General features: G+C 51.7%; 52 protein-coding genes and 13 pseudogenes across 52 annotated transcripts in view; 33 read left to right on the top strand and 32 right to left on the bottom strand.

Annotated features, from left to right (window-relative positions):
- Window positions 1–342: 342 nt before the first annotated feature.
- SAPIO_CDS6178 lies at window positions 343–1,908 on the bottom strand (annotated as a pseudogene; the record flags this gene model as incomplete).
- Window positions 1,909–2,821: 913 nt separating this feature from the next.
- On the bottom strand, window positions 2,822–3,952 carry SAPIO_CDS6177 (Uncharacterized protein; the record flags this gene model as incomplete). The annotated part of the gene is made up of 2 exons (XM_016788350.1): window positions 2,822–3,071; window positions 3,201–3,952. The coding sequence occupies 2 exons, from the start codon at window positions 3,950–3,952 to the stop codon at window positions 2,822–2,824; spliced, it is 1,002 nt and encodes a 333-aa protein (XP_016642107.1).
- Window positions 3,953–4,930: 978 nt separating this feature from the next.
- Window positions 4,931–6,997, bottom strand: SAPIO_CDS6176 (uncharacterized protein; the record flags this gene model as incomplete). Its single annotated transcript, XM_016788349.1, has 3 exons — window positions 4,931–5,070; window positions 5,127–6,449; window positions 6,808–6,997. The coding sequence occupies 3 exons, from the start codon at window positions 6,995–6,997 to the stop codon at window positions 4,931–4,933; spliced, it is 1,653 nt and encodes a 550-aa protein (XP_016642106.1).
- A 10,049-nt stretch (window positions 6,998–17,046) lies between these two features.
- On the top strand, window positions 17,047–17,710 carry SAPIO_CDS6175 (uncharacterized protein; the record flags this gene model as incomplete). Its single annotated transcript, XM_016788348.1, has 4 exons — window positions 17,047–17,103; window positions 17,161–17,185; window positions 17,242–17,526; window positions 17,613–17,710. The coding sequence occupies 4 exons, from the start codon at window positions 17,047–17,049 to the stop codon at window positions 17,708–17,710; spliced, it is 465 nt and encodes a 154-aa protein (XP_016642105.1).
- Window positions 17,711–18,977: 1,267 nt separating this feature from the next.
- SAPIO_CDS6174 lies at window positions 18,978–23,397 on the top strand (annotated as a pseudogene; the record flags this gene model as incomplete).
- A 4,532-nt stretch (window positions 23,398–27,929) lies between these two features.
- Window positions 27,930–29,765, top strand: SAPIO_CDS6173 (annotated as a pseudogene; the record flags this gene model as incomplete).
- A 6,226-nt stretch (window positions 29,766–35,991) lies between these two features.
- On the top strand, window positions 35,992–39,261 carry SAPIO_CDS6172 (uncharacterized protein; the record flags this gene model as incomplete). Its single annotated transcript, XM_016788347.1, has 2 exons — window positions 35,992–36,084; window positions 36,337–39,261. The coding sequence occupies 2 exons, from the start codon at window positions 35,992–35,994 to the stop codon at window positions 39,259–39,261; spliced, it is 3,018 nt and encodes a 1,005-aa protein (XP_016642104.1).
- Window positions 39,262–39,753: 492 nt separating this feature from the next.
- Window positions 39,754–41,091, bottom strand: SAPIO_CDS6171 (uncharacterized protein; the record flags this gene model as incomplete). Its single annotated transcript, XM_016788346.1, has 5 exons — window positions 39,754–39,780; window positions 39,856–39,881; window positions 39,956–40,290; window positions 40,385–40,804; window positions 40,943–41,091. 5 exons carry the CDS (start codon window positions 41,089–41,091, stop codon window positions 39,754–39,756), a joined length of 957 nt encoding a protein of 318 aa, XP_016642103.1.
- A 4,335-nt stretch (window positions 41,092–45,426) lies between these two features.
- On the bottom strand, window positions 45,427–46,029 carry SAPIO_CDS6170 (annotated as a pseudogene; the record flags this gene model as incomplete).
- A 1,200-nt stretch (window positions 46,030–47,229) lies between these two features.
- SAPIO_CDS6169 (uncharacterized protein) lies at window positions 47,230–49,269 on the top strand (the record flags this gene model as incomplete). Its single annotated transcript, XM_016788345.1, has 4 exons — window positions 47,230–47,300; window positions 47,380–47,627; window positions 47,820–47,920; window positions 48,097–49,269. The coding sequence occupies 4 exons, from the start codon at window positions 47,230–47,232 to the stop codon at window positions 49,267–49,269; spliced, it is 1,593 nt and encodes a 530-aa protein (XP_016642102.1).
- Window positions 49,270–51,061: 1,792 nt separating this feature from the next.
- SAPIO_CDS6168 (uncharacterized protein) lies at window positions 51,062–52,771 on the top strand (the record flags this gene model as incomplete). Its single annotated transcript, XM_016788344.1, has 5 exons — window positions 51,062–51,131; window positions 51,207–52,098; window positions 52,165–52,264; window positions 52,341–52,436; window positions 52,604–52,771. 5 exons carry the CDS (start codon window positions 51,062–51,064, stop codon window positions 52,769–52,771), a joined length of 1,326 nt encoding a protein of 441 aa, XP_016642101.1.
- A 2,536-nt stretch (window positions 52,772–55,307) lies between these two features.
- On the top strand, window positions 55,308–57,377 carry SAPIO_CDS6167 (uncharacterized protein; the record flags this gene model as incomplete). Its single annotated transcript, XM_016788343.1, has 2 exons — window positions 55,308–56,079; window positions 56,188–57,377. 2 exons carry the CDS (start codon window positions 55,308–55,310, stop codon window positions 57,375–57,377), a joined length of 1,962 nt encoding a protein of 653 aa, XP_016642100.1.
- A 1,745-nt stretch (window positions 57,378–59,122) lies between these two features.
- SAPIO_CDS6166 (uncharacterized protein) lies at window positions 59,123–63,880 on the top strand (the record flags this gene model as incomplete). The annotated part of the gene is made up of 2 exons (XM_016788342.1): window positions 59,123–62,890; window positions 62,951–63,880. 2 exons carry the CDS (start codon window positions 59,123–59,125, stop codon window positions 63,878–63,880), a joined length of 4,698 nt encoding a protein of 1,565 aa, XP_016642099.1.
- A 1,068-nt stretch (window positions 63,881–64,948) lies between these two features.
- On the bottom strand, window positions 64,949–67,226 carry SAPIO_CDS6165 (Cell division control protein; the record flags this gene model as incomplete). Its single annotated transcript, XM_016788341.1, has 2 exons — window positions 64,949–66,820; window positions 66,891–67,226. 2 exons carry the CDS (start codon window positions 67,224–67,226, stop codon window positions 64,949–64,951), a joined length of 2,208 nt encoding a protein of 735 aa, XP_016642098.1.
- A 1,507-nt stretch (window positions 67,227–68,733) lies between these two features.
- Window positions 68,734–70,012, top strand: SAPIO_CDS6164 (uncharacterized protein; the record flags this gene model as incomplete). Its single annotated transcript, XM_016788340.1, has 2 exons — window positions 68,734–69,154; window positions 69,231–70,012. The coding sequence occupies 2 exons, from the start codon at window positions 68,734–68,736 to the stop codon at window positions 70,010–70,012; spliced, it is 1,203 nt and encodes a 400-aa protein (XP_016642097.1).
- A 317-nt stretch (window positions 70,013–70,329) lies between these two features.
- SAPIO_CDS6163 (Alpha-glucosidase) lies at window positions 70,330–73,745 on the bottom strand (the record flags this gene model as incomplete). The annotated part of the gene is made up of 5 exons (XM_016788339.1): window positions 70,330–70,605; window positions 70,670–71,913; window positions 71,990–72,253; window positions 72,337–72,786; window positions 72,926–73,745. 5 exons carry the CDS (start codon window positions 73,743–73,745, stop codon window positions 70,330–70,332), a joined length of 3,054 nt encoding a protein of 1,017 aa, XP_016642096.1.
- A 2,066-nt stretch (window positions 73,746–75,811) lies between these two features.
- On the top strand, window positions 75,812–77,754 carry SAPIO_CDS6162 (Inosine-5'-monophosphate dehydrogenase; the record flags this gene model as incomplete). The annotated part of the gene is made up of 3 exons (XM_016788338.1): window positions 75,812–76,286; window positions 76,552–77,497; window positions 77,562–77,754. 3 exons carry the CDS (start codon window positions 75,812–75,814, stop codon window positions 77,752–77,754), a joined length of 1,614 nt encoding a protein of 537 aa, XP_016642095.1.
- An 800-nt stretch (window positions 77,755–78,554) lies between these two features.
- SAPIO_CDS6161 (uncharacterized protein) lies at window positions 78,555–81,075 on the bottom strand (the record flags this gene model as incomplete). Its single annotated transcript, XM_016788337.1, has 4 exons — window positions 78,555–79,117; window positions 79,199–79,942; window positions 80,022–80,330; window positions 80,964–81,075. 4 exons carry the CDS (start codon window positions 81,073–81,075, stop codon window positions 78,555–78,557), a joined length of 1,728 nt encoding a protein of 575 aa, XP_016642094.1.
- Window positions 81,076–83,655: 2,580 nt separating this feature from the next.
- Window positions 83,656–85,578, bottom strand: SAPIO_CDS6160 (uncharacterized protein; the record flags this gene model as incomplete). The annotated part of the gene is made up of 6 exons (XM_016788336.1): window positions 83,656–83,868; window positions 83,926–84,764; window positions 84,849–84,982; window positions 85,052–85,243; window positions 85,363–85,484; window positions 85,552–85,578. 6 exons carry the CDS (start codon window positions 85,576–85,578, stop codon window positions 83,656–83,658), a joined length of 1,527 nt encoding a protein of 508 aa, XP_016642093.1.
- A 647-nt stretch (window positions 85,579–86,225) lies between these two features.
- SAPIO_CDS6159 (uncharacterized protein) lies at window positions 86,226–88,236 on the top strand (the record flags this gene model as incomplete). Its single annotated transcript, XM_016788335.1, has 7 exons — window positions 86,226–86,332; window positions 86,467–86,661; window positions 86,730–86,842; window positions 86,927–86,941; window positions 86,998–87,086; window positions 87,152–87,449; window positions 87,542–88,236. The coding sequence occupies 7 exons, from the start codon at window positions 86,226–86,228 to the stop codon at window positions 88,234–88,236; spliced, it is 1,512 nt and encodes a 503-aa protein (XP_016642092.1).
- Window positions 88,237–88,978: 742 nt separating this feature from the next.
- Window positions 88,979–89,788, bottom strand: SAPIO_CDS6158 (annotated as a pseudogene; the record flags this gene model as incomplete).
- Window positions 89,789–92,125: 2,337 nt separating this feature from the next.
- Window positions 92,126–95,955, bottom strand: SAPIO_CDS6157 (uncharacterized protein; the record flags this gene model as incomplete). The annotated part of the gene is made up of 4 exons (XM_016788334.1): window positions 92,126–94,270; window positions 94,337–95,123; window positions 95,187–95,718; window positions 95,883–95,955. 4 exons carry the CDS (start codon window positions 95,953–95,955, stop codon window positions 92,126–92,128), a joined length of 3,537 nt encoding a protein of 1,178 aa, XP_016642091.1.
- A 1,498-nt stretch (window positions 95,956–97,453) lies between these two features.
- On the bottom strand, window positions 97,454–99,991 carry SAPIO_CDS6156 (annotated as a pseudogene; the record flags this gene model as incomplete).
- Window positions 99,992–102,756: 2,765 nt separating this feature from the next.
- SAPIO_CDS6155 lies at window positions 102,757–104,265 on the top strand (annotated as a pseudogene; the record flags this gene model as incomplete).
- A 531-nt stretch (window positions 104,266–104,796) lies between these two features.
- SAPIO_CDS6154 (Uncharacterized protein) lies at window positions 104,797–105,468 on the bottom strand (the record flags this gene model as incomplete). Its single annotated transcript, XM_016788333.1, has 2 exons — window positions 104,797–104,828; window positions 104,904–105,468. The coding sequence occupies 2 exons, from the start codon at window positions 105,466–105,468 to the stop codon at window positions 104,797–104,799; spliced, it is 597 nt and encodes a 198-aa protein (XP_016642090.1).
- Window positions 105,469–107,103: 1,635 nt separating this feature from the next.
- Window positions 107,104–108,802, top strand: SAPIO_CDS6153 (Uncharacterized protein; the record flags this gene model as incomplete). Its single annotated transcript, XM_016788332.1, has 2 exons — window positions 107,104–107,286; window positions 107,345–108,802. The coding sequence occupies 2 exons, from the start codon at window positions 107,104–107,106 to the stop codon at window positions 108,800–108,802; spliced, it is 1,641 nt and encodes a 546-aa protein (XP_016642089.1).
- Window positions 108,803–108,915: 113 nt separating this feature from the next.
- SAPIO_CDS6152 lies at window positions 108,916–111,433 on the bottom strand (annotated as a pseudogene; the record flags this gene model as incomplete).
- Window positions 111,434–111,893: 460 nt separating this feature from the next.
- Window positions 111,894–118,283, top strand: SAPIO_CDS6151 (uncharacterized protein; the record flags this gene model as incomplete). Its single annotated transcript, XM_016788331.1, has 10 exons — window positions 111,894–113,541; window positions 113,611–114,844; window positions 115,018–115,356; window positions 115,614–115,665; window positions 115,733–115,849; window positions 116,766–117,335; window positions 117,403–117,609; window positions 117,680–117,785; window positions 118,018–118,120; window positions 118,187–118,283. 10 exons carry the CDS (start codon window positions 111,894–111,896, stop codon window positions 118,281–118,283), a joined length of 4,473 nt encoding a protein of 1,490 aa, XP_016642088.1.
- Window positions 118,284–121,647: 3,364 nt separating this feature from the next.
- Window positions 121,648–123,135, bottom strand: SAPIO_CDS6150 (uncharacterized protein; the record flags this gene model as incomplete). The annotated part of the gene is made up of 6 exons (XM_016788330.1): window positions 121,648–122,050; window positions 122,129–122,159; window positions 122,225–122,289; window positions 122,350–122,434; window positions 122,534–122,866; window positions 123,084–123,135. 6 exons carry the CDS (start codon window positions 123,133–123,135, stop codon window positions 121,648–121,650), a joined length of 969 nt encoding a protein of 322 aa, XP_016642087.1.
- A 1,904-nt stretch (window positions 123,136–125,039) lies between these two features.
- Window positions 125,040–126,606, top strand: SAPIO_CDS6149 (uncharacterized protein; the record flags this gene model as incomplete). Its single annotated transcript, XM_016788329.1, has 6 exons — window positions 125,040–125,246; window positions 125,310–125,442; window positions 125,515–125,638; window positions 125,695–125,870; window positions 125,935–126,110; window positions 126,175–126,606. 6 exons carry the CDS (start codon window positions 125,040–125,042, stop codon window positions 126,604–126,606), a joined length of 1,248 nt encoding a protein of 415 aa, XP_016642086.1.
- Window positions 126,607–127,089: 483 nt separating this feature from the next.
- Window positions 127,090–127,704, bottom strand: SAPIO_CDS6148 (uncharacterized protein; the record flags this gene model as incomplete). Its single annotated transcript, XM_016788328.1, has 2 exons — window positions 127,090–127,507; window positions 127,592–127,704. The coding sequence occupies 2 exons, from the start codon at window positions 127,702–127,704 to the stop codon at window positions 127,090–127,092; spliced, it is 531 nt and encodes a 176-aa protein (XP_016642085.1).
- Window positions 127,705–128,878: 1,174 nt separating this feature from the next.
- Window positions 128,879–130,467, top strand: SAPIO_CDS6147 (uncharacterized protein; the record flags this gene model as incomplete). The annotated part of the gene is made up of 4 exons (XM_016788327.1): window positions 128,879–128,894; window positions 129,391–130,080; window positions 130,141–130,361; window positions 130,462–130,467. The coding sequence occupies 4 exons, from the start codon at window positions 128,879–128,881 to the stop codon at window positions 130,465–130,467; spliced, it is 933 nt and encodes a 310-aa protein (XP_016642084.1).
- A 6,056-nt stretch (window positions 130,468–136,523) lies between these two features.
- Window positions 136,524–139,202, bottom strand: SAPIO_CDS6146 (annotated as a pseudogene; the record flags this gene model as incomplete).
- Window positions 139,203–142,565: 3,363 nt separating this feature from the next.
- On the top strand, window positions 142,566–148,936 carry SAPIO_CDS6145 (uncharacterized protein; the record flags this gene model as incomplete). The annotated part of the gene is made up of 8 exons (XM_016788326.1): window positions 142,566–142,969; window positions 143,451–143,579; window positions 144,213–145,957; window positions 146,706–146,730; window positions 146,925–147,273; window positions 147,334–148,083; window positions 148,164–148,404; window positions 148,887–148,936. The coding sequence occupies 8 exons, from the start codon at window positions 142,566–142,568 to the stop codon at window positions 148,934–148,936; spliced, it is 3,693 nt and encodes a 1,230-aa protein (XP_016642083.1).
- Window positions 148,937–149,279: 343 nt separating this feature from the next.
- On the bottom strand, window positions 149,280–151,041 carry SAPIO_CDS6144 (uncharacterized protein; the record flags this gene model as incomplete). Its single annotated transcript, XM_016788325.1, has 3 exons — window positions 149,280–149,299; window positions 149,373–150,430; window positions 150,494–151,041. The coding sequence occupies 3 exons, from the start codon at window positions 151,039–151,041 to the stop codon at window positions 149,280–149,282; spliced, it is 1,626 nt and encodes a 541-aa protein (XP_016642082.1).
- Window positions 151,042–152,183: 1,142 nt separating this feature from the next.
- Window positions 152,184–153,763, top strand: SAPIO_CDS6143 (Cytochrome P450 oxidoreductase; the record flags this gene model as incomplete). The annotated part of the gene is made up of 3 exons (XM_016788324.1): window positions 152,184–152,686; window positions 152,773–152,851; window positions 152,915–153,763. The coding sequence occupies 3 exons, from the start codon at window positions 152,184–152,186 to the stop codon at window positions 153,761–153,763; spliced, it is 1,431 nt and encodes a 476-aa protein (XP_016642081.1).
- A 735-nt stretch (window positions 153,764–154,498) lies between these two features.
- Window positions 154,499–155,345, bottom strand: SAPIO_CDS6142 (uncharacterized protein; the record flags this gene model as incomplete). Its single annotated transcript, XM_016788323.1, has 4 exons — window positions 154,499–154,558; window positions 154,669–154,839; window positions 154,899–154,998; window positions 155,068–155,345. The coding sequence occupies 4 exons, from the start codon at window positions 155,343–155,345 to the stop codon at window positions 154,499–154,501; spliced, it is 609 nt and encodes a 202-aa protein (XP_016642080.1).
- A 3,790-nt stretch (window positions 155,346–159,135) lies between these two features.
- SAPIO_CDS6141 lies at window positions 159,136–159,648 on the bottom strand (annotated as a pseudogene; the record flags this gene model as incomplete).
- Window positions 159,649–160,863: 1,215 nt separating this feature from the next.
- SAPIO_CDS6140 (uncharacterized protein) lies at window positions 160,864–161,316 on the top strand (the record flags this gene model as incomplete). The annotated part of the gene is made up of 2 exons (XM_016788322.1): window positions 160,864–161,092; window positions 161,213–161,316. 2 exons carry the CDS (start codon window positions 160,864–160,866, stop codon window positions 161,314–161,316), a joined length of 333 nt encoding a protein of 110 aa, XP_016642079.1.
- Window positions 161,317–161,955: 639 nt separating this feature from the next.
- On the bottom strand, window positions 161,956–163,570 carry SAPIO_CDS6139 (Nicotinic acid plasma membrane transporter (Predicted); the record flags this gene model as incomplete). The annotated part of the gene is made up of 3 exons (XM_016788321.1): window positions 161,956–162,294; window positions 162,374–163,315; window positions 163,388–163,570. 3 exons carry the CDS (start codon window positions 163,568–163,570, stop codon window positions 161,956–161,958), a joined length of 1,464 nt encoding a protein of 487 aa, XP_016642078.1.
- Window positions 163,571–164,803: 1,233 nt separating this feature from the next.
- Window positions 164,804–166,706, top strand: SAPIO_CDS6138 (putative 2,4-dichlorophenol 6-monooxygenase; the record flags this gene model as incomplete). The annotated part of the gene is made up of 3 exons (XM_016788320.1): window positions 164,804–165,075; window positions 165,158–165,547; window positions 165,617–166,706. The coding sequence occupies 3 exons, from the start codon at window positions 164,804–164,806 to the stop codon at window positions 166,704–166,706; spliced, it is 1,752 nt and encodes a 583-aa protein (XP_016642077.1).
- Window positions 166,707–167,522: 816 nt separating this feature from the next.
- SAPIO_CDS6137 (Uncharacterized protein) lies at window positions 167,523–169,186 on the top strand (the record flags this gene model as incomplete). The annotated part of the gene is made up of 2 exons (XM_016788319.1): window positions 167,523–168,502; window positions 168,577–169,186. The coding sequence occupies 2 exons, from the start codon at window positions 167,523–167,525 to the stop codon at window positions 169,184–169,186; spliced, it is 1,590 nt and encodes a 529-aa protein (XP_016642076.1).
- Window positions 169,187–170,478: 1,292 nt separating this feature from the next.
- Window positions 170,479–172,093, top strand: SAPIO_CDS6136 (putative Hydantoin utilization protein C; the record flags this gene model as incomplete). The annotated part of the gene is made up of 3 exons (XM_016788318.1): window positions 170,479–170,612; window positions 170,751–171,023; window positions 171,169–172,093. The coding sequence occupies 3 exons, from the start codon at window positions 170,479–170,481 to the stop codon at window positions 172,091–172,093; spliced, it is 1,332 nt and encodes a 443-aa protein (XP_016642075.1).
- Window positions 172,094–172,435: 342 nt separating this feature from the next.
- On the bottom strand, window positions 172,436–175,184 carry SAPIO_CDS6135 (uncharacterized protein; the record flags this gene model as incomplete). The annotated part of the gene is made up of 5 exons (XM_016788317.1): window positions 172,436–172,587; window positions 172,801–173,162; window positions 173,282–173,935; window positions 174,009–174,696; window positions 174,755–175,184. 5 exons carry the CDS (start codon window positions 175,182–175,184, stop codon window positions 172,436–172,438), a joined length of 2,286 nt encoding a protein of 761 aa, XP_016642074.1.
- A 1,190-nt stretch (window positions 175,185–176,374) lies between these two features.
- On the bottom strand, window positions 176,375–177,964 carry SAPIO_CDS6134 (annotated as a pseudogene; the record flags this gene model as incomplete).
- A 1,215-nt stretch (window positions 177,965–179,179) lies between these two features.
- Window positions 179,180–181,566, top strand: SAPIO_CDS6133 (uncharacterized protein; the record flags this gene model as incomplete). The annotated part of the gene is made up of 6 exons (XM_016788316.1): window positions 179,180–179,224; window positions 179,286–179,298; window positions 179,598–179,729; window positions 179,789–180,132; window positions 180,658–181,376; window positions 181,437–181,566. 6 exons carry the CDS (start codon window positions 179,180–179,182, stop codon window positions 181,564–181,566), a joined length of 1,383 nt encoding a protein of 460 aa, XP_016642073.1.
- Window positions 181,567–181,686: 120 nt separating this feature from the next.
- On the bottom strand, window positions 181,687–184,163 carry SAPIO_CDS6132 (uncharacterized protein; the record flags this gene model as incomplete). Its single annotated transcript, XM_016788315.1, has 6 exons — window positions 181,687–181,878; window positions 181,941–182,075; window positions 182,236–182,640; window positions 182,827–183,090; window positions 183,154–183,245; window positions 184,058–184,163. The coding sequence occupies 6 exons, from the start codon at window positions 184,161–184,163 to the stop codon at window positions 181,687–181,689; spliced, it is 1,194 nt and encodes a 397-aa protein (XP_016642072.1).
- Window positions 184,164–190,169: 6,006 nt separating this feature from the next.
- Window positions 190,170–191,440, bottom strand: SAPIO_CDS6131 (2OG-Fe(II) oxygenase superfamily protein; the record flags this gene model as incomplete). The annotated part of the gene is made up of 3 exons (XM_016788314.1): window positions 190,170–190,235; window positions 190,296–191,079; window positions 191,157–191,440. 3 exons carry the CDS (start codon window positions 191,438–191,440, stop codon window positions 190,170–190,172), a joined length of 1,134 nt encoding a protein of 377 aa, XP_016642071.1.
- A 713-nt stretch (window positions 191,441–192,153) lies between these two features.
- SAPIO_CDS6130 (Uridine permease) lies at window positions 192,154–194,157 on the top strand (the record flags this gene model as incomplete). Its single annotated transcript, XM_016788313.1, has 6 exons — window positions 192,154–192,313; window positions 192,384–192,622; window positions 192,693–192,718; window positions 192,770–192,930; window positions 193,023–193,469; window positions 193,541–194,157. 6 exons carry the CDS (start codon window positions 192,154–192,156, stop codon window positions 194,155–194,157), a joined length of 1,650 nt encoding a protein of 549 aa, XP_016642070.1.
- A 720-nt stretch (window positions 194,158–194,877) lies between these two features.
- SAPIO_CDS6129 (uncharacterized protein) lies at window positions 194,878–197,396 on the top strand (the record flags this gene model as incomplete). The annotated part of the gene is made up of 6 exons (XM_016788312.1): window positions 194,878–194,932; window positions 195,033–195,874; window positions 195,930–196,061; window positions 196,119–196,237; window positions 196,298–196,932; window positions 197,014–197,396. 6 exons carry the CDS (start codon window positions 194,878–194,880, stop codon window positions 197,394–197,396), a joined length of 2,166 nt encoding a protein of 721 aa, XP_016642069.1.
- A 763-nt stretch (window positions 197,397–198,159) lies between these two features.
- Window positions 198,160–200,100, top strand: SAPIO_CDS6128 (Adenosine deaminase family protein; the record flags this gene model as incomplete). Its single annotated transcript, XM_016788311.1, has 3 exons — window positions 198,160–198,346; window positions 198,404–199,815; window positions 199,909–200,100. The coding sequence occupies 3 exons, from the start codon at window positions 198,160–198,162 to the stop codon at window positions 200,098–200,100; spliced, it is 1,791 nt and encodes a 596-aa protein (XP_016642068.1).
- A 2,728-nt stretch (window positions 200,101–202,828) lies between these two features.
- Window positions 202,829–204,491, bottom strand: SAPIO_CDS6127 (uncharacterized protein; the record flags this gene model as incomplete). Its single annotated transcript, XM_016788310.1, has 5 exons — window positions 202,829–203,080; window positions 203,146–203,706; window positions 203,761–203,838; window positions 204,099–204,273; window positions 204,340–204,491. 5 exons carry the CDS (start codon window positions 204,489–204,491, stop codon window positions 202,829–202,831), a joined length of 1,218 nt encoding a protein of 405 aa, XP_016642067.1.
- A 718-nt stretch (window positions 204,492–205,209) lies between these two features.
- On the top strand, window positions 205,210–207,007 carry SAPIO_CDS6126 (uncharacterized protein; the record flags this gene model as incomplete). The annotated part of the gene is made up of 4 exons (XM_016788309.1): window positions 205,210–205,627; window positions 205,891–206,184; window positions 206,284–206,897; window positions 206,999–207,007. The coding sequence occupies 4 exons, from the start codon at window positions 205,210–205,212 to the stop codon at window positions 207,005–207,007; spliced, it is 1,335 nt and encodes a 444-aa protein (XP_016642066.1).
- Window positions 207,008–207,804: 797 nt separating this feature from the next.
- Window positions 207,805–208,323, bottom strand: SAPIO_CDS6125 (uncharacterized protein; the record flags this gene model as incomplete). The annotated part of the gene is made up of 2 exons (XM_016788308.1): window positions 207,805–207,858; window positions 207,931–208,323. The coding sequence occupies 2 exons, from the start codon at window positions 208,321–208,323 to the stop codon at window positions 207,805–207,807; spliced, it is 447 nt and encodes a 148-aa protein (XP_016642065.1).
- Window positions 208,324–209,692: 1,369 nt separating this feature from the next.
- SAPIO_CDS6124 (uncharacterized protein) lies at window positions 209,693–214,857 on the bottom strand (the record flags this gene model as incomplete). Its single annotated transcript, XM_016788307.1, has 5 exons — window positions 209,693–212,944; window positions 213,001–213,482; window positions 213,758–214,032; window positions 214,375–214,787; window positions 214,852–214,857. 5 exons carry the CDS (start codon window positions 214,855–214,857, stop codon window positions 209,693–209,695), a joined length of 4,428 nt encoding a protein of 1,475 aa, XP_016642064.1.
- A 435-nt stretch (window positions 214,858–215,292) lies between these two features.
- On the top strand, window positions 215,293–216,819 carry SAPIO_CDS6123 (uncharacterized protein; the record flags this gene model as incomplete). The annotated part of the gene is made up of 6 exons (XM_016788306.1): window positions 215,293–215,329; window positions 215,380–215,495; window positions 215,568–216,138; window positions 216,200–216,332; window positions 216,394–216,450; window positions 216,522–216,819. The coding sequence occupies 6 exons, from the start codon at window positions 215,293–215,295 to the stop codon at window positions 216,817–216,819; spliced, it is 1,212 nt and encodes a 403-aa protein (XP_016642063.1).
- Window positions 216,820–217,365: 546 nt separating this feature from the next.
- Window positions 217,366–220,006, top strand: SAPIO_CDS6122 (uncharacterized protein; the record flags this gene model as incomplete). The annotated part of the gene is made up of 4 exons (XM_016788305.1): window positions 217,366–217,722; window positions 217,781–218,340; window positions 218,399–219,822; window positions 219,891–220,006. The coding sequence occupies 4 exons, from the start codon at window positions 217,366–217,368 to the stop codon at window positions 220,004–220,006; spliced, it is 2,457 nt and encodes an 818-aa protein (XP_016642062.1).
- A 300-nt stretch (window positions 220,007–220,306) lies between these two features.
- On the bottom strand, window positions 220,307–222,856 carry SAPIO_CDS6121 (annotated as a pseudogene; the record flags this gene model as incomplete).
- Window positions 222,857–224,497: 1,641 nt separating this feature from the next.
- On the bottom strand, window positions 224,498–227,350 carry SAPIO_CDS6120 (Uncharacterized protein; the record flags this gene model as incomplete). Its single annotated transcript, XM_016788304.1, has 2 exons — window positions 224,498–226,351; window positions 226,460–227,350. The coding sequence occupies 2 exons, from the start codon at window positions 227,348–227,350 to the stop codon at window positions 224,498–224,500; spliced, it is 2,745 nt and encodes a 914-aa protein (XP_016642061.1).
- A 4,675-nt stretch (window positions 227,351–232,025) lies between these two features.
- Window positions 232,026–232,873, bottom strand: SAPIO_CDS6119 (RNA polymerase II subunit A C-terminal domain phosphatase SSU72; the record flags this gene model as incomplete). The annotated part of the gene is made up of 2 exons (XM_016788303.1): window positions 232,026–232,683; window positions 232,752–232,873. 2 exons carry the CDS (start codon window positions 232,871–232,873, stop codon window positions 232,026–232,028), a joined length of 780 nt encoding a protein of 259 aa, XP_016642060.1.
- Window positions 232,874–234,698: 1,825 nt separating this feature from the next.
- On the top strand, window positions 234,699–235,792 carry SAPIO_CDS6118 (NADH-cytochrome b5 reductase 2; the record flags this gene model as incomplete). The annotated part of the gene is made up of 2 exons (XM_016788302.1): window positions 234,699–235,140; window positions 235,224–235,792. 2 exons carry the CDS (start codon window positions 234,699–234,701, stop codon window positions 235,790–235,792), a joined length of 1,011 nt encoding a protein of 336 aa, XP_016642059.1.
- Window positions 235,793–236,492: 700 nt separating this feature from the next.
- Window positions 236,493–239,023, bottom strand: SAPIO_CDS6117 (Uncharacterized protein; the record flags this gene model as incomplete). The annotated part of the gene is made up of 6 exons (XM_016788301.1): window positions 236,493–237,081; window positions 237,167–237,492; window positions 237,547–238,316; window positions 238,370–238,603; window positions 238,800–238,821; window positions 238,904–239,023. The coding sequence occupies 6 exons, from the start codon at window positions 239,021–239,023 to the stop codon at window positions 236,493–236,495; spliced, it is 2,061 nt and encodes a 686-aa protein (XP_016642058.1).
- A 2,750-nt stretch (window positions 239,024–241,773) lies between these two features.
- Window positions 241,774–246,940, top strand: SAPIO_CDS6116 (ABC transporter; the record flags this gene model as incomplete). Its single annotated transcript, XM_016788300.1, has 8 exons — window positions 241,774–242,106; window positions 242,167–242,817; window positions 242,890–243,703; window positions 243,766–244,038; window positions 244,093–244,920; window positions 245,003–246,213; window positions 246,285–246,786; window positions 246,843–246,940. The coding sequence occupies 8 exons, from the start codon at window positions 241,774–241,776 to the stop codon at window positions 246,938–246,940; spliced, it is 4,710 nt and encodes a 1,569-aa protein (XP_016642057.1).
- Window positions 246,941–252,097: 5,157 nt separating this feature from the next.
- SAPIO_CDS6115 lies at window positions 252,098–253,705 on the top strand (annotated as a pseudogene; the record flags this gene model as incomplete).
- Window positions 253,706–255,986: 2,281 nt separating this feature from the next.
- Window positions 255,987–259,675, top strand: part of SAPIO_CDS6114 (Uncharacterized protein) — a gene marked incomplete at both ends in the record, with an annotated part of 5,376 nt that continues 1,687 nt past the window's right edge. The window contains one exon of the mRNA XM_016788299.1: window positions 255,987–259,675. This exon is cut by the window's right edge and continues 1,224 nt beyond it. Coding sequence (XP_016642056.1) covers window positions 255,987–259,675 — 3,689 coding nt within the window.

Raw genomic sequence — 259,675 nt, 5'->3', positions numbered from 1 at the left:
CTTCTGAGCGCTCCAATGACCACTTGGCCACCGGTCGTGGTCTTTCCACTTGAGCTACTCGGTTGGAAATTCCTTCGGTGGATTCGTATATAAAGTTATTACGGGGATCTATTTTGAGGTGATGAGGGAAGGAGCGGGTGGATGCGGGCACCTTCCCTGGAGTTGGCCTTGCGTGGAAGTCGAAGACTTGCTCCAGGCTTCATCGCTTCTGCTTTCTCTGAGAAGCAGAACAAGTCAAGCTACTGGTATTAATGGAGGGACCCTTAACGCAAATGTACTTTTACTCTATACTGGTAGTCATACAGTTCAGGGAGATCTAGGTTTCCGCCGCAAACACCCCTTCTACTCGGCACAACAGTACGCTCTAATGACAGCCAGGACCTTCTCCCGATCCTCCGGTGAGTCAAACACCTGGGCATGATCCAAGTCGGGAAACAAAGTAACCTCGACTTTTCCCCCTTCAGCAACGACGACGCGCCCATCCTCCTCCTCTGGAATGCGTCCTTCCTCCCCAGCCTCAAGGTACCTGTGCACAGCTGGTGCCGAAACGATAAGGTCCCTCTCGGCAAGGAAAACAGCCACCTTCCTCCAAACCTTCTCCGGAGTGCCGTTACCATTCTCCTCGCCATCTCTCCCATTCCTCTCAAGTAGATCCTCCTTCCACACAATACTATCCCTCCAAAAAAAGTGTCTGCCCAGAACATACGCCACCCCCGGGTCCATACTAGCAAAATACCACAACTGCCACTGCCCGGCCGTCCTCGGCTTCCTCCTCGTAAAGTTATACGCCACATGCGGCTGATGCAACAACAAACTCACGGGATCAACAAGCACGAGCGAGGCGATGCGCGGTGCCAGCTCGGGCGAGCGGAGCATCTGCGTCGTGAGCACGGTGCCGTAGGAGTGGGCGACGAGGACGAATTCGTGGATGTCGTGGTGGGAGAGAATTTTGGAGACTTGGCGGGCGAATTCTTGGGAGGCGAGGGGTTCGTCGAAGGCGAGGCGGAAGGAGATGGGGAGGATTTCGATGGCGAGGATGCCGATTTGGTCGTCATGGTCCTTGGTGGAGGAGTTCAGTTCGGAGAGGAATTGGATGTAGGTCCAGAGGCCGATGCCGATGCCGTGGAGGAAGACGATGGGGAGCTTGTTGGGGGATTTGTGCGGGCGGTACCAGTAGCTTAGGTCGGCGGTCACGGAGCGCTCAGCGGGGAGGACGAGGTGAGAGATCCGTGGGGGGAAGACGCGGAGGCTCTTCCTGAGGCTCTGGGAGTAGTGCCGGAATCCCTGGAGGTAAAACACAGCATGCGCCGCCGTGTCGACCAAGAAGATGATGAGGTACCACGTCAAGCTTCGATACCGACACTCCACCCCATCAATCGTAAGCCTCAAACACTCCGCGACTCCCCTCCCCGGCTCCAACTTCCTCCCCAGCTTCTCCTCCACCCTCGTCATATACTCCTCCAACTCCCCCAACACCTCGTCATCCTCCTCGCACTCTTTCAAATCCCGGTCAAAAAAACCCCAGAGGAGAAACTCCCTCATATTCTCCCGGCGCACCTCTGAAGGTTCGGCGCCGAGGAACCAGAGGCGGAGGTAGGCGTCGACGTCGGAGACGTGGCTGAAGCATTTTTCGAAGAGGGCGCGGCGGTTGGCGCGGGTTCCTGGGGGTGGGTGCTTGGCGGCTTTGAGGAGACGGGTGACATATGTGCGGTACAGGGTGAGGGCGAAGATGGTTTCTAGGACGAGGAGGGTGGAGGTGAGGCGGAATAAAGGTGAGGATGAGGCGGAGGGCCAGCCGTTGTGGAGGGTGAGGAATAAGAGGACGGAGGCATAGAGGAGGGGGGTGTATTGGAAGAATAGGATGAAGATGTGGATTAGGACATACTCCTGAAACGATGAGTTTATCATGGTTCAGGAGGAAATGCTTTGGCTCTAGGAGACGGGTGTATGAGCTCAGGATGAGAATGAATGAAGCATTGGTTAATAGGTGAGGTGTATATGCACGAAGAGGAAATAAGGAAACTGGGCGTCAATCCAGAGAAGAATGGATCATGGTATATGTCCGTCACCGAGAGGGCGTGCCTTAGGCCTTAGGTAGGAATTGCATTGCCGGATGAAGATGGGCGTCGTTTTCATGTTGGGCAGGAGCAGCTCTTGCGGTGTAAATGACCACGACGACGACGACGACGACGCCGCCGCCAACTGGTGATCCAGATTGTTGGGTCAATTGTACCTTGTACCTTGCCGATTCTTCGGAGCTTAGATAATCGCTAGAGACCAAAGAAGTAAGGTACATCAGTGACATGTTCCGGTACCTCTCGGAATCCGACATGGTTCGTCGATCAATGGATCATTTCTATCTTCGCCAGAGACACTGCCAATTCCTTATCTTGCTCAATGTTTCAGGAAGAGATTTATAAAACTTCCGTCTGCCAGTCAGTTCGAGCGCGAGGTGCCAAGTGTAAAGTCCCGTGGCCGAGAGGCGCAAACTTTAAGAAAATCCAGGTGCCTGCTCTAAGGTTCCGCCAGGACCCGACGCTACTTGTAAAGTTGTAGCCACTGGTTGTGGCATCGAACAAGAACCCAAAGCATTGTAGCTCAGGGGTAGAGCACTGGGCTCATAACCCAGGGGACCTAGGATCGAAACCTAGCAATGCTACAAATCCTTTTTTTTTACTCATCTTTCTTTTTGTCTCATTGTATTTATTTTTCTCTCTTTTTGTACTTAATATTCCTGATAACCTTTATTTATTTATTCAGTCTACTGCATCAATTCATAATCATTGACATCTCCCTGTCTTTTTTCTTTCTTTTTCCTTCTTTAATCCACATCATTCAGCCTAGTCTCAGCCAGCTTCTTATCAACCAACGCCAACTCTGGCAACGGTTTCTGCTCCTCCCCCTCATCGTCGCTGCTCGACGGACTCGTGGGTCTCGCAATCGCCGCCCTGCTCTTGGCTTCCTCCTCCGAGACCTTAAGCGTCCCGTCTTCGTTGACGTCTTCCTTGAGGTACAGGGAGAACATGACGACGAGATATGTCTCCTTTGTCTGCTTGTTACGTAGGACGTATCTGTGAAGCCCGAGGGTGTAAGTGACTTGGGACCAAATCATACCAAGGCATGTAAAACATAGAATCGGAAAATAAAGAGAAAAGGAGAGAAAGAGAGAGAGCGAGGAGAGAAGGGATTCAGAAACTCACCTCAGACCCTGCCCATCCCAATACCTCAAAATCGACAGCCTAAACCCCGGCAACCTCAACGCAAACCTCTCAAAATCCAAATACGGATTAAAGAAATCCAACCCATACGTCCTCCCAAACTCCCACACCCACGCCTTCTTATTCTCCGCCTTCAAAGCCCACTTCATCCTCTCCTTCCCCGTCCCCGGCGCACCCACCTCCTCCCTCCCCTTCGATCCGCCCTTCTCATCCCCACCTTCCTCGAACACCAAACCTCCCTTTTCCGCGTCCTCGCTTCCGCGACCGCAGTAGATCGTGTTGAAGGAACTCAACGCCGGGCCGAATAAATACGGCGCGTCGGCGTACGCATCCCCCTCGAGACCGGGGTCGATCAACCACTTGACGATATTCAGCGCCGTCTGGAACCCCGGGGGCAAATGGTCCCGAATCGGATGATCAAAGTCATTGCCGAACTGTAAATCTTCCCCCGAGATCCCCCGCTCCGAGGAACCCTCTGGCTTCTTCGGCGTGAACCGCAAACAGATGCTGTACTGGTCGTTATTCGCCTTATGCGGCTCCGTAGAAAAATACGACGACGTCTTGTCCGACCCCCGAGGGAGCCCGCCGTAGTTTTGGATCCGCACGTTGAGCTCGACGTCCGCTAGCTCCGAGCTGATCTTGACGGTAGAGGCGTCGTTGACGGGCACCGAGACGTGGTCTGCCGTGTCGTAGCCCGGTCCGGCGGTTACTTTGAGTATGTACTTGTCTGCCATGATGTTTTTTGTAGTTCCGAATTTCCCTATAAAGGGAATTGAGAAGAACATGAAAGAAAAAGAAGAAGGGGGAAAAGGGGGAAATATAGAGTTTTTGGGTGTCGAAAAAGGTTTCAGGACGAACAAAGTTCAGGGGAAGAATAGCTTTGTAGGTAAATATAGTATTGCTCGACGAACTTGAAAAGTATCTGATTTGGGGAGAATTGGCCCGAGGATAGTAGGCGGTGTACATGGAAATCCACACTCCGACATGCTCCGCGATTTTTTTGGAGTTTGCTTCCAGTGGCTTTTTTGGCTGGCATGATATCATGGCTGCAATTTGTCGTTCGACGTCATCTTCACCGCTTTGCACGCTTCGCATGCCAACAATGCCTTCATCCCATCAACTGGCCAGAATATCACCAAGTCGAACAATAGAATGCACAGGCACAGATCCGATACTCGATACTTTTTTTTTATAAGAAAAGAAGAAAGAGCTTTGGTTTGTCAAAGTGAAGTGTATTAACCGAGGAATAAGGGCATGGGCATGTCTCGATTTTCTGAGACACCTTCGGAAAAAGCCCTGATTGCCCACCACCTCTGCGCAGTGTGTACGTGAATAAACGTCATAACATCCGTATCCGCACCATTTGAAAGGTGTATCTAACCCTGTTCCATTTATGCATTGGGTATCCCGTAGTCATATCGTGCAGATGAGTGTACTTGCATTCTAAAGCGTCATGGTTCCCAGGTCAGGTAGGTAAAGTAGAAGGGAACGTGAAGAATCGAGAAAGGAAGAGGAGGAAGGGAGCAAAAGAAGAGAGGGGAATAAAACAAAACATAGAGAGATGGAGACGGAGAGAGAGACCGAGAAAAACAAAACCCCGTAAAATACGTAGGAAGGTGCGTGGTCGTAGGAATGGATTGAGGAGAGAAAGAAAAATCAGAAGAGGTATGCAGGTTCTCAAATCCATGCGCCTGCCTGCATGTAAGTCGTATTCAAAAGATCCTCGGTCGTTCGGGATCCAGGAACTGGTCAATGTCTATCCTCTCAAAGAAACTGATGTGGTTGAATCCAAGCCAGTATTGAGCGATGCGATTGGGCGAAATGAGAAGGAGCCGGGATTCCACGAATTCATCTGCCTCGACAGTTAATGCGTGCGCGAGTCGCACAGGGAAACACCAAGCGACTCACCTTCTTGGAATCCACTTCTCGCAATATGGCCCTGGCTCCGCACAACCCTCGCTCCATAGAAAGGATGCTCCTCTGCCACTCCTACAAATCCCCCAACCCCCAAATCTTTAGCAATAAAAGTAGGTTCGCCGCGTGGGATGTTCGGATCGCCCGTGAGTTTGACAGCTTCCAACCGTCCCCTGTAGATCCGCGCATCACGTCGACGTTTCTCCCAGTCGGCTTCTGGTTCTCCTTCCGACCGAACAAGGCCTAGTTCTTCATCCGTGGCCACCGGATCGTCAGGTTGGTGGACTAGCAGGAATTCACAGCCGTGGCTGCTGTAATCCCCGACCCAGATACCGCGCCAAGGCTTTAGATCGGTCGGGGTGTAGAGAGCCGGGTCAAGGGTGGAGTACGTAATGACTTCCTCTCCGAGATGCACGCCCGTCAGTCCAGGGAAGTCGACGAGGGAGCTACGCGCGCCCGGCCTACGGGGGGGCGTTACCCTTCCAGTAAGTGTCTGCATCATACTCTGAAGGCCCTGTCCGAATATTAGTCCGGCCGGGGGGCTGCCGGCCATTTCAATCCATTGTCGGACGCGGAAAGTTTGGTCCGAGGACTCGGCGCGAGTAGAGGGGAGTTCGGGCGGCGCAACTAGATGGTGTTCGTCGTGGAAAGCTGGCGTGCCGGTGACGGTCTGACGTGAGGGGATCGCGGGCGGTGGCCAGACGTATCCGTAGGGAAAAGGTTGTTGCAACATGGGCGCGATTGCCTCTGGTTCTAGGGGCCGGGTGAGTAGGAAGTTGCAGTACATGTTGTTGGGGTTTTCGTCGATAATCATGGGCACCTCGGCCTGGAAGCCGCGTTTTGCCCCCATTAGCTCTGGCGCCCTCGGCGAATCGGGGTTGATGGTCGCTGAAAATTTCAAGACTGGCTTGTCCTCGTGCAGCATAACGCGAGGCGCAAAGGAGTGGATCATGACATGCTGATTTTCGGACCAGCTTTGTTGGTTCCTATGGTTGGAGACGGCTAGGAGCTGGTGGCCCTCGATGCAGCCGCGGCGCTGGTCGTAGCGCACGAGGATGAGCTTCCCCACAAGATCGCGGTCACAGAACCAGATCTTGTACTTGGGAAGGAACCATTTGGGGTCGTGAGTGGCGTAAAGTTCTCGGTAAGAACTGAAGGGATAAGGGGTCCTGAGAGTTACGCCGGGCACGTTTGCCTGTACGAGGGGGTGCCACAGGGCATCGGAGATGGCATGCTTCCGCAGCGCACGGCAAGTGGCGGAAACAGCTACTAGATCAAGGGGGTTGAGAAACGAAAAGATTGCGTCGACCAGCTCAGCTGGCAAGTTCGCCAAAGGGCATGATAACTGCATATCTGTCCGCAGCATTGGGGCCTTCCCGTTTGCAGACCGAAGTAATGAGGAATCTAATTAAATTAAATCAGTAGGCCGCAGGATGGTATGGAGCGGTGGTGATGGTGGAGGTGTACTGAGACTCGATGCGGGAATAGTGAAAGAAGGACGGGTAGCCAGATAAGAATAGAATGTTCAAAAAAGCACGCGGATAGGTACGGAGTAGTACGGCATCCATTGAAACGAATCAGATCTGACTCCGATCGACAAGAGATTGACCAAGCAGGCGAGGATTCCTTTACTAACAATCACAAGCAAACAGACTAAGGAAAAAAAGAAACGAACCTGATGCGACCGAGGACGAATCAGTGGGAAATCTCCTCTGTGATTGCGGGTCCATCGTTGCCTGGCAATTGTCGTTACATATCGCGTCACGCCACAGGGCGTCGGTGGGAGAACAAGGTGAGTACTGGATGTCGTCGATCTGGGGAGAAGCGATGCCGTAGGTAGGAGTCGGGCTATGAGGCGACTCCATTGCAAGCGTGTATATAATCTATGTATATACAGGAGAGAGCGCAGGTCTTCGTGACTGTGACTGTGACTGTGACGTATTGGCCAGCCACGTTCGCCACTGACCCTGAGGAATAAGTCACGGATTGTCGACTCCCTTGCGGGAAAACGACAGGATAAGATGCGGGCGCAAAGAGAAAAATGGGGATTGGGAACAAAGAAGTCAAAAGAGAAAAAAGAGGGTCGAGATCAAGGGGGAATTTCTGTGATTTGCTCTTTCCTCGGCCGTCCGTCCGGGTCGACTTGGGCTTTCTCCCCTCGGCCCCGTTCTTTCTCCAAGTCAAAGTCGCGCTGGCGCTGGTGGGGTCGTTCAAGGCTCAGTAGCGCCTGCCGGCAGTGGTTGTGGAGGAAATTGTGCAGGAACGAAACGTTCCCTCGACTCTTAAAAGGCAGGTGCGAACCGTCGCGGCCGTATTACAGTTGTAGTGTACGTATTGTACCGTGCCATACATTGGAAGTCAAATGTGAAATGTGTGCTCACGATTCAAAGGGCAGAAACGAGTCGATGCGGCTCGATGCAGAAGAACCAGATTTGTTTCGGTGCGGCATGCGGCGAACGGGAGGCCTAATGTTTATTTTGCACGGCATGAATGGCATCAATTCCGAGGAAACGCCATGCATAAATGCTCACACAGATACATCAACGTAGACCTCTCCTAGGTCCAAGTACTTCGTATTTTCTGGCAATGAAAGAATGGAGCACTTATCCGACGATTAAGAAGGGGCTGGATCACTTCGTAAATGCAGAAAGGACTTCTAGGGCCACGCATCACATCGGGGTCGTTGTGGGGAAAGGGGACCAGCGATAATAGCACCAAGGCCCAAGCCAGATCTGGTCTCGGCCGGCACCCCAAAATACCCCACTCCGCTGGAGCTCAACACTCAAAAAGCTGGCCTGAGCGTGAGGGGTTCGAGGGGTTCTCGCGGTTCGGAGATGATTGAGGCCAGCTGGTCGCTGCGGCTCAGCGGGGTTTCGGGAAGCAATTGTCGGTAAAGTTGACCGGTACAAGCAAATTTCAGTGGATTGGAACGGGAGACGAAGAACAGTTGGAAGCGAAAATTGGGGAAATGGCTCCACAGTCACAGGCAGTGCAGCACGGGATTTGCAAAATGATGCGATTCGAGATCGAGACGAGAAGTGAGAAATGAGGAGATGTGATCTTTTTTTTTTCTCTCTTTCTTGGGATTCGAGAAAAGCGGTCGCACAGAATATCATGTTTCTGCAAGGAAATACACCCACTGCGGCTGGTACATCTGATCTCCAACGGATAATGTTCCACGTCTGGTGAAGAATTTCCAGGAAACCAAACACGGTCGCATCGATCCATTCAATCAATCAAGCGACACCAGCCATTTTCGGCACTTGTCTTGCGCTGTGATGGACACGTCCAAGTGGCATCAATTGATGAGGCAATTACTAAGCGGTGGAGATACCCCAACTCCAGGTCCGCAAGGATTCTCGAAAGAGGAGAAGAAAGAACGACTGCCGAATTTGCGAGTTGGCCCAAGGATGAAGTATCAATACAAGTATCTTAGTACTTCGGGGTGCCAATTGCCGCAAGAGCCCTTTGATACATGCAACGGAGCAAGCCCCAAGCTCAAACCTCAAAACTCCCTTCCTTTCCAGCCTCGATCAGTGTACATTAATTGTAAGCTCTACTTCGTATGGGTTGACAGATGAAATCAGCTGAATTAATCGATGACCTTTCACCTATCACAGAGTAGATCCACGCTGGCCCACGACTCCAGGGTAGTGTTACTGTTTGTGATATTCCGCGCTTGCCTTTACTTCGCAGAATCGAGGCAGCATCTCATTCCAGTACTTCATAATTATACTTCCCGGATTTCGGTGCCGACGCCGATTCTAACCTCTCTAGGAAGAAGGTTAGCTCTTGACATTGTGGGCTGGCTCCGACAGTCTCCCTCCGACCTCGTAAAGCTTGAATCCTCGCCCTTCCAACGTTACTAGCTCTCCGTGCGATGTCGACCATGATGCCAACTTAACACCATCCCCATTCGGGTCCCGTCCAAGGAGAAGCTCCGTACTTCGACGGGTTACGTGGCATGAACTACTATCGTCGATGCTACCCCCGCATCGAAATCCCACTTTGATCTTGCTAGCTCAGTAAGCTCTCATCGACTCAATCTCGCAGCCCCATCTCAGTCGAAGTCACTATTCCCTTTCCGACTCCCTTCCTCCCTAATCGAGATGAATTGCAGCCACCTCCTCGCTCAATGCTCCCCACGTAGTCATGAAATCCATTGACCCCTGTTGTTTCCCCAGAAAAGTCTCCTCTCGCTCTCTCGCCTTGCTGATCCATACTCCCGACATAGCCCTCCGCAAGGCGGGGCCCCGAATACGACTCCCCTCATCAAGTTGACACATGAGCGAAGATCCTCCGCTTCGGTTTCATTCAGACGACAGAATAATGAAAGAGGAAGCTCTTCAAGCCGGCCCGTGAGCGACCCGGTGCAATCTACCCGTTCCGCTCGTTAGCCTGCCAATCCCAGCTAATTACGAAATACCTTCTTCCGCCGCTTGCTGAGCCCAAAATTGTGACTACCGGCTCTTGAGATCTCTGGGCTTGCCAGTCGGATAAAACCTTGCCCGTTGCCGCCACCCAAAGCGAAGTTCGGATTTCAATTGTATTTTTTCTTCTTTTATTTTTGCCTTGTTTTGTGATGATAAGTGAGACTTTATTATTAGACAGCAGCCTGACTGGAAACCGGGTCTGGAGCGCGCCCTTGACGGGTGCCTTCTCCGACGGAAATAACGGCGAGCGTCCCGACATCAGTCGATTTATTCACTTTTGTTGGGATTTCATGGCCCGACATCAACGGCACACTGGCGTGGCGGCCCAGTAATGAGCGATGGAAGTGTGAGAGGTAGTCTGTAATCTACATTGATGCTTGGGGTCTGTTCCTACCAACGTCCTTGACTTGAAGCAGGATTCGCGCCTGTCGAGGTATTTAAGGCGATGTCTCACCGACCGAATAGCGTTGACTCGGCCGAACGCCCAACCCCGGCTCGGATTCATGCGCGTCTTTTCCGATATTTGAGAGCAAGGGGGTTTCACAGGGAAAATAACCGCCAGAAAGAGGGATCACATGGATGATGGGATTCATCACACTTCCGAGCGGTTTTGAGGCGTGCTCCACGTTCCCGTTGATCATTGCTGCCCCTCTTCGCTTCATTACTCCCGAATCCCGATGGACTTTCACCGATTCCTTCTCGGGAACAGTGCCTCTGCCGCGTCTCCGCGGACAGACATAGCTAGTTTGGAGCCTGTACCCGTCCCATGCCACGCCTCCCTTAGCCTATCTTTGACCATTGCCCGGAGATTTGCTGCAATCTCCACCAGTGCTTGATGCTTCTCGAGTGAGAGTTGGTCCGTTCGTCATCCACCAGAGCCGGGTTTCTCGCTCTCATTTCGTACGGGCGGTCCCGACTGTTGGTCGAGAACTTAGCAGGGCACAAAGATAGGGGAATGGCGGGTTTCAGGATCCGGCCGAGAGACTCGTCACGGAGATCACAGAGACTAAACCTCTAGCCCGGCCCATCCTCTGATCACACTCTCAATTGAGCTTGTGGTGAGGCACATTGACAGCGGTTACAAAGTGGAGTTAGCAAGACTGAACAGGAATGGGACGGAGTACCATACAGCAAAGACGCGGCGAAATGGCCGAGGGGTACGCAAGAACAGCGACTGGAGAAGCTCTTCGAAATATATATAGAACTTTTGCCCAGGTGACATTAAATCTAGAAGTTTGTTGTTGGCACTCCTATGCCTCCTACACTTATTGCCAGGTTCTTCTTATCAAAGGCCCAAGGATGAAAGGCAGGACATGAGCTTCAAATCGTAAATATCACACATGAAGAGGGGCCTTTTGGTGAGAATTATCATCACATAGGAGATGCAATGCCTCTTGTAATATTAATAGAATCTCAATTTGCTATCAAAAATGGAGAAGTAAGGTTGTCTTGCTTCCCAACTAAAGATCAAAAAACCTCTAGGCTATTCTCTCCTGAGAAAACTTGATTATTTCTATCGAAAATGAAGAACTAAGACCTCGTCTGTCTTGGTCTCCAACTGAAGGCAAATCCCTCTCCCATTCTCCCATAGAAATAGGGAACTCAACCAAAAAAGGGATTAGGGAAATGAGTTTCTTCGACTGGTAGATATAGCTCAAGCGCCGAAATCTACCAGCATCGAACATCTGTTTGCCTGGGCCAGCGGACCTACAGGCCGATCAAGCCCTAACAATTGATGCTGGAAGATAAACAACGCATTTCCACCTTTCCCAGGAACGTTTCATATCCTCGTGACCTCATTTCCATGATCGCAAACTTCGTAAACCCCATCGCTCAGCCATCGAAAAGAAAGAAAATCATCCGGCATCCTGCCGCCCTTCCACCAACAGACAAGATCCTCAAAGAAGAGGCAAATCCTCAGTGCAAAAAGGCCAAGAAAACCTGCTGCCGCATAACCTCGCGAAAGGGGGTTTGACAAAGGTCAGCTTGTTCTGGATGGATTGGTGACCTTTCCACCTACCCCTACCAGTATGCTCATTTGAAGCCCTTATCCCATTGAATGTATAGAAGACCATGCGACACCCTGCAATGCTCTGTGAGTGTGCACTCTTGTAGAGCATTACAGGGTGTCCCATCTATCACGGCCAGCAACCTGGCACAGATTGCTCTTCTTCTGGATGTCAAGTAAATAAAGGGGCATTCCCTGTTGACGTAGGTTTTTGGCAATTCCCACCACCTGATTTCCTGGCTCGGAGGGATGATCTGGGCCCAGCTGAGCTGGGGACCCTTATATGGCGTAAAATAAACACACACATACACCCACTGTCCCTGCAATGCTCAGTGAGCGTGTACTTGTCACTGAGAAGGAAAGACATGCAGTCGAAGGCCTGGCCATCCGAATCTGTGTTCGCCACTTGCCCAGGCATTGAAACGAGATCGTAATTAATCCCGTTCAGGCGCTCAATCTACACCCACAGATCCCCCCGCAATCAAAAGGGAATCAGCCTCTGCGCAATAAATACTAGGTTTATGCCTCCTCTAACCTGCATCCTCGGCTGCTCCGATCGAGGATGCAGGTATGGGCATAGGTACAACGGTGGCTATTACGGGCGAAGCTCCGAAGCGCACTCCTGTCGACAGCGGTCTCATTAACATCTGCTGGCGGAGACGGTTGGGGAAACATGAACGCTGTTGTTCCAGGAAAGAAAACTTCTCGAGAGGAAAAAAGAACGGAGCTCTATTGGGTACGAGGGTTGGCCCACGCATTTCAGCCGGACCTGCAACAGCTACATATCCATGTTTACTGGCGTCCGCACCAGTATACGCCTCAGGTGTCCTCATTATCCTCGACCGGTTGAGGAATGCGGGTTCCAATTCTAATTGGGGGAGTGAGGTTCCTGTTGACGCTCGGAGGAGTGAGAGTTCCATTGGCAGTGGGAGGCGTGTCATTGCGCAGACTTGACCGCCGAGCCCTGGGGTGAGCATATCCTACAGCTAAGGAGTCATGCTCACTGCTGTTGGTGGCTGAGGGAACCCAGAGCCCGGCGGGTTGCCTACTCGCTTGTCTGGACAGCTCCTCGTTGATGTCAGATGGAGCCGCGCTTGAGAAGGACACTCTCCGATTGCGCCTGGGACTTGCGTTATCTCCGTTAACGGCAGAGCCCAAGGAGCCGTCCCTTAAAGATTCAGGAATTTGAGGAATTGTATGTGTAAGGGTCGGGTCGTCATACCAGGGCGTAGGACGCCGGGGTGGTGAGAAGGAACTGGGGGTAGCCGGAGGTGAAGGACTATGTTCGCGATGGGCTCCGTCAGTCGCGGAGTGGTTGAGAGGCTCGAAGGAGATGTTTGAGTTGTTATTTATCGAGAGGCTTGGTAGTTCCTGGGGTGGGACGTTGTTTTCGTCGTTCGTGCCGTCTGTCTGGGTGCCTCGCGTGGTGGTAGTGGGAGGATCGTCGACGAGGGACTGAGGGCTTCCCACAACCGCAGTTGAAGGATGGCCATTCCCTGTTTCTCCATGAGGAGGGTTTAAGCTTGAGCTTGAGCTGGAGGATCTCCATGGCGTATTGGTCCGTTCCCCGAGCTCAATGTCTTCAGGAGCGGGCTCACGAAGCCCCTGGCCTCTGTCCCTGTTTTGATTGATCCAGTGACATAAAAGACCAAAGCATGCCAGCAACAGCGCAAGAACAAGTATTCCAAGAAATACTGCACTGGCAATCGCTGCACTCCCCACATGCGGACCAGTATCGAGAGACGGAATTTCCTGGTATTCTGTCACTGTCACAACCGGGATACTTGATGTGATGGTAACATTTTTCAGCCCATTCATAGAAGTTGTTGAATGGCCACTTGGAGTAGTGGCTAGCTGGCTTGGAGTAGACTTGAGACTGATATTCATTGTATATCCCTTTATTGACAAGAGGAGAAAAGTTAGCCACAATTCACAGCCAGAAGATTAACGAGGCTTACTTACAAGTTCTAATTTGTGTTTGGAATTTGTCTGTAAGGATGGAGCAGAGAGCAGATGTTCGGCCTGTCCGTATCAAAAGATTAGTCCAAGCCCAACTAAGGAGAAGAAATAGTAGAAAATGGGTACCGCTGGTGAAAGCAAAGGTCCCCCGTTTCTTGAGGTGAGTATATAGACAGAGAAACTAATCTAGAGATCAACATACCAGGTTGAAGAGCAGACAACGCGAGAGGTTTCTGGATAATTGTGGTTTGAAGCAGGTATAATGCTTTAAAAGGGAATACGTCTCCACCCACTTGCTAGATTGGAGATAGAATTGATTGAATAGAGAGGCTGTGGGAATGGGTTCTAGGTTGGAAGTTAGATGATTGATGTGATAGCAATGGAAAGATGATGGAGACTGGATTGCTGAATTTGAAATCTGTAGGTTGTGAGATGGGGAGAAGAGAGAACAAACTTGGTGGTTGGGTCCTTTATCGAGGAAAGATTTCTCCAGATGATTACGGCTCTGGTCTTCCTCCAGTTATCTATAAATCGTCCCTTCCCTTATGGAGGAGAGGTAGTGATTCACAGCCTAGACTCACAAGTTAAAGGGAAAGAAGTATTCCTAAACTACTAATGAGATACCCTTTCCGTCATGGACATCTCATACTTTTCTCTATAGAGTATTGGTCTTCTATTTATCTATAAATCGTTCCTTCCCTGATGAAGGAGAAGTAGTGATTCACAGGCTGGACTCACAAGTTAAAGAGAATAGAGTATACTTAAACTAGAACCGATGGGATGCTCTTTGCTTGTGGGTGTCTCACATTTAACTCCAGTTGGATGTCCCCAGTCTCTTTTGTGCCATTACTAGACAATACCCGTCTTATTGTCCTATAATTGTATGCTCACTACTAGATGGAAAATTCATGGACTCCACTGAAAGAGTCGACAAGTCTCTCGGTGTCCGTCTTGTTATCTCATGTTCTTCAGGGATCCAAGTCCGTCCATCTTCGCTTACAACTGGTGCCGAGAGCTGGGTAGCACCGTAGGGCCCAAGGTTATCATCACTAGATACGGAACTGAAATCTTCTCGTTGAAGATAGCCATCACCTCGGTCGAAACAGGCCTTCTGGCGATGAAGGCACGGCCAGAGAGTCGATGGTGCGACTTGATATGTATGGAATCGGATAGGATGGGAGAGGGGCTGCGGGAATAGAGACCTGAGGAGGAAGACCGTATAGGCCTGACTGAAACCACAAATACGAGCGGAATCAACGAGACCGTGTAGTGACTTGAGGGGGTTGCATATGCTCAGGTATCCGTCGGGGCAGTATTCAACTGAGTCAAGCGAACGGTTAGGTTTGATCTTGGACGGCAGATGAGGAGAGGTCATCATACCGGATGGGATTATCATTTCTTCTGAAAACTGGCCACCGGGTCGAACCCATAGTACCTTCGACAGAGGAGGATGAAACTGGACATGGTCGAAATTCCTCGTCTCTTTTCTTGTACATGGGCAAAGTCCTTGAGGAGTTCATTCAAATTCCTCGTACCTGGACGCATAAGGTGGTCTGATACGCCAGCACCGAAACCATGCCGCGTCATATCAATCTCGACTGTCAAGTTCTGAATATAAGGCCCATACTTCTGCAGCCATTTGGTAGACAATGGGCTCAGACGAGGTCCGATATACGGGTTGTAAATGACGTGGAATCGCCGAACCATGAGGAAAGATATTAACGCGTCGCTTCGGAACTCAAAATTTACTTCGAAGTAAGGCTGAAGAGATGCCGATGAGTCGAAAAGTGATGTAAACTCATTTCTGCGCCACACGCCCTTGGCCCATTTGGTAGCTGTAAGGAGGACGGGCTTCTTGGCTGGGTCATGACCGATCACATATTGCCAGATCAAAAACCGAACCTCAGCGGGAAGAGAAAAGTAGTCGTGTCTCGTCTTCACCGGCAGGCGCTTGTGTTCCCGGAGAAACAGGTTTGTAGACTTTCGAAACTCGATAGCTTTGTCCGGGCCCCCGATGTGCCTGGGGTACTGATGGAACACAATGTCGACCGTGCGATGCCACGGGGGAACTTCAACGACTTGGTCCTCGTCCGATCTATCCGAATTTATTGTCAAGGGAGATTGGATGTGCCCTTGAGAGAATCCTCGGAACAGATTTGATCTGATAGATGTTGGGGTGGTGTTCGAGGACGGCGATGGTCGTACCGGGGTAGAGACGGAAGCTCGATCGATAAGTTGAGATAGCGATGGCTTTTTCTTTAGTCGCTGCTTTAATGAGGACTTGGCAGAGGTGCTGGATGTGAGGGACGCCCCAGAACTTACCACTCTTGGGGCGGAAAGCGGAGTGATGGGTAGATATTCTGAGCTACTGATTTTAGCGTCCATTGTGCGGTGGGACTGTGATGGGTCGAGGGAGTAAGTTGTTTTGGTAGGTAAGGAAACAAGGCGAGTCACGCTCTTTTGTATGCCGCGGATACGACCTGACTTGTTGCCCAAGATTCAAAGAACTCATTGATGCGAAAATGGCAAAGGCAGGTGACGGATCCTTTGTCTGAGTCAGATCCTGTGACAGGGTTGGACTTCTTCCAGGATTACCATTTAAGTATTTCCTATTCCTTTGATCCACCTGTGGAGAGATGCCACATCTGTGATATTGGACTCCAAGGTCTCATATCGACTGGAAACAGCCCAAGCTCCAGCCACTGACCATGGCCGAGGGGCAATGCCAAAGGCAGGTGCGACCGGAATAGGTGATGTCTCCTCAAAGTTTCCGCCAGTTCAGGAATTCCCACATCTGAACACATCTCATCCTTGATTCCGATTATATACCCGAAATATGGATATTAATCGGTGGAGATCGAAAGTGTCGGGCTCAACTTACACACGACACCGACGCCCAAAACGACCTACCTAGGAAGGGTGAGTATTAGGCAAACAACAGTACAATGAATGGCCAAACTTCCGAGAAGAAGGGGTTATAAGAATAGAAAAAAATCAGTTAACATCGTTTACAAATTTGGCTGGTCAAAACTAGAGCCGTTCTACTGAGTAGCGTCCGAGGGTCTTTGAGCTTGCCTTGGCTGGGTCCCAGCCACGGACTACAACAGCGAAACTAGAATACAATTCTCGAATGAGATGACTATATAGCCTGTATAAGAGCAAAATAGCTTCTCAAATTATCAAGACAATCCTATATTCAAATTGTTAGAGAAAAATCGTATCGAGGGTCGTGACAAGGTGAGCGAAGCACCCACGAAGCGTCGTCGTCGTGATGTCGTTCATTATCACCACGTGACCTGTTGCCACCCTTGTGGCGATAAGATAACAGATTGTGGGGGCGGGGTATCTTTTTGGTCTCTTTTTTTCTGGCAGCTTCCCGAAGGTCCAGTCGAAGCAAGAAATATTATTTATCACCTCAATATTTAGCTGCACGACCATCTGCTTGCCTCCCTTGGTTCCCCAGACCGCCGAATTATTGGATTTTTTAGGTCCTTTTTTCTTGCAAACGATAACCATGTCGGCCCCCGTACCAAGAAACTTTGACGCTGAGAATGCCGATAACCTCGAGGATGTATGCATGATCGACCCCTTACCTGAGGCGCAGTGCAGCAGCTAACTTCGTATCCAGATCGAGAGGCAATTCGCCGTCAAGGGTTCGTTTCGCAACACTATCTTCGTGTCGGACCTCGGTGCTAACCCTTTTTCGCAGCCGTCCAGCACATGCAGACCTACTGGTCGATCCTCGAACGAGTCAAGGGCTCGGCGCTCCGCCTGACGCGCTGGGACGACGAGATCTACGAGCACCTCAAGGAGGCGTTCCCCGAGTTCGATCCTGCCGAGACGATTGATGAGGATAAGATGAAGAGCAAGGAGGGCAAGGAGAGGTGGCGGAACTTTATGATGAAGTATGACAAGAAGGTTGGAGAGTTCAACTTTGGAACGATGTTGAGGTCGAACCCCAAGTTTGAGTATGGCCGTGAGGAGACTATTTTTGGTATGCGGCGCTGTTTCACTACACCTTCTTTTTTTCTCCTCTTTCATTTGTCTTTCTTGGTTGGAGCAGTACTGATGTTTGAACAGTCCCCAGGATGCAGTTCTATGCTATTGAGATTGCGAGGAATCGCCACGGCTTGAATGACTGGATATGGGAGCAGGCTCAGAAGGAGAGCTCGAAATGAAGCTCGGGAGGAAAGAATAGCCTTCACGGACGCTAATTGAAAACGATGCCATGATACCATAATAGAGACGGGACATAAAAAAAACGACGATGGACGGAAGTGCCGGTTTTACGCGGCATGTGCGGCTTGCGCCGAGGTTCAGAAATGGATTTTAGATATGGAAAGCCAATATATCCCTGGCTAGGTGGGAATAATCCCCCTTGTTCGAATCGAGTGCAAGCTTTGGAGTGTTAAGGCTCGCTTACGGCCTTCGATGAGATGGACCAAATCGAGTCGAGTTTCGGATCATCTTGTGCGAGGCGCCACCCCCGATCTACAATGTACTATTTCTAGCATCCTAGCTCGTATTTCTTCAAGCCTAAAAGCAGTGTACCGACCACATCGGCGAGAGTCGCTGTTTTGGGCCGTTTCACGATTTGAAAGTCACTATAGAAAACTGGCACGGTGTATTTTTTTCCCCGTCATGGAAATTCCGTCTCTCCAGCAGCCAAGGGGCAAATCAAAGTTCTCATCTAGTTTTCCTTCCCTCGGCACCACCATCGCCCTGCGACACATTGAGGGGTCGCTGATCTCAACCGCCCTGTGAAAGCGAGCATTTTCTAGTATTGAAATGCAGCCAGTATTTATAGAGCTTAGTCTGCACTGTTGACTTGTGTCTTTCGACGACTAAAAACACCAAGGGAGGAAAAAGCGAGGCTCAGACTTACAATGGACGTTCTTCCCCGCACCTCCGATTCCAGGTCCGACAGCACCGGCCAAGTTCCGGATCAGGACCCACATTTATCGGAGACCAGTTCAATATTGCCAGACATCGACAGTATGAACCTGCAAGAGATTTACCGATAGATTTAGTCTACATAGTCTACTAAGGATATATATATTTTCTGATCTTAGAATAAAATCTAAATATTTATTATTTTGTTATTTTTAGATTCACTATATGATGTAACTAAATGATGTATCAATCTTTGTTCTCTTTGTTCTTGTCCTACCGACCAATGTGAAGAAAGCCTCGAAGCAAGGGAGACGGTTACACTCTCCCTTCAAAAGTTCTCCCGAGTCGTAATGCATGCATACCAGTGCACAGCCATGGCATGCAGGTCATGAGCCATTCCTTTGACGACTTACCAACTTCCTTCTCATACCAGGCGCTTTCATCTTGTCCCATTCTCATGGTAAACCTCTCTTCATCCATCTTTGATCTCATTTCACCCCCAATGCCCCATCCCAAACCTAAACGGACTACTCGGCTAGCGCTGCCGCCAAGATGAATGTTTTGAAGAAGTTATTCCGGAGAAAGAAGAAGAAGCAGCAATTCAGAAGGAGGAACCAGCCGCCCAGGAAGAAATTCCCTCCGCCGAAGCCATCATGGAAACACCTCTTCGCCTTCACTACCCAGCACGACTCAGCAACCCTCTCCTTCAGCCTCCTCACCTGTTTAGCCACCAGTGGTCTCAAGGCCTTCCTGCCCATCGTTTACGGCTTCATCTTCGATGCCATTTCCGAATTCGGCTCGGGTTCCGTGGAAGGCAGGGAGTTCCTAAAGGTGGTGGTGAAGTGGGCCGTGGTATTGGTAGGCATGGGGGTCGGAACTTGGATAGCTAATGGCTCCAACATGGGTGCTTGGATTCAGTTTGGAGAACGGCAAGCGAGGACTGCGAGGAAGGAGATTTTCAAGAGTCTCTTGGTGAAGGACATGGCGTGGTACGACTCGCAGGCCGACGGGATATGGAGTCTACTAACTCGAATCGAATCGTATATCGTCCCTTTCTCCCCCGTTGTTATCCGACGGTAACATAGAAAGCCATAGGAGTAGAGACTGACTTGGTGACAAACCAGACAAACTCGCGAGCTCCAACTAGCAACCTCACAAGTCTTCGGCCTCCTCATGTCCGACTTGCTCACAGCTATAGCTTCCATCACCGTAGCCTTCTATTTCTCCTTCCGCCTAACCTTCGTCCTCCTTACCACCGTCCCCATCTCATTCATCATCCTGCAGTTTGTCGTCTCTCCTCTCGCGCCCGCCATCCAAGCCCAAAAGCAGCACCTAGCAGAAGCATCCAAGCTCGCCTCCGCCTCCATCACCGCCATCGACCTCGTCAAGATCTTCAACGCCTTCGACACAGAGACCTGGCATTACCTCAAGGCCATACAAAGAGCCGCCGCTCAGTATCTCATCCAGGCGAGGTGCAATACCCTCCAAATCGGCTATGGGCAGTTCTTAACCATTTCGCTATTCTTTGCCGGGTTCTGGTATGGTGCTGCGTTGGTCGATTCGGGGGCGAGTCCGGGAAGTATTCTTACTACTTTTTATGCGACGTTGTTGGCTTTTGAGGGGTTCGAGTCCCTTATGCCGCAGTGGTTGGTGTTGTCGAAGGGGATGGCTGCTGGGTTGGAGTTGAGGGAACTTACGAGGAATGATGAGGTTATGGGGAGTGATAAGGAAGGACATTTCATCTCGTGGCCCTCCAGCTGCGTAGGGCACGTCACACTTGAGAATGTGAGTGCTTTCTACTCAACTATTAGCTCGGCTTTTATTCCCTTTTCTAAACCGCTGTCGATGAAAATTCCAGGTAAGCTTCGCCTACCCGTCGAATCCGACAAAACAGGTCCTCGCTCCATCGAATTTCGTCTTCCCAGCCGGGCACCTCACATTCCTCGTCGGCCGCAGCGGCTCAGGCAAAAGCACCATCGGCAACCTCATCCTCCGATTCTACGACCCGGACAGCGGCGAGATCCACGTCGACGGCCGACCGCTAAAGACACTCAACCTCGAATGGCTCCGAAAGAACGTGACGTTGGTGCAGCAATCAAGCGTCTTGTTTAACGACACCTTTTTCCAAAACATCGCACTCGGAGACCTTGAAGACCCGGACTCCGTATCGAGAGAACAAGTCAAAGCTGCGTGTGAGGCGGTGCTGCTTCAGTCGACCCTAACGTCGTTACCGCAGGGCTGGGATACCATGGTTGGACCCGGTGGACATAGTTTGTCCGGTGGCCAGAGGCAGAGACTTGCGCTCGCGAGGGCGAGGTTAAGGAATACACCGGTGTTGGTCTTGGACGAGGTCACGAGCGGTCTGGATCGGTTGAGTCGTACGCTTGTGATGGAGGCGTTGAGGGAGTGGAGGAGGGGGAAGACTACTATTGTCATCACACATGATGTTTCTCAGATCGAGGAAGGGGATTACACCTACGTGATGGACAAGGGTGAAGTCGTGGAAGAAGGACACAGGAGCCAGCTCCTGGAGAACGAGGATGGCCTTTTCGCTTCGCTGGTCGCCGCTGCTAGGGATGATGCCGATACAAGCGAAGACTCGTCCCCCAAGGAGGCATCGACTCTAGAATCGCCTCACAGCGAAGTCCCTGCATCACAGCCAGAAAAGCCCAAGTTTGCTAAGAACCGGCTCTCTATTCGTCTCCTAGAGTCCATTGAACGTGACTTCAGACATTCTCGCCAAGGTCTACCTAGAGACCCAGTTCTTGTCGGGAACCTAGGCTACTCGAACAGTGTTAGGACCGAGTCTATGCCGCAAAGCGACGATTTTAGGGACCATCGTAGGCACCCGCGAACGCTAGCCAAAGGACCACGAACTGAAAGCACCATGTTTAAGAAAGGTGGAGCGTTGGATAGCGAAGACAGCCTCCACTCGAAGAAGAGGACTGTTCCTCCCGAACACGACACACCTCGCGCCTCCATTGAGCTTCTCGAGATCATGGGCCGTTCGATCCAAGACTCTCGCCGCAAATCATCGTCCGGCATCAGGTCATGGCAGAGCGACACACAAAGCAGCCCTCCAGGAGAAAAGGGCAAAAAGAAATCGAAAAATGGCCCGAAAGATGAAGAAAAGAAAAAGGGCGAATACGACATCAACTCGCCCTTATCGACAATCATCCTCACCGTCTGGCCCAACCTCACCAACTCCCAACGTCTCGCCTTCCTCACAGGTCTAACAACATGCATCATCACTTGTGGCGCCAACCCAGCCTTCGCATACTGCCTCGCGCAGCTCCTCAACGCGTTCTGGGCGCCCGAGAACCGTATGGAAGTCGGCAAGCCCTGGGCGCTTGCGACGCTTGGGATCGGCGTCGCGGCGGGGCTCATGGACTTTGTCACGAGGTTCCTGATGGAGTATACGGGCCAATGCTGGATTAATGCTCTACGCATGGAGGCCCTTTCGCGTATACTGCGACAGCCGAAGACGTGGTTCGATACGTCTGAGAATAGCCCCGGGAAGATTAGCGAGTGTTTGGATCGGAATGCTGAGGAGATGCGAAATATTGTTGGGCGGTTCTTGCCTAGCATTCTCTTGGTGGCGGGGATGGTCACGGCATCGATTACATGGTCCCTCGTCGTGTCGTGGAAACTTACGCTCGTGGCTCTCTCTACGCTGCCGGTATACATCGGGACGCTGAACTTTCTGTCGCACATGGGCAGCAAGTGGGAAGCCAGATGCAACGACGGGGCTGAGGTGGCCAGCAACGTGGCTCGGGAGGCTTTCATTAACATTCGAGTGGTGCGAGCGCTGACCCTCGAAGCCTACTTTTCCAAGAAGCACGAAGAGGCAACGGCGAAACTCTCGGAGCTCGGCCTCAAGAGGGCCGCATACACGGGCTTCTGCTACGGATTACAGCAGTCGATAAACCTCTACGTGACAGCTCTCGTCTTCTATTACGGCGCGTACCTTCTCGCGGGCGCGAAAGAGATCCCCCTACAGGACGTGGTGCAGGTTATTAACTTGCTCCTGCTATCCCTCGGCATGGCGTCGGTGATTCTTTCGTCGATGCCACAGATTTCCGCGGCACGGGCGACAGCTATTCAGATGCTCAACTATGCGAACTTGCCGTTAAGTTCGTCCTATGAAAGTACGGGGACGAAGAAGGTGTTCACGCCGTTTCCGATATTGTTTAGAGGTTTGTCGTTTGCGTACCCTTCGCGACCGAGTCAGCAGGTGCTTAGGAACCTGGAACTCCGGATCGATGCGGGGACAACCACGGCAATTGTCGGACCCTCGGGGTGCGGCAAGAGCACTCTTCTGTCCCTGCTCCTCGGCCTCTACGAGCCCTCGAAATCCCCCGCAACCCGCATCAACGACAGCAGTGCGACTCTCCCCGACGGCTCATCTCCCACTCTCTTCTTCGGAGGCATCCCTTCTTCCCAAGTCGACATCGAGCACCTCCGCTCCATGACAACCTACGTCCCCCAAACACCCTTCCTCTTTCCTACCACCCTAACCGAAAACATAGCCTACAACATACCCGAGAACCACCCGCTCCGCTCTCCCGTCAACATTGAAGAAGCGGCGCGCACGGCGGGAATCCACACATTCATCTCCAGCCTGCCGGACGGGTACGCGACGATCGTGGGCGACGGCGGACAGACGTTGTCGGGGGGTCAAGCGCAGCGCGTCTGTATCGCGCGGGCGTTGGTTAGACGGCCGAGGTTGCTGATCTTGGATGAGCCGACGAGTGCGTTGGATGCGGAGAGTGCGGAGGCGGTGAGGGGGGCTATTGGGGGGTTGGAAGGGGTGAGGAGTGGGAGGATGGGGGTTGTGGTTGTTACGCATTGTAGGGAGATGATGAAGGTCGTGGATCGGGTTGTTGTTTTGGAAGGGGGGTTTGTTGTTGAGGAGGGGAGGTATGAGGAGTTGGTTGCTAGGAGGGGGAGGTTTGCGCGGCTTGTGGATTAGGAGAGAAGGGGAGGATCGGTAATTTGGGTTGGATGTTGGACGTCCATGCTTCAACTCTCGTCTCGGTGCTTGGGAGGTTGCGCGTTGTGTTACATTATGTTTCTCTAATAACGGGTGCGCGATAATACAAACTTAGTCTAATAACCAATATTCTAGGCCGGCACAGTCCGGTGAACGAAAACAAAGCCTTTGGGGGATAGATGTACGAAGTAATGCCCGATGGTCTGACTCGCGTGGTTTGGGGAGCCAGAGCCTTGTGACGGAGTGTGTTTCCATGTTGGCCCTACGACCTACGGAGTATTCGTGTGTAGTTTAGATCGGACTGATGGTAATGTGCTTGTCCCTTGTTCTTCTGTCCCTTTTTTTCTATGTAGGTCGTGCATGTGTAAGTGTTCCAGTCTCGAATGAAGATTGTGAACACGAAATGTGACATGCTACTTCTTCGGGGAGGAGGGTGTTGTGTGTCGTATGACGAGCTGAGGCATGAAGGTAAGTTGACAAGGTTCGAGCTGGGCTTCTCTTCCTGGCCTGTTGTTACAGGTCATTGTTCGTAACGTGGCTGAGCATGGGGTTGTTGAGAGTGGAATCTGATGATGGCTTGATCTGTGAAGGTTGTTTGGTATTAAGCATTTTGCGGGACGGACTTGCACGACAACTCGACTTGTCTGCCTTCTCATTCTCTCCCCCCTCTCCCTCTGAGTTATTGCCTCGTACAAGTACCTTCGGAGGCCGAAAGCTAAGAATATCCCCAAGACACCTATGCGTAGCTCTACAGGGCTAGAAGTGTGCAACTCACGACAAGGAGAAGATCCGCATATCGATGTAACATCGAACTCGTGGCAAACGCAGATCACAACGACCAGACATGGTCTCGGTCTCGGGAGTCCCACATGGTCGAGCCCAAGCCTTGGGAGCCAAGCAGCGGCAGGCTGGGTTGGGTTGCATCGTCAAATACGCGTATTCCCCTTCGATCGCCTCCTTCGTTTTCCAAGTTGGGGAAACGAGTCTTCTTCCCTTCCACGCTTCCACTTCCATTGGCATGGGTCGCATCGCAGCCATGAAATGACCGGGGACGAAATCCGAAATCCGACGGAGTGGGCGGCCCTGCCAAGGACAAGGGGTGTATCAAAATTGGCATCGTGCTGGATATTATTAGCCTCCGTCTCTGGCCTCTGGTCTCTGGAGCTAAGATTTGTTTGTTAACTCCGAAGCCGAAGATGGGATCTGTTTTCGAAAAAAGCTTCTTTGAATCTGGATCTGCGCTTAAACATAGATACAGAGGCAGGCTGAGATAGATAACTGGGGATATTCATCTTCCCACAACAAACCCGAGGTCCAATTTTCATCCGTATTTTGTAATCTGATTAAGCTTAACTGTAGGAGAACTAAGGTCTCGACTTCGCACTCTCCACTCCATCCTTCGTACCACTCACACTTCGTTGTTGACATCCACAAACGCCGGAAACTACTCTGTACTAGCAGAGTGGAGTTCGCGACACACCGGGCAGTGGAGCTGTGTCCTTATCTGTCCGGACAGGGGGAAAACAACAGAGATGCCATGACATTGGAAAGGGCTTGTGTCGTGGCGATGAGGGAACCAGTTTACGAGTGACGTCGGAGGAAGAATAGGGGTTGAGAATGGAAATAAGGGGGTGAATGGAAGCCACATCAATGTAGAAAAACTGAAGATTGGATATGTTGTGTGGTTCTGTTGTAGAACAGAGAATGCCCAAGGTGAAAGGAGGAGGAGACACACTCTTGATCCGTCCCCGGAATCCGCAGGAGTTGAAACCAGAAACGGACGGAGTTGAGTTTTTGTTAATCGGCGGCGGAGTCTTCGCCCAGTCCGATGTGGATCAAATTATTAATGTTTTTGTAGATTGTGGCCAATTTTGAATGGGGCGGTCAATGTGGACGCTAAATCTCCGTTCCGTTTGTGTCACGGTGTTGGAGATTGATGTTTTGATTTGGAGAAATTGGCGGGGGCGGCCTCAGTGGAGGTCAGCACCTTGATGGGAATTAGTGGGGGGGCTTTGATACTGGCCCACCCACTTAACTCCACTAAATTACCGCTGCCATCTTAATTTCAACCTACGAATAATTCAAGCTCAAATCGAGAAGAGTAAAGATGAGGGGCGAAGGATGGAGATTGCTTGATCTATTACGAAGTACTACATCGCGTTTTGTGGCATTGCGCCTTAAATACCAGATATTGAGGTTCTGGCTGAACCTTTATCCTGCCCTGGCCACCAGATCTCGGCATCCTTCAGTATCTGCCCCTTCGCTTCGCACAGTATTACCATCCCGCTGGTTCTTGATACTGGGTAGACCCTGGCCTGACCTGGCCAATATCGTTAAGCTGAGCACGACCATGCTCTTGTTGACTTTGGTGTCTGGTCTGTTCTGGCTTTGCGCTAGAACATTAAATCAGGGGGAAGCCCCACTATCAGGTCTGTCAGGTCTATCAGGTCACTGACCACCAGGCCGTGGGGTGATAATACTTTGTGGTCCTGGTTGACAGCCGCAGCCTAGATCATTCCACAATCCACAAAAGAACCTTGATCTGTTCGTATGACAACGTCCACAACCCCGAAAACTCTGCGACTCATTCCACATTTCATTGCAGCTTACGAAGCAATGAGAAGCGAACATCTCATTATATCAGGCTGATAATCTTTTTGACTCCCCTGTAGCTGTGTCGTCTGCATCGATCGAGTCATGCCGTCAATTTTATGTGGAGGAGTTGAGCATCTGACAAGTTACAAGTGGCAACTACCTCCTGGCGACTTGCCCTGGAGACTTGTCGTTTTGTCTAGTAAACGTCACCATTGCACAGCATGAATTCTGGGGATCTCATAAAGAAGTGCCAAGTAAAACTAGCCAGAAGGAGATCGAGGAAGAGAGACCCGACTCAGGAGGCCAAGGAAATGGTAAAAGCTCCGACTCGTGCGGATGTCATTTCCCGCTCCTTCTACCCTTTTCGTGTTGAGTGGTTAGCAAGGTTACCTGAGAGCCATGGCCTGGCCAACCGCTATTTGCATGCTCATGCATGGGTGGGAGTGGAAGCGGAAAATGATGAATTCGGCAGATTTGAGGATACATTCGATGTACAAAGTATTGTGAAGTATTGAGGTACATTTAACTTGTATTACTCGTGCTCTCCCTCGTACCCACAGACACAGGCGCATGCACGGGGAAGGTGGGAAGGTGGGAGCGAGCCGGAAAAGTGGGTGGAAACTGCAACAGAAAGTGACACAATCGCCACTAATAGAAGCAGGAAGGAGGCATGGAGATGAGGTGCCATGCCTGCGCTCCTCATTCCCGATGCGTCTCCCTCTCCCCCGTTTTTCATGGCCGGATTTTGGCATCATTCCACCGAATCCCGCCGTCCAGGTCCAGATTCCCATTTACCAGCGCAGATCCGTCCTCAATGGGATGGGTGCGAGAGTTATGCAAGTAAAATCCGCCATCCTGAATCCCCCCCAACCCCAACCCGACCTCGGCACGCTTTTTCCGAGCCCGGCGTACCAAGAGACAGTCGGATTTAGGTTATTATAACCTTTTTCGAAAAGAAGATGCTAGTCTTTCCGCCCCTTCGTGAAGGCGGGGATGTTTCCACTCGCACCAAAATCCAAACAGGCGACCTCCTCCCGCTCCCCGTTGCCTTCCACCCCCTGCTCATTCGGCCGATAGTCCCCATCGACCCCAGAACCCCTGTTCAGACGATGATACAGGCCCGATGCTATATCTTCCCTCCCCTCCCTGGTTCGTTTCCGGCGGTTGTCGCTTTTTTCCCTGATTTTGTGGATTCTCATTTTCTTTCTTCGGGCTGTAGTTGGAACCCGCCCACCGAGCCACTTTTTATTTATATCTGCTCCTCCGGACGACGATCTGTATCAGCTAACCGGGTGATAACGCCTCATTCTTCTCTTTAGTATTTGTAGAAATTAAATATTGCGCCAACTTATTTCCGGACACACAAGAATTTCTTATATACCCGGCGCACCTCTTGACCTAAACCATCTTACCGGGTACCGAAGACACGGATTACACCTTATTCGTCTGAATTCTTTTTCCCAAGAGCGATCAAATCCCTGGAATATTGAAACGGGATCCCAGCCTGGTATGTTGTTCATTATATGCCATATGAGTTCGGGTATAGCGGGAGGCGATACGATACGTTGGCGCCCATATTTCCCATCTTTCGTGTAAAGATGGGCTGGGATGCTGCGAAGGAAACGGCAATTCATGTGATGGAACTCTTTCTGCTTGTTTCATGGAATGCCAATGGGTTGGAAAAGACATGGACGGGGAAGATTTCTATCCACATGTTCTGGGGCTGTCGAAGCTTGGGATCCGCGCCGTTGAATTGTATCGCTTTTCACGCCAAATCGATTCTCATGAACCCTTCCTGCTCGCCCCAAGAGACTAACATTTAGATACAGGAAACAGCCACCTAAGCACACGGACAAGGAAAGAAAAAAAAAAAAAAAAAAAAAAAAAAAAAAAAAGGTGAAAGAGAGAAGGACGAAATGGCGCCAGCTGCAGCGCCCCACGCCCACGCCGGCGAAGGCGCCTCTACCAACCCTCCTTCAACCTCTTCCTCCACCGCCTCTTCCAACGAACCCACACTCGCCGAAAAGACCGAACTCGCCGCCGCAGAGGGCCACGACGCCGACATCCCCTCCAACATTGGCTACGTGCTAGACGAGCGCGGCGAGAAGCAGAGGCGCAAGTCCATCTCGAACCAGAGGAGAGCATCTCTCGCCCTCCGGTCCGTCAAGAGCCATCCTACCCCCGCCGCTGCTGGAGATGAAGAGAAAGGGTCTGGGGCCGAGGATGGGGAGATTTCCGACGAGAATATCGTTTGGTGGGATGGTCCGAATGATCCCGAGAATCCGTTTAATTGGCCTTCATGGAGGAAGGTTGTTACGTGTGGGTTTGTGAGCGGGTTTACGTTTATTACTCCTTTGGCTTCGTGTAAGTCTTCAGCCCTAGAACAAAACTGCGCTTTCTGGCGGAAAGAGGAGGAAATAGGAGAAGAAGAACTGACCATGAAAATAGCCATGTTCGCCCCCGGCGTCCCCGAAATCATGCAAGAATTCCACTCCCGCAGCTCCCTCCTCGCCGCCTTCGTCGTATCCGTCTACGTCCTCGGCTTCGCCGCCGGCCCCCTCATCTTCGCGCCCCTCTCCGAGATCTACGGCCGTCTCTGGGTCTACTTCGGCAGCCTGATCCTCTTCGGCGTCTTCATCATCGCCTGCGCCGTGGCACCCTCTCTCAGCAGCCTCATCGCCTTCCGTTTCTTCAGCGGCGTCTTCGGCGCTTGTCCTTTGACCAACGGCGCGGGAACCATTACCGACATGATTGCCCAGGAGAAGCGTGGCGCTGCGATGGCCATCTTCAGTATTGGCCCGCTTCTGGGTCCCATTATTGGTCCTGTCGCGGGAGGTTTCCTCGCTGATGCGGAGGGCTGGAGGTGGATCTTTTGGGTCCTGGCTATTGCCATCGGCGTGCTGGCCATCGGCATGTTCATCTTCATGCGCGAGACCTACGCCCCCGTCCTCCTCGAGCGCAAAGCCGCCCGCCTACGAAAAGAAACGGGAAACCCGCTCCTCCGCTCGAAACTCGACGTCGGACTCTCCCCGCGTGACTTCTTCGCCCGCAGCATCGTCCGCCCGTGCAAACTCCTCATGTTCGACCCCATCTCCATCATCTTCGGCATCTACCTCGGCGTCGTCTACGGCTTCCTCTACCTCATGTTCACCTCCATCACCCAGGTGTTCCAGAAATCCTACGGCTTCAGCCCTTCCAACGTCGGTCTTGTCTTCCTCGGTCTTGGCGTGGGTTCCATGATCGGCGTCGTTTACTTCTCCATCACATCGGACCGGAATCTTAAGAAACGCGCCGCCGCGGCTGACGCCGAAGCGGAACGGACGGGCGTCCCCTCCGAGGGCATGAAGCCCGAATATCGTCTTGAGCCCCTCCGTGTAGGCGCCGTCCTCCTGCCCGTCGGCTTCTTCCTCTACGGCTGGACCGCCGAGTTTCCCGAGAAAGTCCACTGGATCGTCCCCATCCTCAGCCACGTCATCATCGGCATCGGCATCCTCATCATGATGCTCTCCCTCCAACTGTACCTCGTCGACGCGTACACTACCTACGCTGCCTCGGCCCTCGCGGCGAATACCGTCGTTCGCTCCATCGCCGGCGCCGTCCTGCCCCTCTGCGGCCTGGAGATGTACGACAAGCTTGGTATCGGCTGGGGCAATAGCTTGTTGGGCTTCATTTCGCTGGCGCTTTTCCCTGTGCCTTTCCTTATTCTCAAGTATGGTGAGACGTTGAGGAAGAATTATAAGATTGATTTGTAGACGGTATCTATTTATGGGAGCGTTTGCTTTTTTCGTCTCTGTCTTTCCTTGTTTCTTGTCATCCTTTCTCCTCTGCCTGCTATCTCTCGCGTTTATTCGTTTATTTTTTTTTTCTTTCTTTCATGCTGTTCTTCTGTCACTTGGATACCCTTCCCTTCCTCTTCCTCTTCCGAATCTACGTCTAATGCTCAACTTCCCTAGAGGTTGTTCTAGCCTCACATCCTCCTTACTCAACCTCCTCCGCAAAACCGGGAACAGCCCTTCCACCCTCATCTCCCGCATCTCTATTCTTAGCTCATCCACGGTGCATACCTCGGCCACTGGAAATCATTTTTCGCATATAATACACATCTAGGGAAACCGGCATTATAGAAAGGGGGTATCTTAGAATTTACCGCAATAGAAACGAAAAATCAAAAAGGAGTTCGTATTCACGATTGATCTTGGCCCCCGTCCCGCATACCTATTTTCGGCTGCGGTAACTTCGTAGTTAATGTTGGCCTCTTTCTTCGTATCATTTTATCCTCCCCCTTCACGCCGACACACTCTCGTTTAGAACCTCACCCACATAAACCGACATGTAGGTCTCGTTAACGTGCCGCCGTAGCTGACGCGCGAACCGGCTCTCGGCCGGACGAAAGAGTGGGTGCGCGAGGGACCAGGGAGAGGGGTCTCTCTGAACTGGAGATTAGTGGGGTCTAAACCGGGTTCACGGCACCAGTTCAGTTGGGGGTTACCGCGGGACCGGATATTGTCCGGTCCGGAGTCGTCCTCTAGCATCTACCCAATCCGCTGCTTAAGTGCTATAAGATAGCTAGATATAACACCCAAGATCAAAGTACCAGTGCCGGAAGATGTCTTACATCATTCAGTGTCTCACGTCGACTCAGATCTCGCTTACTTTCTTCAGATGACGAGGGCATAGAGTGCGGCATATGAGATGTCAGATGCTTGATCCCCTTCGCATTGCCCCTTGGGCACTTGCCAAAGTGGAGAGGGAAAAAGGATCATCTCCGCGCCAAGCCAGAGCAGAAACTTTGCGCGATACAAGATCACCGCCTCTCCGACGCAAACTTTTGCCTCGTCCCATCGGAACTTATACCGACATTGTGCCTGTTATTGTTCCCGTTCGCACCTCATCTAACGAGGTCTTTTTGTGCTGCAGACAGGACGGGATGGAGGAAGAAGTGTGAGGGGGCACTTATACGACGTCTCCACCGGCAACCTCCCATTTCCCCACGATCTCGTCGTGAAGCGAATTGGCAAAGGCGAGGGGAGAAGAGGGAGGTGTGGGGGCCTAGCCCACTAGCCGTCCAACCGGTTCGGACTCTGTCTGCCAGGGAAGCGAACGTTCGGTTTCCATGTAGATCCAGGAAATGCACAGCTGTAGATTGGAGCGGAGACGGGGCATAATCACCTTCTGGCTAAAACCGAGCAGCAAATTTCGGTGGGTAAAGGGCAATGAAAGGGAGGGGCGGTGGGTAGCGCAAGGAAGGATCTAGAGCGGTAGTTGAATATATCCCCGGGATTGGATGCATGAGTCGGCTTCTCCAACAAGGTGCAATTTCGACCGAGATGACCGCCCGTGTTACCTGGGCCTCGAACGACGTGTCTAAGCAGGGACATCGACGCTAATTGTTGGGCATTTGCTTTGATCATCTGGTGGTTTTCCTTCTTGTTTTTTTCCTGTGAGCCCCCCGCATGCGGTGATTTATCTTCGTAAGCGATGTGTGCTTGCCGCTCTCCGTTATTTCCGCTACTCTGGGAGAAGAATAAAAGAAAGCCTAGATGAAGTGTCAGATGAGATCATGGAGTCGGGCGGCCGGGGGTCAGACACGGGAGAGCGGTGGCTGCTAAATTGCCGCTCGGTAACAAAAAAAGAAAGAACATTGACATGATTGAAAGGCTCTATTGATAAATAGAGGCTTCGCATGCGCCAAGACCTGCTTCGCTTTCTGCCCGGGTGTGTTCAACCGAAGTGACACTCCTTGAACGATGCTCGCCGAATCTTCAACAACTTTGAAGGGGGCAAAATGAATGCGTCTCGGACCCTCGGTCGCAACGTGGTCTGGTGCGTCTCCTAGCGCCAGGCAGTCCGACACAGCTTCATGCACAACACGGTGTGAAAGATCAGCCCCTCGACGTGTGTCGTCTGTCTGGTCTCATCCACGAGCTTCGCTGGGCGATTTTTAGCCAATACACAGGGATTCCGTTGATACGGGCCCGGAGCACCTGCATTAGATGTGTGCGTGTCGACCTAGGACCCAGGCTGGGCATTGAGGTGTTTTCAGCTGTCCTCGACCACAACCCTGGAGGTTAGGTGATATTGGGCTATTGGCAGGGTTATGAGGTATTCATGGCGTCTGCGGTTCAAAGCACGCAAGAAGCGGCGCGGACGCGGATCCCAGGGATATCCCATGAGACGATGAAACCCTGGGCTCGGCGAGACGATGCCATTTGCAGCCATTCGGAAAATCCGGTGATGTGGCGAGTCGTGCTAACTCGAATTAATCGGACCTTGCAGTTCGTATTGCCCTTACGATTCAGCTAGGCGCATGTTGGAGGCTGCAGACAAGCGGGGCGGATTGGCAAGCTCCGGCGAAGGGTTGCACTGAGGTGTATATTTTGGGGTCTCTCTGCCAGTTATTTCATTCTACTGTTTTGAGAACGGCTGCTCGATCTGACCATTTCCACAGAAGGATCTCTCTTGAAACTGTTTGGCACGGCCCGCGAACGGTGAGAAAATTGTGAAAAATAAGAGATTTTACATGGATTGAGAATGACATTCTTAGCTATATAGCAGAAAGTCTATAATTTTCGCAGAATAAAAGAAGGAAAAAAAATAAATAAAAATAAAGATGGATGGGGATGGACAGGGCAAAATTAATGAGGGCAGTATCATGTAGATGGGATCCAGAAATGAGAGCAGGTTCACGTACATGTGGGTGGGTTGGTGTTGCATCATTCGCTAAGAATCTGCTGTGGTGCAAGTACCGACCGACGATTTGGGAATGTTTGGGGATATTCTGGCCGTGAGGAGTGAGAGACGAAGTACAAAGGTGAAGCACAGGAATAAGGAGGGAAAAAGTAATATCTCCAAATGACATCTCTGTGTTCGATGCAGAAATAAGGGACTTTTTGAAGTCCACGTCAGACCCTTGCCGTTTATTATCAACTACTTCGTAGTTCGTTTAATATTTTCTTTTTGTTCCATTCTTCTTCGAAGCTTCCTTACATTGATGAGACCCCGGGTCGGCCTTCCGTTGGAGACGCTCCCCACTGATCAAAGCCTCCACGAAGTACGAGGTAACGTTGAACTTAACACTTATTCCGAGTATCTATGCCCGAGGAAGCTTCACATGGAGTCGGAACTGATGTCACTTTCTCCTTCAAAATTTCTCTGGGATGTTGCGGACACCCCAAGCTACAGGGTGTGTGGGACCAACTTCGCAGAGAAGCTGTCCAGTCATCAACCACGGTCTTGCTTCCTCTCCTTCCTCTGGTGCAACCTACGATGTTTTGCGTGCTGCTAGAGGCCCTGCGGTTCCAATTGTCCTGTCCGCACATGTACACTCACACCCACCAAACCCCAAGTATCAGGCATCTTCATTGATCAAGATGTGACCGTCTCCCCCATATGTTGCCTTCTGTCCACTGAGTGAGACCGGGGTATTGTATCAGATGAGGTCGCAGTGAGGGCGGTTGCGGGATCTCAAGATGACATGGATGTATCTGCCATCAACGACGGATGCGATATCTCATCGATCCTCGGTACGAAGTGCTTATCTCTCTCTTTTTCAATTAACCGTGCACTCCCTTCCGCTTCTTTGCTCCTTCCATCGAATTTCCTTCTTGAGAATCTGGAGGATATCTGTTACAATGATGCAATGAAAAGGGGATCGTTGAACTGGGTGTTTCCTGGAAATGGACATGGGCATGGAGGAGACTTAATGCTTGGCGGTTCCTGGCGGGGCAAGTAGCCCCACCAGGAAGAAAAAAGGAAGGAAGGACGGTCGTGGCTTGGAAATTTTCTCGTATTATACCGTCAATGACCCAGTCCGACGCGGGCAGCAGCTATCGTCAGTCAGTCGTATCGATACATTAATGCAAGTATTGCTGGTGCAGTTTCCAACTTCGTCGTTCGAGTGGTACTTCGTCGTGTAATGAGGGTCTCTTGCCTCTTGCTTGCTTCAGTTGAGAAATCGCCGAGGAAGCTGCGACCGTTGACACTGACTACTGGTACGAAGCTATGCAACTTGACAGCTTCACGGGCAGGCGCGGCGCATCTGGCCAGTCTGGTGTAAATTGGCATGTGGCTGATGCCTGGCTCGGTCCAGCTTTTCTTCTCCTTCGTTCTAATCCGCCCGACCAACTGATTTTCCCATGGTTCTCACGATGCTGTCATCACCCCTGTTCAATTGGTTTTTCGAACATTTCTTCCACTCCATCAGACACTCGACTCTCTGGACGTGGTTGATTCTGTGGACAAATAAGAGAAGAAATGGGTCATGCTCCGTACTATGTACTACGTAACCACATCGGTACCGGGCCCGCACCAGATTTGAGGTTGAGATGTCAGATCAATGCAAGCTGATATTTACCCGGATCTGACCTAGTCTCAAAACCCGTTCCAGCTTCTCATCCCTCCTTCCACTTCGTTGATTGAAACTTTCGGTCTCCGCCGCCGTCTTGGCTTGGTGATGTCACCACTATTTTCTGCCGCTCCTCCCTTTTCTCCAGCATGGTACACCACTTGGCTGGAGAACTGCTTCCTCGTGAGCCAGCTAGGGGAGTGTACATGCACATGGATCGTCAAATGTATGAGTACGACCATCTCGTGTGTCACCACGTATTTCCGCCCCCTTGCTGCTTCTACCATACAAAACCTTGTTCGTACTCTTACTTCGTACCTCGCCCAGCCCATACGAAGTACGGACAGCAGGCGAGTGGATTAGGTGCAGCAGTCTTGGACCAGGCGTCCACATTGATCAATTATGATGGCGGATTGATGTTGATCGTCTTGTTGCTCCTGCCAGGTCTAATTCTAGTGGCCAGGCCCACCGGACATGGCCAGCCGCTAATGCGTCTGTTGTGGCCTAACCATCGCCTCTCTCTAGCTCATTCAATCGTTGCTCTCAATCTCATAAAAGAGCGTCGCTCTGCCTCGTCAGCTTTTGTCATTGTCATACATTCTCCAGCCTGGAATTGTTCTGCAACTGCTTAATATCCAGCGCTGCCTTTTCTCTCGACCTTCGTTTCCATTTTGCAGCTAGCCCTTTTTTTTTTTCTTCCCTCGACATCACCCAGCGGCTGGATTAATATTTGATTTTTCTTTTCCTTTCTTGCATTCTTGTATTTACCTTCGGACCCTCGATCCTGCGATGCCGTGATGTCTCCACACCAAGACCAAGACCCTTCTTCCCTCTCGTGTCTCCCATCGCTCCGACCCTGCGCAGTGTCTCGCATTTTCTCCATCTAATCTCAACACACATTTCCTTGGCTAGCTCCACCGATTTGCTCACGTCGCTGAAACCGGACCTTTCTTCGCCCCTTGTGTATATTTTAGTTGATTTTTTGTCTCTTGTACCTGCTTTCTGTTTCTCTTTTATCGAGCTTGACCTTAGTATCTTCGCCCTCGAAGTTGCTTTATGGAGGGAGGACTCGCGCCCTAGCAAACCCAAGAGCTCTAGCACTCCAGCACCAGTTCATATCGTAACACTGCTGAGGCGTCCAACAACCCCGACAACTGGCCCAAGTTAGATCCGTCGTCCGGCGTGCATCTCGACCTACCCAGCGCATCTCTCTCGTCCGGTTCCTCAGCTGGACAAGATCGGAAACCGGGGGATTCAGGGTTCTCGATCTGGGGACCTGTGCCCATCATATATCCAGTCCCGTCTAAGGGCCTCGTCCCTGTGTTCTGTTCTTGTACGACCAAGGCGGTATTACGCGCATGAAAATCGGGCCTCCGGACTTTCACGCCACTCTTCTTCGACATCCTTCATATTTTCAATTCCTTTACCCTAATTCTTCCTGCTCGCTTCGGCCGCCTTTGCTTGGCCCGAAAAAATCTCACTCCCGGTGTTTTATCCGAAACTAGGTTGAAAATCCCTGAGAGTCAAAGACAAGAGACAATAGAGGAGAGTACACCAGGTTCTGCACCTACCCCGGAAGTCCGTTCCGCATGCCACACCATACTGCCTAACGACGTCTTTATGCTCCGCCCACTATGATGGCCGCCCAAGAGCAACCGCCGGTAAAACGGCGACGGTCAAGGTCGAGTAGCGTACAGCGGATGTTAGATTTAGAGAAAAAGATCCGGGTAAGAATCATCAACTCTCATGCGTCTAAATAGCCAACCCCCTCCCCATCGGTCACTCTCACCTCACCTCACCTCACCTCACCTCATCCACAATCATCGCCACACTGTTACTCGAGATGGCCGTCGCCAGACCATACAAACCCCCAATGGCGACGTACTCATACCCATATCCACGGCGGGTCTGATATTTTCATCCAAATTCTTCAAGATTTATATGGCCTGAAACACAGACTAACTTGTTTGTGATTTTAGGTGGAGAGGTTAAAAGCTGCACCTCGAGATCGCAAACCTGCTCCTGGCTTGCTCACGGATTCTCCCAGCCGGACCAACAGGCAAAGCACCTCCTTAAACTCTACTCCGCAGCACTCATCGGTAAACCTTCCAACCCAAACTTGGGCCAGTAACAGCAGAATCACAATTGAAGACCCTGGAACGGTACGAGCTGGTAGCCAATCCGACCTGTTTCAAAATGGATCCTACTCTGCTAGGGCTCGAGAATCCTTAGGTACTGCCGCAGCGACCCGGATGGGCATGACTCTCGCCAACGCCGCGCAGAGCAGTGAGGTCGATGTCGACGTTGCCTCCCCCAGCACCCAATCACCACGCGAGAAGCGGAAACAGGATAAAAAGGCGAAGCGTGCTGCCAAGACCCCAAGGCTGCAGAAACCGCCACCATCTGCATCGAGGACACCTCAGCTTTTCGCTCGCCATTCAGTCCCTGTCCCATCGACTGCACCTGGATATGACGTTCAGAGCCACCAACGTTCCAACTCGTACGGAGATCCAAGCAGCATTATCGACTCTGGAACGAGGCAGTCACGTCGCCGGTCCGACTCTATGAACTCGATCACGTCGGTCTCTTCCATCGCATCCAAAATCAAGGCGTCTTTCGAACTGCCTCGAGGCCGGAGCACTACCCCGCGTGGTGAGCGGTCGTCAAGCTTCATGGGGGGGATTAAGCTACAGAAGGAGCGGGAGGCTGAAGCTGAGTGGGCGAATCGTCAGGTGGGTCCTGGCGGAGAATCTTACAATATCCCTGCACGCTACATGTATAGACAACCCGGAGGTTCCAGCGTGGGGCGATCTCACTCGCGCTCATCAACCTGCAGTGCAGCGTCGATCTCAAGCATGGCTCCCCACATCATCGCAAATCCTCAGGCTCTCACATTTCCCCCGCAGCACCGACACCGCGGCCCGCCCACCGCTCTCAGAAAACCAGCACCTATCTCTCGATCCCGGTCGTCATCCCGGTCGCCCATCGTCCGTCCAGAAGTCAGTACGGATGCGGATTTACAACCACCCGCAAGCAGAGAGGGCCTTGGAGATCCTTACAGCTCGCAGAATGGCTCTCGTGCCGCACTCGACAGCTTGCCTTCCGCTTCCCGACCATGGACTGGCGAAGGGCCCAATCGGAGTAGGCCACAAACAAGCGAGAGTCTCGGGAACCAAGGTCTCAGCGATGTAGCCGCTCTTAGCGCCGTACTTAACAGTGTTGATCTTAGTGACAGTGGACCTCGTCGGAATGAAGGCGCGCCAGTGCCATCAGAGAAGGACGTGGTTCTTCCTAGTCCTAAACGGTTGAAGAACCCTATGTTGGAGGGTAATAAAGAAACGCGCCCCATTAAGCCGGAGAAGCAGAATCCGTCTTCATCCTCTGCTCCCGCTCATCCAGCTACCGCCACAGACCCAGAACGGCCCCAACACAGGCGCCGGGGGAGTTCCTTCCTCGGCATGAAGCGCACGAACCTGTTGTCACCAATGAAGCCTCGAAATCAACGAACGGAACAACCCGAACCCGCGCCTCCTGAGCCGAATCAAGATGCGAAACCTCACCAAGCAGAGCGACCACGGAGAGCAAGCGCCATCCGGCAATTCAGGGATGCAGCCAAAGCTGCTTTCCACATCAGGTCGCCCTCCGCAGTACGAGGAAGGAGGAATAGCTTAGTCTCCGGTCAAGTGTCGCCTGCTGGCACGGCTATTGGAAGCGGACGGACAAGCCCGTTCCCCGACATTGCGGCTATCACGACGCCACCAGCGATTCCAACGCCCGAGGCAACAGACACTGCAGCACCGTGGTCACGCAAAGAAACTGTTCCAGAGATTAGGGATACTGCGGAGACTAGGGGTCGTCCGCCACTCACACACCAGAACAACGCGGTGCGTCCCTCGGATCACTCATCCATCTCTTCCTATGACACGGCACACTCTCAATATCTCTCTACGGTAACTCCAGACACCTCACGCCCCCAGTCCGAAAGGGGCCTTGTGAGTACTGCCGATGCTGATGACGGCCAAAAGGTTCTCCCCGACGATGACGACGACGGCAAATCAGGTTTGCCATCCGGTACACGGCCGACGCTAGGAGGCGTTAGAAACGTATCTACACCGCCGCCGGGTCCAAAGAACGCGCGGCGGGCCTTTCGAATGAGCGGTGGTACCGAGACACTTGTAGCTCCAGTTACGAGCCAGCCGAAGACGGAACCAAATACGTGGCCCCTGAAGGTGGAAATTGATGCCGAATGGGTCCACGTCACGGCGCCCTTCAAAATGAAGAGCGGCCGACAGCTTCTCGACGTCTCTTTGATCCCACCACCCCTTGTTCTGCACAACCAAACGGGTTCCATCGACAGCAACATCTCCAACCCCGACACGCTCACCAGAGGCAGCGGGGCATCATCTCCGCAAATTAGGCCTAATCGGCGCGATAAGGTGTACAACGATGACGGAGTGTCTCTGAACACGGACTCGAAGACTAGCGTTGTCTCGCGCGAAACCAAGACACCTCCATTAGCGTCCTATCTCGACCATGTGAGGAGGGTTGGCGGCTCGGCGACCCCAAAGGGTAGCCCTCGTCCTAGCGGGGCTTCGCCCTTGTCAAATCCGCCTCGAGGACGGACCCTCGTCTCTGAGGCGCATGTTGGGGAGACCCTGTCCAAGGTACTAGTGCAGTGCTGCAGCTGCCGGTATTTCCACGACATGCCGACTCGAGTGTACGAGCGAATGAAACTCCACGGCGACACCAGAAGCAGCACGCCGACCATACCCGCCTATACGCTCAAAGCGCCCGAAAAGCGAGGGTCCGCCGCGGTGAGGTGTCCCTGGTGTAGACATGAGATGGGCATCAAGTGCTGCTCGGGGTTCTTAACATCCGTCCATCTCAAGGAAAAGCTGCATTAGAAGAAGAAGCAAAGAGGAGTTTTCTTTTTTTTTTTTTTTTGTCTATGGAAAAGGCCACGAAAAAGTCGTGGACCATTTATGCATTCGCTTCAAGATATATTTCTTTTGTGTTTTCAGGATCATTGAAACAAACACGCATATCATGACTGATAGAAAATGGGATTCAGGGCCAAAGGTCGGCTGGTAAACACATTATCTTGGAGTAACATGGCTTTCCCATATTATGACATTTGGATGCGGTGCGGATGATTGTGGACAAAGGGGATACCGAGCCAGTTATTTTGTACACGTTTTGGTGAGATCAAAATAGAAATTTACACTGGACTGTATTGCCATCGCATTTTGGGGACTGTAACGAGCGACGCAACTAAAGCCAAGAGGGCCGCAGCACGGTTGCAGCCAGGAAACTCACTAACTGCCTTGGGGACCCTCCCGAGAACCTCTATTTCTCTATTGATATCATCATTTTTACACTACATCTTTCGCGCCTGTCTATTTTGCAATTTCAACACCTCCAACCTATCGGGAATGGTCAGCGGTGCTGTTCAATGCAGAGAGGGGATAAGGGATAAGGGGTAAGGGGACATGACTCACAGCTCCTAACGCCTTCTTGAGATCACCTGCAGAAGAGAGACGTGTGTTAGCTAGCTATCATTTCCCGAATACTGTTCCTTCTTTCTCTTCGATGACATACCGTAAATAGCAAACTGCCCAGCCGTCAAAGCTCCAACCATAACCAACCTCGCGCCCAACCCGCTAAACGACCCACGAACCCCAAGCTCCTTGCCAATCTTGATGAGCCTCGAGGTGTTGCTCTCGCCGGGTTCGCCCTTGGTCTTGTTGATCTTGGAGAGCATGGTGTCGGCGGGCTGGGAGATGATGGCGGCGGCGAAGCCCGCGATGAGGCCGGAGCCGAGGTTGACGGCCGTCTGCATGGCGTCGCTGGTCTTGGACTTGTCGAAGAATTTGGTGTAGGCGAGCTCGGCTACTTTTTCGTAGACGGCGAATTTGGCCATTGTGTAGGGAACTCTAAACTCTATGTGAGTAACAACACCAAGAAAAAAAAAAGAGAAGAAGAAAGAAGAGAGGGGGAAAAGAAACGGCATGAGGTGCCAAAACGTACTGCTTGAACAGAATAGGCCCAAACCCGGAATAAAAAGCGCCCACACCCTCCTGCCTCAAAATCCTACCAAACCCCGAAACCAAGCCACTCGCGAACCCCGGCTCACTCACCAACCGAATCCTCGTAGCCTCGAGCGGACACAGCGCGATGTCGGCGAAGAACTCGGCACAGGCGGACGACACGCAGTAGACTGCGATGCGATTCTGGCGGGCGTTCTCGTAGCCGATGACGTTGATGGATTGCTGCTTGAAGAATTCGTAGCCGCCGAACTTGAAGGCGCCTTGGAGGAAGTATCCCGCGAAGGTTGGGCCGACGCCGGTGAGGAGGGCGCCTGCTCCTTCGGCGCGGATGATTTGGCGGAAGGTTCCGAAGATGCCGCGGTTGTAGGTTTTGGGGTCGAGTTGGATGCGGGTTTTGACGCTGGGTTTGGAGGGGGCAGGGTGTTAGTTATTGGGGTCCGGTCGTGAGGGTGGATGAAAGAAATGGACGGCGGATTGTTTCCATCGCGAATAGAGCTTGGAGAGCTCTTCCTTCGATTGAATTGGGGAGTGCACTTACACGTCGACGGGGGTCAGAGATCCGTGGGTGACGGAGCAGCACACGGCGCCGGAAAAGGCGTAGCGCGAGTAGAGGTTGAGGCCGGAGAGCTTCTTGGGCTCGGCGTCGAGCTTGGAGCCGCCGACCGGGGCTGCCGTGGTAGCACTCATCTTGTCGGTGTGAGATGAGAGTCGATTGGGATGAAGAGGAGCTAGAGAGCTCTGGGCTGTTTATTTCCGAAGGGAGTAGGCGGAAAGGAATGCCAGACGGAAAACACGTCTAGGAAAAGAGAAGGAATGAAAAAAAACGAAGGAGGGACAGCTGCCGCGACGAGAAAAATGACTGTCTTCACGGTGATCTTAGAGCCATGGAAGGAGAGACTTGTTCGTTCTATTCCTTTGGTCCATGACGTTTCGGTGAAAAGTTATTGGCGAATTCCTCGTGGAGGTAAATACGTGCTACAAAAATGTCCGCAGCTCCTGTCCCCAGGAGCCGGAATTTTTGCTCCCTTTATCAACGCTTTAAAACCAGTGAGTCCTGTTGGTTCTCCTCCATCTGTTGGTCCCGTCCCGATGAGCAAGAACCTCAGGCTGACGTGTCACATCCCGTACAGCCCGTGGTGCATCTTGTGTTACACGACGTTGCTGGGCATGCCTCGTTTCAAGCTCACTTTATTGCTGACGTGACCAATGGGACGGCGAGGTTGGAGCGGAGTGGTCAGCAGGGCGTCTTGGATTCGTCCAAAGATCAAAGGGTTCCCTAGATCAGGATTCAGCGGTTTTACGAAAAAGTGCTGAGTCGCGAAATGGTGGCTGCATGGCGGGATGCTTTTGGTATCCTCGGCCCTCGGGAGATTTCGAGAGATCTGTGGTGGGATCTCGGGTCGGGCATCTTTTATACTGAGGGATCCGAACGGGAATCGGTATAAACAAAGCCTCTAAAATAAACTTACAAGCAGTCCAAAGAAGCTTTGCGGGCTAGCCTCTCCAGGTTAGCAACGTAGCGGGAATAATACCACTAATAATACACTACAAGTATGAAATTGTAAAGACTCCGCAAACCAAAGCCCCGAAATACGCCGCTTCTCCAACGCTTCTGAAATGTAACCTCAGATTCAATCCCTACCGAAAACCCTGGTCTCTGGCTCTCGGAAGTACGCCAAGCGATATGGAAAACCCCAAAGTCAAAGGTTGGGGATATGACAATACAGACATCCTCCAGGTTATCGATGCAGGTGTGGGTGAATGGATCAAAAACGCCATGGGCCGACCCGACAGCTACGCATTTAGAGGGTCATTTTCTCCTCATTCGTAGCGAGCTGTATCGCCAACGACAGAGGCGGGTGCTCCCCACCGGTGTTCTCAAACTGCTGGTCCCGGGATCGAAGCTCGAAGCCCGAAGCAGGCCGCGAATCACGTCAGGCCAGCAATCAGAGACACCCACCTCACAAGATGGCTTCTGCTTGAACATGAAGAAAGCCTGGAAGGGGGGGAACATACGAGAGAACAGCCTGAGCCGGGACGCGCCCAGTTGTCTCGTAGTACGACTGATTCTCCTCCCAAGCCTTCCCAAGTTTTTCGTTTCTGTTATTCCCGTTACCATTCCCGTTACCTTTCCCATTCTCATTCCAGCTCCCATTCCAGCTCCCATTCCAGTTTTTCGAGCATCTGGATGAGCAATCTACTATCTAAGATGTGTGGGGGTTAGTTAACGGAGGTGCCGTTACACCGGGGTCCCGTCCGAGTCCCCAAGCCCTGTCCCTGCACCTCACCACACGTGGAAACACGGAGAAAAGTCCGTTCTTTCCGGTTATTTTTTTCTTTTTTTACCACGCGAAACAGGGCCGGCTCCGTCAGTCTCCATCCGCATTTCGCCGGTCAGAGATTTACGACTTTTAGCTTGCCCAACCTGAGAAGTCATGATTATTCTTAGGGCCGTCCTACGAATCCTTCCCGAGATTTTGGCTGGCACCGGCTGAACAGATGTACTTATTGCGTCCGTTCATGGCAGGTAACCGGCCGATCTTGTTTTCGTACAAAGTAGTTGTTGTCACCGATTAGAATGAATAAAAACTGCAGCGTCAAACGCAAGGAATGTAGAGCTCGGTGAGTTGATTGCTACTTCATACTACGAGGTAGCTAGCCGGGGGTTTGCAGACTTACTTGTACTTGTACTTGGGATGAATCAATGTTGATGGCGTTTCTCATGAGACCGAGGGCGCTTATCACTCGCTCGCACATCTCTCTCTCTCTCTCTCTCTCTTTTTCTCTCTCTGTCCAACTCGCCATTCTGTTAGGGTCGTGAAATAGGGTCTATTCGACGCAAGTTGCTTGGGGAATGCTGGTCTCCTTAGTATATGTTGTTGCCCTCAGTTGCACTAATTCGACATTAGGAGTGACATATATCTTTTTCGTAGACCCATAAGTTTCCATTTTTCATTCTATTTATAGATGGCCCCGTCATAGTTGCTTCCTCTGTCTCTACTTTGTGTGATTGTATCAATCGTGTCCTTCCAGCGGCGGATGTGTACTTGTAAGGGAGGATGGGAATGGGGGAGGAAATCGCGATTGCTTTGGAATTTAATCAATCCAGCCCGAAATTAAGTTGCACATAGACCGGGTGGCTGCACTTCTCCATTGCTGAACTTGCCAAGCAGAGGCTAGAAACAAGCATAAGACAGAGCCTTCCTGGCGTTTGGTGGTTTTGGCCTTCCATCGTACGTGTTCAGACACTGGGACCTGATTGCTTTCCCGTATCATCGATCATCAATCCTTCAATCTAAACCATTTTGTTCAACTTCTCGTGACGATTCTTGCCTGTGCTGCTTCCTCTCAGCAGTCTGCTCTCTAGGATGGCGGCGACCAGTGGGTTTTCGCGAGATGCTCTCTCAGAGGAAACGTCTGTAAGTGCTCCAAACGTCACGCATTCCGTCCGCCCGCACACTGCCCGCGACTATCGTTATGCTGGATCCATGACAATGGCATAGTGATGCTGATTTGGGACTTCAATCATCTAGGCTGTTGAGGGTGTAGTGTCAGCATCACCATCTGCTCCGCTCTCCGGGCCCATTTCGTACGCGGACTCGAGAACAACAATAACGTTAGCAGCAACATCTACAATACATGTAACGCCGACACCAACTGGTCATCCCGGTAACCAGATTTCGACCTGGTCTGCTGGTGGAATCGGCGCAGGAGCAGGAACTCTTCTAGGTATCATTCTAGGACTTCTGTTAGCCTCATGCTTCCAAAGACGCAACCGTCTTTGCCGCAACTTGGCCATTGGGCGTACACCGAAGCCGACCACGTATGAGTCCGAGCCAGGTCTTCTCCTCACACAGTCGTTCAACAGCTATCTTATAGATTGCAGCAGCGATCGCGAGATCAAGGAAGAGCTTGGCTCCGTCTGTTATTTGATCGAACAACATACCTGGAGAAAATATCATCTCTCGCCAGTTCCGCAAGTCGACGGCTCATCTCTTGCCCATCTTGGACTCAGCGAGGAAACTTGCAACCGGATCCGAGAATTGGCCGTCAGTCCAACGACTCGCCACATTGCAATCCGTCATTTGTTGGTCATTGTGATATTCCGAAATATAGACATTTACACCATCGGCCCGCTTTCTCTTCTTCCTCCAGTCGTTAACTCTTTTATTTTGTCGCTCCCCAAATCTAACATCTTGGACGGACACACAACGACTGGTAATAACTGCGTCCCGAACAACCCCCCCCTCCCCTCTTCCCCCCCGCTAAACGTGGGGAACTTTAAGAAGAGTTGTGCTGACGGAAAGGAAGGGAATGTCAATATCGTAAAGGCGTTAATGCTTTGGAGACGCCACTCTGCCTATCTACTGCACGAAAGGCCCCCGCATCGAACCCCCTTAAAACCACCGCCAAGCATCAAGACTCAAATCGAGACACTCGCAGCCATCCTGAACGGTTTTCTGGGACAGTTCGCCAACACAGACGTAGATCCGATCACTCTGCACACACAAAGGACCCATCTGGAAGCTGTGATTGGCGAGGGTGCCAAGTTCGGTTACAGAGTTTTCTCTGAACCGTGTGCTTGGCGGTTTGTGTTCGACGACTCAGGCCAACCCCAACAACAAAGTTTAGTCGTGAAGCCAGGTCTGCTGCTGCTTAGCAACCATGAAGGTGAACTGTATAAAAATCCTCGAGTGGTTATGGAGCCGGAGATGGAGATAGTCGACAATGCGGAGACATGAAGCAACTGTATTTACTTGCGGCATGAGTGGAGGTGTGCCTTTTTTTTTGGGGGGGGGGGGGGGGGGGGGGGAGATCTAGATTAGTTAAATGGGAATGAATGGCTATGGAATACAGAATACACAGGCAGGCAGATACTGGCATCACAATGCCAAACGTTAAAACTAAAGCTGTCCTTGCGAAACTCTCTGTACCCATGTCCCTCATCCTCCTCACTTAAACCCGACGGCACTACAGCATGTGTAGAGAAACGACCGCACGTGTCTCTCTTCCTCACCAAAATTAGCAGTCAAGTGTCGTGGCCACGATGGATCCACACTTGCTCCTCTTGCACTCGCTTGCCGGTGTGTCTGCGTCGCTTCCCATCGACGGGTTCGGTATCTCGTTTGCCGGCCTGTCTGCGCCGTTCTCAGTAGCCTCATTCAGTATTTCGAGATCAGGATAGACCTTGGGGAGAGCTTCCCGCGCCTCTTCCCTTTCCCTCCTGATGGGCTCCAGGACAAGCCTGTTTCGAGCGTTCTCGGATGCTTGCTCCATTTTGTTGATTTGCAGTTCCACTTCAATACCTATCCTCTGCACCTCATCCGCTTCCCTCTTATATTTTTTCTGGTAGATGAGATTCCACGTAAGCCTCACGCACGGGCTTGCACTTGCGCTCTCTAGCGTCTGTTGGGCTTTTTTGAGGGCCCGGTGAGCTTTGGATACTGTTTTATCCGCGCTCTCAATGTCTTCGTCACGAACGCCTTTGGGCCTCACGCTGTATAGAGCTGTCAACTTCCCCAAGTTTCCTTCGAATACCAGAAGCTCCGTTTTGGCGGATTCGATGTCGGGGATTTTGCCTCGGAAACTAACAGCGGCGTCGGTTGTTTGGGGCGCCGGGGCCATGTTGGACGCTAGAGGCCGCAGGAGATCGTTTGTGCTGTAGTCAAGAGGTCGGAGCTGGACAGCTGAAACGTGTTCACCTTGAAAGTTCTTCAAAGAAGGACGAATAGAGAGGAGAAGGTTGTGAAATGAAGATGATTGTTCTCATCAGACTACTTTTTTGAGAGACTTTGCGGCGGACAAGTAGGCTCTCGTCTGTGGTATTAATACTTCGTACAGGCTCTGCCCTGTTACATTGCCTAGATATAGTCTGCTTTAGGAGATAGTAGGAGAAGAGTCCTTTTTAGTCGCATTTCGTTCTAGCACCCTCTTCTTGACTGCGGAATCCTAGGCCAGACGCCACCATCATGGTCCATCAATGTGTCGACTGCATACGTCTCGAATCAGTGAAGAAGGCCGGCGCGTAGGAAGGCACGAAATAGAAGGCATGAAATAGAAGACACGGGAAAGTCTATTCTATTACGTCCAAAAAGAAAATACGCTTTCTTTTGCAATACATCACATCCACTAGCTATTCTGGCTGGAGTATTGGGACCAGACAGTAGTGCCGAGGCGCAACAGAGAGGGGAGACTGGAGAACTAGCACCATCGACCCATCCCCAAATCAAGGCAGGCTTAACACTATGGTCAGGACATGAGCCGTGGAGGTTTCAATTGCTTTGATAGGAGTCATAGGGCCTAGGCTCCAATGCAATGAGAAAGGGGGGGAAAGGCCGGGGGTACGCATATCCTGACGTCCGGCTTTCTGCAGGCGTTTTGTTCGTTGGTTCCGCCGCTGCCCGAAATCGTACAAATCGAATTCGTCGGGTGGTACGTAAATTTTGCGTCCTATTCCTCCAGCGGGGATCTGTCAAGTGGTCCGGCCCATGCCTGCTTTGCGAGGTACCTGGACGTGGAAACGGACGAAGAGAGGAGGGAGGCTGTCTCAGCCCCATCCATATCGAACGAAGCCTCATATGGACAGACATTTCCCGCCCTGAGCCGTTCTCAAGTGGCGCGGGTTTAAGCGTTTGTACCTCTCTTCCATTACACTTCCTCCGACATTGGGTTGTTGTAGGAAACCTTTTTCATCTCTCAACCTGCCCCGGCAGAGCGAGCTGTCCTCGCCCTGACATTTCCGCACTCGCCTATTTCATAGTCATTCACCTGCCCCTTCCCTCTTTCTTCGTTTAAACGCCGTCAGAGTCATTACAGATCATAACGATGAGGAAGAATACGAAGAACGGCAGTGATATTCACGTCGTCCACGATCCTGGACAGGGATCGACAATCGAGTATTTGACCACCTTTCTTTCCCATCGACAGAAAAGCAGAGCAAGAAGACGAAGAAAAGCAAACGCTAATCCTTCCTAGCATAGTTGCCATTCATGGCCTCACTGGCCACTGGAAGGAGACTTGGACTCCCAAAGGCACTGGTGCTTCGTACTTCTGGCTCGCAGAAGCTATCCCAGAGACCTGCCCCGAGGCCCGCGTCATTTCCTGCGAGATCCGCAGCCTCGATCAACACGCTATCGACAACCTCATCTTTAATCTCATTGACGACCGTGAAACCCATGGTCGAACCAAAGTGCCGCTTGTGATCATCGCCAAGAGTTTCGGTGGTACGTTTGCTAAACAGCTGTTCATCAAATCAAACAATGATACATTGCCAGAGGTACGGCTACTACACTCGTACATCCGCGGGTTCATGTTTTTTAGCACCATCCATCAGGGTGGTCCATCCGAGGACACGCGCCAGGTGATTCGGAGATCATTCTCTGATTGCTCTGAATTGGATTCTTTCTTTAATCAAGTCAATTTCGTCAACCAAGAGTTTGAGGCCTTGGGCGGCTTGGAGTTGCCCATAGCATGCTTCTATGAGACGGAACCTATCAGCCAAGTAGATGAATCTAAGGTATGTATGTCCCTTGATCAGTGTGCGTCGTTAAACATCTCACTGACTCTCAACTTCCAACCCCCACCCCCACCCCCCAAAAGAAGATCATATTGGTCCCGGAAAGCCAGTCAACACTGAGGGGCAAAGACAATCGAGTCATCCCTTCCGACCATATTCACATAACCAAATTCAAGGATGGTTCGGACGCCTCCTTGAAGAACGTAATGCGTTCCCTAAGGGGACTGGTCTCCAAGGTACTCGATCAAGGCCTCAAGATTCTCTCTATAGACGGCGGCGGCGTACGGGGGCTTTTCTCCGCCTTGGTGCTTCGGGCTATCATGGAGGCCGTCCGAGATATTGACACTCCGGAGTTTCCGGATATACCCAAGCCATGTGACTACTTTGATCTCATGTGCGGAACGAGTTCTGGCGGGCTTCTTGCAATAATGCTTGGTCGTCTACGGATGGATGTTGTTGCCTGTATCAGAGAATACCGCGCTCTCGCGGGTGAGATCTTTAAGAACTCGCCAAATGATCCTCAAAAGTTCTCGAAATCCATCATACGCAAGCCATGGTTCCCAGGAGAGACACTGGAGAGCATAACCAAGGGTCTTGTAACCGACTACTTACCAACAGTAGAGAAGGAACATCTCAAGAGACAGGGTATCAAGGTTGAAGATGCACCCCTACAACCGCACACCCAGACGGGCTGTCCCACTTTCGTGTGTGCTCGTCCGGTTGCCGAAGATAGAGGCGACAACAAAGATCCCCGTCCTGACCGCCTTCGGACGTATTCGTCCCCTTTAAGCGAGCCTAGCTCGGGATGCAAGATTTGGGAAGCCGCGCGAGCGACCTCAGCTGCGCCTTTCTACTTCCCACCCATGAAAATCAACGGTATTGACTATGTCGATGGCGGTATGGGAAGTAACAATCCGATCAGGGAGGCTGTCAACGAGGCCCAGCAATTTGGGTCCATCTCGTGCATCATCAGCATCGGCGCTGGGCGTGGTGATAAAACATCGCCTAGAGGCGGCCTTGTTTCCCTGCTTCGGTCCAACTTGAGCGACGTAACGGACACGGAGGGTGAGCACTGCTGGTTCGTGGAGGGCAATGATAAGCTGAGGGTTGAGTACTCCCGTCTGCAGGAAGAGACTGACCTAGGCAAAATCGACCTTGCCGACTGGAAGAAGCTGGAGGTGATTGACAGTCTTGCCCAAAAGTATCTCCAGAGTGATGAGGGGAGGGAACAAATTTTTGAAGTGCGCAAAGCTACTTTCGAGAAAACATGGAGAGGGGAGGATCTCGGAAGCACCCTCGGACGCGGCATCGTGAACTCCACGGCAAGCTTGAACTCGGCCAACGTGTAGGATGCATAGTTAACATTGGATTCCCCACTTCCTTCTTTTCCTCTTGACAATTGGAAATTTGGTTGTTTCCACTTACTTGGTAGGCTGGTCCCCGCGGTCTCAGCAGGCAATTCTCGCGTTAGGTTCAGAAGAAATATCACCGACTCTTAGCCCTGTCTGTCCCATAACGGCACGCCCTTCTTGACTCTATCCGGTCCATAATCCTTGAGGTCTTGTTGCCGTTGTGCTCTCGAGTCTTGCTTGCTGCTCCTGTAATACTGGCCTACGCGTCTGAGTACACTCCATTGTTGAGATGAGTTACCAGACAGTACAAGGCGTCTTGCTGAAAAAGCTCCAGGCATATAGACCAGGGAATCATGATAATAATATAGGACATAAGATAACTATGGTTTCTCGAGTTGGATGAACTGAGGGTCCACGGACGGGGCGGACGTGGTTTTGCTGTGGTCCGTTAGCCGAGACCAAAGAAAAGTGCTTTACGCCGATATCTCCTACGATGCTTTAAAGGAGTACCGGGTCCCACTTTCCCGCATTTTCGAAGTAAATTGAATCAGACGCGGGCTTCCGGAGCTTGGCGTGGACCGCCCAGACAGGGAATATCTCAATGCGGAATAGCATCATTTCCGCTCATCCTCCAACGCTCAAACACCCTCTCCTCCGAACACGCTTACCAAAATCCTTGACGGGAACGCCCTTGAGGAATAGGTCATCAACCTCCTCCAACGTCTTCCCACTACGCTCAGAAATACAATCCCGTGAGGAAACGACAGCCCAGGAAACCATGGATCCAAAAGTAAACGCGACCTTTGAACAGTGGTTGGCGTAGGGAATTCAGCAATTAGGACGCTAAAAGAGACAGCGGATCGGATTACAACATAATGAACAGGGGGCCGAGAGCGTGGGTCAGGTCTCGGGGGCGCGTGGTCAGGATTTCGGCGGTCACGACGTGGGAGAGGGGTGCCTATCCGACTGAGACGCCTACACCGAAGATGGTCACCGCGGACATGATGGCCTTGAAGACGCTGACGCCGATAGCAATCAAGGTACGTTTGGGATTCACCGCAGACAACATCAGACGTCAATTAGCAACTTCCTTCTTGGAGTCGGCGAAGTAATAATCTACAGAGGTATGTTTTGGGAAGGGAACTGCCTGGACGGCGATATTGATGGTGCTCTGTGTGTCTTTAAATTCGGCCTGACCTCGATCCTATCTCCTCATCAACGAAAGCTCTCTGCCAGGGAAGTTCCAACCTCCTCATCACGTCCTCTGGTTGGTCCTGCATCAGGAACTCTCTCGGAGACTCCAGCAGGAAATAGGGAAAGAGAGAGAAAAAAAAAAGAATAAATAGAAAGAAATAAAGAAAAAAATAAAGCCGCAGGCCAGGACGGAGGGTACGATGAAGGAGAGAACTGACCAGTGCCTGACGATGCTTTGTCCATCAACTTTGGACTTCGCATGCGCCGAAACGAAGGGCAGCAAGAGTGATGACCGACGGAAACACTAAAGAAATTCACACTCAAGAAACAGATACCAAAGAAATGAATACTGAAGAAACGAACAGGGTGGAACCGCAAAGTATCACAGGATAGCCTGTTGGGGCACAGCCTGATCGGGCTTTTTCTTTCTTTGCTCTGATCGAGTTGGTCCGCGACAACAGTCAAGGGTATAAATGCGCCATCGACCGGCTCTAGACTCGGGTTACTTCGTACTTCGTATAACCATCGATTCCTGAGAAATAGCTCAGTAGCACCTCATTCTTCGACACTTGTTTTTCCAACACTTCTCTTCAGCATGGGCGAATCTAGTACACCCGACCAACTCGACCTATGTATCGCGGTCGATTTTGGTGCAACCCATACTGGTACGTGGAGTGTGCACCTTCTTGTCCCACTGGATTTTCTAACTAACCATAACAAACGGAAACACCCAAAAAAAGGAGTCGCGTGGATGTCGTCAAAACTTGAAGACGAAGATATCCACATCTTTAGAGACTGGCCCGAGGCAGACCCACGAGAGCCAAAGGTTCCGACTCTCTTGGCCAAGGAGCAAACTGGGAAGGGGACAGATTGGGGGTTCCCGTGCAAACATGCCGCAATCGAGAAGTGGAGAGGTTTTAAGATATTCTTGGATCCTAATGAGCTCACGATGGGCCACAGGAGTGGCTCTTATCACGCGCCAAAAGATTCGAGCGAAGTTGATCGAATTGTCACAGAGTATCTGAGGCACGTTTATCGCCATATCAGTGTCAGAATCCCGGATGATGCTACTCGCGCATCCCTTCCTGGAGAAGGGTGGAAAGACTGGAAAGTCTGCTTCATCTTCAGCGTCCCGACGACCTGGCATCCAGAACAGACCAATCACTTCCGGCAGCTCGTTCGGAACGCTGGATTTGACCAGGTGGATCAACACAAGGTGGTGCTAGGATTGACAGAGGCCGAGGCCGCAGCTGTCGCCGCCGGCGATTTGGACCTTCCTATCCAGAAGGGCGATGTCCTCTTGACGGTAGATGCCGGCGGAGGAACAACTGACTTCGCCTTTGCTAAGGTTGCAGCCGCCAAACCACTTACGTTTGAGTCCCTCGAGGCGGAAAAGGGTGTTGCGAGGGGCTCTTTGACAATCGATACCGAGTTCGAACGGCTCCTTGGCAGGAACCTGCCGGGAAATGCTGCGCAGAAAGTGACCGAAAGCGACGGTTTCCGTACGGTGAAGCATAATTTCGGACAAAGGGACCATCGAGCAGAAGAGTACAGTCTTGCGGTGAGCAAAGACATGGGCGATTCCTCCTTCGGCATGTTTACTCTGAAAGGCGGTCATCTGTTCTTTAAACAGTAAGTGCTTTCCTTCTTTATTGCCGACATGTACAGAAGACAGAATATATTCTAACCGCTTCATAGTGAGGTTATGCAGGATATTTTTGATGACATCTTGATGCGCATTGCACCGAAGAGGACGGACGCACTGGAAATGTTCGGGGGAAGCTACCCGGACAATGTAGTCAGTAGAAGCCCAAACTTCACACTTATCCTCTGTATGCCTGTCAGTTGCCTGTTTAACTAACCATGGCCATCAGAAATATGTTGTCCTATCAGGAGGCCTTGGGGGATCTGCCTATGTTCTCAGGAACTTTGAGGAGTTCTTTGCGAAGGAAGGGGAGAAGAGAGAATGTGTCCGTAACACAACGGTCCTCTCATGTCATCAACCGCAATTAGCTGTGGTGAGGGGCCTCCTCCTAGACTGGCAGCACGACATCCTGAGAACTCGAACCTCACGGCTCAGCTATGGCATTGCCGTTGAGCAGTTATACTCCAAGAAATCGCACTTTAACCAGTGTAGGAGGAGGGGGACCCCTTCAATGGGAAAGAATATGTCACAGATCAGATTCAATGGCTCATCAAGAAGGGCACAAGGTTGACTGTTGGTGACGAATTCAGTCATACCATCGAAAAACGCTTGGGTTCTGATGACGTGGACCAAGAGGGTTGGTCAGAGAAAATCGTTTAGTCAGAGAACCACGAGAAATACTTACCTGAGAACCTGACACAACGTGAGTACTCAACATTCGGTGTCGTTCGCATTTGTGACAGAGTCTTAGCTTTTTGACTTGGTGACCTACTGACTGGTGTTTCCTAGCCGGCGTATACTTGCTAAGGGAGATTCCTGTGTCCCTCGCAGAGAGTGGGAGTCTCAGAAAGACGAGACCAATCTTCAGGAAGAAGCACTACATCTGTCAGTATCGCCTGAGTTTAACTGTTGGGAAGTCCGGAGACCTCGAATTTGCCGTCTCCCCAGGGAGTGGTCTTGCCATAGATGACGACAACCAACCTATCAAAGTAGGACCGCCATTCTATCCCTCTCGTCGATTTTTGCGGCTTGCTAACGTATCTAGGTTGAATCTGAAATTGAAGATCATGCGGGATAATCGTCTCGTGGGAATTCGTCTTTTTATTTGTTTGAATTTTTTTCTCGAGTCTTCATCTGCTGAGGCAGTCCTCAAAGCTATGTATTTAGTTTTAATACAGCAGTACTTGGTTTAAGGCGATGCGTGTTTTATAGTGACGGCACATCAACGACCGGAACACTCGAATGCAAAGTGAGTCTGGCTCCGAGTGCCTATGAATATTGAAATTGGCGTTGTTTGAAGAAGCCCTTTGAGAAACCACAGGGAGGCGAAGACGCCGGGCATTCAAATCAAGGAGGAAGGCAACGATGGAAGCATCGAAGCCGATATGTAACAATCTTTGTTTTCGGAGAGGCATCGATCGACCCACTATGGTTTTTGGGAGTATATTTGTGCATCGTCCTTGGCTTCGCGATGGAGTCGACATTCTCGAGAACATCCTAGCCATGAGATAGGAGGATGCCAATAACGAATATTGCACTGAACCATGATCTTGATGCCTACTTTCTGAATTTCCGAAAAGGTGGATAGGTTTTCCTTTTCTTTTTTGGCTTGACACAAGGCTCAAATGCTGTACTAATACACACGGGAGCTTGTGGATGGCCTCCGTGTTTCCCCAGGGGACCATCGTGGGGAAGGATTCTGATTGCTTGATCTTGGGGCCAGTACACCACCTCCCCCGTCCCTCTCCGCATCCCCCAACGCCTCCCGCAACGCCCGCGCGAGGTGCAAGGTGCAACATGCCGGGTCGACAGTATCTAGGTCAGCATACAAAGGGACACCGAGTTCAGGGTCCTGTAAGGGAAAAAAAAAAAAAAAAAAAAAAAAAAAAAAACAATTGTCCTGAGAAACCGCCGAGAGGAGAGATCGCTCAGTTCATAAGACGCGCGAGGATCGAAAGAGCCTGTCAATTACTGTACTAGGTAATGCTGTAGAATGAATGAATCTCGGCACCGAGGAGAACGGTAACTGATACATTGGACACCGATCGGGAATAAAAGTTGGCCAGGTCAGAAACGGGTCCGTCATGTTTGCGCTGCATCTCAAAAATGCGTCTTACGACAGGTGGTGAGGCCAGTGTGCATGGAGATGTCCATGCTTCCACATGCAAGGCAGCTGCCCGCTGCCGAGAGGAATGGATACGAGTGGGCAGATTACTTTTCTTCTCATACTCTACGAGTATGTCAGCGATACATCATGTGTGAAAGGGGAGATCTCAGAAGCAAGGGGGGATTTCTTCTGCCCACATAGCCGTCGAATAAGGTTATGGGAATGGGCGTCGAAAAAGATGGGATGGTGGAGGGTTGGGTTGTTCTAGAAACTTTCTGGGCTGGATGGTGCATGAGTCTGACTACCATTGACGTAATGATTTCCTAGCCTCGAAGGGACAGGATCGCGGCTAACAAAGTAGAGGAAGTTGAGGGCATCTGCATCTGGATCTTTGCTTTGCCTACCTCAGTCTCAAAGGCAGGTGCTCAGTTGGCGGTTGGGGAGTAACTTCCTTCCCGCGAAGTCTTGGTGGTTTGCTGTTTCCTTGATCTACATCGAAAAGGCATCAATGAGGATGGGTTGCAGTTTCCCCAGAGCGCCAAAAATTGAAATCAGCAATTGATTGATGGGTCAATTGAAGGTAATCCGGGGAAGGAGTACTTGCTAGTCGCGTTTAATAATGTATCCATATGCACAAATTGTATGCAAAGATACATTTCTGGGGCTGAATCTTGAGTACCTACAATTGGCAACCAGCTCAGCTCATTGTCACGCCCGATTGTCGCCAGCAGCTCCAGATTCAATCACTGAAACGACGCGCTGAATAGTGGCATTTACCCCCTGAATCAGTGTGTTCTTGCGCCCAGACCACCTCGATTGAGCGCTTCCAGGTACAATACAATTCATCAATAGAACGCTGAATCAAACCACGAAGTCATTCTCCACCAAAAAAAAAGCCGGTACCCCAGAAAGGGGAAGAAAGACACGAGGGGAAAGAGCAACCAGCTTTCGAGGGTTAAAAAAAAAAATCAATCCCAGAGGCAAAGGGCCGAAAAAAATTTATCGTCGCTCCATTACCTACGAAATCAATTGCTCTCTTCCAAGAATCATCCTTTCATCAAAGAATGACAATCCGACCGACAACCTCCCATGGCCAACGCGACTAGATCTGGCCGTCCCCTCAAGAACCTGCCTCCCTCTCCGCATCGCGGGTCGAATGCGAACAACGAGCCACACCTGATGGCGACCTCGGCGGCACGCGCCAACACCGGTGCCGCTGGCGCTTTGCCTCAGGGCAAGGCCAACAACTTGTCTCGGGGCGCGGCGGGCGCGGGCGGACGCGCGAAGCGAGGCCTCGATGCCATCGAGGAAGAAATCGATGGCAAGGCGAACGTGAAGCGATCGAGGATTTCGGTCGACATTCCTGCGGCGCGATCGGTGGATACGAGTCACTCGAGGACCGCTAACAGTGCGGGAGCTGGCTCCGCACGCGCCACTCAGCGGGGTACCAAGCGCTCTCACCACCAGACACAGCAAGCCCAGCAGGAGGCTCAGCGGGCTGCACCCACTACTACGACCACTAACGATAACAACAACAGCGCCAATTGCCATGCGAGAGCCCCTGACGACGAGGACGACGAGACCGCGACGAAGCACGCGAACAAGAAGCAGAAAGTCCACGACTCGCAGCATCAGCATCAGCATCAGCAGTCACATAACCATGGAGCGAAACCCACCAAGCACCAAGAGAAAGTCCGAAATGGCATCCAGCACGAACTCGACAAGTTGCAACCCGCGCCTGCTGATACCAAACCCGAGGGCCGCAAGCTGAGGTCGCAGGAGACCATTCGCTTCAAGAGCGAGCTCTCAACTTATTTCCCCGAATACGATGAGATCATCGGCAATGATCCCAAGGAACATCGTGAGTGCTTCCCAAATCTCTCATCCCCTTGCTTCAATTGTGCAGCGCATGTTTTGCACTTTACGCGCTCCATGCAGAGCCCTTTGCTAACTCAATTGTCCTCCCCAGATCTTCTTAACCTCGAGACCCCCATTATCATCATCGAGACAAGTCTGGCCACCGAACACGGTAATGCGAACAACCTACTTGCGCAACAAAAGGCCTTCCTAGACTCTCCCTCGAACGAACCCCTCTTCTCCGTCCGACATTACGGCGACGCGTCGTTCAATAACCTTCATGACTCGCAGCTAATCGACTTCGGCTTCCTCGAAGCTCGAGATAAGAACAAGGCACTCGAAGATCCGCTGCCCGATACCTACTTTGAGCCGGCCCACAAAAAGGCTGAGAGACTGGAGAAATCTATCAGAAACACAGAACGAGGCAGAGCCCAGCATGAACGCGACCGCGTCATCCGCCTCCTCGACGGCCTCCAAGGTCACGACTGGCTCCGAATCATGGGCGTCAGCGGCATTACCGAGAGCCGCAAGAAATCGTTCGAGCCCGCACGAGACCACTTCGTCAAGGGATGCCAGTCAATTCTAGATAAGTTCCGTCGTTGGACCCTGTTCGAAAAGCGTCGCAAGCAAGAGCGAGAGCGCATTGCCCAAGAGCATGCGCAGAATGAGCGAGCTCCGGCCGCCTCCTCCTCCAAGTCCCAGAAGGACTCTACTGATACCGCCACGGCGACACACATCGAAGATGGTGCGACTGTTGGAGACGATGCATCCGTTGTGAGCGATCCCACTAGCGATGTGGACGCTTCAATCGCCAAGCAGCTCCAAGAAGAGGTGCTCGCTAGGGCTCGAGTCGCTTCCGAGACCACTGCTCCCACTACTACTGCTCCTCCTACCACCAATGGCAATGGCGCGAAGGCTACTGCAAAGCGCAAGGGCGACATCGCCAAGATTACCAAGAAAACCACCAAGCGCAGCCACACCACAACTTCCGCCGCCAAACCCGCTTCCATCACCAAATCCGCTTCTACTAAGAAACCCGTTGCCAAGGCCAAACCCACCAAGGCTACATCCACCAAGACCGAACTCGTCAAGGGGTTTACATCTTTCTTCGAGAAGAAACACGAGCGCGACGCAGCCCTTAGCAGGGGACGCAGGCCCAGCCGCAAGGTTCTTGCCTGGGGTCGCCCGATTCCTGAGATGCCCGAGCGCGACTTTGAGCTGCCTGAGGAGCTCAAGGATCCTGAGATCATCGCGGCTCTCGCGAGAAAGAGGAGGCGCGATCGACGTGCCGGAAAGGCTTGAATCATTTCTTTTTCTTCTTTTTTTCTGTTTCTTCCGAGTTCATCGAGCAAGTCTGTGCCAACTCAATCTGACGAGTCACAACAAAGTCTCCATTTCCGAATCAAACGAACTTTGTTTTCTTCGTTCTGTTTCTTGGAAGCCATCGAGCAAGTCAGCACCAACCTGACGAGTCACGACGAAGTCGCCATTCCCACATCAAGCGAACTTTGTTATTTTTCTTCTTTTCTTCTTTTTCATTTCGATTTTTTTTTTCCCACTTGCTGGCCAATTACTTTTAATAGTTCTTTCATGCACATTTCGGCGTTTTAAGGAAGGGGGATTTAGCATGATGGTCATGATGAAGCCGTGTTTGCTTCAAGGTATGGAAAGGAAAGGGTAACTTCATAGGCACGCGCGCATTAAGCTGGTTTTTATTGGAATTTTAATTCCTCGACCGTGGGAAAGGATGTGTGTCTTGTACTCCGTAGAGTGGCTATCTTTTGTGCAGAGGCTTCAAGTAACTGAACTAGTAACGAGATCCCCATGGCCTCCGGCGGCGTTCTAGTAGTTATAGGATGATTGGAGAAGCCCCCTACTTGCTGTTCTATTAACTGAGCTTGCCGATGTTTCTCGTGAGGGACTCGAGATGTTGGAGAGGGCTTGGACGAGGAAGGAGCATTGGCTGCGGCTCTTGTTTGCCCCGAATCGGACGCTGTTCTTAGGTAATCAGTTATGGACTTGACACACGCTCCATTGACAGTGAATAGCTTCAACAGGAAATGAAATTGAACAAAATTTACTAGATTCATAGTGTACTCATGTCCTAAAGATCTATTTAATGTCAAAGCCAAGAAGTGAGAACTTGAGGTTTGGACTTTGGAAGTTCCCGTCTCAGAAGATACTTTGTACTTTTTGGGACTTGATTGCATCCTTGATGGAAGGTACCTCGGTACCTGTGTACTTGCCAATCGTCCCAGAAGCGCATACTGGCCCAAGTCACCCGAAAGTCGCGTCACTGCCAAGCAAGGCTGCCAAACTCCACAGCTTCCTGAGCTTGACTTCACACCTTGTCCCACCTCCCATCATCAACCTCATCTCATCTCTTAACCCAAAGATACCCATTCTTTCACAGCTCCCACATTCCTTAATGTCCAACTTGGGGTCGCCAAATACGCAATACTGATTGGCCCTTTATCGATCGATTGTATTCGAGCTGAAAAAAAGCCCTGGACTCGACTGGTTTCTGACGCAGGACGACTTGCCCAGCGACAGGTATTTTTTCCTCCTCACTCGCGCTCCCACAACCAACTCAGCCCAACTCTCGAACTCGCGCATATTCTACCCACGACTCGCTAGCTGGAACTAGCATCTTCGCTTATCGTCAAGGATCTGACGTGCTAATCCTTCGGCGCAGAGACCGCCTCCGCTCCCATTCATCATCCATCCTTACTCCTCTCCGCGCTCCCCATCGATTGTCTGTCGAGTCCGTCGAAGTTTAGCCATCGACTCGCCACGCAAAGCGTACCTTCATGCATCACCTTAGCTAAACACCGAGCCCGCGCACATCAAGCGGGGTGCGTATCGAGAGGGAGGCGCCATACCGATAGGAAAAAACCCGCGGGACGGGAAAGAGGGTTCTTCTCTCCGACGACCGAACCATCCCCCGCAAGCCCCCCCAACGCCCTGTCGCCCATCTCGCCACCTTACACGTACACATTTTCCGGCACTGAACAGCAAGCAGTGCCTTCTCCAGATAACCAGACACGATGGCGCAAACAATAGGAGGATTTCAAGATGTCAGCGATGCCGAAGACCATGACGTGGAGATGCTTAGCGACGAAGAGCCCAAGCCCATCAAGGACTTACCTCCCTTCAAATACATCCTGATCCGTCAGGATGTCGATCTGGAGATTAATTTCCTCGAGCGAAGTCTTAAGGGCAAGACTGAGATTATGATTCACGCGCTCGACAGTTCGACACTCCAGGAAATCGCCATCGATGCCCGGCAATGCAAGATCGATACCGAGAACATCACTGTGCAAAAGATGCGGAATGGCCAGCCCCTCGGCCAACCGAGCCCAGCGCCCGCCACCTACGTGGATCCCTACAACCTTCTCGAATACCCCCAACTCTATCGATGGAACGCCCGACACGCTGGCATTCGCAAGATACGGGTACGACCCTTGACTAGGACTCGAGCGACGGACCTTCCCGCGGAAGATAGAAGATTCGCGGGTTGTACTCCTGTCGATGGCTCGTTGCGAGTGAAAATTAAGAATGAGGAGCCCTCCTCCAGCCATAGGATCATTGTGAGGAAACCGTCAGCCACGGGGCCGAATGCGTTTCTTGATGGGCGGACGGATGATGAAATGTCGTACGTCATTTCGATTCCATTCGAGACGAGGGATATACGTGACGGTTTGCAGTTTGTCGGCCTTGATCCTGGCGACATGAGATATCCCCACGCCTACACGCGTCATTCTTACGAGCCGGGCACTGCCTGTTGCTTGTTCCCCTGCCTCGACGACCTTGGTTCCATCGGGGACTGGAAGATCTCCATAAAGTGCCCACGGACTCTAGGCGATCTGCTTGGCCAAGCTCTTGTCACCAAACGCCAAGCCAACGGAAACAACTCAAATCATCACGACAATTCTACCCAGGTTATCGGCGGGAGTGAACCCGTACTCAGCGAGGAAGACAAGTTGCTAGAAGTGACGGTCGTGTGCTCGGGGCTTCTGACTGACGAAATCATCGATCCCAACGACGATCGCAAGAAAGTGATGACATTCGAATCCGAAAAGGCAACATCAGTTCATAAGGTCGGCTTCGCTGTTGGCCCATTCGAGCATGTCGATCTCTTCTCCGATTTTCGCACTGAAGAGGATGACGAGAAACTCGGTGCGAGTGCGTTAAAGATCCACGGCTATTGCCTACCCAGGAAAGCAGACTGGGTCAGGAATACCTGCGTAGCTCTAGCGACTGCCGCCGACTACCTTTCGCTCACCTTTTCGGGGTATCCTTATGACAGCTACAAGCTATGCTTCGTTGAGGACATGGTCGAGGATACATTGCCGCTTTATTCGTTTTCGTTCATCTCAACGCGTCTTTTGTATCCGTATAAGATCATGGATACCGAGGTTGATGTTACCCGAAAGCTAGTGCATAGCCTGGCGACCCAGTGGAGCGGCATCTGTGTTATACCGAACACACGCCGCGATCGTTGGGTTACCACGGGCATCGCGTATTACATGACCGACCTCTTCATGAAGAAGCTCTGCGGTAACAATGAGTACCGGTTCCGCATAAAACTCGCTGCCGACAAGCTTGTGGAGATGGATGTTAACCGCCCCTCCCTTTACGAGCTTGGAAGGTACCTACACGTCGGCGACTTTGAAAGGGAGTTTATGGATCTGAAGGCACCGCTCGTCCTGTTCATCCTGGACAAACGAATAGCGAAAGCCACGAGTGGCTCGCACAATCTCACCCAAATCCTCTCTCGCCTCTTTACAAAGGCTAAGATCGAAGGCGACAACGTCATCACGACGAAGAGCTTCCGGAAACTCTGCGAGAAGACTTCTAAGTACAGCCTCGATACTTTCTGGGACCAATGGGTCTACGGGTCCGGCTGCCCTCGCATCCAAGTCACACATCGGTTTAACAAAAAGCGTTTGTGTGTCGAGATGACTATCGGTCAGGTCCAAGGGCCCGAAGACATTGAGAGGAAAGAGATGAAACCGTCGGACTTTCTGCAAGCCATCAAAGAGAAGCAATATGGCGTCGTCGGCGGTCCTATCCAGCCATTGTTCACGGGGCCCATCACAATCCGTATTCATGAGGCTGACGGTACTCCTTATGAACACATTGTTGAAATCCGCGAGGACACCGCACAGAAGCGGACGGTCAAATTCGACATTCCCTACAATACAAAGTATAAGCGGTTAAAGCGCCGCCGAGAGAAGAAGCAGGCGAGCGCCGGTGCGGCGGCTGAAGCGGCCGCCGCTGCCGGCACTGATGAGGGCTTCTTGTATTGCCTGGGAGACACTATCAACACGCCTGCGGACATGGAACGATTCGCAGCCGAAGAGTACAACGAGGCGACCGAGAAGCAGATGGATGCTGAGTCGTACGAGTGGCTGCGTGTCGATACCGACTTTGAGTGGCTCTGCTCTATGAAGGTCGGCATGGCGCACTACATGTTCGTGTCTCAGCTTCAGCAGGATCGCGATATCGTCGCCCAGGAGGACACCCTGCTTTACATCCAGAGGGAGACGCCGCATCCGGTTGCCTCCACGGTGCTTGCGCGGACCCTGATGGATATTAAGTATTTCCACGGGATCCGCACCATGGCAGCCCACCTGCTCAAGAGCCAGTGCAACGAGGCGATGGGAATGAGGGGCATGATTCAGCTTGAGATGGCGTTCCGTGACATGTTCTGCCTTCCGGGTACGAACACTCCTAGGCCAAACGACTTCTCGGACAAGCGCCAGTACCTCGTGCAATGCGCCATCCCTGAGGCTCTGTCTCAAGTCCGCGATAAGAACGGGAAGTGTCCCCTCAGGATCAAGCGCTTCATCTTGGACCTTCTTCGTCTTAATAACAATAGCGAAAACGAGTTCAACGATGACATCTACGTTGCTAAGCTGATTACGTCTGTTGCGAACACGCTCATTCCCAACAAAGTTCAGAACACAATGGCGCTCAGCTTTGAGGACGAGGAGGAAGCGGAGGAACAGGAGCGCGAAGAGCAAAAGATCAAGGAAGAGTGCCTCGAGGAAATTAACCGTTACCTTAGAAGGGACGAGTGGTCTCACTCTTACCAGAACGTTTGGACGATTGCGGGGTTGGATGCTAAACAGCGTTTGATGAAGGCTGGCGTGATTCCGGTCGACGGGCTTGATTTTGTCAAGTACCTGCAGGATGCGACGTATGACGATGTGAGGATCAAGTGCTGGGCCGCCCTCGTGGATCTGGGCTTCATGATCGAACCCGTCATCTTTAAGCTTTTCATGTGTTGCCTCAGCACGGACAGGTCACCCTACGTCCGGGACCGCCTCATGAAGATATTTTGCGAAGGCCTAGCATCTATCGCATTCGGAGAGTACGCGAAGCCGAAACCACAACCGGCGGCGACGGCGGCTACGGCTGCGCCCAACGGAACGACAGGTCCTACCATTAAGGATGAGGACCTGGACATGGCCGACGGCGAGGACGACGGCCTGGTGGTCGTTAACATCGAAGCCACCGAGCGCGCCCTCGAGGAGGCCCGCAAGCTAGCGCAGCGCAAGAAGGAGTTGCCGCTGGCGCTGGAGGCGCTGAAGAAGGAGATGGAGACGACGTACGGGGACGTCGAGAGGGAGCTCCAGCGCGCCGTGTGGAAGGCCATAGATTCGCCGGTCCTCGGTCGCGCTGAGAGGATTACCCTGCTTGAGCTGTGCGCGACAATGTTTGATGAGGCGGATCGGTGGATTATTACGTTGAATTATCCGAAGAGGTGGAAGGTTACGCGGAACATCTACCGGCATAAACCTTCGAGCGTGAGTTTCTTTTCCCCTTTTTCTCTTTAAAATCTCGGGTCTAACATTTCATTCTTTCAGCTTCTCGTCAATTTCAAGTCGTACTACCGCACAAAACCACAGCATCCTGAAATTCTTCCTGTGCCGCCACCTCCAGTGCAAGCACCACCTCCACCAGCGGCGGCACCGCCCGAGCCTAAGCGGCCGATGATCGTCGCGCGCGCCTCCTCTATCAAGGTCAGCCGACCGTCCATCTCCGCCCCGTCAACCGGAGGAGGCGCCGCTGCCGCCGCCGCCGCCGCTCCACCCAAAATCCCCAGCACCTCGTCCGAACGTCCCAGCATCTCCGTCCCCGTGCCCAGCCACGCAGATTCTATCGTAGCCTCCCCCGTCGCCATCACGACACCCCGACCGCAAATCGAGCGCAAAAACACGCTCTCACTATCCACTTCCTCGTCCCACAAACCGGCCAAGCGCCCCCGCGATAAGCTCCAGGATGCAGCAGGAGGGCCCACGGGAACGCCCGCCCCGAAACGACCCAAGGTGGAAAAGCCGCACAGGCCTTCCGTTGGCGTGACGAGCGGTACGCCGTCCAAGCGCTCGCGTATCGTGACTCTTAAGCACCCATCGCTCCGGGGGATCCTGAGGAAGGTCATGGGCCCTTCGAGCATTAGGATAGGCTCGTCGGGCGGTAATAGTAGTCGGGGTAGTTCTGCTGGTGGAGCGGTGCCTTCGCCGCCGGCGATGGGGTCTATTCAGGCTAAGCCGGCGAGGAAACCGTTGCCTTCCGGTCCGGCGGGGGTATCTTCTTCTTCATCTTCTCACGGGCACGGGCACGGGCACTCGCATGATCGTGATCGTGATCGTGGTCATGGTCATGCTACGACGAATGGGGGTGCGAGAGTGCCGTTGCCGGGTGGGAGAGACAAGCCTGCTTCCGCTCCAGCACCGGCTCCGGCTCGTCCGAAGATTATGCTGAAGCTTAAGACGAAGAAGGACCCGACGACGTGAAAGAGAAACACGGTGTGGTGGAAGACGAACACGAACATGGGACCAGAACGTTTAGTATTGTGGTCCCTTCTTTTTTTTTCTTGGTTTCTTGATGATTACAGCGATCTTTCATTGTTTACATCTTTTCTTTGTTCTTCTTTCGAAATATGTTTCTCGTCGAGCATGGGTGGTAATGGTAATGACCGCACGGCGTTGGTATTACTAGACACAAAACGTTTTCTTCTTTCTCTTCTTCTCTTTCGTTTCCGACTGCTCCTTTTTTTTTTTTCTTCTCTCTCTTTCTTCCTCTTTTTCCCCCTACAAAATGGCTACTTGTAAGAATGATTCAGAGTGCAAAAGGGCCGAGGAAGAATAATACCGGCCGGTGTTTTTCTTCAACTTCTTTTTCTTTGGCTTAAGTCGTTGGCATTGAAAGGGTTCGGTTGTGGAGTTGTTTGGGAAGAAGGGAGCGGAGATGGGATGTATGCTAGGTGGCTAAATAAGGGCGAGGTTTAGCTCTAATGATGGTTTTCCACTCGAGGAAACACATTTTTCTGGAGGCGATGGGAGATTTTCGAATGTCTTTGACGTGTGACCAAGTTTCGAAATGATATTGGATCTCTACGGACGAGCTGGTGATGCCCCCCGCCCAACAAAACTCTCCCAAGGTAGCTTCAGCTCGAGCCCGTCTTCTAGATCGAGAACGGAACATCCCCATTGAAGTCGATCATATACACTTCTTTGTGCGTGAGTATTGTATTATACATAATATTACTACTTGTACACTCCGTCGAGGCCGCGTAAGAGCCTTTGTTTCCTACCCCTGGGCCGATTCTTTTGACATGATAAAGGAAAATAAGCTCTGGCAAGATGGCAATTGATGATAACGATGCTTCCTTTTTCCAAACGAAAAGTAGAACCAAGAACACGCAAAACAAAAAGTAAATATGCTGAAGAAAGTACAAAAAAAGGATAAAAGAAAATCTAAAACCCCCAAAACGATCGATGATAATCCAAAGTGAGTGAGCGGTAAACAAGATATAAAAAAAAGATATAAAAAATAGAGAGAAAAATAAGAAATGCTTCGTCTCACCCCCGCCAATTAAGATACGCCCAAATCAACCCGGCCATCCAAACAACCCTCCAAGCCATGGCCACAAACTCCCTCACCACGACCTTCAACTCCACACTCCTCCTCCTCCCCGACGCCGCGCGCCACAGACTCCTCGACTTGCCGCTGTCGTAAAAGTCGTTGTTGATCTGGATGCGGAGCTGTTTGTGGCCGCCTCCGCCCCAGCCCCAGCGGGAGGAAGAGGACGAGGCGAATTTGGAGGATTTGCGCTTGGATTTCCATGCGGAGGGGGTGGATGACGATGTGGATGAAGTGGATGAGGAGGAGGTTGTGGTTGTGGGATCGCGGGCGAGGTCGGCTGAGGAGACGGGGTTGCGGGTGCGCGAGGCTGAGAGGGAGGAGAGGCGGTTGGGGTAGGAGGAGTTGGATGAGGAGGAGTAGGTTGGGGGGTCTTCGTCGTGGCGTTTTTCTTTGTAGACCGGAAGATAAGAAGAGGAAGATGATGATGGTGACGGACCGGAAGAGGGGTTGAGTGAGTGAGCAAAGGCCGGGAGACCGAGGAAGGAAACGAGGAAGGCCCGGATGCTGATGAGAGATAGAGAAACGATGACGAAGAAGCCGTACCCGACAAACGTCCGGAATTGGTTCGGCAGGAGGCAGAGATGAGTCTGCATCGTGGGCTCACCGCCACGCAGAGATTTGCCGCTCTCGTCGATGGGGTTCCACATACTGACCATGACGAAGCCGGGGGTGGGGATGCCCATGGCCATGCTGATGCTCTTGACGGTGATTTCAACAGCGTTGTTCTTGGCGCCGGAGTGCGTCAGCTCGCAGTAGTCATGATCATCGCCCGAGAACACGCGCTTCACGTTCCCGACGCTGCTGACGATCTTCACCGAGTCCTCCTCACTAAGCACGTTCTGGTACTGGTAGCCAGCCGACACGGAGATGGCGTTCCGGTGGTCGACCACGCGGCCAGCTGCATCCGTGGGCACGGGCTTGCTGGGCGGCCAGCGCTCCCTCATCGGTCCGCAGGGCGTTCCCGGATCGCGGTAGAGAGGCACGTGGGTTAGAAGGATCGTAGGGAAGTCGGCGACGTTGGCATTCTTGTCTTCCTTGGGGTCAGCAAAGTCCGCGTCGGTGAGCTTCGAGGCGTCGAGTACGTTGTTGTTCAGTTGCGACTCGACGTTGTCACCGCGTAGGAATCTCAACTGGTCGAGCACGGCTTTCCTCTTGAGGCTCTGGACCTCCTTGAGGAACTCGTCGGCGGGGCCGTAGATGTGCTTAAGATTCTCCGTCCGGGCTTGCTCCGAGGTGCCCGCACTCAGAGACACAGTATCCACCGAGACAATGGTGTGGTTCCCCACGACATCGACGCGGTTCGGCTCGCCAAAAAAGGCGCTAAACCGATCCCTCACAGGCACCTTGATCATTGAACCGAATCCCAAATCATGGTTCCCCGGCAAGCTCGCCACAAGTTTCCTCCCCTTCTTTCCCGCCCCATGTTGGCCTCCCTCTTCGTGGTAGGGCTTAAAAAAGATGTTGCTAAACCGCTTATATTCCTCCAGCCAGTAGTCATGCCCGTACTTCTTCTTCCACATCTTGGCGTACTTTTTCTCGTTCGCCGGGTAAGGCCGGGCCCAGCTCGCTTCGTTGAAGTCGCCGTTTGCCGTCTTCCACTCGCGGCCGCCGTCGAACAGGTCGCCGAGGAAGAATAGGGAGTCGGGGCGTAGTTGGCCTTGGAGCTCGTTGTAGGATCGGCGGATATAGTTGTCGACGACGAGGGGGGTGAGGTCGGAGATGGGCCAGGGGCGGCTGGGGTAGGATTTGGGGTCGATGAGCTGGGGGTCGGCGACGAAGATGAGGTGGTGAGGATTCGCATCTTTGGGCTAAGAGCATGCACCACAGTTAGTTCCCAAAGTCTAAACATGGACAACCCAGGGACAAGAAAGCGCATACCCAGTCTTCCCACTTGTGCCATTTACATTGCTCCACCTTCCAGTGAAACAGCCACCTCTCACCTCGCAGTAGTACAAGCAGCCATAGGAGCACGATTAAATGGGGGAAGCTCAGCAGCCTCCTCCTCGTTAGGTTCCTCCGCACATGCCACACCGTCCTGGTGACGAAGCCGGCTGCCATCTTCGCGCCGTTGCCGCGGGAAAAGGTATACGCCGAAGACACGGCGCGCGAGACGAGCCGCTTCACGGAGCGTAGCACATGATTCAACGCGGATCCTCGGTCGTTGTCAAAGGGGTTTCGGCGGGCCTTGAAGTTGTTACTGTATGGTGGCGACATGGCGGGGCAGCCATCCGTGCCGCGGAGTAGAAGCGGCGACGCCCTGTTCGTCCAATTTCTCCTATTCTCCCGGTGGAGAGTGTCGACTTCTGAGGGTTGATCGTGTAAATCGGCCAGGCGCATACAAAGTGGACAAGGACCGAGTCTCAATTATGTCTGCACCCGGGACAGCGAGGTCGCAGTTTGTCTGCTAGGTCGATGAGAGCGAGTTAGCAATCGTTGGGTGGTGACACCTAGGTCAAGGTTCCTCGGCTCAGTCGAATGGTTCTTCGAGGAGGGCTAGTGCTCTAAGGAATGCGGGAAGAACCAAATCTGTTCAGATCAAGTGTCCAACTGCATTGACTTGCTGCAAGTGTTGCACTTTTGGATTCTGTCAAGTAAAAGTAATCAACCCCTTGTAAAAAGTACGTACCTCCTATTTCCTATTTAGCAATTGGAACGGTGTGGCCCCGGTTAAAAAGACGGCCACGTGTAAGCAAAATTTTCTCGTTACAACAATATCTTATTCGATTATAGATTATCATTTAACATGGCTTAGGTATGCCTACCGAATGGACTGGCCAGGAAAGACTGGATATCTTGAACGAGAGGAGCAATTGTCTGCAGTGGACAACCTCCTCGCAGTCAAATCTCTGCCTCTTTTGGCAGTGTCTGGAAGGAAACGGGGTTGGATCTGCACTAACAATGTTCAACGTTGAAGCCTGTGGAGAAGGGGGCTTAGCACCACCCGCTGCCAGCTGTCTGTTTTCAGGGACAAGGCGATTAGGTAAGCTGCTCTCCCGCGCTAAGCAAGGGTATCCCAGCAAGTGGCAAATAGAAGGCAGGAGCGCCCTGAAAGCAGAATTGGACTCGGATATCACGGACGCGACCAAGACACGGTCTCGCCGGAACCTCTGCATCTTGAAGAGTTGTACAGATGCGGGTACGTGGGGAAAGAGTTCAGCATTCCGAAGAAACATTGATTCTCAATTCCCGAGAGTTCAATTGGCCTCGGAGGATCCAAAACAATCAAACACGTTTGTGAACTAACTCTTTTGGAGTCTGGATAGAGCCGTAGCAGCAGCCAGTTGTCTCTGCATGCCGTGATCCCGACTGAAGTGGATTCCCTCATTAGCCATGACAATGCATCAACCAAAAAAAGATCACGATCCAGACTCTGTAGCAATCAGTCAATGCCAACCGGTTCAGTTCCACGACATGAGATACAAAGTAGCTAGCAGAGTAAAAACCCTCAATGAAACAATCGAGCTTTAACTGGTCCGCCACCGAAGCCTTCCATCTAGAATAAACTGGGTCTCCCGGACCTTGCGAAACAAACTTTTTTCTCTCTCTCTCGAGATCCCGATGTCTTTTTTTCGCGCATGTTAATCTCCGCCTGCCATCCTCTCTTATCTTCATTCCATCCCTTCCTCCATCCTCAATTCTCCTCTCCCTCCTCTCATTCCTTTCTCCGACCGAGCAAATTGACGCCTTTTCCCCTATTCTTCCCCTCAGAAACGCGTTCAAAATGCTCGCGTCACTCCTCTCCCTCTCCCTCCTCCCCCTCCTAACCTCCGCCCTCCCCAACCCCAACCCCAACCTCGACATCCCGCTCCGCGCCCGCCAAGCCCCCGCAACCGCAATCTGGGTCTCCGTCGACGCAAGCGGCACACCCGTCACAACCGTAACCCCCCACGAGACCACCATCGAAGGCACGCCCACCCTCGCCGACGCGGCCCCGAACGAGGTCACCGGGACGGTATTCACTCTCACCGAGAACGTCCAGATCACCACGAGCACGGGGTCGCGCGTGCCGGCTCCGACGGGGACGGATGGGAAGAATCCCTCGGGGGCGTTCGCGCGATGCTTTAAGGGGGATGATGAGGAGTTTGCGCCGTTTTGCGATCCTGCGAAGGACTCGCAGCTCTACGTCGATCGCCTATACTATGGTATGCTCTCTCCTTTTCTTCTCCCATTCGCACACGCACTCCAACATGAGGATTATACTAACACGGTCACGATCAGTAACCTGGAACCCCGACTTCTTCAACGACACCCTCAAGACCTCTACCAACACCACAGCAAAGTGGCGCATCTCCATCGTAGCCAACCGCATCTCCTCCACAAACGACTCCGACACCATCAAGGCCTTCGAAACCACAGACACCCTCCCCGCCGCTTGGGGCGTCTATCCCTGGAAAGTCACCTCCTCCGTCCTCGAGTCCAAGCAGCCCACCAACCTCACCCTCTCCATCGTCGCGTCGCGCGAAGGGCAAGCCGAGACCGTCGAGCATAAGGGGCCTACTGTCTACGTTACGTATGCGCCTGCTTTCAAGACGCAGGGCCCTAGGTTGCCCAAGGGTGCTGAACTATATATTGCCCTACCGTCTGTGGCTGCGTTCATTCTCATTATGCTGTTCGGTACGTGTTGGTGGAATAAGAAGGTTCGACACGTCGGTATCGGAAATATCATGAGCAGGTCCCGACACGGCTACGGCGTCGGAAAGGCCCGCGCGAAGAGGCTCGCCGGGAACGTCAGGAAGAGCTTGAGGAGGAAGGAGGAGAGGGGCATCATGCTCGAGCAGTGGGACGATATCTCCCGCGAGGATTTGAGCCACGGAGGTGAGCGGTACAAGGATGTCCCCGCGCCCAGGCGTGACAGCGATGTCTTGGGTAGTCTCGCCGGTACGCCCGTCAATGACAGGTTCCCTTCTTCGCCTGCGCCGAGGGATGGCGAGGGGAGGAATGTCTTTAGGGAAGAGATGCAGAGGCAGGACCGTCTGGCGCGGGATCGGCCGAATTACTAGCGTTCTCGCGTGTAAGAGGCCCGTACCCTAGAGGATGGGTAACCCCGATGGAAGGGATAGAGAATGTTGGGTTGTAACAGTACAACAGAACAGAGGTAGAGGTTTTTCTCTACCAAAGGAGGAGTATACGTACTCTGTACAATTAACGTGTCAAAGAGTGATTCTACCCATGAAGGCTGTGTAGGATAAGGGGGCTATTCTTTCGTCTCTCCGGCCCTTCTCATATACTAGCCTATGTTCTATACCGCAGCTAATAACGAAGTCATGACGCTTTGTCTCATATCATATCCTAATCTCATGCGCTAATCCCGAAAGAACTAAGTAACCAGAAGTTGAAGTGGCTCAGGCCCAAGAATTTGGCCCCAAGAGAGAGTCCACTCCGCGCTCCAAGCACCGTCAGAAGTGTACGGATGAAGGTCGACCTTCAGCACACCTATAGTCTTGTTAAACTCCCAGCCCTTGGTCAAAGTTTTGCCGTTGAAAGACACCGACTTCACGGACTTGACACCGAGAATCGTCGCTTGCTTGAGCGCATTGGCATCCTTGTAAACGCCTTTGGGCATTACCGTAAGGGTCGACTTCTTCGCGGAGAACTATAACACGCAGTTAGCGTCATGTGGTGCCGTTGAGGGATTTGGGCAAGATATTATAACTCACATCAACGACAAGAGTCTTGTCTTGTACAAGACTTTCTCCATCATCGATATACACCTCTCCCCTCGCCGTTCCGTCTTCATTAAGTGCCACCAGGAGCTCCCACGCACCCTGCCGGCTCTCCTTAGTCGTAAGACCGGGCTCCTGGATCGCAACGACGTGTCCGCCTCTAATGTGAAGCGGGATGTGCTCAACCGGCGCCGCAAGAGTAATATTCTCCCCACGCGAAGTCTGGACCTTCTCGTGCGTGTACCAGTCGTACCAAACCGTGCCACTACCCGTGCCCGGGAAGACACCGTCCACAGAAGTCGCTCCCTTCACAAGCACAGGAGTAACAAGGATCGCCGGTCCAACGAGGAACTGCCTATCGGCATCCGCCAGCCAAGGCTCGTCGGGGAACTCCCACGCCATCGCACGAAGGACGGTATCTCCCCGCTCGTGCGCCCTCTGCAGGAGCGTGTAGAAATAAGGCAACAGCGAATACCGAATCTTCATGGCGCGGCGAGACGCCTCGGCCACCACCTCCCAAACGTACGGCTCCTGCGAAGGCCTCCCAACTGCGTTGTGATTTCGGTAGAACGGGAAGAAGGCGGCGAGCTCCATCCAGCGAGCGCACTGCTCGGCGTCGGCGTCCAAACCGAATCCGCAGGCGTCGATACCGAACATTGGGAAGCCGAAAATGGAGAACGAGAGCGCTTGTGAGATGGAGAAATAAAGATAGGCCCAAAGCGAGTAGTTGTCGCCACCCCAGTGGCCGGCGTACTTGCCTGACCCAGCAAACGTCGACCGTCCAATAATAAAGGGTCGCTTCTCAGGCTGGATGGACAAGAGGGCGTGGTAAGTGGCATTGAGGATCTGGTGGCCAAAGAGGTTGTGCACGTCGTACTCGAGGATTCCACCATGGTGCGTGGCCTCCGGGGCTACGGTCTTGATGGAAATTGGGCCGTGGACATTGTTGATCTTGTAAGGCGGCCGGTTGACGCTTCGATGACGCGGGTGCACGCGCAGTGTCAACTGCTCTTCCGCGCCCATTTGATGTGATACAGTACCGGCGAGGAAGTCTGGCGGTGAGTCTATGCCGATGGTCCTATTACTTCCGCAGCTACCCTCACAGAAGGAAGCCACTTCGGACATGTCGATCCAAATACCGTCAAACTTGATGTGCTCATGGTATCGAGTCAGTTCGCCCGTCCACCATTCGAATGTCCCGGTCCCGTTCAGGGCTGCTCCGACCCAATCCGGGAATACTATTAACCCGTGATTAGCCTCCAGTTTGTGACCCGACTCATGAATCAGTCTACTTAGTAGATTCCTCCCACTCACCGGTATAACCAGGCCAAACTTGGCCTATATACAAAGACCCATCGGGGTTCAACATAAAGGCATCAGCCTCGATACCCCTGTCATAGGTAGGATAGACACCCTTTGGATCAGACGGGTCCGGAGAATAGATGGCGGAATCAACGATAGGGACAAAGTGCTGTCCATTCGCGTGAATACGGTCCAAGAAGTCGGCACCTTCTTCGTAGCTCCAGGATTCCTGGTCATTTTCAAAGTCCCGGAAAAGGTTCATATAATCGATATCCGCTAAAAAGGGGGTTGTCAGCAGCAAGGCATTTCTCCAGATAAAGAAAACCCAAAACAACGAGGAAAAGAAAGCCATCACTTACCCCAAATCGTCTCGAGCGGGATCCGCGCCTTGGCCATCTCGTCGACGACATACTGGAGTTCTTTCCATCCAGTGTAACCCCAGCGACACTGATGAAATCCAAGAGCCCAGTACTGCTGCATGGCAGGGAGGCCAATGGTGCTCGTTTGGTACGATCGGATGACATCCTTGGCGGTCGGGCCGGAGTAGAAATAAAAGTCGAGCGTACCGCCGAGGCCTCTCCAGACGACCTCTTCGTCTCTCAGAAGCACTTCGAGGGGATGGGAGTTTCTTAGGAACACGCCGTGGGTATACGATACATACTTCTCCTTGGGATCAGTGGCATTTGTGACATAGACCAGCTCTTTCGAACGTAAGTCTTCCTTGTAGTACCGTGTATCGAGGTACACTGGGTGAGAACCGTAAATGTTCTCGTCGATGGGATCCCCAGCATCAGCAGCAAAGATGGTTCCTAAGCCAGGATTAGAGACTTACGTTCGCTGGTTGGCGTACGGAAATGGGTTAGGCTTATTTACTTGTAAGATTGTTTCCAAGTTTAAATCCATGCATAACTTCACCGAGCCCGTAAATATTGTAATCCTCAGGCATACGAGTCTTAAGCTCGAAAAATTGGTCCTCGAATACCAGGTGTGAATCAACCGTAGAGAACAAAGTCTCGCCGGTAGACTTCCTCTTGACAGAAAAGGCGAACTCGTTGCCTTCTGCTAGAATAAACTCGAAATCCCGGTCTTTCCCATTATAGCCATCATCGACTTTCGGCTTCGGGATTAGCTCCTCGGGAAGGATATACCAGGTCTCATTCTCGGCACTAACATAACGGGGCAGGATCTCAACACGCAGACGGTCCTTTGCCTGATGCTCGACGACCAGGCTCAACTCCCACACATCGTGGCCGTAGACATTGCATCCACATCCTTGGAGATCCAGATCCGCAGTCAATCCGTATTTCGACTCCTTGACGTTGGAGATTGTGTAGCCATGGCAAGCTGTCTGCGGATCAACAGCCTTAGGGTTGAGCGCAGTCGAAGCCCACTCCTCCTCACGGCCCTCGTTGAAGATGTTGAGAGGGACTTTTACGCCGGACGGAGTAATGAACGTCGCCTGATCGACGGCACCGCAGAACAGGCCGGAGTGACAGTGTCGCTTGCCAACCGATATATAGATTATATAGGAAGTGGTCAAGATGAATGTTATGGGTATCACGAGGTGGTATGGGTGTTTCTTTGCGCGAGAGAAGTAGGTAGCTAGGTGAAAGGAGACGAGCAGAGCTGCAGCACTGAGCAGGGCCAGCGAGATCCAGGGCATAGAGCAGCGAGCGCAGTGATACCAATACCACAGGCCATGGGCGATGGAATTAACACCGACGAGGGTCTCACTCAATAGACCCAACGGGCCGCCGGATGCTTCCATCTTGGCTCGATATCGCAATTCGCAATCGCCGTTGGGCGGATAGAAAGGATAGAAATGTTAAAATACTCAATTAGACCTGTTTTGGTTTGGTGAAGCGGGGAGAAACGAGCGTGGAGGTTGATCAAATAAGGTACGAAGTATTACTTCAAAATGTTCCTGCAAGGTCACCACCACCCTGACCAGTCAACGCGGGGTGTGTGGCAGAGGCGGCGGTTGTGCATGGGCTTACAGCCTGCTTGAAGGATGTGGTCTCACCGTCTCAGATGAGATGGTCTCAGACAACACGAGCTTCCAGGACAAAGTTACCCCGAGAGTGACATCACACGGTCACTCAGGCGAATCGGGGACAGACTTGGACTTGGAGGGGCTAAACGGGGCCCAAACCAAGTGCCAAGCAAAATATTGGTGGCCTCGATCTGATACCACACTAAACAATGGGGAACCGCCTGGGCAAAGCTTCCCGAAAGCCAATTACAGGAGGCGCCCTCCCTCCTTGGGAGTACATCAGGCGTACTGAATGCAAACTATTAACATATTGAGTGCTACTCGCAGATGTGGTTACGAATCGATCCAAGAACACAAATTGCAGTTGGAGGAAACGGTGAGGTGACCCACTGCTGGATGAGGGAGGCTTGGGACTTGGGGATGGCCTGAGGGGAAGCAGCGAATGATGATTGAAGACGGGAACTTCGTGCACCAACATGCACTGTCAGTACGTCCGACGTTGTTGATCATCACTATTACGAATTGATACTGGAGAACCGCGGGAACCTAAGTAAACCGGGACCGACCCGTGAGGTTGCTAGCCACTTCGCCCGCTCATGTAATTCTCATTGATGGTTAGGGGGGAGGTGGGTTGGGGGTACATTCGCACGCAGGTCCCTGCCTGCAAACCCAGGAAATCGTCCGGATTTGCAAATTCGTGCCGGAATCTTGGGAAATCTTGACCCAACCGAGGGAGTCTGTCACCAAGAAGAAAGTCGCCTTCGGACGGTCGGTTAGCTCAGTTGGTTAGAGCGTGGTACTAATAAGCTATCCGGCTTATCAAGTAAATGCCAAGGTCATGAGTTCGACCCTCATACTGACCATTGTTAACTATCTTTTTGCCTCTTGTTCGTTTTCTCTTTATTTTATTTTTACTTTTCTTTTTTTCTCTTTTTTGTCTTCCAATATTGTGTTTGTTTCTCCCCCAGAAGTCAGTGAAGCCTCCCTCCTCTGCAGGTCTATAACGAGGTTGAGAGGGCTTTGGGATGATTTACAGCTTTTGTTGGCCTAGTCAAGATCGAGGGATGAGAATGACGGAAATCATTGTTTTGTCTACGAAGTTCTTCATAGATTCCTGAGTTCCAGGTCCCTCCGTCGTCCACGGGCGGACGCGATAAGATAAGGGAACAACTCCAAGATTCTGCACCGTGATCTCATGGGATTAATAATACGTAGGGGGCCAAGTCAAGGTATTCGTGAAACGGTGAGAAAATGGCCCTGAATGGGGACAAATTCGAACGGAAAATCGAATTACAAAGAATTGGGGTCCTGCTTCGTCAGAGGGAAGGAACAATTATGGAAAACCGAAGACCGAAGACGGAAGTCGCTGCGCACGGTCCAGATCCAAGATTCGATTCCTGTGCCCCGCATCAATCCCGCTTGCAGCAGCTACCACCCACACCAAAACCCACGCCCACAATGTAGTCATGTACCATTTTGTGTGACCGCCTTTGCAATTGGGGGAAAGCTTGTGAAGGCCCAAAATAAAATTTTTTGGCCCGTGGAAATTTTTTTCTTTTCTCTTTTTGCCTTCTTCCCTTCCTACGGGAAGAAGGTGTATGTCGACCATCAGCCGTACCTCGCCGTTTACTGGAGCAAGAAGACAAGAAGAACAGCCGAAACGCTCGTCAATTCTACTTTCGTTTTCTCAACTGCTTCATACGTTTGACGTCGATTAATACCCTTCAACCTCAACTCTCCTCCCCATCGTCAACTTTTTGCAAATTCCAGCTTCGTGTTGGGACCCTTTTTGCATAACCCCTCCTCAACCTCACCGACAAACTCCTCTTTCATCAGCAAACATGTCTACCCTTTACGGAGAAGGCAAGGTCCGCGACTTCAAGAACGCGATCAATGACCTCAGCAACTACGAGACCAGGGATGGACTCGATATCACGGAGCTGATGGACACCAAGAAGCATGGCGGTCTCACCTACAATGATTTCCTCCTGCTTCCTGGCTACATTGGGTTCCCCGCCTCTGAGGTCGTCCTCGACTCTCCCGTCACCAAGAAGATCAGCATCAAGACGCCCTTTGTCTCCTCCCCTATGGATACCGTCACCGAACACGAGATGGCCATTCACATGGCTCTCCAGGGCGGTCTCGGTGTCATTCACCACAACTGCTCCGCCGAAGCCCAGGCAGACATGGTCCGCAAGGTGAAGCGTTACGAAAACGGCTTCATCCTCGATCCCGTCGTTATCAAGCGCACCACTACCGTCGGCGAGGCTTTCGACCTCAAGTTGAAGTGGGGTTTCGGTGGTTTCCCCGTCACAGGTACGAATTTTTCACTAAGTCCTAGGCTTTTTCCCCGGGGCAATTTGGCGTTTTCCCTGAGCCATCTATGATTACCAACCACTATTTTTTAAACTTTCGTTCCACTGTAACGGTAGAGTTAAACGCTCTGCCATGAGGACACCATGTATATGACCTCGATGGCTCATGTTTGTTTCGTCAAACTGGGGAAGCGCCGTGTGGCAACGCCTCAAGACCAACACAATTGCATAGCGCACGAACGCTGACAAATCTAAAAAACGTTTAGAGACTGGTAGCGTTGGTTCCAAGCTTCTCGGAATCGTCACTAACCGTGATATCCAATTCGAAACCGACCTCGATCAGCCCGTTGAAAATGTCATGGTTACCGACCTCATTACTGCCCAGGCCGGCATCACCCTGGCCGAGGCCAACCAGATCCTGAAGGACTCGAAGAAGGGCAAGCTCCCCATCGTGGACAAGGACTTCAACCTTGTTTCCATGATCTCCCGCTCCGACTTGAACAAGAACCAAGATTTCCCCCTCTCCTCCAAGGCCCCCGATAGCAAGCAGCTCATCGCTGCCGCCGCTATCGGCACCCGACCCGAGGACAAAGTCAGGCTTCAGAAGCTCGTCGACGCTGGTCTCGACATCGTCGTCCTTGACAGCTCCCAAGGAAACAGCATGTACCAGATTGAAATGATCAAGTGGATCAAGGAGAAGTTCCCCAAGCTTGAGGTCATCGGAGGAAACGTCGTCACCCGAGAACAGGCGGCCTCCCTGATCCAAGCTGGTGTAGACGGTCTGAGAATTGGCATGGGAAGTGGCTCTGCCTGTATTACCCAGGAAGTCATGGCCGTTGGCCGTCCCCAGGCCGCGGCCGTCTACTCCGTCAGCAGCTTCGCCGCTCAATACGGTGTTCCCTGCATCGCCGACGGTGGTGTCCAGAACGTCGGTCACATCGTCAAGGGTCTCGCCCTTGGTGCCGCCACCGTCATGATGGGTGGTCTCCTCGCCGGTACCACCGAGTCCCCTGGCACCTCCTTCGTCTCGAGGGAGGGTAAGCTCGTCAAGGCTTACCGTGGTATGGGCAGTATCGACGCCATGCAGGACAAGAAGGCCGGCAATGGCGGCAAGGACAGCCAGAGGAGCAATGCCGGTACCGCCAGGTACTTCTCCGAGGGTGACAGTGTCCTCGTTGCCCAGGGCGTCTCTGGCTCTGTGGCTCACAGGGGGTAAGTCATATTATTTCTCAACTAACTTGTTTTCGTCCTGCGACTCGTACTGACCCCTCTCTAGACCTATTGGGAAGTTCGTCCCCTACCTCGCCGCTGGTCTCAAGCACTCCATGCAAGACTGTGGTATCCAGTCTCTCAAGGAACTCCATGAGGGTGTCGCCGCCGGCCTCGTCCGCTTCGAGCTCCGAACCTCGAGCGCCCAGGCCGAGGGCAACGTCAACATGGAGTCCTACGAGAAGAAGCTTTTCGCATAAATGGTGCAACTAGGGGTGCATACGCAAAATATTGGAGGGTTTTAAAAAAGGGAATGGGAAGGATTGAGTTTTATGGATTGATGATGATGGAAAAGAGAAAAGAATAGGAGTTCTTTGTTTTTTGCGCTTAGATCATGATTTCTTTTCTTTTTTTTTTTTTTCTCGTAGATTATACGAGGCCCTTTTGATATTTCAATGATCTCCCGTAAGGGAGAGATTGGGCCAGATACCCCCCTTAGGAAACAAGGGAAATGAAGAGGGCGAAATAGGGTAGAAAAAAAAAATGGAAGAACAAGGGGAGGAGTTATGCTGGCGGTTTTTCTGGCGGGATTTCGCAAATTTTCAATTATGAAGAAGCTAGTTCAAGAACTGGATGTGAAGACTTCAAGATTCTTTATTCTCGACTCCTTGCCTTGCTACAATGTGATGATGCCCACAAGGAAGAACACCTGATATATCCAAAAACACAAGCCCCCTTCAATGCTTCCTCTATTATCCCTGTGCTTGTATATGAATGCATATGCATACCATAACCCCGTCATCATCATCATCCAAAAAGAAAGAAAGATCGTGAAAGTCCAAGAAACAGAAAAAGAAACGCAAACTTTTATGGTTTGACCCAACCTTGAAACTCCGGAAAGCACCCAAGGGATGCTAAACGTTTTGTCGCTGTGCGATAAAAGAGAAGAAAGAAACGGGGATGCGCAAGAGGAAATCCGAAGGATCCAATGTACCCCAAGCCAGATAGCAAGATGCCCCAAAAGAACAAGATTCAAACCCTACGACAGCCCCCGCAAGGCTCAGTGGGTAGAGCGATAGGGACTACCACCACGCTCCTCATGCTTCAAAAGCGGCAAAACATCATCATTCTCCCCAACATCCCCCGCGTCATAATCCGCCACATAAGCCGACTCCTCCTCATCACTCCCAAGCACCTCGGTAGCCGTGGCACTGGAATCCTCATCTTCCTCCTCGTCATCACTACACTCACTCGACCGACTCGGCCCATCCCCCTCAACGAGATACCAAGCGGGAATGGCCCCGACCAGCGCAATGACGGTGAGCAGCCACCACGAAGCAGATACGTATCCGCGAGCAACGCCCCAGGAGAAGGCGGCGCCGGCGAAGGCGGGACCGATGGCGCGGCCGATGGCGCTGAAGGTCGTGGCGAAGCCGTTGAGGGTGCCGAGGATGGAGAGGGAGGAGCAGGAGTTTGTGAGGAGGATGGTCATGCAGGGGAAGCCGATGATGACGGCGAAGGCTTTGAAGCACATGATGGTGAGGAGGGCGGTGTAGCGGAGGTGGGGGTTGGAGATCAGGACGGTGAAGGGGGTGAAGATGTAGACTACGGGGAAGAGAAGGCCTGGCGAGAGGGTTAGTATTCAGACATTCGTCTTTGGAGGAAAGAAAAAGAAAGCTAGATGGAAAGGGGACGAGTACTCACAGCAAGCACGGAAACACCGCAGAGCACCAAACTTCTTGCAAAGAGGAGGGAAGATAACAAACTGGATAAAGCCGCAAGCGACACCATAGACCGTGAAGATGGTTCCGATGGTATTGGATTCAATGCCGAACCCACCGGTGAAGAAGAAAGGCAGCCTCGTGTTCTCCGGCGTGTACTCCACAGGAGGATAGTTGAGGAACACGGGCAGGACCTGATCATACGCCACCGAATGCAGAGCTAAAAACGTATAGCAGAGCAATCCGATGCTCGACTGCGTCGTAAACACCTCCTTCATACCCGGGCGGAATTTCCCCACGTGGGCAGGACCGTGCTTATGGTGATGTGCGGGAACAAGCGGGGCCGTGGCCTCCCCGTCGACAAAGGAGGCCCGCCGTTGGCGCCGTCCCTTAATAGCCCGCGAGAGCCTCTTGCCGAGTTTCAGGCCCCAGTCCTCGTGGTGGCGTCTATGCTCAAGAGTTTCCTTGAGAAACAGGGTGGCGATGGTCATGGAGAACAGGAATACGATGGCGGCGAGGAAGTTTGGCAGGGCGAAGGGATATTTCTCCCAGAAGGAATGGCCACCGAATAGCGCGGGGAATCGCTTGGCCGGGTTGGCGAAGAAGCCTCCGAAAGCGGGGCCGAAGACGGAGCCTATTGACCATACGAGGGGCATGATGGAGAAGGCTACGGGTTGGAGTTCTCTCTCGGGGACCATTTCCGCAACCATGGTTCTTAGAATGCCGACTGAGTCGCGCGTGTTAATGCCCGTCTTTGAAGATTACAAGGAAAGTAGAGGAGCAGGTTAAGGGACGGGGGAGCTCACCGTTTCCGTTACCACCTCCTTGGATGGCGCGGACAAAGATGGCCATGGGTAGGCTGTCGACGATGCCCCATATTAGGAAGCAAATCATGGTGCTGAATAAACCGATGATGATGGTAGGCTTTCGCCCAATATTATCGGATGCCCTTCCCCACGGCACAGCGGTGAGGCTCTGAGCGAAGGAGAAAACGGCGGAGGTGATTCCAGCCCAGTACGCAACGTCATTGTCGGGAACGCCAAACCCCTTGATCATCTCCGGGAGGTAAGGAAACACGGATAGTAGAGCGAGGGGCTCCGCGAATCGAGCGACGGCTACATGGCAAAGAAGACAAGCGGTTAGCAACTCCGTGTCAAGCAAACTAGATTGGGTTATATGGAGGAGTGAATGCTTTGGGTACCCGTAGAGCTGACGACCACCACATTGTTCCAACGGATGAGCTTCACCGAACCGAGCCAAGTTCTGAACCTGCTGCTTTGACCTCAATGAGAAACATGCGTCGGCTTAAACCGTGACGACGATGCAATTGCACCGAGCCCCAGGCAATGTCATTTCCTGTTGACGAGTCTATCAACGGCACAAGAAGAAAATTAAGAAACAAACAAACGAAGTAAAATATCGAGGTAAAAGTAAACTAAATCAGAGAGGCATTGACCATGTTCGTCGAGGCGCAGTGGTTCGAGCAAATGGAAGGGCACAGGCACATAGGATGGCGGGGTCGAGGAGTTTGTTTGCCACGACTGGGAAATGTTGTGATAGTGAGATCGAAACAGCATGGGCGCCATAGAGCGGGAAGAGGCATAACAGGCAGGCAAACTTGCGAATCGGGAGGCGACATCTCGGCCAAGCTCATGCAGTGTGGGAGCAATGGGAGCAGCGGGAGCGGGAGCAGTCGAAGAAACAAGGTGATAGGGCGAAGAAGTTTCAATGTGATCTTCAACACTCACCAAGAATGAAGAGCTGCTGCTTGGGCAACTTGGGCTTCGGTTTCGAGGATCGTCTTGAACGATGCTTTGACAGCGTCGGGGACGAGTCCCGACGCGACGAAGAAGTCGTCATCGTGGGAGTTGCTGTGCCTCTAAGGGAGGCAAGCAGAGGACGGCGGGCAGGATACGGGACGAGGACAGAGGAATACGACTATTCACGAAAGAAAGCCTTTACGAGAGGAATGGGAGCAACAGTTGTTTTATCTCTTAGTAGATAAAGGGAGTCAGAGAACACAGCTCGAAGTTCACTTGGTCCAAGAAAGTTGCGCGGAACACATGGAAGATGGAAATTTCGAGGTAGAAGTAAGAAAGTTGAGGGAGAGCAAAGGTTCCCAAGTTACAATTCGCCCAGGATGGATTAGCGAAGTGATTAAAATGGAAATTTTGCACCCCACTCAGAAGTACCAAAAATTGTACGAAGTACGAAGCCAAGGACATCATCGACCGATTGTGCACTAGCCTCAACTGGAGTGCTTCGAGTGGAGAGGATCTGGGCTCTCTGGCACGCACATTCGCGCAGACGACGTGAGTGGCGAAACGGCACATCCATCCATCCATGAAGAGTCTGATTGAGTCTCTCAGGCAGGCTGTGACTCAACCCAAGGAAAATAAAGAAACCGAAAAGAAACCAATACGACGTAGTAAATACTTCCCTCTCCCCTTCGCAATGAGGCCCGACGCAAAGTGTCAACACCTTGACTTGACCAGCCCCCCACTGAGGGGGATCGCGTCAACGTCGCTTTGCACCATCAATCGGAAGCTGGCCGTGGCAACCACCCCGGCCCGGACGGCGCTCGGCGACAGATCATCTTGGCCTGTACCAGGGGGGCCTGCCGGATGTGACGAAATCCAACCACCCAGACCCAGACCACTCGACGGCTCCTAATTTAACATCAATGCTCTCTCCCGCTTCGCTTCTCCGCTTTCGCAGACTAGCGTTCTTTGTTTCACAGGGCTTGACTAGCAACTGATTTCAGTCCAAGCATCTTCTCGTTAGGTTTCAAAATACCTTCAGCGTTCAGGCGGTCACTGCCTCGATTTGACGTGCATGGGTAGCGCCTGCCGGGGTAGATTTTTTTCTTTTTTTTACCGATAGCAGCCGTCCGTTGTCGGCCAATTCCCGCTACTGTGATTGGCTACTGATGGTGAAAGGGCGTAGTCGGCACCGGGAGAATCGGCCTCTTATTAATAATAATGTTTCTCGCAAGGGTGACTCCATCGTCCATTGTCGCTCCTCGCGGTCTAGTGGAGTACGGAGTACCTCGACCTCTCCTCGTGGAGACTTCGGAGCAGGATGGATGTTACGCCCATTTGACGTCTTATTGTCCTTGGCTCCCGTCCCCGCTGTTTCCTAGCATAAATCTTATTTTTTCGAGAACAGCATTGCTGCTATTCCACTGGCTTAGTCCAAAGCCAAATGATGCATCGAGCGGGGCAGTCCAAAAGGCCACCGGTTCTTCGTGATCATTGCCCAAGTAAACACGGAAGACGGTCAACGTCCTGATAACGCGACCGGTCTCGATCCTTCAGACGGGCAGGTTGCATCTATTGATCCGTAAAACTTATCCTGTGACTCCGGCTTGCATTGTCACCTGCAGCTTTGAGGATGGATGGTGGGGCTAACCAGGGTCCTACTCCGTCGCTCACATCCCGGATGTGAGCTTCGGACTTTACAGCGTCCAAGACCGCACCCTCGTGCAGGTGCATGCAAAGGCCCGCTCTGCTGCCGACGATGCTCGACTGGGCAATCTTGATGCAAACCTCACAGAGGGCGAACCAAAGTCCACTCATGGTCCAGGGTCGCTTTTGATTTGCACCATCTCTCAAGATACGAAGTGTCAGTGTCAGTCGTACCGGCTGTACGAGTACGTCATTCATCCGCTCCGTATCCGCTCCTGCCATCGTTTTAATCCAGTAAAAACGTTCACGTGAAACTTAATTTCGTCGAAGTCGCAAATGATATCTGCAGCCATTTACGTTTGATTTCGATTGTAGATATGCTAAAGGTAGTGCCACTGGTTTTGGCCGGCTGATAGCGAACGGGATCGTGACGGCTAACATTGTAAAACCGGGCTGAAAAATAATTACAAAAATATAAATAAAAATACAAAATACATAAAATCAAATAACGTGAGCTGAAACAGTGCCTTCAACAAGCCCAAGTCTGGAAACCGTAGCAATGTCTTTCTTTACCCATCCCTGAGAGGAGGAAACTCCCTTGAGCGTGACAGCACCCCCAGGCTGTTCTATCTTCAACACTAGAATAGCCTGAGTAAGGCGGTCCCCGGAACGGATCCCCCAACGAAGCAAGGAAATTGAATGATTTAATCTGTGTATGCTCGCCCCAGTCCATACCTCTTCGTCCCTATAAGGATGAAAACCGAGGACCTATATATATCTCCAAAGATATGTCCTCTGGTGTCTGTTTCGATATCTCCATCTATGTGCTTAATGAGCTGTCAGGTACGTGACTTGCCAGAGAACTGAGTAAACGCCGCGGGCCTGGATGATCACGTAGGCAAGGAAACAGAGAATCGACGTGCAAGGCAAAAAAGAAGTGAAAAAAGGAGATGAAAAGAGGGTAAATTAAATCAAGTGTTTTTTCTGGGAGTGAGTAACCGAGCAGTCAAGTACAGCTGCACAAGCCCCCTCTTCAGACCTTATGCTCAACATTGACCATGCCTTCCCGCTTACGCTCCTGCTCTTCAACACGACGGTCGAGGTCGGTGACAGCAAACTTCGAAGAGTCCATGGACGGCACAAACCAAGGTGCCTCGGTGAAAAGGTACTTCATCTCCTCGAGAGGTCGCTTAGCGGTTTCGGGCAGAACGGCCCAGAAGAAGATGGCGTTGGAGAAGTTGCAGACCTGAGAGAAACCATTAATATCCGAGACCATATGTTAGAGAGACTGGAGAAACCTCACGATAAAGAGAATGTACCACCTCCACCCGATGCCGGTCTTGTCGTCAAGCGCCACCGACGTAGTCTGCCCAATCATGGTGTTGAAGGCGAAGCTGGTCATCGTCGCGATGGAGACACCTTTCGACCGCGTCTTCAAGTCAAAGATTTCAGCAGGGATGATCCAGGAGAGCGGGCCGCAGGTAGCGCTGAAGCAAAAGTTGTACAGCCAAGTGATGACAATGAAGCCCCAAGCCGCGCCACCGTTGCTTTTGTCTGAGCCGGGAGGGAAACGGGCCAGGAGGATGGTGGCAATGATAAAAGTCACCATGTTGCCCAGGTTTCCAAAGATGAGCGGCCACCTTCGGCCCGTCCTGTCAATAAAGAGAATGCAGAGGAACTGGGCCACGAGCGCGAGGACGGAGGAAATGGCTTGGTATCGCAATGTCTCGTCTTCCGCGATGCCGACCTTTTTGTAGATGGCCACAGAGTAGTATTGAATCGCACTCACACCTGTCATTTGGATCGAAGCCTGCAGCCCACACGCTAGAACCAGCCTCCTGAAGGAGGACCGATCTGTGAAAAGTTCGGCGTAGGACTTTGCCGAGGCTTCGTGCTCGAGTGTGATGGACTCCTGGATCTGGTCGAATTCGGCGCGGACCCAGGGGTCCGAAGCGTCCCCGCGAGCGTGGAGTTTGGCTAAGGTCTTGAGGCCTTGTTCAACTCTGCCGTGTCGTATGAGCCAGCGAGGGGATTCGGGGAAAAAGAGGATGAGCGTTCCCAAGATACCGGCGGGGACATTCTGGATGCCAAGACTGACCCGCCACTGCTTGTCGTCGGTCTTGGCAAAGCCAATGTATGAGCCTGAGAGACTCGGTCAGAAAGTGTCTTGGCTGGGCTTTTTTTTCCTTTTCCATTTCCGGAGGTAAAATGGGGTCCCGGGCTTACCGTAGGAGATCCAGGCGGCGACAAGGGCGCCAACACCAAGCATGAACTGCTGCAGGGCTGTGACGCGACCCCGAATGCTCGGGTGGCAGAGTTCAGCCTGGTACAATGGAATAATCATGGTGAGAAAGCCGACACTACACAAAACGATCAGCGTCACAAGAAAAGTAAGATTAATAGACGTATCGACAGTGGATGCTGCTTACCCGACGCCAGCAAGGCATCGACCCGAGTACATGTAGCTGATGTTTTGCGCACCGGTCTGCAGGCCGCCACCGAGGAGGAAAACGAGGGAGCCGATGAGGATGGTCATTTTACGACCGAGGTAGTCGCCAACGGGGCCGGCAAACATTGCGCCGAAAAAAGCACCCCCAGTAAAGATTGAAACAATGGCTCCGCTGCACGCAGAAACTGGCGTCAGTTCTATGGATCATATCTCCAACTACGACAACAACCACAACAACAACAACAGCAGCCCCTTCCAATTTTTTTTCCTAGACTCTCCGGGAAAGCTTACATTTCATCTGGGTTATCACCAAACCTTTCTAGGAATGAAGGCGACGCGATGACTTGGGCAATAACACCCAGATCGTAACCGAAAGTCACAGAGCCGAGCGAGGCAAAAAGGCCCACAAGAAACTGCGAGGAACGAGACTCGTTACAACCTGACCGTATAAAGAGGCGATGGGAATTCTTTCTTCCTTACCTGGTACCACTTGGGTGGAAGCCCCATGGCTGTGGTAGAGTCCGGAGTTGGCAAGATAGAAATCGAGGAAAGAGTTGTAACTTGTGGTAGTCTCGTCACTTTCGAGTCTCGTGTCATCCAGGGTCCCTCCCCATTGCTGACGATGGACGTCGATGGCGGAGCATAGCTCTATATAGCCTCCCATTCTACATAGTACCTCCTTGTCGTACTCCAAGCTTTCCCCATAAACAACAGTACGACAGTTATCCAACCACGAGCGCACACACCATTAACAGCAGTCCTCGAAGGGGAGTGTGGTGCGCTGTCCGCCCCCGGGTCCGTCTGCATGATAGGCCCGGCAAACGGATTATGCGCGCCAATCATGAGGCTGGAATTGGCATTGCCGGGGCGGCGCAGAGTAGCAACAAGCCAATATGGGGAGGCAAGACCGGGGTATTATGTGCCAGCCGCGCTCGGTTGTGGAAGGGTGGAGATCAAATGGATTGGAACTTTGGTAGTGCGGGGAAGCTTGTCTCTCTTCATTGGAACTGACCTATGATTATAAAGTAGGGAAGCTTTTGTCCCTTTTGTTCCTTCTTGTTCGTGTTTGCCTGCAAGTCTTCCCAAGCTCCGTCACGTCACCCGGGCTCCCCTGTCGTCGGTGCAACGTCAACAAGGAAATATCACCCACCACCATGACCAGTTTCACGAAGATTCCGGACGAGGAGCGTCCGGTCATTTCCGTGGATGCGACACATACTATCGCGCGCATCGAGGCTAATACCTATGGAGGCTTCACAGAGTATGCCGCCTGACACTTTTCGCGGCCGTACATGTCACTTCTCCTTTTCTCTCTTATATCCTTCTCCTTCCATCCTTCGGCATGATTTAGTTCTCCTCGCCCTACCTCGGTGCTGGCTAATTCATTGTGCATAGGCACATGGGACGATGTATCTACGGGGGCATCTACGACCCGGGAAATCCTCTCTCGGATGAGAACGGATTCAGGACGGACGTCATCAAAGCAATGAAGGACCTCAACGTTCCCGTCGTGCGATACCCTGGCGGAAACTTCGTCGCCACGTACCACTGGCTAGACGGCGTCGGGCCTAGAGAGAAGCGTCCGAAGAGGTGGGTAATGGACACATGAACGACGCACCTGATTTCTCTTCGGGTATCAATAACTAGATGGATCTTAGGCATGACCTCGCCTGGGCTGGCGTCGAGAGCAACCAATTCGGCACCGATGAGTTCCTTAAGTGGTGTGAGATTGTAGGGACGGAGCCATACTTTGCCCTCAACTTTGGCACTGGTATGTCTCTCATCCAGGCGATGACCGCGCAAGTCGTGGCAGTAGCAGGAGTTTGATGTTGATGGCGGCGCTGCTCTGTTCTAGGCACCCTCGATGAAGGTAGGCTGTTTTGCAAGCCCGAGGCAGAAACCCGCAGACCTAACCGATAGCTACAGCTCTGGCGTGGGTGGAGTACTGCAACTCCGATGCCGATACTTTCTACGCGAACCTGAGACGGCAGAACGGACGGGAGAAACCATACAAGGTACCGCTGCACAATCCCGCCACCCCAAGACGCAGAAGGCCTAGCAACCACTAACAGTACACCAGGTCAAATACTGGGCCCTAGGAAATGAGATGTGGGGGCCCTGGCAAGTCGGCCAGATGACCAAGGAGGCATATGCCGACAAAGCTTACCAGTGGGCTAAAGCCCTCAAGCTCCTCGACCCGTCCATCGTCTTGATCCTCTGCGGAGAGACGGGCTACTCTTCTTGGGACTCGTATGTTATCAAGGAGTGCATCCGCTACGATCTTCATGGACTAGGAGGCAGCACCACGGCCTCTTTGATCGATATGCACTCTATTCACATTTACACCGCCTCAGACGACCACTTGAAAAATGTCACCGGTACGATTCTAGATTCCCCTCCAGTATCTAGATACGGTCAAATTTTTTTCTTCTTTGGTTTTCATTGTGCGCTAACAATCCGAGAAAAATAGCCCCTCGCTCTGCTGAGCGCGCCATCCAGATTGCCGCGAGCCTTATTGACCTCGCGCGCATCGAAAACAAAGTCCCCCATACCGTCCCCCGCCAGAAGATATGCTTCGACGAGTGGAACGTATGGGATCCTCAGCGGGCACCCGGCGAAAAGGGCGCTGAGGAAGCCTACACCCTCTCCGATGCCCTCGCCGTCGCCGTTTGGCTCAACGTGTTCGTGCGACAGGCGGAGCACATAGGGATGGCAAATATCGCGCAATCCGTAAACGTCATCTCCCCGCTCATGACGACTAAAGAGGGGATCGTGAAGCAGCCGCCCTGGTGGCCCCTCGTGCTATTCAGTAAGTACATGAGGGGTCAGAGCCTGGCAGTGAACGTCCGTTGCGGCGAGTACGAGGGGCAGACGAGCCCGGGTTGGATCCGGGGCACCGTGGAGACTCCTTGGTTGGATGTTAGCGCTGCGCTGCAGGATAATGGCGTCGTTTCGTTGGCTGTTGTGAATATCACGGAGAACAGGGCGATTGAGACACAGTTGAAGGGGATCCCGGCCGGTGCGAAGGTCGAGGTGCACAAGGTTACGGGAAAGAGCGTGTTAGAACGAGACGCGGGGATTTCAAAGGAGGACATCACATGGCCCTCGAGCCATTGCTTTGAGTTCCCTGCTGCATCTCTTACTTTGCTGCGGTATAAGCCTTAGTGGGCGAACTCGGCCCAAACAGTGCATGCGATTCTGGCGTACGTAGACTTTGTTGTAATAGAACATAAATTTGATATACAGGTATCTACCCCAGACGCGCAGAAAGGCGCTCAGTTAGGGATGCGGCAGCAAGTAGGAAACTAGATTTGTGGCTGCACGGGATGTTTTTAAGAGGTCTTTAATTGGGGGCAATTCTCCTGCTATTTCAATATCGATGGTTGACTTACTCCGCAAGCCGGAAATTCGGACATCCCTATGACAGTATTCAGAGTAGTTCTTCTGGAGTATTGAATAATAGGGGAACTCGAAGTCCCGAATGAGATCAGGACTGTTCCCAAGTCACCCTTCGGGAGGGCATAACTGATCCGGGAAACAGAAGACAGGTCATACAGACGCCTTAGGGTTAGATAATTAGGGTTGGCGTTATAATTATTGGTTGCTTGACAATCACTTTTTAACAAAACAAGTGACGGAACACATTTCTTTTTACAGCCGTCAGCTGGGTTTATAAAGAACAGCCGGAGATAATAGCTTCCAGATAGCAGTTATATTCAAAGACACACCGGGGAGGTTCCTCGGGTGAAGAATGGCATTAGATCCGCTCAACCATTAGTACTACACCGAGACTGATATGTTTCAAACCAAAAGGCTTGATTTTGATGTTTGTAACGGCTCAAAGGGCTCACGTTGAATGGCTTGTATACATGTATAGGAATTGATCCTTCGCTTGTCCATCCACCACTCATGTCTCCGGATTTTGCATCCATTGTCGTAGCTTTCCAAGAGAATATTCATCATGATTCTTCTCGGAAGTAAAAAAGAGTTCCTCGTACCATCCCCGGGTCCCAAGTGACTGCAGACGCTTCCCAAAAGGCTGACAGGACCCAAAGTCGATCAGAATCGGCATTCCGTCTTTGACCATAATGTTGTAAGGATTGATATCGTTATGTGCGAACCCTAGAGAATGCAAGGCGTTGACAGCTGACTCGAGAGCTTCGATGAACTTGACTTTATCCAGTTCCTGGAAAGCGGGTGTGGGAGCATATTGCATCAGAGTCTGATCCAGCCGTTCCAAAACTATCGCCGTGATGCGTCCGCGTTTCACGTGGCAACCGTGATACTTGATTATGTTCGGATGGTTTATCTTGGATATCTCCTCCATAGTTAGAGTCTCAGTCAAGATCTCCTTGGGGATGAACTCCGTTCCCTTCATGGTCTCGTAAGAGTTAAGACCTGGTCGTTTGATAAAGGCGGACACATCGTCCAAGTGGTCGGGTGCGATCGTCAAGTTGATGTCCTTGGGGACTTCCGGATAGAGCTCTTCGTCGGGGATGTGCTCCAGTCCTGCGCTGTACTCTTCGAGGCTAATCTCTCTCTTATTTTTGAAAGACTGGCCAAAGAAGACCTCTTCTTCGGGGGTGATGAGATAGAAAGTAACGTATTTGGGTTTCTTTCTTTCTGTGTCCCAGGCTTCGACGAGGGTGAGGTCTCGAATTGACTTCAAAGGAGGGGCCCTCTTTCGAGGAGGGGTTTCTGTGGATGGTGGGCTCATTCTAGCGAGTCGACTTCATGAATTTGTCGTATAGTAAACTAAAATCCGGATTCTTCTCGGTCCTTAGGGTGGGTAGAGTCGAATCTGGGAATGAATCTTGGAATGAGAGGGCAACGGGTTTCAATGAGTTTCCGTGAGATGGAATCAAGACTCAAGACGAGGGGGGCTCACCGGTTAAATGTCGGGCGTTCTTGCCACCCTTGGACTGAAGCTGGTCGTGGAGGCAGCTCAGCATTGCCTCAATAAAGTGGACATGAAACTCGGAATGGCTGATCTTTTTCTACTTTCATTGGGTTGTGAGTATGAGCACAGCCTGGACGTTCCCCAAGGAAATGGGTGCCTGGCCGGGGCTCAGCCGACTTGGGATGTCCGACTTTGACCAAAGTGGATGAAGGGTCAGCTTGACCAATCAATTCAGCGATTCAGGCGCTTCGTGAAACCTTGTCACGCGTACGACCTCGCCGGGGGGCTTTCATTGGCAAGGGGATCAGCTCGCATGATACGGATAACCTTGTCAAGGAAGCTTATGCCCCCATAACTCTGTGTGCCAGCTTGTTGGCGTTTGGCGGACCCAGGGATCTGAGGAGAGCCGCCGGTCAATACGTTGTGGTGTTAGTAGAATTGAATAGGGGCCGTACCTTACCGGCCAGTTTCATGCCCTTTCAGGCATTGTAAAATCTAGAAAATGCCTACTAGTCCTTCAGTTTTCGTAGATAGAATTGATAACGAGGATTGCTTCCCCTGATTTTTCCTGTCCCCGGGTGACGCGACACTGCCTCGTGGGTTGCGCACTTGTTGACCGCTTCGTGGCTGATCAAAACGTTTGGTCTTGCCTCATGCCCTGTTGAACCAGTAAATCTCCTCTGGACTGGGCTTTGGCCTGCCTTGCCTTGAAAATGTATCACTTGAGTCAGGCGGAACGGCTCATTATACAACCTGGAGACCCGGTCGCGGCCTAACGATCGACCTGTTGCTTCCGTGGCGAGAGTCTGGTGATGATGGTCTCGTTGGAAGAGGCCTGATGTTGGTTGGCGCAGCTGGCGAGAGTGCCCATTTCTAAATTTCCAGATTCCAATTTCTTTTTTCTTTTCTTTCTTTCCTTCTTTTTGTATTTTGCCTGACTTTAATCTTGTGTATATATATATGCCCTCGAGTCCGCCAGCTATGAGACTTAGATTCTCTTCTTCCTATCCCCATCCCCTCTCAAACCGAATCTTCCAAGATCTTAGCTCAATACAATCCTCTCTACAGCGTTCTGTCTCCTCTCTGCTGCATTTTCACAATTCATTCCACCAATCCACAATTCCAATCTAACTACCGCGCTCGAAGCGAGAAACCATTGGCAAACATGTAGGTTACACGGGCATAGAACCCCAGAAGTTCCGCTCATGATGTTAGATAATAGCTAACCAATGCTCTCTAGGTGTACCGTTACCTTTACCTCGAGGACCACGATCAAGGCCGATGGCACGATCACAAGCGTGGAAACCACGAAAACCGTCGACTGCGGCCGGGCAACTTGTGCCACGTCTGCATCGTACCGCCCGAATTAAGATCGGCATCATGGTAGATGACATACTTGTTCAGTACAAGTAACTGGAGGACGGTGGTTCTTTTTATCGTTGATGGGGTTGCAGTTCCATGACTTGACCATATGCCGTCACGCTGGTCAGCATGAGGGGATGTGAGCGCGTGAGGGCTAAGGGTAGGGAGCGGGGGTTAGGTCGATGGTAGGGTGTTCACGGTGAATGAGGGCAGTTTAGCTAGTTATGCAATACAACTTGCAATTAGACATATCTCGCCTACGACCTCCACCATTTTCTAAGGGCTACGGCATGAGAGCCTCGAGATGCTGATGCGAGGTTTACCAAGTACCGTGGCTAAAATGCCATTGTAAAGTCCGTTAACCTATAGCTTTATACTCAACTGTGACTTGAACGTGAGCTTTTAACGCGGTGGTTTGACAACTGACACATTACAAACGCCGTCCACTTATGCAGGTTGAGCTAGTTTTAAAGTATATGCAGTGAAGGGGTAATACTCCTGCTGCCCGTAATATCCCAGCGATATTCAATTTCGCGGAATTTTAGGTCCGTCTATCAATGAGTAGATTGCTTAGCTATGTATGATTCGTATTCTCCGAGGGACTCCCTAGGAAACCTAGGAAGTCTCAGTAGGAAGTCTCAGCCATGATGTTTCAGCTGCGTGGAAAGGCAAAGAAAATAGAACAGTAGAAAGAAAAGTAAAGAAAAATGAAGAAGAATAATCTAAGACAGAGATTTCCTGGACCAGCTCCTAAAATTGCATGTACTCACGTGGAATTTTCCCCCTGATCGATTACTTCGTGTGATACACCCGCCCCCTGGAATTCGGTACGCTGTTCGGCGAGAGCGTACGAAGCCACTGTCGTAGAGATTCAACATCCCACATCTTGCCCTCTTCGGCCATCCGATAGAGGCTCTGAAACTGGCACAGCCCCTCGATCATACGCTCTTCGCCAGCCGGACAGTCCGACAAGGCTGCTCTTCCGTCCAAGCTCATCTGAGCATATGTCGAATACGGCTGCACAATATCTTCCAAAGTCTCGGTAGCCAAAAGGAAAGTATCACCGCACGCCCTCCTGGAATGAATGACGAAGTCGTCGCCCAATTCGCCGAGGCGTTTGAGTTCCTCAATGACGGTTTTCTTGCTTTGCAAAAGAGCGTTGGGGAAGACTTCGTCCTTCTTGCGGTTGAAACTGAGTTGATCGGCTTTGCTAAGCAGGATTCGAACCGGGCGGAGATCTTTGTGATCACGGAGAAGATTCGCAATCTCCTGAAGGGCTTCGTCTGTCGCTTTTGAGCGGGATTTAATATCGGATGGAACAACGAAAATAATGATGCCAAACATCTCACGGAACAGGGAAGCCATTTCTCGGATCCGCTCATCTTTATCATCGGCACCTGGGCAGTCCATGAAAACAGCACTGAGCTCGAGCGGGTTGTATAGTTGAATCTCCATCGTACGGCAGTTAGCCCCAGAACCAGGCCGAAAGACCTCCTCGGGAGCGCCGGTAAGAGTTGTGAGGAGTTGACTCTTGCCAGCTTCGGTAGGCCCCTCGACGCCGACGCGGATTTGACTGGCCATGAGATCTCGCAACTGTCCAACCCTCGCCACATCGAAGAGCCACTTCGACCAGTAGACGGTAGGTTCGACGAGCCAGTTGGATTTCACCGCTGGATGCTTCTTGATCCCTTTTCTAAGTTTTTGTCGCCAATCCTTCAGTGTCTGCGGGCTCTCTGCATTCTGCATATCATCTTTGAGATGGTCGGCAAGCGGCGCCTCCCCGATGCTATTCAGAGGCGAACACTGAATACCGAGCACTTCGAGGCTCATTTGTAGCTTGCTCTCGAAGTTGAGGTGGAGAAGTTGTTTCCGAGGCAGCAAGTTGTAGTATACGCCAGCGCCCAAAAAGAAGGCTACAGCTGAAGCTGCGAAGCCGAGAACGGAAGTAAGGGCAACCAATCCGAGTCCGGCCGCGCCCTCCATGGCCGGAACAGCAGCCGCCAAGTACCGAGAGGCAGACCCCGCTGCTAATAACGGGCCGCCACCCGCTGCGAGCACTCCGAAGCGGACGGGGTCTTCCTTTGCCTCGTAGTACCAGTCGTGGGGAGCATCGAGTTGTGTGAGAATGACGAGGTGGCAAAAGCGGATGGCAGTCAAAACTTCGCTTGCCTGTTTGATGGCATGCTCAATTCGTTCTTTGGGATCGACCGGGCGGTCGTACAAGTTTCGACTGAATTTCCTCAGGGCCTCGGCGAACGAAGTGAGGTCGGGAATGACATTCGCCAACTTTAACTGCCCCTGTCTCTCCCAGTTTCGTATAGACAGGCAAGATGCACGCAGCCCATTTTTCTGGAGCGTCTCCATCATCTCCGATAGCAAGCTCCTCAGCTCTTCTGGGCAATCCGGGGGGATGCGGTCTTTAAGATGCTCGACAGGATAGGACCCCGGGACTGCCTCTTCCCCAGATACGGTCATATCTCTAGTTTTTAAAGGGGAGGTCTTTTCTTCATGCCAGCTATATTTGGGCCATAGCTCCTTCAGGAGCCCTAGTGCGTGTTGAAGCTGGCTAACAACAAGATGGGGAACGGCAGCCGACACTGTACTATCCACCAGATTGGCTATCGATGCTGCTCTCTCGGTGAGGATGCCTGCGTTCTCACGATTCGCCTCATCACTCTCCGTATCGTTGAGCTTGAGCGTTTGGACTTTTGCTATCTGATCAGCAAAGGCGATGATCATGGCTAGACGAAGAGATTCGAAGGTTGTCGGCAAGCTCGCGTATCGCAACGAAGTGCTTCTGATCTCACTAACTGACAGCATAGTGGATCCGCCAAACACATCGTGGATGCGTAATTCCCGTTGTATTGAATACACCAGCGCAAGTGCCACCGCAGGCTCCTCATTGGGATCGATATCATATTGGAGCTTTACAATGATCTATCGTGATTCATGGCATAGTCAGTCAAAAGTAAGCGTCTCCATGGTTAACTATTGATCACATACCTGATCATGGTTATCGGGCTTGAGAGCAAAGTGAATATTGCTCACTTGAACCTCACTTCCTTTCGCCTTAAATGTGACCCTTTTCAGGAAGAATTGGACAAGGCGCGATTTCACTGTAATGGAGATGATGACTTTATTGTCATGGATCGCCCCATTACATTCATGAACTGCATCAGGCAGAGGGAGGCAGCGCCAGCGGAATTGGTCGACACTTATTGATGTCTTCGGGTCAATCTCATGGAATCGATGTCTTTGGCGTAGAGTTCTGCGAACGCAGTCGTCATAATGCTCCATCAAATGGAAACGACCGACGTTGGAAAGCTCAGGCGTGCTGGGGATGTGCCTCTCCATGGTGATTTGGCGACAGTTGATGCCAGGATTGTTATTCTCCAGCAGGTAAATACAACCAAAGTGGGCAAACTGCGCCCTGTTCTTTTGCCAATACTCCAGCAAAAGGGTCAAAGGCTTCTTGAATGGTTCCAATTGTGGGAATACGCCCAGAACGATCCCAACCGCGGAAGGCAAGAATGCCTTGGCCAACTGGGAGGAGTGGTTCAACGCGAAAGGGACATAATCATCGGGATTGATGACGTGGTGGAAGTGGAGAGCCCATTCTTTTCGCAGCGCTGCGGTTGTTCCGGAGTCCTCGACAACCATGGCCGACGGAGAGCCGAATGTCACGGCAGACAACCTCCTTTGCTCATTCGCATTCCATACGTTTCCTATTGACCGGAAGTTGCCATCATTGGCCAAGACAGTGTATGTCGCGATGGTGGCCATGGCACCCCTAGATACACACGGACTTCAGCATTAAGGCTAGATATACACTTGTCCACAACGTGCCACTTACCCCAAGCTGTGACCACAGACGACTAGCCTGTACTCCTTAACAAGCTGCTCGATCAGCGAGGTGTATTGAGAAGCCCGTGCAAGAAACCCAGCATGAAAGCGCGAACCCAAGTTCGGCGTTGCCGCCTGGAGGACATTAAGGTTGGAGAGAACATCAGCCATGCTCTGCGTTCCTCGGAAGCCCAAGAAAAGCGTCTGAAGGCGGTTTGACCAGGCGAGTAACGCGACGGCACGGTTTTCTCCACCTGGCTGCATTGTAGCTGCAACGTTGACCACTGGCCAAATGCCAGACACAATGTCTTGTGCCCTAACTAACCTGAACCGGTCATCGTTGCGCAAGACGCTTGCGACGTCGTCTTCGCTCTCATAGCACAGAAGACTGACGGCCGATGCGCCGATGAACGTCAGGGTTTTCGCCAGTTTCTCCTCTTGAGTTAGGTCATCGTCGTGAGTTTGGAAATCTATGTGGTCGGAAGGGAAATCGGGGTTGCCAGGCATGACGAAAGTAAGGGAGGAGGTGTTTACAGAACAATCTATAGGAATGGGAGGATGTTATTAGGGTCAGACCATGGTCGCAGTTAAAAGGTTTCCCCATATTTTGGCGATGGACGGGCAGCGCTCTGGGGAATATATCACACATTTCAGCGTGTCTTGGCTTTTCATTAGCGAGCTTGACGGCGAGCGGACTGCGCCCTACTTTGTGTTCCATTCGAGTGGCCAGTTTGAGGAGACCTCCGACGGAATAGCCTTGCCTCTTTCTGGCCAGCCATTTTAAAGAGTGGCGGGGTTGCTCCCTGGAAAGCATATAAAGAGCACCCAGCTTACAGCTCAGCAACAATATTGACTGATAGTACAATCGCTCGTTGCCATTTCCAGCCACATTTTGTGCGGAAATGCTCCGATGGACGACGATGGAAACCTGGCTTAACACGCCATAAGGTGGCATATCCCGACAGTCGCTTTTTGTTTGATCACGCGGTTCATGGGGCAAAGAGAACGGACACTATGTCACTGCCCGTCGTGATTGGTATGCGGCGCTGGATCAGGTGTTCTGCAGCTGGACGATAGGGGGAACCAGGGGGAACCAGGCTCTGGGTTTTTATATTTCCAGAATCCCAGCTCTGGAGATTGACCTAGCAAGCCATCCATGTCACATTGCAGGTAATATTCCGAGCCTTGCAGACCCTTAGTGCTGTATCATTTCCCCATACCTCTCTACCTCAGTATTATCCGACCGGGGGTATTATTTCTCAGTAAATAAGGCAATAGATACCAGACTCTGATGTCCATTCCTTCGTGCTACCTTTTGAAGCAGTTCGCTTTAGGGTGTGTTGCTAATAATTACCGAGTCGAGCGAAGAACAGCGATGATGCAGGCTCGAAATAAACCTCTCCAGGGACCTTAAACGTTAGCGTGGGAGATCAGATTCTACCACCTGACCTATCTTATGACAGGTACTACGTAGGTATTCTCAGATATAAAGTGTTAGAATATATACCTTTTAGCACTTGATCAGGGATATGTTAGGTGGTGGCAACGATCTCTCGCACTAACGTTTAAGATCCCTGGAGAGGTTTACCTAAGTAGAGGCTAAAATCCCTCAGTGACAGGGCGGACGCTATTTTGTGGACGCCACCTGATGCAACACACCTCGGTCTCTTCGAAGGCGGGAAGTCGGTGGCGTTAGGGGAGATGCTGTCGAGTTCCCTATGGCACCGTCCGCCTGGCTTCATCCTTGGAAAGCACCTATAGCAGGCTACTTAGCAGTCGCAGGCGAGACGCGAATGGAGCTCAACTCTCAAAGCGACCGATATCCCTCGTCGGTTTTTTAGGACGAGGAAATGGGTTCTTGTGATACAGTATACTCTGCCAGAACAGAGCAACACGTCTTGATCGATTTGGCTGCATGAAAGTCGCACAAGGGCTATGGGCTTCTAAGACATTTCTGCTGGGGATGCGGGAACTCTTGTACATCTTGTCGGAAGTGGATGCTGGAGCCCAAAAGGCTAACAGGACTATGTGGAGCGAACACGAACCTAAAGCATTGTAGCTCAGGGGTAGAGCACTGGGCTCATAACCCAGGGGACCTAGGATCGAAACCTAGCAATGCTACAAAACTTCCCTTTTTTTTTCTGGTTTGGTTTTGGGCGAGGGGGGATATACATATGCCGGCACTCTACTATTCTTAATCGTGGCTTGATAAACCAAGTTGTATTTGTAAACTTATTAAAAAAATAAAACAAGAAGATAATAAGCATTAATATCTCTCTAATCTATCACATCCTCGGGTAGAATAGAGATGTAATCCACCGGAGCAGGCTCCTCGCCATCAGGCGTACCGACAATACGCAGAATGCTTCCAGACTCGACCTGAACGCCCTTGAACGTGATACGGGCCGCTGTGTGTCCATCGATGTAAGGAGACGGCGCACGACCGAGCTCATACTCCAGGTCCCCATGCCACTTGCCAACCAGTTCCTCGTCCAAGTAGAGCTCCCAAGTCGAGTTGCCAATAGCTTGGTCGTAGTAGTTGACCGCAACGTTGTACGTACCCGCCTCAACATCCAGTTTCGTAGACGCGGTGCCTTGAGTCGAGTTATCCGCCGTCACAATACACAGCGAGCCGCTGGCCGCCTCGAACGGACTGACAAGATAGGTCCTATACCCATCGAGTTCCATGTCCTCGGCCTCGATGCGATGCGGGTGGTTGCCCACACGACCGGCCTCGTCCAGAATGCCCGACTTGTTGAAGTAGAAGTTGTTGATGGAGTCACGCCAGACGAGCGAATGGCCGGCCTGGTAGACAAGGCGGAAGAGCACGTGTTCGTAGCGCTCGGCGTCGATCTTGGTCTTTAGGGACTCCCAGCGGGGGACGAAGGACTGTGCGACTGCGCTGCCGGCATAGTGGGCGTCGTAGAAGTGTTGAATGACTGTCTTTCCGCTCTTGAGGACCTGGGTGTAGGGTACGTGGTGGAACCAGAGCAACAGGTTATCCGGGGTTGTCTCGATGTTCTCGTACATCTCGAACACCTCTTCGGGGTACTGGCCGGCATTTCCGGTGCCATTCAATACCGTGCGATCCATGCCGATGGTATCCCCATCTGCTCGGGTCCACTGGCCCCAAGGGTTACCATCCTGAGATGCCGGGTTGGGACCGTAGTGCCCGAGGAGGATATCGGTGAGCGTTTGGATGCCCAAGTTACCTGTGTAATTTTCGTATGCTGGCCACGATTCCATGGACATCTCGGTAATGACATCAATAACCTCTTGCTCGTGGCCAAACGTCATCTTGATCCACTCCTCGAGGATATCAACAGGCTCCGAAGACGGATCCCAAGCAAGCTTGCCATAGGCATAGAGGTTGGACATGGCAAGGTGGCTGCCGAGCCAAGTAGTGTTATGGCCAACATTGGCGACACCGGCGTACCCTCCAAGCGTGTTGTTGAACCTCTTTCCATTGATGATATCGGACACGGCAGAGTCTTCACCGTCAACGCGGAGGTCGAAGTCGAGGAGTTCCTTCCACATCGGAGCGAGGTATACCAAGTGAGCCTGCTGTCCGAGATATTCCTGGGTGATTTGCAGTTCGATCGCGCTTCCCGTCTCGCGCATGTGAGCGAAGAGGGGCGAAACGGGTTCGCGGACTTGGAAGTCGATGGGGCCGTACTTGATCTGGATGACGACGTTGTCCTCGAATTGGGGATCGAGGCCATCGAAGAACTGGACGGCGGCATTGGCGCGGTCAGCCTTCCAGTCAAGGTCCTGATTCAAGCTTGTGTGGTCATAGACGAAAGCACGGAACATGATGATACCGCCGTGGGGCTGCAGGGTGCGAGCAAAGAGATTCGCGCCGTCCGCAAGCGTTCGGTTGTAGGTGAGGGGTCCGGGCTGGCCCTCGGAGTTGGCCTTGACGAGATAGCCAGCCATGTCGGGAATCCTCTCGTAGAGAGAATCAGTAATGCCCTGCCACCATTCGATGACGGTCTCATCTAGCGGATCAAAGGAATCCAGGCCACCCAAGGTCTGAGGTGAAGCAAAGTTGAGGGACAGACCAAGCTGGATACCGTAGGGGCGGAACTCGTCAGCGATCCTTGCCAGACCGTCCATGTTCTCCTCGGTAAGGATTGTTTCGTTGGCGTTGACATTGTTGACAACCACGGCATTAATGCCGATTGATGCCAAGAGGCGAGCGTATTGGCCCGCTCGCGTGAGGTCATCGCGGATTTTTCCGTCCCAGAAGAAAATAGAGTCACCGCCGTAACCTCTCTCCACACTTCCGTGAGTGCCTCCGTCGCGAAGATTATCCCACTGGTTCACCCATCGAACAGGAGCGTCTGGATTCGAAGCGAAAGACTCGTCCGAAACTTTCCCCTGAGCCAACCGCGCAAGGTACTGGAAAGTTCCGTACAAGGCCCCGCGTTCATTCTGACCGAGGATCAAGACATCACTACCAGAGATGTGGAGGTAATAGCCGTCTTCGATAAGTTCCGGCAGGTCCTCGACATCACCGCCGCTCTCGGAGTAAGCTCCGACGGTACCCACAGTCACTGTCGGAACGTCGGCATCGGTGCCGGACTCTTCGAGGGTCAGCTTCTTGCCGAACATGCTGCTGATGCCTTCAGCAAGTTCTTGGCCGGCGGTGTAGACAGGCAGCCCCTCGGTCGCGTTGAGGGTGACTATAGCAGAGGGCAATTTCTTGCGGTGGCATTTGCCACCTGGGATGCGGGCATAGCGTAGCCAGGCAGCCAGGCCATCCTCGGCGACCGCGAGGCCGATGAGGGATGCGAGTAACAACGAGCCACGCATTATCGTACGGATGGGCGTGACCAGAGAACAAAGGAAGCTGGGAAGCCCTTAGGATGTTTGGACCCTGTGTTGCGTGAGAGTCATGTTCTGTTTGTTCGGTCGCCGACGCCCCTTTCTATATTTATCCCAAACTTGTACTTCGCATCTTGCCAAGATCGTGCCGCTTCACATCTCCCTTCTTCCCCTGGAACTGACCCCAATTGAAAATTTCCGCTCTCGGCAGCATTGTTATTCAACGCGGTGGGTGCTACGCTAACTCTCCCTGGATGAGACCCTACTAGCTCGTGGGATATTCACGAATGTTACCATACGATTCAGGCTGTATTCACATCTTCAACTTAGGCAGTGATTTACGTGCGGGGGAACATCAAAACCCGGCTCGGCGTTTGCTAGACTCCTCGATGTCGGCAGCTGTATACGAGAAAAAAGGGCGTTGAATTGATGAGTCGATCCGTTTCCGAGGCCCACAGCCAGGGTCCTGGGTAAGTTTATTGCCTTGATCTTATCCCAGCGAGAAAGGCCTTCGACTGTGGAGTGGCGATGCGACGTTGGTATTGGAAATCAGGCGCGAAAGATGGGAAATTGGAGTTTGCAAGGATGCGGAGAATCTCAATTGATCCGAGATTCGCACCTGCGGGGTTACCATGGATCAGGATCGGTATGGTAGGCCATACGAAGGCACACGGCTCAAAAGCAGCGGCGGCGGCCCGGGAAGATGGATAACCATGAGGCCTGGCGCATGTAATGTCGGAGTGTGTAATTTCTTGGTCGCTTGGCAGGTCGATGTGCGGAGTACCGCGAATCGTGGCGAAGCTGGTCTGAGACCCCAAGGTAGGGGTTTCGCGAGACATTTATTTGAATGATCATTCCATTAAGCTTATAGATTTATATTGAATCACTCGCCGAAAGGATAGCTTCTACCATGCATATATATCTTGGCTATATGAAACAATTTAGTCCCGAAAAAGTTGATATATGTACTATCTCTGTGAGCCACGGGCAGAATTTGGCCTTCCATCTCCTGAGGTTCGGAACTACGAAGTATATAACTAGCTTCAATCCATCGCTAACGACCCATTTCTATCTTACCTAATGGCCGACATCTTCTCTATACGCCATAGCTAGATTATAATCCTTAGAACGGCCACAGGGACCCAACCCACAAGATATAGACAATGTCGAGCAAGAGGAGAGAGAAAAGGACGGGCAAGACAGAAGACTCGGTATACGGGAACCCGGTGGTCTAGGAACTATCTTGCGTTAGGAGAACGGGAGCTCCTCATCGCTGCGAATGTCGCGAGGACATACCAGATGGATACAGAACCATTGAACTATCATGAAGTGGCCGTGAGGATGGAGTACTTGAAGCCATCTATCAGTTCTTGCAACGGCTTTTGCAGCGGCTTCCGGCGAGCTGTGAACATTGCCCACTCAAGTTCTTATTTCTTTCCGGACGTGTGATGTTGTAAGATAGCGAGTTATATAATAACTGCATAACAATAAGTGCGGTTTATATATCTTCTCCAGTCTTGTGGTGATCGCGGCTTGCTCGTAGCACCCGTTGCAGGTAATTCGAAGCTTGCTATGATGGCCTAATATAATAGAACTATTCTAGAGTAGCGTACCTCCATACAAAGCAAGGATCACGCTGTTTCTTATCTCTAGCTAGCCAGCAGTACTAGCTCAGCAACCCTGTCGATTGGAATTTCCAGAAATTGTCCAAGTTGAGCGGCTGGGTTCCGCGTGCAGTTGGGCATGCTAGCCGGGCAACATCTGTAGAGGGATGTTAGTAAGCTGTTACTTGTCCAGAAGCACTTCACAGGAGCTAGGGGGAATATAGGTGCAACATGCGGAGGCCAGCTCAATTTAGGTAGGCTCAGTGTGCGATAGTCCGTTGCGTTGGGCGTTGTCCAGGGGTCTTTCGAAGGGATCACTTACTGGTACTTTCTTTAACGGTCTTTCTTTTCGAATTTGGTTCCATATTCCATTCACTAGAAGTATTGGTGGTGGATTCCGTTACTGTGTGCAGAGGTCTGCCTACATCGCTGTTCTTGATATCTGGGCCGATTGATCTGATCTCGCTGATGCACCCATTGCCAGGACCATGGTTAATTCGCCATAAGGGTAAACCAGGGAAAAGTGGCGCCATTCCTTGCCCGCTAATCTGAAATCTCGAGCTTCTGCACTTAATGCCATTAACGCCTTGGCCTAGTCGAGTAGCGAGCCTGCATCGTGCTCTGGGAACGACGGGATAGGATGCGCTAGATCTCGGCCGAAGAACGACCATCTTTTCCCATCCTGGGCGCATTATCTTCAATATCTTCCTCATCTCAATTTTCTTCATCTGGTGTCCACTTATCACCAGGTGATTTGGTAGCCGAGGCTGAAACCTCTGGGCTTCCGCTCCTTCTCTGGGCTGCACACTGGCCAGGCCTGTAGGCATGCATGCCTAAATGGCGACTTGGATCAGGCCTAGAAAGTAAAATGTCAGCAACACGGGCCAGTTCATCTATCCAATGTAACCACCAGCCAAATGGGGAGAAAGCGGAAAAGTGGCTAATGAAGGGCGTCAGTTATATTGCAATTTCATCAACCAGCCGATTGTTAAAGTTGCGGAACAATGCCCGTTGGACGGAGTACAGTATTAACCCTCTGACTGTCCCCCCCCCCCCCCAAACCCCTTTTCTTCTCGTTGTGATGCCCTCTGCCGAGAGACCTCGATGGACCAGTACCATTGCTCCTACTTCTGCAACTAAAGCTTTGAGATGGCATCCTCTCGTTTTATAATACCGCTGCTTCTCGCAGCTGGCGTCGATGCGCACGTTCAAGCATCTCTATCAGCACCCAAAGCGCAAGCTTTCGAGGTCTTTGCAAAGCAATTCCAGCCCTTGGAATACCCGAATCACCCATTCGTTGGCAACATCCCCTGGTATCCTTATGCTATAGAACTTGGTGTTGGTACCCCGGCGCAGACTCAATCACTGGTCCTCAGTCTCACTCACAGCGACACTTTCGTTCTTTACAACCATCTCTGCAATCCCAGCAACGACTCTGACCTGGCGAAGTACTTCCGTGACTGCAGCAGTGGCGCATTTGACGATGAAACATCATCCACTTCTACATACAACTCCTCGGACATATATCTCACAGACTATGTTGGGGTTTACGTTGAGGGGGTCATGATGCAAGACGTGCTCAGGATCGACGCCGCCGAGATGAGAAACGCAAGCCTGGGTATCGCTATATATACATACGTTGACACTGGATTCTTCGGCCTGAGTACTCCTTGGGGGTACCCGGGAGGCTATCTTTTCGAAGACAGAACTGCAATTCTCGATCAAATGGCGAACCAGAAGGTCATCGACTCGCCCGTCTTCAGCATCTATGCGGAAAGGGGCAATGGTACCACTGGGGTAATTCTCTTCGGCGCTGTTGACAAGAGCAAATACGAGGGTAAGCTCCAGCGCATCCAGGCCTCTGCTGGTCGGGACAAGTTTGCCCCCGAGAGCTTTGGCGGCAAAGCGAGTTTTGTGCCCGGTTATTTTGCGAATGTATCTGCTGTATGGTGGAGTGAGTCTTCGGATGAGGAGGTAATTCAATATGTGAACTCCAGCCGAGGCGGCACGTTCTACGCAACTGTCGATCCTACCTTCACATTCACCAATGTACCCAGCTACGTTGCTGACCCCATTTACCGGATGAACCCAAACGTCGCCATATGGCACAACATTGGGCTTAGGACAGTAGAATGCAGCAGGGCCTCGAGTCTCAACGGTAGCTTCACCCTGGAGCTTGGCGGCGAAGGGGGCTATCGACTCACCGCCAACTTGCGGGACTTGGTCGTGCCCGCTGAGCAGTGGCACCTTCTCAGGCCGTCTGAGAAAGACGCCACGGAATACTCAAAGCACTGCCTGCTTGGTATACAGTCTACGGAACATTTTGATACATTTTACTACGACTCCAGCGGCGCTACAACGTGGGTCATCGGCAGCATGGCCCTGAAGAACACTTACCTGGCCTTCGACTCGAAGAACATGGAGGTCAGCCTAGCGCCGTTGAGCAAGAGATCCGATGGGAAGCAGGACATTGTGTCATTTGAAAGCTTGGGTGCTCATGCCCCTGATTCCGAGTTTGTCGGCTACGAGGAATGTTTCGGCGACAACTGTGACACAGGGAAGGACGGTGAGCCCGATGCTGGGGCAAACATTGTTCTGCAAAGGGGTCTTCTCATCGCCTCGGTCTTGGGTGGGATGGGATTAATCTTCCTTGGCTGACACAGATGAGGATCTATTATATCATGGGCATCTGGCAGTTTGGGCAATATGACGCGTTGGAGGCCGTTGAATGCTTTAAATCCTTCGATCCGCCATGACGATACCGCACTTATGCCCCAAATTTCTCCATAACACTCGGCTGATCTCTCGGCTCTAACGCCCAGTTGTAGGATCATCGTCGGCAAACCCTCTTCACCTTGATTAACCCTAAAACCTGCCGTGAAAAGAGTTCGAAGCACACCTGGCCCAAACCCCCAAAGTCAAGTATCGATTAGTCCGCGATGCCTCATTATTATTAAATACGGACCGTGCCTGCTATCTCTACCTGGCCAGCAGCCCTATCTTAGCAACCTTATCTATTAGAACCCCTAGAGTTTATCTAGGTTATATATCTAGTTTCTATATTATAGCTAGCCGGACCGCCACGGCCGACATGGATGGGTGGAGCAATATCGAAGAGATCAATAACAGACAAATTCGATAGTCGTCGAGTTCGGTCCGAATTTCCACGCGATGAGGGAACGATCAGTTCTATTCGTGAACACTGTTTCTCTCCTTGGTAGCTAGTCGATATCATGTCCTTTTTTTGCCTCTCACAGATCGCCATTCCACTCCGAGGGCTCCTATCATAGTCATACATGCGAGAGCAACGGGAAGGTAGAAGGTCTCGGCCAATGCCTTGCTGTAGCTCAGTACCGCCTCGCACTTGTCGCCGTCCTTTCCTTCCGGCATTGTCAGTCCCTGATCAGAAAGACCGGCGAGTCCCTGGCAGCCGGAAAAGCCCTTCAAGCGAGACACCAATCTACTCGTGAAGATTGTCTGTGCAGCTGCAACGAAGATGGCAGGCCCTAAAGCCTGGGCAAGCTGAATTATGGCAATGCCAATTTGGGAGTCGCCATCGTTTAGGACAGTCTGCACTGCTACCTGCGGGCCCTGGAAGCCGATTCCAACGCCAAATCCGAGTAATGCTTGGTAAACGAGCAGTCTCCACAAATTGGTCTGCGGGTTCATGGTTGTCAGAAGGCCGGCGGCAAGGGGGCTGAGAATGCTGTTTAGGATCATGAACGGGTTGTAATAGCCAAAGTAAGAGGTGAGAAATCCGGCCAAGGGAACTGATAAGATTAGACCGGCTCCCGTGGGAAGGACCATCACGCCCGACTTGGCTGCGGAGAGTCCCTTGACAATCTGGAAGAATGTGGGCATCTAGGAATCAAGTCGGTTAATCATGTAAAAGATAGTCCGTTGGAGGAATACATACGTAATACTCAATCACTGATAAGGCCGCATTATTGCAGCAGGCGAAAAGGAACCCGAAGAGCACATTTCGCTGAAGCAATATCCGCGGCGGCAGGGTCGCTTGCTCCCCCCGGCGGCGCTGAAGCCAGGCAAAAATTAGTATCGAAGCGCCGGAGGCTCCTAATGGGACCAGCACACGCCAGTCCGACCATGAGTACTTGGTTCCGCCCCATTGCAATGCTAGGATCAATGATGTAAAAGCTGGTATAAACGAAGCTACTCCGCAGAGGTCAAGAAGTTGTAGGGCTTCCCTGAAGCTGTAGCCGCTAGTGGTGTCCTTATGCTTCGTTATCCTGAATGAGAAGGTTACAATGGCGAATATAGCACCAATAATAGGTAATTCGATAAAGAAACACCATCGCCAACTTAGTCGATCAAGTAGCAAGCCTCCAATGAGTGGAGCGCTGAGAGAAGCCACTGCCTCAGTAGCAGCACCGATTCCGGCGTATTTCGATCGGATTTGTAACGGCGTAGTCTGTGTTAGGATTCTAATACACCCCAGTTAGCGGAACTCCGTGTCCATTTGACTAGGAAGGATCAAGTGAGGTACAGACGCAAAGGCACCTGAAGTAACCCCAGCGGTTGCTAGGCCGGTGATAGCCCTCCCAATGATGAACACCGGAGATGTAGGTGCGACGGCACTTAAAATGCTTCCAATGAGGAAGATGGCTAGACTCGTGAGGACTAATCGTTTAGCTGGGAAGAGGCTGTAGAGCTTCCCGAATAAGAGTTGAAATGAGCCGGACATAAGTCGACTATGCGAGCAACTTAGCTTCTGCCGACTTTACCTGGCAAGGAGATATGTTACCTACTATACGGACAAGTACCATCCAACATCAGCTGTCGTGCGAAAGTAACGGGTGATGGCTGGAATAGCTATTGCTAGAATGGAGCTGTCCTGGAGAGTTATTGACATTCAGGAATCAGCCACAAAAAGAGTGTGATAAACAAGAAATGAATCAAAGCCCTAATCAGGAGAGAAACGCTGTTTCAATGATCTTACCAAGCCGATGAGAGTAAATGTCAGACAGACAGCAACCATGATGGTAGCGAACTTGACGTCGGAAGGATACGGCTCTGCAGCAACGCATTCAACATGCGTCTCGGATGGGGCTGAGGTGGTAGAATTAGGTACATCTTCCTGATTCAAAGGCGAGAGAATGGAATGCGACCGTGACTTTTCGTTGTCATGCCTCGACGGACTGGTTGGATCGTCCATTCTCCAACTTCCGATGCTGTCTCTGTCTTCGTGAGTTTCCTTTTTCCTTCGTTTTCCCGCCATTCCGGGATGTCGAGCTTCACTTCACGGCGACACTTTATAGGAGAGATTTTCAAGATAGTTGAAGTGTTTTTGCAGTGCAGCCAGTTGATTCGTTGTTTCAGCGTCCGTAGGGCGTTCGATGACATCGGCCCCACCAACATCCCACGATCTATCTTATATCTGTGAACGAGACATTCAACCTCCCCCTCATTATTATTCCGGATTTTATCTTCTTCCTACTACAATTCCACAAGTCTCCATCATAAACCAGACCCTCAGCAATGTCAGCTAAAATCACGACTCAGTTCGGCGAAGCAGTGCCGCCAGCCCCTCGCCATTCGGTGACCGTCCACATGGGTAGTGGGTGGGACACCGTCGAGAAATACGGCGCCGACTCAGCCTCTGTAGTTCCTCACTTCAAGAATGCGTACCCTCGCATGAAACCCCATCGAGATATTGCCCATGTGAGCTCGATATCATAAAACCCACCATCCAGAGGACTCTAGCTCATATGCCGTCTAGCTTGCCGAGGCAGTACTTGAGCGAGTTAGAATTGCCGATGCGGGATGCTTCTTGTTCTCATCGCTCCAATCGGCCAAGGAATGCGTCGAGTACTCCACTTCCAATAGGCGCGATAATGGTGCCGACAAACGACCCGTGTCACCGGAACAGATCGCGATCCGGGCCTTCTTTGCAAAGGATCTCTTCTATGCCGTCATCTTCCCTCTCAATCAACGCTCGGTCGTCGCTGGGTTCTGGAGCACTCCTGGTGCGGGCGTCTCATCTCGGTTTGCAGAAGCCAATCTCGGCCGTTTACACCAACTCAAGGAAGTGCCCGTGACCGAGGAAGTGGCTTCCAGGCCGAGCTTTGATGGCTCATTTCACCGCGTGTTGCGGGAGAGGATCGTTTCATACCTCCAACGAGCGCCGCTGGACCCTCTTCAGCAGCCGCGGCCCTCTGTCGAAGACGTATATTTCTACCCGACCGGCATGGCCTCTATCTATAAGCCCCACACTTACATGCTCAAATGCTACCCGGGCACCAGTGTGCTTTTCGGAATGGCGTTTATGAATACTGTCACGGCGTTCGAAGAGTTCGGTCCCGGATACAAGTTCTTCGGCCTTGGATCCGAAGAGGATCTCAACGATCTGGAAGCGTTTCTCCAAGAGGAACGGAATCAGGGCCGCAAGGTCCAAGCCATCTGGGCTGAATTCCCAGCAAACCCACTTCTCGTGACACCTAATATCACGAAGCTTCGCGAACTGGCGGATAAGCATGACGTGGTACTTGGGATTGACGACACCATCGGAAGCTGGGCCAATATCGATATTACAGCCATGGCTGATATCCTCGTCACCTCGATGACCAAATCTTTCAACGGCTACGCGGACGTCATCGCAGGCAGCGCAATCCTCAACCCTGCCTCCCCGAAATACCGCGAGCTTAAAACTCTTTTCGATCGATACTATGTTCCGGAGCTCTACATTGACGACGCGGAGGCGATCGAGCGGAACAGCCGCGATTACCTCTCTCGCACGGCGAAGCTGAATACGAATGCAAGCACCCTCGTACAATATCTTCGTTCCTGCGCGGAAGACCCCGAGAGCGCTGTTCATAGTGTTCACTATCCCTCCGTTAATCCTTCGGGAATATACTACAAGCGCTTTATGCGTCCCGCGACGGCCGAATTCACTTCGGGGTACGGCTGCCTCTTCAGTGTTGAGCTAGATGACATGGCTGCGACGCAAGCTTTCTATGATAATTTAAACGTTCATAAAGGCGTTCATTTGGGTGCCCCCTTTACCCTCGCATTCGCATACACCATGTGCACCTACAAGAAAAGGTTGTCCTGGGCTGCAAAGTATGGCTTGAGGCCGACCCAGATCAGGATTGCCGCTGGGCTTGAGGATACAGAGACGCTCCTGGAGGATTTCAAGATCGCGGTAGAGGCAGCCAACAAGTGTAAAAGAGCAGAGTAAGCGGTGGGATGCATGGAACGAGAGGCAGTGGGGTGACGGTTCCCTTGGCACTGTTTTATTCTAGCTCCAATAGCAAGATCAATATTACTCCCGCACCAACCTGTCAAGTCCTGTCACTTCCAGTCAACGTAGGGACTCCCCGAGTCGGCAGAGTGTTTTGCCAGAGCTGGCTTTGCACCCATTTTTCAAAGAGCCTATTTGCTTTACGGAGATTCACGTTAGTTGCTGCCATGGGGACTTCCTTGCTAGTACAATACTTACTACGAACGTCCGACAACACGAGATGAGTGAACCCATTGGGACATTTGCCAATTCGGACACGGCCGTCCTCTTGCACATTAACCACCCATGTGAGAGACCTGAAATTGGTACCGGAACCTCTGGTGCCAGTGAAGTCCGAGGCGACTAGAAGGAAGGGGAATCATAAGTTAAGTCTAATGGAGCATCTGGACTTTCTCTCTACTTACGTTTCTGGCTTATGACGGTTCTCCCGTCATGGCTTGTGATGATAAGACGGTACGATCTGTCGGTCACGTTCTGAACTATGATGATGTCGGCCTCCGTCATAGCGACTTCTTCTGTATGTACGCCTCCGGTCTGTCTATATCATTTGAATAGCGGTCAGCAATGGCAAACTTAACCTGGTCTCCAGAGTCAAGTTGGATCCTACAGCTTCATGACTACAACCTCATTGGGCCTTGGCAGCCGCATGAAGATGATAGAGAGTTCAACACGCATTTGCTGGACTTTCTTGCTGAAGCCCTGGGCAGCTGGCAAGCTTTGTTAGCCCCGCTATATCTGCGCTGGCAGCTCAGAATCTTTACCTGACGGTGTTGAAAATGTGATCGTGACTTTTCCATTGGGTAGATCAGATCCTACTCCATCTTCGCCGGCACTCGTGCAGTGAATGCTTGGAAAAGTGACGCTGGCCTCTCCATTGCGGTATTCCAATTTTGAGTTGAATTTCACTGGAAATCAATTTTAGTCGAGTCGTCAAGTTACTCGCTCCTCTTCCGGATACCCACATCGGAGAGTCGTCTTAACAACATCTTCGTCCAGATCCATCGCAACGCCGGTTCTACTACCTCCGTAGTAGATGACGATTTCCGCAAAGTCTTCCGGCCGGAGAAGGGACAACTTCTTGTCGGCCGCGTTAAGAAAGCCTTCTAGATTTCCCGCAACATAGTGCGTTATCTGAATGTCGTCAATGTCGGATCGGCTGTAAGTGCGACCCATCGTGGAAATTGACACGGTTTGCACGAAAGGCGAATTTGCAGAGACGTCGCTACAGGGCCATTTCCACTGGTTAACGTTGGATTGATGATTCTTGCAAATCGATGGAATACAGACCCAAGAAGATTTAGAAGACGAGCTTCTTGCTCGCCTGCGGTATTCGCAGTTACGAATGCAAGCGTCGTGCCCATGCCTTGCCTTAGCCAGCGCCTTGCCCAGGAATTGGAGAGTTTCTGGATAAAGAGCTCGTCGAAATTCAGCATATCTCTTTGCTGTCAGAATCCGCGTATCATTCTCGGGATTAAAATCAACCCACATGTAGGAGATAGCTTCTTGATGACCACCGACACATTTCTGCCAGTATCTCTATCGGAAACTTTATATATCATCCATGATAGCTCTTGCCCAACGAGTCTGATGGCGAAGCTGAGCGGAGTGACTATGAAGACTTGTCAATCTTTCGTCGATGCTCAATGCTGAGGTGCATGAACTAACGGCCAAAGGAGTTAAGTCTCTCCGTATGCGATGTTAATGACCAATCTGTTACGGATGGACATCCGCAGGAAAAGAGCTCCACATCGGGTGTTGCATCGCTCTGCGCCCGAGTGCTATTTTTATTTCTTTTGTCCCAGCTGAAGTTCAGCAACGCATGCTCACAGAGCAGCTCCTCTCCGTTACTTGTGGCTAGGTATAATTCGAAGAAAGAGCGCATTAGGGGAGGATCTCTGACAACCTGGCTCTCTCCGGCCGTGGCTACGACGTGTTGAGGGGTATCGGCCACGTAGTCTTGAATCTCTCTCAGAAGCTGTACCGCGGTTGTTAGTGTGCCTTCAACCCGGCCGATCTGCATGCTATGGTGCCGCGTCAGTCTCGCAAAACGACTTGGAGAATCGCAATGGAACCTTACTTATTCACCACTCCAAGGAAAACGTTAATGCTATTGATGTGAACCATAAGCTGGCTCCTTAGCATCGCCAAGTCGCCGCCCTCAGTCGTCCAGCTGACTTTCTTGATATCCGTCACCAGCTTCTTGCTCCATCTTTTAAAAACCGGAGCTTCCGGGTCCGTCGCATCTTTCACCTTCGCATACTTTTGCACAATCTTCTCCAGATGAGACAGGGTGGCATGGCAGTTGTCAAGCATTGCCTTGAAAACGGCGCTACCTTCTTGGCCATCACCAAGCGGGGATGTCAGTACAGAATCGGTCCCCACAGCAGCGTTCAATCGTTCGCTGATACTGCTCTTCTGCAAGGCAGACAGAGCTGTACTTAGAGAATACAGCTGGTTCTCGACCTCTCGAAACTCGGCGGGGGCTGATTTTCGACCACTTGTGAATGCCCTGCCCAGCTTGAAGGCTAGCTTGCCCAGCAGCAACGCTTCTCCTATCGGAGATGCCATGGTAAATGGGGGAAATCCACTTGACACCGAGAAAAAGGCGGTACCTTTTCGCGGTCGTGTCGGCTGCGTCCCTACACCTACAGACATATATGAGTTTCTTGTCGGAATGAGATCCTGCTGCGCCACCCTCAATCGGTGTCTGCCTGCCTACATGGGATACCGCGCAGCAGAATGGACACGGGAGTCGGGGACCGCCTCAAAGAGTGGAAAAAAGCAATTCGCCGACAGCAGCAGTATGGGATACAATTGGTTCGAGATGTTCCCGTGACTTATGAGGCCTTCCAAGCCCTAGTCCGCCTCGTCGTTCGCGCCCCTGGCAGGCAACCCCAGTGGTCCGCCCGGCAAAAAGAAAACCGTTTCTCAAGACGCAGAACTTCTGAGCGAACTCTGTCAGATCTAGAACCGTTCTACTCTTCTTCATTTTCAACAAGTTTACTACGCCTCACTTTGACCAAGCAACATGACTTGGGGCCCGGCCCGCCAGCCCGGCATATTCTGGGACCCTAGGGAACGCCCACCCCCGCATCACCCCCATGCAGAGTTTCTCAGTTCTGATCCATGGCGTCAGCAAGAATGGAGCCCACAGCGGCCCCGAATTGAACCCGAGAGCCCCTGGTACCAGGTGGACGAGACTATTGGGGTCTCTCTCGAAAATGCGCCCGCCCCGAGCGACGGATTCCTGCCGCCCGTCTCTGTCTCGGTGAACGCGAGCATCACCCACGACACGGCCAAGGTCACAGTCACTCAAGAGTTCATGAACAGTACTCACAGCCTCATCCCAAAGGCCAGATACACGTTTCCATTGCCGCCTGGTAGTAGCGTTGTCGACTTTTCTTGCCGCATTGGCAGGGATAGACTTCTGAGAGGAAAGGTAAAACCCAAAGCTGCGGCGAGAGAGACCTTTCAAGAGGCTGTTAGGCAAAACCAGGCAGCGGGGCTACTGGACCAGAATTCTCCAGAACTCTTCACGACGACGCTCGGGAATCTTCCCGCCGATATCCCAATCAAGGCTACGCTGTCGTTCATTGTGCTTCTCAAACACAGTCTCAAACGAGACAGCAGTGGGACCCATATGACTTTTGTACTTCCAACGTACATTGCTCCTCGGTACGGGACGGCCCCTAGTGTGATCGACCACTTGTTAAACCGAAGCGCGAGTCTAGCTACCCTGTCGTTCTCTGTAGACATCTTGGCTGCGAGTGGTATTCTCGCACTGACGTGTCCTTCGCATACGAGCTCTGATATCCAGATTGGCGTCGCAAGACACCGGCGCTGGAACGATTTCGTCGCCAATCGCGTAACGCCAGACTTCAGGTACGCCACCGTGAGGCTTCCAGACGATACAACCTGCCTAGATCGCGATTTTACATTGGATATCTGCATAACATCTGCGGAGGTTCCAGAGAGGCCATTTGCATGCCTAGAGAAGCACCCAGAGTTTCCCGGCCAGTCAGCTCTGATGCTGACAATTCCGCCAAAATATCTACTTGGGCCCTCCGGAGAGTATCCCGGCGGCGAGATTGTCTTCGTAGCAGACAGGTCCGGGTCCATGCGGGACAAAATCGACGCTCTCAAAAAGGCGATGGAGTTCTTCCTCGCAGCACTCCCGCCCGGCTCCAGTTTCAACATCTGCAGTTTTGGGACTTACTTTACGCGACTCTGGTCGCATTCCCAGCCTTATAACGCGGCCAACTGCCAAGCTGCCGAAGCACATGTCATGACTCAATTTCGAGCCGATATGGGCGAGACGAAGATTCTCGGCGCGCTGAAGCAGGTGGTGGCGAGCCGAGGTGGCTTTGGGAACACTGATGTGATTGTCCTTACGGATGGCCAGATCTGGGACCTGCAGGAGACTATCGAGTTTGTAAAGCAGACTAGGAAGGACACCGCTGGCCAAGTCCGGTTCTTTTCACTTGGCATAGGAAATGCCGTCTCGCACGAGTTGGTGGAAGGCATCGCCAAGGCTGGTGGAGGATACGCCGAGGTGATCCAGACGGCGAGTCGGGGTGGCTGGGAAGGTAGAATGCTGGCTATTCTTGAGGCGGCAAAGGAACCCCATGCTTTTCCAAGGTGGATTGGGATTAACTGGGTTGACGAAAATGATGAAGGTACGTCGCAATACGCTTCAAGCTGCCCCATAAACACACGTCACAAACCTTTTGACATCTGCTCCGCAGCGCATATGCTTGATGACACGAGCAACGAGACTTTCCAGTCACCTCTTGACATATCCATGCTCAGTCCCTTCATGAGAAACCGGGTCCTTGTACTACTCAACCACCACCGTGAATCTGCCGTCCCTCGAGCGGTATGGATCAACTGCAGCCGACCCGGAATGGACGAAGAATCCGTAGAAGTTCCCGTTACCGTTGCCGAAACGCCAGATACCATCATCCATAAATTTGCGGCGCGAGCTCTCCTAGGTGATCTAGAGCGTGGCGAGAGTTACATCCACACAAGGCCTAACGCGCCAGGTAGAGACTCCGCCGAGGAAAGGGAGCTGGTAAGGCGTGAGGGAGAGAAGCTCGGCTGCAAGTGGTCGCTGGTGTCGAAGTGGACTAGCTTCGTTGCGGTAGAGGAAGCCGTGGATGAGGATCCGATAGACGAAGACTCGCTCATGGATGGAGATCCAGTGGGAGGACGTGGCGCCATTGGAGAAGGCAGGAGATTGAATCTTCTGCGTCCGAGAGGAGACCGGAATGTCACCCGGCGAATAGAGGGGCATGCTGAACAGATTGAGTCCGATGACGAGACCAGAGACGCATCTGGTGACGAACCTGATACAGGCTCTGATCGAAATGGGCGCCACCGAGGAGATGACAGTAACGACTCGGACGACGACCAAGGGGGAGGCCCATGTCACGGAAATGCTGGCAAGAGGGATGCTGGTCCTGAGTCGCGAGGTGACCATGACGGATCATACCGAGAGAAGAGGTCACATTCTCGCTCGGAGCCTGAGGTGGGCAGTCAACAGGGGTCATCACAGAGCATGGGTGGAAGAAACCTTGGAGGTGCCGTCGCACACGGAGCGAGCATTATCGGTCCCGCAACGACAACAAATTTTGGAAACCCTGTGCGGCATCGCGCTCTAGGCGTCGACGACATCTTCTTCGATACGAAAATATCATTCCTCAGCTCCGCCAAGCTCCGAAGCAAGCCCAAGCCGTCAACCTTTGAGCAATTTTCGAATGACCAAAAGTCTTTCTCGGACAAGAGGATTCCCATAAACAGCTTGTCTCCCGTACACGATCCGTTCGACACATTCGGCATGGACGACGTGGATGAGACGGGCAAAAAAACTTCCACAGACAAAGAGTTTTCTAAGCGCAAGAAGCTCAAGCGTTTCTCGTACGACGCGAACGACGCGAGGGGAACTGGCCGTACGGAAACGCTAAGAGAGTCACTCAAAAGGTAAGTTAAGAACGAAGGAACGCTGTATCTACCATCCGAACGAACGCAGCTTGGAACTACCATGAGAGCTCCTTCGGGCCGTGGATCAATTGCATGGTCCGAAGTGGCCGATCTCACTTGCAGAGGCAGCAAACCTTGATTTATACATATATATGAGGCTAACGAGATCTAAGATCTGCCGTCAACACGGAGCTCAGCACCGCCTCGGCGATCACGGCCCCAAGGAACAACCTTCCGGCTGCATCTGCCATTCACTTCGCAGACCCCGTAATCAACACGGATCTGATTGAGCGAGGGAAGCGCGAACTTATCAGACTCCTCCTGCCATTGCAAGATCTCCTCTCCGGCAAGTTCTACAAAGAAACCCCATGGAGAAGGGAGGTGACGATGGAGAGCGTTCTGGGCAAAGCCTGCGAGTCTTTTGCTCTTGCCTCAATGTTGGAGTACCGCAAAATAATCCCTGGATTCCCTTCGAAGAATCCCGGGACTCAGGATGCAATCTCGAGAACAGTGTTGGTGGTTTCCCTCCTCACTCTCCATTTCCCGTCTTGTCGGGACTTGTGGACGCCGATGGATCAGAAAGCGCGACATTTTCTCAGCTCGAACCTCCGATACGATGACCTGGAGCAAATGGAAGAGTTCGCCACTCCTCACCTAGCGAAGGTGACGTTTCACCTCCGTCCTCATTCACATGCAGTTCTACCGCCCGAGGACGCGGATACAGCATGGGCTCCCGGGTGTGACATACCAATTCTGTTACCAAATTCAGGAACCAGCTCCTCCTCAACGGCGACACGGACCCCGGGGTCAAGGCCACCGTGGTCACTTCGACCACCGCGGACCGAACCCCCCAACATGGCAAATCAGGAGAGAACATCCCCTTCCCAGCCGCATTGTAACGCCAATTTGTGGGCCGAGTCTATCCCGGCCGCACCAGCACATGTCCTCAACCCCACAACACCTCTACGAAAGGGAACAACGAGCCAACCGCTTCCCCATGATGGCGTAGGTTCTGAGAGTGTTCCGGCTTCATCAAGTGACGGAGAAGTATACTCTAAGAAACCCAAAACCACAGCAAATCTGCCGCGTTTTAAGTGGAGATCAGCCAGTGACAGGAACGCGGATAAGAAGGCAGTTACTCCAGCCGCATCAGGGCTCACAAACCCGGATTCGAAAGTAGTCAAACGGACACCGCCTTCTTCCGATATCCAGGTTACATCCGTCAGTGAGCACGAGAATTTAATAAAGAGGATTGCTGCCGAGAGAGAAGCGCGTAGTGTTCTTGGTGGGGAAGAGGCCGAGATCCCCGAAGATCTCTAGCGAGCGCATTTGCCTTGGTCTTAAACTGGAGCGGGTTTCCTTCTACTTTTGTGCTTTGTTCTCTTTCCTATACAACTTGAATGCTAGGATCCGTCGTCGTTGCCCGCTATAATTGGGCTTAGATCGGGCTCTGGTGGAGATTATATAAATTATGATAATCAGCACGCTTAGCTGGAGTAATATTAAGCGGTAGAATTAATAGAAACCAAAAACCAAACTGTCACTTCCACCATCAATGACTGGCCCATTGTTGCGGCTTGGAGGACGTGCCTTCTATAAGCGCACATGATAAAGGATTGGGGAACGGAGGCCCTCATTTTCATCTTCATTCCTTCAACCTACCCACGACCCAGCCAAAATTTACCTGTCGACCTCTCAACGAGAAAAGAAAATGGCTTCCGCTTGCCTATCTACACATTCCGGTCACCTTTTGACGCAAGGAATCACCATCCCAGGGCGAGAAGACGAAAGCCCGACCCGCCAGCAGTCTTTGTCTCCATAGACCGTCGCTCACAGGGAACCCTGCCAGGAACCCCCCGAACTGCTCAGCCGGTCGAATGGTCCCGGGAGCAGTGTTATAGGGTGTCTAACGCGGCCGCAGATGGCAGCGGAACTCGCGAGTGCTGAGGAAGATCTCGTCGCCGCGGCCGCGCAGCATTTCTCATCCAACTGCGGTGCTTCGGTCTTGGGGTTTCAGTTCCCGCCTGACTCCTCCCTCCTATGGGTGAAATACTCGCTAGATGGGGATAATATGAGAGCTCAAGCCAGGACGCAGGCGTTTGCCTTCCACCAGCTAGCCCGGGAGGGCATAGGCCGGGACAAGAGGGTTCGAGTTCCGGAAATCTACCAGGTCTTCGAAAGCGAAATAGCCGAGGCCGGCCACCCTCATCGCTACGTGTTCATAGTTATGGAGTACATCCCCGGTATCTCCGTCAGGGATGCTCTCTATGAGCACGGGGAACACCATTCCAGACTATATAAGGTCGCCGATGCGCTGGCAGCCCTTGTTGACCTGCCCCCTCCACCGGACGCTCGGCCGGGCCCGGTTGGGGGAGGCCTAATAAGGAATTTTACCTTTGCTAAAGAGTACGAAGAACATGAATCCGACGCACCGCGAGAATTCCTAGACCTTAAAGACCTCGAGGACTACGTCAATAAGGCAAACGTTGTTGTACGTGCTACCCGTACCCGTGCCCGTGCCCGAGAACAGTATAGTGCTAACCACCCACCCTATGCAGGTAAATTCCGGCCTTGTTGCAGATTTTATGTCCGAGGGCCTCTCTCTATGCTACTGCGACCCAAACCTTCAAAACTTCCTCATCTTACCTGGCAGCGCGTATGCGGACGACATCTACGTCATCGACTTTGAGCACACTAGCTGGCTGCCGCGCTGCTTCCTCTCCTTTGAGCTCCAGAAGCAGGCATTGTTCGACTTGGACGAGCGCGTATGGGATGCGTCGCGACACTTGGCGCCAAGTCATAATAATGTCGTAGCTGTTTGGGCCCTCAACCTAGCTCGATCTAAAGGCCGAGAGATTGAACGATTGCCTTGTCGAGGAATCGAGCATCGAGATTCTCGTGAGAGAGAAACGGCACCGAGAGCTAACTCGGAGGAGGAGAGGTGAATGACTTTTTTTTTTTTCGGATTCGGGAGTTGGTCTTTGGGGATGAAAGTCGACAAGACAGGGGGGCCCTACTATTTGCTTTGCCTCTCGACCGGAGTGGCCGTTTCGGGGTTGATTTGCTTTCTTTCTTTAGCCCGAGCGTCTAGGTAATGGAGCTAAAGCCATTTACATCGCGCCCCAGGAAGCTCTAGTCATCTGGTAAGAAGAACTAAGTTCCAAGTTCTACAGATCGACAAAACAGCCTAGCAGGGGTGGAAATAGCGCCGGAGCTTACCAAAGTGAAGGTGGATATCCAAGCAAGCCGCATTGGTAGCATTGATGCGGGTGGCCGGTACGGCAATTTTGTGCCCTTGCGTTGGAATCTCCTTCGGCATTGATGTTATCTTCACAATCCTAGACGCCCGACACACAAAGAAGTCAAATCATTGGTTTTCGGCGGCAAGGATTTCGGCGGACTACTTTTCGAGCAGATGGACATAACCAAGCCGTTGTGAATGCTGGAATTCGAGCTGAATTTGTGGCCAAAAGTCGGAACGAAGTTAGCAATTCGAAGCAGCGAAAGATGCCCCTTGCGGTGATTCTTGGGCAAGATGGCCCGCTACAGTGCATGGATAACTCGATTTGTGGATTTGGCGCATGATATTACAATCCAATATCTCGCCCTGTGCATCTTCTATGTCACTTGTTTCCGTCCCATTCTGGCAATGCCATGATATTACGGAGCTTTGCCTGGTACAATCGTCTGTTCTGAGCTTTTCGGAGACTCGAAAGTTCTACAGCCTCGATAGCCGCTGAAGATTCAGCTCTGGCTTGGCATGCATGCCAGCACAGCCAGCCCTTGGCGATCCTTCTTTTAAAGTACTTTTAAGCCTCCAGCCTGCTCATGAAAGTTTGACACCTGCATTTTCTGATGTCTGTCTTCAAACCCCCAACTCGATATCTAACGTCCATCGCCCATTGACTGCCCGAATTCAAAGTCACAGATATATTGTACCAGCTGTGCAGGAATGATCGCTCTCAATTACTCCAGGGTGATCTTAGTGGTCGCGGTAGCGCCCTTCAAACTTCTCTTCAGGGCGTGTAGATTCGTCTTCAGTATCCTCAAGTCTCTCTTTGGTAGACTCCGCTCTCTCTTTCACTCTCTCAAGGATCACGTCCATGCTGTCCAGAACGGTCCTGAAAATCCCAAGCCGCTTTTCAAGAGATCTCGCACATCTGCATCTCTCTGCTGTCTCTTTCACCTGATTCCCGTCTTGGTAACTCTTGCCCTCGTTGCGCTGAATCTTCTCCGCTTCTTCATTGGTCGCGAACTCGACGGTCCTACAGGACAGGACGGCATCAAACTAGGAGTTTTGCAGATAGCAGCCAAGGTGCATGAGCTCTTCATCATCGCCAGCTTAGGGATCGTTATCTTTGATGTGGTACGGTATGAGTTGGTCTCCGGCGCCGGCCTTCCTTTAGGACTCGTCGGTGTTGGCTTTTCCTTCAGCTCTCCAAGGTACCGTATCCTCCCTCAATATTGCCACCTCTAAAACGATGGACCTAACCTCAAATCATTTTGCAGCTTTTTTATCACGTCGGATTTCTGGGCTGGCGTTTTTTCCGATCATCCTTCTTCACTCCGAAAGACAGGTTTCATCACTCTCGTCGCCATCTCAGGGCTTATAGCTCTTTTTTCCGGCCCGGCGAGTGCCGTCTTGATGATTCCGAGAGAATTAGAGTGGAAGGCCGGTAGATCAGACCTGTGGCTTAAAGGTAGGTTAATTCATCTTCAATCTACCGTGACTGGGCCACTCACATAACGTTGTAGGCACCAAAGATCAGATCTGGCCGTCAAGCCTTGACAAGGCTCCGCCGTCATACTATGATGATCTTTTCAACAAAAGTTGCCTCACATCAAACTTGTGGAGCATTCGTGACAATTACCAGAAATGGTTAAGCAGTGCAAGCTCGGCCGTCCCATCTTTGGATGTCAAGGAATCAACAGTCGGAATGGGGTACGCCCGAAGAGTATACGTCCGAACCCCATTTGGCGAAACCTATATCGGCGGCATCCTGAAAGGGGCCACATGGGTCTCCACGGCTCATGACTCCGTGGGTTTACTCCAGGCCAGTACCTATCTTAGTTGGTCCAATGCATTATCCTATCTTGCAGAGACAGGGTCAGTGTGGGAATATCCTAACTACTTCAGACTGAGCAATGCTTCATCGAAAACCGCTACGGCTGCAGCCGAGCTTCCAGTCGTTCGGGTCAAATGCCTTCCGTTCTCAAAGATCGCCCTCACTGGTGAAGTCTTAGGATTCCCAGTCCTCGCAGAATACGATGACGATGCACGCGATGACCTTCAGATCATTAACGTGACAGACGTCATCCACCAGAAGCTGAGAGAAAATCCTGAGGAGTATGGCGACCAAATTCGCTCTTGGATCCTGGCAGTAGGCGTTCAGCTTCCCCCCCATCCAGGACAATCTGCATCACTTGGGGTCATCCTTATTAGCTTGCAGAGGAGAGTGCCGCTTCCTCGTGCCGTTCCAATGCAAACATGCTCGATTGACGCTCGCTGGGCTAAGGGCAAGTCTTTCATTCGTGAGACAACAACAAGTATTCAAACGGTGTCAATTAACGACGAGCGAACAATAACAATCGAGAGTGAGCTTGAAGATTTTATCAGTTCTACTTCATTCTCTCCGCCAAAAGACGGAACCTGGCGACGGGTCGAGATCACGACGGATTGGTTCAATCAATTGACCCCTAGAGAACTTGTCCGAAATTACGATGAAGACACATCTTTGAACCAAACAATTGTTGAAAGCATCCTCACTCCTCTTGCTCCCTTCAACAAAGGCAAAACTACTATAACTGCCCTACGCAAAGTCGAATTTGCCCTTGGCCTTGTTTTTGCCGATGGAATGTCGCAATGTTTCTGTTATGCGCCGCACTTACTGTCCGGGCAACTGTTTCCTTTCAGCTTTGTGATGGCGAACCCGGTCCAGATGAGGTCGATAGCGAAAGACCTGTTCAAGTTAGATAACCTCCGCCCACCAAACGCCGACGAGCAGATACAAGTGAAAATGTCACTTTCATTGAAGGGACACGCAATGGCTGCAGTTGGCTGGTTTGACATCTTAAGCATCATCCTTCTTCTAGCCCACGTTGTCATCGCCCTAGGCCATGTCCTTGTCCTACTCTGCCTTGGGAAACATTTTAGCGCTTGGGAGAGCATACCTGAGCTATTAGCGCTAGCTCTGAATTCGGAGCCGCCTGAACGAGATGGGGAAACGGGACTTGAAAACACATCAGTTGGCATTAAGACATTCGGCCCACGTCAGCAGATGGGCTGGGTTGAGACAATCGAGGACAACACGGTCACGACAGGAGCCGACGCGAATCAAGCCATCAGGATAGGACAGCTTCAATTACGGTTTGGAAAGTCACGTCTCGGGCTGGGTAAGCCAGCCGGAATGCCAAGAGTAAAGACAGGCCGCGTTTATCGATAGGAAATCCTCAATCAGTAGGTTAGGAGAGGCGTTTCGCTTCTGTTCTGCCCCGTAACAGGAAATCTGATGCTAGCATAGTTGATAAATACAGTACCCCAAGTAGACAAACGCCATATTCGGTTCTACCAATCCTCTTTTCTTGTGACCAGTTAAAGCGTGTAACTAGCTGCTGTCAGGCTGCCAGCCTGCCTTCAGGGTATATCGACAAAGAAACCGAATCGCGGAAGAGGCCAACGCACCGCCGTTGTTTATTGTTGTTGTTTATTGTTTAACGAACGGGTTGACGACTGAGCATACCACACGTCTTTATTTTTCAACATTTCGGGGCGGACTCTGAAATAACCCGAAGCCTCACATAACTTAGACAGCAGCCCATCTGGTGGCTGCAGAGGTTGGCCCTTCGTCTCCCTGGTCAAAGGTAACGGTGACGGTATCCGTCTTTATGATCCTGTCGGTTGGGTGGTATGCTACGCTCTGTCGACTGGAGGATCTATTCGCGGACTGCTTGTCAAGGTCGACGATATTTTCTTCGCTGTCATCTTTCGCGTGTATCGTAAACCCGTATACGTCAACCTTTTTCTTAGGTTTATCGTGTAGCTCGATCGGATCGGGCTGCCGAGCGCTTCGTTTGCTGAAATCCGCGTACTGGCGGTTCTTGCTGGTGCCCTTTTTCGAACTCCAGAGGCTACCGCCCTTGATCTTTTCGACCAAAGGTTGGAGAATCGGGATGCAGGCCGCAATGATGATGAGGTTTCCTTCTATACTGCACCACAAGGATAATAGTTAGCTGGCCGAGACATGGAGAGCGGAGAGCATGAGCTAGGAGGCGTGATCTACTCACGATGTCCAGTATAGAGGGTCGCACAGGTCATCTTCATGATCCATTAGTCTTTTGATTATGTCTGGCAGTTAAATCTTTCCGTGCTTAATGACTTACAGCTGACGTCTGGGCTAGCAAGGGTTGGAACGCCCGTAGCCTTCACAATGCCGACACATCCCGATCTAGTTTATTCCTGTTCGTCAGGTAACTTTCGAAAAAGCTCATGTGGTGTTGATACTTACACGACGCCCATGCCGAGAGCACAGCTGAGAGCAAGCTTCTTTTGCTTTGGCATCTGCAGCTGCCACAGCACGACGGCGGGATATACTGCCAAGTAAAAGTCAAGAAACGCAGAGCATGCTGGCCACAGTACGTCCGTCAATCAAACTCTTCAAGTATTCTGTGTTGGGGGGAAGTCCAACTCACTGCTCGCCCAAAAGGCTAGCCCCTTCAGCACGTTCACGTGTAAACACTTGCGGGGCATCGAGAAGGTCCAAAGAGCTCTGGGAGGTGTACACTGCAGGAGCAGCGCCATAACCATAGCGGTAAGCGACAGGCAGCATATTCCACCCATGGTCCATAGGATCCAGATGTGTAACCGGCGAGGAGCGAGTAATCGGACGAGGAGGGCAATGACGGCGAGCTTCGGGAATCCGAGGGTTTCTATCCCCGGAACGTATGCCGCCATCATCCATTTGACGGTATTCTGCTGCTGCTCCAGGTCAAGGGTGGCGAAGTGTTTGCCATTACCCCAATAAACTGACATGGTAACCAAAACATTTGAGAGGACAGCACATATCTTTTAGAGCGTAAGCGCCAGCCCAGGGCTTGTCGAGTTTCGATCGGAGCAGATGGCAGAAAGGCAGAAAGTGTGGACATACCGAAGAGAAAATGATCAAGTAATCATCGCTGGACAGCTTATGGTGTAAAAAGGCTCTGACATAAAGTCGGCCAGAGACGAATAGAAGAGCCAGACCTGTGAAGACCCAGCAGACCGCAATGATCATAGGACCTTTGTCGTCAGTCATCTTGATGGCGATTGATATCAAGGGGAGAGGACGTCAAAAGAGGTTGGAGAATGAATCTGAAAAGAGAGGCGAGTGTTTAGTAGATGATATACCCCCCCGATGCCCGTCACATTCTGACCCAGCAGATACAGCTCCTGATTTTGATTCGTATGTATCTCGTCTCGATATATTCTCTTATTCCCTGAGAGACTTTTCGTTCCGCTGTTTGAATCATGAACGCAGACCCTGACAAGAATTGCAACACATCTTAGCATATTCTTCAATCCTTATTACCAACCGTTAAGGATCTTGTTTTCCGGATCGGCACTTTGAAGCCACAGTAGGATCAGGACCACTTCGCGTACGAAGAAAACAAGATCCCTTCCTTTAGCGGGGCCACATGTACTTCGTAACTCGGGTCACCTCCCCGGCGCCCCTGCATGAAGATATTGTGGGTCACCGAGTTTTCCCCTATTCCCCGATGTACGGAACACGCGTAACCAAAGTCGTTTACGAAGTAAGAATCATGCGAGGTCAAAAATCTTCAACATTGTTGCATTGCCCCATCGCGCATCCGGGAAATATGTACAAGCCGACGCGGAGCCACATCCGCCTTGCACTCGGACGGCTTCATCCCAGTCATGATGGTACGTGGTACGAAGATTTCTCGGAAGCTATCAGGGTAGACAGGCAAGGCCGCTCGCGACTTTCTACTTCCGGTCGTCAGCCATCATTTCCGCCATTCAGTTCTTTTTAACATACCTGTGTAAAATCTTGCGTAATACTCTCTTTATAATAAACTATGACCCCCTTTCTTTTCCACGCATGATCGGTTGGTAGAATAACCAACCACCAGTTCCCAGTGGCAGCCAGTTCAGCATAGCCAGAATAACAGTGGCAGGAACAGGATGATGACCTGGCGCTGTAACGGCCTGCCAAGACAAGTCCTGGCAGGCCATCCTTGTCCCGTGGTGGTTAAAACATGCGAGGATCTACATAGTTGCTCGCCTAACCTTGCCCCCACTTCGTACTGTCATAACGATGGCCGGGATGCAGCATTTTATACCACGGTACCGAGGTATCATGGTGAGAAACTGAGATCCGGATTATTTCCTAAATCGCTTCAGATAGGCAGAACTTGGCCGTTTGCTGCATTCCTCGTAGTGGACTTCGTATTTGAAGACTGGCGAGACTGGATGCAAAACTACAGATCATTTTCTACTAGGATTAGAGCCACTTCTCTGAATCTTTAGCGGGTCCTCCAACAGGGGCAACGCTGGGATGGGGTCTGGTGACTTTGACTGATCAGCGATGGGTCTGGACTTAAGGAGTAATCTTCACCATTTCGACAGGGGTGGAAATCCTTGCCCTGCGACCAAGTAATCTATGCTCTACGAAGTACGTCGACGGGTGCAGAAAATCCGTCTCAACGGATCGTACCAATTCGTCTGTTGCCTTGGTACTGGGGTTGCGTTTGAGTATAATAGGGGCTGTTGCTGTCCCACTTCGAAATATCCCCAGCCGTCAAGTTGACACCCCCACTTGATGCCCTTAGCGAAGTATTTAACTAGAGCTCTGCCCGTGCCTAGTCACAACGGCGCGGGCCCTTTGCCCTCGGGCCTCAGTGCGGCGGCCTATGTCTTGGGCGATCACTAATGCTTCTAGAGCCCCTATTGAAAACTGGCCAGGGGTTTGCAACGTGGAATTGTTTCGGCGGGGACCGAAGACGGGAAATTGTTGGATGGGATGTTGAAATCCATTCCAACTTAAGAGGCATCAGAGTTCCCCGAGCCAAATTGTCGCCAGTCGACGTCAATTCAAAGACGACCACTTCTCTCGATAAATATCTTATTACGAAGTATAATATATTACATTGTTACGCACGCAGACCTTTGCGTGAATATTCTGACACGACTACAACCAACATGTCCCAAGAAATTGATCTCTCCGTCGCCATTCGAGCAAGTAATGCGGATGCCGTGCCGGGCTTGATCGAAGATATCAATGCTCTACACCACGGCATGAAGGATGGTGACGAGGAAACTCGCCATCAGCTCGTGGTCAAAACACGGAGCCTGCTACAGTCTCTCCTCACGCCCCGCGAGCAGATGTTGCAGCACACCTGGGCTGATGTATGTCGCCAACCATCCATCCTAGGCCTCACTTGCTAATAACTTGAACCCTATATTCTTTAGCCCGGACTCAATGCTGCCTTGATTACCGGCGTCGACGTTGGGCTTTGGAAGCTCATGGTCAAGAACGGCGTTGACACCCCTCAGAAGGTTAACGATCTTGCCGGGGCCCTTGGCATGGACGCTCTGCTTCTCGGTCAGTGATTTGACGCAACATATCTCACAACCTATACAGAAGGAACCCAAGCTCACGGTCCACTTTACATAGGTCGCCTGATGCGCCATGTTTGCGCCATGGGCCATCTTGAAGAGGTGGGACAGGACGAGTATAAACTCACAAACTTCGCTAAATCCCTAAGCCTTGATGTCATTGGGGACGGTTATGTTGCTTTGTGAGTTAGACCAAAGTTCACACTTGTTGGGTTTACTGACGATGTTCGTTCTCTAGGCTTGGCGGAATTGGTCGTAGCCCGATCGAGTTCTACAAGTTCCTTCGTGATACCAAGTGGCAGAATCCCACTGATGCTGCCCGCACAGCCATGCACGCATCTTACAACACCGACCTGCCAAATTGCTTCGAATATCTTCGCTCTATTGGCTTAGGCCCTCACACAAACCACCATAGTGAGTAAATGTAATGTCCCTTTGAGACGAGGATGGCGGCGTCGCTGACAAGACTTCTTTTTAGTGGGTGGCTACAGGCAGGGCCGCCTGCCCTGGATGCACCCCTCGCTTTACCCCGTCGAAAAGACGCTGTTTGCCGGTGCAGATACCTCGCCTGATGCGCCACTTGTGGTTGACGTCGCAGGAGGTCTTGGGCACGACATTGATGAGTTTAAGAAATATTACCCCAACCACCCCGGGGTTAGTATTATTTGTCTATCCAGAAAAATAACGCGTCTTCATGTACTGACTCTATTTTACACAGAAATTAATCCTACAGGATCTTCCTGTCGTCATCCAAGATGTTAAAGGTATCAGCCCCGAGATCCAGCTGATGAGCCATGATTTCTTGACGGAGCAACCCATCAAGGGAGCAAGGGCATACTTCATGCACTCTATTCTCCACGACTGGCCCGATGATGTGTGCAAGAAGATTCTGAGCCGCCTTGCGGATGCAATGAAGCCCGGATACAGCAAGTTGCTGATCTTCGAATGCGTGATCCCTCCCACGGGTGCTTACTGGGAAGCCACTGCTGGAGATATCCTCATGATGACCCAGCTCTCGGCTCTGGAGCGTACCGAGGACAACTGGCGTCAATTGATCGAAGGAAGCGGACTGAACCTCAAGATTGTCAAATTTTGGAAGTGCGGACAGTCTGATGTTGAGAACCTGATTGAGTGCGAATTAGCCGAGTGATTAAGGCTCGCCCCGTTTCGAAGCCACCTCAAGGTTTAGGCTGAGGTTCTAATTAATCATATTGCATGAGAACACTAGCAATGCAGTGATAGTTCTCTTAGTTGTCAAGAGTTAATGTCGCTGGTGACGCCTGGAAGAGTCTGTCTCCTGACAATGAAGTAGGCTATATAATCCAAAATCTAGATTCGCGACGGCGAGTATTGTAGATTATACCTTATAACTTGGCAGAGACATTTCCGTTACTAGAGGCTGGGCTGTTGTGCACCCTTCATAAACGAACTAGCTTGCCGAGATACGACGTACATTATTAACAATCAACGAGTGTTTCCTTCATTTTCACGTCTGACTCCCATATTGTTTAATTCTGTTACTCCATGACTCCTCACAGAGTATGGATTGGCTCCATAGAACTTCCCACCATTATTATTAGAACCGCTTCCAATTATCTATTCTCCCTATGCATCCCCAAGTTATTAGTCAGCATCAACCACCGCCATTTCGAATCTTGTCAACATTCGCATTGGCCTCATCCACCGAGATATACCCTGGCGTTCCTCCAAAGTGATTCCTAAACTGCCCGGGGGCTCTCTCAGACGGGCACTGGGGTATACCTATTTCGAAAGATTTGGTGCAGCTCTCAGCCGTCGCGCAGTCCAGCACGCACGCGCTGAATTCCATTGCGGCTCTCAGCTTATCGGGCGGGTCATTGTCTCCCTCCTTGAAAGGAGCAATAATCTCGAACGGGTAGTAGACAGACCCGTCTGTCACGAGGCAACCTCTGGCATCTGAAACCTCGCCCGTGATTTTCACGACGATGGGTTTGACCATCATGCCGCAAGTATACCCGCCCTCTGGGCAAATCACCGTGCTGGAAGTGGATGTCTCATCAGAAGTTGACCATCTGGGACAGAGTCGTTCCTGTTAGCAGAGTTCACAGGAGGTAGGATGACTCGGAACCTAATGAAGGCTTTGCTACTGAACTCACGTGTATGAATATCCGGCCTCCACACCGATATCGAATATCTTTGGCAGGTTAAGTGTACCGCCAAAGCTACCTGAAATGGTCTGCTCAATCGTACTCATATGTTGATTAGCCATTGTGCCCGCTCTCGCATTTTGTCGGAAGTATTCTTACGCTGCGTGGCTCACACCAACATCGATCTCACAAACCTGGTTGACGAACGCATCACAGGAATAGCCTGTACCCATCCGAGGAGGCAGCTCGTAGGGGGGACTGACTATGATGTTCCTATATTTGCTTTCAATATAGCAAGGAGGGATGATAGATGGGGCAGCGAGAACTTTGCCGGCCAGTAGGTAGAGCCCGCTAGAAACTAGCAGCGTGGACCTCATGATGAAACTTGGGTTTGGGGTGGATGGGATGGAGTTATGGATCTATCAAGCGATAGCTTAAGCCTATTGGTTGCGTTGTAGATCGTTGGAGGCCATGTTTTCAGCTACCACAGAGAGCCCCAGGGTTTTATACTCATTTTCGGCCGTACTTGTCCTCCTCCTGCTTTGGAGATGTTCGACTTTGCTCTTTGATCGACGCACAACTCTTACACAAGGAGCTTCCTGTCAAGGTTGGAGGAATAGTGGCGCAAGCATCCGCTTCCTTTGAAGCTGGGGGCCAGTTGGTGATGTGAGCATCACGACTTTTGGATACGCCGGTAAATAATAAATAGAAAACGTGCCGTTCCATCGACTGCAGTTGGTCATCATTTTATCGAGGGAGCCATCACAATGCTCAGGGTTGGGGTCCATGACTCCAATGCTCCGCCAAGCTGCAAAGGAGACGAGATAGGGTCACCGTATGGCCGACTGGTTTTAGACATATTGCGCTGGGTAACTGCTGCATAGCCTCGGGCGGTTCTCCCGGGCCAGGAAGACCGGTCTGATCTGATGAGCATGCTACGCCTAAAGCATAGGTTGCCTTTCCGTCTTTCTATAGCTTCCTTAAAGTCCCAGTCTCTCAAATCTGTTCATTGGAGCCAACATTGCAACATTGGCAGTAGGGACCAACAGCCTAACCGGTACGCGATACGTAAACATCAACTGTTCACGCTGTAGTCCGTAATGCTTGAAATATGCCTCGCCCCCAAAAGCTGCAACCTTGGCGCAAGCATCACGGCACAGAAAGTCGATGGATCCTGCGAGCGATCAGTTGGTTTGGTGTTATGTTAGGAGTGAACATTGGGCCACACTGACTGTATTCAAGTATTCTACCGGCCCCTGACACACGTATGATTGAGCGCCACCAACATCTGGTAACATGTCGGCAAGAGCCCGTGCGTACATGTATATTTATAAACTGAAGACCAACCGCACTGCCTCCTTTCACTGTAGTGCCAACCATTTACGCCGTAACTTGAAATACGCCTCGCCCCCAATCCCACTCTACATGACACAAAAGTTCCTTATGGCCTTGGTCGATCGACTTGTGGAGGACGGGTGGGCATTTCTACATATTAGCGGTTTGTCAACTTCGGCCCGCGGGGGCCAAAATCCGTCAAGATGTTGGTGGCTTGAGCCGTTCATCTCTTGTTTCAGGATCGGGCTTCCTGCTTTAGCCGACGAATATCATTGGCTAGACAACTCTAATCCAACGGATTGTTGACATTGAGGGACTGCCAGAATGCTCTCTATATTTATGGCCAGGCTCCGGCGACTGACTGTATCTTCCGGCTTCGTGGAAAACACCCACCACTTCACTCAAGGCTCCATCACCCTAATTCTCTCCGCTCAATCTTCGCCGCAGCAACTTCTCCCCCGTACTCTCTTCAGATTGCCCCCTCTCCCTCCCCACCTTCCCCAAACAATTGAGAATGTGTCGCAGTAGGGGTACCGGCCTCTTTAGCCTTTTGAGGCTCCTTGCAGTTTTCAACGTCCTAGGAAGCTCTGCTACCTCTAAGATTGACCGCAGACAACGCGAAGGCTTCGAGGATACGGCCTTCTTCTATAGAAATATTCAGCATGCCCGTGAACGCGTCGTCACAAGCACCGATATCAATACATGGAAATCGGCCCTGGCCTCCCCCAACATGACCGATACGGATAGATTCCAAGGTTTCGACATCACCAAACCCTATTCGGAGCGATCGCCCATTGACGGTTTCACCACACTTTTGCGCATCACCGCCGATTATCCCTTGCCATTTGGGTCCACTGAGGAAAGCGACGATACCTTCACAACTGTAACTTCTGTTAGCATAACGGTGCCTGATGAGATCGCTGCCGACAACGGGACAGGCCTTCCGGAAAACGTCGACCCGTCCTGGAACATTTGCAATGGATACTTTTACCTCACCGCAAAGCTTAATGAGTCGAATACCAACTGCGGTGGTGTTCTATCTAACGACTGCATTCGCGACATCGAAAGCTCGCTTAGTGAAGCATTCCAAACCAACGACTCATGCCAATTCCCCGACAATCTGCCCTCTACCTGCCGCTTTGGAGAGTTGGTGCAGTTCTTTGGTTGGTGTCCCCATCTAAACTCGGCCGAGTCGTCAGGCAGATAAGCTAACACTGACATAGATTCAAGTCTACCGGAGCAGACCTTAGACAGGGCTTTCGGCAATGGCGCTCCCTTCATTGGATTTAGCGTCGGCAGCGACTTTAATAAGAGAGGAGACACGGACGCTTACGCTAGCTCGGGCTTGAGGACAGTCCTAATCGCGACGGTCTGGGGTTATAATGCAAACGACTCGAGCATGGCATCCCAACTACCTGATCCTCCGCCTATTAGCCTCAGCTGTGTGAGTGGACAAAGGGGTGTTGCTGCAGGAAGCAGGGTCCCGGTGGAGAGTAGAACATCACCTTTGTATAAAGAATCATGGAATCTTCTTTTGTGTCTAGGACTAGTACTTTTCGCTTTATCGTAATGCCAATTACCGAGGCTATTTATTATAACCGATGTCTATTAGGAGTACTGTCGTAGCTGGAGGCCACGTCGTCAGTGACAATAATAGTATAATTGAACCGGGCAACACATCACGGACCTTTATCCCCGGCAACCAAACGATCTCTACGAGGCACCCAACAAAGCACAGGTGCGAAGGAATGTGGTTTTTCCGGAAGAGCCATCCCTTTTAATAAAGTGTAGGATGCTTATATGGGTCGCTTGGTATCTGGGACCGGGCCTGTCGCGTCAATGTGGGGTGGAGCTACCTGCATGGCTTAGTTAAGGCTGCGAATCATCAAGGAATTTTTTTTCCCTGCTCGAAGCAAGACACTTTGGAATACTGGGCAAAGATACTCGTAGAGATATTATTGCTCAGTAGCATATCAGCTCGGGACCATGCTGTCTGTCACTATTGAGGCATTATCGCGATATACCTCTCGCTTCAACAAGAGAATGGCTTGGCTTCATATTCGCTGAACCACGCAGAAGTGCTCTTAAGGCTGCCTTGTTAAGATGGAGCAGCCATATCCAAACATTCGCGCCACTGGATTCCTAAAATTGTGTCTAGAGCCCTAATTATGGGCCGTGTCCTAACCTGGGAGGAGCGACGCAGGTCTCGAGCCTGCGCTGTAGGCTTTGGCGAAATTATATTCGTCCCGGCCTCGATAAAACCCACTCTGCGGATGGACAATTGCAAGTACATGTCTCCATGAGTGCTGGGCTGGGGATATCTTTGGAAATGTCAACCAGCTTAGGATATACTCAGGCACCAGTCTCGTCCTCGTACCTATACACAATCAAACCGAAACTTCTCGGTTCCACCTAGAAGGATCTGGCTTTCTGTGTGACAAAGACAGCGCGCTTGCGATTCACCATGCTCAGTGATCAGTCGCAGCTGCAGGCGCATCCATTCTCGTTGAGCCTCTGGTATTGGAGGTGCGCTGCTCGCAATATAGAGTGGCCAGAGAAGGGAAAATCTCCCAGCGCGTCTCGCACCGTTATCCTTGTCTTTCGGGCACCTAGTTTGCCAAATGTTCTCCAGTTCCCTCCGGCAGTTCGTGGCAGGGAGTTTCATTTTTGACAGGTCACGTCCCAAAAGAAAAGGGACGCTCGCGCATATATCGTTCACCAATTCCATACTGCTTCTCTCAATACGGGTCCTATTCGATTCTGTTTGGCGAGATTCTGTTGAGACGGACAACCAAGGGATCGCGCGGAGGAGTAATGACTGAACGATGAGCCGTGACACGCGATAAAAGTTCCAAACCCGAGCGGTATAAAAGTCTGGGTATCTATGAACCTGGCGTAGAGTGAATTCTGATCTTGCCAGGATACTGGCATCTAAGGCGGCAGAGTAAGACCAGGTGATGGGGGTATTGGATGCCCAATCTGAAAGCTCACAATCTAGTGACTGAGCATAATATATCAATTTCTCGATGTTATCCTTACTAGCATTTTGAGGTTGAGAAAGATAGCCGTGGGCCAAGTGCTGAAGGTCCGGTATTTTAGCCGCCGTTGTGACGAGCTGGTCTTCCGGGCTCTTGTGGAAAGATGCCGACTCGTCCGGTACAGTGAAGATTTTGTCAACGGGATGAGATATTTGCATATGACTTAAGACCTATCGAAACAGAATTATTAGAAGTGTGGATACAGGGGATGAAGTAGTAATCTTACAACGCTTTTCCGGACAAAGCGGAACAAGTTGTATGACAGGGGCAAGTGCAACATGCTCTTGCCACGAAGTTTTACAAGAGCGGCAGCTCCGTCAACGTGGGATCCCCATGCTGGTGGTGCCTGTGAGCCCCACATAATAGTCTCGAATGGTGGTCAGCTGAGGCATCATCATACATATATAAGAGCTCCGAGTAAAGAGTAGGGAACCAACCTCGTAGCCACAGAGGAGAAGAATAGCATACAAGGTCTGGTCGTCTCCCGCTTCTGGTAGATCTTGAAGAGCGTTTCTTACTGCTCTAGTGGCTTGAATATATCGTTTCCTGGACAGTTGAGTCGCTTCCTGCACCAGCTTAGGAGAGGCAGCATATGAGATTGCTTCCGTCGCCAAGCGCAAGGCAGAACCAGGGTCGCTCTTAGTATAGAGACTTGGCAGTTCGGTATGAAGGCGATGAGCAGGATCTTGGTGAGACAGATTTTCCATCGTGGTATGATAAAAGTGGCATACTACAAGATCATCCGCTGCCGGTGACAGTGGATGTGTCCAGGTCATGCAATCGCCGTGCATCCATACCGGGACCCGCGCTGCGTGAATGTGAATGGCGGGGAATGTCGTATTACTTGCCGATCCTGGACATGAGCCGTGGGAGCGCGATTGCCATTGTTGGAATTTCTCCCGTGTTCTGGTAGTCTCGTCGCGGAATGTGAGATTCGATTGATTTCGGTAGCCAGAACACGCCCTCTTCATCTTCAAGCAACGTGAACATTGGGGGAGTTTTTCATCACACTTTCCTTCCTTAGCAGACTTTTCAGCTATAAAGCTCGAGCTCTTTGGTGTTTATTACCTTCTTATGCAGTTTCCTAGACCATTCCCAGTATGGGCAAATGTCCACGAGTCCCTGGTCAGATGGAAAGCTTACCTGCAGTTCTCGCATCCCCGACTTGGTTTCCCGCAGTACACCATTCTGAGTTTTGTAGAGTAAGGCCGGGGCCGACGACGTGGACGCTAAAGGTGATTGTATAGACACGGCTGCAGAAGCAGGAATGGAGTAGAAGAAGAAGGTCGCGTTGTTTTGGTGGGTTTTTCCGTGGCGGTACCCTGCGAATCTGGTGAGGAGATCGAGGGAAAGGGTCACAACTTAGCACGCGTTATTGGGACTAACTGCCTTCTAATATCTGATTTTTTGGTGGTGAACAAGAACATTGAAGCAGCTTGTTGTTGGACTGTCTGTGGAAACTGGCTCAAAGCACAAGTTGTTTCGTGCCCGAGGTTTCTCCGCCCTGCCCCACCAAGTCTTCATCGACGAAATAATCCATATGGGATGCACTACCTTGGTACACCTAAACTATTTAGGGATTAGACAGGGACGACACATGCAGGTTTATTCCATTTTAGGTAATTGTAACAAAACTTACTCAATACATTGATACAAAACTAAGTCCCTTCTTCAGCCGCCAAACCATTGAGATTGAGTACAAAGGATAGAAGAGCTGTTCGGCCGCAGGACGAAGCGAGCTCCCGTTGCCCAACCGTTTGGATATCGTAATGCATTTCGGCCCAATCCTTTATACAGAACCATACATCAATTTGGTTTGAATGTAGGCTGTTTGCGGGCCATAGCATCAGGGGAATGCCCATATCCCGCGAGCTCTGTGTGATGGCGCGTGAAGTAGACTAACCCGATACGGCATGCTTTGAGACAGCCAGTCACAAGTCGTCGTTAACCAGCTCACAGACGATATCAAAAACGAGATAGTTTCAATAGGCTGCGGTGACTAGGACTTACACATTGAGAATACTGATCAGGGGGACGCTTTCGTCGTGTGGTCGAAATGATTTGGACTTTGGGGGAATCCCTTGGCTATTTAAGCCTAGAACTGTCACCATTCCCTCTCTTTTCCTGAAATCCCCATTTCTTCTTCTTTTTTTCCCACAATCCAACTTTCACTCTGCACCTTTTATCGAATCATGTCTCATTCAGATCAACCCATGAGCTCGGGTGGATTACAGGCTAAGCAAGAGGATCATTTCATAACACCTGAAAAATATGAGCTACCAAAGTCCGCATCTCAGAAGCTAAAGCTAACGCCTTTGGACATGAACATGCCAAGGCTCTATGGGGCTCGTTGGGTCCTGTGCTTTCCTTTACAACCCAGCACCAACAAAATTCAAGTGTAAAGCCCTTCATGACACTCCACGTATAGATACTGCAAAGGATTTTACTTACACATGCCCTAGATATGAGGAGTTGTCTGTTGGATTAGCGCACACTATCAAATCTATTCCGTGGCTTGCTGGTAACGTTGTTAGTATTCACTCCCCTAGACTTGACTCGAGTGTGTGAATTTCATTGTCCAGCCATTTCTCCTCTATACGATTGCTGACCTAGCGCTCTCCCATTAAAGGGGCCCGAGCAAGGATCCAACCCGGCGGATAATAGAATTCAGATCGTGGATTCGTCAGGCGGCGTCAAATTTCCGTGAGTGTCTCCTTCGGAATGCTAACATTCATAGCTAACATCAACGTTTTAATAGATTCAAAGATCTCACAGGAATTCTCCCATCATACGAGGAGCTGAAGCAAGAGCATTTTCCACTCTCCAGGCTGTTGACTGCACAGCTTGGCCCAATAGGCGCCTTTCCAGAAGCTTCGCAGCCGGTAATGGCGGCTCAAGCCAACTTCATCGAAAATGGGCTTCTGCTAACGGTCGGAGTCCATCACTCTGTGTGTGATGCCTCGGCATTGGACACCATCATCAGCATTTGGTCTCAAAACACTGCTGCAGTCAGCGGCTCCAACTCCTTCACCACATATGATGCCCAGTCAAACGATCGCAGCCCTCTTATGGAAGGCACGCCGGGAGCGAACGTGATTGATTTCCCGGAGTATAGGCTCCCAACCAGTGACAACATGCAAACACAGCCAATGCCTCCGATGCCCTTACAACTACCCCCCATGGGGGCGCACATTTTCTACTTTTCAACAGAATCGCTCGCAGGCCTCAAGACTGCCGCAGCAGCCTTTTCTACCCACGACGCTCTTTGCGCCTTTCTCTGGCGGCACATGACACTAGCCCGGCGGTTTCCGGGCGCTTCTCCTGGCCCCTTGAGTGGCCAGGAAACTTCGGCCCTGCTATTTGCAGTCAACATTCGGAGCCGCGCGAGCCCGCCACTGCCGCCGACCTACCTAGGCAATGCTTCGATGGCCACAATCACTGACCGGCTTGCGGTCTCAACCCTTACAATGGACGGCGGGCTCCCCCGCGCGGCAGCTGCGATCCGAAAATCTCTAGGTGCATTCAGGGCCCCGAGTCGGGTGCCGCTAACTATTGGACTTCTCCAATCCCGGTCAGACCCTACAGAATTCAAGTTAGCATACAATGCTTTCTTAGGTCCAGATATTAGTGCAACATCGTGGGCTGATCTGAAGGTTTATGAAAGAGAATGGGGGGTCTTGGGGGCGGTCGAAACTTTCCGGATTCCCGGTGAGGGTGCGGATGGAGTGGTGATGATTCTTCCCAGATTGCTGGACGGTGGCTTAGAGGTTATGGTAGGGCTGGAACTTGGAGCAATGGAGAGATTGCTCAAGGACAGCCAATTTCTCAACGCAGCTCGGCTTCGGGGTTAGGGCTAGACTGGAATATCTTGAACGCGTTTTATAATCATGCGTAATTTGCACCTCCCTCAACTTCAACTACAGACGCAGTCTTGGGAATTTCGAAGTGATGATATTGATTGTAGTAGTAAACGTAACAGCCCCTGGCAATGCCCCACTGTACATCCTGCTGAGCCCCCCGAATCGACTGTATAGCGCCTTCCCAGTCGTCGAGCTCGATCAGACACGGGGTCAGATATGGTGGGGGTAAGCGTGGAATCTGCTCTAAACTCGGGTACAGCGAGTCTAAATATTAAAGACATACGTTAAAGTATTACCAAATGCTGGCTTTTACATATATAAAGACTATTCATCAACTCTAAGTCCACAAACGACAACCATCCGCTCTCATGTCCTTAATAAGGCCCACTCCCTTATCTCTATATTTAAGTAGTTATCTTTATATTATAGTACAATAGTACTATAAGGTCTATTATTAAGAGAAATAGCTCTATAAGCAATTTAAGTACATCACCTACTTCTATTCTATAGAATTAATAGTTAAATAGCTACTTAGACTTACAGTACTAACAAATCCTTCGCCAGTCAACTAATTTCCGAAACAGTAATCATCTACTTATAATACAGTCCTTACACAGCACCGAGCCCGGCGCAGCATGTCCGTCTCCCGACGATTTGGCTACGAGAGTGACCAGGTCGCCCTTGTCCCTATAACAGCTGTCGCCGCCGCTACCTCGTTACGGTTAGCGGAGGGGATATCGAGGCTGAGGCTCCTGACGTTGCGTTTGCAGTGAAGGCGTGTTGGCCCGGACCGATCTCGTGGTCCTTATCACCGAGCATCACCGATGCTGATGAACCTGGTGGAACGGTTACGGTGAGGGTGATAGTGCCGTGCTCATCGATGTGCCAGGCCGAGGCGGCTCGCCCATAGGGAGTTTGAATCGCAACCGAGGCTGATGTCAGGCCCGCTCTAATCAGTGGCGCCACTCGGAAGCGCCGATAGGCGACGTCCGCAGGGGAGAGCCCAGCGACGCGTTCTTGGAGGAACGCGGCAACAGATCCTTTAGCGTAGTGGTTATGAGACATGTACGGCTTTCCATTCTTGTAGCCTTCCCAGGTCTCCCATGTCGTTGTGGCGCCGCGTTCGACCTGATCCAGCCATGATGGCGCGCTCGTCTGCATGAGCACGCGGAACGCGATGTCGGCGTTTCCCGAGTCGGCTAGGGTCCCGAGCAGCATCGGGGTGCTAAGGAAACCGGTGCCGAGATGGTAGTCGGCTTGCTCAACGAGTTCTGCGAGACGCGCCCCAGCGGCCGGTCGTTGTTCGGGCAGAAGAAGGTCGAAGGCCAGGCCACGGACGTAGTCGTCCTGCCGGTCATTGTCGATACGTGCGCCATTCGCGGTGACGAACGCTGCGCGCCAGGCGCGCGCGGCATTGTCGGCAAGAGTGCGGTAGCGCGTCGCATCGGCGGGCCGATCGAGTACCTCGGCGATCTGTGAGAGCAGCTTGGCCGATTGTGCGAAATAAGCCGTTGCGACGCTGGCGCGTTCGCCGAGAATGTTGCTGAGGAGTGCGGATCCGCCGGTCTCTCCTGGCCTAAGCCATTCACCCCATTGGTACCCGGTATCGACGATGTATTTCTCCAGTGACCCTGTTCCGCGCCGGAAGCGTCGCCGCCAGCCGCGTTTAGTGGCCGCGCGTGTCGCGAGATGGTCGACCCACGCCTTCGCGCTGTCGTACTGCTGCCGGAGGATCTCGATATCGCCGTAGTAGAGATACAGAGTCCAGGGGAGCATCACGGCCACGTCGCCCCACCCCGTGGAAGACTTCGTTAGTCGGAGGCAGTTTCGTGCACGCCCGGGGGCGTCTTCGGCGGGGATGACGGGCGGGACGCGACCGTCATCGTATTGCTCCGCAGCGAGATTGCGCAGGTACCTGCGCAGGTACGCGTCCGCGTCGACGAGCTGGACAGCGGTTGGTCCGAAGATCTGGATGTCTCCGGTCCAGCCGCTGCGTTCTCTGGTGGGACAGTCGGTCGGAGTATCGGTGAAGTTGGATCGCAGTGACCACATCACGTTGGTCCAGAGCCGCTCGAGGCGCGGGTCGGAGGCATGGAACTCGCTGATCTGTTCGAGGTCGGAGGACAGCACAATCGCTTTGACGTCCTGACTCGTTAGCGGCTGTACGGCGCCTTGGACTGCGACATAGCGGAATCCTCGGATAGTGAACCAGGGGGTGTAGGTGACCGGTTGACCGGGGAGGATGACCTCGTCTCGTTGGAACCAGTCGTTCTTCTTGCCAGGTATCCCGAGATAGTCAATGGCGAGCTCTCCGTTGTCGTCAAGCGCTTCGCTGTAGAGGATTTTAACCGTTTCACCAGGTGGGCCGGACAAGCGGATGCGCGCAATCCCCGAGACGTTCTGACCGAAATCGATCAGCTGTGCGCCTGAAGGGGCGGCGATGACCTCTCCGGACAGCCTCGCGATCTCGGTGACGCGATTCACTTCTTCGGCAATCAACCGTGATCGTTGCTGCCTCACGACGGCGTGTACTGTTCGGGGTTCCCGTTGTTCGTCATTGGCCCATGGGAGCTCGGGGATGCGGAGATCCGCCCGTTCTCCGTACATGGGATCGGAGGTACGGATCCGGCCGTGGCTAACCTCCCAGGAGCCGTCAGTGTGCAGGGTCAGGGAAGAGCCGTCCGCAAGCTCGAGGTCGACCTCGATGAACGCCGCCAGGTGGTCACCGTACCGGGCGGCTTTCGCGAACGCGCCGTTGTTGCCGCGGTACCGTCCCTCGGCGACAACGACGCCGACAGTGTTGCGCCCTTCACGAAAAGCGTTCGTCACGTCGTAGACCTGGTACTCGGTGTACACGTAGAAGGGGGTCCACCTAGGAACCAGAGCGGGCCCGGTCATGTCGGTATCATTGACGAACAGGCGATACCAGCCCAACGCGGTGGCGTATGCCCGGCCATGCACAACCGGCGCCGGTAGATCGTACATCTTGTAGAAGTACAGTGTCCTAGGATCTCGTTTATTGTCCGTAGGGTGACCGATCCACTCAGCGCGCCACTCCGAAGGAATGAGTGTCCCGGTCTCGAATGAGCCGGCTGCCCATGCGGTTTTAGTTCCATCGGCAAGCAGGACGCGAACCCTCCAGTGATACTCCCTGCGGGAGCGGAGCGGGTCACCTGCGTAACGGATACCGAACGAGTCGGACTGGGACACGGGGCCGGAACACCATACGACGGCTCCGTCGGTGAAATTAGAGTCAGTAGCGACGTCGAGTTCGTACGCGGTCTGGCTGGAGGCGCCGTCGATCCTCCACGCGAACTCCGGGTACGCGGTGTCGATGCCCAGAGGGTTCGTGCGGTGGCCGACGGTCAGGTCGTAGAGAGTAGGCATGATCGATTCCCGTCGAATGGTTGGGTTAGAAGGACGCTGTTGTCGTAGTCGTGAATCTCAGATCCCGGCCTGGATGATCCTCGCTAGCAGACTCGTCATGGCGATTCCTGTTTCGGAATATTATAAATTTTCCGAGCTTGTGTACATGACTGAACCCCTTATCGGAAGCCAAACGTGGCTAGACCAAACCCCTGCCTCCGCTTATTTCCTTTTAAAGCCACCCTCAGCGCACTGACCTCGCGGAGCAGCTCCATCAACCACCAGCTGTTGTTGGAATATTATGACCTTTTTAAGTCCGGAAGGAACGATCATGATTGCATTGATTATGGAAGAATTAGTTCGGAAAAACGTTTCTACTTATGCCCACTGTCTCCTTTCCAGTTCCATTTCCAAAAGGACGTGCCGTACGAGTTTCTTCTTCTCAAACACACTAGGAAAGGCAAAAAGGTGCCATTTCTTCCATCCGATCATTCCGCCACACCCGATGTCGGCAAAAGCCTCTTTTACTATGGCGTTTTGCTCGTTTCTAGGACACCGAAAACGTCATGTCGATCGATGTGGCGTTTTCCTTTTTGGGAATCGTCAGTTTAACGGAAAGTCGTCCGAATCGGCTGGGCCAGACCCTTCCTCGTTCCACTGCTGGGCCTGGCTCCACACCACTTCTTCCAACAGCTGTCACGACATGGCCGCGACCAGGTCACGAGGAGGAGCTTTATGTAATGGAGTATGCGGAGGGCGATGGAATAGGTGACTGGCGGGCGAAAACAGCCGGGCTCGTTGGGACAGTCAGACGAAATCGATGGAGGAGACGTCGCGGCGTGGCCGTGGCTGGTGGTCCTCCCAAGCATACTGAACACCCTTCTCTCCGCCGCGGACGCGCAGTCATGTGTCGGTTTGTGGGAGTTCTTGGAAGTTTGGCTCGAATTCGGGGTCCCTCCGCCGCAGGATATCATCTTGTCTGACGCTGATGGGCATGAAGGCGAGTTTGGGGAACACATTGTCAAATTTAGAGTCCGCATAGACTCTCCGTACAGGAGCGGAATACGGACCGTTGATTGTTGGTTTCGACTGAATCCAGCAAGAAACGATGTGGCAATTAGTGTCGGGTTGACGAAGCCAACGAGCCTCACAGAGTTGGTGAAATCGTTCAACCCTCCCAAGGCCTCGACGCTTTTAAAATACATCGAGCGGAACTCGAAATCAGGTATTGCTGAGCTCCCAATGAAGGTGAAGAACTGAGGGACTTGAACAAAGGACGGGAACTATTGTTGTCACTCTTCTCCCTAGGCTGTCCTTTGCTATTCCATTTCTATCTTCAATAAATCATCATGGTCTTTAGAGGGACGATCAAAAAAGAGAATCGGTTCAGAAATTTGCTAGTTAAAGACGACTGTTTTATGCGAGTAGAACTACACTAGAACTGCAGGCACTCAGGCAAGCCGCCGAAGAGTCGCAATATCATATGCCCCAATATCACTGAGACACATTTAAGAGGAAGATAGTTCCCACGGCGTAGAAGACGAAAGGGTAAGATGGACAAGCCAGACAAGGGAAACGAATTCGACTTCAGGTGATAAGTCGTTTTCTTCAGTTGGCTTAGGATCATTCATCAGTTACTACAATATACGCGTATCCTTCTTTTCTAATTCCTTCCCCTTCCTGTCGCCTGTGATGCCTCGTGATGCAGAATCCCATTGGTCTCTGTGTTCCCGACGGCTCCTCGATCAAGCGTGTTATTCCTATGTATGTAGTACAGCTGGGAGCCGTGGCGACAAGAGTCCTCGCGGATTTAACCCTAATAACCCTGGGTTGGCCACGCGCTGAAATGTAGAAATATGTTCCAATCATCGTCTTCGCCGAAGGGAGCCCACCGCATCTCTTCCTTCTCGAAAGCTAGGTGATTCTCTTTCTCCGAAATCCAGAGTAGTCCTGCATCCGCGTGCCCGCGCAAGACTTGAACTGGAAAAAAGGATCCGGTGTGGCGCAGCAGCCTTCTCCCACTCGAAGCGGGGAGCCCAAGCCGAAGGACTGACCGCACCGCACTTCCAAGGACAAGTAAAATTCACTCAGAACGAAAAGGCCAGGACAAAGCCATTCATCGATAAAATGACTCGAGAAAGCTATTCTTACTTTTTTATTTCTTAAAACCTTCGAATATCGCCTCTCCAGTTAAGCAGTTAATCCATTATTCCTGCAGACGCAGCAAATGACAATGGTGTCTCGCTCTCGCTCTCAGCAACCCGACGACATCGAGTCAGAGAACCAAGAGTTGTGTAGCGCGGACGGATTCTATGTCGTGCAATCTACCCTGCGGCGCTTGTATCTCTCGCATTTCCTCTCTGCCTGGAACTCTCGATTCTTCGAATTCGGGTCTGCCCTCTTCCTCGCCGCGATCTATCCACGCACGCTTGTCCCGACCTCTGTGTATGCCTTGGCGAGGGCAGCGGCGGCGATACTCTTCTCCCCCGCTGTTGGGCGATGGATAGACAGAGGGGACCGGTTAGTCGTCGTCAGGGTATCTATCGTCGGGCAGCGTGCGGCCGTGGCTGCATCCTGCGTAATTCTTTATGTGCTTGCTCGTTTATCAGACCGGGATGATCACTTGACGGGTGGGTTGTTTGCTATCATCGTCATCTTAGCAGGAGTGGAAAAGTTGTGTTCGGTGATGAATTCGGTATCCGTAACTCGGGATTGGGTAAGGAAAAGCACATCGAATGCATTTTGTTTCATCGATTTGGTCTAATACTAAGTATCTTAGGTCGTGGTTATGACTCAAAATAACGAGCATTCAAGAAGAAGTATGTCTCATATAATTATCTCCTTGGGGCCGTTAACTCTCCCGTGGGTGTGTCTTTGCTAATCAACTAGGATAGTTCTGAACGCTCGAATCCGTCGCATGGACCTGGCGTGCAAGTTACTTGGGCCGTTTGTCGTCGCTTCGATAGACGACATTTCTACCATTGTTGCTATCTGGACCACACTGGCTATGACTCTTCTCTCTGTTGCCCCCGAGTACTTATGTATAGCCAAGGTATGCTGATCAAGTTGAAGGCTTTGGTTCGATAATAATATTAGACATTAACTCCCTCATAGACATACCATTCGGTCCCTGAACTAAATCGGGCCTCAGGTGGTCACCTTGGGGAGGAAGGTGAATCGGAGGCGACGCCATTCCTCAACGACGACAGAATCCCGCCCACGAAAACATTTAAAAAGGGGTCCTTCACATATCTTTGGATTCGCTCACTACTTCGGTCTATCTTGCCAGGCGCGTCGATCAAGTTTTACGTCCAGCACTCCGCATTCCTACCGTCAGTCTCCTATGTATTTCTCCATCTCACCGTCTTATCGTTTTCCGGACGTATGATTGTCTTCCTCCTGAGCCTCGGCTACTCAGCCGTCGCCGTCGGCATCGCGCGGACGATCTGCACCTTATTCGAGCTCAGTGCCACTTGGACGACTCCGCGACTCATCCAACAATTCGGCAATGTCATGGCGGGCTTCTACAGCATCACCTGGCAGGCTCTCTGGCTTACCTTTGGCGTGGTTTGCTTCATAATAAATTGGGAGGACCTAATTTCTGGAACTCGATACGGGGACCTCATTAAAGCCAGCGGGCTTGTGGGCGGTGTCATCTTGAGCCGCATAGGTCTGTGGGGTGTTGACCTGACGACGCAGATCATCGTCCAAGATGAAGTTGAAGAAGACAGTCGGGGCGCGTTTTCGACGGCAGAAACATCTGCGCAAAATCTATTTGAGATGCTGTCGTATGTTTCAACCATCGTTTGGTATAGACCCGAGCAGTTCCAATGGCCCATGTTTATTACCTTGGGGTCGGTCTATGCTGGCTGCCTGACGTATGCAATCTATGTGGACAAGATGAAAGGGAAAGATTCATGATGCTGGTATCTTGGTATCTTACTGGGTATCTATGGCATTGCATCTGTGTAGCTGGGAAAAACGAGGGCAAGTTAGAAGATTACATCGACCAGATAAACGACAAGTAGGATAGGCGGGATGACACTTTTACAGGATTTGCGTATTTGAATTGTTTGAGCAAAGGGGCAAATGTGAGCAAAATTCGGCGAAGGTTATGGATTTAGCTTGTTACCCTGTCGACAGGGAAAAGTGTAGAAACCAATGGGCTCTAAACGCTTGGTGAAATATTGATGGGGCTAATTTTCCAGCTGTTCTTGGTGGCGCTTGAGCTTGTATCGAGATCTTCGGGACCTTGCACATCGCCGCCAGGATCATCCAAAGAGCAGTCCCCGACTTCCGCACGGCGGAATTCTGGCTCTACAAGTCTAAGTCCCCAACTTCGACTCCACCAGACGCTGTCGAGAGCTTCGAAGGATTAAGATCAGCAAAGGGGAAAGGGTCCCCAGTCTTCTCCTGATTCAAGCCAGGCTCTATTTGCTCAATTGCAATGCTGAACCGGTTTACTGAAGCCCCACGGTGATAAGGGCTAAGGCAAATGAACAAGTAATGACACCTGAGTCGCCTTTTTGGGGTTGGCGTTGCATCACCTGTGGCTTAGCTGCCGCCTGAGCAGAGAGGCACGCGAATAGGGCGGCTCGAGTGACAGCCTTTTTCTGCCTACGACTTCCACTTTGCAGAAGAGATGCGGGTGGTGTGCACAGGGCCGGGGCAGGAGCAAATAGGGCTTCGTGGGGTGCGGGCCAGCGAGAACGAGGGATATTCGCCCTAGTGTAGGGATAATCAAGTGCGCATGTGTGCATGAGTTATCACAGCCTCCGTCAAAAGCGAGCGCCCGTTGGAGGCGTCTTCCATGCGTGCTAAGATTGTAACCTCCTCTCCTGTACAACGATGAAATCTATATATTTACCCATAGACTCCACGCGAAGGGAGAGAAAACAAGTAACGACCCGTAGTTTGCTCCCAGAATGCTCGATTTTCATCACTTTTTCTCAAATGCGATAATGGTAATGGCCTCCGTGATATTAAGTCACCCCGACTAGCCATGACCCGAGACCACGTTTTTGTTTACAGCAGTCGGCTCGATGACAAGTCGCTCCGGCTGGCGAAGATCATTGATTCACCTGGTAACCCGTTGGCGAGATTAGACATTGAACTCGTCGAATCGACGTTGCAATTAGCGCCGCCGTACCTTGCTCTGTCCTATACGTGGGGGCCTTTCAGCTCCAGCTTAGCGGCATATACAGAGAACGATATCAGATTTGTATGGATCGATGGGCAGCCTCATGCGATATTTCCGAATCTTTTCGATGCGCTCGTGCAGCTGCGCAGAACATACAGTGGTCGGTATTTCTGGATAGATTCGCTCTGCATTAACCAAAATGATTTGGATGAGCGCCAAGCCCAAGTCCAGGTGATGGACCAAATATACAGAACAGCAGAAGAGGTAATCATATGGCTCGGCCCGTCGAACGATCAGAGCGAGGAAGTGGTTGAACTAGTCCACAAGATATCACGTCTCGACTCTTCCGTTGTCCAGCGGTTTGGCTATCAGCTACACCCTACGAGCCTGTCCGCACACAACCTTCCCCATCCGCACTCCAATATCTGGAAGAGATACCTAGAACTTTACGATCTAAGGTGGTTTTACCGGAGTTGGGTCATTCAGGAAGTTGTCCTTGCAAAGAGCGCGACCGCCCATTGGGGACTGTGGAGAATTCCCTGGCTCGAATTGCTCGGCGGGTGCCAGATATTCGTCGCCGATCGACTCCGCAAATTCCTCTTTTGCGACATCACGTCCTCATATTTCGATCATCTTCCCATGGGAAGGAACCTCTACCGACTCGGCTTAATATATAGGACATGTACACATGGCTTCGACGAGGCAACAGTCATTTCTGATCTTTCCACAGGTCTCAAGGGTTTGAAGGCTTCGGAGCATATCTTACTCCATCTGCTGCGGATGGCGGCGCGAGATTTCGACTGCTCGGACCCGCGTGATCGGGTCTATTCCCTGCTAGGACTTGTCAGTCATGTTTGCAAAGAGCGCGGTTTGGCGACACTTTCAGTCCTGCCCAATTACGACCCCAGCTGCACCGCCGCATCCGTCTTGACTTCTGTGGCAGAAGCCGTCATATCTGGAAGTCAGTGCCTAGGCATTATGTCTCACGTCAGTGACTTGATGTACCGCCAAACGCCGGGATTGCCATCCTGGGTTCCTGACTTTATTCGGGCACCTAATTACTCAATGGGGAAAGATGCCGTATTCGATGCATCAAGGTTTGCTTCAGATGGACAAAGAGGCTTCCAGATTAATGGAAACGTTCTTAGCGTCCGCGCAACCTGCATTGGGCATGTGAGGTGGATAGCCCCGTCCCGAATTGACAATCAGGTTGAGAACCTATTTTCTATGCTACGAGTGGTTTTCAACACCCATCTCCCAAGGGGGGTGGATCGACTCGAAGTGCTCTGGAGGACCATGATATGGGACATTTATGGCCACGCACAGGTTATCGATGAACACCCTGCACCGGATTACCTCGAAGATGCTTTCTTCGCCTCCCTACTGCCAGTGGTTGCGCGAAGCTATCAGACTCCGGAATTCTACGCGCAGGCTTCTGAAGTTGTGGATGATCTTCGACGTGTGTTGAGCAAGGAGCAAAAGGACCAGCCACTGTCGCTGACAGCGAGGTTGATCGAGATGCTCAGTTTCTACTCCGCTGGATCTGTCGCTGAGGACGACGATGGCGATTTCTCCCCTAATCAAAGAAGAGCGGACCCCGCAATATATTCGAGCCACTCCAGCGGTGTTACTTGGAGTCAGTGTTTGTTTGGGTTAGACTCGGGTTTCTTTGCCATGGGGCCTCAGTCTGTAGATGTTGGGGATAGCGCGTGGATTATATCGGGTTGCCCGTTCCCGATGATCCTCCGCCCACGAGGAAATCAGAGTACCGGGTTTGAAGTTTTGGGTAGAGCATACATTCACGGAATTATGCACGGGGAAGGAGTGACGAGGGAGACGGTTTGGGAGAGCATTTCTTTAACTTAGACAGGGTCGTTGCCATGCGAGTCCGAAGACAAACGAACGTTATTGCCCTATAAACTACAAGTTCAATGACTATGGTAGTTCCAAGTGAAGAAAAACTGCCGAAGTACTGGCTGTATTCCTCGGTACCTCCAGACACCCAAGACTAAATAGAATCATAATTTACTTCCGATGCCCTAGCCCCATTATTTTGATCTAGATCGCGAGAAAAGCCGACGAACCCGAGGTGCCCAGTGCCCCCCCAAAATGCGGGGGTAGGATCGGGCCTGTGCTATATCAAGTTAAACTTCACCGCGTTCTGTCATATTCAATCCGACAATAATCAGCCAGCAACCTGAGGTCTTGGACATGAAGGAGGTGGTATTTTGGCGTTGTGTTCGGCTTCATCGCGCCGATCGTCTGGGGCTGAACGACACCGTCTCGGCAGTGCTCGACATGGTGGATATGAACTACCACGATCGTACTGCCTAGGGCTGCCGCGCCTAAGGTTGCCATTTTGGCCAATCTCTGCACCATATAAGAGGCAGCCCAGTCCTATAACTTCAAGTAAGTGCACTATCTGTTAGGGGTGGATGATACCACGACTGCCTACGTAGCTTCCAAGCACGTCCGATCTATTCCACCATGGCTCTCGCAGAGGCCTGCAATTCCACAACCTTCGCCCCTTCTCTGTTCGGGGCTGAAATTCTATCTCTTCAAACCTCCCTTGTGACTGACTATAATGTTTTTGTGAATGCCAGGGATAGACGCACGCAGCCCTCAATCGACGTCAAGGATGCCACTTTCTGCAATATCACCGTCACGTATACTCATCCTGGACTGGGTGACAACGTTATTGTAGAAGCATGGCTTCCAGCGGACAATTGGAATGGTATGTTCCAGGCTGTGGGTGGCGGCGGCTGGAGCACGGGCCGGAATGCGGGCGCGTACTCCGCTATGGCAGGCGCTATAGCTGATGGATACGCCACGGTTACGACCGACGCGGGATTGGGAACTGCTGGTGATCCCAGTCCATGGGTTCTGCTGAGTCCTGGAAATGTGAATATGTATTACCTTCAAAACTTTGCTACCGCTAGCTTGAATGATGAGGTACGCTTGTTAGGAAGATTGAAAGCCAAATATTTCTAGAACTGACCATCATGCTCCCAGGCTATTCTCGGAAAGTCCTTCATTCGAAGCTTTTACGGCCGGGATCCTAGCTACTCGTACTGGAACGGCTGCTCGACGGGAGGTCGGCAGGGCCTCACATTGGCTCAGCGATATCCAGACGCCTATGACGGCATTGCAGCTGGAGCTCCAGTAATATACTGGACGAGAGTGGGCATGACCGGGATGTGGCCGCAGCTGTACATGAATATGGAGAAGGCCTACCCCTTCGGATGCGAGCTCAAAGCCATCACCAGCGCCGCTGTTTTGGCATGCGACGGTCTTGATGGGGTGGTTGATGGCTTGATTTCCGATCCTGACGCGTGCCTGGCCAGCTTCGACCCTTTTCAGTTAATTGGCACCACGATTTCGAACTGCTCTCAGACAGGTGGTGAGGTACAGATAAGCGAAGGTGCGGCGAAATTGGCCAACGCAACCTGGCATGGTGCAAGGTCGTCTGATGGGCATCAACTCTGGTACGGCCTGAACGTAGGGTCAACCTTTGACGTGATTGCTGGGACCAACTGCACCGGCGGCGTGTGTGTTGCAGATCCCGGTAGGTACGGCTGGGACCTCTTCAAGTGGTTTGTCGCCAAAGACCCCGACTTTGACCCTAGCACCGTCACCCACGAGATTTATGACGCCATGGGTCATTCCGCTTTCCAGCAATACCAGTCTGCTATGGACTTCGACGACCCGGATCTGACCGAGTTCCGTAAAGCCGGCGGTAAACTCCTCACTTACCACGGCTTGGTGAGTGCTCTCATCCCACAAGGTTTTTGTCAGTGGCAATGGCTGTGCGCCGCCCGTACTAACGAATTCGCCCTGTAAAGGCCGATAACCTCATCCCGGCGAAGGGCACAGAGCATTATTATAAACTTGTTTCGCATTTGTTCCCAGATATCGACAGCTTTTACCGTCACTTTCCTATTCCGGGGCTCGCTCACTGCTCGGGAGGGGCTGGAGGTCAACCCCTCGGGCTGTTTGGACAACTGCGGGCGTGGGTAGAAAACGGCACCGCTCCCGAGTACACGACCATGGACTTCGTGGCACCCGATGGGACGAACCAGACCCGTATAATATGCCCCTTCCCTCAGAAGGCCTTCTATAATGCCCACTGCGGGGAGTCTAGCAAGTTTGAGTGTTGGTCTTGCGTGGATGGCCCCTCGACAGAGTCATGTTCCGTCGCATCTAGGAATGTATGGCATTTGTAGTCGATTTCCTAGCTCCAACCCATCTTCCGTCTTTCCTTTTCTGGTTTCTCATAAATAGAGAATCAATGTCATTCAGCGTCCTCCACCGGTAAGTGTCCTTACCGTCGTGGCGGTTCGCCCTTAGACGATTGGGTGACGCCGAACTGGCGCCGCATTTCAATTCCATTGCTTCGTTAATACTTCCCAGTTCGATCGCATAATAGCGCTTGGATGAAAAGATTTTTAGTCGGGGTTGCGGGTGCGAAACAAAACTTAACTTAGCATACTTCGTACGAAGCAATTGCCTACTCAGAGTGTACCATACTGCGGGTCTACAGATTATCTAAAAAGTATCTTCAATAGTCGGACTTAACAGGCTCAAAGATCCTTTCGCCGCCCTAAGAGGAGGCTGAGTCGGTTTGGATGTAAGGTAGTTTAGCATCTGAATATGCGATAGTCATGTGGATAGTTAATATATAGCTATACCCTTCTTCACAACGTAACGCGGGTTAGTGCTCTCACAGGCTGTCTTATTTACTTATACTAGTACCATGCTCAGTCAACAAATAAGAAAGGTTTTCCTTTTTCCACCAGCCTCCCACATCTTCCTATTGTCCCACCATTCCATGCGGCCAGCAACAAAGCATGATCCTATAATCTCCCACATATGCCCAACCGGCCTCAATATCATAGGTAACCGCAGCCCATGGATAACGACGACAACATCGCCAGTCCGGAGTGCCGAGTCCCCAGCGCCTAGATGCCCATCGTCCGTTCTGAACAACACACCATTTTCACATCGAATATCACCCCATGCAGCGCTCCCACTCCCGGGAAGACAAGACGCACCCATCCCCGCGATTAAATCGAAATACGGCCAGGCGGTCTCTCCCACCCCGGTTGATAATATGCCGTCCATGGCAGCTACCGTCGATGTCCCGCTAACGTATGGAACATCTTTCTTCTCGGGGAAAGCGAATCTAGCCACGCCCTCCATCCACACAGCTGCCTGCTCCACATTGATGCCGCCCTGACCGATCCAGTCATACGAGGTCAATGGCGGCCCGTAAGTATCCGCGATGCTGGCGATCTCCCCCCCCTCCACGATCAGCCGCAGCCCCTCATCCACCAGGTGGATTTCAGGGCGAACTAGATCCCAATACCCGGCACCCCATTTCCCAAGGTACCGCCGGTCCTCGAACCTCGGCGTCATGGTTGGGGGCTTCGAGAAATCGACCACCCAGCTCTGTGCTCCCACACGGCTTCTAGCGGAGCAGAACATCAAGAGATGTTGATCCCGCTCGGGGTTGATGGCCCAAGCCATCGCGCGGCGGAACACTTCGCCCGCTGACACAGCGTAGTCCACTTCCACCGGGCGCCGGTGGGACTTCTCAAGATCCTCATAAATGGGGATCAGCGCGTACACCCTATCCCGCATGTCCGTGGCCTCGAGATGCATGTACTTGACGAGGAGGTTGCCAAATTGTGCTGCGGCTTCTGTACGGTAGATCCGGGTGTAGGTATTGGACCTGTTATATGCGACTCGCGTGTCCCTGGTGCTCCGCAGTTCCTTTGTGCTATCGATTTTGCCCAGCACCTCGTGTGGTAGAGTCTTCCCTACATCTATTGTTCGCGATCCGTGGATGCCGCGGCGGTGCAATGTGTTGACGATGTCACTCATTCGGCGAAATTCTTCGTAGGTGACTCCCTTCGTCCCGCACCAGACCTCGCAGGGGACTTCCGGAGTGGTGGCCTCCTGCTGCGTCCACGCCCTAGTCCAATACGGCCGCTGCATCAAAGCCGTTAGGGCAGGTACTGCACCCGGCATATCTTTCCTTTCGCCGCTTCCGAGCATGTCCATGGCGCAATCGCTGTCGTCGGCTGCCGAACCCAACCAAATGATTATTCTAACCACAGAGGGTCAATGACCACCGTCATAAAAGCCCCGGGAGGTTGAGCGAATTACAGACCTACTGGATTTAGCGTAGATGTCGCGCATCATGGCAACCTGCGCGTTCCGTTCAGGAATGTTGTTTTGATCGATGCACAGAGCGTCAATCCAGATGTATCTGACCGGTGTATTTTTCGGTTGGTGCGAGTCAACGGTAGTCGACCCAGGCCGGCCAACGAGCGGCTCGGAGCTGCCCGGACCCAGATTCGGCGGGGGGTTACTCGCGTTGGCACGGCGTGCGTCCAAAGCGACGTCCAAGTCATTTGCTCCTAGGAGATCTTGCCGACGACGGGCCTCGTCCAGGAAACTCGCTAGGTTAGGCCGAATCTTCATAACAGCCCCGTTCAGAGTGATTGGCACGACAGCCTCATCATTGCCCCACACATAGGAGAGAGCAGCAAACTCGAGGCCTTCATAGAGATTATGGTGCGTAATGGCGCATTCGACGAATTCCTTATGTCTTTCTGCGTTTTGACTCTGGCGTAGTCTTAGCAGTCTGATCTCACCCTTTCCGAGTGGTTGATACGGGAATGCCCGAAAGCCCTCGGGCGGTGGTGCGCCTGTCATTGCTGGGGTATGGGGCTAGCCTGGCATTAAAATGCGAAATGGAAGAAAAAGAAAAAGAAAAAGGAAAAAACACAGCGAGCGGCCTCGTCCTCACCGAAGGGGCCATTGAATAAATCTGCAAAATGAAGCCGGATATCCGTCCGTCCTGTCCGGGGGGTTGGTGGGCGGGGAGGGGGACTGATCTGTCTGCTGCCCAATTTGAGCCCAATACGGTGGTAGAACAAGACTGCCTAGCACCGCCATGAATGTTTGCGGACGTAAGACTCCATGAAACCCCTCGGTATGTGGATTCTAGTATCATTCCTGATACAACACTTCCGCCTGGATCTTGGCCGGGTCTATTGCGGACGCATCGTTGATAGCTGTCACTCTTGATAAGAGAAGACAATTAGGTGGAGTAGAGAAAAATGCCCGCGTGTCACAGTTAGATTTCGAGCTAGATGAATCTTAGAATTAGTTGAACAAGTTTCGGTCAAACGACCCCACAAGCGTCGAAAGCCTGGCCGCCAAGATAGGCGACATTGACAGCGAGACGCAGTAGTCAAAGGAAATTGTTGGAAGGACGCGAATCCCTACAGCAATCGCTAGCCAGAGGAGTAAATGGGCAGTTAGTGTCCCCTTAATCGGCACAAGGTGACCAGCATGGTACTATACAAAGCCCTCTTCTTCATTCCCTGTATTCCTCACATCTTTCAAGTACCTTCACCAGCTCTGTGTCATCTCCTTAGCCTCCTCGGTGGTGCTCCTCTTGATATGTATACTGAGCTGCCGGGCCGGCCGTGGCACAGGGCCTCCGATAGAGAAGCACGTAGCAGCGGGTTGTCCCCAGAGCTAGGGGTACTCAGTGAGGGAAGGACGAGCTTGATTGGCCCTATTTTTCCGGTTCTCTCAACGCTTGGTTGCTTTGGGTTTTAAGTTCGCGCACTAGGGTCAAAAGTGCGGGGAGGCGCATGGACATGGCATCGAGCTGGTGTCCTATCGGCCAATTTTCCGTGACTGCTTGTGATAGCGAACCTCTTGAGACCGATTATAAAAGGACCGACCGGCCGGGTCCCACGCACAACCACTGTAAATGCCATCAAGGATCCCTCCCAAGAACGAAGTGAGCTTGTCGGTGTCCACTCTTCCAAAAGAAAAAGAAAATGGCCCTTTCATCTTCTATACTCGGCCTCGTGTCGGCGTACTGGCCATATGCCGTACCATTTCTCCTGTTCCTGTATTTCTTTTCGAATTGGTATCAGAAAGGCTTTCACAGAGTCCCAGGCCCATGGATCAATTCCATATCTACACTGCCCCGGATCTGGTCCGTGTACAGCGGCCAGCATCACCTCGATGATCTCCGAATGCATGCCAAGTACGGAAAAGTCGTGCGAGTCGCGCCAAATCTAATTTCCATTGCCGATACCAACGAGATCAACCAACTGTACGGAATTATGACAAAATTCATCAAGTCTCCTTTTTATGACCTGGCAGCCACTTACGACGATGAAGGCTTTGTCCCCGACCCCTTCGTGATCCGCAAGGACAAGGCCTTGCATTCCCGCATGAAGCGCAACGCGGCAAACGCGTACAGTCTCAACGGTCTCATTCAATTTGAGCCCTGGGTCGATCCTATTCTAACCAACCTGGTGCATAAGCTTGACGAGTACGCTTATGAGAATAGAACTTGTGATATTGGTGACCTCTTGAAGAATTTGCCATGGATGCAGTTTGCAATCTTACCTTTGGAAGCGACTTCGGTTATATCAACAAGGGCGACGAGCTAGGCTTTTTCAACACCATGGATCTGGTAAACAATTACATGTCCCTTGTAAGTTACCCCTATTATACCACGTTCTTGACGCTGAGTTGATGCTGATCGGCCACTTCAAAGCTCGGCAATGTGGCTTGGCTTCATCCTGTTCTCCTGGGAAACCCCTGGGTAGTTCGGCTCATGACCCGCGGCGATACTTCTTCCGCGGCAATGATCAAGATTACCGCACAAGAATTGCAGAGGTTCCGCCAGTCACCACCCGCAGAGGGTGATGCCATGACCTTTCTCAGCCGCCTCGCGTTAAACCAGAGAGCCAACCCCAAGTCAATCAACGACAGGGAACTCATCACACACGCATTCAACAACGTGGCGGCCGGCGCAGACACAACGGCCATTGCTATGAGGGCGGCCATCTACTATCTTCTCAAAGACAAAGACGCGTACGCAAGACTGTGTTCCGAAGTCCGCGGCCGGCTGGAGCTGCCCGTCCGTTTCCAAACTGCCTCCCAACTGCCGTATCTTAAGGCCGTGATACAAGAAGCGATGCGCTTGCATCCATCGGTTGGGCAGATCCTTGGGCGAACGGTACCTGCAGGGGGCGCAGCCATTAGCGGTTACCGCATCGGCGCAGGTGCTGAAGTTGGCATGTCTCCCTGGGTTCTCCACCGCAATCCCGAGGTCTTTCCCGACCAGGATAGGTTCAAGCCTGAAAGGTGGATTCTGGGCGAGGGATGTCAGGATGAAGAGCACTTGAAGCAGATGCACCGGTCGTTCTTCGCATTTGGCCACGGCGCTCACACGTGCAGTGGAAGGCATATTAGCGTCATGGAAGTTACCAAACTTATCCCCACGCTGCTTCTGAGATACGACCTGGAGTTAGCGAGTGATGCGGATTACAAATTCAGGAATTGGTGGTTTACGCCGCAGTCTGGGTTGAGGGTTAAGTTAACAAGACGATCAAATAGTTAAACAGGCGATCTGATTGAAGCATCTTATGCGATCGTAGCTTATAATATCCCATCCTGCAGTCAGTTTCTGCTTACTTGGACTGCGGCATCGACCTGCATAATCGACTGACGGGGTAAATGAAATTCATAGAGTTCAATGCCAAAGTCCTCTGAACGTTGCGATCGCCTTGTCTCGACCGGGAAGTAACGCAAGTTGAGGGTACTCATGGGGAAATATCGACTTTGGAGGAGCCATTATAGCAGCGGCTTCGGGTTCTTTCGACGGCGCAATTCTATCCTCCCCTGCCCGTAGGAGACTCTCGATTGTGCTTTAAAGCTGCCGATTCTAAAGGCGAGCCGGGGCGATGCGAACAGGGTAGCTCATCGTCAGAGGTACCCTCTTACGCTTTTTTCCATGCCCATGGGCCTGACGGGTCACTCAACCCACGGATTACCCAAGGGATTTCCAAGCCGCTACTCATTCCCAATGATCCTCTGCCTACGAGGAAATCAAAGTAGCAGTAGTACCCAGTTTACAGTTGTGGGTAGAGCATACATTCACGCAGAGAAGGGGTGACGGAGGACACGGTTTGAGAGAGTATTTGTTTAACTTAGTAAAATACGTATTTACTTAATTTATCTTTGCTATTGCTCATATTTACCGGGATTAGAGCGGGAGTTTCTGGGTTAAAGGAGGAATGGAAATTCCTAATGATCAAGCGAGGAGTGTGTTCTGTCTTAAGCCCTGGCTGCACTATTAGCAACTGCGCCAGTAAGCCGCGAACTGCACATGGAGCCGTCCGTCGAAAGAGTCGACCTATGAAGGATGTATTATTAGCATCAAGACAGTTTCTCTTATTTCCAACAACAGGGGTCTGGTGTCGGTGGCCTAAGGACATGAATCCAGAAAAAAGTGGAAGAACGTACAGTCATGAGGCCTCTGGAAGTGCTGCTCGTTGGCGTGATGCGTACTTCGGAGTTGACGTTGAGGATGGCAGTGTAGTCTCCGCATGGCGACCAAGTGATGAGATCGACCTTTTCATTCATCTCATAGTTGGTATCGACGGGACCTCTGATCGTCTTCTGCGCAGCAACGGACTATTCATTCTCTAGTGAGCAGGTTGGTTATCCAGTCTAAGGAAAGAGAGAGCACCTACGCCGCCGCCGCCGGAGAAAGAATAGGCGGCCCTGCAGGTTCCGGTCTGCCCAGAGGCGAGGGAAGCATAGCCGCTAAACGTAGTATCCACAACAGAGAACCTTCGTAGAAGCATAAGCATTAGGTTTTCTAACATAGGAAAGACTATGAACAGGTAGTTTGTAACTTACTGCAGCCCTTGTGGGAACTCTATATTAAGAGAGACGCGGCAATTCTTGCGAGCATCCGAAGCCGAAGTATTCGGACCGGTTTCGACAACATACTGGTCGAAGGCCACGTCAAAGATGGTACCGGTCGAATCAACCGTTGCAAAAGCATGACCGACTGGGCAACCAGATCCGATGGCACTAATGCCTACGATCTTGACCTCGTTCGGCAAGGGTGCAAAGGCCTCGAGAGGGGCGGCGGCCGCAAGGCCAAGGAAGAGAATGGAGCAGAGGAACTTCATGGTGTTATTTGATTTCGTTGGGGAAACAAGACGGCTACTGATGCTTCTACTGATGGTATTTTAGAAAGACCCTCGATGGGACTACGACCCGCTTTATATGTCTGGCCCATCGGCTCGGCTACATCGTCTGACTTTCTACAAACTTGGGCGGTGGAGATCTAAGAATAGAACGACGCGAGGGAGGATATCACCTCTCGGGGCACATCTATCGGTGCAGAACAGGCTAGCTGAAGGGCGAACGTGGGAGGGACTTTCGAGAGGTACGTTTGGTCAACTGATATTTTGGCACTGAACCCGACGAGAATTCTTTAACTGACTTCACGATGGTCCTCCAATCATCGAGTAACAATGTCATGCCGATATATTACTTCCCGTGCACAACTGATCACTAAATCGGTCCGTTGGTGTCACTGATGCTACTTCTCCTCTCTACGAGAGGGTTTAATTAGTTGAGCTCCTTGTTTGGGCGATCTCCTGACTATCCTCTACCGCTGAAGTATTATTTAGCCCTTTATCAAAGGTGCCATCGCTCTCATCTCCGAACAAGATGCGTCTCTTCACCATAAATATGCTTTAGCTCAGTATTTTGGTGTATTGACGTTGCAGCGGGACCTGGAGATTGGGTGTACGTTGCAACTCTACGTAGTAACGAGTGCACTTAGTTTCCTGTAGTTCATACCGAGGGTGGTTTATGTTAGTTCATGCAAGCGATGTTGTATTCTAGAAATAGAAAGTCACCGTCACGTCACCTACCGGGCAAGTTGGAGACGACGAAACTGAAGGGCTTACAGAATCTTGGAGAACAAAGGACGGAAGAGAACTTACGGAGGTTGTAAACTTGCCATGTCAAGACCAGAGTATGTCTATAATGTACCTTCGCTTATTTAGATTTTTCACCCCAACCATTCGTTAAAACTTAAAATAGAACCCAGCCAATAGTTCGCTATTCAAGAAATTGAAGTGGCAATGGAACGAGTTACGGCACAGCTTACTGACTATTCTCCGAGACTCAAAGGCATACTCGAGGATTTTCATCTGCAAGAGGGTGTATGTGGCAGTTGATGGTGGTGAGCTACTATACAGGGCTTCATTTCGCTTCTATTTCTGTGGGAGCATGGCCATTGATACACGGAATGAAGAGCCTGGTTATAATACAAGCCGAACGAATCGCAATCTAGGGCTCAAATACAAAGGAGATCCCGTTTTATGCACAAGGACTTCAAATACCACCACGGCGGTGCCTCCCGGCAACAAGAGGCTTTGGTATCCGACGGTTGAGGAAGGTGTGGAAGACACCCAGGCAGCTGGCCTCGTATTATATGTTCGCTTGACCTTGGGAGAGGGCTCGCTTAAAGAATATAAATTGCTGTGTGTAACATTCTACTTTTAGACTAGGTTGTTTTTTAATTGAGCCTCAGCTGCTGTTGCAGAAAGCGGCTTGATATTGCCCTTTCGCCAGCTAACCGGGTTGGGAATGCTTGCCGGGAGGGACTATTCGTCACTAATCTGCACTCCCAACAGCCGACTTTTCTCGGGCTTCCAGATCCAGTTAGAGTCCAATATATATTCTTCAAAGCCAGACACCTCGCTCCGGCAGCAAGCCGAGCGAACCACCTTCCCAGGAGAGGATGAAGTGAATACGCTGTTGCAGATCTGCTTAGCATCAGACTACAATGAAAAGTTGAGACACACCAAAGATGAGATGAGACCATCTTTTCTCCCTGCTGGCCGCCTTCTCCACCCGTCCTCCAGTACATGGCAATTCATGGAAGTCTGAATCATGCACGTTGCAAAGTCAAGTTTGTCAGAACGAAATATCAATTGATCCATTTATCGTGGTAAGAGTAGTGCCAGAAGCTAAGTAACCGGATGCGACGCATGTGATGGAATGTTTTTAACACGCGACGCCTCCTACAAAACCCTGCCTTCAGATCTACTTCGACTCAAAAGCTTCTAAACCTCCGTGATTTGCACATGGCGTCCCAAGCAAAATTTCATGTCCAAGGAAAGAGCACATGGTATAAAAATGATGGGGGGCTTATGCTGCTGTAAACAAAACTACCTGTCTCCTTGTCTATCATGAATATTACATCTAGTCAAAAGTAGAATTTCCGCTTCTAGCGACAAATGTCCTTTGCTCATCGATTCAGATGGATGCCATTCTCGAGAAAGCAGGCGGGTGCCCCCGACAAGGAATACACTGAAAGGTATAATCTACTCAGCCCGGCAATGTCCTACCTTTGACAGACCACCTTATAATAAAGCCTGCGAAGCTTCTCGAGTCCTAGCTCGTAACACTTTGGGCCCAGACAACCTCTCTTTCGACTTTGACGAGGTATCGAACGACCCTATCAAGCTTGCCCAAATCATAACAGGTCATAGGCAAGGCTGCCGAGGTCTTATTGGAGAGCTACCAGATGCTGGTCGATGCTAGGTCGCCCTTGGCAGTGCAGAGCGTTCGGCACGACCTGGAATTGAAATGGGCGATACCGTAAGGGGAGCAATTTTTAGTAATGCCACCCTAGCACTAGACCTGGGCGCTAAAGATTGTCGCTCCGTACATGTTGTAGACTCTGTGCCCGACGCCGGTGGCCTTGTTCGTTCCGGTGGATCCAGTCTGCAAGTTGACGGCCCAGATGGACCATTGTCTAGAGCAGCCACCTGATGGTAAGCACGACTATTCCTTGTGAACTCTAAGAGTGAACCCAGAGCTTTAAGCCTCAACGGGAGCTGAACCGATTGCAGCAATTCCAGCCAGGAGAGATACGAGTGTGAATTTCATGGTGATAAAAGGCATTATCGGCTTGGGTAGTTTCATATCCTGGAAGTGTATAACTTAACCTAATAAGAAGATTTTGCCAAAAGCCTATGCGTAAGAGACTAGCAATAGGCCTATCCTTTATATTCTGCAATCGAGGCCTAGTATGACCGATCCTATAAGCATATCTGCAGCCGTTATGTCTAGCATGACCAGTTCCTGCTCGTAAAAGTCCATGAACAACCTGGGACTCTCGACCACGGGAGTTTGATGAACTTTGTGACGGGAAGTAGTGCAGGCGGCTTCAGTGGACTGGCGATGGCCTTGGCCAATGGCATCGTGAAGTTGAAGGCTTGCAGCTCTGCCCTCGTACGGTGTCCCAGCCGTGCCCTCGAGCGTAGCCTGTCACTCTAGAATATTTTCTTCGGAAATGGGAGAGATAGTGAAGAAGTCAGCCATCTGCCCTCTTTCCATATCGCTCTGGAGACCGGCTCCCCCGTAATGCAGCATTTAATGTCTCTGTCAGCATGACAGCCTTTCGCTAGCTCGTAAGTTCCCCTTTCATAGGATGATCTAGTAACCTTGCCTTACTTTTCAGCTTACTCTAGTATCTTGTAGATAACGCATAAATTGTCTTATATTAATAGTCCAAGGAAATAAATCTCCGTTAATACTACTAGTGACTTATTGCCTTGAAGGAGGACATCCCCCTCAGAAAAATATCCGGGACTTTTCTCCTTCTTCGTACTCCCGGCGGCTGGGTCATGCGCCTCGTGAACAGCAGAATCTTCCTCCGGAGTCTCAAGCGGCACAGATTTGTCTCCCCTACTCCCGAGGACATCCCCGCTGCTTTAGCTCTTGGCTGGGACGAGGATTGCTGGTGCCGTTTACCCAAGTTCGACTCAGATGCTAAAGCATACCCCTGTTATGTTACTCGACGACCCTTAACTTTTCTTTGCTCGGCTTGTACTTTGTTTCGGTTCACCTAATAAAGTGATCTCATCACTGACCCTGCTTGTCTCCCTCCCCCGTCTATTCCGCTCTTAAAGCCTTAAGTTTCTGCCTCGCAGCATAAATATCCAGGGGACTCTGCGACGGATTCTGGGAGTCCGTCCTGTAATTCACCCAATACGGCTCCGGCTCCGCTCCCTCCGCCGCGACTGTCATCTCCTCTACAACCCAGGGCGGCATCACGCCCCGCGAAGTATACTCTTCTTCCTCCGGCAGCGTAAACCCGTCGACCGTTCCCGACAAAACTTTCCTAAGCGGCGCTCCTTCGCGGCCCTCGCGGCCTCGCGCTACCGCGGCCGGACACAAGCCCTTCCAACCGGCGTCTTGTTCCTCTTTGGTAAGTTCCACAAAGGGCGCGGACGAGGTGCTCGGCGCGACGAGCCTGGCGGTTTGGAGCTCTGCGAGTTTGACGGGGTGCAGCCAGGTGGTTCCCCCTGTCGCGTGGTTCTCGTAGTATGTGCGGCCTTTGTTGTCGGTTTTGCGAGAGTAGAGGTAGGGGAGAGGAAGGTCGGAGGTGCCTGTTGCGGTAGCCATTTGGATTAAACCAAATATTATCAAAATCGTAGTTAAGAATGCCCTGTCTCTGGGGATGGCAAAGAAGAAAGAGTCAAGAGGATATAGCGAAATAAGGATAGAGTAAAAAGGCCCTCGCGGAACCTTGTTGATTGAGAGTTTCCGAGGGTTTAAATAACGATCAATTGACGATTCCCAGTCGCGGGGAGAGGAGAGAATGAAACTTGTGGCGGGGTGGTTTGCTTCATTTGTAAACAAGCCAGACGAGACGTCAGAAGAAGCTCCAGTATTTCTATTTTTAGCCTCCACTTGATTTGCGGGTTGGATTACTGTTGCATTACTGTAAAACACACAGACAGCCAGGCTTATGCCCGAGATCCCCACAGCCGGGCTTATACCCGAGATCCCCACGTTACAAAGGAGCGTGTTACTGATTCCTGCAGGAAGACAGCATCTGGATTTTCAGGACATCAACCAATCTCTGGATGAGTAGGAGCCACAGAGGCGCCACAGAGGCGGCGCAGCTGGTTCTGACCATCAATGATTAATCCATCTATTGATCAATGTTCCAATGCTGCATCAGATATCTGTAATACCCTCCACCGACGGCACTTGACGACGGCTGACTTTTTGCTTTCCTTGTTTCATACGGCCGGATGTATCGGTAGGAATAGTAGAAGTCATCAATTGATTTCTTGATGTACCACGGCCTCATCCCTCGGTGGACCCAGCAAGGCAGACCAGCAAGGCGGTTCTCCTCACACAAGTGCATGGCCAGCATACACCGCCGTGACTCGTGAGGAATGCAGTATCTCGTTTCAGATGATACTGGCTGAATAGTAATCAATCATATGGCAGTGTCCACAGCTAACCATCCGAGTTCATCGAGATTGATGTTTAGTAAACGCAGTAATGAAACGCATGAGTGATGCTTCCTACGAACTCCTACGAACCATCACTAGATGGCAGTGTCGCGAGTCTCCCAGTACAGCACCATCATGGAGCAACGGGGCAATCTTGATATTCATCGATCAATGAAATCTGAGCAATTTCAAAGAATACAAATAGGACTCGAAATTCCCCAGTTGGTCAGACCTTTTTTTTTCATCATCATCATCAACAACAACAAAAACAAGACAATCAACAGCATCAACAGCCACCAACTACTCACAACTACCAAGCCTTCAATACCACTTCTCCTCGAGAAAACAACAAGCCATCACTAGCTCGACAAACATGCGCTCCACCGCCTTCATCTCCGCCGTCACCGCTGCCCTTTTGGGCTTCAGTATGGCATCCCCCGCCATCATGCACCCGCGGTTCGACGAGAACCACGGCATCACCGTCCTCGTCTGCGACGCCCCGGCCAACCTCGCCACTTGCAAGCGGGACTGCGACTGCCCCGGCGACTCGCTGCAGCCCGACTGCGGTCATCCCGTCTGCCACGATAACTGCCGATGCCGTGGTAAGTTTCGAGTCCAGCGCTCTTTGCTCTACCCTTTTCTTCCATAGCCCCCTCTCTCTCTCTCTTATCTCGGGCACTCGATAGCTCCTTTATATGGTATTCTTCTAACCACAGCTACAGAGGCTACTCCTCCTCCTCCCTACTCGCCTCCTCCTCCTCCGTACAAGCCTCCCACCCCTCCTCCCCCTCCTAGCCCCCCCAAGCCCAAGGCCCCCGGCGCTTAAGCGGGTCAACTAAGACAGCAACAAGAGTGGTATTAGGCTTGGAAAAGGTTAGGAATACCGAGAACAAAGGGGAACCATCCTGGGATCAAGGATTGGCCAAGATTGACGGAATCAGGGAATCGTGCAACCTTTGGAGAGTTTTGACTTTGGGGTTTTTCTAGTTGGGAGTTTGCATTTCAATATGAATATTCGTTCTTGAATTAGTGTTGGAAAGATCGTGACGTCTATGTTCGGTACATAGCTGGCCTGGCATTGTATGGTCTATATGAAGTAGAGGTGAGTCGCAATGATTCACAGAGCAGCCTATTCATAACCTGAAGAGCCTCAATAGGAAACCCCCATCAGGCCTACCACCAGGTAGAAATCAACGTCCCTAGAAGAGATTCTCTTGTCATATTTTGCTCCTCCACCTTCCCTTCTACATCACCCAACACCCAAAGCACATTCCTGAAGACCTTAAGCTACGTCATGACTGACCGATTAGACTATCAAGGGACATTCTCCCCTCTCATACAGGCATCCATACAGCATCTTCCATGATGGCAGCCTTAAACAACCAGGCTATCCAATCTTCTCCACGATCCTGATAACGCTTAAACTTCAATATTTCTTGGTTCCGGCAGTCCCCACCCCTAGCACCTACAAATTATACTTGAATGTGTCATCCCAATCACTAATCTCCTTCTCAGCATGTGATTCCTCTGAAGAACCCTGATCGCTCGCCTCGAGTCTCTTTTCACGCTGCTTGTTCACCCACCGTAGGGCAAGCATGTTGATGATAACCAGGGCAATGCCGAGCCCTACGAATCCGACGGTGATGCGGGTCCCGTAGAGGTAGCGCGGTGCGGTTTGGGCGGTGAAGATCTGACCGACAACGATTCCTGACGAGTTTCCAACACTAAAGACGACACCGAGAGCCGTGGCACGCTTGAAGTGGCCGGCGAAATTGCTGTTGAGCCAGACGATGGAAAGACCGGCCTATGATTTTCTCATTAGCTGCCATGTTCTTTCCGGAGGAACTGAAGAAGAAGATAGACAGAAAGATACTGGTACTTACCGTAGTATAGACGCCAGCTCCAAGGACGAATACGGCCGCGTAACGGGCTCCGAGAGAGGTCGTACTTAGGTTCATGGCGTATCCTATGATAAGGAACAAGCACGCCATCAAAATGAAGGGTCCGCGCCAGCCGATGCGGTCCGACAGGAGGGCGATGATGATGTACGCCATGGTCGCCCAGACGTACACGGGAACCGTCAGCAGCTGGGCGTGGACGCTGGTATACCCCAGACCCCTGATGATGGCGGGCAAGAATGTCATGAAGCTAAAGAGCGACAGCGTGAGTGAGAACTCGAGAACGGCATGCAAATACATCTTGGGGTCCTTGAAAGCGCTGAGGACCTTGGCCCACGAGAACTCTTCCCCGATGGCTAGATGAGGGTTCATTTCGAAGCGCAGGCGCATAACATTGCGCTCCTCTTCGTTGAGAAACCAGGCGGTGGCAGGGTCTTTGGGAAACACGAAGTAGAGGACCGGCACTAGGGCAACCGTTATAATGCCTTCAATGATGAAGAGCCATGACCACGATGGGAGCCCGCCAGCGTTCACGTTAGAGACGGCGGACGCCAGCAAGCCGCCGACGGCGCCGGCTAGTGCGCTGAACCCGTACATTATGGCGGAGCGGAGGGACATCTCTGATGACAAGTAGACCATGCCGATGTAGGCATTGATGCAAGGAATCAAGCCGGCTTCGAAAAAGCCAATGAGCAGTCGGCAGGCGTAAAGCTGTGACGCGTTCTTGATGAAAGCCATGCCGAGGCAGGTGGCGCCCCAACCGAGCATGCAGAACGAGAGCAGGTTCTTTGGTCCAACAACCTTGAGGGCGATGGAGCAGGGGGCCTCGAAGGCGACATAGGTGGCGAAGAAGAGTGTCACAGCATTGCCGAACTCGTTGCCTTTGAGATTGAGGTCCTCGGGTAGGCCCATGATATTTGTGTTTCCCTGAATACATGTAGGGTGTCAGATTTTGGCTGTTCTAACACAAGAATGAGAGACAGAACATGCGAAGCTTACCAGGTTATTCCTGTCCAGGTTGGCCAGGAGGTACATGATTCCAAAGCACCCGAGCACGACTGTGTCGAACTTCAGCATTGCTCGCTTGTGGATCACGGGGTCAATGGCGGTGGACTCCATGGCGATACTGGCGGCCACCGGGCTCTTGCTAGTGTCTTTTTCTTTGAGGTGCTCGGCAGTCATCGTGTGAGGATCTTGAGCGAATATTTTCTTGTTCTTCTGATGCTGAAGATGTATGCAACAACAGGCCCAAGGTCGGCAAGTGAGCGACGAAGATTAGGCGCCATTAAGAAGAAGTTCCTGGACTCTATCCACGTCGTAATCCTCGGAATTGAATTTCAAAGGCGTATCAGCAAGTAGGGCACTAGGCCTGATCGGCAGTTGGCGTGGTTGCATTTGGTTTATCAGATAAACGGTCGGGGTTTAGATCCATGACAGACCGAGGCTGCGGGGCGAAGGTGGGAGCCTGACAGACCTGGGGCTGGCAACCCATAAGTGATAGCTGTGCAAGGGTAATTACGGTTTGCACGACTCCGCTATAATTGATCTTCGTGCATGCCTACTTTGGGGGCATGAGTGGGCAGAAAACCAGGCCAATAGAGCAACAGAGCCGGGTTCTAGCAAGAAATGTAAAGATCTTATCTGCCAATGTGGAAGTACGATAAGGGAGGCTACCGCCTTATCAAACCCCGGACCCTTGAGCGATGGAGTCCTTTCCATTCTGGGTAAAGGTTATAACATTTCGGCCAAGTGATATTCCCGGTCGGGATCGGATGTGGGGACAGTGGGCGGGCAGTGGTGTTGATTCGATCCTTATCGCCCGACGGCCAAAGCAGACGCGGCGAACGACAGTTCGCTATTATCTCTGGCAGGCCGACACCAGGGCTATAGCCGTAGAGTTACACAGCCAGGAGAAGTTCCACAGACAGAGTTTGATATTCGCTCGAGGACTACAATGCAAAAGAGAGGAGCTGTAATCATTGTCAAGAAAAAGTGGAAAAATTATGTCGTCCGAGTTTATCCGTTCTTGTGCCAAGTGCAGTGTTATCGATAAGGGGCCCTACGTAATACGGTGTATGAGGACTACCCCGTCACCATCCCCGTCGCCATACCCGGCGCCCACTCCATACGCCGGGTGACGGGAAATGTGGCTTACGGTTTCGCTGCCACATGTCTCGGATCGTCTGATTTATCCTACGACAACCTCTAGCTCCGCTTTTGCTCTTTCCCATTGTCGCCCGCCGAGGTCATAGGTTTCATAGGGGTCACAAAACACAATCATTATAAAGAAACCAACTCACCCCGACCCCTTCAACAACTCCTTGAATCGAGATGCTGCTTAAAAACACTGGCATGTTTCACTCGAGAAGACGGAACGAATACATTCAATAAAATCTTGATATACACAATCAAAAGATGGCACCGGACAGTGAAACTGCCGAGTATGATGTCGTCATCGTCGGCGGAGGCCCCGTCGGCTTGCTCATGGCATACCAGCTACGGCGCTTTGGTGTTAGAGCCTGCGTGGTCGAGCAGTATGAAAAGGAGACCCAAGACGCCTACGGCCGCGCCATCGCGCTGTTTCCGCGGACGACGGAACAGCTCGACCAACTCGACCTCATCGAGCCGATGCTGCAGCTCGGATTCGCCTGCCGAACGAGTGTGACGTACAAGGATGGAGAGAGAGTGTACGTGTTCCTTGGCCATTCTTTTTCCCCTGAGCCCCCCGATTTCGTTACACATACAACGAACCTAACTGTTGGCCTGCAGGATGCCCGGTCGTGTGTGGACGTTCATGGAAAATATCAAGGACACCACCTACGACTTCGTACTGGTGCTACGCCAGATGTACACGGAAGCCATATTCCGAGAAAAGCTTGAGTCAATAGGAGCGTCTTATTATCAGGCAATCCAGTGCATCGACTTTCAAGTGGACGAGTCGGCACCGCTAGACTCGCATGCTGTAACATCTGTATTTACAGACAAGCGAACCGGGAGGACGTTCCATCTGAAGAGCAAATACCTCATCGGCGCAGACGGCGGGCGCAGTTTTGTTCGCGGACACGCCGGTATCCCCTTCGACGGCGACACGACGGAGGACCAGTGGATTCGTATCGACGGTCTCGTGGAGACAGACATGCCACTCAACCGCTCGTATGGGTAAGTAGCCCGTGTACATGTTTTAAAAATCGGTTTCATTGGATTTGTAACTGATAAGGGGAAAAATAGTGCCATCGAAAGCCAGACGCACGGAAACGTCCTTTGGGCCCCCCTCGACTACGGAGCCACGCGCATCGGCTACGCTTATACGCCTGAGATTGCCGCCAAGTATCCGGGGGGCGTGACTGAGGAGGTGGCGGTGAAGGAGGCCATTGAGTGTATGAAGCCGTTCAAAGTAAAGTTCAAAGAAGTTCACTGGTGGACGCTATATACTATCGGTCAGCGCATTGCCCGTGGATTTTCGGCCAAGGACCGCATCTTCCTCTGTGGCGACGCGGCTCACACTCACAGCAGCGGCGCCGCGCAGGGTCTCAATACTGGTATCCACGACGCCGTGAATCTCGGCTGGAAGCTTGCCCTTCAGATACGGGGCATCACACAAGACTCTGTGCTCACAACTTACTCCCCCGAGCGCATGACGGCGGTGCAGAAGCTCATCGACTACGACCGCGATATCGCGACGCTCATGTCTCGCAAGTGGCCCGTTTGGTACCAGGGAGACACCACGGAGGACCCGTACCTGATGCTCGGCGAGATTTTTGAGCAGGCCGCTTCCTTTAACACGGGGCTGGGCATCTCGTATCCGGCGAACGTGGTGAACAACCAGCCATCACCAATGGGACTGCACGTTGTCCCGGGCGCGCGGCCGCCTGACGTGGAGCTCACGATGCCCGGCACGAACCAAAAGATAAGGTTCCAGCGGGTCACGCGCAATGTTGGTAAATTCTGGGTGGTGGTATGCACGGGCAACATCGAGTCCACGCGGCCGATGGTTCTCAGCTTGGACCAGTATATAAGAGCCGAGGTGCCCGAGCTTAAGGACCATGAGGCTGTGGGGTGGGTAACGTTGACGCTGTCGGTTGAGTGCTCGCCATACGAGGCCATTGGCATGAAGCCATTTGGTGACACGTATTATGACCCCACCAACATGGCGCATGGGAAGTTTGGCATCGAAGCGGACAAGGGCGGCATTCTCGTGCTTCGACCTGACGGGCTTCTTGGAAGCGCGGGGCCATTAGAGGGACTTTGGCTCAAGGAGTATTTCTCTCATGTGCTCAAGTTGTCCGGGAAGAAGGGAGTAAACGGACATAAGGCATAGTTATCCGGTTCGCTGTGTTCACAAGGTAGATCGTCAGAAGGTTTCACGATAGTTAGATATAGATGATAGCATAAAGCTTTTTTTTTTTTTTAATCTACTGTAATATAAACCTGATTCATTCAGCAATGATTTCCCTTGACTATGGCCAGCTCGATTTGAGGGCCTCTTGAAATAGATCCCCCCTCCTAGCAACTGCGAAGAATAGCCACGGAAATATAAGGTGGAAATAAATGAGAGCTGAAACGAGGGGGAAAAGAAAGGTTTAAAGAAAGGGAAAAGAAGGCAAAGGATATGAAGCAAAAGCCATCTACGCATCGCATGGGTTTATCGAAGTCGGCAGAATCCTTAACCAGAACATTCGTGTCTTAGTGTTCTTGCGCAGGCTCCGTATGTAACCGAATCTGAGCATATATGACGATGGTTTATCGGTTATCGATAGAGGGAAGAATTGATAACGCTAATCAAGCAATGGGCTAAATCCCTTTTCGCAGCCATTTGGCCCCCGGCAGTGTTGGCCGAACGGGCAAGCTATCGGCCGATTCGATGTGCTGAGATGTACGTATTCCTTTTCCGGCGTGGTAGATGCCCCCAGTGTAGTCTCCTCGATCGATTGATAACCAATATATTATTTTTACCTTGCGATGTGCAGTTTATTGCAGTCGTCTCCCCGCGCTCATTCCTCCTCGAACCCTTCTCTTGAAACAGCAACTGCGGTTGACCAAGAAAAGAATAAAGCAGAAAACGAATAACCATACGGAATAAAGTGCGCCAGTACTATCCCCGGACTTCGTGCATTCGTCACCCAAAATCGAAAAAATGCCCGTCATACCAGCGCGAAAGTCTGTGGCTTTCTTGGTCCAAAAGGGCCAAGAAATTAAAATCATCAACACCTATGGCAAGCAGGTCCTCGATTTCTGGGCCTTTAACCCCGCCGACCCCAATGACTTCCTCTCTATGGTGCACTGCCGCACCATTCTCCTCAAGGTGTCCTTGTCTCGCGGCGACAAGCTGTACAGCACGCGGCGGAAGCCCATTCTCACCCTGACCGAGGACACCACGCGCGGCGTGCACGACATGATCTGGTCCGCTTGCGACGCCGAGAGGTATCGCATGCAAGGCTTCGAAGGCTACCACGACAACTGCACCGACAACATGCACAAGGCGCTCAAGGACAACTTCCCGGATTTCCACATCGCCCACGACTGGGTCCCCGACCCGCTCAACCTCTTCATGAACGTCGCAATCGATCACCATGGTGGCCTGGACATCCGCCCTCCCACCAGCGAGGCGGGCCAGTATGTCATCTTTCGCGCCGAGGCGCCCTTGGTCATAGTCATGAGCGCCTGTCCTCAGGACATGGCCCCGGTTAACGCGGGGATGCCCACCGATTGCGAGTACCGGGTTCTCGGCGCCGGTGAGCAGCAAGAAGAGCAGACCTTGGCTGTGCCAGCCGTGTTTCGCCCCAGGACGCGGCGCGTAAAAGTAGCCCTCTCCGTTGACTTCGACGCCGTGTCACACTGGCTAGGCACGGGCTGCCACGCCGACAACAACATGGCCGACTACTCGTCGGGCATCTTCGCCGGCCAGGTGGGCGTTTACCGCCTACTGAGCGTGTTCAATAAAAACGGCGTGGCGGATAAGGTCACCTGGTACATTCCAGGCCATACCACAGAGACATTCCCGGAGGCCGCGCGCGCCGTGTTGGAGTCGGGCGCTGAGATCGGCCTCCACGGGTACGCCCACGAGGGTATTGCCCAAATGACTGAGGAGCAAGAACGTGAGGTCCTCCTAAAGTGGTAAGTCTTGTCCTATCTTTTCCCTCCAATCGCTGAAAAAACGGCTTCAGTACGGCTAACCACAATGTGCTCAGCATTGACGTCGCCACGAAGCTGGTGGGCAAAAAACCTCGCGGTTACCGCGCTCCAATGTATACCATCCGCGAAACAACGATCAAGCTCCTCCGCGAGTACGGCTTCCTCTACGACTCGTCGCTCATGCACCACGACTCCCAGCCCTACTTTACACCTAATGACCCTCCGATCGAACCCATTGACTGGTCCCAGCCGGCCTCATCCTGGCTCAAGCCCTCTCCCATCGCGTCTCAGAGATACCCAGAGGACGGTGTTCATCCGCTGGTTGAACTTCCCTGCGGCTGGTACAACGAAGACATGATGCCACTGCAGTACCTGCCCCATCTGGCCAACAGCATGGGCTACGTGTCCACGCGCGTAGTGGAGCAGATGTGGAAGGACAAGTTCATGTGGCTGTGGGAGAACCCGAATGAGGGCGATGAGTCAGCCGACTTCATTTTCCCGATCCTGGTTCACCCGGACACCAGCGGCTTGGCCCATATCACCGGCATGGTCGATCGGTTCATCGGGTGGTTGAAAGGGTTCGGCGAGTCGGTGGAGTTTTGCACTGGGGAGCAGATTGCTCAGGCATGGTTGGCCGTGCAGCAGAAGGCGAGAGCAGCTGCTTAGTGAGGATTAAGGAAAGAGCGAGATTAGGTTGGATTGCATGAGTGTTTTACAGGCTGGCAATGAGGAGAGGCCGTCAGTGTGATAAATACATAATACGATGAAATTATTACTTTTTTGGACTATTACAATCGCTGGCCAAGAGGCTATAGTATTGAGGAATTAAGTTCTCAACACCTTTGAGACTCCTTGTCAACACGACTTTCACCATATAGTCGAAATGATTCAGTCACTTTAATGCAGTTGCCTCTGTGAGCTAGATCCAATTTCTCGAGACATTCTCGGGCTGGTAAGATGAAGCCTAACAAAGTTGAATTGACCATCACTATGCTACTTTTGTATTGTAGACCTAACTTATGACGAGAATCTTGAGAGGGCCGCTTCTATTGAGGATTATCCTACTCATCATGTATTGTGTTTCGCTTGATCGCAGGCCCTACACGATATGCGGTTACCAACGGAGTGGAAGCCAATTCTTGCAGCACGGAATTCTAAATCACAGTAACTCTGGCTCTAGAGTGGGAAGTAATGCGATATGAAATTGGGCGATGATACAACGTATCGGCTCTGTACATAAGATATGGAGCTGATGCAAGAAGGGCCGCCGAAACCCCCGAGAGACGGCCGTGTTGGCCGGCGTAAGTACCCCACCTTGAGTTCCCCGTCACGAATGCTTGCCCACCAATCCCACCGTTCCAATTGCAACGCCCAGCCCAGGGTCGTCGCCCATCGCCCGTCGCCCGTCGCCCATCGCCCGTCGCCCGTCGGCCACCGGCCACCGGCCGTTACTATCACCCGACGCACACTCCCGTCTTCATGCATATACCCGTATATGTCCGCGTAATGGAGCTGAAAGTACCTTGGTAAAACATGTCCAATCTCTGACGACAATTGCTCCCAAATTTGGAAACGGCTATCGTTGATTAGATGCAATGCGTGCGCCTCAATCTAGTTTTTGTAACAAAAAATTAGAGCTTCTGGTTCACTGGCGCCTGATGATGCCCGCCTTTTACCCATTTGATGCCTCCTTGTATGAGCTTAGTGCCCGCCAATGATTATTAGGCAGCCCAAAGGCAAAACCGGCCAAACTCCCGGCCAGACCAAGTCTCCCTGCCAATTTCCTCGCCCGTGACTTATGAGATGAAACCATCATGAGACGTAGCATTCTCTCTCTAATACACGGTAGAAAATGCACTCTTGCCCCTTTACAAAGTATAATTCCCCATCTTCATCGCACACTCACCTGCACGGTTACCCCCTTTGTTTCCACTACGATGCCATCCTCCGTCCATACAATGACCGTCCCCGCTGCAGCCACGCCCGCGACGAAGTCTGCCTTTCGGGACCTGACACTGCGAGTCAACGGCTCTAGGTTGATGGAATCGATCCATTCGACGTGCGAATTCGGCAAAGCTCATCCGTATGGAGAGTAAGTTAAAAACACTCCTATGAGGAGAAAGAATACAAAGCCCCCAACCCTTCCGATGATGTATATTCTTCTTTCTAGTTTTACTTTATGAAAAGCCGGAGCCTGATCACAGCAATCTGCGCCATGTGAGTTCTATAGTCACCCGACCGAGACCGGAATGGGCCGTCTCTCCCTAAACGACGACGACAAAGCGGTCCGCAAATGGCTTATAGACGAAGTACGGGCTATCGGCTGCACCGTTACCGTCGACCAGATGGGCAATATTTTCGCGATAAGGCGGGGTAAATCCAAGACCATGGCGCCCATTATGATGGGGTCGCATCTTGACACGCAGCCTACGGGAGGCAGGTATGACGGTATCCTGGGCGTCATGGCGGCCCTTGAGGTCTTGAGAACACTACACGAGAACAAGTACGAGACAGAAGGCCCTGTGGGGCTTGTGAATTGGACAAAGTTCGTTTCCCTTCCTATCTTTTCAAGTTTTTCCTCTCTTTTCAATAGCCAGAGGCGCGCGGAATTGATCACTAGTACTAATAACAATTCCTGGTCTTGCTAGTGAGGAAGGCGCTCGCTTCCCGATAATCACCATGGCCTCTGCCGTCTGGTCTGGAGCCATCCCGCTTGAAACAGCCTGGAACTGCACAGAAGTGACCCCTCCGCAAAACGGATCGACCCCTCGCACTGTTAGACAAGAACTCGAACGCATCGGCTTCCTCGGTGACATCTCGGCATCGCATGAGGCCCAGACCATGGCCGCGCACTTCGAGCTGCACATAGAACAAGGCCCTATCCTCGAGGATGAGGAGCGCAAGGTCGGCGTCGTCACAGGCGCACAGGCCTACCGCTGGTACGAGGTTGAGGTCAAAGGGAGGGATGGGCACGCGGGAACAACTCCGCTCGCCGCCCGGAGAGATTCACTCTTGGCTGCGGCTAAGATGATTGTGGCATCTAACCAGGTTGCTAAGTCCTTTGAGGGCCTTATCACCACGGGCATCATCAACGGTCTTCCGGGGAGCGTAAACACCGTGGCGCACACTACGAAATTCTCCCTAGACATCCGCCACCCCAGCAATGAGACGCTGGCCGAGATGGTCGCAGCGCTCCGCGAGAAGTTCGACACAATTGCCTCCAAGGACTCGGGGCGGGGTGTCCAAGTTCACTGGAAGGCTCTCACGGATAACGCTGCCACAGCCTTTCACAAGGACTGCATCGCGGTGGTGGAGGAGGCGGCAGATGAGGTGTGCGCGCGGCTACCAGGCGGTTCTTCGGACAGCGGCCGCAAACTGTGGAGGCACATGGTGAGCGGTGCTAGTCATGACAGCTGTCAAGTGAGCAAGGTCTGTCCCACAGCTATGATTTTCTCACCGACGAGGAATGGTCTGAGCCATACTCCGGACGAATATTGCAGCCCCGAGGACTGTGTGGTTGGGGCTCAGGTGTTACTGGGTGCGGTCGTAAGGTATGACGCCGCTCGTAGCTGATACTCTATAATGGGATCTCAGGAAAGGATAGACCGTCTAGACCGAACGGTGAACGAAAATATAGAGGCAGCAGTTTACAGTACATGTTAATAACAATTTCTTTTCCCTTGCTTGATTAGGCTTCCCCTGGCATTGCAGTTTACTTTAGTATCACTATATTTTTGATGTCATAGTAAGAACTCCTATGAGGAAGAATAGGCAATAACTCACCTTTTAAGAACTCCTGGGAAGGTATATATTGTGTCAATACTTATTAATCCGTGTTCATAGATGACTCAGTGCGATCCCGAGGAGGCGCCATAGAGCTCGAGGCGGCTTCGCACGCTCGAACACTATGTCCGGTTACTCTTCGCAAAGAGCGCCAGGCCCCGAATCTTTGAGAAGCCTCATAGCGGGGCTAATTGGGCCCGTTCCATAGACCACCGAGTCTACGCCCTTCCAGAAGATGGCGTCCAGTCTCATGGTCGCCAGTCGAGCAAGTGGCCATGCTCTGGCTAGACTGCGTAGAGTGTCTCTCCACTTGTTTAGTAAAGCCCTGTTTCGTATAGCCATTTCCAGTGTGGAAGATTGGGCCAAGTTTAACAAGATGAAGGTCGCAACATAACATAGCTGAAACCGAGTATCTGCAGGAGCGTTGTTAACTTTGCGTCAAAAAAAAAATATTGGGGGATTTGACCTCTGAAGTGGGCACCAAGAAGTCGACTTACAAGGCGGCCAGAAGCTCGCGAAATGCCTAGCCTTAAGAGATGAGACAATTTCCGTTGCCACATTAGCACAGACGTAACAATTCTCGAAAATTGTCGAGATCGGTTCTCGGCAATCATCTCTACAGAGAGCGGCATCGTAATAAAGGGGCCGGAGCAGCGCGCGAAAAATAAGAATTTCCAACGTGAGATGCGATAGACGCAAGGCAGCGCCATCGTCGAGACCATCCTCGCTCAACTCGGAAACAGGAGTCGCCAGCAAGGGAAGCGTTTGCCTCCAACTCTCGATCCGGGTTCGGAGGGGTTGGGCCCGTGTCAGGAGCGCGTCGAGCGTCGGCGATTCCCAGTGAGCCCTAAGCGAGCTGCTGGCAAGACAAGACATATACTGGTTAGCAGCTATGTTTGCCTGCGACATGTTGTTGAGGATAAATCAAACCCCCTCCTCCCCCTTCTTTTGCTGCGAGGGTGGTGTGGTGCCACTTACTAGAATTCCTTCAGAACATCTGCAGCAATTATCCCGAGTTCACATTGCGCCATACAGATGGAAATCTGCCGTAGGATAGAGGTTTGAAGCTCTGGTCCTTCGTTTTCACCCTTCTCAAAATCGTCTGCTGTAAGCTTTGAAACACACCAATTCGTGTCGGTGATGTGCGACGGCCGGCCGTAGACGATGGCGTGCCAAGTGTGCACAACGTAGGTCAGCCACCAAAGCCTTCTCCGAAGCATCACCTGTTCTCGAGGAATCCGCCAATTCAAAGGGTCTATGTTTATGCCCAGATTCTCTGCAATAGCCACGGCGGAACAAGACAGCGCCCAAAACTTGGGAGGCTCCGCGACCACGAAGCTTTGGGGAGGCATCTGGAGGAGAAGCAGGCAGAGCTGCAGGGAGGATATGTGAGACGAACAGGTCGCGCGGTGAAAGCTGCGGTGCGCAATAGCCCATAGGTTCTCTGTGGGTACCTCCCAATAACCCTTTGACACGCTAAGCTCGTCATCCAGAAAGCTGAATGGCGCAGCTAGGGCATATACAGCGCTTCGAATACCTACGGGGAGAGACGAGCTGCCGTCGGACTTGGCCATGTGCGTCAACTCGCCAAGCGAGAGCACAGGGTACCGGGGATGGACAAATTGGGAGTATCTAATCTCGGGGACAATGTTTAGTAAAAGCCGAAGAGTTATTAAAAATACTTATACGAGCGAGTCCGACCTACAGCTTGAGCAACCGAACCCCCAAATCCGGGGTCACTATTTCGTTGAGAAGTGCCATGTCCGCGGCCTCTGTACCCTCGCTTCCTGCCAATAGTCTTTCCGTAGCTTTGACTTCATCCTTCCATATAATTTCGTCGCACATCATGAAATGTATCGAGTTGTGGGCGGTGGACGGATCTAGGTTGTCTCTAGATGAGTTTGAAGCCAGACCCGGTGCCTTCGTATCGTCTGATACTTTCCGAAAATCAAGGCGTAACATCCGGTAGGTATCGGTCGCGTCATATCGATAGTGTCGAAGGAGAAATGGGTCCGACTCGCCAGATAAACCAACCAGCTGGTTGGAGTATCCTTTCCTGGACTCCAGCGAGAATTCGGGCGGCCAGTCCAAAGCATGCTGTGCACTGCGTCGCTCACGGAGCGTATCAGCAGCAGGGAGACCTAGATTTTGTGGAATGCCGTTGCGAGATGGTCCTCCTTCCGCCGTTGTTTGAGCAAGGTAAGGGTCTTCTTGTCCGGGCGCACCAGAAATGCTCGACGTAGATTCGCTCGGGGACGTGGCAAGAGCTGTTCTCGGTGACGGCCCACGCACCATAATGGTGCTCATTTGTGGGACGACGTCGAGTATGAACGCGCTATCAGGCTCATATTGTGTTTCAGGAAAAGCTTGCCCGTTATCACCGGGAGTCCTCCCTAACAAACACCACAATGTCAGTCGAGAAGCAAGCCCGCGGTGCTCAGAGGACCTCACCAAACAGGTTCCCCGCCGAAAACCAATCGGCCCGCAGTCCATGTATCTCCTGAGAATTTGAAGAGCCTTGGCGATCTCCTTGGGGCAACCAGGTGTTATCGGCATTAATATCCACGTCCATGTCCAAATTCGTGACGCCATCGACATCGCGACCGCTAGGCAAATACCTCGATCCCAGCCGCATCCCGCCTGCCGCTTGACTCGATTCCGTCATCAAATTGTTCATATCATCGCTGCGGGGCCGTTTCTTCCTCTGGAGAGGGCCGATGACGAAGGTACACTGACGACGCAGTCTCTGGCATAGTTCGCAGGCAGTCCAGTTGCCTTGCAGCTTGCACTGGATCTTTCGGGAGCGGCAGAGGTCGCATGGTCTCTGCTTCTTCGAGCGATACTTGCGCCCATTCGGTTCCAGCGGCGGCTCCTCATACATAAGGGTTGAGGGGGTGGGGTGGGTAACCGGATTGAGAATCTGGTGATAATCGTTATCTCAATTTTGGTCTTCGCGGGGACGGGGGACTGAAGGTTGTAGCAGGACGAAGCCCGTGTTTCTCGTCAGCTTGCCTCCTTGTTCCCCTCTCGACGGAAGCCGGCTTCGGTTCCGGGTCTGATAAGTTCGCTTATCTTATCTTTACTAGTATCACTTTCATTACCAATCGCTAGGATTACTCGTGCCCCACACCCGACGAAGTACCTCCCGGTACGAAGTAGAGTGTGTTCCTAACCCATCAGAGATGCTTAAAAATTGAGATCCTGGCTGGCGCTCGGACGAGACCAAGAGTGTGGCACAAGTTGACTCAATCAAGGCGAACCCCAGTCCATTCTCAGACATCGGGCCGAACGAGTCTGGACCAGATGCTTTGTTCCTGTTTGCTCAAGCTTGGCCAAAGCAGCTCATGAGAATCGAATCCGGGGAAACTAAAGACAAAATCCGGGGCCCCAGATTAATCCCATCGTTCTCGGGTACTCTCCCCACGAAGCCGAAATTTACTTTTTGTGTCTCTAGATACGATCATGTCGGAAATCATTAGGACCAGGCATTGACAGTGTATGTAGGGCAATCCTAGCCGGGATAGTTGATAGCACGGCAGGTAGCCGGCTCGCCCAAAGCGGGTATCGGTGTGACAGTAGCTACCACTATATTGGCAATTATGGCGGCGCAAGGTAGCTGGTGTCGTCCGGATAGATATCCCCTAAAGAGCCCGAATATCGACCTCACGGTCTTAAGAGTAGGCGCCAATACAGTCAGGTGGATACTGGGCCACGCTCAAATCGGGATTAAGCTGAAGCGGAACCTAGGTGGCTTTTACTAGAGTTTAGATAGGCACTTAGTCCCACCCTCAGTTACTTGAGCGTGCCTACGCATACTGTAGGCAATCTTCTTCCTAGCCATGTCCGGATAAGTGTAGGTAACTAAACTACATCATAGTGTTATCTCAACGATAGAACCGAGCTCGACCAGCCGACAGCAATGGGAAAGGGTGGAGTTTACCATTCATAATATTAGATGTATTTGGGCGGAACTTTGTACGTTAAGACGGACTGACCCACAACTCGCCTGGCGTGGGCTAGAGAAAGGAAAGACCACCAAGGTCCGCGGTCCGCGGAATGGAATTGGACCTTCTACTCTACACACGTCCAACTCTCTGCCGCATTTGGGTCGCCCTTCCCATCGTACATGTTTCGTGCTGGGTATTTACAATGCCTCCTCTGAAACGCGATTTTATCCTTCTCCGCGGTCGTATACTTAGTTCCTAAGACATAGTCGGGCGCAATCCCCTCCTCGACCCATCGAACCATTGCCGCGAGGACGTTTCCTTCCGGCTCCTCCCCAGCGAGAGTTGCAAGCCTATTACCGATATTTGATGCCCCCTTGCCACCCGCACAGTGACCCATCCCCGAAACGTAGAACAGTCGGTAGAACTCGTCGAGCTCACTGGGAGGGAGACCCATCGTTCGCGCCACAAAATTGTAATACCGACCCGAGTTTTCCGCCGAGATGGCCGGGTCTTGAAGTCCATGATAATGCAAGACCTTAACACCACGGTCCCGCGCATCGGAAAGGTTACCCAACCAGCCCTCACCTTGAAGCCCGGCTACCTTTGCCTTTGCAGCCTCGATATCCTCCATTGTCACAGGACCGTTCCACGACGCGTTGCCGTACACGCCATAGCGGAACCATCCGGTAACATACGAACCCTCAAGGCTCCCTGCCCAGAGAATACCTGAGGAATCCGTCCCGGGTTGCATACGAGAATATATCATATTCCCCTCCGCGTCGTAAAGAGGGGAGTACAAAGCCCGAACGGTGTCGGCCTGTGCGCCAGTCAAACAGCCCTCTGTCTTGTTCGAACCGCATAGAAGCCCCTCCGGTCGGTAGTTGCACAGCTCGGTATGCTCTAGGATGCCGTCCTCGTACCCATCTAGCCAGTCACACTGACGCATAACATCCTGGATGACAATCGCCCATAATTCTTTAGAGAGGAAGTTTGGGGAGCCAGGCGGGCCGGTTATGGTGACAGCATGACCTGCCCAAGACTGCAGGGCGCTCATTGAGATGGCGGGGGCACCGGCAACAATGCCGTCAAAGTCATCCGGAAATTCCTGGGCAGAGACAAGTCCTTGCCGACCACCAGTCGAGCACCCGAGATAGTAGGCTTTAGTGTGTTTTTCGCCGTAGTAGGCCCGGCTTATCTCTTTGACAAGTTTTGCACCGGTGTGGACCGCACCCCAGGCGTAACTCTCAAGCACATCGGGGTCTTCTAGTGGCTCCCCAACGTTACCGACGTGCCCTATATCAGTACCCAGGGCCGCAAATCCCCTCTGGGAGGTGTAAAGTAGATCGTCGTAAGCGATGCAACCCCCAAGGCCACCATTGCCGACTATGATAACGCGGCCAGTCCAGTTAAGAGGTAGCCAGGCTTCTGAATTGATCTCGCTCTTCGGTCCCGTAGATGTTGTCAATCCAACGCGACAGAAATCAAAGTCCACGACGCCAGAGAGGCCGCTGCATGTTGAGTGGGTTTGCGGGATGGTTAGGTTCCGACCGGCTGGGATATATTCAACAGAGCTAACGGTGGAGTCCCTAAAGAGGGCGTTTTCGAGATGATGAGCCAATCCCGCGCAACGCTGCTTCAATGAGGTGGACGATTTCGAGCCCGAGGCCAGGTGAGCTAGCAGAAGGATTAAACCAGCGCGGCTAGGTCCCTTCATCTTCTCCAAATAGAATATACTTGACGAGTTAATGAAACAAAATATTGAACTGCCAAACAATCCGAGTTTATCCCATCTTTGTTTACCAGCTCAATCTCAACCTTTATACACGCCGAAGATTCTTATTCGGAACCGAATGCCGACGAGTCGCTCCCCGCAGTGGTATTCGGCTTTAGCTACTTTGGGATCGGCAGTCCACTTCAGTGTGGGCAGAATACGCTCTGACAGTCTAAAGCAGCGAGTTTTTATTTTTTATGGGCTAGCCTCTTGAAAGAAAAACGTGGAGAAGTAATGTCAAATTTCCTAGGACGGCGTAGCTCATGACGGGAGTTGAGCATCGCAACTTGTGCTTCACACTGGAGATCGACCACGAGGAGCAAATGTTGTCGGCAGCGACATTGGGTATCGAATAGTATGTCCGTGTCCGACTCCTCTGCGAACAGATAGGTTTAGACCCGTGGTTAGAAATGATCAATATTAAGTTTGGAAACGCCAGATCACAAATATGAAGGATCGGTTGCCCACAGTATCCGCGACCGCTCGAGGTCACAACAACAGTCCGAACCTTTACCAAGAGTACTGAGACAGACTAGCGTGGCCCAGCAGAAATATCGATAAAAACAAAAGGGCGGTTGGTCAGTGATCAGAAGTCGAACCAGTTGAGAAATGCCGCACAAAGCTCCCAATGGCTCGAAGGACCTCGGATTCTGTTGATCAATGGGAAAGAAGCGAAGGCAGTAAGAAATGGCGCTTCCAATGGAGTGGAAGTGATGAGATGGAATCCTTACTTAAACGGCTGAGCAAAGGGCACTGAGGCGAGTGGTAGCCACAAGAGATAAAGCGAAACGTTGATCAATTGAAAGAACGACTGGAAACTAACTACTTAAGATGAAACTTAAAAGATGATCGTAAGACTGACTAGAAGAAACAACCAGCCATTACGCCCCCTTTCCCACCGTGTACCCGGCGAATCGTTCTTCTGCGATCACTCTTCGGAATAAATCCGACACTTGGAAGTGCCGAAGAAACAAAATTGCGGGGACCCAAGCTTCTAGTCCCTCTCCTCCGCTTGCTACCCCGGAAGGCCGCAGTAGTGCTAATTCCTTTCATTTCTTCCAAAGAGGACATATCTGGCCGAGTCCCAGACTCCCAGCACAGCAAAGCCGCCGAACACAACCAGTGACATTTCATAATTGCCAATACAGCCCCGCAAACATGAATCGAACGAGTTGCGACAGTTGTAGGGATCGAAAAATAAAGGTGTGTAAGGAGAACGGGCGACCGAAGGGCGAAGGCGTTCTTGTACTAACCCTCTTGCCAGTGCACCAAACCGGGTATGTTCCTGCCAAATGCGAGCTCTGCGTCAGATATTTGAGGGCTGATTCGAGATGTTTCCAAGACTCTAACGGTCCCTGTGACTACTGTCGCAGCGCTGGAAAAACCTGTTTATCCACAGCCCGTAAACGACGCCAAAAGCCATTTTACTTTGTATCGGAAGAAGAGTACCGTCTCTTACGCCAGGTGTGCGGGCAGTATCTCCCTGGGCAGGACCTGTCGGTCCCGAGCCTGAGACGATTGGCCTCTCGTTCTACTGCCTCAGGCTATGGAGCCATAGCTGGACGTATAAACTCAGACACGGACGAGGCGAGCCCCCAAGGTGATGTTCTGCATAGTGCTCGAGAAGAAAGCGATGTTACGCTCCCCGAAATTGTCAATCTTCATCAGGATTTGGGATGCTTGATGGTTGATGCTCAAGGCGAATACCGTACGTTCTTTTTGCCCAATACACGCACTTTGAACTGGCCCAACACTACCACATTACAGGTTACGTCGGTGCTGATTCAGGAATGAGCTTCAATATTGCTGTGAGGTCCTGGTTCTTCAACGATTCTCACGCCACCGAGAAAGTCGATATCTTGCCCTCCATGATTAAGGTGACTATGCCGACCGCGGAACGTCAATCGAACCCCGACAACGACTTATCGCCTGAGATGTTGGCGCTAGCATCTCGAGACATCTCGTTGGCTTGTGCCTCCCGGTTCTTCGAAGAGGTGCATCCCATGTATTGGCTGTTCCCTTCGGAAGACTTTTACACTCGTTTCGAGGCTACTTACTCTAGGGCGCATGTTCCGCTGGCTAGCTCATGGCTCTGCACATTACACAGCATAGTTGCACTTGGCGCATCGTGTGCCTCATCGTGCGCCCGGTTGCCCAATGAAGAGTTAGCGCGTGAATCTCTACAGGCGGCGAAGGCACTTGTTTCGCGTGTGTGTGATCAGGCTGATCTCGATAGCATAAGGGCTCTAATTGCTCTTGTGAGTATATTCTTCTCATATTCCGCTCCAACTGCAAGGTGAGGTAGTGGGCTGATCACCTTGTAGGCGTTGGCCCTTCAGTGCAATGGATATATGAACCAAGCGTACCTTTATATAGGGACCGCCGTTCGCATCGCCTTCTCTCTCGGTCTCCACTTGGATAAATGTGCTGCTAAAGACAACGTGGTGGCGCTCGCCTATGCTCGGCGCTTATGGTGGAGCCTATTCCTTCTCGATCACGATATTTCATTGCAGCTGGGGAAACCCTGTATGACGGATTCTTCGCACTTCACGTGGAATCCCCCGCTTCCGTCTGAACAAGCAGGTCCCCCGACCCAGAACCATGAGCATTGAAACGCCGACTGAGACCAACTCTAGATAGTTAGCCCGGGATCTTATACGCCTCACGGTTTACTCGAACCTTACGTTCGCCTAGCCAAACTAGCTAAGAAAATTCGGCAAGTCCTCTACGTTGGGCCAATCGACGACGGCCGACAGTTGACTCAATCCAACTTCGAAGACTCCATTAGATCTCTAAACAGATGGCTAGACGACATCCCACCACATCTCCAGCTGACATTGTCCGTGCCGCCGCCCCACAGAAGACAAGTCGCCATACTCCATTTGCGATACTGGAATACTGTTATGCTCGTTACGCGGCCATTCCTCCTCTGTATGCTTTTACGTGGGAGCGAGCTGGCTAATACACCCAAGAAACAGTATTTCGATGGGTTTTCCAGGCTGTGTGTGTCTGCTGCTGAAGCTTCGATTGATATATTCGAAGATATGGTTCCGCAGGGCCTCGTGTCAAGCTTGGTTCTCATCGACTTCTTCTTTGCATTGCATGTCGTGCAAGTCATTCTCGCGGCCTCTGCTCTCTACTGCCCAGAAACCCACCTGGCCCAGGCAAAAAGATGCGTTACCATCCTAAACGCAATTGGCTCTTTTGGTTGCCCGAAGCATCTTCTTCCCGAGACGCTCTTTGAGCTGCAGCAGGTCGGTTTATTGGACGATCTGGATGGCCGCGTCTATACTGATGAGCTTCCAAATGGGCTGCTTAATACAAGCTTCGAAGGCAGTTCGCTGAAAGACACACGGTACGAACCTCTCCATGATTCAGACTTGTGGCTTAAGAGTCGCTAATTTATTATTACCAGATCAGACGGAATGGACTGCTCAGAACTAAATTGGAGGATATTGGGAGATCTGGACGTCTTTAATATTTCTCTGGAGGAAAACTTCATCGACGAGCTGATGCATATATCTGGACCATTCCCAGAGTCGTAAAATTCTCAAGAAATGCGATTTCTTTTCCTTTACCTTTTCCCCATATTTCCTTCTGTCTCCTCTGCGTTCGTAAGTTATAGGTCCAACTTACACGGCCGAGCCATGAAAGACTAGTTGGAGCTATGAGATCTTCGAGACCTTGCAATAGAAGTCTCTCGTCTTCACAAACCAGACGTTCTCTATTCTCCACTCAGGCTTATTTGAATCCGTATCTGGCGTGAGGTTAAAATGGCGGACTATTTGTGGAATCACCTTGGATAGCTCCATCAGGCTAATGTTCTTGCCGATGCATGTACGGGATCCTTGCCCAAACTAAGTTTTGCGTCCTGTTATTAGAATTCAGACCAAACGGGTAGTCAAAGGGGAGCACGCACCGCCATGAAGTAGGACTCGCGCTTCTTGACTACTTCTGGCTCTTCCAGCCATCGTTCTGGTCTAAATGCATTAGCGTCAGGGCCGAAAACCTCTTGATTGGCGTGAGCCACCCAAGAGTTGATACCGACAACAGCCTAATCCACGTCATTAGCTATCCGCTCACGGTGATGTAGAAAAAAAATAGTAGACAATATTAATTGGTAGACGAACTCCTGGCGGGAAGTACTGCCCCGCTAACACGGCGCCTTCCTCTGGGACAACACGACCTAATATAAGACCAGTTGCAGGATGTACTCTCAGAGCTTCCTTTATAACAGCTTGTAAGTAAGGCATTTTCTGAGCTTCGGAAAACTTAATAGGGTCTGAGATTATGCCGCGTGCTTCGTATTCTCTGATCTCCTCCTGCAATTGCCGTAGGCTACTTGGGTGCTTCAGGAGATTGAAAATTGCTGCTGAGAAGGCGATTGATGTCGTATCAGAACCAGCCCCGACGTTCATAATGCCGGCAGTGAGTATTTCAGCTTTGCTGATCTTCCCTGGATCATTATCGTGACCTCTTAGAAGTCTCGTTATGATATCAGTGGTTGCGTTGGGGCTGGTCCAGTCTTTCTCTGACTGGAACCTCGCCACCTTTGCCTCTACCCATGTAGTGGCAAAATTCCTAACGTTCTGGAGGCCTGAAAGCTTCTTCGACCCCATCTTTCGTCGGAAGAGTATCTTATGCCACTCTGGAAAGATGCCAACCCTCACACAATATAGTAGATATTCAGACAGTGATGCCATAATATTTTGGATATCCTCCCCAGAGTCTAGGAAGCCGAATCTCTCATTAAACTACTATGGGCGTAAGCTTGGTGATGTGGGAAGTCGCTCGGAAAATCTTACTGTGATCTTGCCAATAACATCAAAGGCATAGCATTGCATCCAATGGGAGATGTCAACTGAGGCGCCTGACTCCGCGAATTCTTCCAGCCTCGTACGCAAGACAGCTGTGCACTCGTCGACAAACCGCTCCAGCTGGACTAAGCTGGTCATCGAGTATGCGGCTGCGATTTTTCGTCTTGCCGTAGCATGGAGGTGAGGATCGGGCTCGGTAAATATGTTCGTGACGGTGCTGTAAGGGCTACCGCTGGCTTGGTACCACGGAGACTTCGCAGAGGGGAAGGCTAAGTAAGTCAAATAGCCCCCCTATCCAGAGTAAAATTAACTCACCTTGACAAACCCTCGACCACTGCCGTAAATGACTTTGGCTGCTGCAGGATCGTCGATACTGTACTCATTAGGAGCAATCCGTACGATCGGTCCTATATGGTGGGTGGTTAGTAGTGTAACGGATGTGTTGGCGGGCTCTAAGCAGCGCTAAGTATTGTTGGATATCTTACCGTATTTCCGATGAAGTCGGACATTTGTTTCTGGAAAAGTCCCAAGGTACGCTTCCCTGAACAGCCAAACCCTTGTATACCTCGCGAGGAACGGTCCAGGAACGTGCCTTAATCTTGTGGCCAGAGGTTGTAGGAGGAATACGAGAAAACCGAGAGTTGTACATACGCCGATAACTGGCCAGGAACAAGGGAAGGGGGTCGTGAAATCCATAATTTAGGGGCCATCTACGGAATTGCTTTCCGACTTAATATTATTCCCTATTCGGAATAAAATAGATGGCTTCGCTGTTCTTCGTGACTCTCTAGACCCAAACAAAAGTTAGACCGGGAAAACCGTATTCTTTTATGGTGAAATATTCGCGGGGCGTTGATTGAGGGAGTTTGGTCCCAGTATTATAATGATGTGCTGGAGACAGAGGTGGGGGTTGAGGGCCTCGGAATTGACGCTGCTTCTCGTTCGATCGCATCTGGAAATAAACGGCGCCAAGCATGGGATCCAACTTGTTGAGTACTCCTCTCCTGGCGGGTCTCGTGGTCGACAGATTCCCCATGGGACAAAGTAACTCCGAGATGTTGACGCTAAACGTGCTTCAGATATCTGGCCCTCTCGAGTGAACTATTAAGCTCCGGAGCCAAAATTCCCCATTCGGAAAGGGTGTTCTGAATTTAGCTCGGAGTATGGAATGGAACTTGGCTTTGTTTCTGCGCCAGACATGGAAGCCAACCAATAATACGAGACCTTCCGAATCTGGTTGGCTCCCTCGTTGACTTCCCCATGGGGGAGACGCTAAAAGCGTCGATGAAGATCTGGTCCCTGGTTCCGGAGCCAATGTTCCCCATTGGGAAAGTATTGTTTCTTGCTTCATTTGAATCTGCAACTCCTCTTAGACCTCCCATCTCGACCAAGAAGAAGAAAAAAAGGTATGTAAACACGAGTCGGAACGTCAAGGAACTGTTGATTCTGTTTATGGATCTGCAGTCGCGGCTTCTCGAGCCCTTTTTTTTTTTTATTATTATTTCTATTTTTGTTTCCCCCTACCTTTTCGCGTGAAGAAAATACAGTCAAGGCTTTGTGAATCGGCAATCTCCACCATGGCGGAGCGAAAAAACGAGCCCATCCGCTCACATTGGAAATCTTGCATCGCATGCGGAATTATAGCTTTGTCTCCATTTCAATATGGTCTCGATTTTGGACTCATTGGTGGCTTGCAAGCCATGCCAGGGTTTCTCCAGGTAATTAGTATCTTTCCATCGATTCCGTTTTCCCTATGTAGTTACGCCGGCACAGCTGACGAACAAGCTAAAACACAGGTATACGGGCCCCGAGCTCTAGAAACAGCCACTGGATGGAACATCTCGACGGTCCGGCAACAACTCATTGCATCCCTAATGACTCTAGGCGCCTTCCTCAGCGCCGGCCTCGCTGGGGTGATAGCGCGCAAACTTGGACGCAAGATGTGTCTTTGGTTGTCATGCTTACTTTGTGTTATACTCTACGAAGTACGAATCTTGTCTTTGAACCCCTGCCAATTTCTGTGGGGTCCCACAGGTCACTACATACCCCAATACAGGACCTAAGCACCTCAGCCACGGTGTGCTCTGGTGTGCATGCTGTGCTGCCAGTGCCTGAAGGCATCGTCCATGTGTGCAAGTCTATGTAGCCGAAACGAAGGGGGCCGTTTTTGAACCCCGGTGTTTAAAAGCGGCCTCCTTGCCCAACTCTTGGGATTTGATAAAGTAATCTTTTCAATCTACACATCACTCAAGTTCTCTCCCAAGCAATTTCTTTCAGACAAAATCCGATGGCATCTACCAACAAGACAGAGGTCTCGAGATCACGAATGTTAGGCTCAAACATAATTGAGACGGCGTTGCGCAATGGACTGTCCGACCGATCAACAATCAGCAAGCACGTCGTCGTCCGACGGAAACTGAAGGAGAACAGCCAAAGGGCATATGATCGAGATCTGGCAATATGGAAATCGTGAGATTTACCAATATATTTCTCTCGTTACAGGAGCTAATTTACCCAATAGCTACGTTGAGAAATACCCAAACTCGGATCCAAGAGATATGCAGACGACCAAAGCCCGGCTTAGTGACACCAAAATTGCCACCCCACGCAGTATTCGAATCAAACTTCGCCGCTTCATAAACGCATGGGAGCGGGAAAATCACACCTCTATCCCTGATGAAGTGAAATACTCTATGGCCCCGGTAAGGCGTCCTCTACTTATATCAGACCAAACATCAATATTCTTTCTAATAAATTATATAGTTAATGCAAGGAGAATTGCAAGATAAGATAGGCGCTGAAAATATCTCGCGGCCCATGACATTTCTCACGATTAAGAATTATGTCCATATGCAAGAATACTTATGGTTCTGCGACTATCATAATTATTCACATGACAGATATCGGGTAGACAACTCAAACTTACTCAATACCCATTGCTATACCTCTGCACGTTTGCATGAAGTGTGTCAGGCAAGATACGAAGTATGGCTATAAACACTCCAGCTGTAGACCAGGTACTGATTTCTGCTGCTTTATAGGATATTGAATTTATGGTTGCTTGGAGAGATGGACAACCCGAGTTCAAGATGGGGTTTAAGAGGGAGCACTGCAAAGGAATGAATGAGAAACAGTATGCCCTTTCTATCCTACGGACGGCGATACATTACTGACATTTTTCTAAAGGCCGAAGCACCCTATGTGCGAAAATATGGAAGGACCGGATGGTTTACCACCTCCCCTCTATGCACAACCTATTCTACATTGGCTGGCTAATATCCTCTCCTCTCATGCATTTGCGGGATACCACTCGGTCGAAGAAGTCCTCAACTTACGCCCCCTCGAGCAAGAAGATTTCTGGGTTGTACAGTGGGCGCCACAGATGAAAGGTAGACCTGTCTTTCCGGCTTGGTCCGCAGAAGGACCTCTCGATAAATGCCGAACAGAAACAGCATGGGGTAGACAGGCATTTGGATGGGCAGTACGTGTTGGGTTTGTTGATGGCATTGGCCTTCACGCCCCGCGTCGAGAAATCCTTATCAAGACAAACGGTAAGAGAGTTTGAACCCCTATATAAGAGATGCTCGCCTAATATAGTGCTACATAGACAGCGGAAAGGCCATAGGGCAAGTATTGATATTTGCCGGGCAGAGAAATCCCAAGATCCTACTTAATCACTATCTCGACGATATGAGTACAGTCGATGGAGCTGCGATCTTCCTCGGCATGACACCTCGAAACGACCTCACTGCTGATTTTCGCTCGGCGACCATGAGGAGAAACGCCCAGCTGCCTCAGACTTTACCTGCGAATATCAAGGCGGAGCTAGAGACCCGGGACGATTAGGCCAGGCTTACTAAAGAACTGGAATTCCTGGAGATCCGAATTCGAACTGCCAGAGATGAAATGAGCGCCCAACAAATCCGCGAGGAACGAAGTCAGCTGTACTGCAAACGTCGTATGCTAGAACAAGCTGCGTTGAAGAGGTATCAGGATAGCCAAGTGGGTACATATCCAAGCAAGCCCGCTGTGCATGAACACAACGACTGGCGCAAAGACCACTTCGAACGAATCCGCCATATGAGGCCGGAGATCGAGCGCCTTACTCGAACCCTTGGCCTGCGTGTTCCTCTACGAAGCCCCGAAGGGATTTCTTCTCTCCGTGATCTTATTGCCATTCGAAAATCCGATTGTCAGGTTGCGTACCAGACTTGTCTACAACCATTAAACGGCTGCTGTCCCGTGGTAACCTGTCGCAAAGAAATTAAGGAGTAAGTGAGTAACCTCCAACAGAGTTAACTGTCATGCTCTAACCCTTCCTTAAGTATACCTAAAACAAAACGGTGGATGCATATCTTTTGCTGCTTCGAGCAGTACTACAAGAACAAACACGGTTTCGCCCAATTATGTTTCGTCCGCAGCAAGTGGGTTGCGGATAGTGTAGATTGGTTGGGTCACTGCGAGATGCATGTTACCCGGGACGATCTACCCTTTCGTTGTAACCCGGTATCTTTCCGAACAGCACTTGCCTGTGTAGGCTACTGTCCTTACTGCCTTGGCAATATACAACTTCCAGCCGAGAAGCGTAGGTTTCAGTATCGAGATCGACCTAACTGGTTATCACATATTCACTGCTGCATCACCGGATGGATACCTGAACAACTTCAAGCACAATAAGCTGATTCCATGCCCACATCCACGATGCCCCATTACCCACGATTTGGAGAACGACCTCTGGCACCATATGGAAGATGTACACAGTATCCCTACACTAGCTGTTGGCAAGAGATCTCTTTCTGATTCTACGGCAAATGAAAAAGTGGACTCCCCTTCCAAAGGCAAGAGATGGCAGATCTACAATTCAGCTGCGAACATCCAGATTGACGACTCATCCACTTACAGCACACCTATATCATCTATATTCGACACTCAAGAGACAGACAGCAGCCACAGTTCAGCTACACCTGAAGTACCCCTTTCCTCTAGCTTTGATGAGGTCAGCTGCTGGGCCATAGCAAGCATTGACCCGGATCCATTACTTTACAATGGAACAGAGGTCGAGGGACCCACCACAACCGGGTCACCATGCTCTCCGGAACGCTTGGTTCAGGATTTCGGTGAAATGCAAGACGATTTGTGCTATCTGGACGTCGGAATGACCCCTGAGGAGTGTATTGATCCATCTCTTTCAGGCATGCCTATGGCCTTTGGCGTTAGCAAGGATACCAGCCCGATCCCCTCTACGGAAACACCGGGGCCGGAAGTGCTACCATTGCTTCCCGAAGGCCCCAGAGAAAGCGATGCCCCAAGCGAAGACTACCCGGTTGACTGTCTGCTCGATAAGTGGGTTGGATGGGTTTTTGTGAAATGGCTCGATGGGACTTGCAGTTGGGAGTCTCGATCAAACATTCTTGACAGTAGGCTGATCAAGAATCTAAAAGACGAACATAAAGGGCTTGGATTAGGCGTCGAGGTTATACAGACTCGCTGGACAACTCGGAAGAAGGCGGAATACCGGGTTCACTTTAAAGGTCGTCCGAATCAGGAGGAAGAATGGGTGCTTGAAAAGTATATGAGTTGCGAAATCATCGAGAAGTACGGGCCAAAAGAGAACACAAGGAAAGGGATGAAGAAAGTCATTAGGAGCTTAAACGTATAAGTTACTTGCTAAAGTAGCATTAAGTAAAGCACAACACCAGAGGAAGAAGTCAATACAATCGTCGACTTCTACTAAACAGTTGAGCTCGTCGTCCAAGTCCAAGATCCATTGCAATCCCATGGAACTAAACCCCGAATCCCTTCACTGAATCGCCCTACCACCCGTCTGCTGTTCCCCCTCCTTCGGCTCATACTTTAAAATCCGCTCCCGTCGCTCCGTACATCGGGGACAATCGCACGGCTCCCTCTGATCGCGGATTTCCACGTCGACATCCCACTGGGACAGGGTATATTTCCACCTCCCCCATCCCACCGTGAAGTCGAAGTGACTCTGCAGCCAGGTTCATTCGTCTTTCGGGTCGTTGTCGGCGGTCCGATCCGGTTGGTCTTCTGGGGGCTGCACTACCTCCCATGGGTCCTTGCCCAAGTCTTGATGGGCGTCGTGGCGGGGGAGGGCATCCTAACGTTGAGAGGCGCCTGTGCGGGTTTCTGGACGAAGAGTCAGAGGTTTGTGCACTCCAATAGCTACTGGAGGGTGAAATGAGGGGGTTTGAAAGTGCTTCGTAGCAGAGAAGGAAGGAGGAGAAAGATGAAACGACCATTTACCAGTTGTAATGCTCTTAACATGCGTCGCACCCTGGCTATCCTTGGGCGCCTGAGCTATATATATATACTGGAGTTAGCCTGTATACAAGATCGCATTTCTCTTCGAAGGAAGAAGAAAGGCCGGATTTGATTAGTAGCTCGGGACGACAGGACGAGATCAGTGTTAGGCTACTGCACCCTTTGGCTCTGCATCCGATTCTGCGTTAGTCTCCATTCTTATTTGGGGAATGGGCCTGGAAGGTGGACAAGATTCTGGCGCGCGGATCGAGTATTACATTTATAGATAGAATTCGGTAGAGTCTTAAACGGAGATTCGCGCACAGGAGGGTGGATCATGGCGATGTGCGGCCACATATGGTGCATGTAGTTGAGGTGGAGCGACAGGCTATACAGCGCTCAATCTGCGAGGAGTGTAAGCAACTGGCTTCTACCGTGGCTCTTCCGACTTCTGCTTCTTCTACGTTCGGCCCCGGACCGGATGAGCCTCACAAGCCCAAAACCCGACAACTATAAGGTAGCCACAGCCGTTATATACTTCCAGATTTCCTCGCACATTGTGTCTAACTGAAAATTGAATTTAGTCTCCAGTAATAATAAAGTACTATCTCTCCACGTACTGTCGAGTGGCTGGGTATTGTAAATAGTATGCCCGAATTACGTGGCGAGGGTGGTGAGGGTTAGTTAAGGGTAAATTGGATTACAGCACTGGATATTTCTGTCGATAAACCAATAACTGTGCCACGCCTGCTGTGCAACATTCCCCAAAAAAAAAGACCAATTATAACTCTCTATCCGCATAGACCCAATAGAAGACGAGGGATCGTTACATAAAAGTCTCTTTACAGGCAAGGCACCAACTGTTCAGTTAAGCAGCTTTCCCCCAGTTGATAATCCTCTCTACAAAGCTGATCTCTCTCTTCCGCCGAAGCTCCAGCGATTCGATCGTTTCATCATCGGGTAGAGCCTAGCGTGGACTATCCCTAGGAGCTCTCGTCCGCCAAAACACAGAAGCCATAAGAGTGCTGGGACAAGTCGAAATTTTGAATTTCCTTATAATATGACATGATCTAAGGAAGGGCCGGAATATCAATCGTCTTATTGACCTGTACCATCTCGAAGCGCCTACGGACCCACTGATGAAGTGTCAGTCTACTTTGATTTATAACATGTGCAGGGGGTTGCCGGGCATTTACCTCGCCGCAGGAGATGGGCTCATATTTGGCAGGATGGGCATCATCGACGCACGTCGGCAAGACGGAACACATCTCGTTGAAGTTGAAGCCGAAGAAGAAGGGCATGCTGTAGCGCTCGGTGGTGGTAGGGTTGTAGACGCGGTGGACGGTGGACTTGAAGCGGTCGTTGGACATGCGCATGAGGAAGTCGCCAATGTTGACAACGAGGGTGCCGGGGATGGGCGGGGCCTTGATCCATTGGTCGTCCGAGTTGAGCACCTGCAGGCCGCCGACCTGGTCCTGCCACAGGAGCGTGAAGCACTGCAGGTCCGTGTGGGAGCCGATGCCGACGTGGTCCGGCAGGCCCGTGACAGCAGCGGCGTCGTCGGCCGACAGGCCTGGGTAGTAGTTGAGAACGCCGTCAGCGCCCGGGTACGTCGTCAGACGGTCAAAGTAGTCCTCGGGTAGGTCCTGGCAGAGGGCGAAGACCTTGGCGAGATTGCGGGCCAGCCTCAGACACGACTGCCAGTATGTGATGATGGCGCTCTGGAACCCTGGAACCTGGGCGGTGCCGTCCCAGACAAAATCCTCGTGCCGGAGGTAGGGTTTGACCTCTGCCGGGATGGCGGCGAGGTCCTTGGGCTCCGGGTCAAATCTCGGGTCGTACTGCCACATGAACGACTCTTTTCTGTCGCGGGACTCGGACGGCGAGATGTGAGTTGACCCGCGCCCGCTGAAGCCGTTGTAATGTGCTGATTTGTCCCTGCCTACTTTTTGCTTCTCCTCGAGCGACTGTGCAAAGAATCTAGACAGCATTAGCTTGATACGACTCCATCTATGGTCCCAAATGATATATAAATGGAAGAATGCAACGCAACCTACTTGACGGTCGCCTGATGAGCCTTGTTGATAACCTTCTCGTCAATGCCGTGGTTCTTGATGTAGAAGAAGCCAGACCCCTCGACGGCACGCTTGACAACGGTGGCAATCTTCTTCCGAGCATTTGCATCATCATAGATACCGTTGAGGTCGATCACGGGAATCTCATCGGGACGGCAGTTGCGCGGCTTGGCCGTCGAAACCCTCCGGTACACGGGGCCATGGCCCGAGGTGAGCTTGATGGTCGTGAAGGCTTCGGCCACCGTGGCTGTCTGTGCTTGTGACATGCTGGCAGGGGAAGTAGGAAACAAGTATATGTAATGGAGGTTCACCTCGGCGAAGTGTTGGAGGCAATGCAAGATGTCAAGGTGAGATGGAGTTGCCTAGTTGACGTTTGAGTTTTGAATTTGGACGTGGCCTGGTGTTGCACCGGCGATGCGATCCTACGGCATTTGGGGTTTTTCTCAATATGAGTGCCGTACGCTCCTCGGCACAACCATGTCGAGAAAGGTACAAATTGCGGCCAGCCGATTATCTACGCGGAGACCACCGAGACACATGATGGCCGAATGAAGAGCTACGACGGCCCTTTCCGAGTCGACCCCAGACTCTACCCCAAAGATAAGGCCCTAGGGGTGCTTATCACGATAAGGTATGGCGGGGCAACAGGGGGCCGCTAGTCGTCAGATAGCGTTCATTTGGGGGTCGACACGCGCTTTGGGGGTCGTCATTCAGGGATCGTTTCCATTGTTTCGCATTCCACATAGCAGCAAGTCAATGACTCTGATAACGTCCCTCCACTCCGCAGCGTGCTGCCAGACAACACAAGCTGTACCAGCCATGATGCACTTAGACACCTATAACCTCATTTCATTATTAATACCGACCGGCATGTCGCGTGCTCGTTGGTGCTTGCTGCTTAGACCTTGGCGGCATTCTTTTCTCCATTGTCCTGAGAGCATTTGTATTCACGTAACACTCAAGACTGAAAGAGCACGCAATGACTTCTATTGCTTCGAAATTAAGGAGGCGTCTAGTCGTCCAGGGAGCGCAGGAAACCTCCTTTCTCGACAACGATGACATTCGACCTTTGTCATTGAAGGACCGTTCTTGGACGCAGACGACCTACTTTACCTTCTGGTTCTCTGCCGCAGCCACTGGTATTGTTTTCTCTCTTTCCCTGGATTCCTATCTAGTCTAGAGCTGCTTCTAACACCTCATATCCTCCAGTCGCGGGGTGGTATTCGGGCAGCGCCGCCCAGTCAACTGGCCTCAGCATCTGGGAGGTCGTGGGATGCCAAGCAGCGGGCTACTTACTCATCGCCATCGTTTTCGTCATCAACGGACGGCCGGGCGCCGTATACCATGTAGGATACCCGATTCTCAACCGAGCCGCTTTCGGCGTGTATGGCGCGTGGTGGCCGACCTTCAACCGTGCCGTCATGGCCATTGTCTGGAACGGAGTCAATGTGAGTGTTGCTGAGCGTTCCACTGCTCGCAATTAGAGAACAATATTCAGCTGACGTGTATAAATAACAGGGAGTACAAGGAGGGCAATGTGTCTAGTGAGTGATATAATTTTGATACATGAGGTTGTCGCCAACTGACTGTGATAGTGTCATGCTGCACGCCATATTCCCCGGCATCGCCACCATCCCCAACAGGATGGGCCAGGGCTCGGCGCTCACATCGGGAGGCATGATAGGCTACGTCCTGTTCTGGTTGATGATTTGCAGCGTTCTCTGGATCCGGATTCCCAAGATGCGTATCTTGATTTGTACGTTGATCCCTGCCTAGCCCTTTAGCTCCTATCAACTACTTGAAGATCCTAATCACTCGTGATCACTCGTGAAGACATCAAACTCATAGTATACGTTATTTCCGCCGTGGCTATGTTGGCTTGGACGCTCACCCTCGCCGGAGGCCCCGGTCCCGTGCTGTCCCAGGGCTCCCGCGTGCACGGTTCGGAAAAGGCGTGGCTTATCGTCCGGTTCGTGTGGCTCTTCGCGGCCAACTGTGCGACCTTCGCCAGCAATGCGGCCGACTTTCAGCGCTACGCCAAAAAGCCCAACGACGTCATCCTTGGCAACCTTGTCGGCTTTCCGGTGGCTGATGTCTCAGTGGCCATTGTCGGCAACATCGTGGCATCGACGTCGACCGTCATCTTTGGCGAGCTCGAGTGGAATCCCATCATGCTTCTCGACCGCATACAGACCGAGAATTACACCTCTGCGAACCGAGCCGGGTGTTTCTTTCTGGCGCTAATGTTTGCTTACTCGGCCTTGTTCTCGTCCGTTTTCGAGAATAGCATTCCAGGTGTGTTTAGATGACGAATGTCTTCCCAGCAGAAAGCTAGATTTGTGCTGACCCTTGTTTCCCCCAACTAGCCGGCAACGACATTGCGGCTCTGGTGCCCAAGTATATCTCGATCCGCCGCGGTATGTTCATCTGCCAAGTTATCTCCTTCGCCATCAACCCGTGGTTCCTCCTCGGCTCGGCGTCCATCTTCATCCGCTTCCTGGGGTCGTATCAAATCTTCCTCTCGGCCATCACCGGCATCCTCATTTGCAACTACTACGTTGTCTTGCGGGGCCAGCTTAATGTGCCGGACCTCTACACCGCGGACAAGTCAGGCGTCTACTACTTCACCAAGGGCTGGAATATCCGCGCCTATATCGCCTACCTCGTCGCCGTCGCCGTCAATTTCGCCGGGTTCCTCGGCAACATGGGCGTCACCGTGCCTGTGGGCATCACCCGCTTCTACTACTTTGCGTATCCCGTCGGCCTCCTGCTGTCATTTGGCGTTTTCCTGCTGTGCAGCCTCGTTTCGAAGCCGGCTCATACCGTGCCGTTCAGCGAGTGGTCTGAGCCCAAGAATTTTGTCCGTCCTGAAGAGGATACTGAGAACGGGCCGGTCCTGAACGGCATGGAGCCAGGGAGCAGCACAGATGTTCAGATGGAGAATGAAGAGAAGACTCCTAAGGTGAAGGAGCAATTGGCATAGCCGTGTAGAAGAGTATTTAGATTAGGTTTGGGGACATTTCTCGTAATCTCGCTCCTACCACTCAAGAACTATACCAGAAATAAATAAAGGTAGTTTCAATGGTGTTTATAAGGGGTAAAATAATGCCCTTGAAAAATGCCTTTAAAAAATGCCCTTAAAAATAGGAGATCTATCTAATAAATACCTAGGTAAAAGACATTTAATATATCCGATTTATGAATTTAGAAAAAAATCAGGTTTTCTTTCGCACTAAACCTTAAAAGAGTTTTGACGTGGTGTACGCTATTGGCAACCATATCAGCTAGTCTATAGTAACCATACTAATTGACCATATCAAGGCCATGGCAAAAGATAAGACAAAGGGCTATCACATATCGGATGCTCAATCGATCATTCCTTGCTACTCCCCCCTACAAGTGACTTGCCAGTCTTCACCTCCACGATTCTAGATGTCCTCCCCAATCGAACTAGAAACAAGACCACTTGCAATATTTCTTGCCATAGACATGCCAATGCGCCGCTTAAATCCCTCCTGCAGCACGAGAAGCAAGAGAATCAAGACGATTGAGACGAACAAAGCGGTCTACGATCGACGGCACAAGTGCACCTTTGCTGGCTGTGAAAAGGCCTTTACTCGGTCGGAGCATCTGCGACGACATCAACTCAACCGTGTGTCCATTCAGTCCTCCCCTTCTTTCCTTTCCAATACCAGCCACTGACATGAGAAGACAAACCCGCCCAGACATGGACGTGCACCACCTGCGCGGCAATCTTTGTGAGGAGCGACCTCTGGAAGCGACACTTAATGGTGTCGCACCCCGTCCGACAGTGTAGTTCTTTTCATGACTCGCCAACAGAACCTTGTGATTGTGTAGATGAATCAGGAAGCGTCCATGCGACCGACGAAAGCGCATACGCCACTGTGGCATCTCCCTCAGTTTTATCAACCAACAGCAATGGCGGGTCGGCCACCAGTTTTCATGGTCAAAATATAACATCAACCGCGAGCCATCACTTACCCGACAAGGATGCATACTACCCCGAGTTCAGTGAGATGCCGTCGCCTGGGCGGGATGATCTCGACCAATTCTGGGGATCGGAGCTGGATGAAGCAGGCATCGAATGGTTTCTCAACAACCAGTGCTTCTTCGGCTTGGCAAGGTCCGACTTGATGACAGATGGCGTTTCTTGTAACACAGAGGCGCCGAACATATACTCCGTCGCTTTAGAGGACGAGCAGCCCGCCAAACCCCAACCAGTGTCCCTCCGCCGGAAACCGATTTTCCTGCAAGAGGCGCAGTCCAAGCCCTTCATCGTTGAGACGGGAAAATTCAAATCGCCAGACTGTGGTTTTCGAGTCTGCAACGCTCTCACACGTGAGAAACGATCGCATCTTCTCGCAGAACTCCAACAACTCGTTCACGACGTCGATATCAACGAGCACATCTTTTCCCTAGACAGCATGAAACAGGGGATCCATCTCTTTTTCCGCCACATCAACATCGAGTACACCTTTATCCATCACGAATTCCTGATGCCGTCAAGCGAGGAGTCGCGAGAGGCCAGACTCGCCGTGTGCGGTTCGGATTCAGAGCCTGGGCCATTACTGTTTTGGGCCATCATCTCGGCTGGGTGGAGTTTGATGCGTAGTCGGAACAACCATGAGCATATCATGGCTGCCAAGATTCAGCGCGCTCTCCGTATATCTATGATGAGTGTGGGTTCTAACTGTATCTGCTTCCCTGACGAACCTGCTGACGGTTTGGACTTAGCACCCTGGACTGGGTTGCAGTCCCCCGCTATGGCTTGTGCAAGCTTTATTCGTCATCTTGCTATTTGCGAGATACCAGGGCGACCGGGAAGAGTACGGCTTCGCGTCCATTTTTCATGGCGTACTCCTCGAGGTAAGGAATGGAGCGTGACGCCAGTCCCAGCTCTCATCTGATTAAGGGCATAATTAGGCAACGCGTCGGCTGGACAATAGCTCACCAGTCGCTGTGGACAACGGATGCGAATCCTACGCTGGGCCATCTGTCATGCAGGCGTGGATAAAATGGATCAACACGGAATCGATTCAGCGGTATTTGTCAATTGCCCGAGAATCTAGGCCATTTCCAACACATCATGCTGACTCGCCCAGGATTGTCCGACATGTATTCATCCTCGACGTCAAACACGCCCTTCTCCACGGTGGTGAAACTTCCATGATGCCGTTCGATCTCAACATCCGGCTCTACGCCACGGAAGACGCATGGTACGCCTTCACGCCAGAGGAGTGGACGAGAGAACTTGCCACCAACACACAGAAACCCATATCCTTCATTGATATGCTTAAGATGCTCTGGAACCCGCGCGTCACCAACACGGCCGTAGTACCAGAACCCCTACCCCGCGGCTCCAACATTGCTCTGTACGGCCTAGTCTCTATCGCGCGCGAACTCCGCCGACGCAAGGAGATCAGCTTCCTCAACCGCACGGGCGATGCATCGCTCGCCTCACTCGGAAGCACCGCGATACACTCACTGCAGAACTGGGAGCCGATGTGGGACAAGGTCGCAGTGCCGAACGGGCTGACGGCGACGTATCTCTGGCGGGACTGCTCGTGCATGATCCACCTCGCGTACACACTCTACGAGGTCGGGCCAGTGGATCTGCAGATGGTGGCGGGTAAGACGATCATCGAGGGGAAGAGGCGTGGCGCCGCCGGGTATGCGAAATCGAGGCGGAAGATGGGCCGATGGGTCAAGGAAGACCGAGCCTGGCTGGCACTGTCTCGTGAGTTTGCCCGATACTTTCTGTGTTCCCTCTATAGACGTAACCTAAGAGTCAAATTGACCTATCCTGGTGTGCTTGTAGGAGCGGCAACAGTGATTCAAGATCGGTTTTATGCAGGCTCTCCAGACGTGGTGCACTGCCACCACTGTCTATGGTGCCTGTACCTAGCGACACTGACCTGCTGGAACTTTGGGTTGGCTTTGACGGGCCACAGCTCTTCGGAGCACCTCGTCAAGGACGGCAAAGTCGTCTCGCTCGAGGACGCCGAGGCGGAATGCTCACAGTATCTCCAGGTAGCGGCATCGCTACCACCCCGATTCCACAAGGAGCAGTTCAACGATATTTTGGGGCGAACGACAGGACTGCTGATTGTGTTAATACAGTTCTTACGAAGCCAGTGCCAGACGGGAATGATCGTAGAGAGCATTGAGCTGTTGGCTCGCCTAGTGGGCGTGCAGGACTAGGGAATATGACGGAGGGTCAATAGGACATTACAGACATGCAAGTCAGTAATATATCCCTGAGCATGGTGACCAACACATACGACTATATCCACTAGAGAACTCGGGATCCCGTCCGCTTTCCCATCGATAAACCAGTGAGGGCTGAACTAGTAGTTAGTCGGTGACGAGCAGCGAATCCTTGGTATTGTATGTTTTTTCTTTCTTTGTCTTTGCTGCTTCTTTCTTCCTCATGCTTTCCTCTCCCATACTAATACGCAGATGTAAGACGTTGGGACTTTTCCATTCTTTATCTGTCCAGTAGATGTACCATCGGATACGTGCCTTTTTAGGAGATTCGTCCGCACTGAAATTGTAGACCCTCGCCTGCGTTAATAGTATAGAGCCATTACCCAGAATGTCGGATCTCGGAGACGTCCGATCTTTCAAGGATCTAAGGCTGGGATGAGTACACGATATGACGCCGTTTGGGGGTTCGTTCCATTGTGGGTCTTCTTGGGGGTTGGGGGTTGTCTGTCAGAATGTCGTATCTCGGAGACGTCCGATCTTTCATGGACCCAAGGTCGGGATGAGCAAGCTAACGATATGGCGCCGTTGGGGGTTGACTATTTGGGGGTCATCTGTCTCCACCAAGCAAGCATTGAACATCATCAACACGATTGGCAGGCTGATGAATGTCGCCTGCGAATATAAAAGTCGCTGTGAAGATGATACAATTCCTCTGTGAGTCTATCTCTTCCAAGTCAATTTGTTGCTGCCTGGCGCCATGTATTCAAATTTCACTGTCAAAAATGCCTGGTGCTGGGGTCTGCTCACCTACTCCTTGGCGCTTGGCATGACTGCTTCATTCGCCCATGCCGCCGCGGATATGCCAAGTGCGGATGATCCCAGGGTGAAAGAGCATGTAGCCAGAAAGGCAAGCTGGATAGAGGAAGAAAACACTCTCAGACAAGGTTAGTCTTCACCCATCATGGTAAAGATGGTAGTCTCAGATAGCTAACACTGTCCAGACTACGAATTCCGCCAGTCTCTGTCGCCAACGGCCAAGCAAGCAGTCGCCATAGTAGACGCTATCCGGCAGTATGAGATTGACAATTACTGGCGTCAAGCTGGTTCAGTGGGTAGAGAAGACGATGAAAGGTTCGCGGGCATGATGTTCCCCAAAGCCAGGCCGTTCATCGTCACGACGCAACTGTGGAAAATCATCCAGCGCATGCCCAAGGGCTCCCTGCTGCACACGCACTGGAACGCCATGCTGCCCTATGACACCGTGTTTGCCGTCCTGGACAAGACGGAAGGCATGGTGATATCAGCTTCGCAGAGCCTGCATCTCGACTTGTACCGCGAGAACGCGACACTGCGCATTGCGCATGTCAATGGCTCGTCCTGCAATAATAACAACCAGAGTGCGAGTTCCCCATCCATCCATTCGGCCAACTACGTGCCAGGCACGCAGATCCCTCTCAGTAGAGCAGCGAGAGAGTGGCCCGGTGGCGAAAAGGCCTTTTACGCATACCTCAAATCCAAGGTGACTCTCAGCACGGACGCCGCTCTCCGACACGACCTCGGCGTCGACGACGTCTGGCGCAGGTTCAGCCGCTTCTTCATCACCGCCGGCACCATGCTCTTGTACGAGCCTGTGTTTCGTCAGTTTGTCCAGCATCTCCTCGAGGGTCTCGCCGACGACGGCATCCGCTGGGTCGAGCTCCGCAGCGATGTGTCTCTCGCCGATGTAGTCCCACTCGGAGAGTCTCAGCCCAGCCCAGACCCAGACTTTCCCTGGCGGGTACTGTCCGAGGAGATTGAGTCGTTTAAATCCAGCGCTAAGGGAAAGGATTTTTGGGGCGTGAGGGTCATATGGGCGGATAGACGTCGCAATGACCCAGCCGCGGTGGTGGCAGGAATGGAGTCACTCCTAGCTCGCAAGCAGGCCTTCCCCGAACTCTTCTCAGGTTTCGACCTTGTAGGACAGGAAGATCTCGGCAAACCCCTTTCGATGTGGATCTCGGAGCTGCTGTGGTTCCGCGAACAGACCACCAAGCTTAACCTGACAGTCCCATTCTTCCTCCACGCCGGCGAGACGGTCGGGACGGGCAACAGCACCGACCTCAACATCTTCGACGCCATGACACTGCCAGACAACCGGCGCGTCGGCCACGGCTTCTCTATGTACAAGCATCCCGAGCTCATCAGGCATGCCAGGGACAATGACATCCTAGTCGAGGTATGCCCCATCTCTAACGAGGTACTGCGCCTCGCCACCGACGTGCTGCACCATCCCATCCCGGCGCTCATTGCGCAGGGCATCCCAACCTCCATCAACAACGATGACCCGGCCATCATGGGACAGGACGCGCCGGGCTTGAGCTTCGACTTTTACCAGACCATCCAGGCCTTCGACAGTCTGGGGTTGGGGGGTTTAGTAAGTTTTAACTTCCCCATGTAGCCCGCCGAAGGACGTCTCGTCACCGGTGGAGTAGAACTATCAAAGATGCATTCATGCTGACACACAGAGGGCGCCCTCGCGCAAAACTCGGTCCGGTGGTCCAACTTCGAGGACCAAGACCCCGAAGCATGGAGGCGGGATATCAGATTAGGTATCAACGGAACCGGGATCAAGGCGAAGCGACTTCGACAGTGGAACGCCGACTGGGAGGCCTTTTGCGCGTGGATCGTCGGGGAGTATATTGGTGAATATCCTGTGTAGCAGAGGCACACGATGCCCTTCGTGGTCTAGCCAGAACCCAAGCGCACCCATGGCATGATTTCTCAATAGGACACAATCAAGTCGCGTTGTCCAGGCATTTCGAGTAAGTCAGTCGCAAAAGGGCGACCAGAGACCTCGGTAAAAAGCAATTGAGATCCTCGAGGCCTCCTGCCTGGCATCTTTGGGAACCGGTCCCAATTACAGGCCCTTATTCCTCCAATGCTCCATTGGTCTGCCCTAGCTAAGTATTAATTATAAAGTACTAAACTAGGTGTCAGGGCCCTAGTGCAGTCGGGTATAGTAGTCAAGAGAGGTCGTCGGGATCGTAGCGGAGTAACACTAGCCCGTTGACAGTATCAGGTAGATAACTAGTAACAGGGTCATAATAGTTGTCTATTGATGGTAGAGTGAGGCATGTCACGGGCCGACCTCTTATGCAGCCCCAAAAGCGGTAAGACACGGCAGAAAGTAACAATGGGGCGGCTGTACGCGGCCGGCTGGCGGACGGCAGAAAGCAATCGGAGGCACAAGAAGTGATCGGTGGCGATCATCAAACAATCAGCTCCAATCAGTCGAGAAAGACCTCCGATCGCCTTAGAGAGCTTAAAAGGGAAACATTTATATAAACTACAGGTTCTACTATATATCTAGTTTATCCTTCAAGACTCTCCAGTAGTCAATTTAAGTATAACTACACCTCTATATCACAAGCTGACCATTTTGAAGACCCAGGGCGGTCAGTCACAGCAGAAAAGGATAAACTACGGGAGATCACAGGCCAATAAGATTGGGACCGACAGGACCGACGAAGAAGTGTGATCGGTCCTTGGTAGGACTGACACCAGGAAAACATCGGTCCTGGGAAGAGCTTGGAAGAGAAACGTCTATATAAATTATAGTCTCTACTATATATCTAGTTTATCTTTCTAGACTCTTTAGTAGTTAATTCAAGTACAACTACACCCCTATACTTAAATATATACTTCTTATCAATATCTTATAAATATTACTTAACTACCTTACTTACTTTATAACAGGCAACCACGACCCCGATACCAGCTGTACCCACCTGATATGACAAGGACCGGTGTTAGGATCGTAACATGCTGCAACTGACCGCCCTGGGTCTTTAAAACGGTCAGCTTGTGACATTTATTAGTCCTGTCCTGGACTACTAGGACTACTCTGTTGGTCCTGTTGGTCCTAATCTTATTGGTCTGTGATCTCCTGTAGTTTATCCTTTTCTGCTGTGACTGACTGCCCTGGGTCTTCAAAACGGTCAGCTCGTGGCATGCCTGGCTACGCGAGCACGTTAGACACTAACTTTATGACTAGGCTTTTCTAATCCCGCCAGCACTTCGACACCAATCGAACTCCATCCCTAGTTCCCGGATCATTCTTCAACACGCAGAGGGATGTGGCGGGAGTTTGAGCTAATGGTTCTCGACCTTCGAACCTCCATTCTTAGGTTATAATGGTTCGCAGTTCCCCACACGGTTGCCAGAATCTTTAGTGAAAACCGGTGGCAGTAAAAAGGTAAGCAGTAAAATATCGCTGGGAAGGGACATTGGAAGTGTTGCTAACAGAAATGGGCCAGAAATGAAGAAGAAGGCCATGATAGCTAGGGGACTGCTCTGGGAATCCTTCGAGCCGCGGTTCGGTGGGCTGCTGGCTCAAATGCGGAGCCATTGACAATTCATCTTTGAGCAACTTGTTCCATGGCACGCTGGGGAAGAAGGCAATGAGAAGTTAGGAGCCGCAGCAGATCAAAAACCGGAATTGGTTGAGCGCGAAGAAGCCAGTGCAACGTTTGACCCACAGCTGAGCTATACGACGACAAAAAGATGTTCCAAGTCTCGCCGCGAGCGTCACTTGACTGTAAGTCGTCTGATGTGGCCACTGCATCCAGGTGCCTTTACACCCAAGCTATGACGGCGTACTTGAGCTCTACGGTTGGCACGATACTATCGAGGGGCGGGGAAAAAAGGCAGTTGCGCCTATGACATAATTAAAGTAATAGAGGGAGCTTTTGGAATTTGGAATATTATAAACAGTGTAAAGCAGTTTTTGACGTTCCTTCACTTGATCATAGCATCTAATCAGAAGAAACCACAACGATTATCTATTACCATTCCATATCTTCACTCTGCTTAGAGCTACATTTAGCATCGGCACCGTCTCTCACACCGTCGAAACAAATACCAACCTTCATTTTTATCGTCTTCAACTGTCCCGCTTCAAGTGTTCTACTGTAGGCGGCCCATCGTGAGATTGCTAGGTTGCTGGTAGCAACATTGTGCTGCCTTTGATGGAGTAGTGCAGAACACGAGTTTACTGACATATCACCGGAATAATATTCAAGACTTTGCTTAGCCGCTGCTGGGTGGGCTCTATAACTTTAGATGAACATCCCGCCGTTATGGGCTCCGGCGCTGCCTCACGTATTCCGTCATAGCCTATAATTGCTAGTCATCGGGCCCTAGGCAACAGGGCGAGAGGGTGTCTAATGAGAGATGGCCATGATCGACAGAATGTGCCAGCATTGGCGATAAAGATTAATTAAAGAAATCTAAAGCTAAGCAATGGAGGGGGGCGGGGAGCAAATCTTAGAGACATAATGAACGGAGCATGCGGATCTATTCCCACAGCAATACAACTCCTAAGGAATAAAAAAAAAAAAAAAAAAAAAAAAAAAAAAAAAAATAGCACTCGCTTTTTCCAGACTCTATCAGAGCTTGACTTGGAACCGCTCGCGAAGAAAGCCTCCGCACTTGTAAAAAGCGATAGGAACAGGTATGAACGCCACGGCGATGAATCCTAGAACAGAGTTGCCCCATCCAAGTCCAAGATCGTTATAAAGAGCTGGTCCTGCTAGGGGAAGAAAGCATCCAAAGATAAATCGAAGGACGGAGAGAGCTGCTAGGGCCGACGCTGCACCTTGAGCTCCAAAAGCATCCACAAGGTAGAGTTGAGAAGGCATCTAGTATGGTGTCAGCAGTTGGAAGGCATGAACTGTTACGAGTCAACACAATGATAGAAACCCACCACAATGAAATAACCTCCAAAACCGATGAGGGATGTTCCTACGATAGGCACCATCCAGTGGATGTTGGCTTCAGCAGCCCATCCATACCAAAAGAGGCCGGCTGGAAGAAAGGGAGAGGTCCATATCATGAGAGGAAGCCGATGTTCAGGCTGGGCTTCACCGTTCTTTCGTTTTGCCTCAAGAAGTCGGTCGCTCAAGGCACCGAAAACGCCGATGGCCAATATCATACCAACGCCAAGACCGAGATAACAAAGGCCGGATATCCCTGCGCTGAATCCATACTGGGCACGCCAGACGCTGGGGAAAGTCGTGAAAAGAAGGTAGATCAGACCGAAAACCATGGCGTTGAATAAGGAAAGTCCAAACACCACGGGACTCAAAAAAAGCATCTTAGTTGGGCGTACGAATGCGCGCAACAAGAGCGTCGTAGGCTTGGTAAATTCCGTGCTTTCGCTTACATTCCCGGGTTCTTTCTGCAAGCGACGTGCCTTTGCGGCTAGCAAGACTGGGGCGTACGTCTCTTTCATGAACAGGAAGCAGAGAGTAGTACTGATGCCAGACTTAAAGGGGCAATCAGTAAGATTGATTTCGCCAACATTCGATTCGCCACTTACAACGATGCAAACAATCCATAGGGTCCATCGCCAACCAAGATTATCAGCCACGAAGCCACCGATGATGGGACCGACGATCTGTAGATTTCAATTGTTACCAATGCTCGTTTTGATATATGGATGTCCATCCTTACAGGCCCCAGTAAAAGGCCAGTGCCGTATATAGCCATGCCCTTGCCTCTCTCCTCCGGGGGGGGCAAGTCAGCAATAGTCCCGCCTCCGATCGCAACCGGAGCGGCCCCAGAACATCCAGACAGGAACCGGCAAGCGAGAAAAGTACCTATGTTCCGAGATGTAGCACAGCCGACAAGAAAGGCGAGAAAGCAGACGTTACAGACGTGGTAAACCCAAAGACGGCCGTAAACCTCGGATAGTGGCGCCACGACGAGAGGCCCCACGGCGAAGCCCAAGAGATATATGGATACGGTGAGCGAGAGAACGGTCGAGTCGGTAACGGAGAAGTCAACAGCAAGATTTTGGGCAGCTGGAGCAAAGAGGGTGGCGGCAAGATTCCTGAGAGGTGAAGATGTCGGTCGTTGCTTTAGAGTCGAGCAAGGAAAGAGTGGAGGAGTTCAATACAAAACGAAGTTAATAAAAGTCACCAGTCCGATGTGAATAGCCCGTTGCTTTTGGGGCCAGTTGAAAGGATGTTCTGGATCTTGGGGGCCATCCCAATCGACCACACCAGACTGACTTTCGGCGAGACTGTCGTCCCCTCGTTTGACACCCATGTTGTACTTGGAAGGATGTTCTGCAATAAATCTGTTGAGGGTGCTTTTGCATGGTCATAACCGATGCTGATGCTTGAAGAACTGCAGTAGCAGCGTAGGTGTTTTATATGAAAAATCCTCTTGCGGCAACTCACCGTCTTGGTGGATATTTACTGCTTACAGTTGAAGGTTGGTGGATCAGAGGATCGGAGGGTCGGAGGTCGGAGATTTCGAGAACCCCGACCACCTCCACCTAAACTCCTGGCTAGCTCCGCTCTCCCCGCAGTTCATACGTACAGTATAAAGGCTCTTCTTGCATTCCCCGAGGAAATTTGTAAAAGCTGATCCGACCCTCCGCTCCGACATGGAAATCGCACCCATCTCTCCGGAATTAAGTCGCTACCCGCCCGCTCACCGGCGCAGAGATAAACCCCGACTCTCGTGCGACGCCTGTCGTAAAAGAAAGTACGCGAGTCCCACGCATTAACCTCTCCATAACGGCGCAGTTCCTGAGCCATTCGGGTTAGTTTGGTACATAGATCTAATCTTGAGGCCTAGGAGCAAGTGTGACCGACAACTCCCATGCAGCGCCTGTTCAAAGCGTGGCCTGCCCTCAACATGCAACTATCCTGCCCCCGTAGCGGCCAACAAGTCTGGGAATTCTCGGCCAGCTCCCGCAGCCGGCACGGGGACCCTCCAGCAAAGATTGAACCTTTTGGAGAATCAGATTGTCTCTCTCATGCAAGGGTCTAGCTCTGGCCCAAATGCAACACTACAGTCGGACGAGATCAATCGACAATATAGTGAGGCTCTTGAAGAACACAACATTGATGTCAACAGAACACAGCGATGTGACCAGTCCAAGTTTAAGACGGGGAACCTGAGCACGACCTCGGCGACATCTGTTTACGTCAGCGACGCCCACTGGGTAGCCATCCTTGACAACATATCAGAGTTGAAGGAACAAGTCCAGTTCGAGAGGGATATTGCACCGGTTGAACTTCACAGCCAAGGCAAGGACGAAAAGGAAAGTCCTGCACTTTTGTTTGGCTACCAAGGTAGTATATCGAAGGAAGCCCTTCTTGCTGCCATGCCAGAGCGACCGGTAGTTGACCGCCTCGTCTCCAAGTATTTCAACGATTTGGACACGATGCCTCGTGAGTTTCGTCCACTACGATCCCTTAACCGAAGTTACAGTATACCAATTGATTCCCATATTAGACTCTTCATGTGTCCATACGGCAACCTTTCTTCGACAGGTACGGCGCTGGACAGAATTTGTGCTAGGACACTCCAATGGTGACTCGGCGTACCTTGCAACTAACCCAATCTTTTTTCTAGTATGATGACTTTTGGGAAACTCCTTCGGAAGTTTCTATAACTTGGCTCGGTCTTTTATACTCTATGATGTGCTTATCAGCAAACTTCGGCTCGCCATCTACATACCCCGAACCTAGCGCCGCATCGCCTGAGGCTAGTTCCTCTCGCCCTATTTATCTTCAACAAGTGGTTCAGTGTTTGACATTCAGTGATTACAGTCGCGGGGGCCCTCATGTTATTGAGACACTTGTCCACTACCACATGATTGAGCACCTGAGGCGAACAGACACCGAAATTGACGTTTGGCTTTTGCTTGGCGTAATGCTTCGACTGGCTTTGCGCATGGGTTATCATCGAGACCCTTCTCATTTCCAGACTCTCACGCCGTTTCAAGGTGAGATGCGAAGACGCGTCTGGGCGGCCTTGTACAATGCAGACGTGATGCTATCAATGCAGGTTGGGGTGCCAAGAATGCTTCATGACCGTCAATCAGATACTCGTCCTCCGCTAAATCTCTTTGACCACGACTTTGACGAGACCTGTTCCGAGCTTCCTCAACCAAGAAACGACAACGAAATCACCCCTATGTTCTATATCCTGGCCAGAAACAAGATGGCCAAGGCTATGGGCGTCGTGATGGATGTAATCAATGCTACTGAGCACAATGATTCGGAAATTGAAGGTGCAGAAAAGCTGCTCCAAGATACCTACGATTCCCTCCCACCGATTCTCAAACTCGCGACAGGCTTCAACACTCTTGCTGATAGCCCCCGAACTATGCTACATCGATTCGTTCTGGCTACCACGATGCATTGCGCGCAGATAGCCCTGCACCAGCGTTGCATGTCTACCCCTGAGGAGATCGACGTTACACGGCCGAATCGTTCATTGGACACGCTTTTAGAGGCAGCACTGAAGATCCTTGCATATCAGCACATTATGGATACGGAGACCCAACCAGGTGGGAGGCTATGGTCGGCAGGGTGGAAATTCTGGTCAACTCTCACTCATGAGTTCCTCCTGGCTACGACCGTGCTGTCAAAAGCCTTGTTCTCGACCCTGGGCCCACATCCTCTGGTACAAGCAGAAAGCACTACGGCTAACGAGGTTCGATCGAAACTAGAACAGACCCATGGGATATGGCTTCGTTCAGGACATCGATCAAAGGAAGCGAAGCGGGCCGCGGATGTGCTAACTTCTCTATTTAGTGCTCTTGATGCAAGGTCGAGCCTTGAATCACTTGGCGGAGACCTCTCGACGGGAGACCTGGAGAGTTACTTGGACTTGAACGCGGCTAGTTTATTACCTAGTTGCTTCTTCTAGTAGATTAGTCTTATTCATATCTACCCTCCTCTGTCAACTTAGCTACATATCTTTTCGTACCTACACATTATGACTATCTATTTATTGACTAGGCCTCAAGGTTTAAGCTATTCGCCCTATTCAACATTGCTTTTCGCTAACTAGCATATTGTGCTAGGGGTGTAGAAGAAAAAAAGTAGTTGTACTTATGATATAATTAAAGTAATAGAGGGAGCTTTAGGAATTTAGAATATTATAAACCGTGTTAAGCTGCTTTGGTGTTCCTATTGAGATTTTATTATCTGCCTCGAAGTCTTCTGTGTTCCTTTCTCTTGATTATAGAATCTATTCAGAAGAAACCACCACAACTCTCTTGTCATCTCATTTCTTCACTTATGCATCGAGCTACATTCAGCATCGGCGCCACCTCTTACACAACCGAAACAAATGCCAACCCTCTTTTTTATCGTCTCCAGCTGTCCTGCAAGTGTTTCATTGTATGTTGGCGATTCGTGATATCTTTGCCCATAACCTGAGCTATGCGGTCTCCCGGCCAGGTCTTTACATGGCACCGCCTCCATCTCCATTATTATCTGTGAAAGAGGCACTTGGAGCATCTTCAGCGGCCCATACTTATCGCGAAGAATCTTATATTTTTCCATGCGAGTTACCCCCCAACCGCAATGGGAACAGCCCTTGTTCTGGCCCTCAATCAATATTCCGCGAATTTCTGCTCGCATTCGATTCCGCCGCTCTTCAAGCAGGTCTAAGGAAGTCAATATGACGATCAAATGGTCGAAGAATCATGTCAATACTCACAAACTGTTTTACAAGGTACAACGCGATTTATCATCTCGTTCTCGAGAAATTCATAGTAAGACTCTTCATAGTCGAGAATCAGTGCTAGAGTCCTCTCAACAAACATCTCCGAATCACCTAGTGCGTATGCTGCCGCCATGAGGTATCCCGCCCCTGTTTTATCGAGACTGCCTTGAGGCTGCTGCCACTGCGCAATGGCGTATTTGAGGGCGATGCCGAGATCGTATTTATCGGTTGCGATGGCAATTTGGAGAAACTCTAGCGGCGTAATGTCCTGCGGTACGACGTCATTACGATGGTGGATGACGCAGAAGATTGTGTGTAATGCATCAGCATCGTCTTCGTCAAGTCGGATTTCTTTTGGGGATTCCTTGGAGAGGCCTCGTCCTTCGGCCCAATGAGGTCCGAACATAGCCTCGAAGACTTTCGACGCACAGCTAAGACATTGAGAATGGACTCTTAGCCGCACGTTCTGCGGTCCGACAACCAGGATAACATCGCCGCTTGGGCAGATATCCGGGAGTGGATCTCGTTCGCTGTCGCACTCTGATGTATCCATTTCCCAACTCAATCGTTTGAGATTTCTAAGGACACATTAAAGGCGGAAAGGGTTGGTCTCTTGCGGTACTGTTCGTGTAGAGCAGTCCTTGTTTAATACAACGGGCGGAGTTGTCAAACTGTTGGGCAGTTTGGGCATCAAGCCAGAGATACAGGTGCACATGATAGAGTCGACAAGCCACATACAGTTCAACAATGCTTGCAGGAGCTCCCCTCCAGCAGCTGTCTTGCCCAGGCATAAGTTTCTGAGACCTGCAGACCGATCAATCAAGGAGTGGCGCGTTGTACAGCTCCACCAAATTCTGTACCAATTGTGTCGTCAATGCAACCTGATCGTCTAATAGCATTATCACATCATCTAAGAGTTGGGGCTATTGATATGTGTGATCTATAGCTGAGGCATTGCGGCCTGACGAGTAGATGTGTTGACAATATTAACCTCCCTGCTTTCGCGTTATTCTGGATCTGCCCCTACATATTTTCATCGCTTCTATATATGAACAGAACATCGTGTCTCAATTCCTACTTCTGCTATTATTGATATATTAAGATCTAGACTTTGGCTATCGCCAGAGCGCTTGAATGGTGTGAAGAATACTGCTCAACAGCTAGAGTATAACCTTGCCTAGGTGCGGAACGAGGAGCAACAGTGAAACTTTCTCGAGATACATCCAATGGCGTCGAAGTTATCCTCTAAACAGCTCATACACACCCGTCGTTTGCACAAGGTTTCGAGCGGGCTCCGGAGGGATTCATTTTTTGTTTCTAGTTTCTAGTCAAGAGGAGTTGGCCATGCGATTAGATAGGGACCTCTCCTTACATATATACCTTGCCAGTTTACCTTGCTAGTTTCTCACAGCAATTTCATTCGATCCCCTGTTGGCGTTCTGCATTGCTCCAGCGTTGAAGTCGTCCCAATATCTGAGTGGCATACTACAAATACAGGAGCACGACCGAGACAGGTCTATAGTTTCGGAAGGCATTCCCTCGCTTAGGGCGAAGAATGAGCGAAATCGCTCTAAACCCCGGGCCTTGTATTTCAGCAAGTGCATTTCTACAGAACAATATGCTCTTCATAGCTCGTGGTCCCAAACGCCCTCCATTGTTTTTTGCATCCCCAAGAGTTGTCCGTAGTCTTTGTCATATATTATCTCGTAAAGACATTTATGTGAAGGCGGCTCTAGCTTCTCCCCGTTCTAATGGAATAGGATCTGAGTAGTCTCTCACTCGGCGGTCTGTGGTTCCGCAAATGTCATGCCATTCTTAACAATGGTCAACTTGTCACGGACGCAGAAAGTGAATCCTTCGTCCGCTGTTTGTACCGGAACTATATCAAGACTCCCTGCAACAAAGTCGGTTGGAACTATGAAATGTCGGGTGTATTGCTCGTTAGTCGCAGTAAGATCGGTAGAAGTGATCCACTGATTTTGATGGAGGAATAGTATGTCGTTATTCGAGCGGCGCAGGTCTAGGAACTGCTTGCAGACACTCGACGGGAGGGTTCGCGAGGGCGAGACAGCTCCATCTTGATCCCACTCGCCAATACCTGATAATTGAAATACCAGGCATGTCAAAGTAGAGGTAAACTGCCCGTGTCGCTGCTTGATAGTCAAAAGGGCCATCCTTTTCTCTTTCTCTACTGCCAGGATAAGAGATTGCAATCCTTCGACGACGGAATCGGGTTCCGCCGCGTAATTGAGTAGCAGCTCCCGACTGTTGGTCTTGGAAGAAATATTCTCGATTGAATAAGTGGTGAGTTTCCCGTCAGCCAAAAGTGCGAACCGTTCGGGATAGAATGACGAAGGTAAAGGTGCCCAGCGCCACATTCGTCTCTCAGGCGTGAATGTCAGATCGCCAACCAAACTGCCGTCGTTGGCACTATAGGTACGGTCTCCCGTTGCTGTAGAGATAAGCAAGTACTCCCCGGCAGCATCAAACATAATCTGGACGACTGGAACACCGAGGTGAACCTGGAACTTCAGCTGTCTGGTTTTAGTTGCCCGACCCTCGTCGAGATCCAGCTCCCAGACCTGAACCACGTTGTTAATGTCACTTGACGCGATGGTCTTGCCATTGGTGAGGGCAATGCCCGTTATGAAGGCGCCATGGGAGTATACCGATTCAAGCAAGTGACCATCGTTCGAACTATACAGGAGAACATCGCCGTCTTGGTTCCCGGCGAGCACGAAAGGGACAACGGAGTGAGCAGCGACAGTACTTATTTTGGATGATCGAAACATTTCAAACTGACCTTCCATTACTGGTAGCACGGCGGCTTGGTCACTGGTGCTGGCCTCCTCCTCGACGGTCTTCCTCACCAAGGCAGACGGAGACCATACCCTCATCTCATCGTCATCAATGTCAACAAGGTTGAAGCCGTCTGAAGTAAAGTGTAGGAGCCTGAATGTATGCCCCGGTGTGAGAACATGATAGAGGATCGTCAGGGATTCGAAATCCCAGAGGCGCAAGTTGCCGAGGATGTCGACTGTAGCAAAGGTCCGGCCGTCGGGAGAGCACGAAACGGCATTGAATACGGCGTTCTGATCGGGCTCGCGAGAGTGGATAAGGGCTCCGGACCAAGAATCGTACAAGGCCAAGTGCGATTCGTTATAAGCGATGAGAAGTAAACCGACATCGGGATCAGGGTTAAAGATCAGCTGTGAGGCGGCACGGGAGCGCTCGTCTATAGCCCACCCGACAAATTCGCCACTCGCAAAATCGAAGAGGCAGACGGGGCTATTTCGGTAGGCTAGACCAAGAAGCTCAAGTCCGGGCGAGATGGAAGCGGCGAAGGGGGCTTTGCTTGAGTGGATGTTTGTCTCCGAGTTGGGTGGTGGCCGGTAGCGGTACGACTGTTTTTCCAGCATTTCTCCCGTAATAATATCCCATTTGAAGGAATATCCTTGATGTGTGACTGCGAAAAGATAGCCGGGGGAAGACGCGAGCAAAAGACACTGCGCTCTAATCCGGGCCTTCCAACGCATCTTCCCGTCCAGGTCCCATAGAAAGATGAACTTCCTGCTGCATGAAACTAGATAAGTGCCCAGTGGATCAAAATAGAGCCTGTCAACCCACGAATCCTGCTTGATTGCCTGAACCTTTTGGCAGCTCCGATGATTGAACAATTGGATGTTCCCAGATTCAAAGCCCACGGCAATGAGGTTGTTTCCAGCTGCGACAGCCGCACCGGCTTCATTCTCAAAGGTAGTAGTAGAAATGCAATCATCCCATTGTTGGGTGAGATTCCCTGAGACAAGCAAACCGTCGTGTGTGCGGCCAAATTGTTGATAGATAGCTGATTGTGCCGGGCATAGAGGCGGTATAAGGAAGTATATGGCCGACGGAGACGAGACGAGGGCTCTTCCGAACTTGGTTGCTAAACGACTAATATCCGTGGCCCAGCTGTCGATTCTCTGGACGTGCTGATTTAACGGGGAGCGGTATTTTCCACGTCTATCTAGGTAGGCTTTCAAGTTCTTTGCTGTTCGGATGAGCCGATAAAGGTCTTTCTTGCCCACTACCTTCTCAACCCAACTCAGGACTGTAGTGGTAAGGAACCTGTTCAACGCCGTGAGGAGCTCGTCACTCTCAGCCGACGCCCAGTAAACGTGCTCAGAGAACTGGGTCATAGCATAGTCCAGCAGTGGAGGTGGAAGTCGTTGAGGCTGCTTTTGTCTGTGCAGCCGACGGTTTCGAGGCGGCTGCATCTGTGGGCCGACAAGTAGCCGTAGGCACACTAGCGCTATTCGCTCGTGGCCCTTGGATCTGCGAATTTGGAATTCTCCCGCGTCCTCAGTCAGGAGAAATTCCCTGGCAGTACTGTGGATTATATGCGCGATGTCGGTGGCCTTGTCGACACAAACAAGGTTGCCGCACAATCCTTCAATAGCACTTTTAGCGCTAGGGAAGCGGACATTAATGTCCAGCTCAAGGGCATGGGAGAGTTCGAAAACTGTAAGTGGACGAGCTGCAAGGGCCACCCAGAGTAATATAGCTTGGGCGATATGTTTCTCGCGCTTGTTCGCCGCCATATCTGAGGTAGCTCGGGCGTAGTAGCCTATCATTCCCTCGGGTATGCCTTGGATGATCTCAAGCATACTCTCATACCCGTTGACGCATTCTAGCTCATCCATTACTAGGCGGACCCAAAGAAAAGATCCGCCGGACTTTTCAAGGATCTGACGAGCAAGATCATCCTTCTCTGTGCCGCTATCCATTGGGAAATCTTTCATTCGATTCTGGACAAATAGATCAATGTCATTCATTGTATTCGTGATTGGTATCTCGACAGTCACGATCTCGCAGTCTCCCAAATAGCGCATAATCTTTTGCGTTTCTGGCAAGTTCCGGCTCGTTATGAATATCCGAAGAGGGAACCTCGGCTTGACTCCCCTTAGAAGTGCGAAGAAGTCGACATACTTCACACACTCATCTACCGCGTCTAGAACCCAATAATACGGTGCAAACATCGCCACCTGTGATATAGTTAGTTAGGAATCCCCAGCCGTCGACTTAATGAACATGGACGTACTTGAAAGATGCAAGACGTAAAAATCTTCAACCACACAGCACGTGCGTCATCCTGGTCGAAAGTGCAGTCATTCCTGTAGAGTTCGGCTAAAGCACCTCGCACAGCTGCGTTGGTGGTGGCCATTTGGTAGGCGATGGCTCGCAAGCACGTTGCCAGAGAGTGTGACTCTTTCTTCCCGAACCGAAAGAAATGCACAGAGTTTTGGACGCAGAGCTCCTTGAGCTGTGATGTTACGTGACTAGCAAGAATGGTCTTGCCAACTCCCGGGTTCGCCGTGACCCAGTATATCGACGGAGGATAGTCTCTTCCTTCGTGAAAATCGACGTCCGAGTCTCTCCAATCGAGGAAATCTTGTCGTTCTTCGATCCACGTGCACGATCCGGCCAGTCTTTCATGATGCTCTTCAAGAGAAGGCGCCGGTTTGAGCAGAGATTTTACGACTCGCAGTTGCTCCTGAGAGTCATTCTCGTTCTTGACGACGGCTACCGTGGATAGCATCATTATTAGTCCAGGGGCTCAGAAGAAGTCACGACACGGGGTACCAACCATCCTGCACTAAATCAGAGACAGCGCTACCAATCGCATTTTTGAGGGAGATATAGTTCGAGTCCTCAATGCTGTGAAATTTGCAAATATCGCGATGATTGGCATGCAGATACCGGACTCGCTCGTTTCGAAACCCAGCACCTAGAGATACGTTTAGCTCACCAGCCTCGACCGTATCAGCCGGCAGAACTTGAATGGCAACGCGATTTACCTAGCACAGCGGATGTTTTGTCGACGATAAGAGCCGAAGAAACTCCAATCTTGGTTTCCAAAGTTTCGTAGAACGAGTATATCGCCAGCTCATGTGCAAACTTCCCAAATTCATCGTTGATCAACTGGGTCGAAGTAGAGCCTGCCGTCAGATCTTTGACGTATTCCCGTGCTGTAGACAGCCCAGTCATCTCAGTGACACGTAGGATGCGATTGAGAATAGCGGCATAGTCTGATCCTCGGTGGGGTGTTGCCAGGAAGAAAATGCACTTGATTCTATCAGAAAGGGGTTGTTGACTGTCTTCTCCATGGGAGAGAATGAACGCCTATGATGGGTAGGAAAATTAGCAAGGCCAAATCTTCAACGAGTATCTATTCCGAGCATAAATTCAATCACCTTTTTAATTACTAGACCACCCATGGAATGCCCAATTAAGATAATGGGGCTCTGCCTCAGTTGTCAGTTAATCTCAAGTCTCTTCTCTCCTGTCCGAATAGCTCCATACGCTCGCTTGCTGCCGTATTAACGGCGATGATCTTAATTCCTCATATAATGCCCTCCCGAAATCGTGGATATTAAGGATGTTTGGTTGTTTATAACTCCAATCGCAGTCGTACCCGAAACTGTGGATATTGGCATGGCTGAACTCAGGCTCCAGAGGGAGCCAGTATTTCGGCCAAAAGTATTGGGGATCAGGTTCTTTCTGCCATGTCCTTATGGATCCTCCGCGGAGACCATGGACAAATATTAAGTCTATCAACGGTTCCGGAGAGGAAGCGAGGAGTCGAAGGCCCAGGGGACCTCTTGTTTCATCCAGCGTCGTCGCAGATGGATGTCTGTTCGACCACACCGACGTCAAGCTCCGTCGGAACGAGAAGATCGATTTCCGTTCTTCGTCTTGTTTGAATCGACCGGCATCAGAAGAAGGCCCTTGCGAGGATTCGGAGAAAAGGGTAGCCGAATCGCTAAGTACACCATCCTTGTCCGGTGACAGGGCTCGCTGACGACTCGGAAGAGCTCGCTCGTCGTTCTGAGGATCAATAAACCATGAGTTTCTCTCTGAATTCAATTGACTCGATACTTAATACACTTACCGCCATGGCGCCTGCGTCTTGGTAACGAAGCTGCGGGCATGGGCATGCACAATAATGTTGACTCGGTCAAGAGTCAAGACGCTCGCATGGTGTCACATTCGCTTGACCCCGCGTGTTTGCTTTGGCAGCCTCGTGTTTCGATTGGCGGTCCGATATTTGATCCGACTACAGTGTAATGTTGGGTCGGCGGGTAAGGGGGGACGCAGAATGGCTGGCAAAGTAACCCCCTGCAGCCAGGGCGGGAAGTGGCTGATTCAACATATATCTCGAAGGAAATACCGGGCTCCTCCGATCCATGAGCACGCAACTCTCTTCCACCCTCCATCTCTGTTCCTTGTGTTTATAGCTGGTCGAGCCATTAATCCTGGGAAGTATCGTTATTAGTGTAATAGTTTTGTTCTTGATTCTCTGATCCGATTACTCTCAGCGAAATCCTGAAGAATGCTGGACGAGTCTCTTGACCCTGCAGTTCTCGCCGGTAAGTCGGTACGAGCCACTTACAACAATGGCGACAGCTAAAGTTCTTAGTGCTGCCTCCTGGAAGTGAGGTTGTCGATGTTCATGAACACGGAACGGCGAGCTGGTCTTCGGGCTACAAGGTAGACGTGGAAGTGGATGGAGAGGAAAAGGAGTACTTCCTTAAGGTAAGAGATTCAGAAAACAGCTGCTCCTTTCTCTCTTTCTCAGGAAACGCCATGCTTACATTCCCATGCTAGGTTCTCCAACGGCACAATCATGTTGAGATGGCTCGCGGCGAATATGAGAGCCAGAAGGCGTTGGCGGAGATTTTGCCTGACAATGTCGCCGTTCCGTTGGCCTTTGGGACTTTTCAGCTGGATTCGTCCAAGTCCTTTTTTATAACTCCGTTTCGTGAGCTCATGGATAAGATAGCGACGCCCACAGCGCTCGCCGAACTCCTTAAAACTCTTCACACAACATCCAGGTCACCTACAGGAAAATTCGGCTTCCATGTCCAGACGTTCAATGGGGTCGTGCCCGTCATCAACGATTGGTGCGATAGCTGGGAAGCTTGGTTCACGCGCCAGTTCAAGGCCGATATCCTCTGGGAGCAGAGTGTCTGCGGGCGTGATCCAGAGTTCGATGCTGTGGCAGACGAATTCTTTGCCAAGGTGATTCCCAGGCTCCTACGTCCACTTGAAACCGGGGGAAGATCTATCAAACCTTCTCTGTTGCATGGAGACATCTGGCACGGGAATTGCCAAATCGATGCAGATACGCAAAAGGTCATCCTGTTCGACTCTTGCTGCTGCTACGGCCACAATGAACGTAAGACATCCCCATGTTTGGATCCAGCGTGGGAACGATGTAAGTATGCTAAACCACACAGTTGATCTTCACATGATGAGGGAGCCGCGATACAAGTTCTCTGAGAAACAAAGACACTTGATAGAATACAAGCGTATCGTCGGCGTCTCAGAGCCCGTGGAAGACTTTGATGATCGAAACGCCCTTTATGCGATGTGAGTCCGGCGAATGGCATGGCACTTTGCAGTTCAGAGCTGCTACTAATAATCAACAAAGGCGCGACAACATCATCAATTCAGGGCTTCACGAACATCGGAGGTTCCTTCGGCAAAAGTAAGTAGTCACCGCCATACTCCTACCAACCGGGAGTATCCTGCTAAGATTGATATTGACGGATAAAATAGGGTTAAGGAAGAGATGCAGAGGCTCCTTGCAAAATACCCAGAAGGGTTTGAAGGTTTTAAAAGGTCGAGAGGAAGCGAGTATCCTTCGAAACCTCGTCCTGGCAAGGAGAAGTTGTTGTGCGCAATACTTTGGGTTACTGCCCTACTGGCGCTTGTTACCAGCTACTACGTAGCAACGCTGGGAAGACCTTTCGAAGTCATAAAGTTCCCTTCATCTCATCAGGGCCCCAAGCTGGACTTCGCTATACCTGAAGACAAAGCGATGGAAGAGGGAGTGGATGATATTGTGATTGGGTAGGCGTGCCAATACGCAGGATTAGCTTCTTAGGCGTAAAGTCCGAACAGATATATGATGAAACTCGGAGTGAAGGCGCAAGTCAGTAGGTCAGTCGAGATGCCAAACTCCCAGCGGGATGGAATCTGGGCCGGAATTGGGACGGCCCGTGCTGCGGTGTTCAAGTGCCACCCGGTGACAGCTGGGCAGGCACACCACCTGACACAGAGATCACGCACCTGCCGTATTCGCTTGAGGAGTAGAATGACGCAACACACCTCGATCATCTCGGAGGGAGCTTTTCTTCTCCATCTCGGCACCTCGGCCGATTCGCTTTATTTTTATATTTGTGAACCCAAGTGATGGGTTTTGGTAGTAGAGCAGTCTTCAGACTTGGCTCTTTGATGGAAGTCCTTCAAAACCTGCCCCGCCACTAGTGAGCATCAATCACCGGCCTCACCCCGAGTTGGCCGGAACCTCGAGCTCGTCCAGGGTTTCGACCTCCGAGGTCTCTGAGACTCGATCTCCTCTCATAGTTAGAGACGAGATATTTATTTCCCCGTCGCCAAAATGCCCAACGGAGCTGAGAACACGCCCCTCATCACGACCGTCCAAGTCCGGACGCCGCAACCGCGGTACCGCCACAGCACTCTCCGGCGGTTCTGCACCATCTCCTTGACATCTATCCTAATTTACAGCTTCTTATCGTTTCTTATTATGATCATTATTGATGGGCCGCCGCACCGTCATCACCGCCACGGGCATCGTTGGTTTGGCGATGCCTTGACGCTGAGCTGGTCTGCTCCCAAGGTCTCTCATGGGGAGCTGCAGGAGATCCTGCTCGATACCCCCGAGGGTAAGCTAGCTGAGGAGTGGAGCCGGTATTATACTTCCGGTGTGCACCTTGCCGGAAAGAATTATTCCCAGGTTAGTGAGAAATGAGCCATACATCTAGCTGATGCTCAATATACTGATAAGCATCAAGGCGGAATGGACGAGAGTGAAGTGGGCCGAATGGGGAATCAAGTCTGAGATCGTAGCCTATGACGTTTACCTAAATTACCCAGAGGATCACAGCCTGTCTCTCCTCAAGAAGAAGAAGAGCAAGAACTCGACCGATTCCGAAACCTGGGAAGTCAAGTTCAGTGCCTTTCTCGAGGAAGATGTCCTCGACGAGGACCCCACCACCGGCCGGAAGGATAGAGTCCCGACCTTCCACGGCTACTCGGCGAGCGGAAACGTTACTGCGCCATTCGTCTATGTGAACTACGGTACCTACCAGGACTATGAGGATCTCATCAAGGCAAACGTGACCCTAGAAGGGAAGATTGCGATCGCCAAGTACGGCTTCATCTTCCGCGGACTCAAGTGCAAGCGTGCCCAGGAGCTCGGAATGGTCGGGTGTGTTTTGTACTCTGACCCGGGCGACGATGGTGAGATTACGGAGGAGAATGGTTATAAGCCCTACCCGGAAGGCCCGGCGAGGAATCCTTCTAGTGTACAGAGAGGAAGCGCGCAATTCCTAAGTATCCGGCCTGGTGACCCGTACGTCCTCTCTCCTCGACACCCCATCTCTGGCAAATTTTACTGACCGATACCTTAGGACTACTCCTGGGTACCCTTCAAAGCCAGGCGTCCCTAGACAGCCGGTCGATGACAGTACACCTAGCATTCCTTCGATTCCGATCTCTTACGCCGATGCTATTCCAATTCTCAAGGCCCTCAATGGTCATGGTCCCAAGGCGTCAGACTTGAACAAGTGGTGGCGGAGGAATCTAGGCCTTGGATACAAAGGAGTTCATTACAACATTGGACCTAGCCCCGACAACGTTGTTCTCAACCTCTATAACCAGCAAGAGTACACCACAACGCCAATCTGGAACGTGATTGGCGTCATCAACGGAACCATCCCCGACGAGGCAGTCATTGTCGGTAACCATCGGGATGCATGGATAATCGGCGGCGCGGCAGATCCGAACAGTGGCTCCGCAGTAATCAACGAAGTCATCCGCAGCTTCGGAGAAGCCGTAAAAGCTGGCTGGAAGCCCCTCCGCACCATCATCTTCGCCAGCTGGGACGGCGAGGAATACGGTCTCGTCGGCAGCACGGAATGGGTAGAAGAATACCTCCCCTGGCTCACGAATGCCAACCTCGCCTACATCAACGTCGACGTCGCCGTCAGCGGACCCAACCTGCGTGTCTCGGCCGCGCCGCTCCTGCACGACGTCTTTCGCAATGTCATCGAGCTCGTGCCGTCGCCGAATCAGACGGTTCCGGATCAGACGGTGGCCGATTTGTTCAGCGGGAAGATCTCGACGATGGGGAGTGGGAGCGACTTCACGGCTTTCCAGGACTACGCGGGTGTGCCGTCGATTGATATGGGGTTCGTGGCTGGGACGCCGAGGGATGGGCAGGCTACGTATCATTACCATTCGAATTACGATAGCTTCCATTGGATGAGCGAGTACACCGATCCCGGATTCGTGTACCATGCGACCATGGCGAAGGTCCTTGGTTTGCTTACCGCTGAGATTGCGAACACACCTGTCGTCGAGTTCAAAGCGACCAAGTACGCCGACGAGCTAGGCGTCTACCTCGACAAGGTGGAAGATGCACTAAACGAGGATCCCGACAACGCCGTCTTCATCATGGACGAAGACGCAGACGAAGAAGAAATCCTCCTCGCACTCCGCGCCGTCGACCGCGGCACCAGCACCAGCACAAAAAAGGAGCACGACTTTAGGACCTTCCTCAAGCGACTCCATCGTCTCCGCAAATCCATCGGCGAGCTACGCGAGGCCGCCGAGACGGTCGACGATGAGGCCGAGTGGTGTCGGAGGCGCATCGAGGAAGGGATCCCGTGGTGGAAGTTTTGGGAGAAGATTAAGCTTGGGATTCTCTTCGTCAAGACGAACGGGAAGTATAAGCGATTCGAGAGGGTGTTTCTCTATGAGCCCGGGTTGGACGGGAGGGATTGGTATAAGCATGTGGTGTTTGCGCCGGGGTTGTGGACTGGTTACTCCGGAGGTAAGTTGCTCACTCCTGGCTCGTTTGTTTTGTTTGGATTGTTCCGCTGACTCAATCTTTTTTCGTAGCTGTTTTCCCTGGCTTGTTGGAGAGTATTAGCTCGAAGGACTACGTGAATGCGGTGAAGTGGGCGAGTATCATTGATACCTGCATCCAGAACGGTGTCAAGCTGTTGAAGGCCTAGGGTGGGAGTCGGTTCCTGTGAGCATGAAGTGTTGTTGTCACTGGCATCGTGAGGGTACTGCGTTTCCGTTTCTATGTGCCTTTCAAGTATGAAATTCGGATATAATGCGGTACATGATGTTCTCTCTTCTGAGAGGGAATTCATATCAACGGACGTATATTACGAGAAACATGTAGATTTGACAAGAGTCGAGACTATTCTCTATTACTATGACCGACTTTCCCATGCTATGAAATTCATTCCCTCCATCATTCGTCATATCTCATCATCATATCAAACACTCTCCCTCTCCTCTTCCCCTTACGGAATAACAACCCTCTCCCCATCCCTAACCTCCACCACCCCCTCCCGTCCCCCAAGCCCATACCTCACCCTCAAGACCTTCTCCCTCCCCGGCGCCGGATCCCAAAACCCAGGCAACCGACTGATCCTCAACCCAGCAGGAATAACAACACACCTACCGCCACGGACAAGAGCCGCCAGCGCAACAGTCACGTCCGCCACGTCCTCGCCCGCCCACCCTGACGTAGCGGCGCCGTACTTTGCCGACAGGATGGTCAACTTATCGGCCGGGCGCGAGCTGTGCTGTTGTTCGCCGTCTCGGGAGGACAGTGCGCGGTGGAGGAGAAAGGTGAGATCATCCGCCTCGGCGCGGCGGACGGCGCGTTTTGATTTCCGGGGCTCGAGCTGCTGCTGTTGTTTGCGGAGGGCGAGGAAGTGCATGCAGCCTGCCACGAGGAAAGGGATGGCGGCGCAGCAAAGAAGCTTACGCGCGGGGACGAGATTCCGCGGCGTGAGGAACAGGGGTAGCGAGAGGCGCTGGTGCAGGCGGGACCAGTAGAGAGAGAAGTGGAGGCTGTACGCCGAGATTCCCAGTTCTAAGCCGAGACGGGAGGATTTCCCCACGGGGAGGAGGCTTCGGATGGCGAAGTACCGATCGAGCAGTGTGGTGGCGCATAATTCAGCCTCGAGCCTCACCGTCCTCGGTCGGGTCGTCTTCGTCGTCTTCCTCCATGGGATGAGCATGGCGACGTCCCTTCCGTACCGGAGGTAACTCCCTAGAGAATCCGCCGTGGCCGAAAGCGAAACGGCCCATGACCCCGAACCCACAACGTCGAGCTCCTCGTCTAACCCCCGAATGCCCGCCTCGCCGGCGGGGACGTCGCCGTTGTGATTCGCCGCCACCATAGTGACGCCGCTGCTAGCAGAACCGCGCTCGCACGGCGTGGTCTTGTACCCGAGCTCGAAGCTGGCGGGCGTACGGATGGGGAACTCGGCGTAGAAGAAGCGGCGATTGATGCGGGAGAACTCGGTGAAGAACTTGCACGTGTCCTCCGTTTTGAGGGACCAGTCTCCGCTGTCGAGGCGGGCGAATGCCGTCCCTCCGGCGCTCGTTGCTCTCTGGACCCAAAGGCAGACGCGAGGAGCACGCGATGACAGTGGCTGCCGGGCCGTGATGGCGGAGCCGAGGGTGGTGGGGGCGCCTTGGATGGTGGTCGAATGAGCCACACGGGCTGCTAGGGCCGGTCGGGGGAGGACGTCAGATTCGAGTTCGACTGCCGTGCTGGAGAGGATGGATTGAGCGTCGCTTGTTGCGTGATGGATGTCTTGGTGTATTCTCATCGTGACGAGCGGGCACAGACGGTTTTCGACCAGCTGGACGACCCTTCTGCGTGGGATGGACAGGGGAAGAAGAGGCTGGTATCGATCGGAGAGGAGAGCCATGGGCATTTGGGACATGTCTTCGGCGACCCCGAATACTGATCCCGAGACTGTCAGGGACGGCGTCGGGACGATGAAGACTGGGGCATCGCGGAGTGAGTCCAGGGATACCGACTCGAGGGCAATTGTGGGGACCTTGGGCTTGCCGGGAGATTCTTCATCTTCAGGCGGTGCTAGCATAAATTCCTGGACTTGGCGGAGACTGCTCTTGACGATGTCTCCTAAAGCTGGCACTCCAACAGTAACGTGGTGGCCAACGGTAAAGTCCAGCGGCCTCAACGCTTGTCCCTTAACAGCCACCTCCTCATTCTGCAAGCGCCGCACCAAGCTCGACGCATCGAACCTCCCGCCCAAGTCCGACCCCGTCCACAACGCCTTCTTTACCTGCCTCTCCAGCGCCTCGGCAACAACCTCGCCAAACTCCTCACTCCCGGGCTCAAACCCCGATCTCAACGCAAAATCATACGCGGCCCTCTTCTTCGCGTCCGAAAGCGTCTCGAACGCAACCTGCACCCTCTCGAAATATTTCTCTGCCATATCCCTCACATCAGCCTCGTGGTTGTCCGGATACAACAGCCCAAACCACCTCCAATACGCCCTTTTTACGTCGTCACCACTCGCGCCATCCCTCGGCAAACACAACACTTCGTAAAAATCCGCGTCCCGCTCGTCTTCCCCTTCCACTACTTCTTCTTCAGGGCCAAGACTCTCATCGCCATGCTCCTCCAAACCACCAGCTTCCCCTTCCCTTACCACATCCGATACCGTGCCCCGATCGAAGACAGAAACCACATCCTCATCCCCAAACTCGTACTCCCTCCTCGTGGCAGCAAAATGCTCATTCAACGAAAACCTCGACTCCATGGGCCGCAGGCCGTGAGGAGCCCCTCCTTGCTGCTGGCCATACGAGGCGGATGTGGCCCCATAATAGCCCCCGGATGGCACACGAGCCTGCTGCGGCTCATAGGTCGACTGCACCCGGGCTTGCGGAGGCTCATAGTAACCCTGTGGGATCTGACCGTATGACGGGTGATGCTCGTCGAACACGGCGCTCGACCGCGCGGAGTTGACGCGGCTTGATCCGCGGGTGCGTCTCGCCCTGGGCGTCCTATTTGGAGAATCAGCCATTACCATGCAAGTCCGACTTTATGTACAGTTTATATCGACTGTCGATGGATGGATCTATATCCAAAGGGTTATATAAAGCGAACGGGTGGGGGGAAGTGATGGATAAATGAGGCAGTTATAAATAAAGAGAGAGGGAGAAAATGAAGCCCAAAATTTACTTACCCGTCGCAACCGTGACGGGAGGGTTGTTGCTCTATATCAGACACATTAAAGGACAGGGATGAGGCGTCCTTCGTTCCATGATGGTGGTGCGACGCGGGGCAAAGACGAGGATGAAGCGAGTCGCGAACGTATCAGTGGGATCGCCGTGAGCTGGTGACAGCTGGTGTCAGCTTCGTTGACAGTGATGTATGAATATGACCCTCTTGGGGAGATTAAATCATTGGATGGGGTTTTCCTGTTTTCGGTTCTAGGGTGAGTGGGAAGATGAAATCGTAGGATGGGTGGGCAGGGTACGACATCATCGACTTGTTGAATTGTTTGTTTTGGGGTTGCAGCTCGCGCCTTCACTGGCAAGAGCTGGTGAGGATCCAGTCGATGCATGGCCGAGATGCTGGCACGATCCGACCTGGTTCAACTGTATCCTTGTCGATGAGGATGGGTTGAATGGGCCAAGGTTAGCTCCTGTCTACCAAAGCTACATGGCCCCGGACTGGTCGTTGGGAGCAATGGTAGTTATTCGAGATGAAGCTAGGACTGAGGCCGGATCCGTCCTCCCGCCTGCCGGACCGAGCCCTGGTGGCCCGGTTCATCTCCGTGACTGACTCGGATCTTCTGCGGTTTTCATCTTTGGCAAAGGTTCTGATGCTAGTGGAGTTCAGATACATCGCCATTCAACTAACAAAATACTCATGCTCTTCATTACACAATACCTGCTATATATAAATCCACCACATCTACCCGCAATTCCCTCTCTTCGGATGCTTCCTTCCTCATGATTCTCTTTCCAATCATCGTGGCAGATCACTCCCTCCTCCTTCTTCCCCAACCCTAGCGGCAAAGATATAAAAAGAAACGATAAACGAGGATGGGGCGAGTGTGGTTGTTTCAGGATCGAGAAGAAAGAAGGAAAAGGGGAGAAAGAAAGAAAGAAAATAGGGAAAGAGAGAAGATTAAAACTCAGCCCCTATTCGATCATGAGCAGGGGAAAATAACGGCCGTCCTCCTCTATACAGGTATCCATGCTATTTACCCGAAACTCGGACGAGAAAAATAATGTATAATAAGAGAAGAAAAAGAAGACAAGGGGAGGGGGACGATCAGGAAATATGTTCCAAAATGATAAAGAGAAAAAAAAAAAAAAGAGAAAAGGTGAAATGGAAAAGAGGATAAAAGTAGAAGAACTCCCACCTCCCCTGTACGGCTCCCAGAAAACGCCCAGCCACTCCAACCACTACTTGACGCCAGTTTTCCTCCGTACTCTTGGCAGGGCTCGAACGAGGCCCCTGGTCCGGAGTTTCAACAGAAAGAGCGAGGGTATCAAAAAATATATGGGAAAAATATAAAAAGGAAAGAAACGACGGAAATGTTTCAAATACACATGGCCAGTAGCCAAATGGGCATATCTATATGCGAACAAACTTCGTCATAGCAAAGGGAAAACTCGGCCGTCCTCATAAAGTCCGCTCAAATCGTTTCAGGTCAAGAAAAGTCATCGCCGTTGGGAATGGCCAGCTGATCGACGTTTTGCACCAACTCCTTCATCTCCCTCGCAAGCTCAAACGCAATGGGCGGTAGGTTCTGGGTCCACATCTTCCACTCCCTGTCGTTGGGGCCCTTGCCCTTGGCCGCGATCGTCTGACCTTGTTTGTTGGCGTTGAGCAGCTTGTCGCGGCTGGCTTCGAGACGCACCACGAGCTGCGCGTTGCCACTCGACTGCGTCTCGCCGATGACCTTGCCCGCGACACCGACGATAGCCTCAATCTGGTCCGTGATCTGCTCGAGAGACGCGCTGCTGCGGATGGAGCCCACGAGGTTTTGAATGCTCGACACGAGGAGTGCAGTCTGGTCTTCGAGGTAGATCTTCAAGTCGTCGGACTGTCCGTATTGCGAGGGTAGGTTGTCGTAAGGACCAGCCGGTGGCGGTGGGAGGTTCTTGTTCGTATCATAGTAGTTGCCGTTCATTCCATTTCCGTTCATCTCGTCGATCCGACCCATGCCGCCGATTCCATTCATGTTCATTGGTGGTCGGCTAAAAGTCTGGTCCCTCGATTCTCGGGGAGAGTTGACGGGGCTGTAGGCAGACGAGTCGGCACTCAAGCGAGAGCCTCCCAATCCTCGGAACGGTGGCGCCGGGGGAGGGGGTAGGGACTCCTGAGTCGTCATGGATTCTTGCCTCGAGCTCTGCGGAGAGAAGAACCCAGTGGACGAGTCCAGTGGCGTTACTGTGCCATCATCATCTTCGTCTTCCAGTTCGCCAGCGGGAGTTGGCCGCATCTTTACCATCTGCAGCAGCTCAACAATAGCCGCAACAAGGTGGGATGCCGAAGCGTCGAGGATGGAAACGGGAGAAATACCGGCCGAGTTGGCATGGTTCTTGGCCGCGGTGATAAAGGCATTCGCAGCCCCGGAAACCTTGCCCTTCGCCTTCGATATCTGTTGCGCGAAGTCGTCATTCCTTGACGAGGCACCGGTCTCATCAATGTCCTTGGTTATCCTCCGTACACCAACAATCGCTGCTTTCATGGCATCCATCACCTTCTCAGGCATGTCGGTTCGCGCCTGCTGTAGAGTGTCATCGATAGCAACCTGGAACTTGGTAACGTGGACGTCCTTCACCAGACCATTATCCGCCGTAAGACCCCGCTCTCGCAAATACTTGGTCGCATCCCTCTCTGCGGGAAGTCCGAGCGACGAAGCGCGCATGCTTCGGAGCTGCGTCTTGGCCCGAGTGTATCGGTTCCTCCAGTCCCTAACTTCCTGCTCGAGCTGCTCTACCGTCCTTTCTAGATCCTCCTGTCGCTCGTATGTAGAGCTGCTCTGCTGGGACAGTTCCCGCATTTCTCTCAGAGCCTCCTGGGCGCTACGACGCACTTCTTCGGTGACAGCCTGCTGTTCGCGCAAGGCCTCTTGAAGCTCCTGGTTCTCGCGCTGTAGTTCTCGGTCGGCATTGCCCGAATTGGCGGGGGCGGAAGTAGCGGCGGCGGCAGCAGCAGCTGCTGCGGCTCGGCGCTCCTGATCTATCCTATCGTCCATATCGGCGAGCTGATTCCTCAACTCCCTCGTCTCACTCGCGTGGTCGGACCGCAGACGTTCAATCTCGTCTCGTAGAGAGTCGTTGAGATCTTGCGCCTCGGCAAGCCTCTTCTCGAGGCTTACACGTAGATCATCCCACTCCTTCTTTTCCATATTGGCGGCACTAGATCTTGACCGCTCATCGTCAAGCATGCGGTTCATTTCGTCATCCTTCCTCTTCATGTCGTCTTCCATGCTATCGAGCTTTTCGCGAAGCTCTTGTACCTGAACCTGGTAATCCTCGATGAGTCTCTTATCCGTCTGCAGTATCCCCATCGTTAGCTGTTACTGTCATACGAAGCTTCGTGTGAGAGGAGAAAAGTTGGGGCCAGTTCATGGTGTTCATGGTGTTTTGAGTGGTCAACATACCTCCGACTGCACCGGACTTGCCTGGGTGTCCGGCCTTGGATCGTTTAAGCCAGTCGGCGCACGGCGAATCGCCGCAAAGGGCTCCCGGTCTTCGGCATCGTCATCTTCCTCCACCATGGTGCTCTTGTTCGGTACGATGGTATTACTCTGGAACTGCTTCTGAAGCGGACGCCCAAACTCGCCAGGAGCGAGGCTTGGCGAGGGAGGTATCGAGTAAGCATAGCCACCACCAGGACCCCTGACGGAACTCGCATCTGAAGGTCTTCTCCTGCTGGCATTCCTCGGCGGCAGGCCATTTGCAGGGGTTCCGGAACGGCTGATAGACATGCGAGGAGGGATGTCGCCCTCAACAAAATTGGGGAATCTCCTCTCGAGTTCGGTGAACACGTCGGTAACCAGGCTCTGGAATCGGTCGGGGCCGAGAGATGATAACTTCTGACGGGCCTGGTTTCGCTTGGGGTGGAAGCCATTTTCCGCAGGTAAGGAAGGAGGGGCGCGAGAATCCTGGCGACGCATCAATTCGTCGTAGACATCTGTGCTAAGCTCGACGAACTGCACACTAGTAAGGCGCAAAAGCTTATCTTTGGCCTTGGCGGTAGCACCAGTCGTCCTGCCGTTACGGCCGTTGAGGAATCTCCGTAGAGCTAGGTAGTGTTCGCCGAGGATGGCCTCCGTCTGGTCATCCTTTGTACTCCTCCCGCTTTCGCTCCTCGCGTACATATTCGTGCCTTGGCTCGATCGGGCGATAGATGGCGGAGGAGAAGGGCCACCGACGCTCCGGGCGACGGGTGGGAATCCGTTCAGGCCTCCATTCGAGCCTCCGGAGTTAGGGGGAGATATAAGTTGACCGCGGTTGTTGGGGAACGGGCCGCCGTCGCCGTACTTGGACATGTTGGACGACCGATCGTTTCCACCTATAGATACTGGTGACAATGGTGCATTTCGCCCGTTCATATTATTGTTGAGTTGTACTCGGATTCGTCCTTCCCGAGCCGGCCAGAGCAGTCCGGGTCTCGATTCGTTGCGCTCTGGGATAGGAGAGGTATTAAAAATGTTTCACGAAATCGTCGAGAGAACGTATCAGCCGATGGTCTCTTTGGTTCGTCTTTCTTTATTCTTCCCTATTCCCCTCGCGATGTTCAGGTGGGTTTGAGAAAATGGACGTCGCAGGCGTTGAGAATGCCCTGAAATATTACAAGTCAAGAGGCGAGGGCCTGTGGCGATGGGCTCCTAGTTTTTTTTTTTGGTAGATTGGGCGTGATTTCGGATTGCCGTCAGTTACTACGGGTGGTCGCCTTTCTGAGTGAAGTCTAAGTTTGACTTGGTTGTTTCCGGCCTGAATATTCGGGATGGAGGTTTTTTTTCGAGGTCGCTTTCATCAAACGCAGTGATTATAATAGGGGTATCTCGCTAGGCAATTTCGAGCACAATTGCGTATACAGGTCGAACCTTGGCGACACTGAGTTCCGAGTCGGTACAAGGGCGGCGTTCGTGATTCTTCAAGGGTGAGAATCTCACGATCTGTCTCTTTTGCTCCTGGACAATGTGGGAAGAATAATTACAAAGTACGGCCAATACAAGGAAAAAGAACGAGAACAATCAGAGAGGATTTGCGTGGGACGAGGAAATCCGCGACGGGCAGTGGTGAAGCATGAAACGTCACGGTGACCGACAAGGGTTTGGGACCAGCCAATGGGGAAACTGTGCCTGCATAGACGGGGTGACCCAATCGGGGGTCGACACCTTCCAAAGGACGAAGGGCGTCTGAGTTTCTGAGGGTCTCCAGACCGCCGCTGCTGCAGGGGAATTGGCTTTGGGGCAGGCAAATCTGGCAAGCAGGAAGTACAACTCAGGAGGTACGAAAGGGGGATTTCGGGGAGTACTGGTACAAGGTTACCCCAATGAGAAGGTCAGGGAAGGGGCCGGCGTGGCGCACCAGAGGAAGGTAGCGAAGGTCAGGAAGGAGCATAGCAAACAAAGGGAGCTCCGAGCCGAGTCACTCGACTTCCCTGAAGCGGTTCCCGCCTACCTGAAATTTGCTGCGTGGTGCCCGGCAGTTTCCGCATTGCATCAGGGAAAGAGGTACTTTATGCCGATAATCCGGTACCTCGATGATCCCCACCGGTTGTTAGCAGGTACTGAGGCTGTGCTGGACATACTTTCAGAAAAGTCAAGGGTCTCCGAAATGAGCGCCAAAGAGCAAGTGCGACGATTGGGTCGGACCTGGCAAGGGCCATGGGAAGGAAGATCGGTTGTTGTATCGATACTTTTGTGTGAGATCTTGAAGGCGGCGTTTATAAAGGGCGACTTGTACTTCATAAGAACACTCGACACTGATCGACGAAGTATGCAATTAATACTTACACCAATGTTGTACTTCATACTTGTCTGCTGTGGTTGTGATTCATGTGATTCATGAGTGAGTGTCCGTTGACACCGTTGCCAGCGATCACGGCTTGGTCACTTTGCAGCTGGCCCGTGAACAGCAGAGATCATCGAAGCAGAAAAGGAAACCACAATCCCACCACCGTCATGGCACAGGCAATGATGCAGTCGCGAGGCTTGAGGGTCGGATAATTGTACAAGTACGTAGTGTAGCGTACGAAGTACACGATTCTGAAATATTCATTTCGCGTCCGCATGTGGATAGGACATTGAGGAAGATTGAGGAAGGAGGACATGGACAGGAAATATTCTGTGTAATTACAGGCCCCTGTTTGGGCAACCGCAATTAATGCAGGCACCAAGTGGCAAGCACGGCTGGCGGACACTCTAATTTGACGCCCCACATTCTCTTGTCCTGCGCTAGAAACCACGGTACCTGCTTGCTGCGCCGACCGACTCTGTGGTCTCCTGTTCCTGCTTTTCCAGCTGGAGATTTCATCACTAATTGATGCTTCGCCCTCCCATTCCAAGCTAAGGAGGCCAGGGACTCGGGAGCATGGAGACAAAAAGGTGGAAGACACCATCGATAAAATCGAACTTCAATGTACAAAGGTAGAAGATATATTGATTGATTGGTGCCCAAACGCACCATCAACGTCGACCAAAATTTGGACAGACGGCAAGAGAAGTCCAATAGCGCCCACGCAAAACACTCCATCCTTATCCACGTCCGATGGCGCTAGCCACATTGGAAGCTTAGATTTTACCCCTGGCGCTTTCGGTGGCTGCACACGGCGCTAAAAGTGAAATCATTTTGAGCGCTTTCCGAAGCCCATTTGATTGACCGTCGCCAGACATCTCGCGCCATCAAGTTGCATATCACTTCAGCTGCCTTTGTCGTCGGGAGAAGGAGAAGCGGGAGAAAGGGGACGCACGATTCGAAGAGACTAGCACCGGGCTTGCGCAGGAGAAACGAGATAGCCTCACACTAGTGAAATACTACGAGTCTACGAGAGGTAAAACAGCAGTCTCTCCCCCCACGGCTTAAGCCTAACTCGGGCCAAGCGTGATTCCTCAAGTTGCGATTTGCACTTCCTCCACGATTCGGTGCTCAGTGTGGTGTAGTGTTGTGAAGTGGATGACGAAGTGCTTGCCGTCCGCTCCTCGCAAGAAAATTGCCTCGATACCACTCTGCAGCCGCCCACTTTTCCCGGATGAGTTCCACGGACGAGAGTGTCCTTTTCGAGCTCGATGCCAATCTGAAAAGCCAAGACGAAAAAAAGCGGGAAAGGCTGGAGTCCAGGGAAAGTCTCCATCGGCTGTCTCGAAGTGTGAAGATTCTGGGCATTTTCGCTCCATGCGAAGTACTCTTCTCCATTTTGTACTTGTTCTGAGAAGCCCACGATGCCTTCATTATCTTCGAACACGTAAAACCTAGATCTGGTCTGAGACGGCTTTTACGGTAATAGCATGTCCTCGAGGTAATCTACTTCGTAGCCGTCTAGTTCATCCGACGGCGGTAGAATGCTACAAGTACCCCAGACTCTTCTCAAATCTCGAAGTTCCCGTCCGCTGATCAGGGGCAAGCCGGAGAAATAAGACAAGAGACTCAACGCCAACCTTCCCCCCCTCGACTAGATCTTCTTCCATTTTCCAGGCTCTCGTCTATCCCCTCCTTGTAGTCTCCGCGCAACGCATGAACAAAAAAGAAGGATCTCAGCCAGGATGCCCCACTGACAATTTATCTACATATATGCGTCGCCTTCTCAACTCCCATGTCGGCTGGCCCGTTTCCCCCTTAGTCCTTGTCGCGATCTCTCGACTACCACCTCAACCCACGGGGCATGATTTTCCTTTGTCCGAACATTTCGCCAAACCAGTTCTCCAAAAGACGACGCTGTGGACGCATTAACTTGCCCTGTTGATCTTGACCAGATGTTCGGTTTTCTCTTGGGAAGTTTGCGCTTTGGCCTTGTCTCGACCACTGCTCCGCTGCCTTGTCTCGGCTCTTGATGCTGTGTCTCGATAGAATCGTTTTCTTATCTTAACCTCTCGACCATTGTCGTAAGAACTAGAGTGCTTTGAAGGAAAGAGAAAGAAAAATACTCCTTTCAGAGGCATGCGGCAACTGAACACTCTCCTCCCGCCCGGCCCGTGTTCTAGTTTCGTTTCTCAGGAAGGTAAAAGTAAATAAACATTTCTTTGATGTCTCGAACAACAACTCCAAGTATACGGGGCAGTAACCCGACTCTCGGTTTTCCTCTCTTTTAAACTCTTCGCTCGTATATCAAGCCGCGGGAACAAGCATTATATTGTTCTTCAATAAATGAGCCTCCGAGACTGTTGTTGCCTCTGTCCCGTCCATTATCGTTTGATGTCCCGCACACATACGAAGATCCCAACTACCATATCGTCCTTTCTTCTAACAAAAAAGTCCACATGGTCAAGATCGACAGGTCCGACAAGGTTAACATGCACACAAGCCGGCCACGGGGCATGACGAGGCCCGCCCTCTTTATTTTCATTCTAGAATAATCTCCCTTCGCCCATCCTCGTCGCCCGTTGTCCGAACCCCAGATTTCTTGCCCCGTACCTGCATAGGGCTCGGACTTTCTTTTCTGTTTTCTTCTCCTCACTTCTCTCTTCTTTGATCGACCTCGATTCAGTGTAATGGCGACCGGGATTCGACAAACCCTTGGCGTTGGCCTTCCCAGCCGCCCAAGTCACTCTGCCTGGGGAGTGACGTGTTGTGTTTCGTCTTGAACATAGAAGAGTTCGGTCGGCTTCTCCTCCGATGTGAGAAGACCAGACAATCATTCCCCATCCTGGGCACTTTAGGCAAACGCCGACCGGCAGTTCTGTTTAAAGAGAGTGTATGTATTAATAAGTCCCCTCCTCGCTGAGCTTCCTCGCCAGTGACGGAGATGTTTCATCTTATTCATTGTGCTGTCTTCCTAGTTTATGCCGTGGGGTATAAGATCGGATAACTCCCAAAAACGCCATAAAAACCAAACCCGTCCCACCGACCCTGCCCCCGTAGAAACGAGAGGCAATGAATCATGATACAAAAGTGGCATGTCTTCGTAAATCGTCTGCCGTAGAAGAAAAAAGGAAAAGAACTTCCGCGAACATCATCGGAAGAAGTAATAACCCGGTCCTGTAAAGGCATGGGTGGGCCTGCTCAGAACCAAGCCAACGTCCAAACAGCGGGCAGATTGGGCCACCTCTCTTGCCACTCAGCCAGGATCTCCGGCACCCGCTCATCAAAGCTGGCCCTCGCAGACGAGCTGCCATTGTCAAAGGCAGTATGGCCAGTGCGCTCCCGCTCTTCTACCGCGGCCTTATTAAGCGAGTTGGCCAGGTCCAGGATGCCTCTGCCGCCAACCAAGGCTTCCTCGTGGTTATCCTTGATATCGACGTTGAAAACATGGACGGGCCGATTCAGCGGCGCGCCTCGCCAGTGGAGGTCATCGATCACGGCATCCCAACATCTCTCCTCACAGGTAAAGACAACGTCTACGATGCCACCCTCTGTGCCTTCGCTTCCCTTGTCATTCGAGTGTTGAAGTCTTGGGAAGCCAATCGGCCAGTCCTGCCACCTCTCGGGACCCCACTTGACGCCGCGATTACGTTCCAACATGTTGAGTAGACCGTTGGCCTTGTATAGCCTAGGATCCTTCGCTTCAAGCTCCTTGTACATACTGTCGTATGAGGTCTTATTGAATTGGTATACATTGGGCTGCGTGATGGTCGGACCGGGTAGTCGGACGAGGGATCCTGTTCCGAAGGAAATGACTGGGTAGTTGGCCAGAGATAACCTCAGATGTGCCTCCATAGATCTAGCACTCATGGTTAGGAGGGAAATGGAAATGACGCAAGCGGCAAGAGGCAGACTGGTGTTTCATACCTGTTCTGATTACTGGCACAAACTGTGCAAAACTTGAGCTTGAAGTCCGACGACCCATGGCCATCGCCATTCTTGGTCACATCAGAAGCTACACCGTTACCGTTCGTTACTTCCGTTGCCATGGTCGCAAGGACTAGGATCTCCTCCTGACTATTCTACGTTTCTACAACGCAGTTAGCAAAACTGGCTTGGCAAGATAGTTGTCTGAGGAAACAAAGGAATGCATCCTGCCGGGGAAAGTCGTTCAGAAATTTGTTGCGTATAAAATTTGCTTCAGCACTTTTGAAGAAATCAGACAGCTCCAATAGATAGAAATCATCATAGACGACCTGGCAAGGATATAATAAGCATCACTAGTAATACCATACCTTTACAATATCGAGTTTGAGAGAATCTAGAAGCGCAATGATGGCTTGTTGCGCGTCTTGGAATTGGGTTCAAGGAGAAGGAGGATTTTGCATTGGAGAGTTTGTTGGAATGCAGGTGCTCTGGAAGAGATGGTTTCCCCAAGTCATGTCACGTGCGTGGACCCCACCATCAAAAAGCTACATTTGAAAGTACATTCTTCCTGTCCCCCACTTCCCGCTGAAGAAATCGCTGCGGAAGCGGAAGTGGACAGTTCCTGAGCTGAGGAACCTAGGTTGGAGAAACAGCTGCACTGTACCTGTGTATTAGGTATTTAATGATCTTACTTGTGTAGCAAACTAAGGCAGAGAACGCGAGTGCACCGTCCTCGGTCAGTAGTCCGGTTCATAATGCGCGGGAGCTCTCTATCCGAGCTTAGTACTACGCAATATCCCAGAGGCCTGGCATCTCGATTATATGTTACTACGCAGAGGTGTGAGTAGATTTACTTCGTAATTCGACAGCTGTGTTGCTGCCATTTGGCGAGAAGATCAAATTTCATTAACTCAAGTACCTGGATTACGCTGGCCTAGAGCAGGATGCCCGCGGGAGTAACGGATCGTGCCTCTGCGAAAGGAAAAGCTAAATCCGCGGCCCATAGCTGTTATCTACGAACCCTCCCCGAGTTCGCCGTTCATGTCATGATGTGGATTTCTAGATTCCACGAGGTAGGGGCGCCAGCTGTTCACTAGCCCTGTACCTTGCCCTGAAGGCAAGCCGAAATATTTGAATCATGGAATTTTCCTGATAAACCCGAGCTCAAGGAGGGTACCTCTCACGTCATGTCCACGTGGCCGAGTGAACTACTCCAACCGGAATCGGAATCTTTTGGTAGACAGCAAGCTTCGTTATTACTCCGTATTTCCGGAGCTGTGTCTCTAGGTTCTCACAACGGTGCGGGAGTCTCAGCTGGGCATATTCATGTAAGTGAGGCTTCATCTGCAGTCAAACGTCGCTGGGGGGGGAGCTTCGAACGGCCTGCTTCGGCACTGGAGCTGTCCCTGGCCCATTGTGACGTTAGCTCCAATTCGTTTTTAACTTTGGTGCCTGTCCATCGAAAAATCCAGCATCCAAAGATATCAATATTTGCTCTCCAAAAACTCGATTCCACTCAACAAGCGCCAAGAATATATCAACTGATGTACCTCCATTAATATTTATAAGCCCTGAGAAATGCTCGACCTGTACCAAGACAATTGCACGCATCGCATTGTCACAGCTCGACCCTGGATTAATAATGAACCAGCCCCAGTAACCGAGATCTTGCCGGCGCGGACATGACCCAAGCTCCCAAAAGCTCCGAAACAAAGAGCAAGAAAAAACTTAGTAATGTCAGTCGATTGATGTCATGCAAGGCACATCTCTCGTCACAGCAGTCCTCTGAGAGACAAACTCTCACCACCTTGTATTCTCCCTCAAAATAAAAGGTGAAAGGCACAAACACACTCTTCCCAACCGCCCCATCTTATCAATCGCACTATACACCCATCCCACACACCCAATTGATCTTTCCTTTTTCCGCGGAGAATACCAACCACAACAATGTTCGCTCGATCCGCCGCCCGCACTCTTCGGCCCCTCCGTTGCCAGGCCACGCGGTACTACAGCACCGCCAGCGCAGCCACCCCTCCCCCTCCCGCCCCCAAGAGCGGCTCCAACGCCGCCCTCTACATCGCCGGAGCCGCGGGCCTGGGCGGCGCGGCCTACTACTTCCTCGGCGGTGCCGCTGCCGGCAAGAAGATCGACGCCTCTGCCGCCGGAACTCCCGCGAAGGCTGCGTTGACTGGCGGAGAGCAGGGATTCATTCCCTTGAAGGTCGAGAGCGTCGAGAGTGTCAGCCACAATACTAAGAAGCTGCGCTTTAAGCTCCCCGAGGACGACATGGTTTCTGGTGTTCATATTGCCAGCGCCATTTTGACCAAGTTCAAGCCTGAGGGTGCTGAGAAGCCCGTTATCAGGCCATACACCCCCATCAACGACGAGGGTAAGTCTTACGATTCCTCTCTACTTTGTCTTTCTGGCCCGATTCCTGCTTCAATTCCCCTAACTAACAAAACCCTCTCGCAGAGGCCCGCGGCTACCTCGACCTCCTCGTCAAGGAATACCCCAACGGCCCCATGTCCACCCATATCGCCAACCTCAAGCCCGGCGACGTCCTCGACTTCAAGGGCCCCATCCCCAAGTACCTCTGGCAGCCCAACAAGCACAACCACATCGCCCTCCTCGCCGGCGGCACCGGCATCACCCCCATGTACCAGCTCCTCCGCGCCATCTTCTCCAACCCCGACGACAAGACCAAGGTCACCCTCGTCTTCGGCAACGTCACCGAGGGTGACATCCTCCTCAAGAAGGAGCTCGCCGACCTCGAGAACAGGTATCCTCAGCGCTTCCGCGCGTTTTATACCTTGGATAAGCCTCCCAAGGGCTGGGCTGGTAATTCGGGATTCATCACTAAGGACCTTCTGAAGACTGTCCTTCCTGAGCCCAAGGAGGAGAACGTCAAGGTCTTCGTCTGCGGTCCTCCTGGTCTTATGAAGGCTATCTCCGGTCCTAAGAATAGCCCCCAGGACCAGGGTGAGCTCAGTGGTATCCTAAAGGAGCTGGGTTACGGCAAAGACCAAGTTTACAAGTTCTAAGCGGGAGAAGGAATAGAAAAGAAGAAAATTCATTGGTGTTGAAAATGCCTTGGTGCTCGTCTGCTTTTAGCGCTGTTCTCAGAACCCAGTGTCACAAAGTGTGTATATAAATAGCCAAGAGAGCTTCAACCGACTCCGTCACTGCTAGGCGGGTTGGTTGTATCCTGTACGTATGATACGAGAGGGAAATAAATGGTCATCGTTAGTTCTTGGGTAATTCTCCATGGTTCATGATCGTACTTGGTTGTCATGGTTGCCAGACACACGGAAATCTCCCATCGTCACTCAAGATATAATTACACAACTGTTTGGAACACACTGAAAGAACAGTCAATTTATGATAGCCGCCAAAAGCCGGCTTTCTGAAATAAACAGACGAAAGAATTGAGACCCTAACCGTAGTAAATGACGTGCCCTCAAGGTGCCCCGGAGCAGAAAACATAATGGTTCCCTAAAAAAAGCTACTTGATTGATGCGTTTCATTTCCGCAACCGTCAAGTAATCATCGCTAAAAGCATTCGCAATGCCCTTTGATTATCTACGCGCCTTACCGTCTTCTTGCGCCAATTTTCGTATGCCCATGAACAGAGAGAGACTATCCGCCTAGAAAAAAAAAAGGAAAGAAAGAAAAACAAACAGAAAGAAAGATTGAAAATGAAAGAAAGAAAGGAAAGGGTCAAGGCAAGTTCGCAGGATAGCGTCAACTAGCCTCTGGTTTAGGATCCTGTGTTACTGGCGTTGGAGCAACCCGTCTCTTCTTGGGCTCCTTCACCTCATCCCTCTCTGCCTCGCTAGCATCCCGCTTGACCCCAGCAACAGTGCTCGTATTGCGGGGGGTCTCGGGAGGAGTGGTGATCGGGACTCCCGTGACTTTGCCAGAATTCGTTGCCACGATGCCGGGGACGCTTCCGACAATGAGAGGCGGATTGCTCAATACAGCTGTGGAAGCCTGGGTAGTGACCGATGAGGCCGATGTCGACCTCGCTGGAGAGCTGGGACGTCCAGCCGGGAACGACAAGGCAGGAGTAGGTGGCGATGGGGCAGTGAAGGAACCGGTAGAGTTCCTGTGCTGATGACCATGGTACGGTGATGGTGGCGCAAAAGCCGAGGTGGGTGTCAGCACTGGCATGTTTTGGACTGGCGCTGAGGTTACTGGGCCCGAAAGAGTAGGATTCTTGAGACTAGGCACATCGCCAGTATAAATCTCACCAAGTTCTCCAGGTGCAAAGGAGAGCGTAGAGCAGAAGCCGTCGGAAGACGTTATCAGAAGCGTCAGACCATCACTTGACCTAAAGTAATGTTTAGTAGGGTGTCAAGCACACACAAATAACAGGGAGGGACCATGGAGAAGAGAAACGCAAATATTAAACTTACCAGGTGAGGTCAGTAAAAGTGGCACAATGAAGATTGCTAACAACACAAAGAGGCGTTTGTTGCTGGGTATCATAGAGGAAGACCGAATCTTGGGTTGCGACAGCGTATATCATTCTATACGGTAGAATAAAAGCGGATTTGGGGCCGCCGGTAACCGCCGTGGCAGCGTCAGAGTCGGCGCTCGAGGGCTTCACTTGTGCTGATGTCGCATCACAAGTGGGGGGTGGTGGAGGCTCCATAACCTGCGACCCCGGTGATGGCCCAGACAGAGGCTCCGGTAGTTCGGGTATCGGTTCTTCCGCTGAGGATGTGTCGATTGTGATATGCTTAGTTGTCACGGGTGTTTGACGCAGCTGATAAAAGATTGGCGAACAACGCACAGCAACTGACGGCTTCTTATGGCCGGGCAAGTGGGCAATGGGAGCCTTGTTGATGCCGCCTCGCGTGTAGATGTACACGGTGTTAATGACCTCATACGTTGGTTTCGAATCCTTATCCGTCTGGTGCTGGGTTTGGTATTGCCCTGAGGGAGTCAACAGAAGACTGCCATCAGGCGTAAAGGTCAACCGTCGAAAGAAGGAGGTCAAAGTCTCGTTGGCATACAGGCTGGCATTCTTGACTCCCAAGCCGGTATTGAGGAAAGATGGCGGCTTGGGAGACGCTTCCATCGGCATGACTGCCGGGAGAGGCATGGAAGGGGCAGGGGAGGGTGAGCGCCGCGAGGAAAAAGATGACCTCCGGCTGTGGCTCATAACGCTCGGGGGGTTCATCGGGAGAGGGAGTGAATTGGGCGTTCCAGGTGCTGAGGGGACTGGCGAGTTGATAGACGCCGACGTGACAGAGTCGGCTGGAAGCGGCGCACGAACACCGAAATCCGGCGGCGCAGGGCTGCTGGATGAAATTCTTCGAGGGGGAAGATCGGCCTTGGCATGACTCGCCAACTTTGGAGGCTTTGCATCATCATAACTGTTCAGGGTATATTGCCCGTCCTTCGTACGGAGCGAGTAGATGTGGACGGATCGGTCAGAGGATTGAGTGGCGATGAACTCGTTAAGAGGATCCCACGCTACACCCTGAACATAATGGCTATGCTCTGCAATCTGCCGGACAAGATATCCTGGAACCAAGTCAGAATCAATATACGGCGAAGCTAAGAGCGTAGGGTGGATCAGCAAAAGCGACGTGAGGTGGAGGACAGCATACCTGACGCCGTGTTATAGATGCGTGCAATGTTATCCATGCTTCCGATAATGAAATGGGAGCCGTCCGGGGACCAGGCAAGGTCATAAATCTCGGCACCACTCGACCGGCACATATGCCTGGCCCGCCACGTTTCCTTGTCCTCAAGACCATCTGAGCCGAAGGCAGTTTGGTGTGTTTCAGAGAGTACCCAAAGAATGACGTTCCCATCATCTCCAGCAGAGGCCAGAAGATCGCCTACGTTCCATCGAAGGAGGTTAGCACAGCCCAATCCCAATTGTGCCGCAAGGCTACGCCAAACTGAGATGATAAAGGCGGCGCAACAAGAAGTACAGGATCGGATTGGAAGTACCTTTCGGGGACCACCTGACGACATTGACAGCTTGTGTGTGCTTCGCTAGTGTAGAGAGATATTCAACTTTTCGGTTTTCACCCTCAGCTTCAATTTTCCAGAGCTAAAAGTCAACTCGTCAGTCGATTGCTCACTAGAAGGGGAGCAAATATCAGTGCGCAATCTGCGGATCTGGATGACCGTACCCTGACATTATTGTCTCCGCCAGCAGTGGCTAGCCTTCCCTTGCCATTGGGCTCGAAGTGTGCTGAGTAGACTGGGGCATTCTGGTCGTGCCAGTTAATGATGAGGGGTATGCTCTTCATGGTGACCCTAATACCATGGGCAGTTGCGGATCGGAGGGAACGACGAGATGTGAAATGATGGTGTCGAGGGTCGTCGACCAGCCCAGCTGGGCAGATGGAGTCGTGGAAGCTTCAAAGAGCGCCAGAGTTAGCAAGGAAGAGGTCGGAAGGAGGAAGGAGCGAACTTGGGAAGTATGGAGACGGGCAAGAGAAGCATGCAATCGACACTTGAGGTGAAGAAACCCCATACATATCTAGCTCTTGGAGGGGCAAGCAACATCAGGTTATTGCCGACGGTATAGACTCACACTACTGCTGTGAAAACACCGAAGTCTAGTGGTGGTGGCAGAGGGCGGATCCGGTTCACTGAGGGTCTGCGAGGCTGCTCGGATCGTTACGTGGCGGTCGAGGTCGCACGAAAGGGAGAGGTGGACAGGGTTTCAACAGGGATCCCGGAGATTATGAGACAGAATTTATGACGAGGTTATCGTGCGAAGGAAAGAAGGGAAATAGCTTGGAGGGGTTAGGAGGCAGAAATCAATCAACTTATGACAGGGAGAGAGTCAGATGCACGAGGTTGAGAAGCTGGCCGGGGCCGAGAGAGGAGCGAGGACGTGAGGAATTAGATGTTGTGTTGAATCGTATATGGACTGGGCTGGATCATCAATTGATGGATTGAGGTGCAGAAGTACGAAGTACTACGCCCCATTATGTTTGGTACGAGAATACCTCCTTGAACAATGCTGAGACGTGGGACGTGGTCGTGACCGGTTGAAGAGCTTCTGGGGTTTAATGGAAAGCACGACCTGGACAGGTGCCGCGTTTGGAACGTGTCTGGCCAATCAGACGGCGTGTCATTGGAAGTGGAGCGGAGAATGCGCACCGTTTAGTGCAGAAGACTCGATATGCAATTAGCTATGTGGGAGTTGAGCCTTTTTGGGTTCTCAATATCCTTGTATCGAGACCATCATGTCTTCTGTAGGTATGTCACGTGATATAATTCTTCTTCTCTGGCTGGTTGATCTCACCGCCAAGCAGAGAATTCTGACTTAGACCCCCCGGACTCAGCAACGATAGAGGCTTTAGTGAGGTATAAAATGTGAATTCATGGCGGACTTCTATCGCCTACAAGAGAAATTGGACTATCCCAAATCGTGGATTCTTCTTCAGAAATTCCAGCCCTCAGCTGCAGCTATGTTGAGTATGCTTTTCGTAACTCCTCCCGTCAACCGTTCCAAGTGCTTTGGATTGTTCAGCTGCGCCAATGACAAACAGAAAAAGCAAACGGCTGTACGCAAACTCACGTACCTGAAAGTGGAACAGGCGTTCAGGCGAGACTGGTTCATTCCTCTTCTTTTGCAAGTGCTTCCCGCACGGGAGAGCTAAGAGTTTTGCGTTTGCCCCTCTTCTGCAGCTCTGAAGCAATTGGCTGCAGGCGGGACAGCTCAATCCTTCCGGAAGGGCCTCGACTACGGCCGTACGCGTGCTATCAATGGACAGGCCCATTAATTTGCGTTGGATCGCCGGTGACTCTTTCTCTGAGCACGACATCACCGGCATGATACGCGAGGTACGTGTAATGCAACGTTGAAGTAAGCACTCTCGAGACTGAGAGTGGTCCACAGTGAGCGGCCAAACCCCACAATGTTTGGCTGCAAAAGGGACAGGAACCATCTGTCATGCGAAGCAATCTCGAGCTCTCTTGACGTTCCTACTGGCCAGCGCTAGTGATCGTATCAATAAAAGCAATCTATGCAGGTTACCTCCATCAAACCGATTAGAAGATTGGAATTAATACCTTCCAAAGATTATCGGATCAGGACTCGAAGTCGTGAGATTGATAGAGACCCGTGACTCTGTAACCCAGGCAGCCAATGGATGGGTGCCTTGCCTTGGTTGATAACTGGCCCTTTGCGTTTGACCTGCTCATTTCGAGAAGGTTGCAAGGCAGAGGTGCATTATCAAACATGAAGGGCCTTTTGAAGGCATGTCGCTGCCGTGCTTCCGCCCTCCAAGGATAGCCTCCCCCGTCCGTCCTCTTCGCCATCCCGCCATTTCAATCGGAGCTTGGGGGATTTTAGGCACCAACCTCGACGTGTCATTCTGATAGGCCAGGGTAGGAATGTTATGCCTTGAACCGCCATTCCAAACAGACGAGAGACAATCGCCTCAAGTATACAATTTTCGGTCGACTGCACTTGTGAAGTGCCGATCGCAAGGCGGTGAATGCACAAACGGGCATCCCCCAGGAAGTACCTCTGTGAAAAGTAACTTTGCCCGCTTCGTTTGCCTCGCTCAGTATACTTGCCGCCCTGCGACTCAAGCGACCGGTGCGATGGCATCTTTTCGTCCTCCGCTCTTCGGCTCCTCTCTGTAACTTTTTTTTTTTTTTTCTTTATGGACTTAAGGGACGGAGGACCCTCTCCACAGCCAGCCACCCTCGTTCTTCTTTTTCTTCTTTTGGGTAGTCTGGATCCTGCGGCGGCATCTTCGGCGCTCATCTTCAAAACCATCTCCTCTCAAGGGAAGGACCTCTTTCCCTTTGAGGGAATCACCCTCTCAACTCGTCCCTTCCGCTGCTGAATTTGAGTCATGTAATATTAAAAAGAAAAGGAGAAAAAAAGGAAAAAAAGAGGAAAGAGAAGAGAAAAAGAAAGACAAAAAGAAGTTGGTATTGATTTTGGTGTCTATTTACGTTCTTTCTAAATTCTGTCTTGTTATTGTTGCGCTCCTTACCGTTGTCACTCATTTCGTATTAGCGGCCTCCCGAGATGGACCACAACCCTCAATTGGCCCTGCGCCTGCGCATCGAGGCCGCGTTCACAGTCGTGGTCACGATCCTCTGCTCGGTTCCGGCCCTGAGGGACGTAATTGGGCTCAATCGCCGAGCTACTCCTCAACTGAAGAATGGAGAATACAAGGACAAGGACGGAGAAAGTACCCGGGAAGATGTCGAGCGGTTTTCCTCCAAGGTGCCCAAGGCCTTCGTTCTGTTCTTTGCAGCCCTGGGTCTCGCGAGCTCCGTTTACATCTCGGTGATAAACACCCTGCCCGGATCGTCAGGTTTTCTACGCGCGGATAACTGGTTTTACACGGCTGTTTGGGTAGGTCTTGCTGAGTGACTCTCCTTGCGTGGAGATTTCGACTAATTTCATGGTATGAAGGCACTATACGGATTCAATGCCATCTACATCGCCGCGAGTCGAGATCCGGTACGCGCCTATGATATTGGCGTGTTCCTCGCACTATCGGCTTGTATCCTCTTAATCGTATCTCTCGATCTCGAATATGCTCGAATCGTGTATCTCGTTGGAACTAGTCCCACTCTCACGTACGTGAGGGCCGCCGCCTTCGCTTCCATCATTGGTTTTTTGTTTTCCACCGTGTCACTCCCAAGACGCCCCGATGTCTACAAGGATGGCCGCGTGGTCAACGGCGTGGATACTGTACCTGCCATTAGTAGCTTCACCTTTCACTGGGCGCGGCCAATGTCGAAGCTTGCGAGAATCAAGAAGGACCTTGATATCGAAGATTACCCAGCTCTGGGATTCGCCAATCGAAGCGAGGATTTGTCCAAAACCTGGGTCACGTATCCTAGCCAACCCCGACTGTGGAAGGCCATCTGCAGAGTTCATGCTCGCAATCTTTTTATCCAGATAAGTTTGGCCGCTATCAAAGGCACTACCGGGTTCATTCCCCAGTGGTTCACGCTTCGGTTGCTCGAGACGATTCAGGGCGGAACTGTTGATGGTCACTGGCCCGTCACCGTCTGGTTCATTGTTTTGGGCCTTACTATTTCCATTTTTGCTGACGGGGTGAGTTAATTTCTTGCGGGCGCATTCTTTCGAGACGGGCAACTGCGTACTAATATCTTGATTTCGCCATAGGCTCTCGAAGCCTGGTTGTATTGGATTAGCACTACGGGACTCTCGCTCGCGATCCGTAGTCAACTCTCCGCGTTAATATTCGAGAAATCAATGCGACGAAAGAACGCGAAGAGCGCAACCGAGTCCGAAAACAAGGAAAAAGACAAGGATGAAGACAAGGATGAAGACAAGGATAAGGGTAAAGGTAGTAATGTGGATAACGAAAATGACGAAGAGCCCACCGAGTCTACTCCGCTGCTAAATGGGAATAAATCCAATGACGACGATCCGAAGAAAAAGGAGGAGAAGAAGGAAGAGGATGAAGTGGCCAATCCCCTCAAGTCCAAGCAAGGGATCATCAACCTCATCGGTCTCGATACGGTCCGCGTCTCTTTCTTCTTTACCATGCAGTTCTACTTCACCAACAGCGCCGTTAAACTCGTTGTCTCCGTTGCCTTTCTAATGTATCTTCTCGGTTGGATTCCCGTGGCGGCCGGCGCCTTGGCCAGTCTTGCGCTCATCCCTGTCAACAACCGGTTTTCGAAAATGTACGCGGACGCTCAAGAGCGCATGATGAAGGCGCGAGATGAGCAACTGGCAGTGGTGAATGAATGCTTGCTGGGCGCACGACAGATCAAGTTTTCCGCTCTCGAAGATGGCTGGGAGAAGAAGATTCTCAAAATCAGAGAAAAAGTCTTGTCTACTGTTTGGGACTCTTTCCTCGCTGACACTGCGCTGCTGGGTTGCTGGATTGTCACGCCTCTTGTGTCATCTGCGACCGCTCTAAGCGCGTACGCTATCGTCAATAATGGGTTGACTCCCAGTGTTGCTTTCGGTAAGACTGTTCCCGCTGCAAAACATACCATGCTCTAGATGCTAATTTCAAAATGTCTATAGTCGGTGTTGCTGTCTTCAGAAGCTTGGAAGCTGCTTTGAACATGATTCCAGAGCTCATCTCGGAGTTTTTCGACTCCTGGATCTCGATGAAGCGAATCGAAAAGTATCTCAACGGGCCAGAAATGACACGCATTGTAGATGACGGACCCCAAGTTGCCTTTGAAAATGCAACCATCGCCTGGCCGGTCGATGACGAAGTCGACGAAGCAGATCGATTCATTCTCAGAAATATCAGCCTGGAATTCCCTACCGGTGAACTAAGCGTTATATCCGGTAAGACAGGAAGCGGTAAAAGTCTAATTTTATCAGCAATCATTGGTGAGGCAGATCTACTTGCGGGCAAGGTCTTTGCTCCCGCCGCGCCTTCACTGGAGGAAAGATTTGACCAGAATGCCAACCGCGGAAACTGGATTATCCCAAGCGCGAAGGCCTATGTCGCACAAGTCCCATGGATCGAGAACGCCACATTGAGAGAGAATGTCCTTTTCGGGCTTCCATATGATGAGGAGCGCTACAATGCAACGATCGATGCGTGCGCCTTACGCAAGGATCTCGAGATTCTAACTGATGGTGACGAGACCGAACTTGGAACGAACGGCGTAAATCTCAGTGGTGGCCAGAAGTGGCGTGTTACTCTCGCTCGGGCAATCTACTCTCGCGCTGGAATCCTTGTTCTCGACGACATCTTTTCCGCTGTAGATGCCCATGTCGGGCGACATATCTACGAGCAGTGCCTTACCGGCGAACTCAGCCGCGGTCGTACGCGTATCCTCGTGACTCACCATGTCAGTCTCTGCCAGCCAAAGACTAAATTCCTGGTCGAACTCGGAGACGGAACTGTACAGCACGCCGGTTTCGTCGACGAGCTAAAGCAAGACGGCACCTTGGACCTGATCACGAAGCATGAAGAAGCTCAAGCCAAGCATGAGGACGAGGAGGCCGAAGATCTCGCCGAAGATGGCGACGGTGACGGAGAACCCCTAGCAAAGGTGCCCTCCAAGGCCAAGGCGCCAAGGCAGTTCATCGAAGAGGAGCATAGAGAGAAGGGCTCTGTCAAGCTCAATGTCTACAAGGTATACATTGAATCGAGTGGTGGGTTATTCCTGTGGGTGTTCGGCATCTCGATGTTCCTGATATCCACGGCGCTCTCCATTGGTAAGTGTTAAGGATCACAACAGCATTTCCCCTTCCTCCCCTACACTTTCTTTTCCGCTCACGCAAACTTTTCCTATCTTAGGACGCTCGTACTGGCTGAAGATTTGGACAAGTCCCGCAGCAACCGAGTCGGATCACTACAACGAATATTCCGCTTGGCTCGAGGCCCAATCCGCCCTCCAAACATCGGTAGAGCCTGAGAAGCCACACAGCATGCAATTTTATTTGGGAATTTACGTGGCAATTTCAGTCATTTCGGGGATCATATCCACCTTCAGATACTACTACACGTTTATTCTCAGTATCAAAGCTAGCAAGGTACTCTTTGAGAAGATGACGTTTGCGGTCCTTCGGACGCCCCTTCGATGGATCGACACCGTTCCCGTCGGCCGCGTGCTCAACCGCTTCACTGGAGACTTCAACACCATCGACAACACCCTTTCCAGAAATGTAATGTCCGCAGCTAGTGCCGGCCTCAACGTCGCTGCCATCTGCATTGCTACGAACATCGGTACCTGGTATATTTTATTCCCGGCCATCATGCTCGTCTACATCGCCGTGGACCTGGCGAGGCAGTACCTTGCCGCGGCGCGACCGTCAAAACGACTTGAGAGTACCAACAAGTCCCCAGTGTTCGAGCTCTACGGCTCCGTGCTATCAGGTGTGAGCTCCATCCGAGGATTCGGCAACGGTGCTGCTTACATCCAAAGGATGTACGAACGCCTCGACAAACACGCCATAACATCTTACTACATCTCCGTCTACAATCGCTGGCTCAACTTTAGGATGATGCTCCTGGGAACCGTTTTCACCGGCGTGGCTGCGACGTTGGTCCTGCTCACTGACGGCATGACTGCCGCCCTTGCCGGATTTACGCTGTCGTTTGCTCTCGATTTCATCAACTCTATGAACTGGGTCGTCAGATCCTACGGCAATGTCGAACTGGATATGAATGCCGCTGAGCGTGTTATTGAGTACATGTCGCTCGAGACCGAGGACCTCGGTGGGGAGCACCCACCCGCCGCGTGGCCGGCCGAAGGAAAAGTCGAAGTCGAAGACCTAGTTGTGGGCTACGCGGACGATCTTCCGGCGGTGCTCAAGGGTATCTCTTTCAAGGTGAATGCCAAGGAGAGGGTTGGTGTTGTTGGAAGGACTGGGGCTGGGAAGTCTTCTTTGACTTTGGCTTTGTTTAGATTCCTCGAGTCGCGATCCGGAAGTATTTTCATTGATGGCTTGGATATTTCCAAACTAAATCTGACGGATCTCAGATCTAGACTGGCCATTATCCCGCAGGTACGTTAAATCCCCAAGTCTACGGTTCGATTTTTATCTATAACAAGCAGACCACTAACGAGATGTCCTAGGACCCCGTGCTTTTCTCTGGAACGGTCAGATCAAACCTCGATCCATTCAACAACTACACAGATGCCGAGCTCCGCGATTCCCTCGAGCGCGTGCACCTAATCGGCTCATCCACGCCAGGAACCGCCACGCCCTCCAGCTCAGCCAACACTGCCACGGGCCCCGCCAACGCCAACATTTTCGAGAACCTCTCGAGCGCCATCTCCGAAGGCGGCGGCAACCTCTCGCAGGGCCAGCGCCAGCTCCTCTGTCTCGCCCGCGCCATCGTCGCCCGACCGCGCATCATGGTCCTCGACGAAGCCACGTCCGCCGTCGACATGCACACCGACGCGCTCATCCAGCGATCGATCCGCGAGCAGTTTAACGATAGCACGCTTATCGTTATCGCACATCGGTTGTCGACCATTGCGGACTTTGATAAAATTCTTGTGTTGAGTGATGGGCAAGTTGCGGAGTTTGGGACTCCGGCGGAGCTGTGGGAGAAGGAGGGGGGTGTGTTCAGGAGTATGTGTGAGCAGAGTGGTGAGAGGGATAAGCTGACGGCTATTGTCCTCGGTAAGGAGTGAGCCAAAGCCACATTGAAGATGAGCGCATATTGTTCGTCATCTTCGCCACAGAAAAGAAGAGGAGGAACAGAGGTGTTGGCGATGATGACTAGTGGATGAGTAGTGGTTGGAACCGGATAGATTGGACTCTCCATCCCCCAACATGAATGACCCTCCTCACTTCAGATCCTCACACCACAGCATTCACGGATTAAACATCCATTGCAATCTGCTTTTTGTCAAGCATGAACATCCTTAAAACATCACCTTCCTTCGATAGCGCGTTTTAGCAAAAACAAAAAGGAGAAAAAAAGTATGGTTAGTCCTTTAGCGAGATTTTATAATTTATGGAGCAAAGAAAAGTCGAATTCCCCGGTCATCGTTTTTCAACTAAAAAAGTGCAATAAAAGAGAACTCTTGCAATTCCTGTCATCGATCTCTTTGATTCACAGGGAGGAACTAATATGGTGCAGCTCTCCCTGCGCTGCCGCTCGATAGCTATACAGGACCCGATAGATGGCTCGCTTTTCAACGGGCGTTTGGTCTAGGGGTATGACGTCAGTTTTGCATACACTCAAATGCCTACTGAAAGTCGCTGGTTCGATTCCTGCAACGTCCACAGTTCCTTTTTTTGCGCCTTCGCCTTTCTAGCAACTTTTCCTTTTTATCCTTCTTTTTGGAGGTGTCTGGTTGCATTTGACACCTACAAAGTGATTGGAAGTTCACATGTTTTCATTCATCCTTTTTTAGGCTGTCTTTAAGAAGTAGGTTTAGGCGTGTTGGACTTGAGATTGAAAGGGAGGATCGCCTCAAAGTGTTTATGCATCCTCGTCTCGGGAAGCTTTATTAAGGGCGATGCAAGGGAGGTAAGGCGAAACCTAATAGCTGTTTGTGCATCCACGGTCAAAGACATGCTCGGCTGACATGCGTCGTGTGTCGCTTGCGAGCTTTGTTGAGCAGTCCTCGAGTCTTAACGCTGGTGGCGCCACCCCTGTTCATTGTTTGTAACTTTGTGCTTCTCTGTCGTTGAGCACAAACCCATTGTTAAGCCCATATGCAATTATTGAGTCTACGTTCAACTCGCCAATACTCAAGCTTTTCCCCTTCTTTTTGTGGTCGTTTCTTCGGTCGCACTGCATTTGTCTGTATTATCAAGTGAAGACGGCCAAGCCTCGTCTCTTCATCGCAGAGGAACCATCTCCCTTCTCGGTGATAGACAGCTTAATGTAAAATAGCGCAGGCTAAGAAAGTCCATCCCCAGACCCAATCAAATCACTTGGGAACAAGTCTTCTACAAACACAGCTTTTACAAGACTATTCCACTAATTTACCCAGCGACTCGAGATCGATCTATTAATTACACTCGACGAGAGCAAAAAAGAAATCTACAATTCGCCGTCGAAAAAATTGGCCAAAAAAATTGGTAGCTTCTCTTTGATTGAGCGTGTCATCCTTGTGCAGGGACCATGCTAATCTGTAGGACTTAGTTAGTATATCGCTGTAAGGAGGGAATTCATCTGGGAGATATTTACCTTCTCTGTATTTTTGCAAATTGACCAAATGCCCGAAGGCGAAAGATTCGTTCTCTTATTTGATACTTAAAGCTACCCTTTCAGCGCCAACACCCACCAAATCGCTCCATTCAACCTTGACAGCCCATTGCCATCAACCCCGCCCTATGTCCCCACACACAACCTGAATTGATCGAGGTTGCGCCGGATCGCAAGGTGGTCGGAATGCCAGGCGCTTAGCAATGAAAGATGTTTAGGAGGGCAATACTTATTGAAGATAGAAACGTTGAAGTTTAAATTCTCCCTCCATCAACTCCTTGCTCACCTTGCGAGTAGGACGCCCTGGGCGCACGGAGGCAGGAGGCGCATTCGCGGAGGGAGATTTTTTTCTTTTTCTTTGCGACGACTTGCAGCTGGACTGGTTCGCGACGACTTCTTCCTCGCCGGAGCAGATCTCGCGCATTCATAACCTCTCCGGGCTAGAAATCATCCTCTTATTCTTGAGACTCGATGACTCGTTGATCGGCTCCGCCATCTCCTTATCCGAAAGGAATCTGCGATTCCGGTGCTGATGCGCCGGCGCAGCCTGGCTGGGCAAGGGGATCGATCACCCCCCGGCGCTGGCTGGCGACGGTAGGCAATCAGCCGAAGTTAGCTGGGAGTTCTTGATAAAACGCCTTGATAAGTCATGGGTTGAGCCATGAGCTCGCCACTTGTCGATCTGGGGGCAGGGTCTTTACCGCAACCCCTGGCAGAAAGTTTGTCCGTTCATGGATCCTTCTTAATAGTGTGGAAGGAGAGGAATATTCTACGGAGTATCAGCGTGACTGGGAACCAGGCGATTCTTACCCCCAGGACCCAATCATCAGCCCTTGCTTCCGTCCAGCCATTTTACAGTTTATTACTTGGTACAGTAATAACGCACGTTACTCGCCATCTTTGAGGCCCACGGTATCCTCAAGTACAACTACCTTTTAGCGGAGGTTGGAAGACCACCTGCACCCTGCTCTGGCATTTTCTATTATTGGCATCACCTGTGCGACAGGCCCCGCCCTCAGGCCCTTGATTGGCGGTTTGCGGTTTTTCTCTCTGGTTCCCTAAAAACTGTTTATGTATGCTGTGGTGTGTGATGTCGGGCCACGGAGCGCAAGGAAGGGAAACACAAGCCGCTCACAGGCGGGATTCCCAGATAGCCCAACTGCAGCGTGTTACTGTCGGACGGGATCGATTCGATCATTGATGCCTAGCCGGGAGATGTTGTTTCTGAGAGCTTCTGCCGTGTCGGTTCTTGCATGAAAGTCGGGGTCCTCTGCGTGGGGGAGAGGGCCCTTTAGTGTACGACGCAGGACACTAAAATAGCTGGCGATGGCTGGGCGTATGCCAATGTAAATTGCGCCCTCTGTCGTTGCAGTTGAGCCCTCAGCACGACGAAGTAAGCCTGAGTAGAATACTGGGGCTGGCAATTTCTGTTGTGTCATGCACTGGACAAATTCTCTGAGAAGAGAGTTCCAATTTGCTCCTGGATTCGCCGAAGTGTCGCTTCATTTTCCCCCCCTTCTTCTTCATTTTTCTTAACGGATAATAGACAAACCAAGAGTTGTTGGAGAATGTAGCATTGAATGGTTGTGGTGTCGTCAATCCCATCAACACCGATGTCCAACGGGCCAAATTGTGGTTGCGGCTTACTCTCCAGCCAGGCAATTTGGCTTCAACCCTCACCACAACAATGGCCCAGGTTAGTATCGTGTCCTCGCATCTCTCAAGTGCACTACAAGCCAATTGCCATAAAACATTTCTGTGCTCGATCATGGTCAGGCCGCTTTTCGGACCACGCTCCAACGTTCAATGTTCAGAGACATTGACGCTATCCGACACGACAGCAGAGCACACACTCCACAGGGAGCGACTGGTCAGGGATCCATCAAGATTGATCAAATGAGGAATGGGGCAGGCACACGCACATTGCAAGCAGCTGGTGGGGCGGTTAACGAGGGTCTTCCTGCAGGCTTGGGGTAGTTTGTTTCATCTCTCAGTCGATCTCGGATTTCCAACTTCTCGTCCCGTCTTTCCCCAAAACAAGTTACTTCGTCTGTCTTGGGTGCCTTTTGCTGTATTCCTTTTTTCGACCTTCTTCCGACGCGCCCCGTCGACTCCTGGATAAATGATAATACGAGCGAATTTGCCGTGGACGCTGGAAACATCATTCCTGCTCTTTGGTATTACTCGTCGCTGTTCAAGCAGCTGTTCGATGTTGTCTTGCGATACCGAGGTAGAGGTACGCGGCCTTCGTACTTCATCCTTGGAGTGCCATTCTGATTATACAAGTACTTCAACATCATTAGACCAATCAGTCAATTTTGAGAGCGTCGTCTTCAATGTTGTCTGTGCCTTGCTCGCTGCTCCTTACTGCTTTCGCAATTCCCGTTAGAGTTACAGGACATTGAAGTCCACATGGACCAGTGCACTCCAATGTCGTAGTAGCAACACATTGGTAGCATATATCGTACGAAGTACGAGGCAATAAATAATAATACCTGATTGTCAGGGATGTGCGACAGGCGGGCACTTGGGGGGGCTGCTATTCTTGAAGCTGCAAAGAATGAATTGATGTTCGCTTTTGTACCCGCCGTGGAGTTCCCCCAAGTACCTCTACATTGTACCTACAATTGCACTGACCTGGATGGGGTTATCAGCCGCCCAGCTGGTCCTGCCTGGTCCATCCTTCTGTTCTCGTAGTGGCTGTTCCGGTCCTGACTTCCCACTTCCTTCCAGCGGGCTACCCACGAAGTCGTAGGGCAAGTACTAACCACCTTTGACGAAGCACCCTCCTCCATTGTCCACGCCTCCACGCCTCCACGCCTCCACCGCCTGCTGGCGTTCCTCTTCAGTTCTCGCAACCTCCTCGTCTGTAGCCGCCAACTTTCTCCTCCTCCGACTCCTTTCCTTCGAGAACTCAATATTCCGCCGGTTTCTCTGCACCAGGTCCTCAACCCCAACGCAGGCAGCTTCCTCGCGAAGAGCCGGCCGAATTCCATCTTCGCATTTTTATCTTCTCATTTTCATCAACACCTTTTCAGCGTCCTTCCACTTGTTTCCTTTCACGTCATTCCTTCCCGCATTTTGCGATAAGTCATCGATTCCATTTCCCATCTCTTCTTCACCTAATCTTCGCCTGCGCCTACGATTCAGCCACCAGGCTCCTTTCTCTTCTTCATCGAGGCTGCTTGTCGGCACACCTTTTTTTGATAATAGCAAACTGCATTGGGCTGTTTGGTATCTCTTTTTACTCAAAAGTTTTTTCTTTTCTTTTTTTCTCTTGTTTCCCCCCCAAATATTCATGTAGGTTGATGGCTGTCCCTCCTTGTCTTTCATGATTGCCTTCCCCCTCCCCACCCTGCTTGCCCATCAACAAAGTTCTCCAACAGCACACATACACACACATAAGTGGCAATTCACCAAATTCTGTGTTGTGAGAAAAAGAGCAACAGAGAGAAGGCAGCTAACATTAGATGAAGCTGTGATAGGGGAATTCCGTATTTTGTCGCATCCCAGTGATTGCTCTCATCACCCAACAAGCCCCGCTTTCGCACCTCTTCTTCCATCGCAATTCGACAACTTGGCTTCACATCTTTGCAATTCAAACAACTCCCTGCCTGTACCTTGCGCTGGGGCATTCGCAGGTGCTTGGCTCTGGACCGAGACATCTCTCTTAATACCAATCCTCACACAAAAGACAGGTTGACAAGAATGACCACGACAATGTCTTCTGCTTCCTCCCCACCAACCTCTCCACAGCCTGCGACCTCTCCCACCTCCAGCGCAACCCACCCTCCACTGCCTCCGCTTATAACATCACCACCTTCTCGTCGGAGCACACTCTCTAGGCCAATGTCTCTTGCTTCCAAGCACCGGCTCTCTCAATACTCGACAGGCTCCGGCCCCGCCCGGTCACGGCCACCCTCCAGTATATTCCCGCTCTTCCCGTCAAGTCTCTCTTATACACTAGTCCGCGATTTCGCCTATCCTCCGATGCACCAGCTGCACTATGGGCCTCCCCCGGAACCATCCCGCCCGCCGTCCGGTATGACGACCCCCGCGAGCGAAAGTAGGCGACTCTCGGACCCGCTAGGGCCATCTTGGGAGAGCAAGGGAGGCTGGGATCCCATCGGCTGGGGACAGGATCCGTATAAGAATGCCGAGGATATTCCCCCCATTCTCCTCGGCGACGGTCCTCCTTGGAGTGAGGATGAGGATTTGCAGAGTCCCGTGGTAAGCTCCCGCCATCGCAAACACAAGTCCTCTAGCTCGTATCCCCGGACGAAGCATCATCGCCACCACCATCACAATCATGAACAACAGGGAGAATCGTCGGTTATGAACCCCGAAAACTACGATCCTGAACGAGGATTCTATGTCGGAACAAGCGGAAATGGTAGCGAGCGGTACTACGTGAACCAAGGCGGCGAGGCAAATGGCCCTGGTGGCGAATACGTGACCTATCCTCCCGATCAAGCGAGACATGCGGACAACCCTTACCGACTACATGACGAGCAACAGCCCAGGCAGTATGCCGATCACGATGGCTATGGGTCCGACGGATCGAGCTGCGCCTCATCGCCTGGCTATTGTGATGAGGATCAGTCCCGCTACTCGCGCGATTACCAATTCACCATTACCTCGCCCGACGAAGAGATGCATGGCAAGGCTGTTGCCCTGTACGATTTTCAGCGAGAGAGCGAGAACGAGCTGCCCCTTGTCGAGGGGCAGATTATATTAATTTCGTATCGCCACGGCGAAGGTTGGCTTGTTGCTGAGGATCCTAAGACTCAGGAGAGCGGTTTGGTACCTGAGGCGTATGTTCGGCTTCTCAGGGATATAGAGGGAGGCATGAATAGTCTCTCGGGGACGTTGGCGGAGGGTTCCGGATCTCCTAACGATTCCGGCACTCCTACTCAGGCCGAGCATGGGACTAGCAACTATGGACACACCCCAACCGCCAGCACCGCTTCAAATGGCTATCCCCAACCTATAGTGTCGACGTTCTCCACGTCGAGCCGCGATCTGGACCCGTACCCGACTCAGGCACTCGGCATTCAGGTGGGGCAGACTCCGCCGCAGGTAATTCATTACCATGGTCAAAGAGGTGGGAGCCAGGCAAACACCCCGACCGTTTCCAATCATCACGATGTCGGAATACTACGTCGAGGTAGTTTCGATGCGGCAACCCATCGGGGTAGCCAGGACAGCAAGCGTCGAAGTGATGCCCAGATGGCACCAGTGCCCGAGGCCGAGAGCGTACAAGAGAAGGCGCATATAGGGACCAAGGAAGCGGCAAAGGAGGGGGCCTCAGAAGAGACAGCGCGGTAGTAGCCCATTCCTTGGCGTACTCACCAGGCGAATATATATCTATACTATATACCATCGGATACGGGCGGAGAGTGTGGTCGAGTTTGATAGAGGCGTTCTGCGCAGGGACTGTCCTTCGACAGATCGGGGCAGTTCCTGTCGCTACGCGTTGCTCTTTTACGACTATTGCATGGGATCATGAACCTGTACATGTACTATTGGGCAGCGGGGTTTCGGGTTTCTTTTCATCTACGAGTTTGGTGGAGCGTTGTGTGTGATTTGTTGATTTTGTGTGTTTTTTTCCCGGTGCCTTTTCTTCCTTCACAATGTACTTCTTTCGGTCATCTTCGTCTAGTTTGATTTTACTCTGCTCTTTTTGCTGCAGTTTACACTACAGTGCACCATTCGGCCTCTTTCCACTACTTTGAGTTTTTCACGCACGCATATATACAGCCCGGTCCCATCCAGCCCTTCCAGTCGGACTACATGTTGTTACTCGGAGCTTGCTGTCCGTGGCAGACGAGCAGATGGAGCGATCACGCGCCGTACTCACGACACTTTGGCATACACTATATAGCGGCCTTTTGCGTCCGGCTATGACTGCGATACTTCTATTCGACACTCCCCCCGGACGCGAAGAAGAGATATAGAAGACTCGATAAATTTTGCTGGTGGAATGGAACGGTGAACTGAGAATGACGACGGGGATAGGAAGTGGCGTATTTTGGTCTGGTGGATGGTAGATTGGCGTTGCCTACTACAAATTAGGCCGGGCATAACAGGGCGGCTGGCTCGTGTGGGTCCTTTCCCGAGTCGATTGAATTCAATTTGAACTTTTTGAAGAGAACAATCCTCTTTCGGTGGTTTTCCTTTTCCCATTGACCACGCGTTTTCTAAGTCTGGGCGTGGACCTGGAACGGGAAATTTCCCCATGTCCGGGATATTGGAGGGTTTTTATATGACCCCGGTGATGCTACACCCTGTAATTAAGTGAGACATGGATGAATTTAGAACAGCAGTCACGTTCGAATGGGATCGAAGATGTACGAGTTATATTACGCCGACTTTGTTGGTTTTAGCATATAGCTCGCAGTGCCGGATTAATATAGGCTCCAAGACTTGGAGAACCTGGTGTTGAAGATGAAGGTGCACAAGTACGAAGTAGTAACGCGGGCTATTGGCTATTATCGGAAGAAGAGGTTCCATGAAGGTACGATGAACGCCATCTTGAGACATCATTCAGCTTGTCATATAATACTGACAAGCCATGATGGCGATGTTGGAACAACACTAGCTGGACGTAGTTCTTTTTGGTCATTTGGGCTTAAATCTGGTTGTCGTTGATGGACGAACTTCAGACGCCAGCGGCTGCCAAATAAACTCAGACGCGTCGCAGTTTCACGCACAGACCACCATCACTACCGACACCGCCTGCTTCCAGCTGTAACGGTCTAATATCGCATCGGTACTTTGGTACAATCCGACGGTTGCTGTCGCTACGCAGAGTAAACAAAATATTCCCGGAACCTACAGCAACACACACTCGTTCAACCAGGGAAGTCGCCCCTCCTCTCCCCAATAGCATCTCGTCCCCTCCCACATGGTGGTTCGTGACCCCCCCTGCTCGGCTCCTACATTGTACTCTTTTTCTCCATCATTGCACCCCCCAATTCATCCACCATTGGAGGTCAGAGAAGATCAAGACGAATTCGGTAAGAGGTCTTCCCAAATCGGTCATTGTTGGAGGTGTTTTCCCTCTCATCGATCCCATCGTCACATTCTTCCTTGGCACCTCTTTTTTTTTCGATTCAGCAACAAACATCATCGACAACTCTTGTGTTGTTTTCTCTTCTTCTTTTTCCTTTCAAGTTCGTTCCTCCCCCTGTTGCGCTGTGCGCGCGAAGGTCGAAAACTATTTCTCTTACCATCGATTGAAAAGAGTTGTTTATGAAGCCTCTTTCGACCAGGTCCGTCTGGTCGAGGGAGGTCATTTGTTACTGGTCCGACGTCCTTTTGTTGATCCACCTCAGGTTTTGTTTTTAGACCGCAAGACTCGCAAGGTAAAGAAAGATACCGGAACGACAACGAGCGATATCCATCACCGACCAACATTTTTCTCTATTCCCTGGCTGGCATATTCCATCGCCGCCGTTCCCGAGCCCAAATTAGCGACAACAAATAACGACCCCATGTCAACACCCACGTTCCTTTCCTCCTCATAGAACAACAGCATCACGAGCGTTCCGGATTATTTCGAGCATTGATTCCATACACGTCAACACGACAACACACAGAAATCACAATGTCTTTCCGGCCGCCCACCCTGAGGCAGTCGCACACAGTCGACTACTCCTCGGGGGTCAACCGGCAGGCATCCACAACATCATCATCCGCGTCGTCAGGCTACTCCAACAGCTCCGACTACAGCCGAAACAGCTCCCACTTTTCGACGAACACGAGTCCGGCCGGCTCGCCGTACCTCCTCCACAAGCGTGGCCAGAGTGACCTGGGTCGACCACAACCACTCGACCTCTCCGACAGAAATGGAAGCCCGAGAAAATCTAACGCTCAGGACAACCTGTACGCCACCATGAGGCAGTCATTGAGGCCTCTACCTCAAGCACCCGCACAGAGCCCGACAGCGGCGGCGGCGCCCTCGCCTCCCCCTCGACGTTCGCTATATCAGCACGACCGCGCCTCGAGCGTCGATATCGGAAAGCCTGCCGTACTTCCGTCCCCTCCTCGTCACTCACTCGGCCTGCGCGATCGTGGACAGACTTTTCATGGCGGAGAGACTGCCATCACACCCACTCCTTCGCCAACCCGCCATCCACTCGGTCAACGTGATCGTGGACAAACTTTCCACGGCGGACATCTAGCCACCCCCTCACCGCCCCGCCATTCCTACCATCAGCATGAGAGGGGTCAGAGCGTTGACGTGACGCTGCCGGCTCTGTCTCCGGGCCATCGAAGTACCCTTCAACGACACGAGCGCGGGCTAAGCGTCGACATGGGAAAAATGGCCATATCGAATCAAGAGAGAAGGACGCCGACCACACCTCCTCGGCCGTTGCCATTGCGCCCCAACTCGATGCTCCTCACACGATCGGATTCCATTAGGGATAGCATCGGGATCCCCCCTCATTCCTCTGCTCAATTGGTCCACCATACTACGACTCACCTCGCAAAGCCCGATCTCGAAAAGCTAGGCCGCTCCGCTACGAGCCAGCTCAGGACTCTGTCCACGCTTGCCCAGTCGGAGTCCGCCGAGGACTTTGCGATCACCTCCCCTGACCAGCAGGTCGTTGGTCTTCGAGGTCGGCGTCGACTCCAGAGGGTGGGAAAACCAAATGGCAATAGACCTGGTGCCGGAAGTGGAGGATACGGATGGGAGGGGCGGAACTGGATGGACAAACAGCGGCAGTTCCTCCAGGCATACGAGTACCTTTGCCACATCGGAGAAGCTAAGGAGTGGATCGAGGACGTGATGAACAAGAACCTTCCTCCCATCGTCGAGCTTGAGGAGGCGCTGAGAGACGGTGTGACCTTGGCGGAAGTGGTCGAAGCGCTTAATCCTGACAGGAGATACCGCATCTTCCGACACCCTCGACTCCAATTCAGGCACTCGGACAATATTGCCATCTTCTTCCGCTACCTTGACGAGGTTGACCTTCCGGATCTTTTTAGATTCGAGCTGATTGATCTGTATGAGAAGAAGAACATCCCCAAGGTCATCTACTGTATCCACGCCCTGAGTTGGCTGCTGTTCAGGAAGGGGATTGTCGACTTCCGCATCGGAAACCTCCTGGGACAACTAGAGTTCGAGCACCATGAACTCGAGGCGATGCAAAAGGGCCTTGACAAGCTTGGAGCAAGTATGCCAAGCTTCGGCAATATGGGCGCCGATTTTGGCGTCGAGCCGGAGCCGGAGCCTGAGGAGACGGAAGAGGAAAGAATAGAGAGAGAGCTGGCGGAGAACGAGGCCATGATCGTTGACCTACAGGCACAGATCCGAGGCGCCATGAAGAGGATGGAGCTAGGCAAGGTCATGCAAGGACTGTGGGATAGCGAGGACTGGCTGATCGACCTTCAGTCCCGGATCAGGGGTGATTTCACGAGACAGATTGTTGGTTATCGAATGGAAATGAGGAGATTCGCCGTCAATCTGCAGAGCGCTGCTCGGGGATTCCTAGTTCGCCAACGACTTGCAAACACGGAACATTTCTGGAAGAGCTTGGAGCCCGACATCCTCGAACTGCAGAGCATGATACGGGCGGCGAAGGTGCGGAACAAGGTATGCGGCGTACGATCTCAGCTGGTGCGACACGACGGGCCTGTTCGAGACGTCCAGGCGCTGGTTAGGGGCTTCTTGGTCCGCAAAGCTCGGGCCGCTCAGCAGCAAGAGACGGCGCACACGGCGGGTTCGGTAGCGAACCTCCAGTCCGCCATCAGGGGAATGCAGCTGAGGGCAAGAGTCGCAGAGGACGAGAGGCTCCTGCGCGGACAGGCCGAGGCCGTGACTGCCTTGCAGGCCTTTGCGAGGGCGGCGCTGACAAGAAACCAGATCTCACTTCAGCAAGAACATCTCGAGTCGTTTAACCCCGATTGGGAGGCGCTGCAGGCTGCCGCTCAGGGATCGCTCGTCCGATCGCGTCTCGACGCGCTTAGGAACGAACTCAAGTGCTACAGCCCTCAGGTCACCCTTCTTCAAAGTTTCGTGCGCGCGGGCGCTGTGAGACAGGCCATCGCGAAGGACTTGGACGCCTTGCACGAGAATGAAGCAAGCATCATCGAGCTCCAGTCTCTCATCCGCGGCATGCTTGTGCGTCAGCAGCGACGAGCCGATCAAGAAGCGCTCATTCGACAAGAACCCAAGATTCGCGCTTTGCAGGCTCGCATTCGAGGTTACCTGTTCCGTCAACAAAACGCAAGGTTCCTTGAGGAGCTTCAATCCCACACTCCGGAGATTATCCAACTTCAGGCATTCGCTCGGGCCGTGCTCCTCAGGGCCGAGATTGACGGTATACTGTCCGAACTAGAAGAGGCTGAGGATTCGATCATTGCATTCCAGGCGCACGCCAAGGGCTTTATTGTGCGAAAGAAGTTTGAGGAGAAGAGGCGCTACTTCAACGAGAACATGCAAAAGGTCGTCAAGATTCAGAGCTTCGTCCGTGCCAAGATCCAAGGAGAGGCTTACAAGAGCCTGACCACGGGCAAGAACCCGCCCGTCAACGCCGTCAAGAACTTTGTCCACCTACTCAACGATAGCGATTTCGACTTTAACGAGGAGGTCGAGTTCGAGCGGATGCGCAAGACGGTGGTGCAGCAGGTCCGACAGAACGAGATGGTGGAGCAGTACATCGACCAGCTCGACATCAAGATTGCGCTGCTCGTGAAGAACAAGATCACCCTCGACGAGGTGGTGCGCCACCAGCACACTTTCGGCGGGCACGCCGTGAGCATGATCGCCAACTCGTCCATCGCGTCGGCGAATCAGTTCGATCTCAAGGCGCTCAACAAGAGCTCGAGGAAGAAGCTCGAGCTGTACCAGCAGCTGTTCTTCAACCTGCAGACGCAGCCTCAGTACCTCGCGCGCCTGTTCAGGAGGGTGCGAGAGCAGGGCATGGCGGAAAAGGAGTGCAAGAGGACGGAGCTGCTTGTGATGAGCCTGTTCGGGTATGCGCAGAAGAGAAGAGAGGAGTACTATCTTCTCAAGCTCATCTCGAGGGCGATCCGCGAGGAGGTGGAGGGCTGCAGGGCGGTGCAAGATTACATCCGCGGCAACTTCTTCTGGAGCAAGCTTGTGGCGAACTACACGCGCTCGCCCAGAGATAGGAAGTACCTTCGGGACTTGCTGGGTCCCCTGATCCGAGACAACATTGTCGAGGACCCGGCGCTCGACCTCGAGAGCGACCCCATGCATATTTACCGGTCTGCCATCAACAACGAGGAACTGCGCACAGGCCGACCGAGCCGCCGACCGCTAGATGT

This window comes from Scedosporium apiospermum (genome assembly GCF_000732125.1).
Source record: "Scedosporium apiospermum strain IHEM 14462 chromosome Unknown SEQ_SAPIO_0100, whole genome shotgun sequence".
In the NCBI taxonomy this organism is placed as follows: Eukaryota; Fungi; Ascomycota; class Sordariomycetes; order Microascales; family Microascaceae; genus Scedosporium; species Scedosporium apiospermum.
The sequence above is the reverse complement of the archived record's forward strand: the minus strand, read 5'-3'. Positions and strand labels throughout refer to the sequence as shown.